Raw genomic sequence first — 281,747 nt, 5'->3', positions numbered from 1 at the left:
ATCTGTAAAACAAAGCAAAGAAACCTACTATGGAAACATAGTTTAATTGTTGTTAGCATCTGTGTGAGCAGTGCAGAACACAATACCACAAATCTGTTACTGTATTTCTAGGAATGAATAGGCATGTGAATGACCTGCTTTATTTTTGTCGGTACTTGCCCTCCCCCACCCTGAGTTGTTGTTAGGGGACACATGACAGTGGCAGACCCATGTCTCTAAATGCAGCTTTGCCCCAGTCATAGGCAGGCAGGCGGGGCGGGAGGGCTGGAATGTAAGACAGGTGGCTTAAAATACAAATGGGGACAAGGACGAGGGCTGCTGACCTTCTTATCACCCGTCACTCCCCTGCTATACACTGTCTGTCCACTAGGGTCACATTGTTCTCAGCCAGGCTCAAGACTTTGATTACTATGGCCATCTGAAGTGAGGCTATTACCTTTTCTCTGGGCTTTCTGCAGATCTGACTGGCTAAAAGGGTCAGTTCATGGGGAACTGACAACTAAAAAAGGCTTGGTTAAACAAGCAATAGTGGGTTTCTTTTAGCTTATAGCTACCAAGCACACCTTAGCTGCTTGAGTGGAAGCTGGAGAAATACAATTTGTAGTTTCTGAAAGCAAAGATGGAGGAAATGGGGTGTTTTACAACTATCTATCTATCAAGGAGAAGCCTGAGGAGATCCAAGGGTATGTTGTTTACTAGGGATGTGTAGAGGATTCAAATAAATCCTGCACTGAGGCAGAGGGATTTTGGGCTGGCCCAAGACAAAGCAGGATATTTATGCTTTTTCACTAGTTGAAGCAGGAAAAGTCCTGAAGCACTTTGTGGTGATTTAGGCAATCCGTTTTTTGTTTTTTGTTTTCAAAAAGCTACAGACAACTGTCTACTAAAAGGGAAACAATGTCTCTAAGTTTATAAGCTTATTGTGTGAGGAAAAGACCAGAGTGTGGATGGGGTGGAGGAGGAAGCAACTTTGCAAAATTAATACCTACATCTGGAGTTTAAGGGAAACACAAGGACTAGAAGGCAGGAGGGGGAACTCCTTTGCAACTAATAGCCCTGGCTTGTAGTCAAGGAGGGGTGACTTCACCCAGACTGTGAATTTCTTTGAGTTCCTCTTAACCCCAAATAAACTGAGTTCAAATGCTTGTGGACCTATCTACCTGCAATTTGGCAGATTTCTTTTCCAGGGGCACCTTACAGACCAATTGCTCACAAGACACATGGGGAAGTTAAGTTATTTCTTTTATTTCTCTCTTTTATTTTACACTGCATTGACTACCCTTAAAGGAAAATTAAGTATTTAGAAGGGGAGACACTGCCTGCAAATTTTATCAGCTTCTGCCAAAAGGAAAAACATTATAGCTATTTTTGTTTTCTCAACAACCAAAGGTGGCAGAGGTGGTATTGAGAAATGAAGTAGGCTCAGATAGGCCCTGGGCAGACTTCAAAACACCTCAGACCAAAGTGGAGTGCTCCATGAAGTGACAAAGTTGAGTCTAAACCCTACACTGTGGTTGGTGCACACTCTTATTGTTTGCTTTGGCAGAAACTGACACTGGTTTGAAGACTTAACACTACTCTGCTAATCCTTGTCTCCTCCCCTGAGCTCAGCTTGTATATTTCCAGATAAACAGATGTTACAAACAGCACTATTGTATTCCAGTACAGTGGTGCTTCAGGTTACAGACTCCACTAACCCAGAAATAGTACCTCGGGTTAAGAACGTTACTTCAGGATGAGAACAGAAATCACACGGCAGCCGTGTGGCAGCAGCGGGAGGCCCCATTAGCTAAAGTGGTACCTCAGGTTAAGAACAGTTTCAGGTTAAGAACGGACCTCCAGAACGAATTGAGTTCTTAACCCGAGGTACCACTGTATTCTCTTCTCATAATGAAATGGAAGTTGAAAAAATCTGCTTCTTGAGCCATCCTGCTCCTTGTAAAATGGGGAGCATAAAACATTAGCTGCGAAGGACCAACAGGTGTTTCTCTGTTTGGGGCTACTTTGTCTGTGCTTTTCCAATAGCCATCTGGGTGGGGACAGGCTGGTAGGAAGAGTCTGATATATGTCTTTTAGGGTATAGCCTGAGCAGATGCCCTGCCTGTCTGGATGCTTTCTACACACCTATAGCATACCCACAGTCATGTTGCCCATGAGAACTACACTACAATTCTGTACTAAATAGTGATGAAAGCTTTGAGAAATTGACATTTGCAAGCCTGCCTGTTCCGTTTCTTGTTGTTTTGAAGCACTAATTTCACACACTGCTTTTCTTGTGGTGTGCTGAGGCAAAGGAAAACAGTGTGTCTAATGTTCAGCGTGCCTTGTCAAAACACGCTGCTTGCATCTTAAGATGTGGAAATTGTAAAACTCACAGATCTGAGCTCCTAATTTACATATTTCATGGGGCTGAATGAAATCACCACACTATAAGGTTTAATGGCACATGCAAATAAACAAAAATATATAAGCAGGGTTGGTGTGAGACCACAGTGGGTGGAATAAAATGGTGAAGGCACTCAAGCGAGGGAAGGGCTCCTTCAGAAAGCTGTCTATCACTAATGTCGCTACACCAGGAATTGAGAAGCAGTGGCCCTCCAGATGTTGCTGGAGTGGAACTCCCATCATCCCTGAACGTAGACCAAGCTAGCTGGTGCTAATGTGAGTTGTCGTCTAGAAGCATATGGATGGCCACAGTTTTCCTATCCTTGCCCTACAGCCTCCAACGTATTCTGTGCCCCACACCAACAAAGTTTTCAGTGGAGACTAGGAGGACAGAAGCAAGTTTAAATAAACTTGTAGCCAGATTGTCAACCACTTCTTAATCCCTATATGCACAATTGTGCACTTGACTGGGAATTAGTTTTTTTAGTGTGTAGTGGTGCCAGAGGTTTCTATTTTTATTTTTGGAGGATTATTCCTCCCCCATAAGCACACTCCAGAGAGCAACTCACATTCAAGCTTGTTTTTCAGAAAAAAGGCAAGTTTTCCAGTTCACATTGCAATGCTTGTTTAGCTGTTTGTGCTTCTGTTTAGTTAGAAATTGCTTCTGCGCTATTAGAGTGTGGGTGTGTGCTCAGTATTCATATATAAATTGTTTGTGTACCAACACCTAGCACACAATTGACATTCAGTACAAGATAAAGCAGTTTTATAAAAGAATCACTCACCTTTCACCCAGCAAGACTGCAGCAGGGCTGTGAAACGAACTTGGCCGAGACATGGCAAATGCTGTAGACAAACAGCCACAGATTGAGAACACAAACCACCTGGCCTTGAACTGATGTCGCCATAGCCTGGATCACGTTGAGAAATGTGCAGAGGCAGGATGGGGAAGTCAGACCTACCTGGGGTGCCACCAGCCCTTGGAAAGGAAGAAGAACAATAAATAGCTGTCATTGTTGGCACAAAAGTGAAAGACTGGTGCCCAGTGAAGATCACATCCTATACCTGCATTTCAGGCAGATGTGGCAGTTAAGGAGCTCAAGGGTGAAGGCTTCCTGTCCAGCTCAGCTCAGAGGTGCCAGGAAAGCTTAGATGGGTTATCTGAAAGTTTGGGGGAAATGCATGAGGAAGGTTTGGGGCCTCCGTTCTGCTCTCCTCATTATTCTGCACATTCTTGAAGACCGGGGGGAGGAGAGCTTGTCGCAGTAGGAGAGGGACACACCCTGGATCAGGGGTCAGCAAACCTTTTTCAGCAGGGGGCCGATCCACTGTCCCTCAGACCTTGTGGGGGGCCGGACTATATTTTTTTTTGGGGGGGGAGAACGAATTCCTATGCCCCATAAATAACCCAGAGATACGGTACATTTTAAATAAAAGGACACATTCTACTCATGTAAAAACACACTGATTCCCAGACCGTCCATGGGCCAGATTTAGAAGGCGATTGGGCTGAATCCGGCCCCCGGGCCTGGATTCTTCAGCAGCCTCTTGACCACCTTCCTCTGCTTCAGCCTCCGAATCTGAACTGCTCCCTGTCACCACCTCTTCCTGCTCAGTAAACCCTGTTTCCCTTTCAGCATCCAGTTCCTCCTCCCCATCTTCCCCTTCTGAACTCTTCTCAGTGTCCCACCAATCCCCTGGCTCTGAGCCTTCCTCCTCTGGGGGTTCCCTTGGGGGTTCCCTGGCTGCTGCCTCCCACCACTCCTCTTTGTCCAGCCAGTCCCTGACTAAAGCCACCCACAACCCCAGATTAGGTACAACTGAGGGGCTTACATGACCAGACTTATATATTGCCACCTTTGATTTCTGCAACCAGTTGGACAGGGCTGGGCAGATAGGAGGAATCCATCCAATTGAAGCAAACATCTCTCTACAAGCATTTCATCTGCTGTTGCCTCTTCATCATGACAAGAAGCAAAAGGTTCCTAATTTCCCTTTGCTGAAACTGAAGAGGCAATTTCTTACAGCAAGGATGGGGAAGTTGCAGCCTTCCAAATGCTGGTGGAGTCCAGAGCCAGCAGGGCCAGAGATTATGGTTCTGTAGCTCAACAACATCTGGATGACCACATGTTCCCCATTCCTGCCTTGCATGGATACTCTACACTCTATGTTGTAGATGTCAGCCATGCAAACTAGACGGGGATCACGCAGCTGGTGCCTTTCTTCTTATGCTGCAAGATTCAAGCTACAGCGCCATCTGGCTCTCCTGGAGCAGTTGTGAAGTTGTTTAAATGTCTTCCAGGATAAATTGCTATCTAGAAGTGTTCCAGGGTCAGATTCAAACTCATCTAACCGTCTAATCTATTGATTCATTTAATACATTTCTATACCCCCTTGATTCAAAATTTCCAGAGTTGTTCACCATGATCACAATTGCCTCTTCACAAGTTATATATTTTCATTTGATTGCCTCCCCTCTGCACAAATACACACAACCTTCTTTTGAAAAAAAGAAAAGAAAAGTACACAATGATTGCCAGAACAGCTTCTGTGCATCTCTGCTTTCCCCTGATGTGTGAAGCAATTTAACCATGGCATGCACAATACGCTTTTTAACAGTTGTTATATTTAGCTTCTATTAACTATTCCTCAATAAGAGCAAGATCAGAAGACATTCAATTGAGGGTGACTTTCCGCTACTGCAACCGTACTCAGCAATGAAAAGCAGTTCTATCAGGTTTACAGGCTTTGCTGCTGTAGGAAGACAAAGGAAGCATTCATGTCTGGCATGCACATGATCTATGCAGCCTAATGGCATTAGACCAGCTCACTGAAGCATTCAGCAAGTGAGAAAGATAAGAGCACACCCCACCTTTCCTGCTAGGACCCCAAGGGAAGGGGTCTTGTTTTTGTTTTTGCAAGTAATCTTCCTTGAAACCATAGGCACAATGAATGGGATTTTAAAACAGAAGACGTTTGTGTTCTGCCAAAATATTACCAACTGGAATGCTACTTTGAGGTCACTATATATCTCAAAATACAGTATTTATTAGCTGAGTATAGTTCCGGCTCTTACTCCTTCACTTCATTATATACATGCTTATTCCAATGTCAAAATTATTTATTTTATTTCAGTTACAGAAGCAGATGAGATTTTAAACCCCTCCCTTCCCTTGTGGATTTTAAATTGGCCTTAAAGATTGGGAGTGATGGGCAGAACCTGAGGTACCACTGTACTTGAGGGAACAGCTCCTTTTTTGTGTAAGATGCACATGACCAACAAAGATTTTAGTTCTTCTTAACAGAGACTATTTCACTTCTGGGCAGCCCCTCTTTTACTCTTAGCATTATATACGTATTGCACGGTAGCCATAGATATGCTCTATTAGGTGTTGTTAGCAGTAGCATTTCTTTCATACAGCAAGTGACCACAGGTTTGACAATGCACACGGTCTCTGGGGATGTCTTGTCATCTCCACTTTTCATTGTTTATACCTGCCAGTAGGAGTTAGGCATGCAAAAGGGGGCTGCTCAGTATGAGAAAGTGCTTTTGTCATAAGAAGAGCTCCAAGCCAACACAGCCTGAGAAGCAGAAATATTAAGCGAAAATCCAGCAGGATTGATTGCTTATATTAACCTCATTTCCTCATTTAAATCATTTTAATATTAGTTAATAAATCAAAGCAATAGGCTTTGGTTGGAAGCTGCATATTTATCAACATCATAGGAACACTCTTAAAAAGACATTGCTCTTCATCACTAGATCAATCGTCATATTGCCACATTCATCATACTATGTGGACTCCACATTAGGTTAGCAATATGCAATAAAGCCTTCATTTACTTTCCCTGCTCCAGACCTTCTCATGGCCTATTTTTCACATATATTCTCCTCATGCAATGTGGCTTGATACAGACCTGTATCAACACTGGGATACATTGTAGAATGCAAAATTGAAAACTGAACACACACAATTTTTTTCCTTTGAATTAAACTTTTCAAAATGCATGGAGAAGGGGGGAAGTAATTCGGATTTGCTTTTCCTCACTAGTTCCTTCAAACAATTTGTATTAAAATACCAGAGCCTATTGCTGTGCTATATATATATGTCAGTTGGAATTCTATACACAGGTACCCTGATTCAGTAAAGTAGCTCTGTGGATGAAGACTGGTGGTCATGTTGTATGAAGGATGATTACCCTTTGGGATCCAACCCTGAGCATGTTGAGGAAGAGGTGGTCAGCATCCTGAGCTTCTCCTGGAGACTTTGCATCACATGCTCAGCTAAACTGATGTCTCTGGCAATGCTCCTTGCTACAAAATAATCTCCACTTTCAGCAAGGGTAGAAGAGATCCTTGACTTGCAGTATTACACCTATAGCAGTATAGTGGAAGGGGAACTTGGGCGAGAACAGCTCCCTCTGGGACTTTTTCCTCCAAAACAGAAATGATGATGTCATCTGCTGGAGTGCCAGGGTAATTAATGGACCTTCCTTGCTCTCGAAAGCCACTGATAATGGGGCTTTCATGTTTGCTTTTGACAGATAAGCGTAGGAGAAGTCAGAGCCCATGTGGCTCCTAGCATTACCCAATAATTGCTGTTCTGTTATAAGGACAACTGCACTTTCCACACTATCAGGAGTATTGCATTTTTCTATGAATACACCTCACTGTGTTCTGTCCACAAAAGTGGGTGTAACATGGCTGCTGTGGGGAGCCATTTGCAGTTTATCTAAATTTGTATACCACCCTTCATCCGAAGATCACTGGGCAGTATTCACTATAAGCCTTGTGCCATTTCATGACCTTGCTTGTGTTTCATTTTTAATCAAACTTTTAATTATTGCTAATTATTGCTAGGAATTAATTTTTTAAAGATCACCTGATACTGCTGCAGCAAGCCACATAATTAATGCATTGTGTAGTTAAGTAATTTTAAGATTGTGTGCCCCTGCTTCCTTCCTTCTTAATATGGTTTGCTTTCCCTAATGCCTCTAGATTAGGAGTAGCCAATGTGCTGCCCTTACAGTGGCCATCTGCCCCAGCCAACATGACAAATATTCAGGGATGATAGGCTGTAGATGATACTCCCTAGTTATAGATGATCTTTAGCAAAAATGTACTTGTTAAAAATGTGCAAATACTACACAACATCCCTTAATCTATAGCTATCCTCTCAAACTTTCCCAAGAGAGTGCAACCTGAGCTTTATCTTAACACTAAGAATTGCCAGAAGCCTTCCTCCCCCCCCCCCCGCCCCCCAAAAACCCCACACTATAACTGACTTTTTCATTCAAGATTCCTCAGGGGAAACACTTTCTTGTCTTCCATTATCTCATTTCCAGCTGGTTTTTACTGCAGTTTAGCTGTTTGTATCCACATGAATTCAGTGACAACGCTATTAAGAGTTTACTCTTGCAATGGCTTTATTTCTCCTTGCACAAAATGATGGTGCCAGCCAAAATCTTTGCAAAGTAAAGAAGTTCATTGCACATATATTCTAATTTGTGACTATTTCTTTCCTTGGCAAATGTTCCGCTGTGATTTTCAGCGCTATAATGCTAGCTACATATGAAAGTTCACATAGCAGTAAACACAATCATATGGATTCAGAGTCCTGTTTATGCTCAGAGAACAGGAATGGGGAACTAGATATTGTTGGATTCCAACATGCTTTATGTTGGCTGGATGGTGTCTGACATCTTCAGTAAATAAACCAAATAGTATGCTTGATAAATGAAAAATAACAACTCAAGTAATTTTTCCTAGGCACCAGCAGTTAAGCCTTCTATTATATGCATATAATTCAGCAATTAATCAATTAATATTTCCCAGGAACTTGCAAGAACGCTTTGCTAGAAAATACAGTAGATAAAAGACTGACATACTAAGATTCACTTACTAAAAATATAATTTCATTGAATTAATATGGCTATACTTCAGAGTTAGATACATACTTGAGGCAAGTTCTCCACCTAGTGGATTGATTTCTAATCCTAGAAATGAAACATAATGGTTCCTTAACTTGTATTGTATAACAATATAAGGAAAAAAGAGACCAATAATATAATAAGTGTCACGTTATCATCTTTTCAGATAAGCCCTTGACAGGCATTTGTTCTGAAAGATGCTGGGTATTGTTGCCCGCAGCAAACTTTGGACTCAGGTTTTTATCATGTGAAATCTAGAATGTTGTTAAGATCATGGCTGCATATTCTGAAAGCAACTAATTAGAACATCAAATGAGATTTTTGGAGACCTGAAATGACATGCGGAGTAAATGTGCTCACAGACAATTAGGTTAGGCTTCTCACATAAATAGCCATCATTCATGCACAGAAAAATATACAGAATTGACTCCACATTTCCAAGGAATGCAAACAGGATCACTCACAGACATGAATATCACCAAATAAGAGGTGAGAAGGGGATCAAAAAATTTCAAAGACACCTCCTGTCTGATGACTGACAATCTAGGTACTGACACAAAAAAGCCAGTGTCATCCATGAAATGGAATGGTAGAAGATTCAAGACAGACAAAAGGGATACCTTCAAACACTGTGCATAGTTAAACTATGAGATTCACTACCACAAGATGTGGCAATGGCCACCAATTCAGAAGGTTTCAAAAGGGGAGACAAACTCATGGCATATGGTGTATCAAAAGCTTCTAGCCATGATGACTATATGCTACCTCCAGAACATAGCTGTCAACTTACAGATTTGAAAATAAGGGACCAGCAGCCTCAAAAATAAGGGTCCAGCAGCCAAAATAAAGGATTTTAGTCAACCAGCTGAAATACAAAGTTAAAAGGGACCAGATAATTTGGGAGAGCAGCGCCGGTTTTTAGCCCTTCGTTTCCAGAGGTTGCTGCTCAAGACACCAGCTGATGAAACACTGCAATTACCGTATTTTTCGCTCCATTGGACGCACCGGACCATAGGACGCACCGGATCATAGGAGGGGGAGAACAGGGGAAAAGATTTTTTTTCTTGTTCTCCCCCTCCAAAACAAGGTGCGTTCAAGGTACATTCACCAGAGCTTGTGGGGCTGGCGGTGGGGGGAAGCGCTGCTTTCCCCCACCGCCAGCCTCAAAGATCCCTGAAGCCTTTGGAGCGCAGCGCCCCGCTGCCCTGCAGAGGTTTGCGCGCAGCCGTCCCCAAGCTAGAGCAGCGAGACGGAGCCCTCCGTCTCGCTGTTCAGACTTGGGAACAGCCTTGCTAGCTTCTGCAGGACAGTGGGGTGAAGGCACCCCGCTGCCCTGCAGAGGTTTGCGCGCAGCCGTCCCCAAGCTAGAGCAGCGAGACGGAGCCCTCCGTCTCGCTGTTCTGGCTTGGGAACAGCCTTGCTAGCTTCTGCAGGACAGCGGGGTGAAGGCACCCCGCTGCCCTGCAGAGGTTTGCGCACAGCCCTCCCCAAGCTAGAGCAGCGAGACGGAGCCCTCCGTCTCGCTGTTCTGACTTGGGAACAGCCTTGCTAGCTTCTGAAGGGCAGTGGGGTGAAGGCACCCCGCTGCCCTGCAGAGGGGTGAAGGCACCCCGCTGCCCTGCAGAGGTTTGCGCGCAGCCCTCCCCAAGCTAGAGCAGCGAGACGGAGCCCTCCATCTCGCTGTTCTGGCTTGGGAACAGCCTTGCTAGCTTCTGCAGGGCAGCGGGGTGAAGGCACCCCGCTGCCCTGCAGAGGTTTGCGCGCAGCCCTCCCCAAGCTAGAGCAGACGGCTGCGCGCAAACCTCTGCAGGGCAGCGGGGTGCCTTCACCCCGCTGTCCTGCAGAAGCTAGCATGGCTGTTCCCAAGCCAGAACAGCGAGATGGAGCGCTCCGCAGTGCTCCGTCTTCCTGTTCTGGCTTTGGGCTTAGCGGCACAGCCTGCATTCGCTCTATAGGACGCATACACATTTCCCCTTAGTTTTTGGAGGGGGAAATGTGCGTCCTATAGAACGAAAAATACGGTAAATAACTACAAGCAGCAACCACTTTTCACACAAAACGAAGTCCAAGCTACGAAGATGCTGCTGCAGTTCTGTATGTTTTCTCTCGTGCTCCATCCGCAGCTCTCAGTTCCATCAGGCGGGGCGGGAAGAAGGGGGGGGGAAATAGTGCCCAAAGGAAACCCGCAGATCAGACCATCTATGCTAGTCTACCACTACAAATCTATTGGAGAAGGGGGACTTCCGGCGAGGCAGCATGGAGGCTGCAACAGCAGAAAAGAGCTCCTGAAGCCAGCCAGAGTAAAAGGCTCTGTCTGGCCGACTCCCGGGCTCCCAGGACTGCTGCCGCCAGCACCGCCAGCGGAGAGGAATCGGGGGTGCCCGGGGAGCCTATCAAAGGAGCCAAAACACCCCCCCCACGACCTTGATTGAGCCGGAAAGGCACCCGACCACCCCCCCCAACAGCCGAGAGGAGCTCCAAAACCAGGAGGACAGTGGAGCTAACGCAAAGAGGGAGAAAGAAAGGGGGAGAGAGGAAGAAAAAGAAAGAAAGAAAAAGGAGCCCCAAATTTACCGCTGCTGCCCCCATCTCTGCTGACAGGAAAGCAGAGGAGAGGTAGGTGAGCACGGGAAGGCAAAAGAGGCTCCGGAAAAAACACGTGGCTGAGCCCCACCGGGAGCTCCAGCAGCAAGGAAAACACAGAGAAGCCGCATAACAAAGGGGATTTCCCCCCCCCCCTTTCTTTCTTTCTTTTTTTTTTTAACCCCCTTTTTTTAACCCCTTCCTCCCCTCCCTCCCCCCTTTAATATATATATATATATATCTTTTTTATCCCTCCCCCCCATATACCTACTTTTATCACTTTTCTTTTTAAAAGAGGGACCACTGCTGCTGCAGCCACCCTTTATTTGAATCTTTATTTTTATTTCTATCTTTTCTACACACTATTTAAAGACACACTTTTCCACACACACACACTGAATTTAAACCTCATTTTATTTCCACCTCAAACTCCCCTCTTAAGAATTAAAATGGCAGTACCCAGAAAACAGCCCTAAACCATCACAGGCCATTTCCTGGGACTGCCACTTCGCCCCAGACTTTCCACTCTCTTTTACCTATCCTCTTTTACCTATACTTTACTCATTTTTAAAAAAAATAAAATAAAAAGCTCTATCTATCTATCTATCTATCTAAAGACAACCCCCCCTTTTTTTAACCTTTAATTCTCATTTTTATCTTTTACCCGTACATTTTTAATTACTTTTTTACAAACAAAAAATAATAACAATAATTAGGGGGAAATATTATTATTATTATTATTATTTTAAAAAAACCAAAACCATACAATTATTATTTTTTCTCCCCTCTTTCTCTTTTTAAAGCCCTTTCTTTTCTATTTGTTGGCTTGTTCTTGAGGGGGGAATCTTTCGCCCCCAGCTACGACCACCACTCTCTTTTAAAACAAAAATTTCCTCCATATCACTGCTATTGCTATTGATACTCTCCCCCTCAACTCCCCCCCTTTTTATTTTTCTCTCCCTTTTTTCTCTCCCCTCTCTCTCTTCACCCCTCCTCATTTTTTCCTTTTATCCCACCTTTCATTTTCCATCCCCAATTTTGTTCTCTATCCCTTTAATTTTTTTAAATCAACCCCCCCTTTTTAGCCTGTTCATCAGTTTGTTTTTGAGAGGGGAGCCCTTTCCCCCCCACCCCCTCTTTTAAAATAAGACTTTCCCCCATACCATTGCAGCAGCTCACCCTCCCTCCCCTCTCCCCCTCTCTTTTCTTCTCCTTCCTTTTCCCATCCTTCCCCCTCCTCCTCTCCTTTTCTCTCTCTTCTCCCTCTCTCCATCCCCCCCTTCCCCTAAAGGAAACACATACACACATTCATATCACCCTATCATAATTTGCCCCCCTCATACTATAGCTAAAACTACTGCTGCATTCTAATACCGCTGATATTACTGTACTATCTCTCCTCGCTCTTTCAACTCTCTTTTTGTCCCTCTCTCTCTCTCTTCTCTTTTACTCCAATCTCCCCTCTCCCCCCCGCCTCCCCCCTTCTTCTTTCTTTCTTCTTCTTCTTCCCTTTTTTCTCCCTCCACCCTTTACATATAGCCTATTTGTCTGTCTCTGTTTCTGAGTGCACTCCCAACCCCAACTTCCACCTTAACTGGACCCCAATACCCCTTTTGGGCATATACAACCCCCTCCTAAACACATATTTCCCCTGGCTCCACCCCTCTAATCTCTTGCATCTCTACCTGCTAACCCCCTCCCTTTATATGAACTGTCTGTCCGTTAGTCTACCCATCTCTGCTTACCTGCCCCCCCCCCACCTCGGCGGCACCGCTGAGGCATCCACAAAAGCCCTAGAGAAGTTCTTAAAACACAGGCTAGAAGTGACACAAATGACCACCTAATCCAAACGCTCTGTAAAAGCCACCAGCCAACAAAGCCTGATCAGCTCAGCAACCCAACAATACCCAGGAATCACCACTGCCACAACTCCTAACCACCACACGCCCTACCCCAAGAGGACGCCAAGCCAACCTCAAACCAAAACCATCAGGGAGACCGAGATGACACCAACCAGGGAGATGGCAAACAATGCTAAGATGGTAACTCCCCTTCAAGATGATGACCACCCAATAACGAAACGAGATCTGAGGGAAATGGAAGCAAGATTAGAAGCACGATTAGAAGAAACACTGAAGGCCACAATGGCTCCCATGCAGGTACTAATCAACAATCTAACCTCCAAAGTGGAAGCTCTAGAGAACAAGAACCAAATGCAAGAAAGAATAATAGAGCAATACCGGGAGGAGAACACACGTGTGAACAAGAAACTGGACGAACTGGTAAACCAAATGGAAGCAGAACACAGAGAGATGAAAATTAAGCAAGCCGACCTTGAAGACCGCAATAGACGTTGTAACATCCGCTTCCGCAACTTTCCTGAAAAAACAGAGGAGAAAAGCCCAGCAGACCTAATTATACGCTGGCTGAAAAACACAATCCCAAGCCTGAAACTTGAGGCAGATGACTTGGAGAGGGCTCACAGAGCCCTAAAACCTATGCCAAAACCCAGCGCCCCCCCAAGAGACATCATTGTATGCTTCACACGCTACAAAAAGAAGGAAGAGGTATGGAACCATCTCAAAAACTCAACCAACCTTCGATATGGAGAAACCCCCATTCTGGCCTTACAGGACCTATCTCAGGATACCCTAAACCGGAGGAAAAGCCTGCGCCCATGCACCCAGCGTCTCCAACAAGCAGGGATCAAATACCGATGGGGCTTCCCCTTCCGCCTCATTGTAACAACCAATACAACACAACACATGGCTACCAACATACCTGAGGCCCTGCAGAACCTTGAACTCAACCTCCCACCGGAATGGCAACCGACAAACCCACCAAGTGACAGCCCCAACCACGAGGAAACAACAGCAAACAACTGGACAACGGTACAGAAGAAAAAGAAACTACAGAAGCGGCACAACAACGCAAACCAATACAGGCAAGCATCATGCTCAGAACCGTCCCGCCGGCCATACGACACAAGAAACCAGACCAAGATTAACCAAACCAATTCATCGCAGATGGACAACCCTACAACAACAACAACCCCAGCTGAATGAAGCAACAAGGAAAAAACCACAAACTGAAGGACTGGTGATTCCCCCCCCTTTCCCCTCTCCCCCCCCCAAAACATAGATTTAGTTAACACCATCAACATCCCCCCCAGCACCGCACCCCCACAGGAATCCCCAACCCAACACCAGTCCAGACGACCTCAACCACATTCCCCATCACCCACACCTTCAACACCCCCATACTCCATACTAGGGAAAAACAACTCCTCCAAGCTTAATAACACAACCCACAATCAGGCTAAAATCTGATACCCAACCAGCACTATGGTGGCACCAGAGCGTACCAGCACCCACATCCCCACCCCAACACACCAACAATGTTGCTCATAACATTGGCAACATTGCTTATGAACCTTATACCTGACAGCGACGTTACAAAGTCACTTCACACTGTCTCACTGATCACCCCCTATCGCAAACAACAGGGGGGATGGCCTGTCCTTGAACACGGCCTTCCACACCAGCTGAGACCTAGGACCAACTGGCTAAATGCCAGATGGCCTAAAATACCCCAAACAAACACCTATATGACTACATATAGGAAACTCTCTACAACTTACCCCCTACTCTTTAACCCAAACCTTACTCTAATCCCATTAGCCCCCCACCCACCACACCCTAGGTCAGCGCAACCCCACTGGTTTTTTAAACAACACGAAGAGAGAGACACAAGACAACCTGAATGGGTTGGCAGGGAATCGCCCCACATAATAGATAAGCAAGATGGCTAACCTAAAAGCAATTACATTAAACGTGAGGGGGCTGGGAAACCCCATCAAAAGAAAACGCATCACCTCATACATAAACACCATGAAACCACACATCACCTTCCTACAAGAAATACACAACCCACCCAAAGGCAGCAAACTCCTGAGCGACCCCCGCTTCAGTCAACAGTGGGTCGCACAAGGCTCAGGGAAAGCTCGTGGTGTAGCCATAATACTCAGTAGAGACCTGAGCTTCACTGCCACAACAGTCCTCAAGGACAAAAAAGGCAGATTCATTTTCGCTAAAGGGACACTAGATGGCAAAATCAAACTGACAATCGGCTCCATATATGCCCCAAACACGAAACAATTAGAATTCTTCCAGAAGACACTAAACAAATTCCTCTCCTTCTCTGAAGGGGAAGCAATCCTAGGAGGGGACCTCAATCTAAATATGAAAGGTATATCGCTGAAAGATATCCACCCCACAACCCCATGGGCAACCTTCCTCCGAAGGAAACCCCCAACAACCAGGAACTCTTACAAGTTACTAAAAATGCTAAAAAACAGGGGTCTCTACGACATTTGGGGTGAGCAAAACCCGGGAGACATCAGCCATACATTCCAATCGGGACGCCATGATACAGTGTCCAGACTGGACAGCGTTCTACTCACACAGGGTCTGATCCCCTCAGTAGAATCAACAAACATAGGTAACATTAAAATCACAGACCACGCCCCAGTAGAAGTCATTGTTAAAATAGGAGAAGGAACACAAACCACCCCATCATGGTCCTTCAGTCCCATCCTAACTACAAACAAACAAATTAGAGAGAGTCTCACAAAAACCCTCCAAAACTACTTCAAAGAAAACGATGTAAACAATATAACAACCCCCCTCCTATGGGACGCAATGAAAGCGGTCACCAGAGGAGCTTGCATAAAAGAGAAAACGTTCCTTAAAAAACAAACCTCCTCAAAAATTAGCAAAATAGAACAAGACATCACAGCCCTCTCATCACGCTACAAACAAACAGGATCTAAAAAACTCCTCAAACTTATAGAACAAAAAAGGAGAGAACTAGACTCCCTAGAAATTAACAAAACAATGATCAACATTCTATACTCTAAACAACGTTTCTACGAATATGGAGGGAAAAACTCCAGATTACTAGCAAATAGATGTAGGAAAAAAGCACTCAAAACAAGAATACACTGCATCACCAAAAAAGACGGCAACATAACATTCTCCCCCAAAGAAATAACCTCAGAATTTGCAGAATTCTACTCCAACCTATACACCTCCCATAACCCACCAGAGAAGGAAATCAGAACATTTCTAGCAGGACTGACCATGCCTACCCTAACTAATGAGGAACAGGAATTCATGGACAGCCCTATCACCCCAGAGGAAATAGATGCGGTCCTCAAAAACCTGAAACCACACAAAGCCCCAGGCCCAGATGGCTTCACAGCAGAATTCTATAAGAAATTCAAAGAACCCTTGATGCCCTACATGACCCGCCTATTCAACGACATCATAAAAGGGGGCCCCATCCCCAAAACCTGGACCCACTCCAAAATAGTCTCCATCCCAAAACCACTAAAAGACAGCCTCAAAGTAGAATCATACCGCCCAATCTCATTAATAAACCAAGACTACAAGATATTCACATCAATCTTGGCCAACCGCCTAAAAATCTTCCTACACAAGTTAATAGCCCCAGACCAGACTGGCTTTGTCCCTGGTCGCAATATAACAGACCCCATCAGGAAACTACTGAACCTGATCGAACACAGCAAGGCAACCAAACTCCCATTGACAATTATGTCCCTAGACATCCTCAAAGCCTTTGATTGCTTGGAGTGGAAATACATATTAGCAGTACTAACTAACATGAAATTTGGCCCCAACTTCCTACAAATCCTCAAACAAATATACTCCCAAGCCTCAGCAAAATGCAGAACTAACAATATGGATTCTAACACTATAGCTATCCAAAGAGGCACGAAACAAGGATGCCCACTGTCTCCCTTCTTATTTATCCTGGCTCTGGAACCCCTAGCAATCCGCATCCGAGCAGCCACAGACATCAAGGGAGTGGAAATAAAAGGCAGAACCTATAAATTAGGGCTCTTTGCAGATGACCTAATGGTCACAACACCAGACCCCATAAGCACAGCAACCTCCCTAATCAGAGAACTCAACACATTTGCAATGGTGTCGGGCCTACAGGTAAATTTTACAAAGTCAGAAGCTATGTGCTTCAACACCCCTCCTCACACCCAAAAAGAACTCACGAAGGTCACCAAAATAAAACTTTGCCACACCAAGTTCAGATACCTAGGGGTACAAATAACCAGAAACCTCAATAAATTGTACCTCCACAACTACAAGCCCCTGTGGCGACAAATTAACAAAGACCTAAAGAGATGGAATAACATGAACTTCACTCTCTCAGACAAAATAGCCATGATCAAAATGATCACACTCCCAAAACTAACCTACCTATTCCAAACCCTCCCAATCTGGATCCCCTCAACCCAACTTCGCAGTTGGCAGAGAAAACTACACTCTTTCATCTTCTCACATAAAAAACCAAGAATAAGCCCCAAATACCTGCACCTCCCCACCTCAGAAGGAGGATGGGGAATCCCCAACATAGAAGCATATTACAATGCCAACCAAATACGCCATATAATCCCATATATACTAGAAGATGAGACAAAACAATGGGTACACCTAGAGAGGGACACAATTGAAAACACCTGCACCACAACATACCCACTCCTCCCAAACAAACTAAAGAAAATTCCCACAACACTTAACAGGTACACACAGACCATGCTCAAAGCATGGAAAACACAAATAGGCAAACTATCCCCAACCCCATCCCCACTAATCCCCCTGGCGTACCACCCATTATTCCACCGTGCAGCACAAAACCTCAAGATAAAAACCTGGCGAACCAAAGGCTTATATCGCCTAATAGACTTTTATAAAAATAACAAACCCTTGTCAACACAAGAAATACAAGACAAACTAGAAGACACCCAAATGCCCTGGTTAACACAACACCAACTTCATGCCCTCTTAAACAACCCAACAGTAAAATCAGCAGCAACTAGGCCCCTGACAACCTTCGAAAACCTCCTCCTAACAACAAAGGGAAACGGTAAAGGGACGGTATCCGCAATATACAAAATACTACTCCAAAATCCTGTAAATCCCCTAGACGCAATCAAAAAACAATGGGAGAATGACATAGGCTATGAGATTAACCCCACTCAATGGACCAGAATGTGGTCTAAACCCCCCTTTAAATCCATATCAACGAAAAGAAAAGAACTCACACTGAAACTCACCTACAGGTGGTACCTAACACCAAGGAAACTAGCGCTAATACACCCAGGAACCTCACCAAAATGCTGGAGAGGGTGCACCTCCACAGGCACATACCTCCACATGTGGTGGGAGTGTCCCAAAATCCAACTATTCTGGACAACAGCCATACAAGAAATATGTAAAATAACTAAGCAAGTAATAGACATCACCCCAGAATTGGCCCTACTAAACATCTTCCAAGACAACAATGCCCATTTACACCACAAAGAACTCATAACCCACCTGCTCTCAGCAGCCAGAAACACCATAACCAGACACTGGAGAGACCTGTCAGGAGTAAGCATGGACCAATGGTACCAAATAGTATGGGAAACAGCCCTACTAGAAAAATTAACTAATAAACTGAAACTGACACGGGGACAAACAGAAGAAGACACCTTCACCCCGGTATGGCTCCCATTTATCACATACACAGCCCAACAGGACAATGACAATAATCCACCAACAGCATACAAATCAATATGGCTAACCTGACCCAAAACACCCACCCACCTCACTCACACACGAAAACAAAGATCACCACAGCCAATCACAAGCAAACAATCACACCCTAGGCCAACCCCAACCTCTCTCACCACCAAAAGAACACAAGTGAACAACACAAGCAACGCTGACACCAAACTCTACATACATTAAACATAATAGAAACACCGCCACCCGACCCCACCCCCATCCATCTTCCCTCTCTCCACCCCCCCTTTCTTTTTTCTTTCTTTTTTCTTCTCCCCCTAATGCCTCAACAAATGAAACGGATTTGTAAAAATGTTACATGGGAAAAAAAAAAAAACGAGGCACTACACTTCTGTAAAACAAGAAAATCCTTAATAAAATATTTTTAAAAAAAATCTATTGGAGAAGCGCTTGCGGTCCTTCCTCTGCTTTCCCCCCTCTATGGTTAGCCCTTGGAACACCTGCCCACGCTTCCTCCTCCTTTCTCTGAACTGCTTTCTCTATGGTTGCCCTCGCTCTCCTCTCAAGGCTCCTCAGTCCTGGCAGGGAGGGGCTCCCGGGGGCCGAGGCTGGTGAGAGGAGGCCGGGGGGGGTAGCCTAGCAACACAGTTGGAGCCTCCCTCCTCCCTGGGTGGCAGGGAGGGAGAGAGAGGAGCTGCTTCCTTTGAAACCCAGGAAATTTAAGGGGCATCATCAATAAGGGACAGCAGCGGGACACGGCACTGGGATAAGGGAGTTTGCCACCAAATAAGGGACGGTTGACAGCTATGCTCCAGAATCAGAGGCAGCATGTTTCCAAATAGTAGTTGTTGGGGATCACAAGTGGGACAGTGCCATTGTGTTCATGTTCTCCTTCTAAGCATCTCTAAAACATCTGGTTGGCCACTGTGAGAACATGGTTTCTGGATTAGAGGGGCCTTGGATCAGATCCAGCAAGTTATTCAGATAAAGGACAGGAGGAAAAGGTAAGAATATGTAAAAAGATAAAATACAGTGGTACCTCAGGTTACATATGCTTCAGGTTACAGATGCTTCAGGTTACAGACTCCGCTAACCCAGAAATAGTACCTCAGGTTAAGAACTTTGCTTCAGGATGAGAACAGAAATCGTGCTCTGGCGCCACAGCAGCAGCGGAAGGCCCCATTAGCTAAAGTGGTGCTTCAGGTTAAGAACAGTTTCAGGTTAAGAACGGACCTCCGGAACGAATTAAGTACTTAACCCGAGGTACCACTGTAAACAGAGCTCAAATTACTGTTTCTGTTTATGCTATATGGCAGGGATGCTCAACAGGTCGATCGTAATCTACCGGTCGATTGCAGGGCATCCCTGGTCGATCCTGGTCGATCACGTATTCCTGATCGTGATCAGTGCTCCCCCCCCAAAAAGCTCAACAACTTTGGTCAATACAATGGGTAGATCACTGCTAGGTTTTTTTTATTAGGAGTAGATCGCAGTCTCTTGGAAGTTGGACATCCCTGCTATATGGCATGGTTTTATTTCTTGTACAAATTGTAAGGTACACAGTCGCTCAGTGTCACCAGTATATGCAAATGTTTGGCTCAACTAAGATGTTTTAGAACCTTTATGTGTAATAATGCACATAAAGAACTAGCAGGTGGGGAACACTTTTGTCTTTACATATCTTTGTTATTTGTAAAGGGAATCTTTGTATGAGCTATCCCTTTGGAGCTGTGCTATATCTTTATACTTTTCTCCTTCCAGGATGTGACTCTTTATGCTTTACATTTTACGTATGCACTTTTTAAACAAAATCATTAAAATATTAAATGTTTAAAAGTTAAAAGGAGTGATTTGTAGAAAATGGCACTTCAATCATTGGCAACTCTTTTTCCAATTTACAAAAATAAAACCAACATATTTAGGAAGAAGAACAAAAAAAAGTTAGGTTTTTAACGTGCACTTTAAAGGAAAAGGCCTGTGATAGAGTGTCGCAAGAGGAAGAATTCCAGTTATAGGGGAAAGGAAACAAGGGCAGCCAAAAACAAACAAACCAGTCCAAAGAAAGAATTAAAGGAAAGGCAGGCACAGAAAACAGAAGAGTCGTAGATAACAGAAAAGGAAGGCAGTATCATCCTGTTTTTAAGTAAGGTGCTGACATGATGACATGCTGGATCAAATATCTAGGCCAGGCATGGCCAAACAGCTGTTTTGGGACTACAACTCCCATCATCCCTAGCTAACAGGGCCAGTGGTCAGGGATGATGGGAATTGTTGTCCCAAAACAGCTGGAGGGCCAAGTTTGGCCATGCCTGATCTAGGCAGTCTCAAGTCAAATGGCTGGCTGTTAAACCCGAAAGCAGAAGCTCAGCCATCCTGGCTTCTAGGAAGTGGGGTGGGTGGCTAGAACAGGGAACCAATTGCACTGCTAGATTGTCAGGCAGAAGCACTGGTTAAAATGGTAATGATGTGTGTGTGTGTGTGTGTGTGTGTGTGTGTGTTATGTACTGAGTTGAATAGGATCCAAAATGCAGCAGTCTGATTGGCCCTAGAACAATAGGATTCAGAATGCAGCAGACTGATTGGTCCTAGAACAATAGGATCCAGAATGCAGCAGTCTGATTGGTCCACAGGAGCCACCCAATGCAGCTCCAGGTGGAAGTGAATTCGCAACCTGATTAGCCTACAGGTGAATCCCGGAATTAGCCAATCACATGGGGCCCATTGTGTAAATAATGTATATAAAGCCAATATTCTGGGGGAACTTCAATTCCTCCTCACCATTATGAGTTGAATAAAGAGCATGAAATCCACTCTCGACTCTGAATATATTTCTGTGTGTGTGTGTGTGTGTGTGTGTGTGAGAGAGAGAGAGAGAGAGAGAGAGAGAGAGAGAGAGAGAGAGACAGAGTTTGGAACAGGGCAAAGTACGCCAACAGAAAGCTAAAAAGAACTTTTAAGTGTAACATAATTTATGAATTATCTGAAATACCCAGTCAGCAAGCAGCCGGTCATGCAGCAAGTATACCAGTTATATTATTGAGGCAGCTGTAAAAAAATGAATATTTTGAAGTATCATGAATCATTGTTCCGTTCATTTTTATTGCTTAAATGCTACTGTCACATACAGCTTGTCGCTACAGTGTTGAGTGCCCTGTGTTGTTCACAGAACGTGGATAACTTTTTATCCCAGTTGGTGTCAGCACTGGACTTGAAATTGTTTCAACAGTATATGTAATTGTTTTCATATGTTTGTTTTAACTGGCTTGTATCCAGTGCAGTGCTAAGTAAGCTCCCATCAGCGCAAGGCTTCCTGCTTTCCCCACCCTGCTCCTCCCACACCCTCTTCAAATCTGCTCCAGAGTATCAAGGGAACCCCTAGAACAGATTTAGGGGAGGCACAAGTGGAAAGTGAACAACCTTGTGCCGACAGGACACTTCTTTAGGGCTGCATTAGATACAAGCCACTGCTTTTATAAATGCATTTAAAAAAATTATGTTGTGAAATCACTTTGAGATGCTTCATAAGGAGCAATTCATAAATTAAATAAATAGAAAAAATAAATATCTAGCTTTACTGATTTTACAGTCATTATCTGCATGTATCCTAGGCTCATAACGTATCAAATCACACTTGCAATTGGTGACGTTTCTGAACGATGGTGAATTAACAGCCTTCTAGTCCAAGAGTGTAAATACAATGTTGACTAGTATTAATAAGTTATGGAACTTTTTCCTATCCAACATTTACACAAAAACAATAAGCAACTTTTCATACAGGAACCATGTGGAAACAACAACAACAACAACAACAACAACAACAACAACAACAAAGGCAGTCAGAGTATACCCAGAGTATAATTTAAAAAAATTCTTTTTTTGCTTGAAATCATCTGACCCTGAACTAACATTTGTTTCATGTGTCAGGTTGTTTTTGTCATTATTATTTTCTTATTATAAAAGAGCTCTTTGAACAGCTATAGTAAGAGCAAATACTGCTACTAGGTTTGTTCCCATATCATACAGCTGAAAGCAATTTTCTGCAGATTGCTCTTTGCAGCTACAGGAAGAGAGGAAGCAGTGCTTAATTATATAATTAAAGTTGTGGAAAGAAATAAACTTCCCTTGGGATGGAGTTGTACTTCAAAATTCAGTTTTTCTAAAGATGATAAATAATGGATGTGTATCATTTTGAATATCTTTTGCATGTTTTCCTACATGATAACATGGGGGGGGGGGAATCCATCCTTTTCATTACTCAGACATCCTGATAGAATAATACTATGCATACTTTCTCCATAGTTTGTTTAGGATTGCTGCCTAAAACGCTGAAGGCATGGTGACACTCCAAGAAATTTGATAGTAAGGATATTGTTATGAGTTTGTAAAATTCCTGGATCTAGTAGGAGTTAAGGCTAGGTGTTAAGTCTGGGTTCCAGACGCATAGCTGTCAACTTTTCCCTTTTCTTGCGAGGAATCCTATTTGGAATAAGGGAATTTCCCTTTAAAAAAGGGAAACGTTGACAGCTATGTCCAGACACATGTGTACTAAGCCAGACCTGGGTGTATTAAGCTGTGTGTTAGACACTTCTAAATCCTGTAATCAGCAAGCATTAAAAGCAAATTAAGATAGAAATTTGAAATTAGCATGTGTTAAGAGCTAATTAAGCCAGGCTAACATCCGCATGAGATGGAGTATGAGTCATTAAAGGAACACAATGGATCAAAGGAACCTAGTATGAGATAGCAAATGAGTGGTGACTTTCACTCCACGGAAACAACCCCTTCTGCTGCTTTTTGCTGATTGCAGGAAACAGTGCCTTTCAGGGCAAATAGCAGCCAGGGGGTGCTTATCATCAGAAAATGAACACAGGGCCCTGATCAGGTTGCTTTTTCTCCAACACAGAAGTGGCCAGGTTAAGCATCTTTTTAAAAGGTGTGAATAATATGAACTGCATCCAAGAGTATTAAAAGAACTGGCAGATGTGATCTCAGAACCACTGGCAGTCATCTTTGAGAATTCCTGGAGAACAGGCGAAGTCCCGGCAGACTGGAGGAGGGCAAATGTTGTCCCTATTTTCAAAAAGGGGGAAAGAGAGGACCCAAATAATTACCGCCCAGTCAGTCTGACATCAATACCAGGGAAGATTCTGGAGCAGATCATTAAGCAAACAGTCTGTGAGCACCTAGAAAGGAATGCTGTGATCACCAATAGTCAGCATGGATTTCTGAAAAATAAGTCATGTCAGACTAACCTGATCTCGTTTTTTGACAGAATTACAAGCCTGGTAGATGAAGGGAACGCAGTGGATGTAGCCTACCTTGATTTCAGCAAGGCATTTGACAAGGTGCCTCATGATATTCTTGTAAAGAAGCTGGTAAAATGTGGTCTTGACTATGCTACCACTCAGTGGATTTGTAACTGGCTGACTGACCGAACCCAAAGGGTGCTCATCAATGGTTCCTCTTCATCCTGGAGAAGAGTGACTAGTGGGGTGCCACAGGGTTCTGTCTTGGGCCCGGTCTTATTCAACATCTTTATCAACGACTTGGATGATGGACTCAAGGGCATCCTGATCAAATTTGCAGATGACACCAAATTGGGAGGGGTGGCTAACACCCCAGAGGACAGGATCGCACTTCAAAACGACCTTGACAGATTAGAGAACTGGGCCAAAACAAACAAGATGAATTTTAACAGGGAGAAATGTAAGGTATTGCACTTGGGCAAAAAAAATGAGAGGCACAAATACAAGATGGGGGACACCTGGCTTGAGAGCAGTACATGTGAAAAGGATCTAGGAGTCTTGGTTGACCACAAACTTGACATGAGCCAACAGTGTGACGCGGCAGCTAAAAAAGCCAATGCAATTCTGGGCTGCATCAATAGGAGTATAGCATCTAGATCAAGGGAAGTAATAGACTTCCGGAGGCGGCGCCATCGGCAATGGCGGATTCCCTCTAGTCTTGAGGGAGTAGCTCCGCGGAAATCGGGTCTTGCCGCTACGGCAAAGCGGGGACCCCTTCGAAAATCACACACGGGTGAAGCCTGTGACCGTGGGACTCGGCGGGCACCCTTAGCGCCCCCCCAATCTGCGAGGGAACCCTGGAAAGAGTTCCGGAGCGAAGCGGGGAGTCTGGCGCGGTGCTGAGAGTCAACTGCTTCTTCCGTGGAGTGAAGCCGCGCAGCTGTTGCCAGAGAGCGCCGACCTTTTTCCTGTGACAATTCGGTTAAGAAACAACTACCCGTGAGTAGGTTAAGTCTGAAGATCGGGGAACTTAAGGGGGAAAAGGACTAATTCGGCTCTGAAGCGGGAAGGTGTAAACAGGAAGTCCGCCTTCCTTTTATGTAAATAGATCAAAGCAAAGACTGTCAAAGCAAAGAGCCTGAAATTTGCGTTGAAAAAGACTCAAATCTTACATCAACAAAAAGAGAACTCCCTCCCTGTGGTGCAGGAGAGGGGAGGGAGAAGGGGAAGTATCTTTCACCCGCAAAAGAAGAGAGAAAGGGTACTAAGACCATCACTTAATGCCTGGGAACGGACTGTCAAGGGACATTGAAACTGCCGTATTGGGAAACGCGCTGTCAAAGGAGTGCAACTTTTTTACAGCTAGCTCTGTAAGAGGGATACTTTGACTTTGACAAGTTCCACTTGACTTGAAACTGTTGCTCTTTTTGGCTAAAGGGGTTTTTTTTTTTGAAAGTTGGAATAGCTATTTTATCACTACAAATTGGAACTGCTATTGTGTCCCCCTAGAGGAACTTTAAATTCCTACAATTGGCCAGGGAATTTTCCACTCTAAACTAGCCATACTAAAGGGGAATTTTCCACCATAAATAAGTAATCATGGGACTGACCTTGATCCTTAGATAAAGTGGTATGGCAGACTTGACTCAGGAAAAAACAACAAGATCTGGTAAAATTAGACTGCAGCAGCGTAGACCGTCAGCACCCGGCCTCCCTGCCCCACCAGGGGAAGATTCAGCCCAGGTGGCGTCTAAAGGAATGGCAGCTGAAGGGGGCTTAGCTTCAGCTTTAGATAAAATTTTTGAATCTTTGGAAAAGTTGAGCAAACAAGTGGCTGAAGCGACAACTAAAATTGATCAAAACACCACAAGCATCAATAACTTGGGGCAGAAGGTGAACTCAAATACAGAATCTATTGAGAAACTGCTGCAGGAATCTACCTCGAATCGAAAAACAGCTGAAGAAGCTAAGCAAAAAGCATTGGCTGTGGAGGAAAAGATAGAGGAAAAGATACCACCGATTTGTAGGCAGTTGGAGGATCATAAGTCATTACTGTCTATGATCGAATTAAAAGAAAAACAGATAAATCTAAGGATCAGGGCGGTACCTGAACTTGAGAAAGACAACTTGAGTGATTTTCTTACGCAGGAATTTACAGACTTTTGGGACTTAGACCCAGACAAGTTAGACTTCAAGATAGTAAGTGCTTTCAGACTTGGAAGAGGGGGGAGAAAGAACAGGGTGAGAGACTGTTTGATTACCCTCCGATCAAGAGAGGAGAGAGACAGAATATTGAGCCTGCACTTCCAGAAGACCTTGGAAATAAAGGAATCAAGAGTGGAGATATTTAAGGATATCCCTAAACATCTTTTGGATCTCAGGTCCAACTACGGAGACTTGGTGGCCCTGCTAAGAGCAAATAGAACCATTTTTAGGTGGGAATTCCCTCAAGGCCTATCTTTTACTTTTAAAGGGAAAAAGTTCAAAATAAGATCAGTGGAAGATAAAGAAACATTTCTGAAAGATCACGAAGAAGATTTGCAAAAAGAAACTGAAAAAGAGCCAAGAGCTTTAAAACCAGGAATACAGGACATAGTATCACTACCTTTGGGATTGGACAAGTTAGAGAAGGTGATACCACCAACAGAACAAGAACAATTACTTGGTGCAGTTGGAGGAAAAGTAAAATAAATACACCATGTCTCTGCAACTATTAAGTTGGAATATTCATGGATTTAATTCCCCGGAGAAAAGGAAAAAAGTCTTTCATTTATTGAAAAAGGAACAATTGGACTTGATTTGTTTGCAGGAAACACATGTGATAAGGCGCCATAGGAAAGTATTGATTAATAAAAGATTAGGCCAGGAGTTTATTTCATCAGACAAGGTTAAAAAGAGAGGAGTTGTAATTTACGCGAAAGAGAGCCTATCACCGAAATTTATTTTTAAAGATGATCAAGGAAGATATGTGGCAATTGAAATTCAAACACAAGGAGAAAAATTTCTGATAGTAGGAGTATATGCACCAAATGAGGGGAAATCTGAATTTTTTAAGAAGTTGCATGAGACATTGTTAGACTATATGGATTACAACATTATCATGACGGGAGATATGAATGGAGTGGTATCCACAAACATGGACAAGTCGCAGAGACAGGTAGTTACCAAAGATGGTAGACTACCAAAAACTTTTTTTGAGATGACTGACAATATGGATTTGATTGACATTTGGAGAATAAAGAATCCCTTGGCTAGGGAGGGAACCTTCTTCTCTGAAGCCAAAATGACATGGACAAGAATTGACCAAATCTGGATTACTAGAGGACTGCCCCCTAAGACTCGAAAAGTGGAAATTTGCCCTAAAACCTGCTCCGACCATAATGCTGTGAAAATGGAGATGAAATTGGTGAAAGGAGTTGACCAAGATGGCGCCGAGGCAAGTCACGCTCTCCGGCGCTCACTTTTATTTTTAAAAACCTTATCTTAATTGCCCTCCAGATGCCAATTTTTAACAAACGGAAAACATTTTAAAGACTCTGAACATTTTTATAACTCCTGTCGGCTCTGCGAGCTTCAGCTTGTCCCAGCCTGCTCCCTCCCTCCTTATCAGCTGCCCGGTCAAGGTTGCCAGAGAGGAGAGAACGCTGCTGCCTGAACTGAGAGCAGAGAGACAGAAGAGGTCTAAAGACAGAACTGTGAACTGCTTACCCGACCAACGGTGCCTGGAGAAGGAGGGTAAGGAGAGATACGACTGTGAGCTTTGCTTTGAGATTGGCCCATAGACACCCAGCTCTGCTGAACACAGAGAAAGATAAAGCTTGGAGATTCGGGGGTTAACTGAACTGACTGACCCCCGCCCAGCTGGGGGGGCTGTGTGAACTAGCTGGGGACAACATTCCTGCTTAGTTGAAGAGGAAGTGCTGTAGCTGGAAAGACTCTTCATTTTAATAAATTCTTTCGAGGAGACCAGCTTTTATATTCTCAGAGACTCCTGGTGAAGGCACCCTGAGTTTTTTACAGGAAGTTTTTAATCTACACAATAACTCCACAACAGTGTATCGGATAGGACCCTCTGGAGGTTTGGAAAACCGGCTTCAGCAAGATATCGTTCTGTGCCCTGCCTTATGTGGTAGGCCTTTGAAAGACTACCTAGAAGGAATCAGCGAACCAGCCCACAGAAAGTCTCCCTTCTGGGGCTCTTGGATATCCTTCGTTCAGTATAGGGCGGTGGAAGATGGCCTCTAAAGACTAAGCTAGGCCTCTAAAGACTAAGCTAGGACCCGAAATACAAGGTTATCATAGCTGTACATGCGCTATAGCCAAACTCCACTATTATCCTTTTCCTGTTGCACATAAATTGCCTAAATAAGGCAATTTTAATTTTAATGTAGTTTTTAGCCGTTTTATTACTGCTGTCTCTTTGGCAGCATTGTTTTATTATTATATTCTGACTAGGTTGCAGCATTTGTGAAACAGCGCTGGTCGCATGATTGAGGTGAAAACTACAGGCTTAGGACAATTGCCAAGATCTAAAAGCAGAGAACTCAAAATAGAGAAATATATTGAGGCTGTTGATGAGCACATCAGGAAGCTGTTGCAGAGAGCAGGTGGGAATATAGATTGATACCCCCACTTGCCCCCCAATCTAAGGCAGTCGCACCTGGGGTAAACTGCCCTCTCTCTATATCAAGACCACTTTTACCATGGTTTTTACTAGAAGAAAATACAAGGAGTTGGGTATACTGCCTGACTCGGCAATCAGCCCCTCGGGCCCTGGTAAAAGACAAAGCAAAATCACAAATTACTTTCCTAAGATGGAGGAGGGTAAGAGTCCACAAAAAGAGTTAATTCTTGATGAAGTAATACCCCCCTCTCTTACTGTTCTTGATTGGACGTCTAATTTTAAAGAGATATACCAAGATACTGGAAATATTAACTCCCCATGCAGCCTAGCGCAAGAACTAGCTTTAGCCGAGGAACTTCAGGAGGGAAATACCTCTATTACTAAGGAACAGCTGCCCACGGAAGAAATTACATCAACCCATCAAAACCAGATACCTACTCCAAAATACTCTCAAACAGAATTGAGTGACGGTCGCCCTTTGGATTATTCCCTAGCAATAAGTTCTGATTTAGCCAACATAAAAAATTATCTATCAATAACAAACGGGCTACTGCTGACGTTAGTAGAAAATTTCACATCTCAATTAAAAGAGTTAAAATTAAATGATATGCCACAAGAACATAAAACAGTTGAGCTAGCGTCGACGAACAAACCAGTAATAAATAAGAATCTGCAAAGACATAACTCAAGGGTAAAAGTGAAGAAAAGTAAAAATATTAAAACAACAAGGAAAGCCAAGTATACCCGCAGTAATCGAAACATACATTGGCAGAAATTGTTTAAACTTCTTCCCCCAGCCCCAAATAAATCGACCACACGGGGCAGCAAAAAGAAGGGTAAAAAGAGAGAAACAAAGGTAGTTACACAGCAACCGGCTAAGGAGGACTCGCCAAGGCTGACTCCAGTAGCAAGTGAGAAGGCAGAAGTAACAACTCAGTCCTTGGATAACCAACTTTTTAATAAACCTGATGCTGCGGAAGTAGAGGCCTCTTCCTGTGAAGGCAATAAAACACTTAGCAAATCGAACAGCGGGGAAGAGGAAGCATTTAGTAGAGATGATACCCCCCTTCAGACCTGGCAAGCCTCCAGTCAGGAAAGAGATTGGAATTTGATCCTAAATCCCCAAAAACTGGTATTCACGAACTTCCCGAAGCCTAAGGGCTTCCTTACAGGGAAACAGCGAATAATGAACTTTGTATCTAGTCTAAATGACATACTGCCAGGAATGGTTAATGCTAATGATATCACCTCGGTGGAATATTTACATTATGATGGTCACTCAGTGAGAGCACTGACCACTTTTAGGGATCAGAACCTGGCCAAGTATATTTTTAGGTCAAGACCTGCCTTTTTAAAAGCACGGACAACAATACTTAGGCTCTTTGAAAATAAGGCTCCTTTGAGCCCCCTTTTGAAAACTAAGCAGGCAAATCTTAGAAAGGGGAAACAACTCTCAAAATTTTGGCCTGACAAACAGAACCCGCAATGCCTTGCAAGCAAAGGTGAGGATTTCTTTACTATGGAAGAAAATATCCTAATTGACCAATTCTGGATGTTCCCACCATTAATACAAACTGACATCTTGGGAAGACTAGATAAGCTAAGAGATAAGCTGGCCGAGAGAGCTTCAGGCAACGAGGTTATCAAGGGGGACCAAAAAAAGACCACAACACGTAACCTTCAGATCAAAGCGGAGATTAACTTTCCACCAAGAGAGAATGTGCCACCCTTCAAGGAGAGTACTCCATCACCCCCCCGAAGGAGAAATATCCCCAAGGTGACCCCACAAGACGTATGGGACAAAATGAGATACCTAGATGAAACAGAATTGGGCCAAAATCAGGCCAAAACAGACTATCCACAGAAGGAATTTATGCATAATAAAGATCTGGTGTTCACAAACGTGAGCACTTTGCATCCACCTATTGAAATCATAGAGCGGCTGGATAGCCCGCCATTCAAAGACGATAGGCGTCCGATACATAAAGCGACAAACCCTAAAAGTACGTTAGCTAATAATTGACAAAGATTCGATTGTGATAAAGCCAATCTTAAATTTTTATCATGGAACATTGCTGGTTGGCTCAACAAGGCGACTGACCAATCATTTGTCAATTTTATTCAAGATCATGATATAGTCTTCTTGCAAGAGACATGGCTAACAGGGGATCTAGATGTAAATGGTTTTGCCTCATTTTCGCTCGCAGGTTCACCAAGCAACAAAGGGGGACGAGTTAAGGGTGGGCTAGGCATTCTAATATCCACAAGGCTGAGAGCATCTTTCGTCGAGCTGGAGCCTCTGAGCAGTGTGGCCATGGCATTATTAATGAAATGCAGATATTGCACACTTCTATTGATTAATATATATGCCCCTCCCCAAAGAGGCAAGCAGCTTATCAAAAATCTCTGGCATAGGATAGAATCTTATGTCGATGAGCTAATGAATCAAACTCCTGCTGCGGCAGTGCTGCTGGCTGGGGATTTAAATGCCAGAATTGGCCAATCAGACGAAGCGTTATATGCTCATTTTCACGACGTACCTCCCATTTCCGAAGAAGCCCATTCTATTCCCCCAAGGCTCTCAAAAGACAAGGGCTGCAATTACGCAGGCCTATGCCTTCTACGTTTTTCCAACAATCTGGATTTGACTGTATTAAATGGTCGTGTCGACAGAGAACCCAGTGGGGAATTTACATTTATATCCAACATGGGAGCCTCCACTATCGATTACGTCCTGGTGTCATCTAACCTTTTGAGCAGAGCACGGGAATGTAAAGTGGTGGAGAGGGTTGACAGCGACCATCTACCGCTCTGTTTAATACTGGATGTAAGAAAAGATTTATTTTGCTCTGATAAACTTGTAGCCCCATGCTTCGAAAACATGGAGCTAAGATACTCACGTATTAAATGGTCCAGCAAATTGAGTGATGAAATATCGGAAAGACTTCACTCAGATATTTTTCTTGCTAGAAAGGAGAACCTCGTTAATTCCCCAACTCCTGAGGCTAGATTAGACATGTTCCGGGAACTGATTTCGTCGCTACAACCTTATCTGACCAACAAAAAAACGCCACGGCAATCTCTACACTTTAATAAATCCAAACCTTGGTTTGACCAAGAATGCATGGCTATGAAACGCCTCCTGCTGGATAAGTACAGGAACTATAGAACAGCGAACTTACCTTCGCTTCCATTAGACTGGTTTGAGTCAAAACGCAGTTATAAAGCTTTGATTAGCAAGAAAAAGCTCCAGGCACAAAGGGAGGAATGGCAGTGCCTAGTGGAGGCCTCCCAAAGGAAAGATTCTGCCACGTTTTGGAAAATAATTGCAAAAAGCTGGAGAGACTCCCCGATTGAAATCGAATACTCTATACCCGCTGGAGCATGGGAGGCCTATTTCCTCTCATTATATTCATCAAATCAACTGGCCCCAGCTCTGCTTCCTGCTTCAAGTGAATTTGGTAAGGAATGGCCCCCTGTAACTACAGAAGAAATTACTGGCCTTATTCAAGCTCTTAAATCAGGGAAAGCCCCGGGTGCTGACAATATCCCACCAGAAATTCTTAAGGCAAATGTCGAATGGTGGGCCCCAGTGCTAGCCGCCTTGTTCACTAGTATAAATCAAGCGGCTATTATCCCCGAGGACTGGGGTTTAGCCATCATCATTCCAATATTTAAGAAAGGAAACAGAACTGAGCCAGCTAACTATAGACCAATCAGTCTATTAAGTATTATTAGCAAACTGTATGCTGCTCATTTATGGGATAAATTAGTGGAGTGGATGGAAAGAGAGCATATTCTATCAGAAGCTCAAGCTGGTTTTAGAGCAAAGCGTTCAACTATAGACCAGGCCCTTACCCTTCAACACCTGGCAGACAAATACTCTAGAAAAGGGGGGTCTTTATATGCAGCATTCGTGGATTTTAAATCGGCGTTTGATCTAATACCAAGGGATAGACTCTGGGAAAAGCTTGGCGCTACAAACATAGATAAACGCTTATTACGCCTTATCCGTGGTCTATACGAAAACACCAGGGTGAGGGTAAGATGCGATCGGTCAGGCCATCTAACTAAAGAAATTCAAACGCACTATGGGGTTAAACAAGGATGTGTCCTTGCGCCAACGCTATTTAATTTCTATATCAACTCTCTAGCAGTAAATATGGCGAAAGAAAATGCCCACCCTCCCAAACTGGCAGGTATTCCCATCCCGGTGCTTCTGTATGCGGACGACGCAGTCCTACTCTCCTTTTCCTGCGTTGGCCTGAGGAAGCTTTTGAGATCACTTGCTGACTATTGTCAAGCGGAACAACTATCAATAAATTACAGCAAATCTAAAATTATGGTGTTTTCAAAAAAAAGAAGGAAACACAAATGGAGAATTAATGGTCAACCTACTGACCAGGTAGCAACTTTCAAATACCTGGGAATAACTTTTCAGGAAAGGGTCTCGTGGCACCAACAGATGAAAAACGCCATTGCCAACGCAGGAAGGGCTAATAAAGCCCTTACAAGATTTTTTCACGGGAAAGGGGGTAAATACGTTCCGGCGGCCTCCCAGGTTTTTGCTGCAAAAATACTCCCACAACTCACTTATGGATCCCAGGTTTGCAGTTTTAAAAATTTTGCGCCTATGGAGGCATTTCAAACAAAATTCTATCGGTGTTTATTGGGGATCCCCCCCTGTGTATCTAATATAGCTGTCCGCTTAGAAGTTGGACAACCACCCGTTAATGCGCGGCTGTGGATTCTAAAGATACACTACTGGTTAAAACTTATTTTTTCCCCGGCCGGTTTGGCTCCTTTAACACTCTTAGACACCTTTCATTCCACCTGGAAAGCTTCCCTGTTTGAAAAGATAAGAAGCTTGGGATTCTCCCCGCAGATCTTGATAGCGGCAGGATATGAGAGAGCCAGAAGTCAAGTGCTCCAACGCATTAGGGACATAGAGCTGCAATGTCATATGGGCAAAATGGATAAACATGCCATAATTAGAGACTTTGGGAGAGGGTTCTCACCCGCAAATTATTTGGCTGATTTACAAATACCTAAGTACAGACACTCCTTTACCCTGGCCAGATTTAACGTTCTGCCCTCTGCCCTGCTGCTAGGCAGATATGAGGGCAAACCATATGAGTCACGTGTTTGCCCGTGTGGCTCATCGGAAGTGGAAACAAGTCTGCATGTATTGCTGCGCTGTAGTTACTACGAGGATCTACGTTTGACCTTTATTGCCCCAGTTCTACAAAAGCTTAAAAATGAACCAGAACTCCAACGTATGAGAGCCTTGGTAGAAGATAAGGTTCCTGAAATTACGATCAATGTGGCCAAATTTTGTGTAGCCGCTATTAGGCGCAGGAAACAAGAGCTTTCCAATGTCAATATGCAGGCGAAGGCAAATACTTAATTTTATTTATGCTGTCTAATTTTAAATTGCAGTTATGTATCGAAATTGTCCTTTGTTTTTTCCGGTGTTATGCTTCGCTGACTAGCTGTACGAGTTAATCTGGTCTGTGACCGTTTAATAAAATTTGATTTGATTTGATTTGAGATGAAATTAACACCTACCGGCTCCTTCAGATGGAGGATGAATGACACCTTGTTTAGAGATCAAGAAATTACCAAGAAGGCCCAAAAAACCTTGAGAGATTACTTTGAGATAAATATGAACACCACCATTGAAAAAAGAGTAATCTGGGACGCAAGTAAAGCAGTTATGAGAGGGTTTCTAATTCAACAGAATGCAATAAAGAAGAGAACTCAAAATGAGAAAAAAAGATAAAATTTTGGAAAAAATAAAAGAGGGGGAGAAGAAACTGAGAGCGAAACCAAAATCACAAGAGATTCTGAGAGAAATAAAGTTATATCAAGTTCAATATATGAAGATGATGAATCAGGAAATAGAATGGAAAATTAAACAGATGAAACAAAGGACATTTGAATCGGCTAATAAATGTGGAAAACTGTTAGCTTGGCAAATGAAAAAAAGACAAAAACTTAACACCATTACCAACTTGGAAGTGAAAGGAAAGAACATCCAGAGTCCAGTGGAAATTAGAAAATGCTTCCAGAGGTACTTTAAACAGCTATATACACAAGGGCCACAGAAAGAGTGTGATTTAGACAAATTTTTAAAAACAAATGGACTTCAAAAAATCTCCCAAGAAAATAAGTTAATGTTGAACTACAAAATAACAGAACAGGAGGTGGAAGGTGCCATTCAGAACATGCAGTTGGGCAAATCTCCAGGGCCAGATGGTTTAACCTCAAAATATTATAGGTCCTTGAAGGATTGGATAATACAACCATTAAAGGAGGTTTGCAATGAAATTTTGGAGGGGGAAAAAGCGCCAGAGTCGTGGAAGGAAGCTTATATTACTCTAATACCGAAAAATGAGTCTGAAAAGACACAACTTAAGAACTACCGCCCCATATCCCTGCTTAATGTGGATTATAAAATTTTTGCAGATATTTTGGCTAAAAGGTTAAAAAAAGTATTAGTGGAGGAGATACATAAAGACCAAGCTGGCTTTCTTCCGGGTAGACACTTGTCTGACAATACGAGGAATATAATCAACATTTTGGAGATGCTACAAGTGAATATTAATACTAAAGCTGTTTTAATTTTTGTAGATGCGGAGTAAGCCTTTGATAATATTTCTTGGAGTTTCATGAAGAAAAATCTTCAGGGGATGGGGGTCGGTCAAGGGTTTGAAAATGGTATAAGTGCAATTTACTCAGAACAAAAGGCCAAACTAATAGTTAGCAATGTGGTGACAGAGGAATTTAAGATAGAGAAAGGGACACGACAAGGCTGCCCAATTTCCCCATTGCTGTTTATTTCGGTCCTGGAGGTTTTGCTAAATATGATCAGAAGGGACCGTCTGATTAAAGGTATACAGGTCGGAGCTAAACAGTACAAATTGAAAGCTTTTGCAGATGATTTAGTATTGACGTTACAGGAGCCAGAATCTAGTACTAAAAGAGTATTAGAATTGATTCAGGAATTTGGTCATGTGGCAGGATTTAAGTTGAACAAGTTAAAAACTAAGGTGCTTGAGAAAAATTTAACACCAATTGAGAAAGAGAGGTTTCAGAAGGAGACAGGTTTAACACTGGTTAAGAAAGTAAAATACTTGGGGGTTAACATGACTGCTAAGAATTTGAACCTATTTAAAGACAATTATGAGAAATGTTGGTCAGAAGTGAAAAAGGATTTAGAGATATGGTCAAACCTGAAGCTTTCCTTGTTAGGACGAATTGCTGTTATAAAGATGAATGTATTGCCAAGAATGTTATTTCTGTTTCAATCATTGCAAATCTTGGACAAGATGGACTGTTTCAAGAAGTGGCAGAGAGACATTTCTAGATTTGTCTGGCAGGGCAAGAAGCCCAGAATAAAATTTAAAATATTAACCGATGCAAAGGATAGAGGTGGATTTGCCCTGCCAGACCTTAAAGTTTATTATGAATCAGCAGCATTCTGCTGGTTGAAAGAATGGCTGCTTCTTGAGAACACAGACATTTTGGACTTAGAAGGTTTTAATAATGTTTTTGGGTGGCATGCATATTTGTGGTATGACAAGGTTAAAGCACATAAAGCATTTAAAAACCATATTGTCAGGAAAGCATTGTTAAATGTCTGGATAAGATATAAGGACTTACTTGAAAACAAAACCCCAAGGTGGTTGTCACCAATGGAAGCAAAGGCTCAGAAAAGGCTCAATATGGAGGCCAAATGTCCGAAATATTGGGAAATTTTGGAACAGGAAGGAGACAAACTGAAATTGCAGAGTTTTGAGAAATTAAAAGACAAAGTGTGAGACTGGCTTCATTATTATCAGATAATGGAGGCATACAATTTGGATAAGAAAATTGGTTTCCAGGTGGAAAAATCAAAATTGGAAACAGAACTGTTAGAACCCAAAACTAAGATTTTGTCAAAAATGTATAACTTGCTGTTGAAATGGAATACTCAGGATGAAATGGTGGAATCTGCTATGATTAAATGGGCACAAGATCTTGGACATAATATTATGTTTGCTGACTGGGAACAGTTGTGGACCACAGGTATGAAATTTACGGCATGTAATGCCTTAAGAGAGAATATTATGAAAATGATATACAGGTGGTACATGACACCAGTCAAGCTTGCAAAAATCTACCATTTGCCCGATAATAAATGTTGGAAATGTAAAGAAAATGAAGGTACATTCTTTCACCTTTGGTGGACGTGCCCAAGGATCAAGGCTTTCTGGGAGATGATATATAACGAATTGAAAAAGGTATTTAAATATACCTTCTTGAAGAAACCAGAGGCCTTTCTCCTGGGCATAGTCGGCCAATTGGTGCCAAAGAAGGACAGAACTTTTTTTATGTATGCTACTACAGCAGCAAGAATTCTCATTGCAAAGTATTGGAAGACACAAGATCTACCCACCTTGGAAGAATGGCAGATGAAGGTGATGGACTATATGGAATTGGCGGAAATGACTGGCAGAATCCGAGACCAGGGAGAAGAGTCGATGGAAGAAGATTGGAAAAAGTTTAAAGACTATTTACAGAAATATTGCAAAATTAATGAATGTCAGAATGTCGGATAGAAACTAAGTGGTCTTTAGCCGAAATGTTATAAGGGAATATGAAAAAAAATGGTTTATTAATAGGTAAAAATTTAAAATTACAAATACTTTATGATTAACGATTAGGATACATAAAGAGGGGAGGGATTTGTTGAACTAATAACTGAATTGGAATACAATAAAGGGAGGTGTGAGGAGGTCCTGGAAATAAGCAAATGAAGGCTAAGTAACGGAAGGAAGGAATTGTTTTTAACTGTTTTTATTTTGTATTTTTCTTTTTTCTTTTTTTCTTTTTTTGTCTTGTAATATTCTGAAAACCTTAATAAATATCTTGTTAAAAAAAAAATAGATCAAGGGAAGTAATAGTGCCACTGTATTCTGCTCTGGTCAGACCTCACCTGGAGTACTGTGTCCAGTTGTGGGCACCACAGTTCAAGAAGGACACTGACAAACTGGAACGTGTCCAGAGGAGGGCAACCAAAATGGTCAAAGGCCTGGAAACGATGCCTTATGAGGAACGGCTAAGGGAGCTGGGCATGTTTAGCCTGGAGAAGAAGAGGTTAAGGGGTGATATGATAGCCATGTTCAAATATATAAAAGGATGTCACATAGAGGAGGGAGAAAGGTTGTTTTCTGCTGCTCCAGAGAAGCGGACACGGAGCAATGGATCCAAACTACAAGAAAGAAGATTCCACCTAAACATTAGGAAGAACTTCCTGACAGTAAGAGCTGTTTGACAGTGGAATTTGCTGCCAAGGAGTGTGGTGGAGTCTCCTTCTTTGGAGGTCTTTAAGCAGAGGCTTGACAACCATATGTCAGGAGTGCTCTGATGGTGTTTCCTGCTTGGCAGGGGGTTGGACTCGATGTACCCTGGGGTCTCTTCCAACTCTATGATTCTAATATGTGTAGCTTATATATGAGGTGGTCAGGAGAGTACCGTATTTTTCGCACCATAGGACGCACCGGCCCATAGGACGCATCAAGTTTTTTGGGGGGAAAATAAAGGGAAAAAAAATATTTCCCCCCCAGGCGCTTGTGGGGCCGGCAGCGGGGAGAAGCGCTCTTCTCCCCGCCGCCCGCCTTCAGATCAGGTCCGGGGACAGCAGGAAGACGCGCTGCGTCTCCCCGCTGTCCCCGGAGCTTGGGGGCAGGCAGCGGGGAGAAGCGCTCTTCTCCCTGCCGCCCGCCTTGAGATCAGGTCCAGGGACAGCGGGGAGACGTGCTGCGCCTCCCAGCTGTCCCCGGAGCTTGCGGGGCAGGCAGCGGGGAGAAGCGCTCTTCTCCCCGCCGCCCGCCTTCAGATCAGGTCCGGGGACAGCGGGGAGACGCGCTGCGCCTCCCAGCTGTCCCCGGAGCTTGCGGGGAAGGCAGCGGGGAGAAGCGCTCTTCTCCCTGCCGCCCGCCTTGAGATCAGGTCCGGGGACAGCGGGGAGACGCGCTGCGCCTCCCCGCTGTCCCCGGAGCTTGGGGGCAGGCAGCGGGGAGAAGCGCTCTTCTCCCTGCTGCCCGCCTTGAGATCAGGTCCGGGGACAGCGGGGAGACGCGCTGCGCCTCCCAGCTGTCCCCGGAGCTTGCAGGGCAGGCAGCGGGGAGAAGCGCTCTTCTCCCCGCCGCCCGCCTTCAGATCAGGTCCGGGGACAGCAGGAAGACGCGCTGCGTCTCCCAGCTGTCCCCGGAGCTTGCGGGGCCGGCGGCGGGGTCTCCCCGCCGTCAGCCTCCAAACCACTTCGGGAGACAGCGGAATGGCGGCGTTCCGCCTCCCTCTGTCCCCCGACCTTGTGGGGCTGGCGCTGGGGCTCTCCTGAAGCCTGGAGAGCGAGAGGGGTCGGTGCGCACCGACCCCTCTCGCTCTCCAGGCTTCAGTGAAAGCCTGCATTCGCACCATAGGACGCACACACATTTCCCCTTCATTTTTGGAGGGGAAAAAGTGCGTCCTATAGTGCGAAAAATACGGTACCTAGGGTTTGACCAAGTTGGCCCCAGCCAAGGGCATAGGCCAGTGGGAGGGGAGTGGCACAAAAACTGTGCCTCTTAACTCTGGCTTGGAGTGGTTAGGAACTGTTATAATAATTTTAAGGTCATTCAACAGTACAGGAAAAAGTCCTGAAACCATTTCGTCTCTCCCAAACTGACCTCAAATGTTTCTCTGAAAGGAGGGAGGAAATGAGAAAAATCTCCCCATTGTCTCTTTGTTCACAAATCCTGTCTTAAGGGTGTGTCTGTGTATGAATAGGGTGAGCCTGTGACCTGGATTCGGGAATTAAGTAGTTATCATCACAACAGAGGGGCCAAATGACCCAGGTAATGCAATCAATCATCCATTATTAGGTATCCTGGCAGACAGGAGAAAAACAACACACTCAGATTTCTGTTGTAGACACCCCTTCTGTGATGTATGTATAACAGGGGTAGGCAACCTAAGGCCCGGGGGCCGGATGTGGCCCAATCGCCTTCTCAATCCGGCCCGCGGACAGTCTGGGAATCAGCATGTTTTTACATGAGTAGAATGTATCCCTTTATTTAAAATGCATCTCTGGGTTATTTGTGGGGCATAGGATTTCGTTTATCCCCCCCCCCCCCAAAATAGTCTGGCCCACCCACAGGGACAGCGGACCAGCCCATGGCAGAAAAAGGTTGCTGAACCCTGATGTATAATGTATGGAGGGTTGGTGGTCTTGGGCTCCGGGGTGGGCAATTTCAAATGTGTTGTTGTAAACAAAAATTGCCCTTTTCCCTTATGGGGTATCCAAGAGCCCATATAGAGTCCTTACATAGGTTCCCTATTGGTAGGAGAGAATAACAGAGGCCAACCAGAGAATATTGAGAAGCAAAGCAGCTAGTAAGCTTGATCTTTATTGATCTGTTGCAACAGGGTGCTCCCCTCACCTGCAGGAGAGAGGAGGGACCCAGAAAAATGGCATGCAAGGCCTTATAAAGATTTTTGAAATTCCCATCCTATAGATCAAGACCACCCCCAGAAACATCATACATACATGACAGAAGGGGTGTAACCTAAGATCACCCCTCAGATACATCACACCTACATCACAGAAAAGGCGGTCTAAAACAGAAATTTTAATATTGTTTTTCTCCTGTTGTTGTTTATCTCCTGTCTGGCAGGCTACTTGATTAGATTGCCTGGGGAGCCTGGCCATTCTTTTGTAGTGATAAATACTTAGTTCCTGGGCCAGGTCACAGGCTCACACCCTATTCAAACACAGACATACCCTTAAGACAGGATTTGTGAAGGAAAAGACAATGGGGAGGCTTTTCCACTTTGACCATGCAGAGAAAACATTTTCTCAGTTTAGGAGTAAAAATGGTTCCAGGTTGGCCTTCCTGTGCTGATCTATGTACGTGCTTGGTTGGTACACTTATGAACATTACCATATATCTAAGACCATAAAATTCCTATCACAGTGTCTTTATAAGGGCTTGCGCTCCGGCCTCCAGCGTGTGGTTTGTGAGCACCCTGTGGCAACAGTTAATAATAATCAGGCTTACCAGCTGCTTTGCTTCTCAATATTCTCTGGTTGGCCCCTGTTATTTTCTCCTACTGATAGAGAACCTACAAAAGGAGTCTATATGGGCCCTTGGGTACCCCATAAGGGAAAAGGAGCAGTTTTTTTCTTATAACAGAACCCACCCACCAATCTGTGCACTCCCCAGACCACTCTTCCCCTGCTCTGGGTGGCCAGGCGAGGCACACAGGCTCCTCTGGGAGTCTTGATGGAGCTCCTTGCCAAGGGCGCAATGGACAGAGGGTGCTGATACAGCTCCTTGCCAAGGGCAAAAGGGAGACTAGGTATACCTGTGGAGGTGGTTGACAGGAAAACAAGCTCATGCTGCACCAAGCTGTGGGTTTCTTCTGAGTTGCCTGATGTCAGCCCAAAGCAGAGGTAGGTGATGGGCAAAAGAGGGGGGGAGGGGGGTAGGCAGAATATGCGTCCATCAAAATTGGCAGCCACCAGCTTCTAAAGCAGTAATAAAGAGGCTCCTTAACTCACACACAGAGTTGTTTTCCACGATAGACTAATCACACCCTGCTTGAAAAAACTTGTATTTTAAGACAATAATTTCCAAGTCAGAGGTAGTCACTTTCAAGCAAGGTGGAGCCCTGGTACCGCTCCCTTTTAGAATTAAGCAGTGAAATGAAGTGTAGGGAGCTCTGTGTGACATACAGGCAACTGTGCATATTTCTAGCAGAGTTTTATCGAAGCACTAGAAATTTGCTCCCCCCCCCACTGCAGTTCCAAAATGTCATTACAGTTGTTACGTTGTAAATGAAAGCATTGTTCTCTCGTTCTCTCTTTTTTTTTATAGCCCAAGGAATGACCAGATTATTTCAGTATTTCATTCAACTTATACAGTGACTTTCACAGTACTGAAGAGTAGTCCATGTGTTTATTTCTGCTATGATTTGATTATGAGTTAATAGCTACTGTGCAGAGCTACTGCAGAGGTTCACTCGGCAGATGACCAAACACTCTGGTTACCCAGTTGAATAATAAAGAGCCGTCTCTTTGACAAACAGATCTCCAATTGTAGCACAGCATTTGTCAAAAGGCCCTTTCTGTCCTTAGTTGCATTAGTCTCATAAACGATACACAAACACATTATGCTCTTTTCAACGACAGTGCAAGCACTTGCAGATGTCACTTGTAACTGTCACTTTTTCTATAATTTAGGCAATCTTAAGAATTTAACAAAATGTGTACAAAGCCCAATTCAGTTCCTACTATTTAAGGCAGCACACTTACCCTATACATGAAGTTATAACAAAGAGAAAATTGCAGATGGCATTTAGGAAAGCACTTTATTATCTCTTTTATGAAAATGCTTTGTACGTATATCTCAGCTACGGTTGCCCAAATGACTGCATCAGTGTGTCAAATTCATATGTGTCCTTCTGAAGTGACACAAGTCCTCACATAACGGGGACTTTGTAATCTCAGTTTCATAGTAGAAGCCATTTGGCTTGAATTGTGTCTACATGAAATCCATGGACCTTCGCACCTTAACTCTGCCAAGGTTATACAAATAATAGCAAATAACATATACATACCAACACTTACACCCAAAATAAAAATCTAACAGCAGCAAAAGTAAAAAAGGTTACACAGCAACAGAACTGAGTCTTGCTGATTAAACATGTGTCAAAATAAAAACATCTCCAACTTCTAGCAAGAGACACAAAAGGAAGCTGGACAAAGAGTACTTCAATTGGAAGGGTGTTGCTGAATTGCTACATTACAACAGAAAGGTCTTTTCTTTCATGTTCGCTTTCCAAATCTCCTGAGATGGCTCTAAGAGGAAGGCCTGGGTAGCTGCTGAACAAGGCAGCCATGTCCTGGTAGCTAGACCTTTGCCTGGAACTGGAACTGCCTTTCATTGTTTTTGTAGGAATGGATTTAGACACTAGGAGAGAATATATTTAGCTAGTACTTTTCCTTGTCTACGTTAGTGAGATCAGCAGAGCGTCATCTTTCGTAGCTTAAACTTGGAAGCAAAGATAAGGTTGATTTAACCTTTTAGAAGCAATAATGCAAGATGCTTTCAGGCACACTGGATATTACTCCATTTCTCTACCTTAAAACAACAATCACACACAGAGTTCTGTGAAGAAAGAAAAGTAGTATTTACCTGCATAATATGTCGGTATGAAGGCATAATGAAGACAGGTTTATACCGTATTTTTCATCCCATAGGACGCTCCGTCCCATAGGACGCACCTAGTTTTTTTGGGGGGGGAAATAAAGGAAATTTTTTTTCTTTTATTTCGCCCCCAAAACCAGGTCGGGGAACAGCTGGATGGCGGCGCTGCGCCTCCCTGCTGTCCCCCAAGCTTGTGGGGCTGGCCGATGTGTGCCCGAAGCACGGGGCGCTCTGCTTCAGCGCGCCCCGCGCTCTGTGCAGCAGGCTGCTATCCGCAGCCTAGGGAGTCCTGTGGGAACTCCCTCAGGGCTCCCCAGGCTGCGGATATCTGCCCGGCGCGAGGGGTGCTCTGCTTCAGGGCGCCCGTGCGCCGGGAGGCAGGCTGCTATCCGCAGCGTGGGGAGCCCTGCGGGAACTCCCGCGGGCTCCCCAGGCTTCCTGAAGCCTGGAGAGCGAGAGGGGTTGGTGTGCACCAAGCTTCAGCGAAAGCCTGTATTCGCCCCATAGGACGCACACAGATTTCCCCTTCATTTTTGGAGGGGAAAAAGTGCGTCCTATAGGGCGAAAAATACGGTAAGTACTATTTAAGTTACAAAAGTACAAAAATATGTTCAAAAATGGTGAGTGATCTGCAGAGCTCAGACATGTACACGTGGTCAGCTTGGAAGCATGATGGAGAGAAAAAACATGTGCAAGCATTGTGGTTTGACTGAAATAATGTCCCTGAGTTTTTAATTGTAATAGTTTTTAGAATGTTTTAATCTGCTTTAGAATGCTTTTGCTTTGTTCACGTTTTTAATTGTATATCTGTTTTGTGGTCCTGAGCTCTTTGGGAAGGGTGGGATATAAATTAAATCAATATGACTGTAACATAATAGCTCTACATACCCTCCAAAATTTCTCCAATGAAAACAGAGACGTACTATTTAATAACAACGATTTTATTATATAAACCCACTCATCTGACTGGGGTGCCCCAGCCACTCTGGGCAGCTTCCAACATACATAAAAACATAAAAAAACATTAAACATTAAAAGCTGCCTTCAGATGTCTTCTAATGGTTGTATCTCCTTGACTCGGGGGTCATATTCTCCAACATTTCTCTGATGAAAATAGGGACGTCCTAAGGAAAACCGGGGCATTCTGGGATCAAATCAGAAACCGTGACAGCTTCTGTGAACCCAGGAGTGTCCCTTGAAAACAGGGACACTTGGAGGGTCTGTTGGTTTATCTCTTCTTTTCCCAGAGTTCCATTTGGTTCCATTTCTCTTCAAGAAACAGGCACATTAATAATAAAGAGAAATATTAAGAAGGCTTTTTCAGTGGTGGTGCCCCGATTACAGAATGTCCTATAGAGAGGCTTGTCTGGCAACCATGCTATAGTCTTCTTGGCACAATGTAGAGACTTTAGTGCTCTCTCAGACACAACCTATCTGGTGTTTCAGTTTTTCATACCAAACTATCTCTTGCTGGGTTTTCAATCATTTTAGCAACTGGGTTTTGTGATGGGATGTTTTCATTTGGTGGTGGTAAGGAGAGGGCTTTATACTGCTTTGAGTTATTTTATATTGGTTTTGGCTTTTATTATGAATTATATTTTATATTGCTAAGATAACAAACAATATACAAATGTAATAAATAATAGAATTCTAAATACTTTCACAACTGCTCTGCTGAGTCCTTAGCTGGTGTCTGTGCTCAGTGAAAATGCTATTATGTCATGGACAGATTATTATGTATTGTACCAATGCCACTAACACTATTTCCCCTGCTTTTTGTTCTGAGAGTATTTTAAAAAAATGTTTGTTGTGGGGTGGGGGAGTGGGGAGGACTAGCTTGCTCTGTAAAAAACCCCAAAAAACTATGACCCCTTTACTGCATTTTTGAGATTAAAGGTATATGAAAAGTTGCTGACCCAAGTTTCTCATATGATGACATCTGTAGGCCCCAAAGATGTGGCATGACAACCACACTATGAAGTTAATGTATAAACTGGGCAAGTGTTGAAGTCTCCTTAAGAATGATTAACAGCTTAATCCTATTGATGCTGGAGTTTCCCACTCACAATCTTTCTGTTCTTTATCCATGGGGTGTGTGCATACATAGGAACGCCAAAGGAGATTGGTATGTATGACACAACCAGAGTTCAACAGTAAAAATTACAATAAAAATGCACAGGGCAAAAGAAAACACTCACTGGCAACAGTCAGCAAGTCATGTTTGGTGCTAGATATTATTTTTGTGTTATTATTTTTAATATATATATTAAATTTATACACCACTCTTCATCTGAGGATCACAGGGCAGTTTACTGTGTAAAACCACAAAAATATGTAATAAAAAAAAAACCACCCCCACTTGTTTAAACAAGTTTAAAAGGCCATAGATTTATTTAGCCAAAGGCCTGGAAGAAGAAAAATATTTTTGTCTGCAAACGTTTTAAGCCATTTTTAAAGCGACAGCACCATACGACTGTAATTCTAACAACTCATGGGCGTAACCAGGATTTATGTGGGGGTGGGGCAGAACCTCAGTTAGTTAAGTATTTTTATTGATTTACTTAATTTAGGGGGGAACTTGCCCCCTGTCTACGCCCATGTAACCAGTGGCAACTTCTGGAGACATTTTGGTTATTTGTGATATAGAGCACACTTGCGTAAAAAGGCGGCACTGGGACATTCCAGCCCATTGCTCTTGTACCATTTCCATCTCAGCTTCCCAATAATGTAGGCTGATAAATGCACAACATCTTTCTGCCCTGAGTAGAAGGCAAGAGAAGTCCAGCCGCTGCCATGGCTTTCGTTTTGTATACAGCGACACATTTGACATTCCGTTTGGACCCAGAAGGAAATCTGAAAAACTGCCAGAAGTGATGTGGCGATCCGCAAGCCCGTATGGTGCCTTTTGTTTTACTTCCTTCGCCTCTCCCCCTCCAAAAAAACCCAACTCGCCCTAGTTACAAGTGCAAATGTTGCTGTGCCAGGATGAAGCCGCTGAGATCCTCCAGCCAGAGCCGGGGCGACGAAGCGCTTCGCAGCGACCGTTCCCTCCAAGAGGCTGCGAGGGCTCTTCCTCGGCCTGCAGCGGACAGGGCGGCGGCCCGGGAGCCTCGGGCCCCACCCAAAGGCCGAAGGCGCCTGGCGCTCGGCCGCCCCGTCCCTCGCATCACTCCCAGGGATCCTCCCCTTCGCCCGCACGCCGAGGCACCGGCTGCTTCAGCACTTCCGGGTCGGCGGAGAGAGCGCTGCGTGACGTTGCCGGAGCGTTCGGGAGCCTCGCGCCTGTTATTGTTCCTGCTTCCCTCGCTCTCTCCCCCACCCCCGCCCGCCTTCCCACCGGCGCTCCGTCCGTTCCGCGAGCCGCCTGGAACCGCGCGCTCCTCGGGACGCTCTGAAGGCACCTCCAAAGGCCCGGCCGGGGAAAGAAGGGGAGGCGAGGCGCCCAGGCGCACGCGGAAGGCCGGCGTGGGAGGCTCGCTGAGGCAAGCTGTCAGAAGCCCGAGGGCGGTTGGAAGGAGCTGGAGGAGGGGGGCCCGCTGCCAACGGTTTCGAACCTTCCGTTGCGCGAGCCCTGACAGCGAGGGGCGGGGGGAGTGCGCGCCGCGTCACCAAGCAGCGAGCAGCCCTAGCAGGAGGCGCAGGAAGGCGGCGGCGGCGGCGGCGACTGGAAGGACATGGCCTACGCGTATCTCTTCAAGTACATCATAATCGGGGACACAGGTAAGGGCGGCCCACCGGGGAAGGTTTAAAAGGGGCCTGCGCCGCTGGCGGCCTCGGCGCTTCCTGCGCAACGCCTCTCGGCTGCCCCATTTCCGCAGTGTTGGCTGCGCCGACGTGGTGGTGACTGGGCTCGGCAGGGGGAGGTGCTCGGCCCAGGGCCCCGCCCGCGGCCTGGCGAGGCCTAGGGCTCGGCTGCCAGCGCCTCCAGAGCCCCCTCGCTGCCGTCTGGTTTCAAGGCCTCTCCACCCAGAGAGTTCCCGGGAAGGGAGCGGGGCGGAGGTGGAGGCCCTGAAATGGGTGCAGCCGGGGCCTCGGGACAGTGGGCGGGTGCTTGTCGTTGACCTCATTTCGGACGCGTCCGAAGAGCCCCGTTGGCCACGCCGGACGCTTCGGTGAGGCAATAGGGGAGTGGTGATAACACCCCCCCTCCGGGGGGGGGGACTTGACAAGGCCTCGAGACGCGCTGGGCCTTCGGCCAAGACTTCTCACTCCAGGCCTGTCAGACACGCCTGCGGAGCAAGGCCCTAAAGGATCACACCATTTAATCCCTCTCTGCCCAAAGATACACTGACCTGTAACTAAAGCACCCCCCCACCTCTGGATATGTTTTACGTTCCAAGAAAATCTACCAGATAAAAGTGGCTTCCACCGTTCATTGGTCGTGGTTCTGGACATGTGTTTATAAAGTATTTGCTGCCACTCCTTAGCCGAAAAAGCTTATAAAGTGACAGTAATAAACCTTCTCCACCCCTCCGGTATAGAATGTAAAAGACAAGACAGAAAAGGGGGGAAACCGGCAGAAAAGAAGGGATCAAACTGGGGACTTAAGTGACAGAATTCTTGTAATGGCCAGCTGGAAGGAAGAGTTCAAGGAGAGGAGGAGCCAAAAGTTGGTGGTGTTGCAGCTGAGCCTTATGGAGAGGCCCTTTAGTGCCATCTCTCTGACTTGAACATGATGGAATTTAGCATGATAGATGCAGTATAGTGACCTAAGAGACTGAGCTACCAATAAAAAAGGATCTTGTATGCATATCATCTCTGCATAAATTCAGTAGGTGGCCTTAGACAAGCTACTCTTTGCTCCATTCCCCCCATAAGCAGCACAGGATATAATGATACTGATTTCCTTTGCAATTGAAGGATCACAACTAGACAATGCATGTGATGTAGTTTGAATACTAGAAAGTGCTATGCAACAGCCATGTTAGAATAAATACTTGGGGTTCTTGTTTCCCCAAGTGAATTAAGCTTAAACGTCACACATGGTGTTGAATAATCTAATACACTTTCATGTATCAGCCACTATTTGAAAACAACCTTTTTAGATTGCAGTGTTTATTTTTTCATTTTAGCTATTTATTTATGAAAATAGTTGAGTTGGGAAAAGTGAATGTGTGTGAGAGAGATTTCTGTCAAACTTATCCAAAGGCTAGAAATCCTTTCTCTGAGGGACCAATTCAATACGTTATATAATACACATATGTGCAAAACATTCACAAAGAGGTATATCAACATTTTCTCCTTGCATGTATCAAACAGGTACATAAGGAACTAGAATTGGCTGAAGCTTCTGCCATGAGTATATGTAGCTGAAAGTACATGTTAGCCCCCATATAATGTGAGGAGTGATGCTGAAAGTTTCTTGACAAGTATATGATTGGACAAACATATTCCTTTACAGTGGTACCTCGGATTACAGACGCTTCAGGTTACAGATGCTTCAGGTTACAGACTCCTCTAACCCAGAAATAGTACCTTGGGTTAAGAACTTTGCTTCGGGCTGAGAACAGAAATCACGCAGCGGCGCAGTGGCAGCAGGAGGCCCCATTAGCTAAAGTCGTGCTTCAGGTTAAGAACAGTTTCAGGTTAAGAACGGACCTCCGGAATGAATTAAGTTCTTAACCCGAGGTACCACTGTATTATAAAGTTAGTAGCTTTCTCTTGAATGCTTATTCCCTTTCCTCTTCCTCTTATCTTTAGGGGGGAAACCCTAAAATACAAAGGTATCTGTATTTCATTTACTTCTTCTGTCTATCCTCATTGAGATTTTAGCTTATTTACTCAAGATTCCTCAACTCTAGAATACATAATAGGTTATATTTCAATCACTTTTTCCTCTTTTAAAATGCATTTTAAAAAATTTTTAAAAGACTGTGGCACAAACATATTTACAGTCTGATTCTATAAAAGTTCATTTGAGGTAGGTACCACCGATTCAATTTCTAATTGCTGTGTTATGCAGTCTGGAAGTACTCAGTCAGCAAAGTAATAAAATGTTGTACTCCTAGGCACACTTCTGTTCATACTGGAACTTACTCGATCAGACTGCATTTGCACTTCTATTGATTCTTTAGGTCTTGTGATATTTCATTTTAAAACAAACCAAGATTGGCCAACTTTCATTACTTAAAGCATAGAACTTGTATGTATGGTTACTAGGAAAGAGGTTCTATTAAGCCACATTTCTAAACAGTCTTTGTTTGGTTGCCTATGGTGAGATGAAATAGTCATTTGGTGACCAGGCAGTGAAACTTTTATAAATTTGAAATATGCCCTCTCATTTTCAGGCAGTTTATATTTCACAAATGAACAACATAGGGATGTGTTGATTGGCAGGCTAGTAAACATGTGGCTTGTTTACAAGGCTGCATTAAATTCAGTCAAGCTTGCTTCCAGGTAATCATGTGTAGGATTGAGCTATGTAATCAATCTCTTCATATATTCAGTATTTGATTTCAACATTGCAAGCAGAATCCAGGAGATTCTACAAGTAAATTAAAAATTATTTTAGCTAGGCATGTTGAGTGCTGTAGTCAATGTATTTTCAGAGCTCTTTCTATAATCTGAGAATTATTGGAGAACAGGTGAGGTCTCTGCAGACTGGAAACGAGCAAATGTTGTCCCCATATTCAAAAAGGGGAGAAAAGACCTAGGTGAGCTTACATTGATACCAGGAAAGGTCCTAGAAAAGATAATTAAACAGTCAATCTGTGAGCACTTAAAAAAGGATGCTGTGATTATTAAGTCCCAGTATGGCCTTCTCAAAAGTAAGTCATGCCAGGCAAATCTCATTTCTTTTTTTTGATAGAGTTACAAGCTTGTGGATAAGGGAAATGTTGTGGGTATGGTGTGTCTTGATTTCAGCAAGGTTTTTGACAAAGTCCCCCATGATATTCTTGCAGAAAACCTGGTAAAATGCGGGCTGGATGATTTATAGCTGGTTGACTGAACCCAAAGTGTGCTCACTAAGGGTGCTGCAGCACTCTGTCCTGTGCCCACTGTTGTTCAATGTCTTTATAAACAACTTGGATGAAAGAATTGAGGAGATGCTCATCAAATTTGCAGATGACACTAAACTTGGAGGGGTAGCTAATGCTTCAGAAGAAAGAACTGGGATTCAAAATGACCTTAACAGATTGGAGAACTGGGCCCAAACTAGCAAAATGAATTTAACTAGGGACAAATATAAGGTTCTGTGCTTAGGCAGGAAGAACCAGATGCACAGATATAAGATGAGGGACACCTGGCTTATTAGCAGTACATATGAAAAGGATTTGGGGGTCTTAGCGGACCACAAGCTTAACATGAGTCAACAGTGTGATGCAGCAGCAAAAAAAGCCGCAGAATTATAGTGTCCAGGTCAAGGAAAGTAATAGTACCACTCTATTATGCCTTCATCAAACCACACCTGGAATACTGTGTCAGATTCTGGGTGTCACAATTTAAGAAGGATATTGACAAGCTGGAATGTGTGCAGAGGAGGATGCCCAAGATGATCAAGGGTCTGGAAACCAAGCTTTATGCGAAACGGTTGCGGGAGTTGGGTATGTTTAGCCTGGGAAAGAGACTGAAAGGAGATATGATAGCCTCCTCAAATATTTTAAGGGCTGTCACATGGAAGATGAAGCAAGTTTGTTCTGCTCCGGAGGGTAGGACCTGTATCAATGGATTCAAGTTACAAGAAAGGAGATTCTAACTAAGCATCAGGAAGAACTGTCTGATAATAAAACTATTTGACAGTGTAACAAACTCCCAAGAGAGGTTGTGGATTCTCCTACATTGGAGCTTTCTAGTAACTAGCAACTAGAATCACCCCAGGTCCAGATAGTGGCCCACATCTCTTAATTTGCAGGCCAGTGTTGATTTGCATTGCTTTGCCATTTAAAGCAAAAAACTTAGCCATATTTGATTCAATGCTGATTAAATTTCCTCTTAACAAATTTCGTGCTTTTTTCAAGATTCACAGTGTTTTAACTTTTCATTACTTTATCTTTGCTCTATGATAATAGCGGACAACCTGTTGCCCTCCACATGTTGTTGGACTCCAAACTCCCATCAGTTCCAGCCAGCATGACCAATGGTCAGGACTTATGGAAATAATAGTCCATCAACAAAAGTTAGCTACCCCTGTTCTTTGTGTTGCTTTTTGGAAGGAGTTCTTATCTCCTTGCATTTATCTTTCTCTTGGTCAGTCTGAACCCTAAGGAAAGGAGTGAAGTAAACTTAGCTGTTTGTATTTGACAGAAGCTGTAGATTCTTTGAGTGAAAGTAGACTGAAAGCTGCCTTTGAATAGAGATTTTTGGACATTTATGCAAGATTGCAGAAGTGCTGTTTAATGCTCAGGCATAATTTGTTCACATTTACTTGTTCTTGAGCCTTTGCAGTAAAAACAAAATATGGCACCAGTTCAGATTGGTGAGCGTTGAGGAGATACAGATACTGTGCTGCAAAGTCCTGCAATTTTATTTTGTTTTGTTTTTAAGTAGGTGCTTAGTCATAATCAATGTATTGGTCAACAATGAAATGCTCTTAAGCAATTGTGATTGTGGCTTTTCTGTTTATTCCCTTGTATTCCTTTTTGAAATTACATCAAGGTAAAATAAAAAAAGTACTCGGAAGCAGTGGCAGAGGAAGAGGAGTGCAGGGGGAGCGCACCGCCTCCAGCAGCACGATCCCGGTGGGGTGCCATAGTCGCTTTCCCCCCACTCCCTCAGGGAGTGCCACTCCCCAGCGCGCCACTCCCCCTGGAAGTGCACCAGCCCCGCCCCTGCCTGCTCTCCATCCCCCATGCCAGAGCATAAAGCTTAGCCACTGGTCAAAAGAGGTTTTCCCACACCAAAAAATAGTTTTACATTTTATGTGTGTATTGGTAGACTGTTGTTGTTATAATAAGTTGTTTTGTTGTTGTTGTTGTTGTTGTTACTACAGTTTAATAATTTCTTCAATTTCACAATTCTAAATTGTATCCACAAGAATTACTAGTCTGCAGAAATTTTTTACAAGCTGACTGGTGGCTGGCAGGTAAAGGCTAGAGCAACAAGTACATTTCAGTGCTTGGTGTGGAGGGTTTCTTTGCTGAATGCACAGAAGTGATGTGTTCTGCCTCTCCCCTAGCAGCCTGCTTACTTACATGCGTGCATATGTATATTGCTGCCAGTAGTTGCCAGGCAAATGTTGAAATGCCAAGCCGATTTATTTGCCAAATTTCTTTCCACCTAAAGAAAAATGGACGTCAGTCCCTCCATCTTTTATCTACTCAAACCTCTACTGTTGTTTAAAACCATGGTTTTCCTCTCATTGTCTGTCCACCCTCACTTTACTCAGACTTCTGCCTCTCCTTGAGTACTGCAAGAAAGGAGAAATACTGAAAGGGGGGGGGGTGTTGTTTTAAACTTCTTCCATTCCTCAGCTGCCTCATGGAAGAGAGAGAAAGAATGTAGAGTCTTTAAATATTCCATAGTACCTTCCTATAGTATATTTTACTCCTAGTACCATGTGTTGTCTTCAGCATGAAATTCTAGATTCACTGTAGTAATTTAGATCAGATATTTTATTAACAAGCAAACATCCCAATATGTACAACAGCCATCGACTGAACTTAACATTCTCTAGCTGAATAAGCTAACTGACAACCTTGCTCTTAAGACTCTATTTATCTTAAAGATACAGCAACATATATTAGTATGGGGCAGGGGTCAGTAAACTTTTTCAGCAGGGGGCCACTCCACTGTCCCTCAGACCTTATGGTGGGCCGGACTATATTTTGGAAAAAATATATGAATGAATTCCTATGCCCCACAAAAATAACCCAGAGATGCATTTTAAATAAAAGGACACATTCTACTCATGTAAAAACACTCTGATTCCCGGACCAACCGTCCACGGGCCGGATTTAGAAGGCGATTGGGCTGGATCCGGCCCCTGGTCCTTAGTTTGCCTACCCATGCTATGGAGTATGTTTGCAGAGGGGACTCCAGAGTAGAGAGGACTAGGCATGGAAATGGGGGTGGTGATCTGTATGCAAGGGAGAGTTGAGAACAGTAAGAAGGGTGGAAGAAAAAGTAGTGAAGGTGAAAATGGGAGTGCAAGGGGAGTTACAACAAAGGAGGGAGTAGGAGGCATGGGAATAGGGTTGAAGATGAAAACAGGGGCATGAAAGAGTCTGAATAATAGGAGAGTGTGATAACTTTGTAACTGAACAAAAGGTGAAAAGGGTGGTTAGTATTGTGTGGGAAGCAGAACATGCAGGAAGTTACCATGGACATGGGGGGTGACTGTCAAAATGGGTGCAAAGTGGAGCTGCAGAATAGAATATAGAAATGACTTCAGAAATTGTGTGTAAATCGAATTGTTACTCAATCCTTAACCAGCCTACAATTTTACTCAGATTCAGAAGATCAACATAATCATCCTATCAATGGAGATATCCTACCAGTCTTCCAAGAGCAAAGAGCTGTGATAATTACCACATGCATCTCCCTTTGAGAAGTCACACCCTGCCTCAGTTCTGGGAATAGATTGACTGCTGCTCAAGTCAATTTTCTCACAGCAGTGCTCCTTAGAGGAATTTTAAGAGGGTCTGTCATGTCTCTGGTACCCTCCTCTTCCATCAAGCTGGAAAATTCCATATTTAACCATGCCTCAAGTACAATTCCAAACTGCACCAAAGTCAACTTTCCCCCCTCCTTTAATAACTTGGAGTGTTTACTAGCCTACATTGCAGGAGATCCATTGAAGCAGGTAACATGTTTCAGTGGCTTTTGGATGAATTGTGTAAAGAAGCTGGTTATATGCAGGTCATGGAATTCTTAATTAAGGCTTATGTATAAAACCATATTTATTATCTATTACTGTATAACATAGGATTGGGCTGTGCATGCATATTGGCTTCATACCACTTGATCTTAAAACTGAGAATGTCTGAATTCTTGATAGGAAAGTTCTACATCTGGGGTTTTTTTTTTTATCTTTGAGGTTTAACTCATGCAAGTTGCCATTTTATGTTATTGTTGACAGATGTTTCACATGCACATGCAAACCAACCCTTTCATGTACAAATATATGAAGTCCAAAAGTTTCCTTGTGAAAGTGGCATGTGGTAGGTCCTTGCAGCAATTAAATACATTTTAGCTGGAAATTTGATTGTTATGCACAAACTGCCTGTTCCTGACAAAAAGTTATAGCTGTTTGGTCCATTGCTAGCATAGTTTCTATGCTAGAGCTTGGGCATTCATGATTCCTACATATCATAGTTTCTTAGATTTGTCATTGCTTAGGTTTATCTGTCTTGGACTGAGAAAGCACTTCTTTCACTTCTACTGAGGGCTATTTGAATCACAGTCCTGGTTTGAAGTTCTCTCAGCAACACCTGAGCTATGTGCTATTTATCTTGTGAACCACCCTGAGATCTTTGGATGAAGGCCATTGTAATGGTTCTAGGGGTTGCTCGTGCGTAAGCCGGTGCAAACACCTGGCTGTGTTGCCTGAGTGAACCTTTTCTGTCCTGACAGCCACTCACCCGTGGTTGTCTCAATCGCTGGCAGAATCCGTCAGTGGGCGTTTCTTAAACTTCTTCCAGCAAAGAAGCTCTTTGATGCCTAGTCTCTTCCTACTCTCTCTGCGCGAAAGCCTTCTGCGCAAGGACGGTGTAGGCAGCGGAGGACCCCTACTCTCCCCGCTGGTCCCCGGCAAGGAGTCATGGGATCGCCTCGCCGCTTCCCCCATCTGCCCCCCTTCTCCACTGGTGCTATGCTGATTCTCTTCCCCAGAAGATGGGCTGCCTCTCCCAATCCCGGGACGCTCTCTGGAATTCCTCTGGATTTTGCTCTCTCCTTCCGGCACTGATGGCAGTTCCCTGACAGCCATATATAATAATAATAAAATGTTGCAAGAGGTAAAACCACAAAAGTCTTGTGAAAACAAGTGTCCTACCTTGCACCATATTCTGATGTAAAATACCTGTTTTACTTACATTTAAAACTATCAAGAGTGGCAAGAAATTATATCTTAAGTTTTTCTGGCTAGAAAGGAATTGAGAATAAATAAAATATAAGGAAGAAAAGCCTGTAAGAAGAGAGGATTTGTAATTTCTTATTTAGAATAGTAACATGAAGCAGGTATTTTGACACGGGTAGTGCAGTGAATGATGAAAGAGTGTACCTTGTACTTCACTAATATTACACATAATAGAAGATGAGTGGTCCACTTATGCTTCTCTCATGCCAAATTTTAAGGCCACCTATATAACTAAAAAAATTAGAGAAAATAAGAACTTGGGAACAGATGAGGGAACAAATGATAGCACCACCTTTAAATACATACAAAGAAAAAGTATTCTAAGTGGACTGAGACAAAAACAGGTAGCGAGAACCGTAAAACAATTTGAAAGGTTAACAAGGAATGGCACAGTTAAATGGTTTTCAGCTTTATGTCAAGTGTTAATGCACAAACATTCAGAGACAAAACTTAATCATATGATGAAATGAGAAAGAGAATTGCAAACGGAAATTTAGGAGAAAGTATGGAAATGCCTATTTGGAGTAGGAACCAAATTCATGTCAGCCATGAATTATAGAGAAAATTGCATGAAAAGCGTGGTGCAATGGCTTTGGATCCCTTGGAAAAGCAGAATGATTTCATACATATGATGGAAATGATATTGGTTATAAAATGACATAATTTGTCATTAGGCTTTGCAAATAGTCCACTATTATGTTCCTTGAATTACATCAATGATTCAAGAACACCAAAGAGTGAGTGTATCCAAATGTTGTGCATTTTAATAGTAACCAGGGTTATGTATACACAAGTGTAGAAGGATAGTCCAAAACCAGGAAAGAAAGAATGTGTCAGAAATATTTGGGGAACCAAAAACAAACCCCTGTGTTGCAATAAGAACCAATCATAACAATACAAACACAACATGTAGGCTAATAGTAAAAAATATATAATAGAATAATAATATCATTCAAATTGTAGGAATAAGCCAGTCAAAGTTCATATGTACAGTATAATTTATCTACTTGCACTTTGATGTGCTTTCGAACTGCTAGGTTGGCAGGAGCAGGGACCAAGCAATGGGAGCTCACCGTCATGAGGATTCGAACCGCCGACCTTCTGATCGGCAAATCCTAGGCTCTGTGGTTTAACCCACAGCGCCACCCGCGGCCCTGAGTTGATGTATAGTCGTGGAATAAAAAAAGAGGACTCGGGATAGAGGGAAGTGGAGCAAAAACAATAAAAAACAAATGTAACTTTTAAGCAATATTGAAGTACTTTTAAATAATGGTTATTTCCTTTTCAAGTATACAGTGCTTGATTTAACAGAATAGAAAAGTGTTTTATGAAAATAGAGTTGGTTTTCTAAGAGGTTTAAAATGTTTATACAGTGGTACCTCAGGTTAAGTGCTTAATTCGTTCCGGAGGTCCGTTCTTAACCTGAAACTGTTCTCAACCTGAAGCACCACTTTAGTTAATGGGGCCTCCTGCTGCCGCTGCGCCGCTGCTGCACAATTTCTGTTCTCATCATGAAGCAAAGTTCTTAACCTGAAGCACTATTTCTGGGTTAGCGGAGTCTGTAATCTGAAGCGTATGTAACCCGAGGTACCACTGTACACATTACATATATGTATATATTGTAATTGCATAGTCACATTAACAAAGTATGTATATTTTAAAAGAGCAGCAGACTAACTATAGAGGCTATCTGAAACTAGCTACTAAGTGAGAGTCTTAAGTTTCTGAATAGTAAATGTACATAATGAATATGATTTTGGAGGAGGAGTGGGATTTAGTAATTTGGTTGCTACGGAGGAGCATGACAAGTTCCAAGGGACCTCACTGTTATCCTTTGTGTTTCTTTTGGTGGCCTCTGAAATGTTATGCTAACACCAAGGAGTAGTTTTATCAGTAATTTGTAAATGTGTGTAAAGAAGTCTGAAATTTTGAAATATTCTCACTTTTTGTAGTACTTTATATTTGGAAATTCTTGAAATTGATTTTTTTTCCTTCCAGGTGTTGGAAAATCATGTTTATTGTTGCAGTTCACAGACAAAAGGTTTCAGCCAGTGCACGACCTTACTATAGGTAAGTTCTTTTATGCAGGTAAAGGTCCTTGGCAACATGCATGCATGCATCAAGTTCTGAAATGGAATGTCTAGAGCAGGGGTTGTCAACCTGGTCCCTTCCACCCTTTCAGGATTCCAGGTGGGCGGTAGGGGGGTTCTATGGCACAAGATGAATCCTCCTTCCATCGAGCACTGGTGGGCGGTAAGGAAATTTTACCATTAAGAAAGATGCATTAGTGGGTGGTAGGTTTAAAAATATTGACTACCCCTGGCCTAGACTTTCAACTAATAGTCATATATTTACAAGGTTATCGTGGCATGGGTCAGTGGTGCTTAGTCTGATAATAAATAAATCAGGTTCATATTGGACAAAATGACATCCAACTATCTGCTGATAAAAGTTACTGTGGCTGAATTTGTAAAGAGTGTTTTCCATACAAAATGGTTTCAGCTTAACAATGTCAGAATTGTCAATTTCTAAAATATTCTTATCTGAATATGAAATATCATGTTAAGATTTTGTTAAGTCTAAGTTGTAACTCTCTTCTAAGCCTAAATGATGGTTTCTTTGAAGGGATTTAAGTAGTTTAATTTGAGTCTGACTCAGTGAGATTTGAAACTTTCTCACATTCTGCAGCTGCTTGTGACTGCCTCTGAATATTTTCAAACTACATTGCAGTGTCATAATTTTAAAAAGCATTTTCTTCCTTTATTGTTATTGCAGTTTATATCCCACCTTTTCTCTGGAGAACTCAAGGTGGCATACATGGTTCTCTGCCCCTCCCCCTTATATCTTCACAGAATCCTTGTAAGTCAGGTTAGGCTGTGAGACTGTAACTGGCCTGAGGTCACCCAGTAATCTTCATGGCTGAGTGGGGATTTGAACCCTGGTCTTTCAGGTTCTAGCCCAAAATTCTAACTATTGCACCACACTGGCTATGCTAAATGCTTCCTTTGTAGGTTTTTAGATTGTTCTTATTTTTTCTACCTCTGTTGAAAGACTTTTTTTTTTTTTGCATCTGTTAATCTAGAAATGAGTGTATAAAACTGTGACACAATACAAAACTGTATAAAAGTCTGTTAACTCTTCAGTATGTGCTATAGGGGGAAAGCCAACTGAAAGCATGAAGAACAATGTTGCTTCCTGCTATGAAAAAGGTTGAAGTAAATCCTGATTTCGTTTAGGATACTGGATAGTATTTCATTGCTGTGTTGGAGCTCTGTTACAACATTTTATTTTATTATTCAGGTGTAGAATTTGGTGCTCGAATGATAACCATTGATGGGAAACAGATAAAACTTCAGATATGGGATACGGTAAGTGTAGGAAAATTTTCTGTGCAAATTTTCTTTAAAACTGTGGTTCAAAGAACAGGAGCGAGGAACTGAAACTCTGAAAAAGCACCAGTCAACTGTTGTAAAACGAAAACAAAAAGAAACACTCAAAAATGGTGTAAACTGAAAAAATGGTGTGAACTATCTCCCAAAAAGGCAAACTCTAGACCGTGTGTGAGTGTGAGTGTGTGTGTTCGTGTTCCATGATCCAAAATAATAGTAGCTGCTGCAAGCATTATTAATTCCTGTCTATCCTGGATCAACAATCTCTCTGTATATGGATATAGGGTTTGTTCTAACTCCCTTGAGCTATTTAGAAGATTTCTGCTAACCTGTCTGTGAAAAAGCAATCTTAACTATTGTTTACGTATTCTGGGATAAAGGACCAGTGAGGAGAGCTTCAATTTTTCTTCTCTTTCGATACACTTCAAGCTCTAAACCCAGTAAGCATATGTATGAATCAGCTTGATATAATTTGAGGGGTAAAGGCAAAGGTAAAGGACCCCTGACAGTTAAGTCCAGTCGTGAATGACGGGTTGCGGCGCTCATCTTGCTTTACTGGCCGAGGGAGCTGACGTTTGTCCTCAGACAGTTTTTCCAGGTCATGTGGCCAGCATGACTAAGCCGCTTCTGGCGAAACCAGAGCAGCACAGGGAAACGCTGTTTACCTTCCCGCCGGAGTGGTACCTATTTATCTACTTGCACTGCATCCTTTCGAACTGCTAGGTTAGCAGGAGCTGGGAGCAAACAATGGGAGCTCACCCCATTGCAGGGATTCAGACTGCTGACCTTCCGATCGGCAAGCCCTAGGCTCAGTGGTTTAGACCACAGCGCCACCCGCGTCCCTAATTTCAGGGGTAGTTATTCATTAGGTCACTGGCTTGTGTAGGGGAGAGGGTGCAAGTTAGTAGCTATGGTGTGGAATGCAGCCCTAAATGTCATTTAATTTTATTGCCTCATTTATTCAACTGTAAAACAGGCTTGTCGTTCACTCACCAGTTTTTTGAAGTACCAAATTTTGAATTCTTGCTACACTGTGGTATCTTAGTAATATTATGAGATGTTTCTTAAGCTGGAACGTGCTCATTTATTGAGAGTATTGTGTCTTTATAATAAATAAATATTAAGGCAAAAGTTTAGTGTGTATTGGTTTCATAGGAACTATACAAGTGGAACATGTACCAAAATGTTTAGGTGCATCGCCACCCTGCAGGAGTGTTCTTGTGCAGGGATCCAGTTAGCAGACATCCTAACCTGCTCTCAGCTGTAGTCTAAATTTATTTATAAAAACAGTTATACCACCCACGTACATAAAATATCACAGAAGTGTACAACAGTGTATACACATACTATAGAACATAAAATACAAAATGTCATAAAAATGACTGACTTCAAATAAATAAATAAATAAATACATAAGTAAGTAAGTAAGTAAGTTGGCATAAAAAGATCTTCAAGAGATTCCTAAAAATTAGTAGTGAGGTTGCCTGCAGAATCTGTGTTGGAAGGGTATTCCACAGCATGGAACTGGCAACACCAAATGCCCAACTTCTGTTAGAAGCCAGTAGTGAAGGTATGCAAGGCAACTAGCAGTGCTCCTCAGGATGGTTGAAGTGGGATATAAGGACTCAAGCGATCCTTGAGGTATTCTGGATCCAAGTCATTGAGGGCTTTCCTCCCAGCTTTTCTGGGTTACTCCTCCCCATTTTTGCCAAGCCTGCACATCTCTCAGCCCAGTAGTATATGGGCAGCCAGTGCTGATGTTATAGCAGAGGTGCCATGTGCTATCAGTCATCTGCCCCCATCAGCAATCTGGCAACACAATTCTGCAGAAGCTGGAACTTTTAGACCAGGGTAGTGGGCAGCCAACGTAAAGCACAGTGCCGTAGTCCAGTCCCGAGGTTACCCATTCTCATGGATTGCAGTGGCCAGGCTTTCCTGTTTCAAACACCTCTGTACCAGGCATACCAGATGAAACTGGTAAGAAGCACTGCTATCCGCAAAGGTCTCTTGGGGCTCTAATGGCAAAGATGTATCCAGAACTACCTCTAAGCTGCATACCTGCTGTTTCTGAAACGTGTGCATTCCTTCATTCCCCCATCCACCTCAGCAGGGAAGATGGGAAACTCAGTGCTTTGGACTTTACACCAAAAGCATAAGTAAAACAGTCTTCTTAAATATTTGGGATGGTCTGAAGCTACTCATAGCCCTCATGTGCCTTCAGTAATGTGTGTTCTTAACTGGTCCAGCCACTGGCTTCTGGGAATTACCTTTGCTGCTTAAAAGGGACTTCTGGATTCTGATCATGCAGTCTCTCTTACAATGCTATACTAGGGCATAGTTCTTGCAAGTAGGATAGGGCACAATGAACCTGATTCTTGACTTTATCACTACAACTGCAGAGGGAGCTTACATGACTGAAAGTTTTCTCCATATGAAACAAGAATCCTCTTAAAATAGATAAATAAATGTTTGAGAGAAACATAGCCATCTTCCTGTCATGTCATTTTATCTATGTCAAGAGAATGAAATAGTTTTGTAACTAAGCCCTTGGGCTTGCCTTCCCGCCCCCAACATGGAACTGATGGTCAGCAGAGGAGGCTTAAGAGAGAGAAATAGTGTGTATGTGTATACACCTGTGTATATTCCTGTCCCAGGTATCTAAGGCAAACATGATCTTAAAGAATCCCACACAGGTCATCCATTGATCTTGAATGAGATGATACTTCAAAAGTTATATAGGTTGGCAGTTTTACCTCTGTGTATATTCGGCATGCATATAGGCTTAATACAGGGGCTTCATAAATCTCAGATTTTTGCTGACTGCCTGGATGTGGTCAGCTGCTAGGTCACACTTGGTGAAGATCTGGTGAAACTCTTGGTGCTTTCAAAGTCTTGAATACTCTAGAAATAAACTCCCTAAACATTGTATGGAATTATGCTACATCTGCTACATAGTGCATAGTTTTTAATACTTTATCTTTACTTTTTTTTAACACAAATTCTTCATAGATGCTGTTAACAGTTTATAAATATTTTTCATTTATGCTGGCAAATTTAAAGACATAGTTATCTTTATGTGAGATAAGTTTCATTTCCTTTTTTGCCATCACAAAAGACTATGGGTGGAATGCAACACCATGTGAAGGCGATTGTTCTGTCTGGCAAGCAAAAATGCTTACACTGGTCGTAAAATCTTCCCCCCTTCTCTCCCATGTGCTGTTCTTGGAGTTCTCCTAGTTTGGGGAGGAGGTAGAAGAAGGAGGAGGTCCTTCTGACTTCCACTAGTGCAACAACTTGGTTGAATATATGTACTATATGTACTAATCACCTTAGTGTTAATGGGTAAACATTGTAGTTCTTGGAGAAAAAGTGGGAGGTGAAATCTTACAAGTATTGCAAGCGTTAGCTTTTGCCTAACATCTTTGGCAGGGTGAACTTTTCTTTTCTATGGCTGTTAATAACTACATAATTTAGTGATAGAATATAGCTATTCAGTGTTTGGGATTACTATGTCCAGTTCATAGTGACCAAGGCTTTTTTAAAAAAAGGTTAAATATGTGACCCATACATATGTTTTGAAGCAGAAAGGAGGGCTATAGGATGACATCAGTGTAGCTCTATGACCAATCCCCTTTGAAAATCTAACATAAAATTTTAAACTTAGGATGTTCTGTTAGAATTCTTTTTAAAAATCATTTTTATATGATATCTGATGTTTTTCATTTGTGGCAATCAAGGCACCTTCTTACATGCTTTTGACAAGCACTCTGTCAGAAGCACAGGAAATTGATTAAATGTACAATAGAATTATATAAAATCAAATTCAAAACCATTATCTGTTTTTTATAATAAAATGCTAGTGGAAAGAATTCCATCTGAAGACTGTTGAAAGCTGGCTGCAGTTTATGATATAACGGATAAAATCTGCATCCTTGGCCTTCCTACAACCTTTACACCAGCAGATGGTGGGCGTAAAGATGTCATTCATCATTTATTTACAATGGGCTTTATTTATTCTAGTGTCAACAGCTGCCCCAGGGAGGGAGTTATTGAATTCAAATGTGAAGCACTGGGTTATTTGCTTCCTTTCAAATTTGTCTTCAGAGCTTAGTTGCTAGGAGTCCATTCTGTACTCTAATAATGATTCATGTATTGTGAAGCCATTCAGTAAATTGGGTTGTCAGGGATTGCCAAAAAAGGTTTAGAGGTCTTGTTCTTGAGTCCCCTCCCCAATAGTTCTGTGCTGTAGACTTTTTAATTCGTGGCTCCTCTTTTCCAGAATTAGTGAGGTTTTGTCCTTTCCCCCAATCCCTTACACAATAAACTTCTTAGTGTAAGTATGCAAGACTCTTACTTTCTTCACAAGGAAACACAGGAGACAAAATGAACTATGAATCTTGTATTTCTACAGGCTGGGCAGGAGTCCTTCCGTTCTATCACAAGGTCATACTACAGAGGGGCAGCAGGGGCCTTACTAGTGTATGACATTACAAGGTGAGAATCTTTCAGAATCTTTTAGTCTTTTGTAACTAGCTTTTTTCTGTATGTTTTTTTTAATCATTAACAGATTTCAATGTCTAAAACTGGTTTTCAACTAGTGGTAGAAGCAGAAGGGAACTAAAGTGACTTCCACTGCACATCATTTGTCCAGTGTATAAGTCCTAGGTTAACAACTGGTAAAGTCATTAAATTTTCTGTTTATATATATTTTTAAACTTTTGCTTTGTTCATTATTTGTTTGTGCGTTGTTCCTCACTTGCGTTTTGGTCTCATTTTAGGAGGGACACTTTCAACCATTTGACAACATGGTTAGAAGATGCCCGTCAGCATTCCAATTCTAACATGGTCATTATGCTCATTGGAAATAAAAGGTATATATATATTTAAAAGCCTTTTGAAATGGTGTGGATTAACAGTTAATTAAAAACCTGCTCCATAACAAGTAGCATATTGAGTACATGACCTTTATTTTTTTTAAAAAATAATTTTAACATTTTATGATCCTGGTTTGAGTCAGCTGAGTTGCCAAAAAACAAAACAAAAAACAACCCCTGACATTTTCGAATTTTTTTTTTTAGTAATATATCCAATTCTAGATTTGAATGCCAATTAAAACAGGGGTACCCAACACAGTGTTTCTAGATGTTTTGGCATACATCAGCCTCAGCCAGCATGGCCTATGCTCAGGATGGTGGAAGTTGTAATCCACAACATCTATAGGGCTTCACATTAGCTGTTCTTAGATTAAAAGACTGAAATGTTTATATTCCCTTTAACATTTAGCTAGCTTCATGTCTGAGCTGTCCTACAATGTGCTAGTTCTTTTTCAAACTAGACTCCTTTGCAGTTGATCTCAAGGCTACCACGGTGGAACTCTTAACTCCAGTTGGAGGCTTGTTGAATATCTTTGGTCGGCTTACTGCAATTCTTAATATAACCCTCTGAATGTTTTTTAAATGTCCTACTTCATAGTATTATCATCATTGATGAACAGATAATCTTTGTTGTCTGGAAAAATGTGTTGTACTCACAGAAGTACAACATTCAGTTGTTCAATCAATGCTGTATTATTAACATGCTGAGCTTTTTCAGATTCTGTCTAGCACTAGTAGTTCACACATAGTTTGGACCGAATGATTTAAAGATTGTCATTATGCTACCAATAACTCTTATGTTGGCAACAATGTATTGGAGAAAGCAGATTTTTCAAGTTCAAGGAGAACAAAACTTTACCTAAAATGAAGATAAAATTTCATTGGTGGTGATCGTAGTTGTATTTCTTGCATTTTGCAAGCAGTGTAGTCCCCCCCCCAAAAAAAATAGATTACAAGGTGCTGCTAGGTGGCTTTCTATACCAAGACTGAGGAATATTTTTAAGTCCAAGGCCTGTACTCCCTTATGGGTGGCCTTGCATAAGCCAGATGCCAGTAGTGGGTGGGGCAAGTTTAGGCAGAGCAACCGGTTTGACTTTTATATTTGTACAGTAGGCTACACCATAGTCATGCAAAAGCCAGAGTTTCTGCACGCAGTTCAGTGACAAGGCACAAGCACCCAAGGCAAATAGCCAGAAAGAAGTGTGGCCTGGGGCAAGTACCAAGGCCTGATAGAGAGGCCTGAAGGGCCACTTTTTAAAAGGTACTGTTATTTATTAATTGATATGCAATGGCTCTAGGGATTACTTATTCTGTTCTACACAGTAGTGCAGGTGTAGCACCAGTGAGAGGTGTAGCTTGATAGAGGGGCCTGGAAGTCCACATCCGATGTGCAGACTCACTCCACTTCTACACAATAGACCAATCTGTGTGGTGAGGTTTTTACATGCATCACTGTAGTTACATAGGAACTTCCTGTTGTTCAGAACTGTTATTGGGCTGCCATTATTATTATTAGTAGTAGTAGTAGTAGTAGTAGTCGTCGTCTACCACCCTTTATCCAAAGATCACAGGGCAGTTCACAACATAAAAATACAAAATGAGAACCCAAAATACATAATAAAAACAAGAAAAAGAATAGAAACCAACAACTCCCCTCCCACAATCCTACTCACTGAATTCAAAGGAACTCCTAGCTAAGTGTGTGTCATAGCTTTAAAATACGAATAATCATTAAGGTGTCTGTTGTAACCATTCCTCATAGGGGAGGTTGCCCCCTGATTCTAAACCGAGAAAAAACATTTAGGCTAGTGGCCAGCACTACATCTTACATTGGCTAATTCCATAACTTAAATAAGTGTTGAGTGAAGAAACATTGCATCTTGTGTTAGGTTCCAACAGTGTCAAGGCCTGCAAGAGAGGGGCTGCTTGCTCTAAATACCACCTTACAAAGAGTGGTGCGCAAGACCAACTGTCTGGGGTGAGGTTTTGACAAACATCAATGTAGCCACATAGGAACTTGCAGTTATTCAGAACTGATCTTGGGCTGCTAATAATACATGTCCCATATAACTTATGAAAAGAGATTTTGGAAATTTTGGAGGAAGGACTGAGTAAGAGTGACCAGCAGACATTTGTATGTAAATGAAATGTTACTGTATTAATATCCATTCAAAATTTATATTTTCTGGTTATGAACTTAGATAGAAGCTGCTGTTAGAAAGCTATACCACAAAGTAGCATAAGGATGCATAAGCTGAGAAATGTTGACAGGAATGTCCTGTTTCCCACAATCTGGCTAATGAGGTTCATGAAAATGGCAGCTGGGATCCTGTCTGAAAAGCTGCCGGGAGTCATTTTTCCATATTATGCTGTCAGTGTATTTTTTAGGATATGCCTCTCTTGTTAGAAATCAACATTGATAGTTCTTTGTCGTGATGCTTTTGGAGTGACTGCACGTCTTCTCTGCCATCCTTCCCATTTTTCTCTCCTCAGCATTGGTTTTTAATCAGTAATAGTGAATAAATTTCTTTTTAGTCACTTAGAAGGTGATTAAGGTTCTATATTTGACTTCATCAAATGTAGTGTTGTCTGTGGTATACCTAGACAAATGGACTTACGGTAATTTTAAGTAAAGATATGTGCCTAGGTGAGTTAGCTTGTGCTTGTACAGGGAACAACTGATGTCTTGTTTTCTTAGTGATCTAGAGTCTAGAAGAGAAGTGAAAAAGGAAGAAGGTGAAGCATTTGCACGAGAGCATGGGCTTATCTTTATGGAGACGTCTGCCAAAACTGCTTCCAACGTAGAAGAGGTAATTTGGTGTAATTTATTTTATATTACATGATTACTTTCTGAGTATAATTTAGGTGGGAAGTTAGAGACACAGCTTTGAGATCAAAATGATGTCTCAGGATCCAATCAAATCTCCAGGATCCTGATCTGGTATGAGTCATTAACGAATGCCAAGGAGTAAGTTTTGTCTCTCTCCATCTTCTCTTCTGCTAGTTATTTTCATCATTCTAGGTAAATGTTTGAGATTTTGGAAAAAGAATGTGCATCACCAATTCATAATATTTTGTTAATTGAATATAAAATACAGGTGTCCTCCCACTTACGTGTGAATGACACACAGCTATAATGTAATATTATAATTATCAAAGGGTGTTTGGACAGGGGAGAAAAATAATTGACAAATTAATCAAGAAAAATAAAAGTGATTTGGAAAATTGGAAAGAATTATTTTCCATTCTCAGTACGCATGCTTTTAAAATATACTTGAGATGGTCCTTTAGATCACTTTCCCAGAGGTCATGGAAGAAATGCTGGTGCTTGAATAATAAATGAGGCTGGGGGGTGGGGAGCAGGGAATCTGCTGGAGATAATGATGGCAGTCATGTTTCACACCGGAAGTTACTTTCAGAAGAAAGATACTAAATCAGGAGTGTCAGTTACAAATGGATGTGCAGAACCAGACTCTAGCCAGTGAACAGCTAATGGTCACATTCACAATTTTCATAATTTTACCTTACTTAGATGCCCAAATATAATTGTATTTAAACATTAGATTTTTCTGAAGCTTATTTCCCACCCCCACCCCCCTTAAACTGAGTAATGTACCCATGTAATTGTTGCAAGTCCAGGGCAGACTGTAAGTTTCTTACAAAAACCTTGAGGCATGGAACCCCATGTTGGGCAAGAAGATGGCTTTCAGAGGGGTAGACTTGAACTTTTTGTCCCTCTAGTGGGACATATAAAGTTTAACTCAGTCACTTGAAAGCTGAGTTAATTGACCCCCATCTCTCCACCTTATTCCTCAGTTCTACATAGCTTTAATAACTGCAGTCCAGTGCACCTTCCTCTCTAGGAGTAAAAGGTAAAAGGACCCCTGACGGTTAGGTCCAGTTGCGGACGACTCTGGGGTTGCGGTGCTCATCTTGCTTTACTGGCCAAGGGAGCCGGCGTACAGCTTCCGGGTCATGTGGCCAGCATGACTAAGCTGCTTTCTGGCAAACCAAAGCAGCGCACGGACACGCCATTTACCTTCCCGCCAGAGCGGTACCTATTCATCTACTTGCACTTTGGCGTCCTTTTGAACTGCTAGATTGGCAGGAGCAGGGACCGAGCAACGGGAGCTCACCCCGTCACGGGGATTCGAACTGCCGACCTTCTGATCGGCAAGCCCTAGGCTCTGTGGTTTAACCCACAGAGTGGGTGGAGTTTACTTGGTGGAGTTTACTTCTGAGTAAAAGTTGGGGTCCGCTAGATAAAAAGAATATGTGGTTTTCTTATCTTCACCTTTTCTTACATTAAACAAGTTTTTTGTATATAAACTAATCTGATGAAGGCAGGAGGCAGATGCTTCTGCTTTTATCAGTGAACAGCAATAATGTACAAATAAATGAACTACTGTGTATCAACAAATCTCATGTGAAAATGCTCAGGTAAAGCTGGGAAAGAAATGACCTAGCTGTAGTTTTTGTGTACAGTGGACGCTTGGGTTGCGAACATGATCCGTGCGCTATGCATGTTTGCAACCGGCAGTGGCGCGTCTGCGCACATGCGGGTTGTGATTCAGTACTTCTGCACATGCGCAAAGCGCGATTTAGCGCTTCTGCGCATGCGTGACTAGCGAAACCCGGAAGTAGCCTGTTCCAGTACTTCCTGGTTTTGGCGGGTCCATAACCCGAAAAACGCAACCTGAAGCGTCTATAACCCGATGTATGCCTGTACTCAGCCATGGCCCCATTTTGCCTTCCCCAAATGCTTACTAAACATTCACACCAGATTCTGCATCCAACCCCATTTTCTAGTCTCGTTATACAGTTTAACACCTTCTGAATGAATAAAATTGACAATGTCATATGATTGCCCACCAGGGTGCCCATCCAGAATTCATGTTGCTAACAAGTGGTAGACTTCAATTTTATTCATTATCCTGTGATGTTAGGAGGATAACAGGTACAGTGGTACCTCGGAAGTTGAACGGAATCCGTTCCGAAGTTCGTTCGACTTCTAAAACATTCAGAAACCAAGGCGCAGCTTCTGATTGGCTGCAGGAAGCTCCTGCAGCCAATCGGAAGCTGCAGAAGCTGCACCAGTCGTTTGGGTTCCAAAAAACATTTGCAAACCGGAACACTCACTTCCGGGTTTGCAGCGTTCGGGAGCCAAAACGTTCAATTTGCAAGGTGTTCATGAACCAAGGTACAACTGTAATGGGAAATTCTCTGGGACACAAATAAAGTTGAATCTGACCTTAATGGTGGAAATGGTTTATGCTCCTGAGATTGGTTCTGCTTTGGTGCAAAACTTTTTTGGGAAGGCATAAACTTCTTGATGAATATTTCTTCTATAGTTCCACATTTTCTCCAGCTTCAATGTTTTAAGTCTTTCATGTTAGCCAAGGAACATGAGATTTATATCATACCTTAGTAATATGCTTGGATCATGTGATAGGTGAGGATTTTTTCCTGGTGCATTTTGTTCATTTTACTTAGGTGTTTGTTTGTTTTTTGCAATTTTATCTTGCTTGCCCCTCTACATATCACTGTGTTAGCACTCTTGCGCTCAAGTCCTACTCATGGGCTTCCTGTAAGTGCTTGGTTGGATGCTGAATTAGATGGGTCTTTGGCCTGATCCTGCTGCCACATGTGTGATTTCTTCCTTCCTACTCCAGTTTTCACTATTTTTTACTTTATATTCTGCAGTAATGACTCCCCCCCCCTCCATTTGCCTTCATCCCACATCTCTCCTTTCAGTTCTCACTCTATGGGCTGCAAGTTTTAGGGTCTCTTGCTCCTTTCCTTTCTGTTTTCTGAAAATATTGCATTGCAGTGGACCCTCGGGTTACATTACCTTCGGGTAACGTAACTCGGGTTGCAAACACTGCAAACCCAAAGTGTATTCTTCTGGGTTTCACCATGCGCAGAAGCGGCACCTCTGCTTGCGGACTTTTCGGGGTACGTACAGACCCCTGGAATGAATTACATTCGTATCCAGAGGGTCCACTGTACTTTCCACCACAGATCACGTCCTCTCACAATTTAAGTCATCATTTTTATTTCCTTCTGCCATCCTCTTTTCTGTTTTCACAGAATCTTCTCTAGTTTTTCCTTAGTCTTTTCCTTTTCCATAGAATTAGCTGTACTAGAAGTACTTAGCCCATCTGCAACTAAAATTATTGGTAGAGATTAGCCCAATAATAAAATTGTTGTTGTTGTTGTTGTCATTATTTACTAAAGTGCTTATCTACCTTGTTCATCTTGTCTAGATTACCTTAACATTCTCTATTGGTTTTTCCTACTACAGTGGAACCTCGGTTTTCCAAAAATTTCAAAAACTGAGGATCAAAGGGCTGTCAGCAAATTCAATGGGGAAAAAATGGAAAAACGTGCCTTGGAAGCTGCTTGACTTCAGAGACATGTTCGAAAATGGAAGCATTCACTTCTGGCTTTTTGGCAATTGGCTTTCGAAAAGTTTGGCAGCCGAAATGTTTGAAAACCGAGGTTCCACTGTACCACTTACCATCTGTCACTTGAGAGTACCTTGCTAAAATATGCTGCTGTTGTAATTTCTCCCTTGTTCGTAAATCTGGTTTCCTCTCAATTGCCATGAACTTCAGAGCCATAGTCCTCAGAAAGTTAATTCATTAGCTCTTCCTTAAGGGCACCGTTCATACTTCATGGTAAATTATAGTTAATAGTTCTTCCACTGGGGAGAAACAAACCAGACTCTCTGGCTTGGCATTATGTTTTGCTCAAGAAAACTGATTTATGAGAAGAACAAATTTGAACTATCATGGTTTGTTTCCTCCATGTATTAGTGAAGTAGTATGGTTTATTGTTTAGTGCAAATTGGTCCAAAGAAACCCTAGTACAATTGTCACAAATTCAGGGCACTTTTAAACTAGTAGGTAATATACAAAAATTAAGAAGTGTTTCTCAGTTTTTTAAAACTTGCAGACACAAGACATGCATCTACCAGCAACCAAAGTAAACATACAGAATCTTACATGTAGCGCACTGCTGTGTGTTCAGCGTCTGTACATCAAGTCACAGATTAAACGTTGGCATTGTTGAAAGGACTATAACAGATTGTTTTTGGGCTCCCTCCTAAAAAGCTGTGAACTAGAGAAAGAGGGAAAGGAGCTTCTGTATTTGCTGCCTCAATATTATGCCTAGTAATAGTAGCTTTGGCTGCAACAAAAAATGGCTGCTGCATGGATGCACGCACCAGAAAATCTGGCCCACAGTTTGAGAACCACTAAATTTTAGTGTCAGGGAAGATTTCTAAAATATTTTAATAACAGTGCTTGAACATGCCAAGGGTTTGTGGTTTTGATGGCATGTGGCAATGCATAGGGTTTAGTCAAACAGAATGTGTATAAACAGAATGGATTTCTGCTCACACAGCAGAACATATTCTTCCTCTCTTACCTGCAGCCCCTCTGTGCTTTCAAAATGTGCTCTGACAGGCCCCCAACCCACCAGAGCAGATTTGGGGAGCAATGAAGGGGAAACAGAAGAAAGGGAAGTCCCATTGCACAAACAAAAGTTTTTTTTTCATAACATTGGATTCCACCCACACCCTCAATTTCTGAGAAGCCTAAGCTCTGATGCATAATAATATTTAGTGAATTAGAAAAACAAACAAACTATACTATTAGAAATTTTCTAGTTTAATATTGAAAATCATTGACCATTGTAAATATAAATTAATATTGAAAACCACCAGGTGGCAGCATGTTACATGAAGAGAAAAGTCAGAATCTGATTATTTTAATGTTCTGTAAAGAGAAAGTATTTTTCTTTTTGTAGCAAAAGTCATGTTCATAAATTTTGAGTTTTATTAAATCAACCATTTATTTATAGGTGTTCTTGTTGTGCATACTAATATGCCAATAAATTTTGCAAGTTTGTTGACAAGCTGCAACCAACATATTGTCTATCTTTAAAAATGTGTCTTGTCTTGTCCCCATGTTAAACCTATAACATTTCCATAATTTGCATCTTCAGTCAGATTATGTGGTTATGGATTTATTTAAACTAAGACAGATTGGCATGCCGCTGAATCTTGACACCATAAAAGAGGATAGAAACATGTGAGACTTTGGCCTGAAATCACACAATGTCATTAGGCTTTCTCAGTCCTACCAACTGATATCTTTTCAACCAGAGATAGAATCATAGAATTGTAGATTTGGAAGGGATCCCGAGGATCACCTAGTCCAACCCCTGGCATTGCTGGAATCTCAATTAAAGCATCCATGACAGATGGCCATCCAACCTCTGCTGAAAAACCTCCGATGAGGAAGGAGAGCCCACAACCTTCCGAGGGAGTTCATTCCACTGTCAAAACAGCTTTTACTGGGTCCTACCTTCCAGAACAGGAGAAAACAAGCTGGTTCTCTCTTCCATATGGCAGCCCTTTAGATATTAAGATGGCTATCATATCTTCTCAGTCTCCTCTTTCCCAGGTTAAACATACCCAACTCACTCAACCGTTCCTCATAAGGCTTGGTTTCCAGACCCTTGATAATCTTGGCTGCCCTCCTCTGCACATGTTCCAGCTGGTCAATATCCTTCTTAAATTGTGGCACCCAGAACTGGACACACTAGCCAAAGAATCCTTTTTGTATTATTTTTAACCTCTTGCAAGCTGGAACTCATTCTGAGCTTTGGCCCACCTGACCTTCTCACTGCAACTGTTGGCTACTCGTTTATACTCTTCCTTTGGGATTTCCCTTCCATTTCTTATACATTCCCTTTTCCTCATCTCAGTTCCTCTGTAAGCTCCTTATACAGCCACACCGGTTTCTTTAGATGCCTCCCGTTTTTCTTTCTTGTTGTGCATTCAGATGTTGGAGTTAATAAATGCATGGCACATTCATAGTCCACCACTGACCTATTATCACCCTCGTAGGATACTGGCATTATTTCGCCATTATAATGGATAATTGTCAGAAGCCATGAGTTTAGTTGGAGTGAAAGAGTAAGCATATTTTAACAGTTATACATTTACATAACATGAAATGGAGAAATTGCAAGCATTTTATCTAGTTTATAAAACTAAGAACAAACCTTGGTTTTTATTTGTGACCTGTTTGGGAAGTGCAAACTACAAACCACTACCTCTTGTTGGCATTTGTTTCATATTGGCTTACCATGACATGTAGTTTAGCCACTATCTGTGTAGACAGTCATAAAAGAGCATGGGAGCCTCCCACATATATGGGACTTCAATCATGACATTTTAGTTGCTGTATTTATTTGCCATCGGTACACTTCTTAATAGATGTCTAAATAATGCCATACTCCTCTTTGCGTGTACACATGATTTGGATTTAATGCCTGAATTTTTAAAAAAGTATTTTAAGAGTGAGCCGTCAAGATGAACTAATATTTGCGAATTGAATTTTTAAAAAATTGTTTTATGAAAACAAAGCAGATTGCATAAGAGAGTACAGTTGTATGAAGTTCCAAAGTTATAAGTAGTTTTCAATTACTATGGCATATTATGCCCTTGCAGTAATTGGTGTTTTATCAGAAGCCAAAATACAATGTATTTTTTTTTATATTGAAAACTTCCATTTCTGAAGAATGCAAATCAATTCAGAGTTGGCTGAAAGCCAATTTCTGAGCTCCAGTGCACGTTTGAAAAACCTACTCACTTCCTAAGTGCCTTGTGAATCTGCAATGATTAATTCTTCTCATTATTTTGCTGCAAATTCTCATGACCCTCTGTGATGATTCGATCACCCACTTAGAGTTTATGCATATTCATATCTTTCCACTCATGGCTGCAGTTGTTCAAGTCTCCTTCACTGGCTGTGGTATGTACTTGGTGCAGTAATTGAGCTGCAGTAGATTGATTACTCTAGGGAGCTGTAAGGCCTTTAAAGGTGAAAACATATCAGTCCTGTTAATTAGGAAACAAAGCTCTGGTGGCAAGTTCAGCAGTCAAATGCTTCCAGTGTAGAAATGAGGAAAGGTATGATTTGTTCCCCTCCATGAACTCTGTTTACTTTTTAATATTTGAATTAGATTTGTGGCCAGGCGTGGCAAGCTTGAGTAGATGATAGCTGCATTGTAGGGTTGTAAGGAGTCAAAAGAACTTGATGTGCGATATTGGCTAACTTTGCTACTGCCATTAAAATCTTACATAGTATATTGTCTTTCAAATTCTTCTCATAGTATTAAATGGGGAAACAAAGCCATTTTGTGCATTAAATAATAATTGGCTGATATGCTAGGCATGGTAATAATTTAAAGTCAATGTTTCCTGTAGACTTTTGGGAGCGGGAAACGTTTTCTACTTTAAGATGATACCTTTCCATCATATGTAAGGTTGTCATTTTTGTGAAAAATTTTGAAAACAGTGGGAGGGAAGTTTGGCTTCCTTGAGCTAAAATGCATCTATAGTAACACTGCTTTCTGTGTAAACAATATTAAAGCTAATTCAGTTTCAGAAGCCTAATGATAAAATGCAAGGAAGGAGAGCAGGGGGATGAGATAAAAGTTCAGGGTGATAAGGATCAACAGGAACTTAGTTCTGTGGACATAGGCAGACATTGTGCTGTGAAGACACAGAAGTTACTCAATAGATGTTGTGATCAACACTCTTGCACTTATGTATCTTGTAGATATTGTTCATATACTTCCTTTTTTTTTTTTTTTACTATAGCTATATAAGCAACTTCACTAAAGACCCCTGAGTAAACTTAGCAGTCATGGAAAAATGTGAGATCGTTTTGTGACTCAGGACCTGGTTAAGTAACAGGAAGCTGAGAGTAGAAATACATGAACAATGCTGCAAAGGATCAGATAGCCAATGGTACAAAAAATTGTCCGTGTGAGACTCTGCATAGCCACTTAGAATATAACATTATGGGCTAGATTCACAAGTAGTTTGCTTAAAAAGTTGCTAAGTTGCTATATAGTAAGGAGTGGGCACTTTCTAGAGAATGGGAAGAGGGAAAAAGTTTTTCCCTCTTTATGAAACATCCCCATTTAGTGCAAAGAGGGGGCTCTGCTTAATCTTGTTGCATACATACACACAATCCTAATTCTTCCCCTTCCTGCAAGACTTTCCAGCAGGCACTGGAGAGCCCTTCATGTCATCTTCACTGGGAGATTCACGCACCCCCTACCTTTACTGGGACAAGAATTCTGTGCTTTTATTGTGCTATATTTATGAGGTGCACATATCCATAATTTGGGTTTAAAGCCTCAAATTTTATTATTTATTTTTCAGGCGTTTATTAATACAGCAAAGGAAATCTATGAGAAAATACAGGAAGGCGTTTTTGACATTAATAATGAGGTAAGTTCTTCAAATGTTAGAATGATGTAAGAAACAAAATAACAATTCTCACATCTTGCACCAAGCTCGTTACACACACTGAACGTATGCTGAGCTCCTTGTATACTCTGTTTTGGGGTAGATATAGTTAGAACTGTGGAGTATGAAGTATAAAATTCCTCTCTCCAACCAAGACTCAACTTTAAATCTTCCAAAGAAAAAGTATCCATCATTTGTATCCGTTTCTCCATATGATATCAGCAACTTTCAGAAACCATTTTCCCAGTAAGAATGAGTAGTCAAAAGGATAATTTGTCTGCCACATGTGAGTTGGGTACTGTCAGAGACAGAATAAATATGAGACGCATGAAATTTTTACTATATTCAAGATTTAGCATGCCATCTTATGTGTAATTACATCAGAGTAAGGCCTCTTGAACTTGGGATTTGTTTCTAAGTCAGTAGCCATAAGACTGAGGTGTTAAATGGCTAGGTTCTATATACGTGGAATTTGTCATCTCTAGTTTTGCTCATTTTGAGAGATTTGAAAACCATATTTCAAATAGGTGTACATACCATCCATGTCTGCAGATTCTTTAGTTCATGGGTGTCATATTGATGCATGCTGAGATCTCCGTGGTATGTTCTTCAAAGTCTCATAATATACTTCCTTAATTGAAAATGACAGATTGTCATAGACTGGATGGTCAGAGCTAGTCTTTCATCTCTAGGTCACTGATTCATTAATTGGGAAGCTAGTGGCTGGAATCCAAACAACCACACACATCATTTCATACATCCTAGGGAGCTTTGAGCATATGTTTCTTGAAAACCAGACTGTGTGCTGCATTGCAAACTACTTTTGAAACTGAGGGAGATTTCAAAAGTAGTTAGTGGTTTTTCATGGGATCTGTTGCTAAAAGAATAAAAGTAAAACCCCATTAGGCACATCCAATCTTTGGAAATATCTAAAAACTATATTGGGATACAGCCCTTATTAGGTGTAGTACATTTTATTATGTTATTTCCTGTTTGCCTTTTATTTGGCAAATGGCTGTGATGAAATAGAATTCTAATATTTCAGACCTAGAGGATATTAACTGTCAGATGAGACCTTCCTCCATTTTTACTTTCTGTTGAAACACATTGCTCAGTAAAATGCTTCATGTTACAAACTCACATCTCTGGCAAAGTTGTCATATGCACTTACTTTTAGAGAGGTCTCATCTGCTCAGCATCTTGGAGGTTCCAGTATGACCATGCAACGGTTCCTCCATTTACGAGACTGTAGAAAAGGGGCAACCGCTTTGCAGGGTTGTCTTCAGAGTTGTCATTCTTCTTTATTCTCAGTTCTTCTGGAGACTAAATACTGGGAAACTAATATGAGTTGGTTTTACTTTTCTTAAATTGTGCTTATTTTTCACAAAGTGACATCACCTTACTGGTTTTCTCTGATGAAGATTATCAGTCTCCGGTAGTGAATATTTAATTTGAATGTGGTCTTGTGTGTTGAGAAATTATTTTTATTATCTAATAGAAACTGTCTGAAAACCAGCATGTGCCCACAAGTCAAGGGAAAACTTATTTGAACAGGATAGTCAGCTCATAAAAGTGATGGAGTGAATTCACTTTGTTACAATGTCACCAAATCCATATTAGGGCAATTACCTCTTGAGACCAACCAAAATATCACAGAATAGTGTGCAAGTTTTCAGGTTCTCCAGAACTCTTCATCAGGCTAGATAGTAAACAGGGTGATGGGGTGGAGAGGAGCTTTTTTGGCTGGACAGCAGGTGCAGGCTCCATGTCTTCAATGACAACTATTTTCTTATGGGTCTAACGGCTATCTTTATATAAAGAAACCAAATAAATCTAACTGTTCAGTGTTACTTAAATTTAAAATTTGGCACATGCAATACTTTCTGAAAATGAAGCTTTCTTAGAGCAAACGTTGCATCTTCACAAGTTGTATTACTCATTTTGTATTAGTTCTGTCCAGCCTCCTCTGCATATGAGAGGGGTTTATCCATAACAGCACATATTATAACCTTCCCCTGTTCATGCTGGGCATGTTTCTGCTGTGCCTTGAAGAGCCTGAAGAGCTGCAGGCCCCTGGATGTGTGTAAATGAAGTGTGGCAGGGTCTAGGATTATCAGGAATAGTGGTACGACTAGCACAAGACCAGCATGAGAAGGCAGGGTTACACTATATACTATGTGTCTCTCCTTATTTTCCCTAGTACCATTTGAACTATCTCATTCTCATCTGATAACTAAAGAACATATGGTTTAAAGTTAGCAGTGGATAGCATATATATTGGACAGTAATCATTGGCTCTGAAAAAGAATGCTTGTTGTATCTGTCGAGTTTCATATAGAATCTGACTGCTTTACTGTGCCTTATGGAGATTTGATTGCCGTATGCTGTCAAGAGCCAACAGTGCATGCTATTTACTTGGCTCAGTGCCAAGTCTGGCTCCTTGATTCCTCAAGAAGTTGCTACCAGCCCAGAGGGGGCAAAACCAATGAGCCATAGGGCATGCTTTTTATTAAAGAGGAGTCAAAGAGCGAAAAGAAACCACATCAGCTGCTGTCAATACTGAGCTAGTGCCAGAAACCCCAAGGCTACTACTGTTGCAGAACAACTGCCAAGCACTATAAATCTGAGATTTACTGTGACGCAAAGTTTCCTTAAGAGCTTAATTTCTGAAGCTACTGTATTACTTTTCTTAAAGTGCTGTATTTTTAGGTAAAATCCACTTGAGGGAGTGTGGGTTAGGATATAAGTGTAAGTTTGATGAATGAAAGAACTACTCTGTGTGTGGTTCTTGGCAACTTGCCATGTCTTTGGGGATCATAGAAATTATTGATGACACAGAACACTTGTATGCCCTTAGTCTGTACAGCTGACTCAACATAGAAGGAAATGCAGTCAAAAGAAGAAAAGGGTTTGCTGTGTGAGACCAGAAGAAACCTGAACTTACTTCTTTTGGTGGGACCAAAGGTTTATTAGGCATATTAAGAATTTCTACTGTTATGAAACAGTTTGAAAACCTTTTGTGTATAGGTTTGGCCCATGCTATATACATTAGTACTGGCAAGGATAGACTATTGGATTCTGTTGTACAGAAATGGTGAAAAAATGAAATAATATATCCTATTCTTGATTTTTGTTTCCTTAATTGCTACCAGACATTGTTTTTAATAGGATTTCCCCCCTACAGCTTGATTATCATGAAAAGGAGACAATAAGTTTAGATGTTCATAAATCAGAAGTAGATTAACTACTTTAAAACGCTGTAGCCTGTGGCAGTGTTCCAAAAATATTAATGTGCATTCAACTTTTATTATTTCAGGCAAATGGCATTAAGATCGGCCCTCAGCATGCTGCTACTAATGCAACACTTGCAGGCAATCAGGGAGGACAACAGGCTGGTGGAGGCTGCTGTTGAACCTATTTTTACTTCCTAGCTGCCTGAAGGGGCCTACTAACTTGTTTCACCCTCCCCCGCTCAATTTCAACTACGACATGAAATTATTGTAAGATGGCATCATGTTGCAGAAGACTTTATTCTTCAAATTCTTGTACAACTTTGAATAAATGGTTAATGTTCACTTAAAAGACAGGTTTTGGAGATTGTATTCATATCTATATTTCCATTTGATTTCTAAGTCAATTGATGTGATTATTTTTTGTTAAATGTTGTCTTGTGCCCTTGACTACGAACTGTATTAAACACTACAAAGTCATCTGAGTATTTTAATCAGTTTGTGTAGTTAGGTTGCCCAACTACAGTGGTTTCCTAATGTTTAATATTGTAGAACTGTCTTCAACTCTTGTCCATTTTCAAGGCTCTAAAGAAAAACAGAAGGACTCTTTTCTGTATTTATCATTTACTTTCTGTATATATAGTTTAATAACTTGCTTGGGTGTATTTGCCAAGCTATAATTCTTTAATGCATTTGCATAAACTCTATACATTTAGAGCTTGGAACTACAGAAGCATTATTAGGAATTTGCTTAGATGCTGAATTTTAAACCTTATTGACATTGTTAGCATGTTTGTCCTTTTGTCATTATCCTAGAGTCCAAAAAATGCTTTATGTATAGTATTAGAAGCTACATATGCCTATTTTAATGCCAAATGTTTGCTATTTGCTCACAACTTCCACAGCACCTCTTCAGAAATGGATTAGCTGTTTGCCTTAATTATGTAGGTTAAACATATTATAATGAATGAAAAATACAGGAAGCATTGAAACTCATAAAATGGCACATTATGAAGACTTCATATTTCTTAAAACGTTATTTGCCTCTTCATTTCTAGGTATATTTCCATCAAGGATAGTTTTTCAACTTAGATGTACAGTGGCTGTGTAAAGTTGATTTGGTTCTTTTTCTTTTTTGGTGACAACTTGTAATCTTAATATGGTAAGCATCTTGTCTATTGTGAAGGGGGTGTGACAATAAAACTGCCAGATTGAAAATCCTGATTAAGGCCAAACTTGGAAATGCTTTAGTGCTGTACTCCACATGATTTTTTCCAATTTCCCCCATGCTTCTAATGAATTAGTATACATCACTGCAAAATAAACTCCTGTTTAATTATATATTTCAAGTAGAGAATATTAATGGCACTCTTTGACTATATGAGAGCATCTTTTCTTGACCCTAATCTGTATTGCTGGGTTTTCCAGGGTAAACTATTTATAGATATGTTCAAATGGAATACCACAATTCTCGCTCTTCCATATTTAGGTTGTCTTGGTGGGCATACTTTAGCTGAAGAACACATTTTGGAGTCCAGTTATTCGTTACAGCTGTATGTCATTCGTTCCTCTGAGTTCAGAGCAGCACTTGAGCTTCACAGCAATCATGAGGTGGATTAATCAGAGAGATGGTGACCAGTCCATACTTAGCAAGGAGCCAATAACTATTTGTTGACAGGTAAAACAAAGCTTATCCATTTGGTGCCTGTTGCTGAGAACTACTTTGTACATTTAAAAAATCACCCCCACCCCAAAAAACGTTATTTAACAAAGTGAAGGTTTGTAATTTTTTTTCAATTTTGAATCTACACATTTAAAGTGTATTTAAGGTCCATTTCTAAGCTAATCTTGTACAAGTGATATTTCCTTACATAATAATACAACTGCACAAGAACTCACAAATGCATTTCTAGATTAATTGCAAGCATGTGTATAGTCTCAAAGACAGTGCACACAATTTAGCATTTAGTTATTTTAAGCATTTTCTTCTCTTCAGCTGAAAAGGCACCCAGGGTGGCTTAAATGTGATCTGTTTATTCAAAATATTTGCATCATCATCCAACAGATTTGGGGCTGGTGAATGATTGTTTCTATCAATACTAAAATAAGCAATATTATCATTATTTATTAAATTTCTGTACTGCCCTTCATCAGAAGATCACAGGGTGTTTTACAATATAAAGATGCATACCATAGCGACAAACAATAACAGCCCCACACCGTTTTAAAAGCCATAGATCGTTTAATTAATCAAAGACCTGGGAGAAGAGGATAAATAAAATGACAGCATGGACAATAATATGAAGCAGAAGCATAACATGGCAGGTTGAGGTATGGCACAAATTAAAATGCCTGGAAAAATAGAAATGTTTTAACCTGGTGCCAAGAAAAATACAGTGGTACCTCAGGTTACATACACTTCAGGTTACATATGCTTCAGGTTACAGACTCCGCTAACCCATAAATAGTACCTCGGGTTAAGAACTTTGCTTCAGGATGAGAACAGAAATTGTGCTCCGGAGGTGCGGCGGCAGCGGGAGGCCCCATTAGCTAAAGTGGTGCTTCAAGTTAAGAACAGTTTCAGGTTAAGAACGGACCTCCAGAATGAATTAAGTACTTAACCTGAGGTACCACTGTAGTGTAGGTACTAGGTTACCTTTTAAGCTAGCATATTCTAGGCACCAATGTTGAAAAAACCCTCTTTGTTACATAACACACTTAAAGAAGGTACTTGGAAGACCTTCATTAGAAATTTTCAAAACATGGGTAGGCTTCTATGGAAGAGGCCTCATTCTGGTGTTTTTCAAGTTTAGTTCTACTACTTCAGATTGTGGCTAGAAGGGAAAAGCAGCTGGTGCAGTTCATTAAAGGCTAGTTTGATGTAAGCAAACTAACTTAAAAGCAAACCTAACTTAAAAGCCTGGACCTCTCCTGACAGGTTATTCATTGGGATGACCAGGTCTGTTTCAGTGCCAAAACCAGGCCTGTGTCCAGATAATTGGTTTCATTGAAAAGTGTCTGGTGTTGGATAGCCACAACCCTCTCTTACACTTACATCAACCACAAGAGACTGTTTAGACTCTGATTTGTTGCTTTAGAAAGCAGCTTCATTCACTCCAGAGCACTTCAGAGGCTACAAAAAAACCACCTTTCTGCATCCTCCATTTGCTCATGAGGAAATTTAAAAAATGGCTATAACTCCTCACCACCCTTTGACTGAATTGAATGAAGTGTGTGGGATAATGAACATGCCAAATTCAGAGAAAATGCTCCAGTGTATAAGATGACTCCAAATTTTGATGAAAAAACTTTGGAAGAAACATTTTCTTATACACAGAAAAATACGGTACATATTCTACCTTGCTTGAGCTGGTTCATAGCCTACCTATTGCAGATTTGGTACTAAGCAGCTAATAGACTTTTGTACTTCAAACTATTGTTTCTCAACAGGTATTGTTAATTCTCCTGTCAAATCTATACATCAGATATATTAGAGGTGTTGCTTTAGCATTATGAAACTTTGTAGGTACTGAAAATATGGTTGGATGAAAGAACTTTGTTATGACAGTACATATGAGATCTGTCATACACATAGTTGGCCATTGCCACAGTAGCATAGTGATTACAAGCACCAAGTCAATCTGCTCCATATTACTGAATGGAACTTTAAAAAGCAATGTTTATATTTGCATAGAAGTGGGTACATCAGATCAAATGGCCACTAGAAAACTCCATGGCTGAAGCTTTGTAGGAAGAGACCCCAGCAGTGAGATACATTTTTCTTAGGTGTAAGTGTATTCCAGAGTTTCCATTTACATACAGTTTGTATGCATTTTATGACAGGGTTGGAAAATCTGTGGCCTTCCACTGTTGTTTGACTACAACTCCCATCATCCTTGACCATTTGTCATGCTGGCTGGCTGATGGAATTAGAATCCAACAACATGGAGGGCCATAAGTTCCCAGTCCCTGCCTTTAGACTAACTTTAGAGTTCAATGTAATGTTAAAGGTAAAGGGACCCCTGACCATTAGGTCCAGTTGTGACTGAATCTGGGGCTGCGGCGCTCATCTCGCTTTATTGGCCGAGGGAGCCGGCGTACAGCTTCCGGGTCATGTGGCCAGCATGACTAAGCCGCTTCTGGCGAACCAGAGCAGCGCACGGAAACGCCGTTTGCCTTCCTGCCAGAGCGGTACCTATTTATCTACTTGCATTTGACGTGCTTTCGAACTGCTAGGTTGGCAGGAGCAGGGACTGAGGAACGGGAGCTCACCCCGTCGTGGGGATTCGAACCGCTGACCTTCTGATCGGCAAGTCCTAGGCTCTGTGGTTTAACCCACAGCGCCACCCACGTCCCTTCAATGTAATGTACTCTTTCTAAATAACAGCAGAATCTAGTGCATGTCTACTCAATAATTTCCACTAATTTCAGTCAGGCTTACTCCCACGTAAGCAGGTTTAGAGTTGCAGTATAAGCATTTGTAGTTACATATTTTGTCATCTGTACTTGTTAAAATACCTTTATCTCCTATCTGCCTCAATATGAGACAAGCTATGCAGTTTTAAAACTACAAAATATTAAAACCATACTACAAATATAGGGGAAGTATGTTTTTTGCAGCAAAAAGAATTATATAACTATTCTTACATACACAAAAATATAATTAACTCCACATATTGGTGATTTCTCCCAAGAGGAGGCTTATATACATATGTTCTTGTACTGCTCCTTTTTCACTGGTCGAGGTGCAGAGTTTCTTTTCTAACTACATCGTAACTTTGTTAATAGTATACCATACTAATTTTGTTTTATTGTGCCACTGAAGTCTCAGTCTGTAAATAATCCATGTCGGTACTATGTAAGTAGCTGATGAAATGTCTTTACTAGGTTTGCTGCGCATGAAAGAAACCACATCATTTGGTAATAAAACTACTAACAGACTCTAACAAAGCCAAGACCATGACAAAAAGCAGCATGTTATGGATCTATCACTTCTATTCTTGGGACTGATTTTATTATTTTTGGACCTATTACAAGCCCTGTGTTAAATATTGTGGATGATAAGAGGAAACAGACTCTTGGCAAATGTGGAAAACCAATTACAGTATATTACCCTACTCAGGCTACAGTAAAGGAGGATCTGAGCCAGTGGCTTATTCCCTGCTTGCTTTAGCAGCTGAAAAGTTTTTCCTACTGTAGAATTGGCTTGAGTTAAAAGCGTGTTGCTACGAAAACCTCACTGTAGACAGTGCTGACTAGAGAGGGTGAAAGTGACCCACTAAGTAGGGCTGTAGTTCTGTCAAAGGGTGTGTAATTAAATAAATCACCTTTTCTTATAGATAAGAATGCTCACTTTAGAAACTAAATGTGCCCTTGTATACAACATTCAAGGACCTCAGCCCTTCCTTGCATAGGTGAAAAGACTAATGAAGTTTTACATTAGATTTTTTTTTTTAAATAATCATAAATGCGTCTTGATTTTTTTTTTAAGCACTAAAACATTTCAAATGTTCTGTTTGGCATGACTGGCCTTGTAAATTTTGGTAGACAACTGCAATATTAGGAAGCTACTCACATACCTTTTTCTCAACTTATCCACAGCCACATAAAGCAAATGCTTTAACATTCCTTAAATATGTTTAGAACTATAGTCATACCTCGGGTTAAATATGCTTCAGGTTGAGCGCTTTCGGGTTGCGCACCGTGGCGACCCGGAAGTAATGGAATGCGTTACTTCCGGGTTTTGCTGCTCGCGCAAACGGTTAAAATGACGTGGGTTGCGTTCACTTCAGGATGCGAACGGGGATCTGGAATGGATCCCGTTCGTATCCAGAGGTACCACTGTAGTGATGAAGAATAACATGGGGTGAGGAGAGTACAGAATACATACACATCTATTCAAAGTTTCTTGCCACACTACAAGTTGAGTCCAGATCTCACCAAGTTTGGGTCTTGTAATGTTATCAACGGATGGGCAACTGCTGCTAGCAAACCAGGAAGTAAGGAAGGCCTTATGTTGAGGCAGCTGCCAGCCAGCTAAATGAGCAGAATCCAGGCATTTGCAGGTTATAATTTCTGAACTGGGTGCGGTGAATAAAAGGAAGTTCTTTCTTGATTTTTGTAATAGCTTGGTTTACCCAGTGCAGTTCTAAACTGAGTCAAAGGACGGTTGCCCATTACTACTTACATGTCTATGTCCCTTGTTTTTGAAATTCTGCTCCTTGCTCACACTTAGTGGGCTCTTCATTTGCATTGTGCATCTGAAATAAAGGATTCTTTATGCAGCCAGTGATAATTACTTGTGTGCCTGACACCATCACATGTGAGAACTGTGGAGGGACATCAATAGTAGGAGCTATTTGATACAATTTACCGGTAGTTTCAAAATAAGGTACCTCCCAACCAATACTTTTGTTTTAGGAGAACTGCAGAGAGAACCTTAAGCTCAGGCTTTGGTGACCTTCAATGCACATGGATTTTATAACTATTGAACTAACAGTGCAAATGCCTCTGTTTGGGCTTCAGTTGTGAGAAAAGATGTGTTAGGCCCAAGTCATTTAAAGGCCATAAATTAGAACAGGCCACAGAACACTAGTGTGAAGTGCTAGGTAACCCAGGGCACGGCACTCGTGAAAACGGTAAATTCCATAAATTAGAACAGGCCACAGAACACTAGTGTGAAGTGCTAGGTAACCCAGGGCACGGCACTCGTGAAAACGGTAAATTCCATGATAAGGATAATTAGGAAAGAAACTGAAAATAAAACTGCCAGTATAATAATGCTGTTGTACAAATTGATGCTGTGATAGTATTTAGTTTAGAATACTTGCATATTTTCCACAGACATCTGGTAGGATGCTGGACTAGATGGGCCATTGGCCTGATCCAGTGGGCTCTTTTGTTCATAGAATCAAAGAATGGTAGAGTTGGAAGGGACCCTGAGGATCATATATGCAGGAATATGCAGCTGTCCCATACAGGGATTGAACCTGAAACCTTGACATTATCATAACCAGCTAAGCTATCTGAATATTTCCTTCCTGCAGACAGTACCACTCACACACAACCTGCAGTTAACAGCAACAGCTGCCATGGGTGCTGCTGACATTACATTTTGCACCCTCCCACCTGTTCTTCCATTTTTAAGTACAAAAGACTCAGTCTAGATCTGAGTTAATTATTTTTTATTAAGTCATATTTAATGTGCAGCATAAACCAGACAACTGCCCATCAATAATATTCCACATGTACAGTATCCCTAATCTTTGCAGTCTCTTAATTTAATGCAGAATACTGTAATCTAATTTCACAGTGACTTCTCATTTCCCCCCTACTTTTATTCAATGCAAAGGGTCAAGAAACATTACCATACCCTCAAACATTTCTCTGATGAGAAAAGGGATGTCCCATTCCATAATGATAATTTTACTATTTATACTTCATACTGGGTTGCCCCAGCCACTCTGGGCAGCTTTGAACATACATAAAAACATAATAAAACTTTTTAAAAACCTTCCCTATACAGGATTGCCTTCAGACGGCTTGACAGTCGGATAATGCCATACCCTCCAACATTTCTCCAATGAAAATAGTGACATCCTAAGGAAAAGTAGGACATTTCTGAGATCATATCAGAAACCCGGACAGCTTCTCTAAATCAGGAACATCCCTGGAAAATAGAGACACTTGGAGGGTCTGGATTACCTTTCCTTTGTGGTACTCCAGACTGTGATGGACTCCAACTCCCATCATTCATGCCTCTCGGCCTTGTGACTCCGGGTGATGGGACTTGGAGTCCAGCAACATCTTCTGTTTAGTCCCGTCCCCGCCCCCCCGCCCGCCTGCTTTTGGGGCCTGGTGCTTCCAGAGCAACTTACTCGAGAGAAGGAGAAAAGATTGCGCGAGATTAAACTCTGCACAGATCTGACCAATGCCAGGTTTTTTTGTGTTTCCTAAATCACACTTCTGGCCACGTTGCCAGTTTAGACAAACGTTTCTGCCAGGGCACCCTCTTTCCTCCTTTGCAAAGCGGGAAGAGGGGGGAAAACACGAGCCATTTCTCAAAGCGGCAGAGAAAGCGAAGCCTTTGCAGAGTCACGACTCTGCCGCTGTCCTGAGCCCAACGGGGTTGCTTTCCGAATACAAACGTGCTTCAGGATCGCGGCCGAAAAGGGTCCGCAGGCGCGCGAGGTGCCGAAGCGGGCGCTCTTTTGTGAGCAGCTCGGCGGCGTTTCCTGCGGGAAGCGCGGAAGGGCTGCCAGCCAGCGCGGCGGCGGCGGCGGCGGCTTCTCCCATTTCCTGTGGGCGTCCTGCTGAGGGAACCGCCGGCGAGGCGCGAGGGACTCTCCGCCGTCCCGCTCCGGGGAGGAGGAGGCAGGCGGAGGGCGGACTTGCCGCTCGTGGGTGGGGTCTCCGTTTCCTCGTGAGGTTTCCTGCCCGGGTCGCCCGGAAGGGTTGTGGAGGACGGCGGCTTTTGTTGTGTGTGGAGGGCGGCGGGGGGGGGGAGCGACTCCCTGGCTGAGGCGGCGTTTTTTGCTTCCTGCGTGGGATACTGTTGCGCGGGGAAACTCTGCTGCTGTGAGGCATGGGGGGCGGGGCGCACGACGGTCTCGTTCGCGCGTGGAGAAGAGGAGGAGGGTTGCTCTGGGGGGTGGCTGGGAAGTGTGTGTGTGTGGCGGAGGGATGCTCTGAAATAAGGCGACTTCGCCCTTTCCCGCCTCAGGGAAATTCAGCAGCCGAGAGCTCGGGCTCACACTCGCCGCCTCTTCTCCCCTGCAAGCCGCTCTTGCGCCTGCCCTTTTAAATCGGCAGGAGGACCTCTTCGCGAATTTACGGGATTAGCCCGGAGCCACCTGGTGCTTGAGATTTCCCCTCCCCCCTCTCTCTGTCTCTGTCTCTCTTTTCCCCGCCCACTTCTCGAACTGACCCCCCCCCCGCCCTCCCTTAGGACCGGGGAACCTGCCCGCGCCTCGCCAACCCAGAGAATATATTTCTCGGGGGGGGGGGGAGTGCCTTTTCCCATTGGCTCCGGTTCACAGCCAATCGTCGCGGCGGGCGAAAGTGCCGTCAGGGAAAAGGAAAACCCTGAGATTGTGACGTAAGAAATGGAGTGGAACAAGGGGCGGAGGAAATGGAATCCCGGGAGGAGGAAGGAGGACTCGGCGATAGGTGTGTGCGAGGGAGGGAGGGAAGGAGGAGTGGAAACGGGGCGCGCAAGATACACCCCCCCAAAACAAGGCTGTGCAGTCTCGAGCCCTGGATATGATCGGTGGCTTCTAAAGAAGAGTTGGGAAGGAAGCCAAATTCCGGGAAGGGGGTGTGGGGATCTAGGAGCGCACCCCAAACTGGGGGGGGGGGGGGGTGAGTGCAGCTTAGTGGGAAGATAATTGTGGGTTGGGGAGAGGCACCTTGGAGAGCGGAAGTTAAGAGGTGTTTGCGAAGTAAGGAAAGGAAGAGGTTACAAACCAGAGGAAAATGGGCTTGGCGTCCTAATGTGGAAGTGGGGAGGATGGTGCTCTTACAGTCTGGACCAAAGGGTTTAGAATGACGAGGATGTGTTTCAGACACAATGGAGCAGGATCCAGCTTGTTCTTACACATTTTTCTTTTCTTCTCTCTTGCAGGTTATGAAACCCTTTTCCTCTTCTTACCAGTATGCCATTAAGCACATATTTTATTATCTGTCATCAACAGTCCTTACTAATGTTTCCCCGAAACTCTTCCCGATGAGAACCTGTTTTTCAAGAATAGGCAATTTTATTTAGCTAACTTATTATAACTTTGTCCTCTTCTTTCCCTGTGCTTTGACCTACTTCATATATTCTAAATGATAACTACTGTATTTTTTTAAGGAATTGTTTTTTGGCATAGTTTCATATTTGTATTGTATATATGCAAGCAGACTTTGCAAATCTCATGCACAAGATTATTATGTGCAATTGCAAAAGCATTTCTTGCAGCAGATTTTGCAATGTGTTTGAGTGATTCACTTTGGATCTTTTGAACTTGGTCACATCTTCTCATTTCAGGAAGTTTGCTTGTCACAACACTACCCTAGACCTCAATCCAGTTCCAGCTAACTTCTTCTTTTACTCAAGCTTACACTTCCTGAGACACACACACTATATATATATATCACACACGCACACAGCACAAGTTAAGTAATCCACCTGGAAACATCCTGCACTGGAGCATGATGCCTTTTCAGGTCCTCTCCCTTTCACTTGGTCCCATCCCTGCCACAGTGCCATATTCCCTTATCCCTTTAGGTTAGTACCTCATAGTCATTTTTGCTGGTATAATATATTTTTTTTTAATATGTTAAAAATCTGACAACAAATATGCAAGAGGGGAAGATAACAACTCAATTTAAAGCAATTATTCTGAAATTATTCTTAAAAAATCAAATTGTAGGTTCCCTGGGCTTTTTATGACATAACTTTCTATTCATTTAGTAGCTTTTTGAAGTGGTAGTGCAAGCGTATACCATTGGAAATCATGTGAGAATCATTTTTCTCCATAATGTTCTCTGGGACAATCCTGGGAACAGAATCTTAACTTCTTACTGGATTTTTTTCTTGCTGAATCACCTCAGGAATAGTTTCTAGTCAGTGTAACCATTCTGCATGTCACAGAATTAATTCTCTATAGAAGCAGAGATTGTTAGCTAAAATAAAGTATCCTAAGTAAATAAGAATTAGCCTCCTATTTTGTTTTGCATTCAGTTACTTCTTTGCTGCCATTATTAATGCATAATGATTGTTTCAAAGTAGTGTGGACAAGTCTTTTATAATTTTACATTAAAATAATAATTGTGATTTTTATGATGAATGATAGCAAAAGCTCCAGTTTTGAAGAAATCATGAAGTGTACTTGTTTCTTGCCATGACAAAGGCTCTCAGTTATGTATATACCGTATTTTTCCGTGTATAAGACACCCGCTATTTTGGGGGACTCCAAATTAAGAAAACACCGCTCAGCACTACCCGTGTATAAGACGAGCCCCAATTTTAAACCTAATTTTTTGGTTAAAAAACCTAGTCTTATACATGGAAAAATATGGTAAATATATTTGATATAAACACTTAGAAGAACTTCCAACAGAAGTCCAGTCTAAGGGCAATGGAATAGAACTGGGCTTAGCATTTCAATCTGTGTACCATGTATCTTCAGATATACACATATATAGATGTATGTATGTTAATAAAAGGGAGCCCCTGCTCTGTAAAATAGTAAATATATAAGAGTTTCCAGAGGAATAGCCGTGTCTGCTGCAGCAAAACCAACAAAGAGTCTTGTGATATCTTGAATACTAGCATGTTTTATCATGTAAACTTTTATGCATTAAATTTCAAACTGTTTAAAGCTGTGAACATTTTGAAGACTTGATTTTGCACATGGATTTCTTGGCTTGTTTCGCTGAAGGATTGATTTGACAACACTGTGGAATATATTTGCTTTGTATTTGACTGGGTTCAACCTGTTATTTGCTTGAACAACTCTTTGCATTCTGTTGTCTTCCTAGGAAGCTACAAATACATCATTGACATGTCATGTAATATGTGAAAACCATGACAGTACATAGATGCCATGTTGAATTACTTGTCACTTAGTGAATAGACAGATCAGCTTCTATGTATTAGAAGGAGGAATCTTTCTTCCAAGAGTAGGATCCTGTAGACATTATCTATGTTCTTGAATCTGCCATGAACCAATTAATTGCAGTATGATTGACAAACTTTGTTTCCTCGTTTAAATCCAAATTGTAGTTTGTTGATGTGTACAGACACAGAGGAGGCAGTGATCACATATACAATTTTTGAAAAGCTGACACTGTTTTCACACCTGGCATGAATCCAGCTTAGCAGCACACGTGTCTGCTCCTTCATAGTGAAGTTGTGTTCCATCAGCTGTCTGATGTCCACATCAGCAGGTCAAATACTGGAACAGCTTGCTGCATCTACTCCAAAGACGCTTCTGTATACTTGGAGAAGGTTTCACTAAGGATCTGGCTAATATGAAATCTTTGAATGTCACTGAAATAAGACATGTTCTTGCTTCACCATTCAGTTTTCAGGTGGGGAATGTCTTTTTTCTGGACTGGTATGTATGCTTTCCTGGTATGTTTTATCTTCCCATTATCACTTCTCCATTATTCCTTTTTTCCAGCATGAAAACAATCAACCTAAACACCAAGAAGGCCTTGCAAGCAAAACTTTGGCCACAATAAAGGATCCACTAAAAGAGAAGTGGTGATCAAAGTGTATTTATGATACTTATTCTAAGCAATATACAATTATACACTGAAATGTAAGCGCTGGTTTTTTCTGTGCATGACCTTGTATGAATGGTTGTGTGTGTGCACTTACATGCTTGCTTCATATGCAGTGACAGGGACCATAAATTGTTGCCATAGAATTATGAGTAGGCCTGGGTGATGAAAATGTAGTCTGGGGAGAAACATTTGAAAATGGTGCATCTGAAAGAAAGATGAATGGAATGCAGCAGAGGTAGAGCTGGGGCATGGGCCTTGGAAGCAGTACCTGTCTGGGCAGTGGGTGGCAGGCTTTGTAGCTTGAAAGTGTACTGTCAGTGGGTGGGGAACACCCATACTTGGTGAAACCACAGTCAACTCACTTTCAGAAGAAATAACTTGAGGAATCAGTTCATACTGCTACTGTGAAAAGGCCATCAGTAGCAATAAAGGTGAGTATGCATTCATGGCCCTCACTGCACGTAACATGTTACTTATATACGCATCCAGCATTAAGTTTCTAATGACCACTGAAATCAATAGGCTTAGGTGTGCTTAACTCTGTGTTGGTATATAGCTTATCCTGAAAAAAATACTTTTTGTGTATACCAGTAATTCAAATATTGTATTGACACTGCTTGCTGCAAATGCAGTCCTATACACTTTTACCTGGGAGTGAGTCACATTGTGGGGCTTCTGAGTAGGCATGTATAGGATTGCATTGTAAGACTATATTATGAACCACCGCAATCTGCAGTTGTGACTTTAAAATACTGAATTTTCTATAAATATAGATTAGTTCCCTTTCTCCATGTTTGTAATATTAGTAATAAAAAAATTGATTTAAAAACAGTAGTTACCTTTTTATTTAACAACAGTGTTAACTAATTTTTAAAAATAACATATTAATGTTTTTAATGGAAAATCGTAGCTAATCTATGTTAAGTGATCTTTTGGTATTCCCCTTGGGATCAAAAGGGTGATGGGAATAATATGGGACACAAATTTGTTCCACATTCCCATTATATAGGGTAGCATATATTGTGAGGCCTAGTGTGGAATCTTACATTGTGTTAGTGAATTATACCCACAGCAGTTTTCACAAAAATTTGAGATCTTGGTCATTATTATATTTTTAGTCTGCCTTTCCTCGAACCCAAAGCAACATAGGTTCTCCCATCCTCTCTATCCTTGTAACTCTGGAGTGAGCAGAGACTCATAGAATCATAGAATTGTAGAGTTGGAAGGAACCATGAGGGTCATTTAGTCCAACCTCATGCAGTGCAGGATTATTTTGCCCAACATAGGGCTCAAACCCACAACCTCAAGATGAAGAGTCTCGTGCTCTATGGACTGAGCTATTCAGTAGAACGAGAGACTAGTTGAATTTATTATGTACCTCTTACAAGTAGGCATAGTAGAATATTTTGGGAAGTCATGTTAAATTATATGAACACACTAATCAAGTGTACCTAGAATAGTTAAGAGAAAAAACCCAAAACCAATTTCTCTTCTAGATTCTATTATATGAACCTGAGAACAACTGCCAAAACGGTCTGTTTCTCTAGCTGTCCGTACAGCTAATCGTTTCAGCTACTAGCATCCACCCTGGACTCAATATTAACAGGAAATAGTTGCCTAACATAATCTGCAGATTACCCATAGAAAGTTACATGCATCTGCTTGGCCTCCCCTCCTACTGCTCTGTCATCCTTTGCTCACTTCCTCCTTTGCACACTGTGGGGCAAAACCAAAGTTCTGATTGCTAGTCAATACTAGAAGAGAGTAGGTGAAGTGATGAATGGAGGAATGGATGAGGGGTTGGGGACTGTAGCATCCTGTCTCTGCCTGGGATCTTTTGTAAACTCAGCAATGATTTATGGGTTATTATTCGGCAATCCTAGAACAGAATCTTCTGCCCACTACAGTTCCAAACTCTTCTCCATTTTGATGTGATGGATTTTAATACTAGAGGCTTCCAGAGTACCCAAGGCATGAATTGATGGGGGCTTGTTATACACCTCGCCTCTCTCCTTCAATGAGCATTGAGCACGTTCTTAACTGCTTAATCAAGTGTTTGTTTCTACATATATGCTGTTTTCCAGTTTAGAAAAAGTAATGCCTCTGTGTGAAGATAACATATAGCAGAATCTAAAACTAAGCAGCGTAAAAATGTTAAGTGCTACACTGTACTTTTTCCACCTCTTGGCTTCTTCAATTTCAGCTAACAATGTTTCAAGACACAAAATTTGTGGTCTGGATTTTGAAATTCAGAGAAAATTAACTGATTTAACAGATTATAAACTCATACTGAAAGTAGCAGCTAGTATAATGGTGAGCTTTCTTGATGCAGGCTAGAGATGTTTCAAGATGTATATTCAGAATTGCTTAACACATAAATGAGTTGTTTAAAACTCTTTACTCACAACAGGTGTTGAACTCACAAGATATGTAATTAATGGGTGGACTCACCCAACCCCCTTCCAGAGCTGGATTATGAAAGAATTCTAAATAGTGCACATATGGAACAAGGGAATAGTATTCTGGGCTAATTGACATGTAATGTACACTTATGATCTTATGCGTATATGAAGTCCATGTAACGCCTAAAATGGTGAACTTTAACCTCCAAAGACTTAGAATGAAATCTAGTCTAACCATGCATCAAATTATAGCAGTGCTTGAGCCACTAAACTAAGTTGGGTATCTACTTATCCAGTGAGTGCTCTGGTGCCTTTAATAATTGTGTGGCATGCAGATGTTTCAGACTTGCACCTGCTAGATATGTCTACCATATGTGTATATATAAAGTACAAGAACACAGTCTTGAGTCAGAAATTAAAACTTCATTGGAGAGCTGCTGGGAGATGCAATGGCATTCATGTGTGATGGGACTTTCAGAAGCATGAAACCTGAGGATAAGCAAATGGCCAGCATGCTTATGGCCTATTCACATGAACACTTAAACTACATTAGCAGATAGTTTTGTCAAATATTGACCTGGATGTGTTATCTCTACACTTAAAAGCCCTGTTTTGGACCTTTCAGAGGTACAGGCCTGATCTCCTAATTGGAGTCTTAAATAGCATTAATTCTTTCTCTGTTCCCCGGAACAGAGATTTGGATTCAGAGAAGCAAGCAGAGTTCGTCCCCATCTTCACAAGTTTATCGAAAAGAAGTATTTTCTGTGGAGAATGGCTCTAGTTTTAAATTTTGGTCGTTCATGGGCTCCTTGAATTTAGAAATTATTCCACGCTTTATCATTTTACAGTAAGGACGAAGTATCGCTGCCCACCCCCACTACACACGGAAGATCCTGTCTTTATATATCGCCATAAATTGCTAAATGGGGGGGGGGGGGGAGAGACACGGAACATCCCATGATGCGGGCAGGAGGCGGGCCGTGGTTCTCGGACAATTCCAGCACAGGACACATGGCGGTTGTTTCATCGCGTGCACAACTAACACTGTGCCCTTCAGGCGGACGCGGTTCTAGAAGATCACACGTTTAAGGCGAAATTGGCAACGGCAGGTTGGAAGCACGACTGAACACACCGGGGCGGGCAGGATTCTCCCCTAGAAACGAGGCGGCGGCGAAGTCCTTTGGAGAGTCTTTCGGTCGCAGGTGCTTCTCCCACCCTCCGCGCCCCCTTCTTCTCCCATAATAACTCTGTGGAAGGAGGGTCCCTTCTTTTCCTCCCGGGCGCCGCCGAACTTTTCCACAACACCGGCGGGAGTTGCTCCCCTCCGCCTGAAGCGGCGGCGTGTTCTGTGCGGCCAGGTTAAGCTGCGTGAGGCCCCGAGCGAGCGGCTCAGTCCTGGGAACGCCGCCCCTCTCTGGCCGGCCATTCGCCCGCGGGCGAGGCAGGGCGCCACCTCGCTATCTCCATGTCGATATCTGGGTCTTGGACGCCGTCCTCCTTTCTGCCCCGCCCCCTTCCCCTCCCGTCGCTTGAGGGCGGCGGGCGAAGAAGTGGGTGTCGACTTGTCTGAGCCCTTGTGTACCCGGCGCCCTGTCAGCGCTTGACGCCCCCCTCCCCCAACCGTCCATCTCCCTTTCCTTCCTTCTTTCCTGAGGGCGGGGGGCAGAGGAGGAGGAGGAGAGTGTCCTCGTGGAGAGCGGAGGCCGCGGGGGGGGGAGGAGAGGAGGAAGGAAGGAAAGAAAGCGGAGGAGGGAGTTAGTGACCTGACCCCCTCCCCCCGCTGCCCTTTTAGGAAGGCTGGATTCTTGCATAAATTATGCCGGTGGCTGATGACGTGTAGCCTTGTGGGGCGGGGTTTGCGGGCGCGCGCACTCTCCCTCCTTCCCCCCCGCCCCGCTCGCTCGTCCGCGGGAGGCAGGCAAGGAGGGAGGGAGCGAGGGCAAGTGGCGTCGGGGACGCGCCTCGTGGCGGGCGGAGGGAGCGAGCGAGCGACGGGGCGGGCGAGCGGACAGGCAGGGGGCGGTAGCAGCAACGGCAGCCGCTCGGCTGGCTGGTGTGTCGCTCGGCTTTTGCGGACGCGCTCGGGAACTATCGGATTAAACTTGAATCGAGTGAAATTACACAAAGGAGCGAAGCGGACCCGGGACCCGGTGGAGACCCGGAGACCCTCGCTGACCCCCCTGCCCGCCCGCCCGCCCTTCTCGCCGGCCCTGGTCAGGGATCTCCGCCCGCCTCGCTTTGACCGCCCGGCCGAAACCAACTCCCGGTGCGTGTGCGCGTGTGTGGGTCTCTCTCTCTCTCTCTCTCTCTCTCTCTGTGTTTGTTTGTTTGTGAGGGAGAGGCGCTCGCTCTCTCGCTCGCTCTCCGGCTCTCTCGCTCCCCCCCTCCGGTCCGCTCCCGAGGACGCCTCCGCCGCGCCAGCCCTGACCCCGGTGAGTGACCCGCGCCTCAGAGCCGCCTCGGAGGCAGCCTAGAGGGCAGCGCCGGCGCGCCGGGCGAGAGAGCGCGGCTGGCCGCGGCCCACAGCCGGTCCGGCGGAGGGCGGGGGGAGCGGAGGGGCGCGCGGTGTGTCGGCGAGCCTCGCCTGGTTCTCTGGTCCATGTGCATCCCTCGGCCGAGGAGCTTTCCAGGATGTAAAGCGGGGGGTGGGGGTGGGAGAGAGGAAGGAAGGAAAGAAAGAAAAGAAAGAGGAGGAAGAAGGAGAAGAAGCAGCAGCAGCAGCGACGAACCCACACGCCGGTGAGAGCGGGAGCCCGAGCGAGCCTGGCGGCTCTTCTCCGCCTGACCTCTCTCCTCTCCCTCCCCTCCCCCACCTCCCTTTCCTCGAGCGCAAGTTTTGGAGGGCGATTAAAAGGAGAGGAAAAGTTGGGCGAAAGTCTCCGCGGGAGGAGGAGGAGGAGGGGCGGCGGGGGCCGGATCGCGGCGAGCGGGATGAGGCGACGGGCTGAGCGCGGCGGCTCCCCGGGAAGGCTCCCCCCCCCCCACGCCCGCCCGCCCGCCCTGCTGGCCACGCTGAGCGCTCCCGGCCCTGGCAGCACAACAAGCGCTAACAAAGTGCGGGGGCCGCCCGCCTCGCCCCCCTCCACCCTCCCCGCCTCCTGCTAGCTTGACCCGGGGGCTCCTCGCGGACACATGGAGCCATGGGAGGAGGAGGAGGAGAGAGAAAGAGAAGAGAGCCCAAGGAAATGGAGGTGATGATAGAGGAGGAGTGGTAGTGGCGGGGGGGGGGGCTGGCGAGAGAAGAGAAGAGGCACGAGGTTGTGCCGGGGTTATTTGTCTTCGCTGGAGAGGAGCGGGGAGGCTGGCGGTGGGAGTGAAACGGGAATCACACGGGGGGGGGGGAGAGGAGATCACGACTGTTTTCCAACAACCCAAGAAGAAAGCGTGTGTGTGGTTTTTTTGTGGTGGGGGGGAGGGAGAGACGCTCCCCAGGCAGCTTGGATTGGGGCTGGTGGCGGAGGCGATAGCAGTAGCAGCAACAACAACATAATAGGAGACTTAACCCCGCGGACCAAGTCTGCTTCCCTTTCTGTGTGTGTCTCTCTCTCCCTCTCCCCCCCCCCCCCGGGCGATCTTTTCCTTTCGCCTGCGCGCTTCCCCCTCTCTGTCTTTTCCCCTGATCGAGAGCGGGTCGCTGAGAAGGTCTCCCTGGTGGCCGTAGTTTTCCCCCCTCCCTTCCCGAAACCAAGGCCATTTTGAGGGTGAGCGGAAAAGGTGGTTTGAGGCCAGGCGGTCAGGGAGTGTATGTGTTTAGGTTTGATTCATAAAGGGAAATGGGGTTGGCCGGGAATTTTGTTTCTCCTTCAGCTCTGGTGGGTGGGTGCTGAATGTGGGGCTGGTGGAAGTGGGAAGCGGACGCTGGGGATGTGCCGGGGGGACGGGGACGACACACTGGAGGTGGGTAGGGAAGGTTGTTAGTGGGTCACAGGGAGAAGGAGCAGCCATCATTATATTGCATTCATTTTTCCTGATAGCATTATATAAGGGGACACCCTTCTGTATTAGGAGGCACCCCCTTAATCTAGCGGTGGGGCAGGCGGGGGGGACATTAAGCTCGTGGGATTTACCACATAGGCAATAAATCGGATGAGTTTCTCCAGATCACTTTGGGATAGTGCTCACGCCTTCCTTTTAAAGTACTTTTAAAACGGACAATGGACAAAAGAAAAGTAGCAACGCGCTGGGAGTTTCCTTTGAATTACTAGAGATTTTTTAGATACAACAGCCAACTCATTCTACTTTGCCTTTGCTTTTGTTTGGTGTAGTACTGAATGTGCTTTCCAAGCAGATCTTGGTGAGGTTTTTTTTTTCCATTTGCAGTGAGCTTTTTGACCACTTGCTACTCATAGATTTTGGTTTGCAAACTTAAAATTTCAAACCGATATGGCCCTTCTCTCCCCCTCCCACTTAGGAGATGTGTTCCTTAGAATATATATATATTTAATAGAAGCTCATCAGCTTTTATCCTGGTGGAAATACACTTTTATATCTCATATTACAATAACTACAAATCTGAAGATAAAAGTTGAACAATTTTTTGTTTTCTTGCAGATCATCCATTCTAACGGAGGCAAAAAATCTTAGTGACTGTGATCCTAGCAGCATGGGTAGCCGATTTATCCCAATTACAAATTCAGTTAGTTTGCAGTAATGTGTGAGTATTATTTTGTTGTTGTTGTTAAAAGCACAGTTGCTAACTATTTTTTGTAGGAATTGATGTTGATATTTTTTCCAATTAGAGTGCTGTGTCTGTTGCTTAGAGTATTTTTGTACTGCTGTTGCACAACAGAGGCTCTTGTCTTTAACCTAAAATGGCAGCTTAATTTGACTAGGGCCCCATTCATTGACAGTGATAATAAAAAGGCTGAAAGCTAAATGTAGCTGGATGCTTGGAGTACAGTTGAGAATTCTACCTTGCATTATAGGATGGCACAGAAAGAGCAGTTTCCATCCAGAGTACAAGTGTTTACAACAAAACATCTTATTTTGAAGTATTTGTTAATAAACAGTGGACAGAAAGTTGAATAATCATGAAGGAGGTTTAGCGTTTCCCTCCCTCCAGACCCTGTCCAAAATAGAATTGAACTGCTCTACAATATTCACTATTGTTTGAAGTAGTGGGCTCCATTTCTGAAGTATGAAACAGGTGACTGTCATTTGTGTCCATATTTTTAAATGGGACGTTTACTTTTTCTCATCACAGTAGTTTAATACTAATTTGGGGTATAATTTATTTCCTGACAAATTGTTACTTGAGCATATGAAACATCTTGTACATTCCCAAGTTTTTATAGGACATGTCCTATTTCAAATCATGTATTGTAAATTGTGCTAGTTATCAAAAGATTCTACAAAATACCAACTATTTCTGGAAGATACCGATATCTACCTTATTTTTGAACCATTTAATTTGCAAAGGGTATTCTATTGCTTATTTTAATCCTTGAAATTTGAGATAACAACAGAAAAGAATTTGGGATTCTTGCTAGCTTCTTAAAAATCCTGCAAGATTTCTTTAAATAGTAAGTCTAGGAAGGGTTTTTATTACCTTTAAAAACTAATACATACTGAATTACTTCGGTGTGAGGATTTTTTTTCAACTTCACCGTGGTCTTGAAGAATATCAGATATGATAAAATGTAATGGTAATGCATTGTACTTGTATAACACAAGGCTAGAATACCTGTGGTTTTAAAATCAATTCCAATAGCTTATTTTAAGGTCCACTACTATAGCTTATTTTAGATATACGTTAGAAATGTTTTTCAGATTCAGTTGGATTCAAAGGTTCTGTTCTATAAGGGAGGGTGTATTTGAGCCAATCCACCAAATCTAGTCAGTTACAAAAATATTTTCAATTTCATAATACATATTATTTTGTAAGCATCCAAGGAGCTTATATTGGTTGCTGATTACTGTTTTATTGAAGCATGTTGACAGAATTTTTTTTGCAGCTTCTAAGTATGGTGCTGGGGCATGGAAAATTTAATATATTACACTTTTCTAAATACAGAAGCAAGGTAATAAAAGAAAGTCCCAATCTATTTTTACTATTTGAAGGGGATAATCTGCTGATTTATTTGTTTTATTTTACCTTAAAATGTTTGCTAAGTTACAAGATTTGAAACTTCTGAAATATCACCTTTTTCATACGTTTGTATAAGAAAGCGCATGAAAATCAAGTGTGGTGATTATGTTTTTTTAATGGCATGTATGATTACTGGGAAGCAACATCCAATCAAGATTTCCAACGATCAACAGTTAAAAAGTTGAATGTGGCATGGTGTGAACTCGGCTCTGGAAATACTTGGTCCTTCCTCTTATGATAAGCTGAGCCTTGAAAAAACTTGAAAACCACTGAGAGTTTGCTGCTTTTTGAATGCTCTGAAAGTCAGGACAATTATCACCCTTCTCTTTGGCTTGGCACTGGAGAGAAATGGGTGACTTGCCTCCATCCTTATGCTGAGCCTTAGATGTTCTGCAACCACCTGCCTCTTATTCTTCGGGGAAAGGTGGCAAGCATAGATTTTGGTCAGCTACTAAGGCTATCCATAATTTGTGGGCCTCTGGCAGTAGCTGTATATGGATATATTTTTGCAATAAGCCAGTGCAGAGTTTGAAGTTTTTGAAGGAAAAATAGAGGTTGTAGAAGTGTGGCTCCTAAGTAGTTTTTGTCTTTTATGAAGTTTGCACTTTCAGCTCCACTTGACGATATGCTGTAGTAGGATCAGGTCTTTTTGAATGTGGAAACCCAGGATCAGGTTTTCCGCTTGGTCGATCTATACTTTATGTGGAAACCACATTTGTTACTGACACACAAATGTTGTCCATAGCAAGCAAGTAAATTATGCACATGCATGTGCATGTGTCCTAGCTGTCTGATCGCACAAGCTGCTTTCTGCGACATGTTGTTTATTTGAGAGGTATTGTACTTCTGAATCCTTGGAAGATATTCTAATTTTCAGACAAAGATGCATGAGCCAGAGCAATATTTTATTGCACAGGCTGACCTCTTAGATAGTAATGCTGTGCTATAGAAGTAAGGGCTTCACATAGGCCCTGCCTTATAGTAATGGCTTCAGTTGCAGATCACCTGTGCTCAGGCACAGATGAGGTACCACTTTTTTATAGTTTGGTGATTGCCCCATCTCCTTTTTCTGGAGTCCGGAAAAGGCCAGGAGCTCTCTCTGATCTCATGCTCAGCCTCCAAGACTTGGAAAGCAGTGGGACATCTTGCACTCCTTAATCTGTCCAAGATACAGTATGACAGGGACACGCCCCTTCCCTTCTACCCAGCTTGGAGATGGGAGTTGGATTTGGGATCGCCTTTGAAATCTTATGAATCTCAGGTTAGGTCACAGTCAAGACTTCTCCCATCAACTCATTGTTGATGAGTGAAAATTTTTGTTAGCTATTTTGTTAGCTTGGTCCAGTTTGTGGGCTGCTGTTCCAAAGAGTGGCTAATGTGGCTAGAAAATGTATGAATTGCACTAGTCTTTATTTCAGAACTCAGGTTTATGCATGTTCCTATATGTAACAGTGCTGCTCAGAATTAGTAGGCTATTGTTGGATCTGTATGAATGAGCCCAGCTTTCTTTCCATATGTAGAGAAGGCCAAAGTCATAAGCAGATAAGACACCATTTACTATGTTGATTTCAAAATAGTTAGTTGTACCATACTGCTCTGATATTTCATAACAGTTTTTGTTTCAAAAATAAATACCGTCGTACCTTGGTTGATGAATACTTTAGCAGTTGAACGTTTTGGCTCCCGAAGGCCGCAAACCCGGAAGTGAGTGCTCCGGTTTGCGAACGTTCTTTTGGAAGTCAAATGTCCAGTGGGACTTCCGCGGCTTCTGATTGGCTGTAGGAGCTTCCAGCAGCCAATCGGAAGCCATACCTTGGAAGTCGAACGTTTTGGAAGTTGAACGGACTTCCAGAACAGATTCCATTTGGCTTCCAAGGTACGACTGTATCTACTAGTGAAATGCACTAGGGAAACTTCAGTAACTGCCTAGGTTACATAGGCCTGCATCCTGATACTATCCAAGTCTACTCACAGATCATTACCACTAGCACATCAGTGAAGATTTCTAACAGGTACATTAGGATTGCAGCCTTGTGGTATCCAATATTGTCCATCTGGTGACGAAGGGCATCCCAATGGAATGGGGACAGGTGGCAGATTTCAGGTATTCCTGTCCTGCATCCCTAATGTCACATTAAATTTGCTAGAGAGTTTCCCCCAGCCTGCAGAAAGATTACTTTCTTCTTCCCCTGAAAGATGGCTTTGGACACCACCCATACAGTAGCTTTTTATGTAGAGATCATATTTGGTCCAGTTTGTTGTGGCCATTTACCCTAATTCCATATTTTGCAGATTTTTTTTTTCTTGCATGCAGACCAAGACACATCTGTTTCATGATATACTGCAGCGCAGAACCAAAATACAACACATGTTTTTTCTGAGAATACATTCCAAAGCCTTAAATGTAATAAACCTCTTAAAGATGTTCCTTGACTACTGTAATTCGCTCTACGCGGGGCTGCCCTTGAAGCTGTCCCAGAAACTCCAGCGGGTACAGAATGCTGCAGCGAGACTCCTCACGGGGTCCCTGCCATGGGAGCATATTCACCCAGTGCTTTTCAAGCTACACTGGCTCCTGGTGGAGTACAGGGTCAGATTTAAGGTGCTGCTTTTGACCTTTAAAGCCCTTCACGGCCTAGGACCCTTGTACCTACGGGACCGCCTCTCCTGGTATGTCCCACGGAGAGCCTCAAGGTCCATAAATAACAACACCCTAGTGGTCCCAGGCCCTAAGGAAGTTAGATTGGCTTCAACCAGAGCCAGGGCCTTTTCAACTCTGGCTCCGGCCTGGTGGAACGCTCTGCCTCATGAGACCAGGGCCCGGCAGGATCTGATTTCTTTCCGCAGGGCCTGTAAGACAGAGTTGTTCCGCCTGGCCTTTGGCTTGGAGCCAATTTGATTCCCTCCCTCCCTCTCTTTCTTTTTTCTTTTCCTTCTCCTCCTGCGATGAGGCTACATTTTAATATTTTAATGTTCCATTATTTTAATGTTGTATTTTATTTTTGTTTTTAAGTTGTAATCATTCATCTTGTTTTTATTATTGCTTGTAAGCCGCTCTGAGCCCAGCCTTGGCTGGGGAGGGCGGGGTATAAATAAAAAATTATTATTATTATTATAAGTATACACAAGCTAATTAGCTCCTAGCTACTAGCACTTTTTGATTCAGTAAACATAAAACTTGGGAAATATGTAGTGGTTAAATGTTTTAAATCTTCTGACATTCTATAAAAGTCTAGATTACAATATAGACATCAGAACGTATTCTGCATACAACATAATTTTGTTGGAGCTCCTTGGTTCTAAGCTTACGTGGAATGGAGCATAAGGAGTACAACTGAAGGGTGGAAGTGGCTTGGCTATTTGTTGTGAGATGCAATTATCTATTATAAGAATCTTTGAGCAGTTCTTCAATAACTTCTTTGTAGTAAGGTGCTTTACACCAGGTCAGACTGTTTGTTCTTTTAGCTCAGCGTTTCCTCTGATTGGCAGTGGCTCTCCAGCTTCTCAGACCGACATCCTTCTCACTACCTGCTACCTGACTGTAGCTGGAGATGCTTGGGACCGAAACATGGGACCTTCTGCCTAAAAAGCATGTTCTTCCATCGAACTGTGGTTCCGTTGCAGTAGGAAGTGCACTGATTACAAACATCTTTTTTTAGCAGCATAATCCCCTGAATTCAGTTTCAGTGTCTAAAATTTTAATAACAGATTCTTTTTCATATACTTGGTGTGGGTGGGTTTCCTGTGGTTAGAAGCTACTTTCCTGGAATTTGGCTTGCTGCTGGTAGAGAATCCAGCAATGAATGCCCTCCAAATTTACAGGCTAAGTCTCTTTCTTGGCTGTTTATATAAATTCAGAATTTTGTGACAGTTCAGGTCTTGAGAAATTAAGTTTTTAATAGATACCCAAATTATTATAGATTATGTGATATTCAGCACTGTTTAAAATAGTTTCTGCATTGCAGTGAATGATGCTATTGAAGGTAGAATTCAGAGCTAATCATAGTGGGGGGGCTGTTTTTAAGAAGATACTTGGTACTTAAAACATTTCTGCTTTTTGGTCAGTATGCTTTATTAGATTTTTACTTTTAAACCTTTGCTTACAGTTTATGATGTTTGCATGACACAGTTTGCAGGTGCTGAATATTTTTCAACAAGCAGATTCGAAAGACTTTTCTGTTTTAAAAAAAGCAAATTCTTGTTGAAGTAAGAAATGAATGTTTTTACCCCAAAAACATTTATTTTTTGCAAAACCATTTTGTGTGCAAGTGTACAGAGATTATTATGTTGTTTTGATTTCTAAAAGTTTCAGCTGCAATCTGCATGCATCAGGTTGCTATGTGTAAGGAAAGATGGTAGCACTTCACATGGGATTGAGATGCAAATAATCATTTTTTAAAAAACTATCAAACAGGTGTTGAGCTTCAGAATCTAAAGACATAGTACATGTATACATACAGTCAGGAACCATTTTATGCATGTCTGATTGACGCACAATCACACACATCCTTGTTGCTGCTGACCTGGAAGTGGCCCCAAAATGGTCTGGTCTGGTCTTATGTGTGCTCTTCCAATGTGTGTGGGGAACAGGAATGGAACCCCTGCGCAAAATGGTCACCTACCTGTACAACTTGACAGTGACTACAGAATAAAAGCCTATTGTAGATGTTTGTCTGACATCAGCCCTTGTTTTATGGCATTAGATTGTGCAAAGAGGTTGCCCAAGTTTATCTTTCTTGACGTAGGCAGAAATGCTTTTGCACTAGTGGAAAAAAACATGCTGAATTTTTGTGCCAGGATTTTCTTTTACTTAAATTTTACGTGCTAGATATGATAATGAATTATATGGAAACTAGACTTGGTTAGTTGCTTCATAGAGCTAACTGTAAGAATATAAATAGTATTGCATTGGATCAACCAGATTTACCTGGATAGGTATTTGAGGTTATCAGTATTTGTCCCTAAATTGAAGAAGACAGCTGCTAGTATTTCAAGCTTGTCTGACTTGGCCATCATTTGTGTATGCCTAACTGTTGACAAAATTGGAAATTATGTCAGCTGCCCCTTCTACCACTGACCTGATTCTCATTTCAGTTCCCAGTACTTTGCTTCTTCCTCTTGCCTACTCTTCCCCCTTCTGCTTGATCACGTCTCTTAACTTTTCAGGCTCAGGCATGTGCCAGCCAATTATATCTCTGGATATATTTGCAAGCTACAGTCGTACCTCCGCTTACGTATTCCTCTGGTTACGTAAACTTTGGGATACGTAATCGGCAAACCCGGAAGTATATTTCTGGGTTTTTGCCGCGCGTGCGTGCACAGAAGTGGTCTCTCCAGTTGCAGAAACCTCGGGATCTGGCCAGACCTCCTGAACGGATCCCGTCCGCAACCGGACGTACCACTGTATACAGCCTTGCCCACACCTCTCCCCAAAATGAGGGAAACGGAGAATAAGAAAAGGCTGTATATTATTTGGTTCAATCAATAACAACAGGTGAAAGTACTTTTGACAAAGAGGCTGTGGTGGGCTGGGTGTGGTAGAACCTAAAGCGAGGTGTAGGGAACCTTTGGCCTGCCAGATGTTGCTGAACTACAACTCCCATCAGCCCAAGCAAGCATGACCAGTGGCCAGGGATGATGGGAGTTGTAGTTCAGCAACATTGGATGCCCACATCTGATCTAAAGTCTTCAACCTAAAGCTAAAATTAAAGGAAGAAGCAACAGCTGCAGCAGAAACTTCAATGGAATATAATTCTAGACAGAGAAGTAACTTGGGGAAAATATTTTGTGTCTTACCTGAGAACAAAAGCAAAAGAAACTTGCCTGAATGAATATTATTGAGTCATGTATATGTTCCACAAACTTCTGTCCTAAAAAGAGAAATGGATATTACACGAAGAGTAAACAGTAGATTTGTTGGTACTTTTTTGTTGTGCCTTTCCAGGGCAATTGGAGAATTCTCATGGCAGCAGGGAGCTTTTACTCCCTAATCTTGCTGTTAAAACTTTTATAAGGGCTGGAAAACGTTTAGGTGGGAAAATGACATAAAATGGACTGTCAGGCTATAGTTCCAGTTTTGGCGGATATCTTTTCCAGCTCTGCCACTGGAGTTGTTTAAACAAGTATATTTGGATGTTTTGTTAATGGAGCATGGAAAGATATCATTGCTATCATAATTTAAGCTGGTGGTTTATTTCCAGTTGTTTCCTGAAGGACTGTTTGTTTATGTTGTGTTTGCATGATCTTCTGGTCTTTCTGGTAGCAAAGAGATGACGGACCTCTGGGCCAGGGCTGAGTTGATGAGCAGTAGCTTCCTTATGTGCCTGTTTATCCTGCTGTATTGCTCCATTGTTGGGTTAACGGAAATGTGTGCCTTGGTACAGAAGAATGCCTCTTTTAAGATGATACCTACTATGACACCCACTGCTTTGTAATGTGTACTTTTCTTTAGAATAGCTTTTCTTCATATGTTTAATTCTTCTGGTTTCATTAATTGAACAAAACTTGTGTGATCAGCCAGTCAGCTGATATGTCTTTTATTGGGTAACAGCCTTCATTTGTGCATATCGTAAATAAACTCACAAAAGTTGCTAGCTGCAAGTTTTGTTTGGGCTTTTTTCTTCTTTTTTTCCCTTACTAATCTGCTCATACACTAATAGTCCAAATATCCATGCTAGAGTTGGAAAAAGAAAACCCCCTCGCCCACAACCAACATGGAAACATAGGACACTTGTAATGTTAGGAGGTTCATTTTAAAGGTTTTAAACTGAAAACGCTCATTGGAAATGAGATCTTGTTTTACAAGAAGAAGGTGGTTGGAATGGCAGAACTTGTTTCATCTGAATATAGAGGGGGGAAACGAGAGAGGACCGTTTTGACCCTCCCCCCAAATTTGAAGAACGTTCTTCCTAAGGAGGCTCATGTAGCACCTATTTTAATGTCGATTTGGCACTAGGAGAAGACTTTCCCTTCTCCCAGACATTTTAATCATTTTTTAAACAGTTCAGTATTTTATCAGAATTTACTTTTGCCTTGCTTAATCTGATGATAATTGTTTTCAACTTATAGGGAAGAGTTCCTACAAAACTCAGATTTTTAATAGAATTGTGCTGGGGTTGAAATTGCTGTTGCTGAGATTAAATGTTTCTCTATTCATTAATAGTTGTATGGATTGTGTTTTATTGTATGTCACCTAGAGGCTTTGGCTTGAGGTGATAAACAACTTAAATAAAGCAAGTTCACAACCCCCATCTTCTTTTCTTTTTTAAGAACAGTTATCTCAGGAGAAACTATACATGAAAAATGCGGGGAAATATGTTTTGCCCCCTGAGGACTGATATTTTGGGGAACACTGATTAAAAACTCACATGAAATATTTTACTGAATTCTACATTTATGTGGGTAATGTATGGTGTGTTGCCGTCTACAAGAAGTATTCATAATTTGCTTATTCAAAATTAACACGTTTATACTTTTGAGGCTTCAGTCCTATGCATGCTTAACTGGAATAAGCACTACTAAACAAAGTGGAACTTGCTCCACAGTGAAGTTAATATACAAAGGGTTGTGCTATAAAGTTAATAAATATACTAAATAGTACAATTTTATGTACTAAGTTGTAAAAAATGCATTTTATGTTGCTAAATGAGTAAAATTAGTTTAGGTTTGACAAGGAAGGAAGTATTGCATGTATTTCAATTTTCTCCAAAACATTCATCCCCCCACAGCACATCAAAAGGGAAACACTTTCCCCCATGGCTTCAAAATGTCCAAATACTTTGCATCTCTAGAGGACATTGGTACTTAAATGCCTTGCTGTAACGTATTTACCAAGTTGGAAGTAGGTTGTGTTAATTTTCTTATGATGTGAATTACCTTGGAGCTGGTTCACACATGACAATGGCATGTAGGATTGCCGTAGTATTTGGAAACCTTTAAGGGGAATCAGAGACTTCAAAAAGTCCTAGGTACGTTCAGATCAGACCTAGGTCACTGCCAGTCATTGTAGCCAATACTTTGCTATATGGACACTGTGGTCTGACGCTGTATGAAGCTGCGTCCTGTGATCCTAAGATTTTATCTACTGTTTTATCTGGAACACAGCCTTAATCCGGACAGGGAGATTTCTGGTAGAGTTGGGATTGGTGGGGTGGGGAATAAAGCTTACTAATGGAGAAAATGAGGAATGTAGCATATATTGTAGCCTCTTTTTTGCCAAACAGGTGTTTTACTGCTGAGCAATATTTATTAATATTTTTTTCTACTGGAGTAATATGTTACATTGTTGCCTAATTTAAATTCATTGGCATATACCAATGAATATACAGTGGTACCTCAGGATGCGAATGGGATCCATTCCGGAGCACCTTCCGCATCCTGAACGCAGCGTAAGACGCGATGGCGCGTGTCACGTTTTGCCGCTTCTGCGCATGTGGTGACGTCATTTTGAGCATCTGCGCATGCGCGAGCGGCGAAAACCAGAAGTAACGTGCTCTGTTACTTCCGGGTTGCAGCGGAGCGCAACTCGAATGCGCTCAACCCAAAGCACATTAAACCCGAGTTATGACTGTACAGTCGTACCTTGGTTGTTGAACACCTTGGTACTCGTCCGTTTTGGCTCCCAAACACCTCAAACCCGGAAGTGAGTGTTCCGGTTTGTGAACGTTCTTTGGAAGCTGAATATCCGATGGGGCTTCTGTGGCTTCCAATTGGCTGCAGGAGCTTCTTGCAGCCAATCGGAAGCCGCGTCTTGGTTTCCAAACGTTTTGGAAGTCGGACGGACTTCCGGAATGGATTCCGTTCGACCTCCGAGGTACCACTGTACTAAAATGCCATTTTGGCTTGCCATATATGCTAGATGTCACATAGTGCATGAAGAAGAGGTAAAATGTAATTGTATGAATTGGAAAATCTTCTGCTGAAAAATCCACGAGGCCACTCTTGGATTTTCCTGAACGTGGTTGAAATGGAAGGTTTCCAATCAGTGCAACTGTAACATATTTCAGTATAGACTGAGCACTTGCAGTGTTATGTAGTCATAGTTCTCTAGAGTAATAGAAATTGACAGTAGGTACTTAAATAACATTAATATATCAGTCAAGTTCGGGATGAACATCTTACATAAATTTATTCTAAGCATTTTAATGCTGTATTAAGACTTGACTGCTAAAGGCTTCACAGTCTTGAAAATAGGCATTCAATGTAGCAAGTAGTTGTATAAATGGCTAAACTGCTAGTGCTAAAAGGCGATACTTCTTAGTGGGGTAAAACTTGGGACGGATGTACAGATTCAACATTTAAGCAGGATGCAGTCAGCCTGATAAATTTTGAAAATTGAAATGGTCCTCTGACTAGTCTAGGAAATGGTTAGAAATGTGGATATCTTGCTTTGTGGCCTAGAAGTGATAAAGGTTGCCTTAGAGTGAGCACTGGTCATACTGGAATGACTATGTGACTACTGTGAGACTAAGCTGAAAGCTAAAAGGGGATTGTTTACACATGCATATTTTTACTTGATGACTGAAACATCATGATCCACTTCCCTTTGTGAATGGTCCATCAAAGATCAAGGACCTTAAATACAACTTAGAGTTAGTTCATCTTTTTAGTCTGAATTATATACACATGCATGAACCATCACTAGGCAAAAGAAGAGTGCAGTTCTGAATTGTGCCCCCAAGGAATCAAGGTGGCTTGATATGTGGAAAGTGCAGTATACTCTAAAATTCCTATTTTTGTATAAATGTAGTTGAATTAAGAAGTAACCTGAAATAGTTATTTGAATGTGTGGACTACTCTGTGACTATCACTCATTAGCTATAAAGTCTACCTTATTTGAACTGTTTCAGTAGGTTTCACAAAGCTGATAATATTGAAAGTGCTACATATGTGAACTAGTGGTTGGTAGGAATGAAACATATGTTGGTAACAATAAACATAACTCTTCATTTTATTGTGTAATGGATAATGATCCTGAATTACCTGCTTCTGATTAGCTGAGCAATAATGCAATTCTAAGTTCAAAGCCAAAAATAATAATAATAAATCAACTGGTAGACCTTTTTTGTATTGTATAAAGAAGTTGCTATAGAGGACTGCAATTTGTAGCTTTAAAGGTTGTAGGGAACTGTGACTAAGTTGCTTCCATCCAAGTATGGTGTGGAGTATCCCCTGCATGGAAGGCAAAGTACAGTACTGTATCAGTGCCCGGCAGCATTAGTATGTGTAGGAATTTGTCTGACTTATAGTTAGCAACTTCTGCATGTTTTATGAGCATGTCCTTGAATCACTAATACATACAAAAGTTACATTTCCATAATTAGTAAAGTGATGCAACATGTTGGGCACCACTGCTTTTGCTTTATAGAAAGTTTGTGCTGAGTTATGGAATCTTTGAGGGATAAGAGTTGATATTTCCATTCTGGGTTACCTTAAGAGGAAAAAAGAGATGAACAAATCTTTCTTCTGTGAGAATGGTACAGCTCTCACAGCCCTTCCTTCCTGACGAAACACCATGCACAGGCATATTGTTGCAGCTCTTTTTATCTGAGCTAGGAGGAGCGTCATATGAATTTCCTTGTTTTAATTACTAACAGATGGAGCTGGGATACAGTCTCAGTGCTACTTCTGTCTGCACCAAGAGGATAGTACCAATGGAGGCAGGAATGGGCAAGTGGGGGAGGGAGAGGTGAATGAGTGGATGAGCAATAGGGACTGCAGGGAATAGCCAAGGCTTGAAAGATAAGAGCCTTTTGTCAGCAATGCTCGTGGCCAAAATAGCCACACATGAGTTTGATCCACTGCATGTACAGAGCACACACACAGACACAAATGCAGGAACTTACCACATTCATTCCCATTGCATCATTGGGCTGAGATGGGACTTGTCTTCCCAGCCAGGAAACTGCCACTATTTTCCTGTAAATGGTGTGATGGAGAGAGGAGAGGAAGCTTCCATCCCACAGGTTACAAAAAGCTGCAGCAATATTCAGCTGGTGCTTCCTCCAAAAGCCTGCTAGGGAGGGAAACTTCTCTCAGTGGAGAAAAGAAGGGTGCTTCTTTTCTTATTATTATTTTGTTTCCTTTAGCACAACTTGCAGAAAGGAAGCCATATAGCCTTTCTTCCCTATTCTCCATTGAAGAAAGAAGATGGTATTTTTTCCTCTCACCATGAGTTGAGGTTTTGCAAAAGAGACAGCTGAAAGGGGGGGGGGGACTAATGGAAGGGAGAGAAACCACCACTTTTCCTCATGGGTGCATCAAATGAAGAAGGTGGCTTTTATTTCCTTTCCTCAGTCGTCCCCACCAGAGGTAACAGAGCAGTTGAGGTCCAGATTTTGTTTTTTTTGTGAAAGCCTCAACTCAGAGCAAAGCCACATTTTCTTTTCCTAAGAGTTGGGCTTTTCACCCTGCTGCACTAGCAGCAGTATCTCCTTGCTGTTTCCTGTAAAAATTGGAAGAAGGAACACTGTCCCTTGTTTTCTTCACAGAGAATAAAGGGAGTGTGGTCTCTCTCCATTCCTGTCAGACTTCGCAGAAAGCAACTGTGAGGTGCTGCTGTGCTTTAGGAAAAGCAAAGACATAGAAGTCCAAGTTTCAGGAGGAAAAGTACCTTTTACTTTCCTCCTGGGAGAACCAAGGAGAAAAGGAGAGGTATTCCCCTGCTCGCCCGCCAAGCAGGGCTTTGGGTGGAAGCACAGGTGTTTGCCAGATGAGGGAGAGGTATTTGCAAGTGGATTTATCGAACTTTGCCATCCTTGCAGCTGCACTCTCTCTCTCTCTCTCTCTCTCTCTCTCTCTCTCTCTCTCTCCCTCCCTCTCCCTCCACATCCTTCCAAGAGGTAGCTGTGTAAATCTAGTCTATTGCAGAAAATACCAGCAAAGACCAAGAGATGTATCAAGTAGTCTTGTGTATAATATATGTATAGCACTTTTTAAGTGTTCAGCATTGTTTACATGATTATCTGGTTGTAGTCCTTACAGCCTGCTACCCTTGTTTCACCTTCAAACTATTTTGTACTTTTTCTATAGCATTCCCTATATCATTTCACCCAATTTTCTGTCCCTGAATCCAGTCCCTGTTGGTTTCCCTGTTGTTTCACCCAACTCTGCAAAGGAAGTAGTTTGGATCCAGAGCACTTCCTCCAGCCCTCTTGGCTGCTCTAGGGAGTTCCTGATGACGAATTCTATAGTGCAGCCAATCCCAGTGGGGCTCTCTGTCAGCAAGTATTAGCTGATTAGGGCTGACAGGGAGCCTTGCTTGCAAAGGAATAATCTGGATCTCATTTTAAACTCCCGTTGTTTCTTTGTAGCCACGTCTGTACCTCTTCACATGTGATGTCACCTGTGAGGTCAGATGTGAGCCAAGTGGCCGAGTTTTGTGGGAAAGGCCTTGCTGGCCAACCTGCATCCCATGCCTGGCCTAATTAAGCCCACAGGCCAGAGGTTCCCCACTGCTGCTCTAGCTACTACGCTACGTCAGTCATTGCAAGATGTATGAGATGGGCACACTTCATCAGACACACAGTCCTCATCTCTAGCTGTCACACCAAGTCTTTTAGTTAAATATAACAACAGACATATCTGTTTTTCCTTTGATGATTTCAAATGTTGGCTGACCTGCAGTTCCAGAGACAATAGTTAAAGGAAGCTTCTTCAGTGAATTGTTTGTTTACCTTGCTTGCTTGTTAAGTTACAATTCATTACAATTTTTAAAATGTTTTAAAAATTGTTTTACAGTAATGAGCTAGCTTGTTGTTTTCGTAATTAACATAAATAGCCTTCTGAGCTTTGTTTTAGGGAAGTTAATGCTATAATTTTGTTGTTGTTGGCATCCATCTGCCTGGAGAGACAATGGAAGAGTGCAACATGGGGGGAGGGGGCGCGTTTAAAGTAAAATCATTTGAGAGTTAGTGTTTGCTGTGACTGTAGAGACCAATAAGGGAGAGATAAACATTGGCACCCGCCTATGCTAAGGTGGCAGCAGCCTCAGGTGGTGGTGCCGCCTTGGCATGGGTGGGTGATTTCTTTATACTTCTCTGCTGAGGGGCATATGGCTGCCTGCACCCTCCAGCAGAGCAGTTTAACAAAGCCCCCACCTGGCCTGGGGGGGGCGGCTTGATCAGCTGAAAAGGACTTGGCAGAAGGACTTGAGTGGCTGCTGTTTCACCTGAATGTGCAGCCAGATGAAACAGCCTCGCGGTCTGGCCCTGGGTGATGTTTTGATACATATTGAGACCCTTCATTTTGTTGACTGTCATGTGCATTTTTAAATTTGGTTCCTGGACACTTTGGGACTAAAGACATTGCGTTAGCTGTCAGGATGGCAACTCAGTTTGCCATTAGGCACACAACATCCCATTTAGCTTTTCTTCAGTCTAAGCTAAAGTTAACAGTGGCAAGAGCTGTGGCAAAGCCCAAAGAGCAACATACTCTTTGAGCTCAAATCAATATGCTAGCTGTGGTCAAGCGTCTCTCTTGACATACAGGTAGGAGGTTTTCTTGATTTAGCTAAGAGTCGATACAGATCTATATTCACCAGTATATGCTGTGGGGGCGGGGCATGTGTGCTTTGCAGGTCCCTTCTCACTGTTAAATATGTTGCTTAGGTGGCCATGCTTTTAATGCTCACCAAACTGCTGCAAACTCAGTCAGCTTGTCTGTACTATGTGAACTAGCTTCCTTTTTATGCTGCTGTTGTAAATCCTTACTCTACCTACCAGTCCAGCAATAATAACCACTCTTGTTTCATCTTCACCCCAATATAGATTCAGCCCATCATTGAACTAATCCTTTGCAGTGTCATAAAACAAGCTCAGTATAGGAACATCTGTGAATCACTTTACCACAAATAGGATAATTAAAAAGGAAAACTATCTGGATAGGTGTCAGTGGGATTTGGGAGCTAACTGCCAAATATATATACACACATACAAATATATATACAAATATACATGTCTTACCATGTAGTCATAATGGGCTGAATTTAGTGACCTTGATATAAAATTGTATTTTCAATGTCTTGTGACTTGAAAAGCTTGTGTGTACACCAGCATATAATGGTTTATGAAACAGAAATAAACCCTGATTAAAATACTATAAAAATAGTCCATAACTTGCTTTTCAAAGATGGTCAAACAGCATTATTTATATGACACCCTATAACAAGCATTCTGTGGGTTGCTTGCAATGTAAGTATAGCATGAATGCAAAAAGTAAAGAGAACTGTGTTGGCCTATAAGAAAACTTTTTAAAATCTACCTTAGAACAACACCTTCATTAGGCCAACAGAAAATGTACACAAGTGTGTTCTTGTGAGAGTTCTCTAGAACTCTTCATCAGGCTAGAATAGATGGTAAACCAAGTTGGGGTGGCGATAGAAGAAAAATCTGAAGCCACTCTGAAGATTGAACCTGGGAGGGGGCAGTGGACATTCCAGTGGCTAGCTGCACATTTCAGGTTCTACCAAGGTCCTCTAAGGCAGAGAAACATATAACTGTCAACAGATGTATCTCTATTCTTAGGGGAAACACACAAGTTTTTTGGTAGTTGGAAAATAGGAATAAAGAGAAAGTACATAGTTTTTATATTAGGTAGTAAGCAAGGTTAAAAATCAGTAAAAATCGTAACTTTACCAGCAGTTGGAGAGGGTATGGCAAGAGCGGTTTTTATACTCTGACCAGATGCAGGCTTGATGGCTTCACCCTAGCCAATATTTTTCTTCCCCCGGCCTCTGTTCTGTTCACGGTCTAGCCTGGTCAAGAGTTTTGGACAACTATAAAGCTCTATATTTTCCCTAGGACAGGACAAAGAGAGTCGTGAACCTGGAAGCATCTACATACATATAAAGCATGTGTTACACCCGCTATGGTTCTTTCCCACCAAGGTCTCCCCACCCTGGGGTGGCAGCGGCTAGAAACATCACAACTTGTGAATAGAGTATAAAGAAGAGATGATCTCTCGAACTTTATTCCAACTGTGGAATGAGAAAATGGTTGAGCTTTATTCCATCTGTAGAGGAAGAATATGGCTCTCTGCATTAAAGAAGAACAAGTTGATTTGCTTCCAACCTTATCTGCATGTGAACAAGGAATGGGAAGATTGAGAGGCTTGTTTGGAGGGGTAATATAATCAAGATAGGAATGTTTAAGGTTCAACTGAGATAGATTTGATTAGAGTTACAGGCATATAACCATTTCTGAAGAGTTCTGGGGGCAGACGTGAGGTGCGTGGACAAATATATATAGATTGTTAGAAGCATCAGTATTTCCTCCTTATGAGGTTGTGTATAAAACATTTGAAATTTCTATTAGCTGGTTAATAACATCACCATTTTATCTGTCACAACTTTGTAAATAGCCCCATAGAGACGCTTTTAACTAGCTGGGAGTGGAGGGATAACACCCTGGTGCTCTTCCAGGAGCCCACTACATTTTGATAAAGGGCATGAAGAAGAGGGGTTCCATTCAGTGGCAGCCAGCCTGCTTGGTTTGTTTGTTGGGCACAGAAAAGGGATGCCAGCAGCTCACACACCATGCAGTTTGTTGTTGCCTGTGATTACCAGGCAAGTGCTTAAATAGAAGACTGAACTATTTTGGTGAGAGATTCCTAATACAAAATATCACATCTTAATACCCTGTTAACCAAATGTACTATGACCCCTTGTAGTTATATTCCATTTCTGATTTTGTAGAATTCTGAAGATTTTCTTTGCAGAGTTGGGAGTTATACACACAGGGAGAAAGTTTGTCATAAATTATATCGTAACAACATTCACACCGCCTTGCCACACTTGGTTGAGCACACTTTTCCTTTAGGTTTGCTTTACTCTTTTAAGTCTTGGTGCAAATTTCATTATTCCTGTGGATTTTTGTGTATGGTCATAACTTGGACATTTGGGCTGCTTTTTGAAGGATTGGGTGACACCTGGCTTGAGAGCAGTACATGTGAAAAGGATCTAGGAGTCTTGGTTGACCACAAACTTGACATGAGCCAACAGTGTGATGCGGCAGCTAAAAACGCCAATGAAATTCTGGGCTGCATCAATAGGAGTATAGCATCTAGATCAAGGGAAGTAATAGTGCCACTGTATTCTGCTCTGGTCAGACCTCACCTGGAGTACTGTGTCCAGTTCTGGGCACCACAGTTCAAGAAGGACACTGACAAACTGGAACGTGTCCAGAGGAGGGCAACCAAAATGGTCAAAGGCCTGGAAACGATGCCTTATGAGGAACGGCTAAGGGAGCTGGGCATGTTTAGCCTGGAGAAGAGGAGGTTAAGGGGTGATATGATAGCCATGTTCAAATATATAAAAGGATGTCACACAGAGGAGGGAGAAAGGTTGTTTTCTGCTGCTCCAGAGAAGCGGACACGGAGCAATGGATCCAAACTACAAGAAAGAAGATTCCACCTAAACATTAGGAAGAACTTCCTGACAGTAAGAGCTGTTCGACGGTAAGAGCTGTTTGACAGTGGAATTTGCTGCCAAGGAGTGTGGTGGAGTCTCCTTCTTTGGAGGTCTTTAAGCAGAGGCTTGACAACCATATGTCAGGAGTGCTCTGATGGTGTTTCCTGCTTGGCAGGGGGTTGGACTCGATGGCCCTTATGGTCTCTTCCAATTCTATGATTCTATGGTTCAAGCACTGGCTAGCAAATGTGGTAAGTGATTTCACAGCATTTGATCTCAGATCTTTTCTCTGTTACCTTTCGCTGCATAGTAACTACTTTCAAGTCTTGGCTTGGGCTTTTCTATTTTCATTTTCCAGATTGTTGTTGCTTGCTTTTTGCATTTGAGTCTGTTGTAAATTTTATACATTACTGTGCATTCTTTTCAGTGATCGGCTGGCTTCAGCACTGGTTTCCAGCCATGATAATATGTATCAATCTTTTGAGTAAGCAGTTAGGGCAATTATGGAGTGAATGGGCATTATTTACCCAGGAATTGATTATATAGAATCATAATAATCTGACTCTTATCATGTTGAGGAAGGTGGTGCATATTAATGATACAAAATAAATGCTACCTTTCTGGATGAATGCTGAGTGTTGAGAGCATAATTGCTGTAGATGCCATGAACAGGGAACTGAATCTTATATTTCTTGTTAATGCTGTATAAAACAAACTTCTCCCTGCATTTGTTTGTTCCTGGATGTTGGGATACCTTTCATGTGAGGAAAGGCTAAAGAACTTGGATCTTTGATTTTTTGGAAATTGATAATTAAGAAAGGATGTGATTAGATAAGGGAGAAATTTTTTTTCTTTCCCTCTCAGCTTGGAATCTCACTATGAAGTTTATTGGCAGTTAGTTCAGGACAGTCAAAATGAAGACTTTCACACAAGTCTTGTGAAGAGAAGCTTATTGTAGTACTATGGTGTGGCGAACAAATGTAAAGATTTTCTAGTCCTAGATTCTAAAATTTCCATTGGACTGCCAATGGGAGTGTTCACCTGTAATAAGCTTGCTGATTTAGAGATATCTTTCAATTTAGGTTCTTGTTTGTTTGAGTTGAGTGGTAGCTGCATGGTGATATTTGATTGTGATTCAGTTCTATGGTTTTGTCCGCATTTCCCAGCCTTATAAGCTATAGACAACATAGTTATCGTTCATACCACAGCTGCCTGTTCACTAGCAGCTGTTTGGTCTCCAGCATAGCTCAGCTGGTTCCTTTTTGAAAGGTTTTGGACCTATCAAACTTCAGTATCTGAACTGGTTATTAATAAGAGCAAGTAAGGTGTTCCAGGTACAGTATTATTGTTTATTAAACTTACTAGTCACTTTGCACAGGCATCACAAAGTGACTTAAAATACACAATGCAACATATGAAAAACAAGAAAAGTAAAAGTGAAGCACCATATGTGGTAACCAAACCGTAGGAACAATTCCACCATCCCCTAGCCTAGATCTGACTACAATGGTTAGGCTCCAAAGGAAATTTATATACCACCAGCTGTTGCAAGGGGGGTGGGGATTACCACTCAGGTGTCTGGGAGAAAAGAAATGTATTTACCTGGTGCCAAAAAGATGCTGGTGTTGAGCCTGCAGCCAGAATCTAGGCAGAACCAGCAACTAACTGCTTTTGCATTTCAAGTCTCATATTGCAGCCTGTATCAAGTGTTGTAATATTAATGTATGGGTGAAAGTTGTGAACTTAGCTAGAATTGTAGTCAGTGGCACAAACAATCTTGTACATTGTCCAGATCCATTTGTTTCATCAGGCAGCAGTGTTGAGGCTGCACTACTACTTAAACTGGGTTTCAATGTATGTGCTTCATCATAGATGGCTCCACTTTTTTCTCTGTAAAGACAATCGCGCCCCCCCCCCCAACTTCTCTAATAACTTGGTGCTGTATTTAGCATAGTGATTCTTCTGTATGGAAACTGCTTTGGTTGCCCTGTATGATTACATCTTTCAGGAGAGAGACAGGGGAAATGTTTCTTGACCACCTATGGCTTTTCAAGTTGCAGCAGTTGCATCATTTGGAAAAGTTTTTTAAAAGCCTGAGCATAAGCATTTTGTTTAAAATCAGAAATGTAGCTGTTCCAAAATGAGACCAGGGAGTGATTAAAATGATCTATTTCATTGGGTCTACTCTTAAGCATTTGGATCCAATCCATAAGACTGTGCTTGCACATGGTAAATTTCCCAAGGCTTCGGCTTACGTCACAGTTTTCTTTACTTTTTAATGGCGGAGGTAAAGTATAAGTTCTTGTTTCTGAGCAGCAATTTAGTTGGCAGCAGATATTTCAGATGTGGTTAGCATGAATGTCAAAAGATAATTGATACTTTCTATAGCCATATTTCATACAGAAATATTATTTAGTACTTGGTATGTACAAAAGAATATTTGTTGTATAATCCATATTGGAAAACAGTGTTCCTGGGCAACTTAGCTGAGCTGTTAATGTTTTGATGTTTAGGGTTTCATCATATGTAGTGTTTCTTTCATAATGAGTAATATGAAATGCGAAATTATGCTTAATGCTTCTGTTTTGCATGTCAGAAAACAAATGAAGCAGCCATGCATTAACAACCACAGCCTAGTGCAAAGCCTCCAGCTTACTGTTGTGACCTCTGCCCCTTTGTATCCTGTGACACTCAGCTTGTCTTTGTGCTCAAGTTTATTCCTGATGGATATGTTTCCCTCCCAATCGCATATGTGGTACTCTTGTAGAGAGAACAAATAAATTATTTTCAGCTGCAGCCCTGCCAAGCTTGAAAAATGAATGTTCGTCGTGTGCACAAGAGGAGCTTGTTTGAGCAGGGCCCTCTATAGCATGGCAAGGACAGAGAGAAATCTCAGTAGTCTTATACAATGTGAAAAACATAGGCTTTCAGATCCTTTTTAAATGCAGGAGAGGTAGGAAATTGCCAGATGATTTAGTTAATGAGTGACAAATGCAGGAAATGTACAAAAACTTTGTCCAGTAATGAAAGTAATAAGTTGTGCTTGATGCTTTTTCAGGACCTTGGGATGTAGCTATTAGCCTTGCCTCTTGAATTGTCCCCTAGCTTAGTGTCAACTTTATACGACATTGTAATTGCTGTGAGATTTTGATGTTGGTTGGCAGCAATATAGCTTTTCCTGTCCCCACACTCCATTTTGTTCTGGTCATTTTGACATAACTGTTGCATATTCATTGGATCAGTAGCTTGAGATAGATAGAAATAAGGTTTATTTCACTGCTCACTTTCTTCTTGAGAAATGCTGCAAATGTAAAATACTTTGGAGTTTAAACATATGTATTCTGAATGTTTAACATTCCTGTGAAGGTTTTGAAAACAATCCCTGAAACAGTTTTAATGTCTCCCTTGACCTCCTGGTAGCTTGTGTTACCAAATCATTTTAATATTATAATCAATTTAGCATTGTTCTTTACTGATGAGCTTTCTGGCTCTATAGCCTAGTTTTAAAAGCTCACCACACTTTTCTACATTTCTCAGTGCACTGAAGTGTAAGGGCTTCTAACTTACTTAAAATGTTGATATTTCTAATTCGGCATTATTTTAAATTATTTTTTAAATTTAATTTAACTGTTTTGATTTGATTGTTAAACTTTGGGTGGTATTCAGCTACCACATCCCAGCAGCACAAGTATTACCACTTGCACAACACAAGTCTCCTTTGTTCCTGCTCCATGCTGTCCCTCAGATCTGCTCTGGAGGGTTGGGGAAAACCCTAGAAAAAAAATTAAGTGTGTACAAAGGGAGAAGAGGGAGCAAAGTTCCATAGTGCAAGCAGAAATACTTGTGTTGACATAATTGCTTACTTAGCACCGCATTTAATACGATCCCTAGTTTTTTCCTGCAGTCAAAAGATAATGATTAATAGTATTTCCTGTTTAGAGCTGTGGGTTAAGGTTAATTAGCATTGGGGTACCAGGTTTTTGGGGCCTGTGGATACATTTGTACACACAATCTTCCATTGGCTGCAGTGGAATGCTTCTTTCCAACATAATTTCAGTGAGTGGAGGGGCTGCTATGAGTACCAGGGGCGGCTTCTTTGGGCACATGAGCAGCTGTAGGTGCGACATTGGCAACCCCTTACAACAGGCATAGGCAAACTCCAGTCCAACAGATGTCTGAGACTACAATTCCCATCATCCCTGACCACAGGTCCTGTTAGCTAGGGATGATGGGAATTGTAGTCCGAAACATCTGGAGGGCTGGAGTTTGCCTATGCCTGCCTTACAAGAATATGGTGTATGTGTAATACAGTCTCATAAATAGCCACTTGTCTGGCAAGCTTTGTCTAGTAAGAGTTGCCTTCAGGTGACTTAACAAGTTGCCATTCTCCTGCATATCAGGCTTTCTGTCGTCCTGCAAAGGGACACATTCTGAGGTTTTCACACTGGGGTTTACTTGGCTTAGTAGCCCATCAAACATCCTATTGTGTTCTCAAGCAATCTGTGTGTTTGGCAATGCTCTATCCCATTGAAAGAAATAGAATATAGTGCCTACAAGCTGCCAGAATGCCATTCTAAGGGGGAAGCAGAAAGGGGAAGATACTTGGGAAATCTAGGGCACATGTATATACTTATTTTCTTATATTATTATTCTACCTTTATGCCATCGTGGAACCCAAGGTGGTGTAAATGTGGTTCCCAGACTGACTCCCACCTAGGTCACCTGACCAGACATAGACCTCTTTAGCTCCAGCAAAACAGTGCCTCATGGTACCTTAAATTGAGCCCAGAAACAAAGTGGGGACCAGTGCAAATAGAAAACAATGGGAGTAATATGGTGACTAATGCCTAACATTATGTGACCTGGAAGGGTGTGTTTGTGTTTGTGTGTGTTACTTCAAGAGGCAAGGCCTACTCAGTGGTGATAACCCATGCAGGGAATTCCCTCCCTGTTGAGATTTGACTGTCACTCCCATTATCTTTATTCAGGCAGCTGCTTAAGACCTATTTGTTCTGGCAGGCCTTTGGAGCATAATGGGAGTGGCATCATTTGTTTAAATTAATGCTGATTGTTACATGATTTTGTACATTTATTTTGTTTTGTACCCAGTGCTCTTGTGAGAAGTATTGTTGACACCTGTCTTGAGAGACAATAGTGCACCTCTGGGGGTGAAGTCACACCACTGCTTTAGCAGCACCGAAGTGACCTACTTCTAGTGCAAGCCTGAACAGTGTGCATGGAGTTCCTGGGCTGCCCAGACAACAACAAAACCCCTCTCAGCTTTTCCAAAGGAAAGCGGAGCAATAAATTTGACACCAGCTTGGCTGCAGAAGTTGCCAGAAGGAGGTGTACAAGGCACCATCCAAGCATCATAGGGACTCCACTCCAAATTTGTATAGGGTTTTCTTTCCCCTTAGCCTTTTATTCTCCCGAAGATATCCCGCAATGTAGTGGAGATTTTCTCCTCCTAGATGGGTTACCTTCCCAGGTTGATGAGCCCCATCTGCCCCTAATTGCCCTCTACAGCATGTGCACAAACTGCCTTTTTGACAGTTGGAACAGCTATTGGCCTTGTCCGCTCAATCTGCTGGAGACTGTCTTCTCATGCAGGGGAAGTCCCTAACTCACCAAGGGTTTAAGACCCGTCGACTACCCTCACTTGGTTTAGCTGGCCAGTCAAAGCTCTTTTCCTCCAGCAACCCCAGCCAACAACTGTGTGGCAGAATATCATATTTTAGGGTCAGACTCGCTATCTTTTGGGGATGAAGCCAGTGATTTAGAGGCCCAGAAGCATTTGCACGAGAGGAGCCTGCTGTTCCATTGCTTCTCCAACCTGAGAGAATTGTTTTGTCTTGTGACTTCAGCTCAGTAACCCTAGTGCAGTCTTCCCCAACCTAGTGCCTCCAGCTGCTTTGAGCTACAGCTTCCATCATGCTGCTTGGGGGCAGCGTTAGAAACTTAGATATATAAGCAAGGCACCAAATGGAACTTTAAAGCCAAGTTACAGTTGCCAAAACAGAATGACTAATTGCCATTTTTTGGCAAGACAGCTCTAAAGTTTTAGTTTTCAAATGATGATTGATTATCAGTTAAACACCTGACTACTTCAGATTACAATCTTAAACTAGGTTAAGAACTTTGAGAACTTAAAGAAGAAAAGTCATTTGACCCAGGGACAGCCCACATATGTATTGGCCTATTCCTACCTCTTTTTTCTTAATGGTGACACAGATCATTCATAGTGTGAGAATATTTTTCACAACTGTGAACAGGGCAGTGGCATGGGGTATGTGAAGACAAGCTACAACAGTTAACTATAACATTGTTCACTGCTCCTGCTCAGGTTGCACAGAAAACGCATTTTAGTTCCTGAAATTCATTCCGATTGTGCAGATAAAATATATCTGATAGAATTCTACAGGATGTGGTATTAGTGTGTGAAAAGAGTCAAGATCCAACGATCCCCAGGCATGGTTAAGATATCAGGTGCCATACAGGCATCTTCACTTGGTTGCAAGCAGCCGATAGCCAAGTGCAAAATGTGTTTGGTGCCTGGCTATTTTCAAACAGTTCCTGGAGACCTTGGCTCAACCTACTCTACCTTGTCTTTCCTCACTTCACTCTGCCCAGAGCTGAATTGTTACCTTGGGTCACAGCCCTCATACTGTTGAGGCCATCACTCAAAGCAGAACACAAAGATATCAAGACCAGGCTGATGTGAATTCTGTCTACAATTGTGAATTACGTATGGAGGACATGTGAAGGAGGCAGGGGAAGCTAAGGTGGAAAGTGGAATGGAGATCCCTTACAATCTTATTTACAAGGGAGATGCAATGCTTGCTCACAAAGGGATATTATCAAAAAGTTAGGTACCTTGTTTTCGATCTTGAAAACTGTAGGCATCTTGTGGAATGGGAATCAGTGCTGAGGGCATGAATATTTTTCACCACGTTCTCTTCTGTGTGGGGGGAAATAATCCATTTCCATGCATGCTTTTTCATAAATTAATAACATTATACATACGTTACAAGTTAAACTGTGCAGTTCCAAAGTTGTGCTCAACCTTTTCCCAGCGACAGTTCTTAAGTTAGGGAGGTGGGATGTGGGTGAGAGAGAAGAATTTCACACTGAAGAGTGGGTGGCAATTTCTAAAATAAATAAAATTGTTATTTCACTTGCTCACCTCTTTTGGCACACCAAGATTAAGGTTACAGTTTTCAGTGCCTTCATTTCTTGCCATTAAAATTTAAGCTATTTAAGGAAAGTGTGCTATTGAGTTGTCATTGTTTACAAGCATTGAAAAGGATTTCTAATACTGTAAATGCTTTGCATTTGTTGGAATAGAACATTCAAACTAAATTAAAAGTTGTTTTATTCCCCCCCCCGGCAATTGGAAAAAGTTTTGTGATACTTGTATATCACTTATACTGCAAGTGGGCTAGGCTCCTGTAATGTGCTGTATGTGGAGCTACCTTTTTGCCTGGTTTGTGCAAAATGTAGTTCAGGGTCGGCAAACTTTTCCGCCGGCGGGCCGGATTGCCCACGAGTAAGCACGGTCACGGGAGTGTGCACCCCCATGCGCATGCGCCCCCACCCACCACACTTTCCCCACTGGCTTTTGGAGCCATGGTGGTGGGGGGGGGTGTCTGCAGCTTCCTATTGGCTGCAGGAGCTAAACCAGTGCTCTGTGACTGATCAAGTGGGTGGCAAGGGCCGGGGGCCAGTTTAATGACCCCCTCAGGCTGTATCCAGCCCGCGGACCGTAGTTTGCCAACCCCTGATGTGGTTGCTACGGTGCTTATTACACTAGTGTTCAAAGATCTGCACCAGCTGCCTGTTAACCACTGAGCCAGGTTCAAGAAATCAATAATTAGTGAGATTTAACTCTGAAACTATAGTAAAGTTACAAAATAAATAGTTTCTGCATTTTTATGTATTCAGGTATTTGAGAGAAGCTATTTGCTAACATGCTAGGGATGCTAAGTGCAAGTTTTTACAGACATATATCATTTTAACTGATTTTCATAGTTATAAGGAAATGATGAATTTTGAAAATGTCAGTACGGAAATTTCACCAGCTGTTATATAGACAAGATAGACTAGTGGCTTTTTAAAAAACAACAACAACCTCTTTTCTGTCTTTTTCAGAAAAATAAATGGATAAGCCTCTGTTTTTGTTAGCTAAAGGATAAGTTGATTTGTAGCACATTTTTTCCCCGAAAGTTAAAAAGGGTTAGAAGTTTGCTGCTTAAGAGGCGTTGCTGTTAACAGCCTATACATTGTACAAGTAATAACAATATTTTTTAAATACAGTGGTACCTCGCAAGACAAATGCCTCGCAAAACAAAAAACTCGCTAGACGAAAGGGTTTTTTGTTTTTTGAGCTGCTTCGCAAGACGATTTTCCCTATGGGCTTGCTTCGCAAGACGGAAACGTCTTGCAAGTTTGTTTCCTTTTTCTTAACACCGTTAATACAGTTGCGACTTGACTTCGAGGAGCAACTCATAGAACGCGGTGTGGTAGCCTTTTTTGAGGTTTTTAAAGACTTTGGTGATTTTTGAAGCTTTCCCAAAACTTTCCCAACACCGTGCTTCGCAAGACGAAAAAAATCGCAAGACGACAAAACTCGCGGAACGAATTAATTTCGTCTTGTGAGGCACCACTATAGTATTATCTCTTCAGCACACTAAGGTTAACAAACAAACAAACAAACAAACAGGCTATTGCAGACAAAATTCCATGGAGCTCAAGCTGAATGCTGTTTAAGAATGTGTCAGGTTCTCTTGTATAAGGGCCACAATTCTGGATCTACTTAAATCAACTTTAGCTAAATGAAAACACTTGTGTTTTATTCCCCCCCCTTCAGCAAATAGTGTAGAAGATAGGCCTTTAAATATTATGTATCCGAGAGTCTTGGAGCAGTCAGTGCTCCCAGATGTTTAAGCATCTGTGTAAACCCATTATCTCATTCAATTTTGTGTTCACTGTTTAAAACCGGAGTAACACAAGACTGGGGGTTACTTTTGCCTTTAAAAATATGCAGTTGTCTTTAAATGGGAAGACAATGATATAAATCTTTTTCACTTTTATTTCAGGCAGCATGAACATACATACTTACACAGTATTACTTTTTTGCAGCCAGATTTTAAGGGGGGGAAATAGTTGTAAATAGAATACACACTTCCATCATGCTTAAATGGTAAGCATGAGCTCTCAGATACTTCAAAGTGCAAAAATTACATTTAGTTATCTAAACTTTATGCCTCCTTTGTGATGTTTGAATTTGGTATAGATAAACCATGCGATTTCATACTCACTATTTTTCCTCTGTGTGTAGTGTTTACTTCAGGTGGCCACTTAAATATTTTATTTGTTTAGAACATTTACACTTCACATACTAATTGAAGTTATTGCAGTGATCTGAATACAGTAAAACAAGTGAGTTATTAGGGATGGGCAAAGATGTACACACGTTTCTCCCAGTCCTCAAAGCCAAACTACATATGACATTGATCATGGTGGTTTCCCTCAAGTGCAGGGTTTTTCTTGCAGAAGTGGCCAGCTCAAAGACTCCTGTCTAGATTTGAACCCGGGTGTGAGAGTTGGGTGGCTTTAGTCATTGGTACCTTGTTGTGAACCCTATCTAGATCATCTCCCCCCACTCTTGACTCTTGGTATTTCTGCAGTAAAAATTCTATTTAGTAGTGCAAGCAACATGATTAACATTATGTGTAGGTTGGCTCTCAGATGTTCCAGCTGATACTCTGCTTCCCATGACTGTTTATTACAATTTTTTTATATCCGTCCTTTCAGGGTACAAATCCTTCCAATCCCCTTTACATGTAACATTAAATTGCATTGAAAAAATCCACAATAAACAATACCGTAATAGCACATAATCAGCTTCTTTCCCACAGGGCAGTTGGTGGTAGAAAGATGTGTGAATGTCTACTCAAGTGTCCCACTGGGTTCAGTAGGGCTTTCTCCCAGGAAGCTAAGTAGAGAATTGCAGCCACAATGTCAGGGGTAGGTCGGGGAGAAAATGATCTGGTGGATCAGCAAGATACTAGTCTGTAACAGAGTGGGACATCTTCACCCAGGCTACTACTTCTGCTCTGTCTTGCGGTTTCTGGCTCCAGATGGAAGAGACACTGAAAGCAAAGGTGTTGACAAGTTCCCCCCAGATGTTACAAACACTTATTACTACACATGCTTCAGCATTGTACATAGACCTGTATAGACAGCCCCCATTATGTTTTTTTCTTGCCTTAAAGGTATTGGGGGGGCAGTGGCATATATACATGTGAAAATGCAAATGTGCAAATATATACATGTGAAAATGCACACTGCTGGGTAGCTGGGGCCAGTAACAATTCCCAGAAGAATTTTACTGAAATTTTACTGAAGTTACTTCTTAAATTTATTAAATAATTAGATTATCACATACATAAATTCTGGTCTCTTCACATTTTCAAACTTCCACTTCTCCTGTTACTGATCGTTTTTCTTATTTTTGTATGTACTATGACCTGATTCTGTTTCTGAGCCCAATTTAAAGTGCAAGTTAAAGCCCTAAACAGCTTGGGACCCAGAGAATCTTTGGGATTACTCTCCCAAAGATTACCCAAACCTCTTTGGAGGCCTGCTGTGGGTGCTGCTGCTGAATAAAATGAGACAGGTAACTAACTACCAGGGAGAACCTTCCCAGAGAGGCTTGCCTCATACCAGCTTTGTGATCTTTCTGTTCACCCAGGCCTGTTAAATAGTTTAGGTCAGGGTAGCCAACATGGTGCCCTGCAGATGTTGTTCAACTACAACCCTAATTAGACCCAACCAGTGTGGACAATGGTCAGGGATGGTAGGAATTGCATCTGGAGGGCACCACATTGCTTACCCCAGTTTAGGTAATCTTGGACTCCATATTTTAAATTTGATTTTAATTTTGGGGGTTCGGCAAGATATGGGTTCTTGTATTTACGCAGTCTTCTACCACTTTTAATATTTTTAAAAACGTGTATTTTGTAAGCTGTCTAGAGAATGCTATGCTAGTAAATAAATTCTTTAGTTTCGTGTACTGATCCATGTTCTCATACTTATCAGTTGAGCTCTGCATTTGTTTAGACTCTGTTCAGTATGCAGTTCCAGAGGTTAGCTTTCAGAGAGAGATGAAAGTCAGGAGGCAATACTTGGCTCTGATTTGCAAGACTTTAAAGAAAATCTACAAGCCATGATGTAGAAACTTAGAGGACAAAGATAAAGGAAAAAATATTCACTATTGGATTCAAACACTGCATGTTGATTCTTTGTGATTCTATATATTGAACTGTCTGGCTGGACTGAGAACCGGGGATGAAGCATAAGGTTGGGACTTGCCAGTGTGGTGTAGTAGTTAAGAGCGGTAGTCTCGTAATCTGGTGAACTGGATTCGTGTCTCCGCTCCGCCACATGCAGCTGCTGGGTGACCTTGGGCTAGTCACACTTCTTTGAAGTCTCTCAGCCCCACTCACCTCACAGAGTGTTTGTTGTGGGGGAGGAAGGGAAAGGAGAATGTTAGCCGCTTTGAGACTCCTTAGGGTAGTGATAAAGCGGGATATCAAATCCAAACTCTTCTTCTCCTCCTCCTCCTCCTCTTCATGAATAGTTGCTGAATGGCTTTGCTCAGTATCACCACACAGCCTATAGAGAATGTTATTCATAGGTTTGAAGAGTATTGTACGTAAATATACAAACAATGCCCAGCTTGATAATGCTGATTGCACTGGAAATCCCACCCCAGGAGCACCACTAGATCCTGCATTTGCTTGTCTTATAGAAAACTATGTATGCTTACCTCGTTCCAAAATCATTTGTTGTCATCTGTTAGCTTTTAAACTGGTGATGGTTTTGTAATATTTTATTATAGATTGTGCTGGATTGTATTTGCTTGGTTTTCATAATTTATTACCTATTTTTGACCTGTGTTTTAAAGAGATGTAGGTAAAAAATATCAATTTTAGGTTAGTATTTCCAGCAGATACAAGTCAACAACCTCTGAAAGCTCTCAAGTGGGTTTTGAAGACAACAGTCATCTCCTGTTCTTAATCACTCTCCTCTAGAGGTTCCACTTTGCTCGCATGGCTTATAGGTCTATCACTTTCTGTTATCCACAAATCTGTCTTTTTAAAGCCATCTAAGCTGTGCTTCTGAATTCCATAAAACTCAGCATTTATATAGCACTTTGAATTTTATAAAGTGCTTCATAAACATTATTCAGTAATCCTTGCAGTATCTCTGTAAGAGAGGTCACTATAACTATACAAGTGAGACATGTAATAAAATGTTGCTTTGTATTCCCACCCTAGGAAAATTCTTGTTCTAGTCAGGCTGGAGCCCTTTGGTGCTGTTCAGGACTTTTGGGGTGCGGAGGTGGGGAAAGGGAAAAGGACCCACACTTCTAGGCCTTCCCCAGCTGTCCTTTGTAATGCTTGATAGCGCATGTTTGGGGCTAACTGCCAGCCCCAAACCTGAGCATTCACCCTCTCCCTCCCTCCTCCATTTCCCTAGAGGCTAGAGGTCCACTTCCCTCCTTTATCTGAAATCCCAGGAGAACCGCCAAGCAGTCTGCTCAGTCTTCCTCTTTCACGTCAGTGTCCAAACGAGCATCTGGAATGAAATTTATTTCCAGTTGGGCTGGGCAATGTTTGCTTTCCAACATCGTAATATATCGCCAGCTAAACCTCGCTGATATAGTATGATTTCAGAAAGAAGGTGGGGAGGAAGAAAGCAGTTGCTGGCCATACAGATAATCAGCGTCACCGTGCACAGCTTCTGCCACTTCCTGGTGAGGCCAGGTGGGCGGTGCTACCCTAGGCGGAGTGCATCAGCTGGGGCACCACATGGCATGGCATGGCACCTCATGCAAACGTGGCGCCCCGGAGCACTGCCAGCATCCCTGGAGCTGCCAGTCACAGCTCACCCTGTCAATAGCCTCTTGCTGCGCAAGCTGTGGCTACTGGGAGCCACCATTCCGCTCAGCAGTGGGGGCACTAACAAAACAAAAGCCTTCTGCTCAGGCTCTGTTCTGCTCAGCGATTAGTGCAAGAAGGAAGGGAGGAGGCAGCCCACCAGCTCTCATGCGGCCAAAGAAATAAGTGAAGGCACTGGCTGTAAGGCAGGCAATCACCATTCGTATCTCAGCCTACCAAGGTTGGCGGCTGGGCTGCGGAGGAAGGGAGTGGGCGAGCAACAGGCGACCTGATTGAAGTGTCAGGAGCGAGCGGGAATTCGTGATTGCCTTCTCCAGAATTCTGAAATCTCTCACAATTTCAACTTTAAACTGGTTTCAGGCAATATTTATATCCCCCGGCTTTAATTTCCAGTTCGTTGGTTCTTTTTAGTGGGTATTTCTTCAAATGGAGGGTTTTCCTTATCTGTGGGTTTATCTGTTTTATGCCATGTTGTTAATGGCTTCCTTAGGCCTAGGTGGTGTTGAGGTGAGAAAACCGGCAACTAAATTGTACCTTTTCAGGTTGTGGGCGGGAATTTATTTAGTTAGGAAAGTTAGTCTCTCGTTCTAGTTATTCTATCATTCAACTTTGGACTCCAAGTCAGGTTGCATGTGTATAAACATAATATATTATAACACACAAGAGGCGCACATAAAGCCAGTACTCAAATCAGTTAAAAATCATAAAACTAGCAAATGCCATGGATCAGCTTTCAACTGAAGCCCTAAGTATAACACTGTTTCCAGCAACCATGTTTGTGAGAGAAAAACAATCCCCTTTAGGGGCACCACCTCTGAGAGAGACTGTTCTTATATCACCACATAATACACTAGCTCTGATGTAAGAGGTTGCATTTAGTAAATAAAGTTAAAGTTTTGAAGCTGCAAAGCTTGCCCAATATTGCACTTGCAGTTGTTATCCATTCATTGTTACTAATGAGCTTATGATACAGAAAAGTTTCCTCAAGGTAAAGTCCACAGCACTGAATTTTTCACCTTAGTCAGTATTGTACCATTAATTTCATGTCAGGCTAAGTCAGAAGGTTTTTTTAAAAATATGCAATTTGCTTTTTATTTGCTTGGTTGGTTTTTTTAAAAAAAAACTTGTAAGATGTAGTACAAATCAAGTTGGAAATCTTGATGACATCTAGGCGTTCAGTGAAACTTGATTACTTGTTTTAAACATTTCTACATTGGTTACTCATAATTACCCCCATTTATGCCAGGGAGTTCAGAAATTACGTTCTTCATTTAAAAAATTGTTTGCAGAATAAACTAGTCTGATTCCTGGGTGCCGTCTTCCCTGTCCCCATAAGCATATTGGCTGTATATGTCTTCTATGACCTTAACAATTCTTTATTAAATAATCAAATAATTTGTTACTAATCAGGAAGTTTCCAGTTCGAATTTCACTACTGCCATGAACTTGCTAGGCAGCTTTGGGCAAGCCATATGTTCTCAGTCTTGGTTACCTTGTCTGCAATATGGCAGATAATACTGACTTAGCTTTACAGGGTTGTCGTAAGGATTATGTCTATGGTAATACAAGTAAACACCTGAAAGCAGTAGCTGGTATCCAGTGTTCTCTGTCTGCTAGCACAAGATCTATTGCGTTAGTGGGTGGTTGAGCTTTAACAGAGGAATCCAGTGCAGCACTTGCACTAGTGGAAACTCGTCGTGCAACAGATTGCACAGTCCATTGTGCCACAGAGTTACCAACAACTTCTTTATGCATTCTGGTGTGCATCAGTGTTCTGCTGGTGCAAACCTTTTCACCAGCAGAGCCAATGTATTCATAGAATCTTTGAGTTGGAAGGGACCCAAGGGTCATCTACTCCAAACCCCTGCAATGCAGGAATCTTGGCTAAAGCATCCATGACAGCTGGCCACCCAACCTCTGCTTAAAAACCACCGAGGAGGAAGGAGAGTCCACCGCCTCTTGTGGGAGTCTGTTCCACTGTCAAACAGCTCTTACTGTCAGAAAGTTTTTCCACACGTTTAGTCGCAATCTCCTTTCTTGTAACTTGAATATTGTTTAGTGACTTTAACTTAGTGCTGCATTGGATACAAATGTTAAGAATTAAGCCCGAACGTTGCATTAATACAGAACTCAATATCCTGTTTGCAACTTCATTGCGTATCGAGTGTGCCTTATAATTTATTTAAATGTGTAGTTAGTTAACTGAGCAACAGGATTTTGTGACTACTAGAAGAAATTAACCTTAAGAGCTAGGCATATAACTGACTTAGCTTATTGTAGTTCTTGCTGCTGCTTGCTCACTCATCTGATTACTCTGCTCGGGGGAATAAGGTTAAGGACATGCTGTTGGTAAGTAGAGCATTTTCAGGGTTTTAGTTCAGCAGATGGGCTGTTTGGCTATATTCATACATTTGACTGCCTGCTGTGGCAGCTGCCTCAGCTGCCTGTTGTGTTCTTTTGTTCTGTTCTATCCAGGAATGGAACACAAGGAAGTGTAGTGAATGGATTAATTTAAGGTTACTGTTTCCTGGCTTTCTAGTTTCTTATCATAATCAAGCCTCATATGAGTTTTTTTTAATGAAATATTAAAAGCTCAGGATTTGTAAAGGCTTCCTTTAGAATTGCAGAAAGCTGTAGCGTGTTTAAATACAACTTGTGTTTTTACTTTCAACCTGATTTTTTAAAATTCTTTCTCTTCTTTTTTTTAGGACTCGTAACACGAATTTGCCTGACACTCTGTGGTCCAAAAGAATTAAGGAAATATGGAATGACATGAAGGCGATTAGTTGAGGATTAAAGGCTTTGAAGACAAACACCTCAGTGAGGTGAAGCACGAACTAGTATTCTAGTTGTGGCTCTGAGACGCTGCGTGCTGGAACAAAGATGGCAGATCCAGGAATGATGAGCCTGTTTGGAGAAGATGGGAATATTTTCAGTGAAGGACTGGAGGGCTTGGGTGAATGTGGATACCCCGAAAATGCAGTAAACGCTATGGGGCAACAAATGCCTATTGATCAAGGATTTGCCTCATTGCAATCACCCCTTCACCATCCTCCTAACAGTCAAAATCAAGCAAAGTTGACCCACTTTGATCATTATAATCAGTATGAACAGCAGAAAATGCATCTGATGGATCAGCCCAACAGAATGATGAGTAATGCCCCAGGGAATGGTATAGCATCTCCTCACTCACAGTATCATAATCCTCCAGTTCCTCACGGTGGGAGTACCGGTAGCCAAATGGGTGTCTATCCTGGTATGCAGAATGAAAGGCATGCACAACCCTTTGTAGATGGTAGTTCTATGTGGGGGCCAAGGGCAGTTCAAGTGCCAGACCAGATAAGAGCACCATACCAGCAACAGCAACCACCACCCACTCAGCCGCCACCACCAGCACCATCAGGACCACCTGGACAGGGACATCCTCAGCACATGCAGCCAATGGGAAATTATATGGCTCGTGGTGACTTTTCAATGCAACAGCATGGTCAGCCACAACAGCAGAGGATAAACCAGTTTTCTCAAAGCCAGGAAGGTCTTAATCAGGGAAATCCTTTCATTGCCACCTCAGGACCTGGCCACATGTCTCATGTGCCCCAACAGAATCCAAGCATGGGCCCTTCTTTACGACATTCAGTGCAGCAATTTCATCACCACCCTCCCACTGCTCTCCATGGAGAATCAGTAGCCCATGGTCCCAGATTCTCCCCTAACCCTCCTCAGCAGGGTGCTGTTAGGCCACAAACACTTAATTTTAGTTCTCGGGGCCAGACAGTACCTTCACCTACTATAAACAACTCAGGGCAGTATTCTCGTTATCCTTACAGTAACCTTAATCAGGGATTAGTAAACAATACAGGGATGAATCAGAATTTAGGCCTTACAAATAACACTCCAATGAATCAGTCTGTACCTAGGTACCCAAATGCCGTAGGGTTTCCATCTAACAGTGGTCAAGGACTAATGCACCAGCAGCCCCTTCACCCTAGTGGCTCACTTAACCAAATGAACACACAAACTATGCACCCTTCACAGCCTCAGGGAACCTATGCTTCTCCACCTCCCATGTCACCCATGAAAGCAATGAGTAATCCAGCAGGTACACCTCCTCCACAGGTTAGGCCTGGTAGTGCAGGAATACCAATGGAAGTTGGCAGTTATCCAAATATGCCCCATCCTCAGCCATCTCACCAGCCGCCTGGTGCCATGGGAATTGGACAGAGGAGTATGGGCCCTCGGAATATACAACAGAATCGGCCGTTCATGGGCATGTCTTCAGCCCCACGGGAAATGGGGGGCCACATGAGACCAAATGGCTGTCCAGGTGTTGGCCTTGCTGATCCACAAGCAATACAAGAACGGTTAATATCTGGCCAGCAGCATCCCAGTCAGTCATCTTTTCAGCAGCAGATGCCAACCTGTCCTCCCATGCCACCTCACCCAGGCATTCACCACCAGTCTTCACCACCACCACATCCTCACCATCAGCCTTGGGCGCAGCTTCACCAGTCACCGCAGAACACACCACAAAAAGTGCCTGTCCTTCAGGTAGGTAACATGCTATTGAAAGTGTAATTATCTTCAGGTATTTTTATTTTAAGCAGTTTTATATTGATCCTTTTCTATATTTATGGATATATGGCTATCCTGTTTTGCTTGTGGTAACTAAATTAGATAGCTATCATCTCCAGATGACTTCACTCTCTCTGTTAGTTGATTTGTTTGTCAGTGTTTTTAAGAATCAGTTCTTTTTTTAAATTTTCCTTAAAGATTATTTTATGCTGCACTGTATCCTGGTATCAGTAATGATGGAGGATGGGATATATATAATTTTAAATAAATAAAATTAATGTATTCACTGAAATGCTTTGGTTCTATAGAATCTTTGGAACCATCTTTGGGGCTAATTGCTTAATATTTCAAAATGTATCTTAAATTGGGGTCCTGTAATTAAATATAATTATATTTTTCTGGAAACCAGGGAAAAGTCAAGGTGAAGGAATAATTAGATGTTCCCCTGGAAATAAGTTTACAATACAATTGGAGAACAATAGATCTGGTATTTCCTGTTGACTGCATGTTAATTTTAGTGTAAGAGAGATGGCAAGACCAGGTCTCAGGTTTGGGAAAAAGGTTTGTCTTGGATTAGAGAAATGGTTTATTTGTTTGCTCCCTCTTTCTTCCAGTAATAGCAAAGGTTTAACACTCTGACCATATTTTTCTCACTGTTAATAATGAAGTAGAAACAAAACTGAGCAAAATGTCATTTTACCCTTCTGTCTGGAATGGACATGAAAGGACATTAGTGCTTGCTTAAAATAAAATTGCTGTGGTCAGAATCTGGGCTGTCAGTGGAGTTTTTGTTTAATCTTATATATAGAAAACACACAAAAGAAGGGGCAATATGATAAACCAATTTTACCCCCTTCATATTCTAAAAGCTGCACTGTAGTCATTATTACTTGTCTGACTTTTGCTTTGTTTGTGATACAATAAGGAATAAAAAAGTTTCTCTTACAGACATGTATGCCATCTTTTGGGATTTTCAAGAGTAGCAAACCTTTCCTGCTTTTGAGACTAATAATTGAAAAAGTTCCGAACAGTTTGTGCTGTCACCACCCAGGCTGTAAAATGTCCTCCTAGGTGCTTTGAACTTTTTCTTGGTAGAATAGGGTTGTTGTTTTTTTTACTGTATTTCTGAGGACTGATTTGCTGAAAGTTCAGTTTATTGCAGTTTTAATCAACAAAGACAGCTATATTCAGAACCGATTTTCACAAAAATGGCCAAAGATGTATTAAATGCAAAGTCTCATGAGAATAACACTTTCTACTAGAGATGGAAACTTTTATGTAGCTGCAGAAACTTGTCTTTTGAAATCAAGATAGGTCATTGACCTTTGTATGAATTGAAATGAATGACCTGTGGACATGAAAGATACGGTGTGTGTTTTGTATAAATGAAATGAAAATATTTTTAGTAAGCTTCTACTGAAGGACCACCAAATTATTTTATTTCAATTATAGTTTTCAGACTTAGAGACCAAATTGTCGATTAATTCTATACTTTGGGTTTACAAACAAGTTAAATATAGCAATTTCATCCATCAGTTGACTGCCTAGTATACTTTGCTCAAATATGCCACCAGACATTGTGAAATGTGTAGTGGTTGGTGGATTTGAAACATGCCCCCCCCCATTTGATGGCCTTGGCAGATAAATTCTGTATCAGCGTGGGCTAGGGACTACATAAAACTGCTCACACCACACCCTTTAATTCACTGTGGTCTTTTGGTGGTGGTGGTCAGCATGCCAGACATCTTGCTATCATTTTATCCCGTTTCCAACTGAGGTCAGCAATGCATTCATCAGTGAAAGGCCTATAACGGTGATAAATCACATATCGTCATACAAAACTGCCAGGCACATTTCCATTGCTTTGAGTTCTTTTGCTGTGAAAGAGAAATAAAAGCCAGGTTTCATTCCACCATGTTGCAAAATTTCTAAGCAGGCACATAGGATTGTGTGGATTCATTGATAAAATAAATATAATGTTAACTGTTGTAAATTGAAATTATAGAATTTAATTTCTGTAATGAAGACATTCATAAAAATGTGAATTGAAAAATTTCCCTTTGCACAGATTATTCAAATTTTCATTGGAAAAAATTCAGTTTGCGCAGGATGGGGAACCTCTGGCTCTTTGGATGCTATGGGACATCATATGGATGCTATGCACACCATGTCTTGCAGGTTTACCTTGTGGGATTCAGTACACCATAATCGCATTGGCCACAACGGCTTCCTCAACATCCAGCAAGGTTCAAGTGTCCTCTACCTCAACTTTTGATGCCTGAAGGGGCTCTCCAACAGTAACCTCACCTTGCTATGGTAGTACAGTCGTGCCTTGGTTGTTAAACACCTTGGTACTCAGACTTTTTGGCTCCCGAACGCTGCAAACCCGGAAGTGCGTGTTTCGGTTTGCGAACTTTTTTCGGAAGCTGAACATCTGACGCGGCTTCCATGGCTTCCATGGCTTCCAATTGAGTGCAGGAAGCTCCTGCAGCCAATCGGAAGCCGGACCTTGGTTTTCGAACCATTTTGGGAGTCAAACAGACTCCTGGAACTGATTTAGTTTGACAACCAAGGTACGACTGTAGTTAATGTTATTAGTGATGCCTGTCCTTGGGACGTGTAGGCAGTAATCAGCCAGTTTACAGTGGGAATGTCTTTGCTGTAAGGATGAGGGCATACACTGGAAACATGTTTATCATCAGTACACAGGCAGTTTTGTGGAAGATCTTCTAAACTGTGGATTTACCCACTTTGAAGATGGTGTTGAGAGCCAGTTAACCTACTGTCAGGTTGGGGGGGTGGTTACTCGTGAGTAACCAGGCAGGACTACGACGTGTCTTTTACAGGTTTTATTGGTGCAAACTATTTACAGTACAGAACCCCACAATTCATGTCCGTCTTAGTCACTTGCAGATTCCGGGTGTGGCCCCTTCTGGTTTCTCCCCCAACATAAGAACTTAGACACCCCTAATCTCTGCCTCCCCTCCTTACGTTTCACCCCTCTGCGCAAGCTGGGCAATGGAAATGGCATGTCTGTTTCCTGGCCAGCCGGGCTAGGTGAGGCGCTTGGGCTCTCAGTAGCATCTTCAAGCCCTCCCCTTGCTTGGCTACCCCCTTCCCCCTCTGCTCCACTGGAGGTGTGGCTTTCCCCACCGCTCCTCAGCAGCTTCGGAGGCTCTCTGTATTCACCTGCCCCCTCCCCTGTTCCGATGGCAGTCCCCTGACACCTACCTCGAAGTCCTCCTTGTGCCGGATCAACATGAGTCTTCTTCCAAGACACCGCATTATCTTAGGTTGTGCTTGACATTCGGAAACTCCTTCTGAATGTGCATCGTTCTCAGGAGGATCCATTTCCGCATGGACTTGCCAACTTCAGCATTCAGCTGAGACGGTAGTGATCGCAACAATCACCCTTCCAACCTCCAGTGCACGTTGTAATCGGAAACCCCAAAGAAATGGGTTGTAGCTAGCAAGAAGTTCTCTTTCTGAGCAGAGGGTGATGTCAGCTTCTCTAAAACAACCTCTGAACATTGGACTGCATGAAGGTACATATGGACTGCGTGTGGATCTCCATCTTTTCTTCCCTTTCATTTGCTAGGGCTTGAGCATCTGCCATCCTTTTGTCACAGTTTGGTGTAGATTCTTTTTAGATGTGTAAGTCTATGTTATTTCTAAGATAGTGTTTCATTATGTGAGCAGGTTATGGGGATTGTGCCAAAAGCTTCATGGAAAAGGTAGATTTTTGAGGAGGGATCTGAAGCAAGCAAGGTCTTGTTAAATCATGGGCAACTAATCTTTTACCATCCATGTATTATTGGACTCCCAGCAGCATTGCTAATGGTCAGGAAAGTGAGTGTCTTAGTCTAACAATGCCTGGTGGGTCATAGGTTAGCCAGATGTCAAAATATATGCAAATTAAAATTAATCTCTTCATCCAAGAATTGGAAAATAGGCAATGAGCAGTATTTTTTAAAAAAGGGATGTGACTAATTTCTTTCCCAGATTAACTGGAAGAGCACACTATTAAAGTGATAATTGTTAAGTAAATAGAAGAACAAGCTTTTCTGATGTTGAAGGTAGGAATAAACAGACATCTTTTACTTTGAGGGAAGTCTTAGTAAAGAGCCCTTCCTCCAAATATCTGCATTGGATTCGTGATATTTAATATTCACAAATAACCTGAAATCAGGAGTGAGCTGTGAGTTAGCCAATTTGAGTGTGACATCAAGTTATTCAGGGTAGTGACAGGTTTGGAAGGACTTGAACTCTAATAGGCAGATTAAAAATATGTTAAATAAAATAAAGGAATTTTCCAAACCGAGTGAATTGCACCTACATAACAGTAAAGTTTAATGTAAATAAATAAAGTGTAAATAAGTGAGATGTTATTTAGGCAATACTGATATGGTCTCATATCCTGTGATAAGTTCCATCTTCAACATTTGGAGCTGGATGGCTGTTGGTGGTGGTTTGGCGAACTTAATTCCTAATTTATCCACTGGAATATACACATGGAATCTATAAACCTGTCATTTCACTTTATAAGCACCCAACTGGGTTGTGTTCAGACTGTATTTTGGGAAACATTGGGCTCTACATTCTTCAGTGAGAAGATAAGTAATGGAGGATACACTTCTTTGAAATTTAGCTTTCCATTCATTACCTAACTTTCTGTGCAATATGCAGGCAAAGGGAAGTATGAAGTATGTTTTAGGAAATGTTCTCAGTTCATGTGGGGTGATGGCAAGCTACAACAGGTTAGGTCAGAACTCTGCATGAAATGAGTGCAGCCACACCCCAAAATCATCTGCATCACTGTTGTGCAGGGTTCTTTGACAGGCAAGTTGATGTGAAAAGGCAGAAAGCTTGAACACTGCTGCCTTAAACTAGTGCATAATTGGCATCTTGTCTTTCCCGTGATTTCTCTTTGACACCTTTCAAAACTATACTGCAGCAGTATTTAGCTAATTTAGAAGTTTCAGTCTTTCTGCTCGCAATTGGTACTTTTAATTTTAAGATGTATTTTAAGATGTGTCACCTATTCACAAATGTTTGAGAAAAGATGAGAGTAAAATAAGCTTGTTTGCTTTGATATTGATGTACTCCAGATTTTCTGTGCAACCATTAAAGTCTAAGTGCTGCTTTAAAAAGGTCAAAGGACTACCATAGGTTAGAACTGAGTTGCAATAAAGTATAGAGAGCTGTTAGCTCACCCCTTCAACATATCTTCTTTCCAGATAAATCATCCCATTCAACAATCTCAGTACAGTGGTACCTTGGGTTAAGAACTTAATTCGTTTTGGAGGTCCGTTCTTAACGTGAAACTGTTCTTAACCTGAGGTACCACTGAGGTAATGGGGCCTCCCGCAGCTGCCACCACTTCGCTGCTGCGCGATTTCTGTTCTCATCCTGAAGCAAAGTTCTTAACCCGAGGTACTATTTCTGGGTTAGCAGAGTCTGTAACCTGAAGTACCACTGTAGTTTCACAGCATTTTATAGTGTTAAAGATGCTTGATCTGAATATCTAACTGATAATCTAGTGTCTTCCTGGCATTTCACCAGTGGGATATCATAATTATTTTTTAGGTTTTTGTTGTAAACTCTTTTTATAATAGCCATCATTATATGATTTCTATGTTTCAAATTATTCAAATGTAAAATATGTACCGGTAGTTTGTTAGTTATATTAAAAACTAGGCAGACATTGCCCCCCCCCCACTTGCATTATCCTGTGTTTTATGTTTGCATTCCTCTCCCCTTTCCCTATTTTAGAGAGGAATCACCAGTGTCACTCATGCACTGTCTGGTTATGATCTGATGGTTTATAGTTGCAGCAATACAGAAGGAAGTGGCTCAGAACTCCTGCATGGTTGAATGTTAGGGCTGTGAAAGCTCTCACCTGCTTCACAGCAATTCATTTAGAGGTCCACATGGTAGCAAGAAAAAAATGGTAATTAGACCTTTTCAGTTAATAGAGGCTGTACTATAGACTGGCTTTCTGTGGAATGTGACTTCTAAAATCTGCTTCTGCTGAACAGCTGGTATTGGAAGGGACCAGAGATGTGGAAGGCTGTCAATCCATCCACCAACTGGAGGTTTCCAACCCATGTTGGAACATGGACAGTATGTGAATGCCCCTCCCATCCCATCCCCGTTTGCTATTTTACTGGTTCAGCAGCTTATACTTCATAGTTTCTAATATGCACACAGTACCAATGTTTGTTTGCTAACATCAGGCCATCTTGTATGTTTTGAAGTGCAAGTTTCAGTGTGTTCATTCTATGTTTCTTGTTACCTTATCAACAGAAAGGGAAATCTGTCCCTTCTCACCACCTAGATTCAAATTCTGTCATTCACATGTTTTTGGCACTTACCCTTGCTGAAAGAGAGGCTTACAAACCAATTTTAACAATAGATTTGGCATGATGGTAGCCTTCCTTCTTTACTTTTGCCTGTCTTGTACCCTGCCCAGAGGGAAATGCTTCTGTATTTCCCCTGGGCAGCTTCAGTGGTTGCATCTATCTTTACAAAGAAGATATAAGGGCAGCTGCTGCTGGAGTGAATGACAAACTGGTTCCTTGGGAAAAATAGTCACCATCATAGAGAACTGGGCAGATTTATTGTGGGAGGGAGCACAGAAGTGGCTGGATAAGCTGGGAGAAGGTTACAGTTAACTCAGTGCACGATTTGACTTCGTGACCCTTCCATTGCAATCCTAAGTGGGAGTTGGAGGTGTGTGAAGTGGCAAACCTACTGACACTTCCAAAATCCTGGTGACTTGGGTCTGGCCAGAAGGCTTTGGGAGTGGCAAACTTGTTTTCCTCACCTGCATGTTTTTTGTTGGTTTGTTTTTTGTTTTTGTGGGGAAAGCTCCATTCTGTTGTGGTGGAGGCTCTGATCCTTGGGACTCTTTAGAGAATATTGGGGCTTTTGATCAGCTGATCCAGGGCTGCATCTGTCTCACCTCCTTCATGCTCCTGGAATGCCCTGTTTGTGGGCCTAATTTCCATTGAAAACCCTTCTGGCAGCAGAGTCAAGCCCCCAGTGTTCTGTGGGTGCAGCGGGTTCACAGTGGTGGAGGTGGCCCCTCAGTAATGCATTTTTCCACTGGTGGGGTGCACTTCTGAACAAGAATAACCCCCTTTTGAGCCAGCTGATTCCTCTGTTCTTTTGAGTTCAAATGGTGTATTAAATATGTAACCAAGCTTATTTCTACCTGTCTCTTGCTTCCTTGTTCAGGAACAATAGATTATTTGAGGTTGCACCATTGCAACTGCAATCAAATATAAGATGTATAAGTAGTGAATATATATTCCAGACTACTGTTAATAAAAAACAGAATGGAAACAGTTGTGGACTTGCTCAATATTCTTTTTAACTCCTCCCTTCTACAAATATAATACTTTGTTTTTATTTTACAAAAATTTATATAAAATGCAACCTGATTTTTTTATATTAATGTGCTTAAAACTTTAATCTGGAGATATTTTAGCTAGATTAACATGAATATAAACAGTTCCTTTTCCTTGCCCTCAATTTATTTTACAAATAACTAAATAAATTGCTCTTTATAAGGGGCTGGAGTTTCCAAATTGGGTATCAAAATTGTTAAAAAGAAGATGGTTGTGTTGAGTAAGTAACTTTTGTTAAACTAGTTAGAAGCATTCTATCACATCTTGTGTCTCAGCTTGAAAAAAAGTATCCTGTGCTTTTGAATTATCTATTCACAAGGCTGGCTGAAACTAGTTTGCCCAATTAGCATAAAAATAAGTCTGCAACAGCAAGCTGATCTGGTAGGCGGCAGCAGCATCACCTAGGAGGTTTCTGGGTTTGAATGTGCTTGAAAACTTGACCTGGATTTCTTGCGCTGGAATAGTTACAGTTCTCAGTTAGATTCCAAAATCCTGGCTCCAGATAAATGTGCCTCCTTGTAATTATGAATATTACAAATTTATGTAGGTATTTAAAAGTTATAGGGTGTTTATGGCCATAATGAATTGCATGGCAGCTTCGGTTCCTTACTTTTAACATGTGCTTACTTGGCACAGGATGTGCATCTCCTGTACTGTTGATCCACAAAGATATATCACATATGAGCTTCCGTCCTTAACAAATGACCTGTAGGCCCCCAATACCCCTTTTCACAAAGCAAGAGACTTTATAGAGTGATGTGGGCTGAAGGGGAGGTTGTGTTCTGGTGAGGCATATTCTGGTGGTTAGAGAATGAGCTATTAAATCATCAGTGAACTTACCATTTTGCCCTTAGAGAAGTCATTCTTTCAGCCTCCCCCCTCCCCCTTCTGCAATACAGAGACAGTACTGACCTTGGGGGGAACTGTTAATAAAATTGCATTTTAAACACTTTACCAGCACTTGGGAAACATTGGTAGTATTATATCATTTCTTCTCTCTCCTCCCACCTGAGAGGGAGGTGCGTATTCATAGAGATCTGCTGACTTCTGCATAATGAGAACATCACAGTGGATGTAATGTCTATGGGACCTTGGATGACTGTAGGATTGCTTATACTTGCAGATTAAATGCAACATTACTTTTTCTGGGCCAAGATTTTGGTTCTCATTAGCCCAAGCTCCCAAAATATTGGTGGCAACATGCAGATCTGTATAAAGTGGAAATGCTACCTCTTCATTGTTTTGTAGGTTGTAATAGCATAGGAAAATAAATATAAGCACATACAACTGCATCATGTACTATGGTAACTACTGTAGATCTTTGATAAATGGGGAGTTTGAATTGCTGCTAACCTGTCAGAAGAGCACTTAAATTGTAGGTTTTGGAAGGCCTGTAGTTTCTTGTCTGAACAATGCTGGTACCAATCCTAACTTGTAGGTTAGTTTTATCCATTGTCAGGCACCATGTGATTGCTTCCTGTATATCAGGGATGGGAAATGTGTGGCTCTCCAGGTGTTGCTGGACTCCAACTCCCATCAGCCCCAGCTAGCATGGCATGTGGTCAGGAATGATGGGAGTTGGAATCCAGCACCATTTGGAGGGCCATAGATTGCCCATCCCTGCTTTAAATGGTTTTAATTTCTATTTTTATCAATTATGCATTCCTAGAGAATAAACGTACAGGAAATGGAATCCTACATTCAAACTTCTGCAGTTGCATACAGAAAAAGAGTTTTTGAAACAATAGTAAAGTATACCAGCAAATCTCTGCCTTAATTTATATTTCAGTAGCAAACTTTTATGTAATGTTTACAGATTTTTTATCTTTCTTCACATTTGGTCTCTGCACATTTGATACAAGCAGTTGATACATTTAGTTTAATGACCACACTTCTTCAAAAGGATCCCAGAGTCGCATACGGCAACTAAAACAATACATACAATAAAACCATATCAGTATTAATAAAAACATTAATTAATTACATTAATTAAAAACAACAAACTATAGGAATGTATCTAACTTTGAACCATATATAAGACTCCCAAAACTTGAGTGAATATATTCAGAATTCATTTTCATCGTTTGTTCTCATGGACAGCAGATAAATTAGTTGTTTTACATTCCTTCTGAATATGCATTTGTATTGATAACTCTCATATAGATTAATATGTCAGGTAAAAAGGTGTGGTTTAAATATTTGGTATAAAATATGGTGTTGCTGTTGTGCAGCAGTTAAAACTGCTCATTGAAGTATTTGTGCAAGGTCGTCTTTCTGGCACAGTCATGTAGAAGTTTTTGGCCTATAAATGTTGTTGACCTACAATTCCTGTCAGTCCTGACCATTGGTCATACTGGTTGGGGTAATGGAAGATGTAGTTCAGCAACATCCAGAGAGCCAAAAGTCCCCCACTCCTGCTATAGCACATCTGGCACATCTAAAATCATGGTGCGGTATCTATGACATTAAGTTGCTTTTTCAAACATGCATGTGAACTCTCAAGATGAAATAATAGTGTCCTCTCTATTCAGTTTTATAAATTGGATTGTATGCCAGGGATATCATGAAACAATTTTTTCTAAAATACAGTTGTAAGGAGCACCCCTAGATTGTGATAAAGACTTTGAAAGAACTTAGTTCCTTTCTACAGACGTGGTAGAGACTTCCCTGCATTAGCTGTTCTTAACATATTCAGAGAAAAACAGGTGGTGTGTACATACACATTATTTGCCTGAACTTCCTGTGACAAAAATTTGCTGATGGCATATTTATTTATCTGAATGTTCTTTTTGTTCCCTTTTGCCATCCACACAACACAATTGACTTAACTTCATAATTTTGGAGAAACGTGCAGATAAACAAGAATTTAATAGACATACTTTCCGGTGTAGTGAACAGCCCTCAGACACAAATAAAGGAGCGTTTATGGATCAGATCCTTTGACCATTCTGACCATGCTCATTCAAAAAGATTACTTCCGACCCTATTTGGAGAAGCTTCACTCCAGGGAGAGGTTTAAGGGGACGGCACACATGTGAACTCCTTGATTGTCCCCAATACCTTAAGTATATTGTTGAGAAGGAATTTGTTCCAACTTGATATACAGCATATACAGTCACTCGGGTAATAATCCTTCCCAAATCACTTCTCATTGAGAAATGAATTATGACTTTAATGATAGTAAGTGTTCTGGGAAAAATTGCATAATGTAAAAGAGACACCAGAGCTGATATGCTAAAGTAAGGCTTAGAGGGAAAGGATGGTATTGTTACTCGGGAGCAAATCTAGAAAGTGACATAGTAAATAATTTTCTTTGTGTTTGTGTGTTGCTGATGGGTACATAAAATAAAATTAAAAAGAACATTGAGATAAAACGCAAAAAATGTTTTTCAGTGCATTTAGTGCTTCCTTTTGGCTTGTATTTTAGATCTGTGTATCACTTGAACTTTAGCTGTTTAAATTACCCATGAACAGTTTCCAACATTCTGTTTATCCCTCCTAGTCCCATTTTCTCTCTCTTCCAGATGGCCTTGCATCCGCTTGCAGTTCTGGTACCCCATATTTTTTGGCCCTGTTAGATAGTGATAATGCTGTAGTTCTCCTTGCATGGGAGATCAGATCTGATCTGAAGTGGTTTGTTTAATTTTGAAAGAAATATTCGTGTGTACCAGCCAATTGTTGCTAAACACTCTGGGCTGTTTATAAATAGACCTTATGCTTCTGGATATAAAAATATTTACCATTAAAGCTGGCATCGTTTTCATTTGTGCAAACTGTCATCTGTGTATTCCCAGTAGCTATTGTTCATAACTTAGGGTCATGAGATAATGCAAAATCTAGTTGCTAGAAATAGAAAAAAATAAAGGTTCATCATTCTTTCAAGTTATTTCTCTTTGCAGGAAATGAAATGCCTCTTACTTTGAGCTCTCAGTTGAGTAGGAGTGTAAAATACTTTCTTTGATGAAAATTTTCAAACAAAATTCTTTAAACTTTTTTTTATACATTATTTGGCAAATAATAGATGCATTTTACAGAGGACTCATAGAGTGCATAAGCTGAGGTGTGATCTTGGAGCTGGGATTGTAATACATAGAATTCGTAAAGCATTTGGGATATCTAGAGTGCCTTCATATAGGATTTCTTAAAACAACTTCATATGGCTGGTCAGGAGTATTATATCTGCATTGCAGATAGGGATCTGAGAGAAGACCAACTTTTCTAAGACCATCTATGCAAGGGTAGCCATCAGGGCACCCTCTAGAAATTGCAGAATCACAGGTCCCATCATCCCTTACCATTGACCATGTTGGCTGGGACTGATGGGAGTTGTAGTCTAGCAAACATTTGGAGGGCACCATGCTTCTGCTATGTTTGTAGAATGTATGTGGAGTGATTGAGCTAGACACTTCCTGTTCACTGCTTGTACTATTGACACATTCTACACTAGCCAATGTCTTGCTGTGAGACATCATCTTAACTTCTTTGTGCCAGCAAAAGGAAAGAACATCATGGGGGATGTTTATGGTTTTACAAAAATGAAACAGGCAGGTCTGGTTAATTTGTGGTTGATTTAAATTTATTTTGAAACCTCTGTACAGCTGTAATTCTAGCTCAAATGGGAGAGTCTGTGGTAAAGCAGTTGAAAGTCTGTGGTTTTAAATTAATTTTCAGATGTTTAGAAATCCAGATTTCAGTGGCATGGGCATCTGCCTTCCTTTAAGTTTAAAGCTAAATGAGGGTTCTAAGCATGTGGGGAGCAGGAAAATTGGAATGCTGGCTGGGGAGGGGACAGAGGAACCGACTCAGTCTCATCTATGCATGGACAGATCAGCCTATTGCTGCATATCCCTGCATCTGAAATCATTTTTTTTAAATCATAAAAACTATACCCCCCCCCCCCGCATTCTCAAGCACAGTATCAAGGAAAATATTTGTTTAACGTTAGCTGAGTCTATCTGAAAAATGGTTTGGATACTGAGAAAATCATAGAATCGTGGAGTTGGAAGGGATTCAAGGGTTATCTAGCTCAACTCTCTGCAATGAACTCATCCCACCGCCTTTATTTCATTTTTTTTTTACTTGTAATTTTGAAGGGAGTTCTTATTTCCACTCTTTCAACTCCACGTGCCCCCAAAACCACACCAGTTTGCATACATTTTTTCTTAATAAATAAAAGCTTACAGAGGAAAACTTGACCTTGCATTCTACAAACATAGCAGAAGCAAAAGACCCAAAGAGGTTTTCCCATTAATTTTATGGTTCTTAATTCAGTCATGCTTTGGCAGTATTTTGATAGCCACCTTTTTCTTTGCTTTGTGTGTAACAGTGCTTATTGTTACAAGTTATATTTTCAAAGTTTGTTCTGAGTCCTACGGGGTAACTAATCCTATTGTCTTGATTACTTTTTAAAATTTTGTTCTGTCAACACTTCAGATTTCTCGTCAGCTGATGCTTGTAGTCATTATCTTCACAGAACTCTAGCCCAATGGTTGCCATCAATTTGATTTGAACTGATTTTATAATGAATTGATTTTAGAATGCTGTATTATTTTACTGTTAGCCGCTCTGAGCCTGGCTTTGGCTGGGGAGGGCGGGATATAAATAAAATTTTATTATTATTTATTATTATATTTCAGTGATCATTTATATTTATGCTTATAACACGAGCACTATCTATCTATCTATCTATCTATCTATATAACTCAGTCAATATATTTAGCCTTCCCAAACAAGACAGGTTTTTTATTATTGCAATACGGTGATTTCTTCAACTTTATAATTCTATTCTTTGATGCAAATCCACTAATTGCTCTCATTTGTTGTAGTGGTATTTGACTCTGGCTTTGATCTTCATTCTTATCATCTACTCCAGATTTTCAAAGATGCCTTCCATATTAGATTTCAGAATAAGTCTGTATTACATGGTCCTAGCAGTTTACATGTATAAGTATAATTAATTTTAGAAGTACTACTAGGCTCCTTGTGCTAGAGGAAGTTTGTTTCCTGGCTTTTAAAATACGAGGTTCCAGTTGAAGCTGTTGAAAGCCATTAGGAATCTTTTTGGGTGTTTAAAATGCTGTTGCTTTAAAACTGTTCTCTAATAATAATCCTAGCGCTCATCTATAGAACTAGTCTATTTAGAATCTCTCAAGTTGCCTTGAAACCATACCTATATAGTGTAATAAAAAGCAGAAATATGGACTTGAGAGAGCCAGCAGTTTTTGCTAAAATTCCATATCCTATTATGAATTTTTAATCTATTAAATAATGTATTGCTTTATGATAAATTGACTAAAATATTTTCAAGATGTTATAATTATTAATTAGATTTCTTACCCTGCACCATGAGGTTCCAGGGCGGGTTACAACAATTTAGAAATACAGTATTAAAATCAGTCAAAACAAATCAGTAAAGAGAAGAGGGCAGGTCCTATAAAAGCCTCTCATGTGCCAAAGGCCATGATAGAGAAGTGTGTCTTCGGCATACCATGAAAACGACAGTCCAAAAGTGTCAGAGGGAGGGAATTCCATGTCTTAGGGGTTGCTGCACAGAATGCCACCTCCAGGACCACCTTTCTTTGAATTGAGAGCATTGAAACTACCTCAGACCCCTTTGCCCAATCTTAACACTCAAGAGGGTCTGTAGCAGTGTTAGAAACTGGGATAGAAAAGCTAGGAGCCAAATGGCTCCTGGGAGGTACCGTATTTTTCGCTCCATAGGGCGCACCAGACCATAGGGCGCACCTAGTTTTTAAGGGGGGGGAATAAAAAAAAAATCTCCCCCCCCAGCCCCAAAGAACAGTGTACAGGCTGCGCAACCCCTCCCTTCCGGAGGGGTTGCGCAGGGCTATGGCACAAGCCAAGGCAGTGAGCGGGATGGATCCCGCTCGCTGTTTTGGCTTCCTTTTTAGCCCCACGCAAACTCTCCCTGCCGGGAGAGGCTGCACGGGGCTAAGGAAGCCATAGCCACGTGCAGCCTCTCCCTGCCAGAGGGGCTGTGCGCAGCTATCCCTGAAGCCTGGAGAGCAAGAGGGGTCGGTGCGCACCAACGCCTCTCGCTCTCCAGGCTTCAGCGAAAGCAACGCGAAGCCTCCAGAGCGCGGAGGGAACACTCCCTCTGCGCTTTGGAGGCTTAGCGTTGCTATCGCTGAAGCCAAGGAGCCTGCATTCGCTCCATAGGACGCACACACATTTCCCCTCAATTTTTGGAGGGGAAAAGGTGCGTCCTATAGAGCGAAAAATGCGGTAGGTTGTAGGCACCAAAACAGAATGTCCAGTCTCCATTTGGGGGGATCAGCAGCACTTTTTATTTATTATTTTGATAAGCATGAACTAATACACAATTCACATAAGTGACACATTGTTAACAGTATTTTTAGCAGAAATTGGTAATACATATTTAATTTGGTGTTTACAATAAAAATCGGTATTATACTTCAGTTTTCAAAACACTTTTAGATTGGTACCTTGGGTTAAAAACTTAATTCGTTCTGGAGGTCCGTTCTTAACCTGAAACTGTTCTTAAGCCCATACATTTCAGCAATCCATGAGTGTCCGCCAACCAAAAAAATGGCACCCAGATTTTTTGAGGTGCTCGTAAATGGAAAATCTTCAGGCGCAAAATGTGCCTGGCGCCTTGCTAATTTTGAACCCTAGGGAAAGAGGTAGCCTCTCACATCTTTGAAACTACTTTAACTTGATAAAGCAGGGATATTTCTAGTAGCTGAACAAATAAACTGGGCAAATAAATAAAGCATTTAAAATCACTAAAATTAACAGTAATAGAGATTAAAACATGCCAACACCTGTGTCTTGATATATAGATTATAGTAATGATTTAGCCTGAAACTTCTTTGCATGCATCTTAAAAACAAAAACTTATCTAGAAGTTGTTTCCAGTTTTTACTGTGTTCTAAATAGATAAACCTTGCCTTTCAAGTAAAGTGCTTGGGCTGCAGTCTTGCTTGTAATTACATATGCAACTGATTTAAGCCGAGGTAACAGGGAATGCTGTGAAAGTACACGATGCAGTTCTAATGCTGAAGGTAAGCAAGTATGGTTCTGAAGCTGCCCAGACTAGCAACTACAGCCAGATTTACATGGTTGAAGGCCAGCCAGTTGAAATCGAACAAATTAAATGCACAGAAGGTGGAGAAGTAAAATGCTCTTATTGTGCAGGGTTTCCCCAGCGCAGAATAAGCTCTTAAGCTCTCCATCTTGTTTACTGGGCTCTCAGAGACTCTTGCACGGACCCTTGGAGGTTCTTGCAGGAACTTGGATGTGGCCTCATGATATCGCGCAAGAGCCTCCCAGGGCCTTGTAAGCAAGACAGAGAGCTTAAACCACTCTGCCTAGCGGGGAGGAGGGGAGAGAGCAAGACCTGTTTGGTGTGCTAGCTCTGGAAGGTAATATTGCTCGCCCAGGGGTGGTTCAAGGAAATGGTTGGACTATACATGTTCCTGCATATACACATAGTCCCCAGAAAATAACGCCCACTCAAGATGCCGCTGAGCAGCAAGGTATAAGCGTTAATAATACACGTGTGACTTAGCACAGGACTTCAGCTTATATTAGTCCGGGTGAACACTCAAATTTGAGCATGGTGATATCGGTTATATATGAACAATGCTTAACCTAAGAAGTACCTAAGCTTTATCAAAACGTTCAATCAATTTATGCTTATCTGCCTTACTCCTTCCTTTGAAAATAATGGTTCCACTTGCAAAGCATCCTTTAAAAAATAAATATAAAATAGCACCCATCTTTTAATAAGCTTCAGAATAGATACTTCTTTAGTTGCACTTGTTACATCACTTAATGACATTACCTTGGTCATATAAAGAGAGAGACTATTTTCCAGCCGTGTTTGAAATACTACTAATTTCCCCCCGTCTACCTTAACCTCCATTTGAGTTTAGGGCTATAATGGAACCCATTATAGGTAAAAGGTCTATGACTTAGTCATTGAGCCTCTCAAATCTTGCTGCTTTAAAAATTGCTGCTATTAAAACTTTACTAGTATTGATGTTAAATTCATTCATGTTAACATACTGTATTACCTTTGCTATAACCCGTTCAATTTCTGTGTTTTTCTTCTGGAAATTGGTATCCTTGATTTAATATCAAATCTACTTATACGCAACAAAATCTTAACACTGAAACCGCTTCTTGAATTAGATTTTCATTCTTAACCTGGTGGAAGAATTATATTGAACATAGTATTTGGCCGCACTCTTAAGAGATCTTACTTGGATTTCAGAGTCTGACCATCTCAATATATAACTATCAATGTTATTGAAGTGCTAGGAACCTCAGCTTATTTCTCCTATTGTAATACGTACCTTTTAAAAAACCCCACTAATCTTATTCTGTATTTATTGTTGAGATACCAGAAATGGACATTGCAAGCATAGCTTGAAGCGGAAAAAATGGAAGTGAGGAAATTCAAAGTGAAGGTTAAATTTCAAATGTTGAAATCTGCTTTGTTCTTCTGCCTCTTTCCAGTAGACTACAGCTTCACATTAATTAATCATGTTGCAGTGAATAAACAAGGTATAGTGTCTGCAGAATAGTCGTGGAATTGAGAACATCTAAAGAACTCCTAGCTGCCCTTCACATATGTTGTGCATTTTATTTCTAAAGAATAGAACTATAATCCTGTTTGCACTTACCTGGGAGTAAGGCAAATTAATACTTCTTACACCAATGCCTAAACACAGCAAGACTTATTTCTAAGTAAATATGCAAAGACCTCACCTTTCAAAATTAAGGATTTACAATTTTAGAATTCTGTTGCAACTTATATAATTTTCTTAATAGATAAAACAGCTGTTCTTTACATGTTTTCAGTTATTTAACAATTTCTCCCTCCTCTTCCTCCCTCCTACTTAATGATACACATAGCCAGTATCTTCAGTCTTCCCTCCATTGACTTATATTTAGCAAGGACATTATTGCTAGCCCAACAGTGTACAGCATAAATGTGGCGAGATACCAGCCTACTATTTCCCACTGACTGTAGAGTAAGCTTTGGTAGTAAAAATGACCCTTAGGAATTTTTAAAGTTGTAAATTCTTCCATATGAGTAGCATGGATTTAATATCGTCCAACTTTCTGCAGGTGAAAATATGGACATTCATCACCCCCCCCAAAAAACTGACCCTCCTCAACCCCCCATTTTTGTGGGGGGGGGCAGCAGAACATTCCTATCAGATGAAGGGCAAGAGCCACCCCCACTACACCAGTGGGACACAGTGTAACCCTCTCTGCTATCTGGAGAAAACTCCTTAATCCCCATTTTTCTTTTCTTTTCTTCTTTCGTAGATTTACAGAAAGAAATAAACACATTGATAAATAAATTTTAGAAAGGAGCAAGATTAGACGAGGATGCACAAAGCTGCATAATAATAATAATGATGATAATAATAATAATAAGAAGAAGAAGAAGAAGAAGAAGAAGACTTACTGTTCACTGCTCCACTCCCTCTTTCTTCCCACGCAGGGCGATCCTGTACCTGCCCCTAGAGGCAGCCTCTCTTCCTCCTCGCCCACTCTGAGTATGCAGGATTACAACTTCAACTGAAGTTCCTCATACTTTTATTATTGGAACTCTGTCCATATATTACACTGGAAGTCTTCCTTATTCCTGTAATTCCACATCAATTTCCCTTCCACAAGCTTCTTTCCTGAATGTTTTTAGTGAATGATACTGTTTTCCCAAAGATTCTCAACTCCTTTATCCTAAGCTTCAGTTTTATAGGCCAATCATAATCCTATGTCAAAAGAAAGAATAGATTATTTTTTTCTTGATGCTTATCTTTTTAAAACCAGGGCTCCACAACTCAAATCACTAGGGTCATATTACAGTTTTTATGGCGAAAATGCATTTTTGTTGCTATTTAATTGGTTTTTAACCCATTCTCTTAACCCCCATTTTCCCTTTCTGAACTCCATAGGATGTCAACCTCCTTTTCCTTGTACCATAATGGGTCTCCTTTCTGATCCATTTGTTGCCTGAATTTTTTGTTTCCCTGTCCCAAACATTTCTACAACACCATCTCTGTCTCCACTTTTTCTTGTTCTCTTTGCAGCCTATAACTCATGATTTAAAAAGCAAGAAAAGGGGTGATTTACATGGTAGTTTTAAATCAAGTTTCCCATTAACACTGCTTACAGTGGTACCTCGCAAGACGAATGCCTCGCAAGACAAAAAACCCGCTAGACGAAAGGGTTTTTTGTTTTTTGAGCTGCTTCGCAAGACGATTTTCCCTATGGGCTTGCTTCGCAAGACGGAAACGTCTTGCAAGTTTGTTTCCTTTTTCTTAACACTGTTAATACAGTTGCGACTTGACTTCGAGGAGCAACTCATAGAACGCGGTGTGGTAGCCTTTTTTGAGGTTTTTAAAGACTTTGGTGATTTTTGAAGCTTTTCCAAAACTTTCCCGACACCGTGCTTCGCAAGACGAAAAAAATCGCAAGACGACAAAACTCACGGAACGAATTAATTTCGTCTTGCGAGGCACCACTGTATATGTTTCCTAACTAAGGGTGCAAACCAGACTACTAAACAGTGTTAACAACTAAATACAATATTATTTGCACTGTTGTTTCATTCTTGCAGTTAAAGCTTGTGTTTCTTTGTTGCATTTGAATCCTTTATACATTTTGAATCATTTCCGCCTATAGAGCAAGGGTCGGGAACCTCCAGCCTGTGGGCCAGATGTGGTCCACCGAGGGTCTCAGTTTGGTCTCTGAGGCTGCTTTGACCACCCACTCCAAACCTGACAACATATGTAATGTCAGGTCTGTAGGATAGGTATTGAGAGGACTTCAGAGGAACAATCGGAAGTGAAAAATGAGCTCTTGATTGTTCTTTTGCTGCTGGAGCAAGGTGAACTGCCAGTGCCCATCAACTTGATGGGCTGTGAGGGTACATCTGGGTTCACAAAGCGATTTCCATTAAAATTACTGTTGGAGGTTTCAAGAGTAGCATGGGCTGTTTGCAAAACTGGGATATCTTTGAAATATTGCCATATTAAGGCTTCCATAAAAATTTCTGAGGTTAGCAGTACAATCTTAAATGGCAACTTAGAAGAAAGTCAGTTGAGCTCATTGGGTTTTATTCCTAGACAAGTGGGTATAGGATTGCAGCTATGGGAATGTAGGAACTCACACAATGAATTTTTTTTTGCCTTTTCTTTCACTTTCTGGTATTGTTCCCTTTCAGCCTCATTCTGCCTTGACCTAGTGTAATCTTCTCAAGCCAGTAGCAAATGAAAACAAACTGCCCATGACTAATAAGTTGAAGCAAGATTTGATAGTTAATGAGTAGACTAGAGCAGTTTATTTTTGCCAGGTGAAGATGAAATGCCTATGTTTGGTAAGATCCATGGTAAATATCCATGTTTGAAAAATGATTGGATTTGTACTTAAATTGAGTTAAAGACATCATTTCTATGTATCTGGTAGAGATGTTGATTATGTTTAGAGCTCAACTCCGAAATAAAGCTCCAAAAGTAACCAACCTTCCCCCACAAAGAAACAGCTTATTGGGGGCTGGCTGGAAAGAAGTCTGCATTTCTGTGTTGGGTGCAGAGGCAGTACAAAACCATCCAGCCTCTTCCACTAGCCCATTCACTTTCAATGAGTTGGCCAATATGCCTGTATCCTCATTATGAAACTTAAGAAAATATCAGTTTTGTTTGTGAATGCCCTTCCCCTGGAAGCATGCTTAGCACTGACACTTACTTTCATTCTGGGGCCAAGCAGAAGTGCTGCAGTTTCCCCATGCAAGCCAGGAAGACAGGCATAGCTTTGTAGTCTCAATGAGTGGATAAGAGAATGGTTTCAGGATGAGGGGTTGTATTTGTTAGGCACTGGGGAACTGAGGGGGTAAAGCTGAGAGGAGCGCAAGAGGCAAATCTCCCCCTTGGTGTGCTGAACCCCTGGCCTACCTAGTGGCAAGTCAGTATGTCAGCTCCAAAGTTTAAAGTCGGCGTCAATCCAAGCAATCAGAGTCCAAAGGTCAGGAGACACAGTCCAGAGTCAAACCTAAAGCACAGCCCCATAGAGGTCTAGGTGCACCCAAGCCAAGGTCCATCAACATGGGCAGCACCTTGGTTCCGCTTCCCTTTTGTCCTTTGCATGCTGATTGCAGCACCTGGGCTTGATGAGGCATGTGACCCGCACCTGCTCCAAGCTGAGGAATCACATACCTCCCAGAGCTAGCAAGCCACAGACAGACAGCTAGGAAGCTGGGCTGTGGGCCCTTGCCTGACTCAGCCTCCTAGAGTGCCACTCCTGCTGCTATCTATGCCTCAGAGCCCACTGTGTTCGTGGGGACAGGGGCGCCTCTGTCTCTGGTGATGGGTCCTGCTGCTCTGGTTTGTGCACATTGAGCCCCATCCCCTCACCATCCTCCTGTGACTACTTCCTTCCTCACCCCCTGCTTGCCCCTGTGTGTCCTCACCAGGATCCTTTTCCTCCTCCCTGTTGTCCTGCCAGTTCATGACACTTGGGATGAAGACTATAAAACTAATGAAAATTTAAATGGAGGTGGTGAAGAACTAGGCATTGTATGTTTCTGGCTACTCTGGGGGATTTTCCAGTGGATAGAGCAGGTGACCCTGCTGAGGATCTGACTTCACTATGGAGTGGTGAGACTCATACGGCTCATGCAATCTCTCCTTGGTGCATGTTCTAGTGCTGTGGCATCTGTTTTGCTCCTTGCTATACTGAGGAGCTGCAGTTGATGAATTGAAGGGTTGGAGTGTCAGTGGCATAAATCTCACTCAGAAGCCAACCAATGTGTTCTGGTTCATAATCAGGCCTGCCACTTTGCAGTGAGGGCAGCAAAGAGATCCTACTTGACTGCCTCCATTGCATTCACAGGGAACCTTCTGATGTAGTTCTTCTATGTGGTCCGATGGCTGGTTACTCCTATCATAGAGGCAGACCGCTGCAGTTTGTTGTTAACATCTGTCTGTCTTGAGAGAGTGCGCCTCAGGGGGGTGAAGGCAAACTGCTGGAGAATCACAGTGTCTGTTGTGGATGCAGAGACTAGTAACTGCTGCCTCCTATGTTGTTTTTGTGGCCTCTCTGGGACTCAAGGATGTGTGTGTGAGAAGTCTTGGGCTGCCTCGCTGGTGTGGTCCAAAGGAAAACAGAGCAAGATATTTGGCACCTGCTTGGCTGCAGGAGTTGCAGGAAGGAGGCAAGCAAGATGCCATTCAGCCATCTTAGGACCTCCTCTCTGGATTTGTGTAGGGTTTACTCCTTATTTAGCCTTTTCTTCTCCGCAAGGCAGTGAGTACTGATTTTTTCTTGGGGTTTACTCCCAAAGCCTTTCTCATGAATGAGGATAGTCGCAAGGCAGCAGAGATTTAGACCAGAGTTTTCATCCTCTGAGATGGGCTACCTTCCCACATTGATGAGGCCCATTTGCCCTTCATTTCCAATAACACCTCTCAATAACTTCTGAAACAGGAGATGCTATAAAAGCCTCTGGATTAGTGTCTGAATGCAGTGATGGACTGGAAAAGGGTCAATAACTGTGCTTGTGTGCTGGACCCAGTGCTAACCTGAGTAACACGGTGCAGGTCCGGTCCTGAATCCCAGGGTTCCACAATGAGTCAGTCCAACAGGGCCGAGGCAGGAAACCAGGCAAGGTCAGGCACAGGATCACAGGCAGGTTCTGACAAACAGCAATGTTGCTCCCGCAACCTGGGGCGGGGTCCAGCAGCCTTTTATCTCTGTCGGGGTAACGGCTGGTCCTGATCCCCCGGTGACTCGCGTCCCTGTCTCGCCCGAAGGCGAGCACTCCTCCTGCGAGTACTCAGGTCTCTCCTTCTCTCAGTCCTCAGTCTCTGCAGCTCGGGATATGTTGGTGGGTTACTAGACCCAGAGGCCGCCTCAGCCTCTCCTGACGCAACTGGTAGTAGAGCAGCTGTAAGTGATTGCACAGCTGAAGGCAATGAGGTAATCCCCACATCTGGAGCCAGGGCAGGCTCAGGCCCCTGACTTGGCCCAGCTGGTGCTAATTGCAGGGGAACCTGTGCAGACTGGGGCTCTTCAGAATCAGGCCCCAGACTAGGTTCAGCTGCCGCCTGAGGCAAAGGATCTGGTGCGGACTGAGACTCTGGCTCCGAGTCTGACCCCAAGTCCCAGGCCATCACACCTTGAATCTTGGGAAGACAGAGGTTCTTTGGGTGGCTGGTTCCCATGTTCGGGAAGTTGGCAATCTACCTATTCTGGATGGAGTTGCACTCTCTCTCTGAAGGAACAACTCCCTAGCTTTGGGGCTACTCCTGGATGCATCTTTGTCACTATAGGCCCAAGGGTGCTGTGTGGGTAGGAGTGCCTTTTATCAGCTTTGTCTTGTTCACCAGGAATAGCCATTTGTGGACAGGAATAACCTGACCACGGTACTTGGTACCCTTGAGACAGGATGACTGTGATGTGCTCTATGTGGGACTGCTCTTGGGTCTGGTGAGAAACTCCAGCTGGTACAGAATGCAGTAGCCAGATGCTAAACTGGGCGTCTGACTGAAAATGTGGGATGCTTCACTGGCTGCCCATCTAGTCCTGGGCCAGGTCAAGGTTCTTGTATTTTCTCTGGATCCTTACACCTAGAGCAGGTATCTTCAATCTTTCCAGACTCAGACCCCCTTTTAACCCAAACATGTATTGGGGACCCATTTCTTAATATTTTACCATGTATTTTCATGGTGGTAATGTTCCTGCTGAAACTCAGCTTGGATCGGGCTGTGACTAACTAGTGAAGACCAGTGACCTAGAACAAATGATATATTGTTTTGAAGTAGCTTAGAATACATTGACTAAGGAGAGAAGGAGGAACACTCGCACACTCATGTGAAAATGACCTTTGCAACTTGACTTGGAACATGATTTCAGTGGGACCTGTATTTTAGATTGTCCCACAGTAAGGTGTAAGCAAACAACCATTGAATGGGTGGAAGCTTAGTTTGTTTGCCTTGCTTGAAATACCACGTGGTCCTTCTACAAGAGACAAATAAAATGCTGCTTTTGCTCCCCTTACCCAGTGTGTCTTGAGATAGAGTCGGCTCCCTACCTAAATTTATTTCCTTCTGCTGCTTTGCTATTGGAATCCTAAGGTAGGGAAGGTGTTCATTCACTTTGTCAATAGATGCAAATTCCATCAGAGGAAGTGCTTCAAGCCTGGGGAACAACCCCTGACCAATCAGAGTCAATGGGCTGGGGCTTGAGCTGTAGACAAGGAGCAGGTAGTGGTTGGAGGGAGTTAGGAGCTGCTGTTGGCTGGCTGCTCTGGAGCATCCCTTGGAGAGGCTAGGCACAGTAATACCACAGATCCTCTCAAAAAGGAGCCAAGTTTCAATTTGCATTGCCCTTCCTCTTCTGTTTATTTTTCCTACTGACCAACACCACCTCCTCTAGCTGAGCTCAAGAGTTGGCTTTAAAAGATTATACAAATTCATGACGGAGAGGGCTATCAATAGCTACTAGGCATGATGGCTATGATCTGTTGGAGGCAGCGATGCTTCTGAATACCAGTTGCTGAAAACCACTAGAGGGGAGAGGACTCTTGTGTTCAAAATCTGCTTATGGCTTCCCCACTGGCATCTGGACTAAATGGGCTATTGGCCTGATCCAGCAGTCTATTATGGTTTTCTTACTTTCCAGTTTTGGCTGGGGACCAAAGGACATTGCAGTCTGGACACTGATAACTTGACCTCAGTAGTTTGTGTTCTGGTAACTTCACAGTTAGATTACGTCAGTGCCTTGTGCAACAAAAGATAGGAAAATTATAAGCATGTTTGTGAGAAGAATATTATGGAAGATTTTGCATCATAACCCAAGGATCATAAAATGAGAATTAAGCGAGGTCATGTTCTGCTCAAAATTCTAACCTGATGGCAAAGAAAAGACATTTTGTATACATTTTTAATGTTTTCTACCAATTTTGCAAGTAATGCTGAAACTTGATAGTTTTTCCTAACCTTTCAGTATCAGTTAACCATTGTTTCCTTCTGAGCCATGTTGCTGGGATGGCACTTGGAGGCATGGTGTTAGCGGAAGTTCCTGTCCATTAGGGAGGGAGTGACCTAGAAGGTGGTGCTGGGGAATTTCTGTTCCACCACGTGGTGGGTTTCCTCGGGGTTCTGTGCTGTCAACATCTACATGAAACAGCTTGGAGAAGTCATCCAAAGGTTTTGACTGATATGTTTTTTTTCAGTATGCGAATAATTCACAACTCTATCTACTCTTTTGCATCTAAAAGTCCCAGGGAGCTTGTGAAAAGGCTAAACAATTGCTTGGTTGTTTTGAGGTGGATAAAGGCAAACAATATGATGCTTAATCCAGGTATGACAGAGGTACTGGAATTAGAAAGTCTACTGACCTGTTTTATATTGGTTTGTACTTCTCCAAAGACCCAGTTTGCAGCTTTGGGGGTTCTTCTGGACTGGACAGTAAAGTTGTGCCTTGGATCCCGAACATCTTGCAAGTCGAATGTTTTGAGTCCCAAATGCTGCAAACCCGGAAGTGAGTGTTCCAGTTTGTGAACGGAACCCGAACATCCAATGGGGGTTACACAGCTTCCAATTGGCTGCAGGAGGTTCCTGCAGCCAATCAGAAGCTGCGCTTTGGTTTCCAAACGTTTTGGAAGTCGAATGGACTTCCAGAATGGATTCCCTTCGACTCTCAAGGTACAACTGTACTTGTGAATACATTATGTAGCACTGTTGGCTTGGAGTGCCTTTTACCAACTTAGGCTGGTTCACTAGATAGAAACTTTTTCCAGAGAAAGTGGACCTTGCCTCAATCACACACTTCTTCGGTTACACATTCAGATTGCATTGCAATTTATGAAACTTAAATTAGCACAAAATGTAGCTGCTTGGATGCTTATTGGGCCAATTGTTCAGAGCATATATCACATATACCATGCCATTTGCATTGATTGCTTATGGGTTTCTAGACCTTATTTAAATAGTCAATGTTGACCTTTAAAAGCCAAGATATTTTGGTACCACATTATTTCAAACCCTGCTGCCCCCATATGAGGCTGTTTGGCCTTGTACAATATAGAAAGTTGCCCTAACTTAACACACACAACCTACATTCTGGGATTTCTTACACTATGCAAACAAATCTGGAAATTACCATACATTTGAAAAGTAACTTTACAGTCATACCTCGTGTTTTTCGTTAGGTTCATGTTGTGTCTTTTTGGCTTGCGAACGCGGCAAACCTTTAACTGTATACTTCCTGGTTTTGCCGTGTGTGCATGCGCAGAAGCGTTCTGCACGCTTTGCACATGCGCAGAAGCGGCGCTCTTGTTACAGACTTTTTGGGATGCGGAACGCCCCCCCCCCCCCCGGAACGGATCGAGTCTGTAACTGGAGGTACCGCTGTATTTCACTACCTGCATTGCATTGCAACCTTACTTCAAATGGGTGGAGAATTACGAGGCAGCATTAATATGATTATAAAATAAAAATAAACAAAAGTTTTATAATAAGCTTCATTTGACAGAATAAAACTTGTAAGGAGTTACAAGTTAATACCGGAAGTAGATATTTGTGTGCTAAAATGGCCTTCATGATATGGGAATTTCCACCCTTCTTTTAAATGAGATTTTGGGAGAGCCCTTAATTGTATTGAATAAGTGTCATCCTGGAAATGGATGACAAAACAACAACTGTAAAATTAATAGCATTACTGAGGAAGGTATCATGCGGCTGGTTAGGGAGGTGATGCAGTCCAGTAGTCTGTTATATGAGTATTAATGTGAGCCCCAGGTTTTTTCCACATGATTAAAAGAGGCCATCTGTTCTTTGTTAAATGTTTACAAAAACAGCTTTTCTCTAAAAGACTTAGGGTTATGGAAGTCTAATAAATACTGAAATATTTTTGAACACCTTTCCCATTTCAAGTAGTACAAAAAATTTTTTTTACTGCTAATCAGACAGGATTATTGACTACTTGTGTTTAATCTTTACTGATTTCTTTCCTGTAAAAGATTAAATTTTGAGCCAAGGTGTTGAACTGATTGCTTAGAGTACAAATCGCAAAGTGAGTTGAAATAAGAAGATACCATGATAATTTGTAGAATATCGCTACGGTAAAGTGGCTTTAAGAGTTTTTAAAAAATAAGTAGGAAAGGTAGGTGAAGTGGCTGGTTGCTCACAAGTTACTGGAAAGATAATATGCAGAAAAATCTGTGTCCCTCCCCTTTAACCACCACCACCATCACCTGCCTGGAAAAATGACAGATGTGGAGAGCAGCACATGGTTTAACTTTAGCAGGAGAGAGCTGGGTACAGGTATGTGCCCTCCATTATCTGGGAAGAGAAATTGGGATGAAGCAGTCCTTTAAGCTGTCTCACAGAGGAGACTTCCAGCACCCTGAAACTATATACAGTGGTACCTCGGGTTACATACACTTCAGGTTACAGACTCCGCTAACCCAGAAATATTACCTTGGGTTAAGAACTTTGCTTCAGGATGAGAACAGAAATTGTGCTCCAGCGGCGCGGTGGCAGCGGGAGGCCCCATTAGCTAAAGTGGTGCTTCAGGTTAAGAACAGTTTCAGGTTAAGAACAGACCTCCGGAACGAATTAAGTACTTAACCCGAGGTACCACTGTATCTGTTTTACCTTTTGCAACTTTTTGGGGGGGAGTGGGGTTATTATTATTTTAAATTATAAGGTGCCCTGAATGCCTTTGCAGAAAGTTGGTGCATGAGTGCAATCAATAAACAATCTACACATTTGTCCAAACTGGGCGGTTGGAGTTCACCAACAGTTCTATGATGAACATATTTTCAAGAACAAGAGAATACCTCATGAATAATTTCTGATTTATTAGCCCTGGTGTACCAAACCTAGGTATGAGAATCAGACAAAAAAATTAGAAGTAAAAATTGAAATGAGATTGGAATTAGACAGCGGTGACTAGGAATAAGAGGTGTCTTGTATGATAACAACAAACAAATGAGAAAATGGGAGTGTTGTATGATAACAACAAACAAATGAGAAAATGGCTGTCTAATCCTAGTACAAGTAGAGGAAGCAGAAAATGATAGCGGTTGCTTCATTAATTGTATTTATAAGGATAGATGGGACCCAGAAAGCTGCTGAATGCTTTTGGTACTCCTGTGAGCAGTCACTTTGAGAAGCACCTTATTTGGAGAACTTTAGTGAACTTTACAGCTATACATGTATTTTTATTCAGAATCACATACATTTAAAAAATAAATGGACTTTTTGGTGGATGAAATACTTATTTTTTCACAGCTTACCGGTAATTTTTTTAAATCATTTCTGTCCATGCCTTAGTTCATAGCATCTTGTCTGTGTATTGTTCCATCAGTCACTAAATATAATTGGAACAAATGGGTCAAGGCAATTCTTATCAGCTATTCATTTACTTTGAATAAAGCAGTAAATAGGTAATTTTACACCAATGTTGGCAGAAAAGTACATGTATCCTCTTGCTATCATACAGATCACCTGCCATCTCTGATCACTTTCTGTTTTGTTCCAATCATACCAGGTATTAGTGGCCCCATGTGCTCTGCTGTACTCTGTTGTAATAGAAGTAAAGCCGTTTCTAATGTGACTTTTATCATTAAGTAATTATGATATAATAATTCTCTTTATAGGTGTAGACCTTACATATTAATAATTTAACATGACTGTTCTAAATGTTGGATTAATTTTGTTTTCAGAATGACTGCCTGGTCTCCTGGAAAAAAAAATGCAACATTTTCTTTAATCAGTAAGATTTCCAAGGCTGAATTTTAAAGTTGTATTAATTTAATGCCTCATTTGTTTCTCCTAGCATTCTCCGTCAGAACCCTTCCTTGAGAAACCAGTGCCAGACATGACTCAGGTTAGTGGACCGAATGCCCAGCTACTGAAAAGTGATGATTACCTTCCATCAATTGAGCAGCAACCACAGCAGAAGAAAAAGAAAAAGAAAAACAATCACATTGTTGCAGAAGGTCCCAGCAAAGGATTTGGCAAGGATGGCTTTCCTAGTGGGCTTGATAGCCAGGATCCTACCAGGAAATCTCTAGACTGTTCCCAGGAAGAGAAAAAGAAAAAGAAAAAACCCAAGGTGAAAAAAGAGCCGAAGGATCCGAAAGAACCTAAGGAGAAGAAGGAGCCTAAGGAACCCAAGACTCCCAAAACCCCTAAGATCCCTAAAGAGCCAAAGGAGAAAAAAGCAAAAAACACCACACCAAAACCCAAGGCCAACAAAAAGGCAAGGTATGTACTAGTATTCCAATTTATTTTTTTAAAAATCTTTTATATGTTCTATTTTTAAAATAGATTTATGTGCTTTGAAAACATATAGTACGTATAACAAATGGAAGATCTTTTTTCTTTCTTTTTAGATTTCCAGAATACTTATTAGGATTAATTGACATGAACTAAAGTGACATTTACCCCTTTGTTGCTAGTAGTGGCACTCATTTTTGGTTTCCTTGTTTTATGTATGAAATGGCAGATACTTTAGGGATATGTATTAGAGGCACAGTTCTAGGCAAAGAATCATAGGCTTTGATTTTAATCAATAATGCAAATTTTTGAATGAATTAAAAAGGAGGAATGCTGTTGTCACAAAGCCCCTCCCCATCCCTAATTAGAACAAGAATTGCTGTCACACATAGCACTATAACACTTTAAAGGACGGTTTCAGATTCTGCTCAGTTATGTGAACAAAGATGTACTTCCTCTATTCTGTGGTGTGCATAGTTAATACAAAAGACAACTAAAGAAACTAGCCAACTCCTTACCTTAGAAACATGATTATAAGTCTTAGGTGATGTCAACTCTTGGAGAATTGGAATGCAGTAGATGAAATTGTATCTTCCATGTCACAAAACATTAATATCAATCATTTTTTATTGTATATAGCCAAAGGCCTTTACAATGGACGACAGAGAATAAAATGAAATTTTCATCTAAAATATTACACGTAATCACAGTTTACAATATAAAAATAAATATACAACATTAAGACTTAAGATTGGAGTGCATTCACGTAGCTGGAATGGAGCTTCTTGACTGCCACTGCAAATTTGGCTATCTGGTGTGTAATATATAGATGTTTATCTGCTAGGAGTTCAACTGTCACTTCCTTTGCAGATTGACCTGGAAGCCGATTAAGAATTGGCAATATAAATGGCCATTGTATACAAGGGGCAAGTCAGCAGGTGGTGTGTGATGTCCTCTGCCTGATTATATCCATGAATACATTTGTGATCTCCTCTAAATATGCCAAGGGCATCTGTTGAAATCTTCATTTTACTAAGGCTCTGTGTGATTGTGGGAAAGTCAGAGTCTCAAGGTAACAGGGCCTTGAATGATTGGTCTTGAATGTGGGGGTACCAAGTAGAGTAGTGGGCAGCAATGATGGATGCTCTGTCTTGGTTGGCATCCTGATCAAAAATCCAATTTCTAAGGTCACGTGGGCTAAGGGCTAAGTAGTTCTCTGTTTGGAGATTATAAGCCCTAATCTTATCTTGGAACTTTTGTGCCCAGCCCCCTGTCCTTAGTTGCTCTAACCAACAGAGCTTAGTACGAGTATGATCCTCGAAGGCATTTAGCCTGTGCCAGTATCTCAGATGGGCTAGATCAATTCTGGCTGCTAGCGAGGGAAGGCCCAAGTCGGCTCTGAGGTGGGCTTCCGGTGTACTGCAGGGAAACCCCCAAATCTAAAGTTATTTTGCAGAACCTCTATTTCAGATTTGACAGCAATTCCCTGGGGGATGATTTTAGAGACAAAGATCTTAATAGCTGGGTTGATTAACTGTCCGCCTTTTGAATGGAAGAACCTATATAGCTGCCCAGTAGAACGGGAAAACATCAATAAGACTTTATAGTTCCCTTGGAAAAGAAACAAGTTTAATGAAAATTAAGTGGATCACAGTTTTCTCATATATGTAATACACTTGGAGGAAGTAATTTGGGCTTTGAAAACATGACTGACTTTGCATGAGCACAAATTGAAGAGAGCCTACATTATTTGGGGACAAGAACTATTACAGGTTTTGTTCTACGGAAATGTTAGTTCTTTTGTACCTGCATTGACACCATGAGAAAAACTGTCAGTGTAGGGGCCTAATCTTCTATTGTGGGGAAGGGGTATGATATTTCATCCCAGTGAATGATGCCCTTGAATTTATTTATTTATTCATTCTTTTATTTAAAATATTTATATACTTTATATTTTAAAAATACAAACAGAAATAATAACATGCAAACTTGACTGTTTATTTGTCTTTATGAATACAAAAGATATCCTAAAATGAGGTTGATTTGTGTCACCCTGTCAAAGTTTGTGTTGAATTTCAGAACTTTCTATTGGCTGCATCTATGGAAGAAGCTTTATATCTGTTACTTCCAGGGCCTACCTCTTAGCTGCATGAGTGTGTTGCTGTACTTACTCTGTAATTAAGTGTTCTATTGTTAACACTGTGTATTGTCTGATAGAGAAGGGAAATGGCTAATGAAAGCTTAGGCCTATTGGAAAACACCCTGAACCATTATACAGGTAGCATGAACAAATTAAAAGTGTAGTGTTAATCATGGGTTTTAAACCTATTTATAAGTGCACATTTTAAAGCCTGTACTAATGCTAGCTTACTGAATTAATGGAAACTGTGTTGAAAGCGGTGCAACATCTGTGAGGAAAACTTGTTTTTATATGCCAGGTAGTGCCAAAGGCTAAGAAACTCATAATTGAATCAAGGTTTTAGGTTAATCAATAGGCTAAATCATTAATCTGCCAAGAACCAGTTACGTACTGAACTGATCAGACCAATCATTTATTTTCTTGATAAGCTGCAATGCTACAGAGAAAGAAAATAATAAGAATACTAAAATCTATTCAACTAAGGATAAATTCTGAGCACCGTAGCATAACTAAGGGTGTGAGGCAGTTCTTTGCATGGGTAGCGAAGTGCAGGTGTACAGCTGTATCTGAAGCCTGTCACCAGCTTGTAAGGATGTGTCCTTGAAGGTGGCAGTTGACTTACTTTGCTTCTGCTCAGCCCCTAGGACACATCCTGTTGAATTATTGATCCTCCCACCCAAGTAAGGGTTGTATCGTACACCTTGACAGTGACTACCCTGAATTGAAAATGGCCCTTCTCCCCCTATGGGAGCAACCTGTATGTAAGAGTTGGTCAGGGGGTCTGCCTAGCATGGCTGTGGAAGGGGGCAGGAAGAAGTTTGATATATATGGCAGCAGGATCTTTTGGACAGTTCTGAATGCTACTTTGTGCATATGAAGCCACCTCATTGTGTCTTCTGTGTGACAGGAGGGAATCGTTTATAATATATTGATATTTGAATGAGAAATACTTCGGTTATAATTATTATTGGTATATAAAAACATGTAAGCCCTGCTTTATGCTTATTATCTTATTCCAATATTCTGTGGAAGAGTTAAGTGAGCATACATGCTATTAATGTCCATTCGTAATGAATTACAGCAGTTTCCAACCGAAAGAGGCTTTAGGGGAAAATAACATAACTCAGTGGTAGAGCATATGTTCTAGATTCAGGCTCTGGCATCTCCAAGGAGGTCTGGAAAAGACCAGTTCATGGAGAGTATGCACTGAAAGTCCATGCAGACTAGGGGCAGGGAACATAACCGTCCTGAACACAGAGAGGCACACTTTGCCATTTTGACAGGTGGGTGAGGTCCCCATCTGTTAGTCACAATGTCATCAGATGACTTAAAAGTGAAAAGCTACTTTGTGGCTGCAGCTTGAGCTCCTCCTACAGAGGAAGAGCCTTTGCATCATCAGCTGCAATTTAAGCCAGCAATGCAAAAGGATACTTGTGCTTACAGCAAGCCTCAGTAAGTGCAAATCCGTCTATGGTACTCAATCCCATGGGAAGAAATAATGCCCACCAACTTGGATGGCTTTAAATGAGGATTAGACAAATACATGGAGGTTACGACTGTATGTGACTACTAGACATGATGATTATACTCTACCTCCACAGTTCAGGGCAATATCATTCTGAATACCAGTGCTTGAAACCACAGGAGGGGAGAATGCTCTTTGGCTCAGGTCCTGATTGCACCTGTTTGGCCATTGTGAGAACAGGATGTTGGACTAGATGTGCCGTTGGTCTGATCCAGCAGTCTTTTCATAATGTTCTTGCTGCAAGTGCCAATCAGCTGCTCATGGCTCCCAAGAAGCCTACTGGAATCACCCTTGCTATGGAGTTCCCAATGATATTACAGTTGATCAATGCTAGTTTTCTTTCACTGCCGACCAGTACTTTAAGGCTTCTGATCATTCCTTGGCAACCCTATTTCACATATGAAGTCAGTTGGACATGGTTTGAGGAAAACAGCCACACAGACCAAATTGGGACCCATCCTGGAACCCAACAAAAAATCATGTTAAGAACAAATTTCTGTTTTCTAAAGTCTACGGGCTAAAGAACTACTTCTAAGAAGGATGGGTCAGCACTGCTGGAACAGTTTCTTCTTCTTCTTCTTCTTCTTCTTCTTCTTCTTCTTCTTCTTCTTCTTCTTCTCAAAACTGGTATAGATTTTTCAGTATTTTCCAGTGTTTCGACAATCTTATTTGGCTGTTTTTAAAATGTTTTCTGCATTTAAATTTGTAAGCTATGAAAACCTGTAGTGTTCTGAGAGAGTACAGATGACTATGAATTGACTCTTGTTGATAGCACTGAATTTGAATAGACTTAACCTTGAGAAATTGTGATGAAACCTATCAAGTAAAGGCAGAGCATGCTGGGAAAGTAAACTCTTGTGGTTTTCCTTGGTGTTTGTCACGCCACATTTTTCTTATAGTATTTAATTGCAGAGGTAATATAGGAAATAATTACTGTGAAACTCAAAACTAAGAGAAAGTTTGTTCACAATTTTAGGACAATTCGTGATCAGACTGAAGCATCCTTTCTCAATGGTGTTTTGCAACTCAATGAGACATGTGAAACTAAATATCCAACATTTATTTATGTAAACAGGGATTGCAAATTGTATAATTCTGCTGCCTGTTGTGTATCCCAAATGTTCAGTTCAGTAAGTCTTCCAACTGTGCATTCCATTGCAGCCAAGAACTGAGTTGGTTAAGTGGTCTTCTGGGTTGAGAAATGTGTGGTTTTGTATGTGTCAATAAGCTTATAGTTACTGCCCCAGAAGGGCTGCAGAAGTTTCAATAGAAAGCTTATATAGCTGGTCCAGTGGTCCATGAAGGTTAAGGACATACAACCCTAGACAACTTTAGAGGAAGGGAGAAAGAAGAGCATTTTCCTTTTTGCTTGGGGATAGCTAGTAGGCTTGTTTCTGTTTTTGCACTTGAAGGGTCTCTTTCCCTTCTGACCTGTAGGATGGAAGGATGGAAAGTGAAGTAATGTGTATCTATAGATTTGTGTAGTGAAAGGTGGACCAGGTAATTTTGTTGAATTTATTTTCTGGGATAACTCAGTGTGGGAGAGCTCAGTTGGTAGAGCATGAGACTCTTAATGCCAGGGTCATGGGTTCAAGCTCCACATTGGGTGAAAGAGTCCTGCACTGCAGGGGGTTGGACTAGATCATCCTCAGGGTCCCTTCCAACTCTACAATTCTATGATTCTGTTCCAGTGTCTCCTTTTCTTCTATCTTTCTCCCTAGATTATTCATTGATTATTCATGGGAAAGAATGCATCTGAACAGCATAGTGATCTAGCCTCTGAATAGTCTGAGATTTGCACACCCAAACTCTGTAGCCTTTTACCTGTGGAAAGTTGGGGAGTATAAGAGACCTAGGATAGATTTTGCAAGATGAGAGAGGAAAGAAATAAGATAGAGTGGGAGGAGGAAGCAGAGCACTTGGGAATTCTGAGGAGAGAGAGTGATTGTCACTTTTCCACACTCTTCAAACACTTTCCTACTCATAGTCTATTCCTATAAAAAGTTAGTATTCCAATACAATGCACCCTTATAGGTAGAAATATAATTTAATGTATGCATGCGACTGTGAATATAAAACTGCTGTGAAAATTAAGCTAACTTACATAATTCTGAGCTCTGAATGGGTGCTATAAAACTTTTTAAAACACAGAATTCTCTTTGCATTGGTGCAAACAGGGCCCTTCACACATTCATGGAAGATGCTTGGTCAGTAGTGACCCCTTAAAATGGGATTTGACAGATTCATTGAAAATGAGGCTGCCAAGGGTCACTAATCACAATAGCTGTCTTCGCATGCTAGGGAAGTCCCTAACTCATCAAGGGTTTGAAACTCATTGGCTACCCTCACCTGGTTTAGCCAGCCAGTCAAAGCCATTTCCTGAGGTGTGGCCACAGCCACATGCCGACAGCTTCTAGGAGCCACAGGTGAGGCCTGAGTGCAGGGTGGAGACCTAAGACCAACAAACTACCCCACAAGGAGCACAACATGTCCCCCAACAGATATTCTATCCCTGCTCTAACACCCCACGGTAGGTTATACATACTAAAAAAAGTCCTGCTTGTGGTCTTCTCATAGGTATATAATTAAACACTCTGGGTAACAGGACACTGGAAAAGATAGGCCTTTGGTCCAATCCAGCAGGATCCTGCTTACAGTCTTATGCTTCTCTACAAGTTTAACATAGCTGGGGTGTGGGTGTGGCTGTGAATAAGTGAGTGTGTGAAAATATCTCAAGTACATCTCTCTACCTGCTATGCAATCTACTGAAAAGATGTCTGAAAGATCTATGCACTTAGTATACCTATATCATTGCAGTGTCCTTTAATATATGTTATTCTGTGGGATAGAATACCTCTTGGTGAAGTGCGAAGGGAACCAAAGAGTGCCAGTACTCTGGTTGTTGTCTTTTGTAAAATCTATCCTGTATATAAAATCCTTATTTTTATTATCATCATGTTTAAGTGTGAAATGTGTCAGCATCGCCCTAGAGCCAGTGCACCAACTGGACTCTTGCACCTCAACCCCGACTGGGCTAGGCGAGCTGGGTAGCACCGCCAGAGACCTCCTTCTCACAGGAAACGGTCACAGTGCTGTGGACTCACAGCTCAGAGCTCAGAGCACCGGATTCACTGTCTCAATAATACAGTCGTTGCGCAGCAGAGTTTTGCAGAGTCTTGCAGAGTATAAACCACTCGGAGAGCAGCTCTGTAGAATATCTTCCTTTTATTCTATAACTACAACTATGATACAAAGCTATATACAGAGCTGAATATTCTAAGCATAAATCAATGCTACACTGAGAGTCTGCAGCTGCTCTAACAGCAATCTTATCTCTAGGATCTCCAACACTCTCACTCTCTCCGATACACTGACTGACTGACTCTCTCTCACACACACACACACAGATATGTTGCTGGGCAGAATAAGTAGATAGGCAGGACACGCCTCCTCTTCTCTGGAGAGTCAGCAGAGACCATCAGGAGATGATCAGGAGATTCTTGGGTATGGGAGGGGTGAAATCTCCTCATCCTCCCCCATTTCATCCGACCATTTCAAGAATCTTTAACATAACTGCAATTTGCACATACACTCCAAAAGTTGTTCTCTGCTTACAACCTTGGTTAACATATCTGCAGGTATCTCTCTCCCGGCATATAAAACACTTTTACAATACCATTGAATAAGCAGCTTCTGGAAAAATCTTCACACACATTTCTTCCTCTCAAATGCAAATTGACATCTCTAATTAGGCAGATTTGAACAAACCATTTTTCAGAACTCAAATACACGCTTTCCTTCAAATATCAGGTAAGGAAATAAATAAAGCATTTTGTGCTACTACCCTCAGCACACTTCATGCTAGGTTTGAAAACCCCACCAGAGTTGCTCGTGACCGCAGTCTTTGCAAACTCTTCAGAAAACCTTTTCGGTGGTACACCCTTGGTTGTTCTCTCGGATCTGCGCAAAACTCTCTGATTGTCTTGTTCTGGTGCTTCCTTCTCTTTGGGAGAATGGGGAGCTAAAGTATATGAAGCTGCTAAGTCTGAGTCAGCGTCAGACTCACCTGAGGCTTTTGGGCTCTGATAATCTGTGCCATCATCTGGAACTACATTGGCATCAGGATTATCACCACCAACAACACTTGCCTTCCTCTTAACTTTCTTTGCCCCTTTTGCACCATCATCACAAATGGGATGGCACTGAAAAACGCCAACTCTGTCCCATTGTGGATTGTCATCAATACTCCTGGTCAGCCTTATGGTTTTCGTGTCTGTGATCAGAACACGATAAGACCCTTTCTCATATCCTAGGAAAACACCATGTTCTCCACGCTTGCTCAGTTTGTCACCCTGCGAGGTGTGCACCCAAACCTCCGAACCAAAAATTTTAAAATGCTTTACACATGGCTTTCTTCCGTGAAGCATCTCATATGGGGTGCAATTTACACTAGACTGGTATCTCCTGTTATACACATGACAGAAAAACGAAAGAGCTTCAGCCCAAAAAGGATTGGGCAGCCCTGAATCATGTAACAGCGTTCTGATTCCTTGCTGCAGAGTCTGGTTTACTCTCTCACATAAAGCATTCTGCCAGGGTGATCTGGGCGTGGCCGTCCTATGCTCAATGCCCTGTTCAGAAAGAAAACTCTCAAACTCTTCTGAACAAAACTCTCCACCCCTGTCTGTGAAAAGACAACGTACATTCTCATTATATACATTTCTGAGCCATTTACAAAACTGGCGAAACTTGGTAAAGGCTTCAGACTTTTTCTGCAGCATATAGACCCAAACATATTTCGAATAGGAGTCTATCAGAACCATGAAAAACCTTGAATTGCCTCTAGAGAGCGCTAGGGGCCCCACTAAGTCTGCATGAATGACTTCATATGGTTTCTTGGCCTCTCTCCCAGACTCTGTACCTTTGGGAGCTTGCCGTGCCTTACTCTCAGCACAAGAAACACATTTCATGTGGTAGGGACATTCTTTCAACTTCATACCCTGAACCATATCAGGCATTTTTGCCACAGCCTGGAAATTCAAATGACCATAAATACGGTGGTAATAATGAATACATTGGTCATGCAACTTCTCATTCTTATCCACAGACAAGTTGCAACACTCTTTCTCAGTAGCTTCTGCAGTGCCTGTACCTGAAACAAAAGGCAATTGGTACAATCCATTTACACATTTTGCATACAGAATGAGCTTGCCATCTCTAAGAATTTCACAGCGAGATTTAGCAAACACCACCTTAAACCCTTGACGATCAAGCTGGGAAACACTCAACAAATTGTCCTGAATATCAGGCGCATACAGGACATTCTTAATAGTTGCATTCAGGCTCTTTAAGAACACAGTTCCCTGAGCCACACTCGTGAGAACTGTCCCATCTGCTTGATGAATTTCTTTCTCTTGCTTCTCAAGCTGAACAAAGAGATTCTTATCTTTGGCCACGTGGTTTGAACAGCCAGAGTCGACCACGAAGAAACTCCGCCCACGTTGACTGGAACAGCGAGAGATCAAGGCCTTTGAAGTAGCAGGTGCTTGGGGATTTCGTCCTCCTCCCCCTCTGCCTCTGAAGTTTCCCTTCTTCTTTGAAGACTTCTTACACTGGAAACTCAAATGGCCTTGTGCTCCACACGAAAAGCACCGCTTCAATTTCAAAGCTTTAACAGCAGCAGTTTCACTTTCACTTTCCCCTGCTGAAGACTCAGGCACATTTTCAAGCACATTTTTAACAGCACAGTCCCGGCTTTCTTTAACAGCCTGTCTGCGATCCCACTCACTCAGAAGCACGCTAGACACATAATCTTCTGTTAGCCGGTCAGAACGCATTGTGGAAATCTGGGCAGCCACTCCATCATAAGACTCATCTAGGCTATTGATCATCAGCATTGCAAACACAGCCTCTGAAATAGCCAGGTCTCGCTGAACAGGGTCCTGTCTGAGACGCTTTAATTGAGATAGATGGCTAGGCAAATCACCACCTTTCTCCAACTGCAGCCTGCACAGCTTCTTAAAGAAAATCACACTGGAACCAGCATTCTGCCTCAGATGCATATCTCTCAACTTATGCCAAACAGCTTGTGCAGTCCCTTGACCCTCTAAGTTCACCAGCAAGTGGTCTGAAACACTCAAAACAATTGTCCCTCGGGCTTTCATATCTGCAGCATGCCACTCAGCCCAATCATCATCATCCTTATCTGGAGGGTCATCTTCTATCGTGTGAAATAGCTTTTCCCTCTGTAAAAGCGCTTTCATCTTTACTTGCCAAACTGCATAGGTTTCAGGCGTGAGGAGAGGAAAGGACAGAGCCATCTGGCTAGAATGTGCACAGGCCATGTCTGCTATTACTTAGAGCAAGACACTTCCCTCGTGCAACACAGATAAAGCCTTGACTCCCTCAGCCACTCTCTCTCCCACTCAGAGCGCAATTAACAGGCAAATAGGGATGCTATCTTCTTCCTTTGGCAGTCAGCAACATACCTCCATAAATCAAGCAGCAGCAAGAGCAACAGCGGCAGCTTGAACACTCTGCTCCAAAACAGCTCTGCTTCTGGGCACCGCAAATCAGTCCAGCATGCAGCGTCCGTTCCACCGTCCGGCAATCAGCAACAGAAACCTCTGGCGACTGGGACGCCTGGGATGACTGGAACAACGCCAGGTCAGACGACTGGAACAACGACTGGGCCCATAACCGATGTCAGCATCGCCCTAGAGCCAGTGCACCAACTGGACTCTTGCACCTCAACCCCGACTGGGCTAGGCGAGCTGGGTAGCACCGCCAGAGACCTCCTTCTCACAGGAAACGGTCACAGTGCTGTGGACTCACAGCTCAGAGCTCAGAGCACCGGATTCACTGTCTCAATAATACAGTCGTTGCGCAGCAGAGTTTTGCAGAGTCTTGCAGAGTATAAACCACTCGGAGAGCAGCTCTGTAGAATATCTTCCTTTTATTCTATAACTACAACTATGATACAAAGCTATATACAGAGCTGAATATTCTAAGCATAAATCAATGCTACACTGAGAGTCTGCAGCTGCTCTAACAGCAATCTTATCTCTAGGATCTCCAACACTCTCACTCTCTCCGATACACTGACTGACTGACTCTCTCTCTCACACACACACAGATATGTTGCTGGGCAGAATAAGTAGATAGGCAGGACACGCCTCCTCTTCTCTGGAGAGTCAGCAGAGACCATCAGGAGATGATCAGGAGATTCTTGGGTATGGGAGGGGTGAAATCTCCTCAAAATGATGCTTAAGAGACATGAAGTTCAGTACCATCATAGTGTTCGAAATTCCTGTTTTTCTAGGCACATTTTGCGACAGGGAATGTTATTAGTGTGAGCTATTTCTGAGCTTGAGTATTAGTGGGGGTGGGCTGGGGAAGGACTAGACCATGTGAAAAATCAACATAATATTTTAGCTGCTGTTCATTCATTTTCTGTTTTGTATTCCTATTATTCAAAAAGCACCTAGACATTCCATTGTGCTCATAACCTAAGTTTAAGGGGCCATTTAGCTCCTAGCTTTCATATCTCAGTTTCTAAGACTGGTTGTTAGAAGCCATAGTTCCATTTTTCATTTGATCCAGCTTCTGATTCATCGGTGCTTATTCAGTGTATCTGACTGGGGTCTGGATGCAAATAAACTGATTTCTGATTCTAGATAATCTCATTCCAAAGTAATCATAGTTGTCAGGCTTTTTAATATGTTGGGAAGGGGAAATTGGGAATACCTGACACTGATGAAATTTATTTTCTCTGTAACTTGACCTTATATCTTGTGGGTTCGTTCTGGATCTGCTCTTGACATTGCCACTTTGTGAATAGGAAAACTTCTCATCAATTCTATTTTATGAGAATTCTTTAACCCTCTGTCATAGATAGCCCCTGTGAATTTGGTCCTTGTAATATGCTTTACGTGTTTCTTTCCTTGATTTTGCAGAGGTTCATAGAGTTGGAATGGGACCCAAGGGTCATCTAGTCCAACCCATTGCAATGCAGGAATTTCAGCTAAAGCATCCATGACAGATGGCCATCCAACCTTTGTTTAAAAACCTCCAAGAAAGGAGAGTCCACCACCTCTTGTGGGAGACTTTTCCACTACTGAACAGCTCTAACTGATGCAGATCATTCTGTCGTCATTCATACACTATACAGAACCAAACCATGGCTTAGCTGCTTAGCACAAACAAGAAAATGTACAGACTTCCAGAGAGATTGTCACTGCTTTGTTCCTTTCTAGTCATTCTGCTGTTGTGCTGAGTTATACCATTGCATTGCTTAGTGTGTCATCCTAATCCAGTCTCATGGTTTAGATCTCGCAGACAAACCATGAGCTTCAAACCATAGGACAAACCTTGGTTACAACTCGTTATTTCTCTGGAAAGAACTAAACTATGAGCCTGGGTCTGGGTGACACGCTAAGTCAAACCATGGTACAGCAGCAGAAAAACTGGGGAGAACTGGCTGTAGTCTCCTCACCAGGAGCCCACATACTTTCTCACTCCTGCTAAGTCAGGGGTTGGCAACCTAAGGCCCATGGGCCGAAAGTGGCCCACGGAGGCTGTTTAACCGGCCCCCGAGCCGCCCCCGAACCAAGCTGCCCACTCGACGAGTCCCCGCACACTGCCCTATACTGGCACAGCATAGCCCGGGGACTCTCTTCTGTGGCTCCGAAAATCTCTTCTGTGCATGCCCAGACGCTGGTAATCGCTTCTGCGCAGGCGCGATTTCATGGACATGTGCAGACACAACTTTCTGCATCGTGCTGCGCCAGCCCAGCCCATGGAGGATCTCTGTGGGAGTGATCCACCCCATGCCTGGTAAGCCTTGCCGACCCCTGTGCTAAGTCATGGTTTGGCTTAGGTGAAAGCCTGATCACACACAATCTCCTAGCACAGAATGTTTGCTGATATTTTTGTACATTTTTTTTGTCTCCTCTGACTACTAACAGTGTTCTCAGCAAAATTTAATGTGCTGGTCTTAATGTACAGTCATACCTTGGCTCCCAAATGCCTTGCAAGTCGAACGTTCCGGCTCCCCAACGCCGCAAACCCAGAAGTGAGTGTTCCAAACATCCGACAAGGCTTCTGTGGCTTCCGATTGGCTGCAGGAGCTTCCTGCAGCCAATCAGAAGCCGCGCTTTGGAAGTTGAATGTTTCAGAAGTCAAACGGACTTCCGGGACGGATTCTGTTCGACTTCCAAGGTACGACTGTATATATTGAGCCCATTGTACCTGAGATTATGCCTAGTTTCCCAAAGTATTTTTTAAAAAATGGTTTATGGAAGTATAGTTATCATTACTGACAATCTCACCATCACTGACCGTTACAGTAGCAGGGTATTACAGCATGTCGCATGCAGCATACAATATACCCCCCAAGCGGTAACACACCTATATAAATCAAGGCATCCATATTTCCCAAGCATAGGAGCTAACTCCTAGGGGTAGATGTCCCCTCACTCCCCCATAGACTAGTTGAGGGGACCAGGCCCCCACTAAGTTGGTTTGCATTGCCATTCAAATGGTGTGAGAACACCACATCTTCTGATGAATTAAGTGGGGTGGGGCTTATCTCTCCCCCCCCCCAATATTTTATTCAAGTTGGCACCCCTCAAGCTGGCATGGATGGTGAATGTTGACCATATAAGCATAAGAAATAAAACCCCACTAGATGATGCAGAAGACCCACAATTGATTAGTCCCCGTTCCCGTCCCCCGCCGCAGCAATGGCCAGAGCACAAGGTTTATTGACCTATTAGTGTTTCCTGTATATAGGTATAAAGACATTTTGTATTAAGCAACTAATAAGCTGAAATGATGATGATGATGATGTTCATGTTCTCAAGGTTTCTTGGTAAGTGCCTGAAGATTGTAGAATTCACACACACACACACACACACACACAGGAGAGAGAGAGAGAGAGAGAGAGAGAGAGAGACTCTCAAACTAGACTCTCATACTTGTTTGGCTAGCCTTTTGAAGGCAGGGCTTGAGTAGTAAAGAGTGTTGTGTTTTAGCACCTGTTTATTTAATTTAGTAATTACAAACTTGTTTAATATGTGAATTCTTTGTTTTTATGTATAAATGATGATGGCAGCATAGCCTGTCCTCGAGCTTCGCGAAATTTGTAGGATAAGCATGTAAACAAATGTATTTCCAATTACATCAAATGCTAAATTTACTGCTTCAGGATTGGTTGATTTGGCCCTGTTGGTTGCTTCTGTCTCAGCTGCATGTTTGGCAGTAGTTGCTGTTGTAGTTCCTGCCATTGAAGCCTCTTCTGCTGTTGTGTTGCTAACTATTCTTTTTAGTGTTCCCTGTATTTCTTTATCTCTAACCTTATTTTACTAGTGTGCTATTTTGTCCATTCCGCATCATTATACCATACTTGACATAGCTTATCCATGTTGTATAGGATGTCTTAACTTAGGCTTGATTCTGTGCATGTGTGAAACGTCAAAATATCTTGCTACAGCAGCTCTCAAAATACTTGTAATTTCCCCTCTATAATTTTTTTACAATAAATAATACTTGTAAGAGCAGTGCAGTCTCCAGTTGTCCCAAATGTACTAATTATGAATACAGTGATTAGGTGTATGAATGTTATTGTGTGCATGCAGATAATGGCTATGTTTTTTTGGGGGGGGGGGGTGTATGTGCAGTACCTGCAGGTAAATGTGGCTATGAATACCTTTAGGATGCCTTTGAAATTGGACTATAAGTAATTGTTGCCCATTGTAGACAGTTAATGTTCCAAATCAGCAGGTGAAATATATATTGTTTATCACCAAGCTGAAGACCAGGGATGTAAATGCTCTGAAGCTGAGACAGAGCATATCTTCAACTTTTCTTTCTAAACTGCCTGCTACAGAATGCAGACAATCCTTATCAAATTGTTTCCTTTAATTTGTCAAATATTTTATTAAACAGATAGGTTTCCTGGGCTTGGCTATTTGTCTGAAATTTGGAGTTGAAATAAATTGGATTCTAGGTGTGTTGTCATCCCTCTTGTATGAATAGTGTGCGTCTGTGCTTCTGTTTAGAAGGAATATAACAACTATTGGAAGTTCCATGTCAGAATACTGCATAGGGAGGGAAGTTGAATTATATAGGTCATGGACGAGCAGAAGGTAAATCAGCATCTACTGGATGACTTGCAGTAGATTTATAAAGATTCCCAACTTTCCATCAGTCAACAATAGCAACAATAAAGCAGAAACAAAAAAATAGGCTGCTGAAATAAATAAAGCTTGGGCAGAAATTAGGATTGCATTTTTGTGTGAAAGGATAGAGCTCAGTCCTGTGAACGAAAACAAATTCCTGGGCTGAGCATGTGTTTGAAGGCACCCTGCTTTTTAATTGTATGCCTGTCTCCCTGAGCCAATATTGTGCACTTTGCTATGGATGGTGGACATTGAGGTTCTAGTAAAAAAACAAAAGTAGATTCTGCAGAACTGAAGTCTATCTACACTTGAGGTAGGTCGCCAGTGATGAAAATGTTTTAGTTCATACTCTTACCTATTACTAGCTAGCTAGAAGGGAGGAAGCTTTCTGAATATACAGATTTTCTGCTTAAATTTCACTATGTGGCTTGCATGAAACCTCCTATGTTGCAAGCACTTGGAGATTCTTTATGTCCTGAACAATAGAAAAGACGGAATCATTAGCACTTTCTAGCCTTTCAGCAAATTGACATTTTATCAAACCTGCCCTGTGCTGTTCTTCAATATGTTACGCCAGTTACTCAAATGCAGTAGTGCACCCAGGGTACACTAACTGTTATTAAATTAAATGGTATGCTTAGCTCTGATTTATAGAGGTCACCAGCAAAAAGCACTAGCCTGTCAACTTGCTTTACCTGGCAGCAGCTCAACTACGACAGGCTTACCTTTGATTTAAACAAATTTGAGAAATATGTAAAGTTTGGGAAGCAGTTTTGCACTGATTTGATAAAAGAAACCACAAAATGCTGCAGCGCAGGTGTTGAGAATGTTTGAAAGCTGATTGAGGGAAGCAGATGGCTTTAGTCAGTGGCATCCAGCCAAAAGAGCAGGTGCTGGTCATGTGACCACTGGTTACCAGGGTAATCTGATTGCTCTTGGCGTGCAGATGAAAGGAAAGGGGCCCAGTGTTCAGCTGTAGTATTGTATAATTTGTGGCAGTTAGAGCGGAAATAAATGCTGGAAATGGAGCCTCATAGTAGGGGAGACTTCTGTCCATGTGTAGTATACACACTAGGGCAGTTGCAAAAGGAACTGTTGTACAGATTGATTAAAAAAATTGTCTTGTATCCCTTCTAAAGATATCAAACATTCTTAGTAATGTCAGGTTCTCATAGACATTGTGTGTGTGCGTATATTGTTCTTCATAATCTGAGTTTAAATAACAAATATTTAAAATTTGTATTCTTCAACTGCTATATTAAAAAAGAAATGGAGCACTTAATTAAGGTACCTCATGTTATAGACTATTATATGAAACACGGTGTTTTCAGTTTATAAATGTTCAGATATCTCCTGTCTTTTTTTTCTTCTGACGTTAATTTTGAGTATTTAGGTTAAAAGCCACAAATATGTTTGGCAGAAGCAATGAATATAGGTGTTTTAGGAACTTAAAATTGGGAAGGGGGACAGAAGTGAATATTGGATATATATGTTATTTCATCTTCCTGATACAGTTGCACTTTTACACACAAGAATCTGTATGTGTGTGAGAGGGAGGGATGGAAAGAGAGAGAAAGAATGAGAATTGCAAAATGTATCAGAGGAATGACACCTGAGTATTCATAAGAATTTTGATAGGAAAGCTGCTTCCGTAGAAAATGCTCCTAACATTCACATTGAGCTGACTCAGAATTTTATTTCTTTATTGCTTTCTACATTGTGCATATGGTATTCAAAAACCTCAAGTTGAAGATAATAGTAGCTTTGAATTCTAGCATGGCTTTGATATGTTGAAGGGGAAGCACCTAACCCTGTTCTGGCAAGTAAAAACTTCTACCTGCTTGCTGTCGGCATTCTGGGGTCAGAGTGAGTGTATAGCTTTCAAACCTTACTGGTTTTAGGAGAATCAGGACTTTCTTTACTAGGGCAGGATTTTCTTGCATGTCATCCAACACTGTCCTTTCCCCCATTTTAATGGCAAGGCACATCCTGTGGTATGATTTCCACTTTTAGAAATATGAAGACTTATAAAAGAGAAAAAAACAAGAACACAAGCCCTTAACATACACTGTTTTTTTTAAATACAGTGGTACCTCGGGTTAAGAACTTTGCTTCAGGATGAGAACAGAAATCACGCGGCAGAGGTGCGGTGGCAGCAGGAGGCCCCATTAGCTAAAGTAGTACCTCATGTTAAGAACAGTTTCAGGTTAAGAACAGACTTCCAGAACAAATTAAGTTCTTAACCCGAGGTACCACTGTACTGTTATAAATCATCCCACTCTAAGCTCCTGTGTGTCTAATAGGCACTGGCTGTTGAGCTAGCATGCTTTTTTTCTTTTAAGTTTTGTGCTCTACTGGATGAATTTAGTAGAAAAGTGTATTGCAGAGATTTAACAGGTAGTAGTAATAGGATGCATTTAAGACATTTTTAAAATTTTGAATTAGGTTGGAGTTATTGAAGTAGCTATGATGAAATGGTTTCAAGTATGTTCCATTCCATGTGGTGTAAAAAGCTTTGTTTATTCAACCACTCACGTTTTAGTAACAAGAAACCAGAATTGGAATCCAGTGCTGTGAAGAAAAAGGTCAACAAGGGAAAAGAAGGTTCTGAAAACTCAGATTTAGAAAAAACACCACCAGGATCACCACATCCTGAAGAAGAAGATGATGCAGGAGTTCAGGTAATACCACTGGTTATATTTTCATGCATAATTATAGAATACAACAGCCTCATTTAGAAATAACACTGAACTATGGTTTAGTGTTAGGAGAAAAAGCAACAGTGAGCCTTGAGCTTGTCTGCTCCCCTTCCTTCTCTAGCACTGCTAGGATTCTGGAAGGGAGCCGCTGTGCTTCCTCCTCTCCTATTATTCCTACCGTCTGCATCACATTTTTAAAGAATTTCTAATCAATAAGAGGACTTGTTCTCTTTTTATTTAACTAAATTATCTTACTGGCCTTTGATGAGTGGCTCTGCCAAAAGCTTTTTCAAAATCCAAGTATATAATGCCTACTGAGTCACTTCATATATATTTTGATTGACACTCTCAAATATTCCTAAAAAGTTAGTGAGTCAGAAACCAATTCTCTCTTTCCAAGTCTTGTTTAAGAACGGTCCTCAACTTCAGAGTCTTTTCAGTTGCTCTGCATCATCTATAAAGATGCAAGTTAGACATGAGACCTCAAGCTTTTTAATAGATCCAAATATTGTACACTGGTACCTTGGTTTTTGAGCGTCTCGGAAGCCAAATGCTGAAAACCCAGAAGTAATTGCTTCCGTTTTCAAACACGCCTCGGAAGTCAAACAGCGTTCCCCCCCCTTTTTTCTCCATTGACTTTGCTGGCTGCCCTTTGCGCCTCAGTTGTCAAAACGTTTCAGAAGTCAAGCGGTCTTCTAGAACAGATTATGTTCAACAACTGAGGTACCACTGTATATCTCTTGTTTTCTCTTCTCTGCCCTAAGTACAAGCAGCAGCAGTTTTGAAGTGAAACACTTACAACAGAAGGGCTCTCCATCTCCAGTCACCAGGTTTCAGGGGACAATAGGCTTCTAAGTTAGATGGCTTCAAAATTGGCTATTGGGGCTGTTCAGAAAGTTGTGTTGAATGCAGAATCCAACATTCTCCATTTTTATTCTAAAAATGCAGCAGTATATACAAATTTATATTTGAAACAGGGCAACGCTTGGAAAAATGGGAACACAGTAGTGATCAGTGACCAGGCGGTTTATAAAAAGATTTCTAAACTAACTTTCAGGATATAAATGCTCTCACAAGACAGTTTACAGTCCTAAAATCAAAGTGATAATATATAAAAATAGCAATTTTAAAATGCATGCGTCCTGTAAAATGACCAGTAAATCTGAAGCACAGCAGTTAATGAAGTGCAGAATGGTCCTGTCTCCTCCTGCCACTGGTGCCTCCATGGAAGGTGGCTAATCCAGGAGCGGCCCCAAGTTGCACACCTGCCTCTTCATAGGGAGTTGCTGTATTACAACAATATCTGCAGGGCTACAGGTTTCCCAACTCTGCTATAGATGTTGACAAACCATGGGGAACAAGGTAGAACCTTGAGGCACCCTGAAAGCCTCTGGTATAGGAACAGAACATAAATCTCCCAGCACCACCATCTAGATCCATTCCCCGGGAGGGACCATAACACCATGTGTCATCCCAGACAGGATGCCATGGTCAGTGGTATACAAAACTGCTGTGAGGTGCGGCAAAACCAACAGGGTCACTTTTCACATTGATTCCCTGGTGTAAATCATCCACTACGGTGGTTTCTGTCCCAAAACCAAAAATAAGATAAGTCTGTAGCTGGGAACCTTCCTCTTGTTCTTGGAACGTCATTAAAAATGGTAAATTTGAGATTGGGTGATTAATTTTCCAGAGCCAATGGATCTAAATTTGTCTTCTTTATAATGATTTTACCACTTCCACCTTCAAGGTAGCTGGAATTAGACCTGGTTGCATTTCTCCTGAAGGAATAAGTATGTAATCTGTTCCTTGATTCAACCTTTCAGGCATATCATAGGACCACCGGCCCTAAAGAAGCTGCATTGGCTGCCAATATGCTTCCAGTTTGCATTCAAGGCAATAATGAAAATGCTGAGACTAAATAGCTTGGGACCTCAGTACCTGGGGGAACACCTCTCCACATATATTCCTGCCCAAGAATTATGGCCTGCTGGTGGGTGGCGGCCCTACTCACATCCCACCTCTGGGAGCTGTACAGAGAGTTCTTTTTGCTATAGTGACCCTGTTATGGAATGTTCTTGCCTTGGAGGCCCAGCTGTGCCTGTTGTTGGCTGTATTTCACCACTAAGTTAAAACCTGGCTTTTTACTCAGGCATTTGGGTCATGTGGGGGGTGGTTCAGTGTTTGACCTGCTAATGTCATTCATTGGTGTTGAATATTTTTATGCTGAATATGGCTATTATGAATTAGGCTATTACAAATTATTATATTTGTTTTTTTGGTGTGCAAGAATTGTTGCTGTGTGCCATCCTGAGATGAACTAATGGGCTAGATTAGAAATATTTAATAAATATCTAAACATTTAAATAAATAAGTAAACAAACTACATAAGTTACTTAACAGGGTCTGTATAGATACTCAGTCGTGGCAGATTTTATTAGCAAAGATGAGCAAGAATCCAATGTGCCAGGTCATTGATTCCAATGCTCCAAGTAGCTTGTCAACATCCTCAGGCTGCACAAGCTGAAAATAATGATAATGATAATAGCAGTACCACCTAGTGGTCTGGCTGCATCCTTATGGGGTTCTGACCATACTAATAGTTTTCTTCTGCAAAATGCAGCAAGTAGGCACATTGATTATTTAAGGGTCTTAGATATTAATTTTGTTGCTCTTGTGTTAAGCAGGCATCTGGTCTCTTAAAACAGCTACAACACTGGGAGGATGCAGTGGTGGCAGAAAAGCAGGCTTTCATTGCCATCATCAGTGCCACATGGTAGTATGTATGATCGAATCCAGTCTGTGTTTGGCCACATTCATCATGATTTTTTTCTGCCACCTGTGCTCCATTTGTTGACTTTGTCACTTAACAACCCTCAGCTCCTAATACAAAGGAGCTGAATTAACACTTGCTGAAGACATTCAGGAGCGACCGTACTGATAGCTCTACTCATATCCTGATTCAAGAGCCAGCTAGGATTTCAATAAGATCCCTGGCCTAAACTTCTGGGAAATTCCCCAGCGTAGGAGCCAACTTCTAGGGGCTGTGGGGGCTTTGGCCCCCACAATAAAATAATTTAAGGAGGTGGGCATGAACTGCATCATGTGATCGATTATGCAGGGCGGGACTTACCTGGCCTCCCATAATACTGTATTCAAGTTGGCACCCCTGTTCCCCAGGGATACCAGTAAACATTCTGGGTCCCTAAATCTTCTTGTGCAGACCATCAAAATCATTTCTCTCCAGAGACTGGATGCAGCATTCCACTCTAATGTCCTACCATTGAGCAAATAATACTTTAACTTATTTGGTATATTTCTTGATAAATGGTAGCATGGAAATCTTCTAAAGCGAAATTTCTCCAGGAGGCACACTCTGGCCTCTTTCCTGTTGTGCTCTTTCACCTGTGGTATCTAGTATATATTTCTTCTATTTTTATTTGATTTACTGCAAAATTTTACAAGGAAAAGCAGAATCATTTCCCATTCTGTAGAATGGGTAGGGCACCTGCTTTTGTGATAAGGCCCTTGAATTCCTTCTTTCCCTCTGCTTTCAAAGGGGAATAGATTTCTCTCTCGAGGACTATAGTCCTGCTAATCAATAGGATGAAATTTTACAATGCAGGGTGGTTTTTTTCTTTTTCAGAAGAGGCGCTCTAGCAGGCAGGTTAAGAGAAAGCGTTACACAGAAGACCTTGAGTTCAAGATTTCTGATGAAGAAGTTGATGATGCAGATGGTGCTGGAAGAAACTCCCCTTCAAATACTTCTCAGTCTGAGCAACAGGTCTGTTCATATTTATGCTCTTCAAATGGGTTAGACTGAAAATTCTTTATAACCATTTAGGCTGTAAAACATTTAAGTGTTGACTTTGCTTCCAAGGGACTTCCATCTCAGCTTGGCTCAACATGCCAAAGGAAATTAGTTGTTTAGGTTCTTAAAGGCTGTGCTCATTCAAGTTTTCTTTACAAGCCTACAATATGTAATTCAACACAATTTAGTGAAATTAATGGTCTCTGTTGTAAAGCCTAAAACTAGGCTCCAAGGAGACTGAATTTACCTCTGTGAATTCAGTGGTCTGGCTTCTATGACTTAATAAACCACTTAAGCTTGTCTCCTGCTGTCAGGCACTATAAGAACCCCTTTATGAAATTACTGTCTTGTAGTAACCAGCAGGATATGCTTTATTTTCTATGCAATGTAAATGATGGATAAAATAGGCTGAATAAAATGAAGGGCGATAATGTGAAATGACTCCTTTAACAATTTTTTTTTTGTAGTAGTAGTTTTTTAATGTCGCTACTTCACTTAACTAACTTGGGAAACCATTGCTGAAAGTGTGCACACACTTAAATATTAAATTGATAATTAATGTTAAGTTTTCTTAAATTTTATTTTTGATGTCTTGAGCTGAATATCTCCAAGAGGAGGTGTGTGGATAAGGGGCATCAATATTGCTTTGAAATTTGATGTTTTTGATCAGCTATAGAAGAATTTATTCCTATTCTCTGCAAAACTGAGGGTGTCATTATTACTGCAAAGCTATGTAACAACAAAATGACGGCGACAACAAAATTCCTTAAGATGCTTTCTGGATCAGATCTTTGGTCCAGCTACTTCAGAACTTGCTTTCCAACAGCAGTCAGCAAGATGCTTCCAAGCATGAAAGCTGGATATGAAACTGGAAGCAAAATGCTTCTGAACATGAAGATACCATACAGCCATGTGACTAATAGCCATTCATATCCTCATGGATCTATCTGATCTCCATTTAAAAGATACCTGAGTGACTGTTACAACATCTTGTTTTAGTGACTTCTATAAATTGTGTGAAGAAGTACTTCCTTGTGTCTATCCCAAATCAATTACTAATCAAATTTGTAGAAAGCAGTGTGGGTTAATTGTGTTGTGCTTATTTTCTTGCCTATTAATGCTCCTCTTTGTAAAGTGGTGACTGTGAATTCTAGTATTTGGAGTGAAGAAGAAAAACTTCTCACTCATCCTTAAACGGTCTCCACACCATAAATAATTTTATGAACCTGCATTATGTGCCTTTAGACATTTTTCTCCTGGTAGAGAAAAGCCAAACCTATTGGCTGTAAATTGGTGGCTAACTTGGAGCCACCAGTGGGCCTCATGGCCAAGTGGGGATTTGAACCTGATCTTAGTCATATCCTGGCTCTAACTGCTATACCACACTGGCTCTTACAGCTCACGATGGCTGTATATTACCGTATTTTTCGCTCTATAACACGCACCTGACCATAACACGCATGTAGTTTTTAGAGGAGGAAAACAAGAAAAAAAATATTCTAAATGAAACAGTGGATGTATGATTTTTGTGGTTCATGCTGTGGCCACAGACATGTGATCTGACAGTGAGTTTGGAGTAGCCCAATGCAAAAATCCTGAGGATCCATGTGGATCCGTGCTTTGTAACCACATTTTAAGTGGGGAGGGGAGGAAAAGCACTCAAGGGACAAGAAGCACGCGGGGGGGTGTGGAGAAGGATGCTGCTAATATAAAGGGAGAAGGCTCCTCTCCTCTCCCGCTTTGCTCCTTTAAAGCAAGAAGGCTCTGCTTTTCTCCCTCCTCCCCGCTCATCCCCGGCTTAGCGAGCTGAAAAACTTTGCTGCTATGTAGCGAGCTGAGTGGGGAGGAGAGAGGGACAGAGAGCCTGCTTGCTTTAGAGGAGCCAACCGGACAGGAGCCGCTTACACTCGTGTAAGCAGCTCCTCTCCTCTCCCGCTTTGCTCCTTTAAAGAAGCAGGCTCTCTGTCCCTCTTTCCTCCCCACTCAGCGGCTCTTCTCCCGCTTTGCTGTTTCAAAGCGAGCCACGGAGTAGGGAAGGAAGGGGAACCATGGATCCTCTGCTCACGACTGCAGCAGATCCCCCCGTCATCCGTAGGCATTCCCTCCATAACACGCACAGACATTTCCCCTTACTTTCTAGGAGGAAAAAAGTGAGTGTTATGGTGCAAAAAATATGGTACCTCCTGTATCAGGCATTTTACATATGAATGCTGGTTGCTGGGGATCCTGAATAGGAGAGTGCTATTACCGTATTTTTCGCCCTATAGGACGCACCTAGATTTTTTGGGGGGGGGGGGAAATAAAGGGGAAAAAAATATTCCTCCCCCAGCCCCCAGAACGGGTCCCAGAGCGATGCCAAAGCTGCGCGCAGCTTCAGCATTGCTCTGGGAGCTTGCACAACCTTTGGGAGCCCGGCGCGACTTCGCGCCGGACTCTGGGGGATTGCGCGGAGCCCGGGAGCTCAGGCAGCTCTGCGCAACCTTCGGGAGCCCGGCACGGCTTCTCGCCGGGCTCCCTAGGGTTGCGCAGAGCTACCTGAAGCCTGGAGAGCGAGAGGGGTCGGTGCGCACCGACCCCTCTCGCTCTCCAGGCTTCAGCGAAAGCCTGTATTTGCCCCATAGGACGCACACACATTTCCCCTTCATTTTTGGAGGGGGAAAATTGCGTCCTATAGGGCGAAAAATACGGTACACTCATGTACGTCTTGTAAGCTTCTCATAGACATTTGGTTGCCCACTATGAGAACATAGTAATGGACTCAGTAGGCCTTTGGGCTTCTCCAGTATAGCTCTTCTTAATGTTCGTAGCTCCAGAAGCATAAGCTCTTCCTCCTTTTTTTCTATTCTTCCAGTTCTTTATCCTTCTCTTTAGTTTCTCTTGCTCCTTTTTAGCATGTGAAACACTGCTAAATATATATACACAGGGAATCCTTGGAAATGGGAAAACAAGAGAGAGTCTAGGATTTATTTATTTATTATTTTGCTTCTTGGTGGTTTTTCAGACATAGGGGAGGAGTCGGAGAAAATGGGAGGGGGGGTTAATACCATGAATTTCAATTCTGCCCCAGCTACCATTAATTCAGCAACACCAGAAAAGGAGTGATAGGCTATTTTCTTAAAATTTGTACAAAAGAAAGCATTATGAGTTCATCAGGATCTCTATAATCATATTGGTTGCTCCTTTGCACTTTTTTCACCTGTGTAATTACTGTGAAATGTTTAATTGTAGGAATCTGCTGATGCTGAAGGTCCTGTCGTAGAGAAAATCATGAGTAGCCGTACGGTCAAGAAGCAGGTAATTTAAACAAAACAAAACTTCATATCTCAGTGCTTGTTTATTTCATAATTGCTAAACAAAAAAATGGATTTCACAAGTGGTTTTCAAAAGCTGTATATGCAACTGAAAATGCATGTTTAATCTGCCTATCCCACTAGATTAAATTAAGGTGATTTTTAAATCAGTGATTTAAATCACTACTTAATAATGAGCAAGATACTGTGCAAGGAAATTGGAAAATGGGAAGCTCACAGTGAAAGATCATGAAACACCACAAAACAGTTTCCTTAGACAAATAGTAACAAAATACTGGGGAAAAATACTGATTGGGACACTCCATTATTGTAATAGTGGGATCTTTATAGGGAGGTATTATTAGATTTGTATTTTTGCAAGTGTTATCATCGTGTCATGTGACTATTTGAGACTCAACAAGTTCTGCATGCTGCTTGTTCACTGCCTTTTGTTCCTGTGATATAACTCACTATTCCAAGAACATTTAACCTGGATTAATATTTAACTCACAACATCAAATACTTTTTCTGCATTGGTGCAAGGAGGCACAAGATAGAGGCATTCAGAAACTTTCATTTTTGCTTTGAAGCATTAAACTGTGGTTAACACTAAGTAGTGTAAGTTTTGCTCCAGTTTTTAGAATATTTTTAGTATAATTACTAGTTTCTGATTGCAAACATTGTTTCTTAATTATGAGTTCTTTTCATTTTTTGAAAAATATTATACATATTACTGTCATTATTTTGGTGAATAATCTCCTTCGTCCAATAAGCTCCTCTGTTGACAGTCTGGAATTGTTTAACCTCTGAAGTATCTTATATTGTGGCCTTTTTCTATTGCTTCTGCTAGATTTTGACTATCTGATGCTCAACTTTTTCTAATATTATTAAAAATTGTAGTCCCTTGATTCCTCTAGGACCATACACTCTACTTTAAAAAATGGGAGTCTGAAGGCTTGTCATACTTTATTGTAAAGTTGTTGTTAATTCTTCTCCCAGCTATGACTACTGAATTTGTCATTTGCCATAAATCAGAATGGGCCTTTTCAGTGGTGACCACCTGTATATGGAATGCTCTCCCCAGGGAATGCCTAAGGATGCCTAGTGCCATCATTGTCATTGGGCCTATTGTCTCAGTAACTCCACGTGGTACATGTCTGGGATTACCTCAGGTATTAATGCAAAGAACACACACAAGACTTCTCATGCACATGCCCCTGGGGAGAGCATTCCATAGCATGGAAACATTATGTCAAGCACCACCCACTGCTGTGTGTTGGAAACAACCAAATGCCTTTGAAAATGTGTGCACTCACATGCCAATTACGCACATAGACCCATATCTAAATAACCCATTTCTGGTAATAAGCTGAGATCTGGAAGCATCCTGGTTGCAACCCAGTTTTAGGCCTGGCTTTGACACCAAAATTGCCTTGGTCACCCTGGTTGGTTACCAGTGCAGGGAGAGAGAAAAGGGGAGTGCAACCTTCTTGGTTCTTCAGACTCTTGGCAGCTTTTGATACCATTGGCTCTGGTGTCCTCCTTGCATGGCACTATGAAGTGGGAGTTGAGGGCATGGTGTTATGGTGGTTGCCCACCTCCCTCAGGACAGCTTCCAAAAAAGCAGCATTGGAGGGCTTCTGCTTGGCCCCATTGTAATGCTGCAAGGTATGAAAGGGTTTCCTTTCTCTCCACTAGGCTCTTTAATATTAATATGAAGCCACTTGGTTGAGGTCATCTGGGGATTTAGGGGCATGGTGTCGTCAGAATGCTGATGATATCCAGCTCTGTGTCAACCATATTGGACGAGGCAGTGCAGGTGCTAGACTGCTGCCTGGAGGCAGTATCTAAGTGGACGAAGGCCAATAAACAGCCTGAATTCTGACAGGTTGGGGGCACTGTTGGGTATGTCACTGAACACCAGTTGTGATGGTTAACAATGGGGGAGAACGCTGTGTTCTGATAGATACACCGGGTTGTTCTTAAGGTTGCATGATTTGCAGAAAAATAGATGTTAAGATTCTTGAAGCTGAGAAAATGCCCAAGTGAACAGAATAATATATACCTTTATAATCCCTCTGATTTTGTAAGTTAACACTTTTTTTACAATATATGGCCTGAATTACCACAAACCAGTGTTTCCCAAACTGATCTATGGAACTCTGGAGTTCTGCGAAGCAGTCCCAAGGGATTCCATGAAGAAAAATGTGTGATTTCCATTGAGCCTCCGCAATGGGGATTAAATGCAGTACTTGGGGAACTGTATTGGGAATCCCTTCCCCTTCTTTCCTTCCCTCTCTGTGCTGTTGGGCAACCAGGATGGCAATGCTGGTTTCCCTCCACAGCCTTGCTACTGGGTTAAATGTACTGTTCAAGGAATTGTCCTTGGAATCCCTCATTTAGTTGCAGCCTGACGCAAGGGTAAATTTTACTATGGGGATTAATTCTGCTCTTTAGTAAAGTGTTGGCTTTAGCACTCTCATAGAACCAACTTTCAATATTGTATTCATATTTTTAATACACTTTGGGGTGGAAATCCTGTTAAGACTATTGAGGGATAATAGGTCCCTTCAGTTATTTACTATGAATCCAGTATTTTTTAGTGCATTTTAGGTTTCTGTTTTGCTTTCTCTTCTATTTTCTCTTCCAGAGCTTCCTGATAGCCCAATAAGGAGTTTTAAGTTGTCACTGAGGAATACAGTGTTCCCCAGTTGTTTGTAATTTGTGTTACACTATTTTTATGAATATTGAATATGACACCAATAAAATATAATTAGTTTGTCAAACTAGAGTCATATTGAAATCAATTATTAACTTTATTTCCAGCTAAGAGTTGGGTGTGAGACCAATAGTGTCCCAAATTCTTTAAAAGCCTTAGAAGGAGGAAACTGGCTAGGGAGAAGGTTGGATCTTTGGACATCAAGGGAATTAAGTGTATACTAAAGGTAGAAATAGAGATTGCCACCTATTGTGGGTATCTTGAGTCGTGTCTAAGTCAATGATGGATCTGGCAATGATCTTGGGCTGCTGTACATGTTGATGCATACATGCAGTCACTCCAGCCTATTTCTGATGACTTTACACTGTTGTAGATTGGCCAGGATATTTAGTGTACTCAAAAGTGAGGATGCTGGCATTCCACCACCAATCTGAGTGTGTGTAAAATGTTCCTGAAGATGTTGTGGCACCTTGAGAGGGGGAATCATTGGAGAGGGCAGTGGGTGCAGCACTAGAAAGGCATGTGCTTGAAAGTAGTAGCAGTGCTGGCCCCAACCCTGTCCTGAAGTTGAAGGAATCATGGACCCCAAGGGTCATCTAATCCAACCCTCTGCAATGCAGGAATCTCAGTTGAAAGTATTCATGACAGATGGCCATCCAACTTCTGCTTCAAAACCTCTAAGGAAGGAGAGTCCACAATCTCCCATTCTGTTGTAGAAAGGAGTCTTTCTGGACTGACCAGGTGGCTTGTAGTTGTGGTTTCTTGGGAACAAACAAGTCTTGGTTAAGCTAGTCGACTTTGGTCAAACTATGGTTAAACTATTCAAACTATGCCTTAGTGTTTCGTGCACACCAGGTCAGAAACTTAAAACTAATGTTGTGCCTGGTGCAAGTGACTTGGTTTCCTGGATGATGTTGATAATCATAATGATAATGATAATTTATTTATATCCTACCCATCTGGCTGGGACATTTGGCTGGTCTGGGTCTTTCCCCTGAAGAGGGTGGCATTGCAGTGGCACATTTCCTCGAAGAGCCGGGGGAAATGGCATCATTCAGAAACTGATCTGCAAGGCCTTCCTGTACATGTGGTAAAAAAGAATGATGAACATTGTGACCTCCTCATCCCATGCCCTCTGGGAGTCAAGGGATGCTATAAATTGGCTATCCTATCTGTCCTCTTCAGCCAGCAAAGGCAATAGTTTTTAAAGGTTTGGGGAGGCCATTCTGGAGGGTTGCTACAGCTGACCAACACATCATTTTGTTAGTTCATTGCACTAGAAAATGGAGCAGATGGAGGCAGATTTCAGAATTCCTACTGTGGATCTGGAAAGCCCACCTCTTAAAGAAGGTGCAGAATACACACAGAAACACAAAAACACCAAGGTCAGGGATTATTGTTTCTAGGTTTGTGAAAACAGAATGGAGACTTCAGGGCACCATGTGGGTTGTTAATCAGATGTTTGCACAGAAAGTGCTAATTACCCTGAAGCCATGAGTTGCAAGTTGCAAGCAATAGTCCTTTCTTATGGGCAGTATTGGGTGTTGATTGCAAGCTCATGTGAAAGTTTTTTTTGGTCCAATAATAGTATTTTTCCCAACAATTGCTGGGTATCCCTGTTTTTAAACAAATCATATATAAATGGTGCTACAATTTAAGAAAGTAAATTGGTGTGCGGTGTATGGTTGGTTTAACTTTGTTGCTTCCTTATTCATCCTATTTTAGATGTTAGTAGGGTGAACTGGCCTGTGGTCACTTTAAATTTCCTCCTCCTTGGCAGCAGCTGCAAAGCTACCTGCCTTGTGAGGGAGGACATAGAGAGAGGCAGGGAAAGAAGTCTATTGGTAGGCAGAGTTAGGAGTGAGTTTATGAGACAAAGCACCAATGAGAGCCACTGAGCCATGGGAACGGATTTGTTTTTCTACTTCTCTTGCCACATGGCTTCAGTGAGCATCTGGGGTGGGGCAATAAACTATATCAGGTTTGCACATAATAAGCCAAGCTTCATAAGTCATCCACAAACCATGGCTTATGATTGTGGTTTGTTGGGAAGAAACAAGCTATGGATAAACTACAGTCATACCTCAGAAGTTGAATAGAATCTGTTCTGGAAGTCTGTTCGACTTCCAAAACATTTGGAAACCAAAGTGTGGCTTCTGATTGGCTGCAGGAAGCTCCTGCAACCAATCGGAAGCCGCGGAAGCCCCATCGGATGTTTGGCTGCCAAAAGAACGTTTGTAAACTGGAACACTCCTTCTGGGTTTTGATCGTTTGGGAGCTGATTTGCTCAGGAACCAAGGTGTTTCAGATCCAAGGTACGACTGTACTGGGTTGGGTTTACACAATGGAACAAATAATGGTTGATCTAAACAAACCATACCTTAGCATTATGTGGAAAGCAGGCCAGACTTCAGGATGAAATTATACCTTAAGCTGTATCAAAATCTGAGGTTTTCTTTCTGGGTTTTTTTTAAAAAAATGTTGAAGCTGCAGAACGTGCCACACAGCCTGCATAAATTTATTTTATTGACACTTAGTATTGGTTTAAGATTTTTTGTAACAGTTTTAGCCTTATTAAATGTTATATTTTGGGCATTAATTTAATTTGCCTGCTCTGCATGCAAGGTCACTTGTCAGGATGAATTTAATTGCACCGTTGAGTAAAACTAACATCATGAACAATAACATGTTAAAACTACTATTAGAAGTGAAAGGTTCAGTTTCATACAGTTTCTTATTATCAGTGCTAACAATATGGAAGTATAAACGCTGTTAAAACACTACTTGAACATGTTACAAAAACCACAATATAAAGTTGCCAGGCACCAGCCAAAAATAATACATATGGCATTCACGAGTGCAGTTGCTAATTGGCTGCTGCCTGAGAAAATGGTACACTTGGCTTCTCCTTAACACTGTTGGTTTGGCTGGAAGCCAGAGTTGGGGTCAGCTTGTTGTGAATGAAGCTGCATGTGGTTAGGGAGGAGTTAAAATGATTCATGTCTTGGGTGTTGTAATAAGTAGTGCAGAATGTTCATGGGCAGACAGATGTAGAAAACCCTTTACCTATATCATTCTTCCCCTTTTCTTTAAAAAAATGCCATACAATAAACCTTCCTATTGTTAAATTCCAATCTGTGTTACATTATATATAAGTTGGAGGTGATACCTTATAGCAGAGTTCATAATTAACATCGTGAGTATCTTTTTACAGATGGAGAATGGAGAGGAAGTAGAAACTGAAGAATTCTATGTAAAATACAAAAACTTGTAAGTAAGCAATAACTTCAAAATTACTTGAAGTACAGTCAACTCCCAACTTACACACATTTAACTTGTGCAAATTCAGCTTTATGTGCTTGGCCAGAAAAAACCCAAAAATAAATAAAAAGGGACAGGCATCCAGGAACAGAATGTCAGCAAGCTCATTGCAATTGCACTCACCTTGAATAGCATTCATAGGTTCAGGGAGAATGTTCAGTAGCCTTGGAAGAGTACATACAGCCTTGGGAGAGTATTAAGAGTCACAAGTAGAGTGTGTTTTTTCTGTATGTGAGTTTGGCTTTAGACGCTATTCCTGGAACGCAACCCCGACGTAAGTTGAGATTCGACCTTGTATTTAAATTTAATCCATCATTGCCATCTAACATAACTGTTGCTATTGTGCAAACCTTAATCACGAAAGAGTAAACACATTTTTTCACCCACTCAGTTTAGAATTACTGATCTTTATTTTTTTGCCATCATTTTTCTCTGTAGCATTTTTAGGTAAGAAATTAATTTTTTATTTCCATTTTTTTTAAAGTGTTTTTGTTCAAGGCTAGTGCTTCTGTTATGACTTGCAGAGACAAAATTGGGGTAGGGCTCATCACCACCTTACAAAGGTTCACAAGGAAGTGGGTGCAAGCATCAAGAGATGCACATTCTAATGGCAGAGGAGACCAGACCAATAGTACATTTGCTAAGCTAGTTGTGTAGTTAACTAGTTGTGGCAGAATAAGATGGGGATACACCTCCATCCACATTCTGTTTCAGCTAGTCATGTAACTGAATGCAGCTGGAGCAGGATTGACTTAGAGATCTTGCTCTGCATCACTAGTGCAATGGACAATGATCTCACCAGTTTAATGATGCAATACAAGGATCACTGTCTGGTTGCCTGGGATGTAGTCCACCTCTAGTTCCCCCTCCTATTAAGGGTGTGGGTCATCAGAAGGCTTTGTTTACATTTAGTGGTTATGACTCATAGCCAAATGTGATTGACTGTTCAGTGCCATGATGTTGCAATGTTCATTACATGATCCTCATTAGCTAGGTTGACTACTAAAGTTGCACTTTTCGAAAGCCTACTTTTCACCTAAAGAAAAAAATCACAAAAAAGGGAACATTGGCATTGGTTTTCTTTATTTTTGAGAGTTATACCACACTGTTAAGGCAGGATAGTTTACAAACAGATGTAATTAAAATACAATAAAAATAAAATATCAATACAAGTCATTAAAGTAAGAATGAAAGGTGGCAGCTCATAATAAGATTAAAAGGCTGTTAAATGGCATTAAAACATGGGTTGTTATGACTCCATACTCATCTTTTATTATTTGAATTTATTTAAAGCAACTTGCAAATTAAAATCATAATAGAGCAGCGTGTTCCAAAATTGGGCTTACAGTCAGTCACAACTCAGGCAGTTCACACAACACATACTAGATATACTACAGCAAAAGTTGTAAAATCAGATTAAAATCAATTTGTTTACAAATATTTAAAAGAACTTTAATTCTGTTGAAATACTTAGTCTCTTTGATTTCAGTGGGACAAGGCAAATTAACTTTTGTTGGATTATGCTTTTTGTCACAACAGTCACAGGAATTGTCTGTTGTTGTGCAGGTTTTGCAGTACTTTTTCTCTGCACAGACTTATGCCTGTGGAAGATCAGTGCTGTTTCATGAACAAAAATGTATATTGTGAGCTAATTCCATGATGATGATGATGATGATGATGATTTATTTGCACCCCGCCAGAGCTGGGCTCAGGTCGGCTAACATCAGAAAAACTAACACAGTATACAAAGAACATAAGAACATTGTCAGGACTGGTCGTTGTCCTCTTCAGATCACCACACAAACGCTTCTTGTTCTTTTATAAAACTTTTTATTGCGTATTAACAAAACATTCTTATAAACGGTTCTTAACTATTATTCCTCAGAGTCACTTATTTCAGATACCTTCTGAGCTCTGCTTCTCCGTGACCAGCCACTCTCAAAATGGCGAAGGCGCCTTTCCCTTCGCTTTCCCACTCTTTTTTCTAACCTCCTGGCTAGAGCTGGCCTGTGTCTCCCCTCCTCCGAATCTGAGCTAGAACTTAACCCTTGCCTTTCCTGTGAACAGCCGGTCCCTCCCTGTTGTTCCTCTTGCTCCCTTCTATTAGATTCACTGCTCTCCTTCCCCCCTTGGGGAATGCTTTCTCCCTCTGATAAACTGAAAACTTCTAACTCTTCCCTGACAAACATAAAAACAGGCAATCAATTAATTAAAATACATCTTAAAATTAGTTCAGAGCAAATTAAAATCTGGACAGATGGCAGTCCACGGGTAAAATTGAGAGTGGTTAATATTCTCCAGGGCCAACTGTTACCACTGGTCTTTAAAGGACCTGTGAGCAGGCTAGGAGGCCTCTTTAATGCTTGTTCTTATACAGAAAAAAAAGAATCAGACTGAACCCTGACCAAAGGCCTGGCGGAACAGCTCCGTCTTGCAGGCCCTGCAGAAAGATGTCAAATCCTGCAGGGCCCTGGTCTCTTGTGAGAGAGTATTCCACCAGGCCGGGGCCACGGCCGAAAAGGCCCTGGCTCTGGTCGAGGCCAGTCTAATCTCCCTGGGGCCTGGGATCTTCAGGGTGTTATTATTTGCAGACCTTAAGGTCCTCCGTGGGGCATAACAGGAGAGGCGGTCCCGTATGTATGAGGGTCCTAGGCTATATAGCACCTTAAACCTGATCCTGTACTCCACCGGGAGCCAGTGCAGCTGGTATAGCAGCAGATTAATGTGCTCCCGTGGCGAGGACCCCGTGAGGAGTCTCGCCACGGCATTCTGCACCCGCTGGAGTTTCTGGGTCAGTTTCAAGGGCTGCCCCACGTAGAGTGAGTTACAATAATCAAGCCTGGAGGTAACTGTCGCATAGATCACAGTGGCGAGGTCAGGGCGAGAGAGATAAGGGACCAACTGCTTAGCTCGGCGGAGATGAAAAAATGCTGCCTTTGTTGTACCTGTAACCTGCGCCTCCATAGAAAGGGAGGCGTCTCTTGACGGAAGGCGCTGGCACTAATTGTGCCCCCGCAAGGGATGGGAGTTGGCCCCCCAACCCCATATAGTCCTGACCCAGCCAAAGGACCTTGTCTTTGAAGGATTTAACTTCATCCGGCTCCCACGTAGCCATCCAGCCACAGCTTTCAAACATCAGATCAGTGTGTCTGGGGCCGATGATCATCATCATCATTCAGAATGAGTAAAAGAGGAAGACTCCTTGACCCAGTTCATCTATATTCAAATGTGTGTGTTGTGTTTTTCCTCAAAAATTAAATAAGGATGCCTTAAAATGGAGAGATTGTGTCCTAATTTGTACACAATTATTTTTCATAAATATCAAGCTGTGACTAAGTGATTAATACCTGGAAAACTAGGATGTTGCATGTTTGAATTTGTGTTTTCTTCCATTTATTTTTAGCTCTTACCTTCACTGTCAATGGGCATCTGTGGAAGTATTGGACAAAGACAGGAGAATTCAGCAAAAGATTAAGAGATTTAAGGCAAAGCAGGGGCAGAATAAGTTCCTTTCAGAGGTATGTTGATTTATTGTTTTAAATTCAGTCTTGCAACTAAGCCCCAAAGGTTACTGACTAGCATTTTTAAAAAAGAAAAACCCAGCCTGGTAGGATCTGGCAGTGTAAGGACAGGGAGCTGCAACATGCAAAGGAGAGAGCTTCCCTCCTTGGGTGCCGGGTGAAGAGGAGGGATGGAGTATTTTGTTCCTTCATGTACCTGCATTCAGTTCCTTGGCATCGATGGCTACTAGCTGAGTGTTTAAATACAAGGCTGTTTTAGTGATGTACTTTACATTTGCATAATTCTTCAAACCTGGTGACAGTTATTTGTGTCTCTGTCGTCTCAGTGCTATGTATTGAATGCTCAGTTGCTCTCGAAGACTCTATGCCACATATACACTGATTTTAGAGCACTGACATTCTTGATGGGTGACTTTCAGTAATGGAACTGTCCCCATTACATGTTCACTAACCCATGCCTGTATGCTTTTTGGAAACTTTGGGGAAATGGCCTAGTCAGGCTGGCAATCAAGGTTTGCAGTTAAGTCTGTATGCAAAGTGGGGAATTTCTCTGATACTTCGCTACCAGTGAAATTTTACTGGTTTGCAAGTGGGGTTGGAGTTGCTTTGGATATTGGTCTAGACTTTCAGAATTGGGCAAGCTGTAACCTTGAATTTATTCTATGCAATCCATATATTCCTTTCTCCCTTTATGAAATATTCTGATTGCAGATACTTAGGCACTTATGTTTGCCTTTTTGTTTTGTTTCCCCCTCTAATAAATTACACACGGCATACTTCAGTAAACAGGATGCTGCTTGTTCATTTCCAGAAATGTTTGTGCTGTTGTGGTTTTAATGTTTTAATGGTTACAGCAGTGTTTTGACCTAGGGTTTATATTTGCTTTTAGTTATTAATCTCTGTACAAATTAAGAGAACAGCATCAACTTAGAGATGGAAATGTTGGAATGTTAAGGTTCTCATACAGATAATTACAAACTTGCGGTATTATAGCTACGGCTTTTGCCAGATTCACATTTTGCGTTGTGTAAATTAGCTTCATCTGGGTTATCTTCTGGACTTTCTCTTTTGTGTATTAATTTTGCCTACCCTTCTGATGGCTTAAAGTTACATCTGCACTAACTAAGCATGAGGGTTTGCAACCCTCGCTTCAGACCCTCATTAAATGAGACACTGGTTGCTATTAGCCATAGTTAGAGGAAGAGGGGCTAAGGGTATATATAACCCCAGTCTGCTCTGAATTTCTTAACCATTGTTACATCTGCACCATGGAATCATTTACCCCAGGCATTGCCAACTTTCTGGACCCATGCAAATTTGTTGTAGGCATCACTCATCCCACACTGCAACCAAACACACACTTATCTGCTCCACCCTGCCCCACATTAGGTTTGAAGAAAGTGCTTTGGCCTGTAATGAGAGTAGAGTGGTATGAAAGCAAATGATAAGGAGTTAATGCTTTCTTCCCAGCTGCACTCTCCATGAAGATCTCCACTGCCACCCATTAGGCTTGAAAACAGTTCTCCCCTTATTGCAATTAGGCTTGAAAGAAGATATAAAGCCTTCTACTGAAACCAATAGGACACTTCTTAGAGGCTTAATCCAGTGCAGGGAATTTTTGGTTGGGAGACGGTACAGTCACAGCTGGGGAGGGTTAAAGTTTCCCTTTCCTTCTGACGTACCTTGAAATTAACCCTCCCTGTTGAAATTAAACCTAATATGGTAGCCAATACAAGGCTTCTTTCAAGCCTAATTGCAATGCAGTGGATCAAGGCTGAGGAGCAGAGTGAGCCCTTCTCCAGCTGTGGCCACTCCTGAAATTGGTCTCTGCACCACAGTTAGTTTTGAAAAAAAGGCTTTTCTCAGATAATATTTTTCAAGCCAAATTGCACTCAAAAGGGGGGCAAGGTGTAACAGGTCGTCTCAGTGATACCAGGTAGGGCTTTGGTAGGCCCCAAATTGGCAATCCCCTTAATTTTACCCATTTAAACAAAGAGGTTTTATTTTTTATTCTTTTCTTTCTCACATTATGAATTGTAAATTGTGGGTAATTATTCAGATATGACATGCGAGTGTGGTGTTTGGAAATCTGTCATCTACATTTCATGCTTTTAAACTGTGTGAGAAACGTTAATAAACAAGCAGAGTGGATACATTTTAGAATCAAAACAGTTAAAAACCATTATATAAACAAATTATTATAACTAATAATAATGCATAGTATTTTTTATATAGAGTTGGATCCAAAGTTCCATGTCAGATGCTCCTACTGGTGAATATTTCCCCCCGTATCATTTCTGCACTCAGGGCTTTAAAGGTCACCACCTTTCATTCGTTTTCTAAAAGGGGGGAGCGTCATTGTCACTTTAAATTGGGACTTGATATGCAGTGGCAACCAGTGCAACCAGTACAATACAAGTTTAATATGACATCTTTCCCTGCCTGAAAGAGGTGCATATTCTCCTAACTAGCTTTGACACATCAAAACAGACTTACGTCCTACTTATTGATAGCCCAGAAAAGTGCACCCTTTTCACGACTGGGCAAGAAAGATGAAATTGATTGAAATAAACAGGTTCAGATAGTGCCTGATTTTGTATTTAGTTGTGACCCTTGAGCCATGCTGAAATCATGCAATTTTCTCCACAAGTAGCTAGCAAATTCACCACAGTGGACTGATTAAATTTTTGGTGGAGACAGTCCAGATTTAAAAGGCCATTCACCATCCAAAATAGCTCAGCTGGATAGAACTTTGCAGAGGCACTGGTAGCTGAGAAAAAAGGGATTTCTTCTCAACTGTAGTGATATAATCCTTTAAATGGGATCTAGGCCATAATTTTTCAGATTTGGCATGAATCAAGAGCATCTGTACTCTAGGCCTCTCTGTTTCTTGCACCTTGGGTCCCCTGTAAAGCAGCATAGTGACGAAGTGGAGGGAGGAGAGGATGTGTTGAGAGACAAAATCACAGATGAGCCAGGCTAGCTGACAGGGTAGCTGCCCAAAGCTAGTGGGCAAAGACCTCAAAGACACCTGGTTCTTTTCATCTGGAGACAGAGCCTCCCAACTAGTTCTGATGGGCAAGGAATGGGTAGAATCTCTTTTGGGGGGAAACAGGAATTCTCACAGTGATACTAGTGTCATATAAATACTACCAACAACTACAACTACTGGTTCCAGGCCAGTTATTTGTTCAACACCAGTGTTACTGTGGAGCCATGACATGCTTATCCCGAAGAACTGTGCATGTATTTCAGTAATCCTTAGCCACGTAGCTTAGGTCAATATTATATTCCCATGTTGCAGATGAGAATATCTTAGGTTAAATAGTGTATTTTGAGGTGAAGTGAGAATTGGACCAGGGGCTTCGTGGCCCACACTCTGAGACACCACAGTATACCAGCTCTCAGGGATTACTTGAGCACACATCATAAATAGGAAACTTACTGATAAGATAGAGAAGGAGAAAAGAGTGAGAATTTTGCAGTGGTCTTTTTATTTACTTGTTCAGGAATAATAATCTATTTTATACAGCAATTATGCAACTTCTGTACTTGCGTTTTTATGTCACTTAGCATACATGGCTCTAGTTTTTTTTTACTGCAAGCTGCAATCTTCAAGAATTCTAAATGCATTGCATGCTATAAGCCTTTTCGATTGCTCATTAGTGAATTGTAATTTCACACTTCATTTAAAATATTCTTAAACATTCTCTCACAGTAAAAGGTTTCACACAGTAATTAAGAGGCCCAGTTAACAAAGTCTGAGAAGTCTGATTCCCTCACGGGGAGCAATCTTACTGAATTGTTGCATTTCAATTAACATGTTGACATTTGTCAAATATACATTACGTATTACTGTGGCCCCCAATATTTTTTTTCCTGAGAATATTTGCTAATAGAAATTTCTGATATTCTATTTATGCTTTTCCCTCTTAAACAGATAGACGATGAACTTTTTAATCCCGATTATGTTGAAGTTGATCGAATAATGGATATTTCACATAGCAAAGATGATAATGGAGAGGTAAGAGAACCTGACAGAAGTGTATATTTATGAAGTAGCTCTGTCGAACTAATATTAGCAAGATGACATGCTTTAGTTTAGCTTGTTGTTGATAGATGTTGCCATGTTGGTCACAGAGATTGATATACTTAATGGGTTTTGTTAGTGTATGGGTATAGAAGTCTAAATTATAGAGAAGCATTCAGCTTGAAAACATCCGTTTCTTTGCTAGTCAAAACATTGCCTTACCTACTTATTTATATTACATTTAATAGTGGTGATATGCCAAGAGAGAAAGCAGAATATATGTTTTTATGGGGACAAGAAACAGAGGAAGACTGTTTCAATCTGAGCACTGTTTTTTCTGTCTCATGGCACTGATCTTTCTAGTTATAGGATTTCATAATTACATTTTTTTTTGCAATAATAGTATTGCATGTCTTACTTGAATATTTTTGCTCTTTAGCTTATAAAAATTAAGTTTGACAAGGTGAATCTCATTTTGCTAATGAACTACATGTGGCAATATATTAAAGTACCAAATATTCTCAAATTTAGAAATAGCCCTAATTTTCCTTTTTAGTGTTGTTCTCGTTTGTTAATCAATGCAAGCATTTCTTCAAGTCCTGCATTATATGGTAGCCAAGTAATTGTTAAAATAAATGTCAATTTCATCATCATGGTATGTAGATGCCAGTTAAGGAGTCTTTGGGCAATGAACTAAATATTTTGTTATTCCTTTATAACCACTTTCCTTGAGCTGCATCTCTTCAAAGAAACTCTAGTGGGTTATTTTAAATAGAAGAGCAAGTGGTTTTATAAAGGAACTGTTAACCTTTCTTTATCACTGTTTATTTAAAACTGTCATAAATCAACAGCTGTCATCTTAATTATTTTAAGTTGCCTGCTGGGAAATTTTTGCTTATAAATTTGTGGGGAAACCTTGTAACTATTTGTATGGATTTTCTTCAAAAATATTTTTGTTTTGCAGTGAAAAAATTACAATATAATAAAAATGTTGCAGTTTCATGATGAACTACTAATAATGTGTCAACATATCAGCCACTTTGTTGTTGAACTGTTTTTGCCACTGGTAAAATATTAATAAAATGCATTGAAATAAGTCTTATTGTAAATCTTATTCGGTCTGCAAAGTTCCAGTATAGTTATGTTTTGTTTCTCACTTAATCTCATTTTTGTTTCCTAATTAAAAACAAAGCCTGTGACTCATTATTTGGTGAAATGGTGTTCACTTCCATATGAAGACAGCACATGGGAATTAAAGCAAGACATAGACCAAGCTAAAATAGAAGAATTTGAGAAGCTTATGTCCAGGCAGCCAGAAACAGAACGTGTGGTAAGATTTGGCTCTGAATAGATGATGTTACTTAAAAATAACATAATAATGTGGTTTTTGTAAATCACTAATGTGTTTTGCTGTATTTGAAACAGGAGCGACCTCCTGCTGATGACTGGAAGAAGTCAGAAAGTTCCAGGGAATATAAAAACAACAACAAACTCAGGGAATACCAGTTGGAAGGAGTAAACTGGCTTCTTTTCAATTGGTACAACACGTACGTGTTACGACTTCATTGTAAAGGAAGAGAATGAATAGCTTAATTGTTGAAGTTTAACATATACCGCTATTTTAATATGTGATTATTTTAAACGTCCCAGCTATATAAAATAGCAAATTTTATGATGGAATATGTGTGTGTGTCTTTTGCGTGCTCATATAAAATCTTGAGATTATTTTAAAAACATACTTATAGTAACAACTTCCTTATTTTGAAAGAATAGTATTCTTTCCACATTCAAATAAGCAAAGCACTTGCATTGTGGGAGTTCCATTTTTTTGAGAACTTAACATTATTTTTTTATTTTATGATGGAATATATGTGTGTGTTTTTAACACTTGATTAGAAGCCGCCCAGAGTGGCTGGGGAAACTCAGCCAGATGGGCGGGGTATAAATAATAAATTATTATTATTATTATTTATTCCAGGCGAAACTGCATTTTAGCAGATGAAATGGGATTGGGAAAGACGATCCAATCTATTACATTTCTCTATGAGATATATTTAAAAGGAATCCATGGTCCTTTTTTGGTTATTGCCCCATTGTCCACAATCCCCAACTGGGAAAGGGAATTCCGTACCTGGACAGAGTTGAATGTTGTTGTATATCATGGGAGTCAAGCCAGTCGAAAGACCATTCAGTTGTATGAAATGTATTTCAAAGACCCACAGGTAAATGTATCTACTCTAATAATAACATATGACTTCTTTCTTGTATACTTTATTCTGGATCATTATCCTCTATTATTTAAGGTAGACATGGGCAGCCCTCTACCTTATTGTATGAGGCCTTGGTTGTGCCCCCTATTTCATCCTTTCTATTATTCATTCTCTCTGCCCCACTTTGTGATGGGAGGGGGGGCGGACATGTATGAGCTCAGCCATGGAGCATGGCAGCAAGAGCAGCGTAGCATTCTTCAGAAAGGTGCTCTAACCATACATCCCATATTCAGGCCTCCAGGCTCATGTGTGTGCCTACCTCTCCGCTTTCCATAGCCTCTCTGAACCACACCTGTGGGTGCGGCACATAACAGCACAAATTGCCACTTGGCAAAGAAGGCAGGCATGGCACAGTGAGCCAGGAGGACAGAGAGCCCAGAAGAAGGCAGGCATGAGCAGGGGAGTGGTTAGAACAAGCTCATACCTCTTCTGCTTCTGCAGATTTTAGCTCATGTCTCTTGTCTCTTCTCTAGTTCCAAACCTATTCTATCTATGCCATGTTCTTACGGATTCTTTGAAAGTGTCCACCCTTCTCAGCTCATTTGCCTGAGTGCTCCAGCATTGCATAGTTCCGTTGCAGTACAGTGTCCTGTTTCTCAGTGAGGTCCAGCATTCAGCATATTCTGTTCATTCTAAATAACATACTCTTGCGTCTACACTTGAGCTTAGTCAAAAGACCGAAAAGCATCAGTCAGTAACACATGAATATATTTTGGTAGATGATAATAGGTAATTTTGGTAGATGATAATAGGTAATAGGTTGATTCATTTTCAGTGTTGTGTAACCTGATAAAATACTTTCTGTACTTTTAGGGTCGTGCAGTTAAGGGGTCATACAAATTTCATGCCATCATCACTACATTTGAAATGATTTTGACTGATTGTCCTGAGCTCCGTAACATTCCATGGCGCTGTGTAGTAATCGATGAAGCTCACAGGCTGAAAAACAGAAACTGCAAACTGTTGGAAGGGCTCAAGATGATGGACCTGGTGAGTACTAATACTCTCAAAGCTCCAAGAGATGTCTGTACAGACCATCCCATTAATCTGATGGGAAAGCGGGTTTATGTTTCAGATGGCTTTACTTCTCTTCTCTTTTTCAATATAAAATTATGAAAATGCAGAGATCAATTAACAAAAATCCTTTTTCATTTAACATGTTGTGTTAAGAGCTTTCCGTGCTCACTCAAGCTCCAAAATGCTGTGAAATTGCAGCTTGTAAGGGTCAAAAATGCATTATTTAGGCAATATGGATATGCTATGGTATCCTATATTGTGATTAGTTCAAGCTTCACCACTACCTTAGAGGTGGATGACTGTCAGTGACAGATGAGTAGACCTGTCACAGATTTGTGTGTTCACTGGAATAGAAATATGGAGTCTACGCAACTGAAGCTACCATGCCATGTTACAAGCACCCAGCTGACAACCTAAACCATTCACACAGAATGATAAAATCTAGAAGAGACCTTGAAGGTCATCTGGTCCAACAGCCTACCACAAATAAAGCATTTTATTAAAGCTTCTGGAATTGTAAAATATGAAATATATGCATAGATTATAAATACAGCCTAATAATTTTAGGATAGAAACTAGAAAACTTATCTTGGAAGAATATGCAGCTTCAGAGTTCAGGATTGTAGACTATTCCAGAGTCTTTGTTTCTTGCAGGAACACAAAGTGCTTCTTACAGGTACTCCATTACAAAACACTGTTGAGGAGCTCTTCAGCTTGCTTCATTTCTTGGAACCAACTCGTTTTCCTTCAGAAACCACTTTCATGCAAGAGTTTGGTGATCTGAAAACTGAAGAACAGGTAAATCACCCAGTATTAATTTACTTTACTATATGGAACAATTGCTGATTACTGCAAAACATGTGTGGCTTTAAGCTTCTTCGGCACCATTTTCTCTGCTCCCACATGATCACTTACACAGTGGGGGGACAAAGCCTTCCTGGCAACCCCTGAAATAGTCACTGGTCCAAAGTGGTGGTGGGCTGAGTGAAGCATGCCAGAGGGTAAATATCCTCTGAAGGCTGACTAAATTTCTGATGTTCAGTTTGTAGGCTGAGGATGCCTCAGCATGCTTAGCTAATCTCAAGTACTTGAGCCTGAGACTCATTCCAGAGGAAAGGAAGTAGTATTTGAACATGACTTATCTATGCAGAGTATGATACTGAGACGAAAAACAAATCAATTAACTTGTGAAAAAAGAAATACAACTTTTAAAAATGTCAAGGAAATTCTCGATAAAAGTGAACAATCTGCATAACATTTCTCTTTGGCTTTTATTTTGGAATACTAAGATCCGCCTGTGGTTGTTGTTCTTGTTGTAAAAACTGAAATCTAAATAGAAATAAAGCAAATTAAAAACCAAGAACCAGTTTTTATTAAGAACTAAGAACAGGAGACCAAGTAGTCAAGTTGCAGCTTCAACTGGAGGGTATACTCTGTGGGTCATGTATCAAATAAGATTGAATTCAGGTGACCTTTGCCATTGATTAGTGCTTTTCCTGTTGCTTTCTGGAGGTGCCAGCAGTTATAGCAGGTGGCCAGTAGAAGCTTTGCTGTGCTCTATATTTGCCCTTGACCTCTGCAAGACGAGGGGGAAGCACGCTTCACTGCTGACCTTGCTAACAAATTAAACCATAATGAAAAGAGAAAAAAAGAACTTCCACCTGCAATGAGCCATTCTTAGCTGTGTGAAATATTTGACAGTCCATTGACTGGAATGCCAAACCTAATTCCCCAACCCTTTGTTTTAATGTATCTATATGGTTTGTTTGTTTGTTTGTTTGTTTGTTTGTTTGTTTGTTAGTAAGTCACTTTGGGTTGCCTTGGGCAAGATAAATTGACTAATAAATTGTAATAAATACTAACAACTTCAGTATCTTACATTCCAATATAGTAAACAATTATGCAGACCTATGCAGAATAATATTACATATTTACTTGTTTATTTGCACATAATAACTAACATTGTGACCTATTTGTAATCCATAGAACTTGCTTCCACATAACATGCTTACATAAGAGAGAGAACAAAATTAAGCTCTAGAAGTTAGAAAATCTTTCCTGTGCAATCATGTTTAATAGCACAGCATTATATCTGCACAATGGTTACCTTTAAAAGCAAGGCTAGAAACTGTTATGCAAACCCTCCTTTAAGCTAGTCAGAGTTAGCACCCATGTAAATGTGACACTGCGCCATAATTAGTGCGTACCAGGGGCTAAAATTCCTGCCAGGAATCTTTCTTGTGGCTGTATACAGGGGACTAAACAATACATAAAGTGTACCTTCCATAGATTCACAATCATTTATACAGGAATGTCATTTGACTAGAATGTTTTTATGTGTTCCTTTCAGAATTTCAACTGTTCCTGCTGCAATTACTTGTAGAGCCATAAATTCCTTTCTTAATTACCTAAATGTTAAATCATACAAATAGGTTTCTGATTGATTATAGAATGTAAAGAAAGGGTACCACAGAAAAAGTGTTATTAATTATATGTAACAAGTGTGACTGAATTTGCATAGACAAGGAAAGAAAGGAAGGAAGATGATAATTTGAGGCAACTGTACACTCCCAGTCTTCTAATCTTGGTTAGGAGATGAATCATTAATCAAACTAATAACAAGTAGTGCAAAGTTTAAGTATCATATGAAAAGTTGAGGAAGGCATTAACAAGTGAAGTTTACCAAAATTATGAATAGTGCAAGGTATTGGAGTTGCTAATAACGTTTTAATTTATTGGTGTATTATCCAAGGTCACATCAGTACAGTTCCTAGAGTTCCATCATGGAAGACAGGCAGGAAATCTATAAACAAGTGGTGGGCCATGAGCATACTTGAAAGTTGTTGCTTATATTCTGACCCTGCCCTCTGCCTATAGTGAAGCCATTGGTGTCAGCACAGGACACTGTCTTTAGCAGTACATCTCCCTTTCCATATGACAAAAAGTTACAAATGTTGTGGTCCATCTGGCTCCCACTGTCTCAACTTTCTGATATCACAAAAAATATTTACACTGTGGGGATAGAACCAAAATATAAAAGAGTACGCAAGATTAAACTTCATTCATTTATTTAACTAGGTGCAAAAACTCCAAGCTATCTTGAAACCAATGATGTTGAGACGACTCAAAGAAGATGTTGAAAAGAACCTTGCACCCAAGGAGGAAACCATAATTGAAGTTGAACTGACAAATATTCAGAAGAAATACTACAGAGCCATTCTTGAAAAGAATTTCACTTTTTTGTCAAAAGGTGGTGGTCAAGCGAATGTACCTAATCTCTTAAACACTATGATGGAATTAAGAAAATGCTGCAATCATCCATACCTTATCAATGGTAGGACTGACTTTTTTTAAAAAAAAGAAAACAATGAGGGGAGTTTGGCATGTGTGAATAAAAGCTAGAAAGCGTTTTTCAGTTGAGCTGAATATATTTTGCTAAATTTTCCTTTTGCATTTTAGACCAGAGTATCAGGACCTAGGCTCCTCTAACTCTCAAAACACTAAAAGGGTAATAGGACAGGAATGAATTCTCAGAGCTCTAGGCAGCAGCAATAATTTCTAGCTATGTGAGATTGATTAGATCTACTGCAATTTACATGCGTGTCCTCATGCATTGGAAACTATGACCGCACTGAGGCAGGACTCTGTGGTGTCCTAGGAAATGCTATGTGGTGTCTTTGTGACATGATGTTCAGTGATGGAGAAAAGGACAACCCCGTCTGTTCAGTCATGACAGAAACAGCGTAGCAGTTGAGAGACTCACCTTTCCCCTTCCGGTACTGGGAAAAATTCAGCCTTCACCACCATAGCTGACAATCTACCACAGCTAGCCATCGGTGGCTACCATCCTGATCCTATTGGTATTGTGGTTGCAGGTGTCAGGATCCCATTTCACTTTGATGTCCAGCTAGCTTCCCACAGCAAGTGCAACACTTAACTCAATATTTGCTTTGCTGCGCTCCCTCTTAGAGGCTGCAGTCATTGAGGATGCTAAGTGGAATTTCTCTGTTTCTACTGCAGAAGTGAGCTGCATTCTACACTGGGAACTGAGTCGGGAACTGAGTCAGGGTGACAGCAGACTGGGATTGTGCCCAGGATAGATAGGAAAAAAAAGACATACTTTAGCAGAGAGCGTGGAAAATACTGACATTACTATTGAGGCGGGGAGGCTGCAGAGACCAAGCCTAGTCAGTACACATTCTGTGTATGGACGGGAAATGCAGTTCCTCTTTACTGCAGTTTTGCAGTGTAAAATACATTGTGGGGTTGCAAAGAATTGTAGGGTTATGGTGATGGAATAAACAGTGGGGAAATCCCCATAGACCATTCAGGTTTAGGATGTGGCAGCCATCCTTAAATCTTCCCATGAATAGAGGATTTGAAGGTGTTTAACTTACGAACCATTCATCAGGCACACAACCCCCAAATGGGACTACTCTCTTAGCAGCTTAAATAGCCCTTGCTGGGGGTGGAAAGTGCTTTTATTGTCTAGTCCCAATTAACTACCTACCATGATTTGGGGGGGGGGGGTCGCATCCCTGATTCCAATTTCCTTTTCTCCATTCAGACCTAGAATGAAGGGAGGCAAATGGTAGGCTAGCCAGCATACTGAAGTTTTGTGCTTATGCTCAGCCTTCATGCTGTTCGTACTCTTGGATTTGCTTTTACCCCTTATTTAATTTTTTTAGCCAATATTTTAGTATTTGCCTGCCTAGTGCTACCCAGTAAATTATATGTTTGAGCAAAGATTTAAATCCTTGTTCCTGCCTTGCTCACTGGCCATTTAAAGAGTTTGATATGGTACAATAATAGAAACAATATTTCAAAAACCTGTATACCATTTAATCACATTCCTCCCTAAGTGAGCTGTATATGCAAGCTACCCTTGCTGCTCAGCTGTTACTAATTCCATCAGAGTTGTAGGGGAGGGAAGGAAACACTTTCTCTGAGCTATGAAATGTTTTTTATCCCTCTGTAGGCTGAGGGTTCCTGAGGTATGAGTTTTATAGCCTGTTGCAAGTGGCATAAGTCTCGCTCTGAAGCTTGACTGAACCCAGTTAGAGCACATAATCGTACCTACTATGTGGCAGTGCAGGCTACGAAGAAGTCTCATTTTTCAGCATGCATTGCAGCCTCTAGTAGGTAGCCAGTGGAGTTTTTTGGGACAGTCTGGAGCTTACTGACTCCCACTGGGGGAAAGAAACCTCTGGAGCATTCGAGGACCCACTGTGACCAACCGGCAACACACTTTGAGGTAGCTCAACTTCAGAGTGATCTTGACTCTGCACTTCCTGCAGCCCCAGTTGAAGTACTCCGTGCCAGAATTGATAATGTGTTGTGGGATTGGTTTCAGTTTATACAGTCAGCTGATGTGGACAAGGTGCTGGCAGCAATATGTTTTCAACCATGTGCCCTCTTGACCCCTGTCCCTCCTGTCTTATTAAATCTGGTCTGACTGGTTGGGTACAGAGAGTGGCTAATATTTCACTGCGTGAGTGAATAATCCCTTCTGCCTTGAAAGAGGTGGTGGCATGGCCGCTTCTAAAGAAACCAGCTCTGGACCCCTTGGACCCTGAATAGGGTTTCACCTTCACAGTCTGGAGGTACTTCTGGAGGGAACTTGTCACTGGAGCCCAGGTAGCCTCAGTGGCTAGAAGCACCTTTACCAGCTGTCACTGGTATGACAGCTAGGGCCGTTTATGGGGTGCAGGATCTTGGCTACAGTACTTCCGACATTGCTTACTTCAAGTTTGGATTACTGCAGTGTGCTCTGTGTGGGGCTTCCCTTGTGCTTGTTCAGAAAGCTATAGTTAGTGCAGAACGATGCAACATGATTGCTGACAAGAGTGAGACCCTGTCAGCATATAACAGCTCTGCTCAGAGACCTGCACTAGTTGCTGATCTTCAACCAGGCCAAGTTCAAGATGTTACTATAAATATATAAAGCCCTTAACAACTTGGGAGCAGGTCCCTTGTGAGATCATTTTACCCTACAAATGCCCACCCGACCGCTCCTATCTGCAGAACTGGCACTGTTGCAGGTGCCACATAATACTTGTTCTGCACTTACAAGAAATTGATCTTTAGTGTGGCAGCACCTGTGCTTTGAAACTCCCTGTCTATTGGTGTCAGGCAGACACCTTTACTGTACTCTTTTTGGTGCCTGCTAAAAAGCTTTTTTTTTTAATGCAGCCCTATCCAGACATGTAGAAGCTGTCGTGTGTTTTAATCTGTTTTTAGTTTATTGTTCATTTCAGTTATTTTTGAAAGTTGTAAATACTTGCTTTTACTGTTTTTAACTGGTCATTTTATTGTTTTTATTCTTTTCATAAGCTGCTTTGAAGTTTTATTGCCATTAAACAGTATATGAATGTCCTGCAATTAAATAAATAAATAAAATTGCCTTGCTGCTCAGCTGGCTAGTAACACCTTGTCTGAGTTATAAAATATTTTTATCCCTCCATAGGCTGCGGATACCTGAGGTATAATAGTTTTATAGTTATTGTACATTTAAAATGCTCTAAAACTCAATATTAAGGAGTTTGGTTTGTTGCTTATTTAAATGGATTATCCCTGCTTTAAAAACCTTGTTGTTGAGGGACAATTTTTTGGATGTGTTTTCTGTATCTAAACCTTCCCCCCAGTTACATTAAAACCTCAAAAATTGGTTGTAATAGCGCAAGTGGTACTAGGACTGTATGTGAGAGATCCAAATAGAAAATAGGAACAACATGTTGGCATCTGATCTTCTAAAACTTATTTTGACAAAGTTAATTTAACTAAGCTGATAAAAGTCCTGCTGTCAGTGTTCCATGTCAGAAGATGCGCACATACACTTAAATGTGGCAAAATAAAAGATCATAGCATAAATGTTCTTTATATTTATGTTTCCACCACATAACTTGCTATGTTTGCAAATGAAATGCATGTTTGTACATGCTTTGTGCTAATGTTTTAGTCTTAATTACTACTTATCAGATGTAAATAAGATGCGAGTCCTCCAGTTCCACTAGAGAAGAGGGAGTTTCATACTTGTAACACATTCTTGCTTTCCATAAGTTTGTGTATTCATGTTTATCTTGTTGATTGATAATTAACATATTTATATGCAGTTGCTTTGTTTCTTAAAGAAGCATGTTACTATCATAGCAAAGCTTTTCTGATCAACTGTGTTAGCCACCCCTGCTATAAAAGTTAATGGCTGGAAAATTGACAGAATTAAATATTGAGTCAGTAGTGTGAGATGCTCAATGTGAAGCTGACTTTTTACAAGGCAGTACTTTCTAGACATATGAGGACACCTGAACAATCAGAGGAAGATTTTGCTGTGTCTTTTTTACATGATATAGACAATTATAGCTGAAGATACTTGGTTGGTTCACCTTATTTCATCTTAGACTCTTAGCAAGTTACTATAATTTGTGTATGATTTGAACCAGTCAGACAGGCTAGAGCACAGGATAGTCATAGCAACCCTCCGGTGTGTATATGCTTCTGCAGAGCCAGAGTGGTGAGTGGCTAGTATGTTGGAAACCCAGATTCAAATCGTTGCTCAACGCAAGACATTATCTCTCACTCAGTTGTCATTCTAAATGCCTCTGATGAAAGGAAACATGTAAATACTAAAACCGGCAGTACAGTTTGGGACATAAATAATTTCCTGCATTTTTACTGCAAGAGTCTCTGGCATGTCTTAAGTAGAAGTACCTGAAAGTAATCACTTCTTTCACTTATCTCCTCTCTATTGAAGTTGGCAAGACTGGTTGGCAAAGCATCCTCCATAACAATATTTTAGGAATTATGGAGACTAGTTCTTTCCCCTTAGAGGCACAATATGGCCTAGCTGCCACCGTGCGTCATAAACTTCAGTGTACTTTGTTGGTAGAATGTGGTGGTATTACTCTGGCTTTAAAAAGGTGTTGCTTTGTAACTACTTAAGGAAAGGTAGCTTAGTGATAGAGCACCTGTCATTCATGCAAAGCACCAGATTCAGTCTTTGGCATCTCCAGGTAAGGCTGGGAAAGATTCTTCTTTAAAAACCTGAAGAGTCACTGCCAGTCAGTGTTGAGCCAGATAGTCTGACTTCATATAGGACTGATTTATATGTTTTATGTACTGATCAGAAACTTCATTAACACCACATGTGTGTTTTCATTGAAATAGGATACAAACTGAGTGTGTGTTTTAATAGGAAGAAGCAACATCAGCACAACTGTCTACAGTGCTAATGAACATGAAACATGGGCAGGAAATAGTCAGAAAATGGGTTGTTACTTTGTTACTTCATGCTTGATCCAACTGTCAGGCACTCCCTGCTGGAAAGGTGATAGTGCCTGTTTGGACCAAAAGTGGACCCATGGCTATTGGACAATGCTGCCACTAAAGACTTGGCATTAACATTAGAATGCATAGTATTTCTGGGGGTCTCCCCTGAAATTTTTTAATAAATGTCCCTTTGGAAGGGGTCATAAGTGTTTCTGTTGGGACCCCCTAATACCCAAGCACACCAAATTTATGTACACGGCTTGTTCCTCACTTTGTAAGCTAACAAGTGTCCATTTTGCCTCACACCAATCTTTGCCTTGTAAAAATTTGGGACATTTAAATTAGAATGTGTTTATCATCAGAATACTGCTACCGTAATGAACTATTACTATAGCACTTTGACTGTTAATACTGATAGGTTTCTAAGACCCTTTTTGAAAAAGGATTGGCTTTGCCATTACGTCTTTCAACCTGGCTGTTAGATATTGTCTTTATATCCTTAATTTACTAATTAATTATTCAATCACTCCTTGCCCCCTAATTTGTTATGACTTCTGGCTTGGCACCTCTTTGTTGTTGTGAAACTTGTTTGCTGGAAGCTTTTGGGTTCATTGTTCATTTGTGCTTCCATATTTTCCATGTTATTTTTAGCTAAGCAAATGCAGCTATGTAAATATTTCTTCACTTATAAAATCCATAGACATTGTATAGGGAGCTGGAAACAGGCTCGTAGTTTTATTAATAAAACCTTTAGAGTATTCACATATTGCTGTCCAATCTCTGCAGGTGCTGAAGAGAAAATTTTGGAAGAGTTTAAAGAAACACACAATCCTGACTCTCCAGATTTTCAGCTCCAGGCAATGATCCAGGCTGCTGGCAAGCTAGTACTGATTGACAAGTTGCTGCCAAAACTGAAGGCTGGTGGCCACAGGGTGCTTATCTTTTCCCAGATGGTGCGCTGCTTGGACATACTGGAAGACTACCTCATTCAAAGACGGTGAGAAAAATATAATCCAATTCTAGGAAATAGCAGTTATTCAACGTGCTATCAAGTATTTAACCTGTATTGCAAAATGTGGAAACAATGAAACAGGCGCTTAACATCATGAAATGGGAAAGTGGATAAGTATAGCAATAATTGTTCTGTTGGTTGTAACCTTTCACTCACAATCCTAACAGACCACCATTATATTCATGGTTAGGCTTGACAACACTTTTAGAATAACTGGTTCACATTATGAATAGGATAAAAATGTGTTTTCTACTAAATATATATTCTGTAGTAAATATTACTCACAAGCTAACCAAGCTAATACAAAAATATTCTGTCCTTTATTCTTCTGCTGCCTCTTAATGCAGGCTGAAATATTAAAACAGAGCAAGAAATCAATAGCTTGATTATTTTCATAACCAAGTTATTTTGTTAACTTGCACTCCCCATGCTTTCAGGAAAATGCAAGATTATTGTCAATGTGATTTTGAAATCAAGTTTGAAAACAAGGGAAACATTTGCTAAAGGCAGAAAATGGGAGTGAATTCTATCTCCTCTTTATATTTGCTTCCCTTTACACTCTACCATTTGAGCCTGGGCTGGTTGGCACTCATCTGTCTCAGAAGACAGGAAAAGAGGGTGCCTTCAGGGGTGAAGTCAAACTATTGGGAGAGTTACAGAGCCTGCTGTGACTGTAGAGACTGATACGAGAGAGACATGTTTTGTTGCAACTGGGGCAGCAAGATTTAAAAGTTATGGGGTGAGGAGCACAACTATAAATATTGTACTTGTTTAAGTACATAATGTTGATTTCCCCCCCTAAATTCTTTGCATAGATACTCACCTTGTTTTTAGGTTCTGCTTGTAATACAGTACTGCTCTTTTTCCCAGGTATCCATATGAGCGAATTGATGGAAGAGTAAGAGGCAACCTACGTCAAGCAGCTATTGACAGGTTTTCCAGACCTGATTCTGACAGATTTGTTTTTCTATTGTGTACAAGAGCTGGGGGGTTGGGCATTAATCTTACTGCCGCTGATACCTGCATCATCTTTGATTCAGACTGGAACCCTCAAAATGATCTTCAGGTATTATTGAATGTGTCAACTGACAACCTTTTATCTTACTGCTGTCTAGAAAGGAGTAGTCTCTTGAGAAATATTATAAATTTGCAATATACACAAATAGTTTCTTTTAAGATTTTATTTGAATTAAGAATTGTTCTAAGGCTTATACATGCTGCTTTTCAACAAACTGAAACATGGTAACCATTCCATATTTTTCCAGGCTCAAGCTCGATGTCACAGGATAGGACAGAGCAAGTCAGTGAAAATCTACAGGTTGATAACAAGAAATTCTTATGAAAGAGAAATGTTTGACAAAGCAAGTTTGAAACTTGGTCTTGATAAGGCTGTGCTTCAGTCCATGAGTGGAAGAGAGAACGCTACAAATGGGGTAAGAACAGTATTCATATATTCATTCAAAAGCCACTTAAATTTGCAGTGTACTTTCCATATATTCTAGTTTCATCGAAGAGCTTGAGTTGTGCACATACTTTTATTATTTTTGTAAACCGCTTTGAGGTTTTTTCTTACAATCAAGCAGAATATAAATTTTATGAAATAAAAAAACTAGACATGATGTATTTTTACATTTAATGTACTTTTTTAAAAAAATGTGAAAAGCATCCGTTGGGAGGGCTGATTATTACTGGGATCGTGGCAGGCAGAGCTTCAATATTCCTCCTAAACTGTGTTCTAGTTTTGTCTCCCCATCCCAAAAGAAGACAGTTAGAAGTCTTTTCTTTGAATTTAGTAAACATTTCTTTTTCTTCTTTTTTTTGGTGGAGAAAGCTGGTTGTAAACTGTTTAACATAATTTTAACAAGAGCTATTTCTTTTGCACACATATTACAGGTACAGCAACTATCTAAAAAAGAGATAGAAGATCTTTTGAGGAAAGGCGCGTATGGTGCTCTAATGGATGAAGAGGATGAAGGTTCCAAATTCTGCGAGGAGGATATAGATCAGATTCTTTTGAGGCGAACACACACAATCACTATTGAGTCTGAGGGCAAAGGCTCTACATTTGCAAAGGTGAGCATTAACATTTATGGGGTTGTTTTTTGTACAAATGGAAACGTACATTGAGTGATCTTTTGTCTCTTGGTGTGCCTCTTTATAGCTTAAGACCCTTATATCCCACAAGGCAAGCAGGACCTAAGGAGTCACTATGCCAAAATATATTCCAAAATTTTCCTTAGTCCTGCACAAGTGTGTGTTGACACAAATGCAGCCTCAAAATCATGCTCTTTGTATGTCTGTGAGCCCCACAGAAGACAGTTTGAAAATTTCAAAAGAACATAAAAAGGTCTTGACAGACTAATTCTTCTCTTACTTTCTTTTAAAAAAAATTATATACCACTTAAATGTAAAAATAGATAAATTTCAAAGCAGTTTACAGATTTCAAAGCAGTTTAGATTTCAGATCTAAAGCTGACACAAATGGCCGTAGAGAATATGTGTTTTGGTTATTGGAGCACTTAACCCCATTCTTCATGGCATATCAGCAGTGAGCATTGATGGCAGTTGCAGACAGGAGTGTAGTCTGTTGCATCTTAAAACTAGATGGAAAGTGGAGATGGGCCTAGAGCTTGCAGACCCTTATTGCAAAGTTCTTTGTACAGATAAACAGTAGCAATTCATAGAGGCTTAAAATGTGTCTCCATCAATGGTTTATAGAGAAGGCTACAACCCTTTGGGAATATATGGAGTAAAATGCACATGTGTGCGCACAGATAAGCATGCACATGCACATATCAAAGCAGTCATCCAACCCCCTCTTCAGTTTTTGCTGCTCTGCAAAAGATATTTGCCCTGTCACTGAGAATAGAACAGGTCTTTTTTTCCAAAGGGAATTTTACATTTTAAGAGAAAGCATATCTACCCAACATTCAGACACTTAGTTATTTACAGTCTCAAGCACCTGCAGGTGCTGCAGGTAGCCCATCAGCGTACCTGACTTTGTTGTCAAAAAAAGGGGCCCAACCATTGCTTAATTTATAACTTGATACCTGCAGCACCTAGCAGACTTTTATTCAAAATGCAGGCCTCATGGCTGCAACATCCAAACAGTTGATTTTATTCCCACCCCCCACACATATCGAGCTTCACAGAGCTGTAGAGAAGTCAAAAGGTTGCTCATTGTTTTGTGACGTTTTGGTTGGTTCTAACACAGGTATTGCTCAAGTATGGATTTTAGGGGGAGTTTTTCCTTATAAACACAACTTGACTGCCTTTATTTTTATAGGTCTTTTACAGTGGACCCTCTGGATACGAATTAAATTAAAATAACCTGAAAAGTCCGTAACTGGAGGTGCCGCTTCTGCGCATGCGTGTGGCACGCAGAGCGCTTCTGCACGTGCGCGGGCGGCAAAACCCAGAAATATACACTTCTGGGTTTGCCGCGTTTGCAACCGCAAGTTACATATCCAGAGCGGCACGTAACTCGAGGGTCCACTGTACTTAGATTGTTATACCATAAAAAAAACACCAAGGTGAATAAATGCTTATTTATTTATTTATTTATTTTTGTTAATATATATCTTTGAATATTGATTGGAGATAATTGTTGTATTTTAGGCTAGTTTTGTTGCATCTGGTAACAGAACAGACATTTCACTGGATGATCCTAACTTCTGGCAGAAGTGGGCAAAAAAAGCTGAGCTTGACATTGATGCCTTAAATGGAAGGGTGAGAGAATGAAACCATTAAATACTTTTAGATCACTATAATGTGATTTTTAAAAAAACAAACAAACAAACAAACAAAAATCTCTTTTTTAATTATAGAACAACCTAGTTATTGATACACCAAGGGTAAGAAAGCAAACTAGACTATACAGTGCAGTCAAAGAAGATGAACTGATGGAATTTTCTGATCTGGAAAGTGATTCTGAAGAAAAACCCAGTATGAAACCCCGTAGACCACAGGACAAATCTCAGGGTTATGCACGAAGTGAATGCTTTAGGGTGGAAAAGAATCTGTTGGTTTATGGGTAAGTAAAACGAGCCTCAAATGACTTACTGCCGTAAATTTAGCCAGCCTGCCTTAATGAACTACCATTAAGGTGAGATTAAGAGCCTCTGTCTAAACTTTGCTCCTATAAAGTTGTATACAGTTATTACAAATAAAGGATTACAGGATCAAGCTCAAATTGATTCCCAAATCTCAAGACTGCAGAAACAGCTCTAGAATAGAATTTCCTGAATAGATTTTCCTGCTCTGAGCCTATAAGGGCTATTGGCATTAAACATGTGTATTTTATTATTTCCAGTATAGTTAAATTGTGGCTTTTATGAGCAGTGAACTTGCTGCCTGCACAGTAAAATAAATATTCTTAAGTCCTTGGTGCTAGAAACTGGATTCCCTGATGTGACCTGCAAATTCAAAATGTATTTAATGCTAACACCAGAAGCTCCATTCTAGCTGTCATTTGGGAGCTAATGTCAAAATGTGAAATCCAGTTCTAGGTATGTACGCTTTCTATTTTTCTTGTAGTTGGGGACGATGGACTGATATCCTCTCACATGGGCGCTATAAACGCCAACTAACAGAACAAGATGTGGAAACCATCTGCCGAACAATCCTTGTGTATTGTCTCAATCATTACAAAGGGGATGAAAACATCAAAAGTTTTGTCTGGGATCTAATCACTCCCACTGCAGATGGACAAACACGAGCCTTGGTTAACCATTCTGGTATGCTTAAGCACATTTTTCTTTTGTATCAAACTCTGTAGCATGCCTAGCACAGCGTTCTAAGGCTGGGATGGGGAACTTGTGGCTCCCTAGATGTTGGATTCTAGCTCCCATCAGCCTCAGCCAGCATGGCCAGTGGTCAGGCATGCTGGAATTTGTGGTGCCATAACAACTTAATCACAGTATTTGGTGGGGTGGCTTGGTGTTGACTTTGAGATGGGAAAACCAGAATAAACTCCCTGTTGTAACATTTGTTCCAGGTAACCAACAGATCCATGCAGTCCTATCTTATAATGCTTTGGGGTGGGTGCATGAATGTACAAAAGTTGTTTCCCCCCCCCCCAAAAAAATTCACAGTGCTCTTGAATTGGTACAAATTAAAACCAAATTTATGATGGTGGCATTTTTTAACCCCCCCCCCCCATTTTGAGAAGAAGTTGTGGAAGAACTGGACCCTAATTAGCTGACTTAGGTGTTTAGCAGTTTCATTTCTGACTCATTTCAATAAGGAAAGTTAAGCATATTTTTTTGAAGACAGCGAACCCTGAAAGGGCAGGAGTGATGGCTAACATCACAAGGCAACTAAATTGATTCCAGTCCCCCCCCCCCCTTTTTTTTCTTTTAAAAGGGGTTTAACAAATATTTAAAAGAGCTACTGGGGTCGCCTTTATAGCACAACAGGATTGAAAATAAAAGCTGAGACTATTAGGATGTTGAATTGTGCCACAAGTACTACATTCTGTACTTTTCTTTGTTTCTGCCATATCTTCCTGCACCTGCAACCCTGATTGTAGTCTCACGGACAGTAATGCAATAGTGAATGAGAATTAGCTTTCCACATGTCACTCTGTGCGCACTTTGCAGTTTGTCAGGAGTGAACGCTGAAAGAAGAGCTATATGAAAGTGATTTCACAGATGGGTGTCCCCCTTTGACATAGAATCAGTGCTAATGCTTTCTGGTTGAAAAATCATGCATGTGTGTGTTTCTTAGGCTTGTCTGCTCCAGTGCCCAGGGGAAGAAAAGGTAAAAAAGTGAAAGCCCAGAGTGCACAACCTGTGCTGCAGAACGCTGACTGGCTTGCAAGTTGTAACCCAGATGCCTTATTTCAGGAGGACAGCTATAAGAAACACCTCAAACATCACTGTAATAAGTAAGTTTTTTAATTTCCTTGCTTTTACCCAATGACCTAGACTTTGATGTTTTCTCAGTATCCATATCTTAGTACCATGCAAAGACCCTATATAGATTGCTGTGGCTATTGCATTTAATCTGTGGTATATCACTAATCAGCTCCAAAGTTGACTTGGCTGTTAACAAGCTTTCTCTGAGTGATTAGTTTTAATCAAGCCTTCTAAGGATGCAGTTTTTATTTTATCACAAAGAAGTGTTGGTAACTGTCATGGCAAAAATGTTCCTTGCATCTGTTATCACCATCATGATAATCATTTATTGCTTGCACTTCACCCTATTGTGAATATGATTGGTCCTAGAAAAAAAAACACCCCAGGTGTCAAAAACCAGGGTAAAGAGCCAAAATGATTTCTCTACAAATTTATCTGTATAAATTGATACCTTTCCTCTTGCTTTCTCTGTTTATTTAAATACTTGGTAAGACGCTTTCACAAGTATACCAGATTGATTTATGGTATTCTTATGAATGATACTGATATGTAAAAACGGGGGGTTGTAAATTCATTGGAGCTTACTGCTACTCGTGTACCATGTGTATGACATTAATCCTATCATGCTACTCAAAGAAAGTATCAAGCGATGCAAAGTGTCCTGTGGGTGTTTTGGGGAGAGAACAGATATAGGTTGTAATCTTACTTGGAAATGAGCGTTATTGAAATTAATAGAACTTTAAAGTAAATATGAGTGGGATCAAGCTGAAACTTTTATAAGGATTTGTTGTCTTGAGCAAAGAAAACATTTCACTTAACAACCTGATGATGAGTTCATAACAAACCCACTGTATACAATTTAAGCAACTTCCATAAAATCCACTTGTAGCATTCAGTGCCTGTTCAAATGTGTGTCTTGCAGTATAGACTTGGTGTCCTGTCCTCTTGTTGCATTACAGTATATGAAGATCTAAACTACAGATTAAAATCATTCCAATCTCACCTTTTGTAAATATTATTTCTGTAAGTGTAAAATAATGTAGTTTAGAGTTATGCGGAAAACTCTGTCAGAGCGTCTTCTTTGCCTACTTACTATTTGCTTCTTACACCAAGAAGGGTTAATTGCCGTACAGAAGCAAATTAAATCCTGGAAGAGTGAAATGGGGGTGGGGGGGAGAGAAGGGGAAATAGCCATCTCTTTTCTAGAGTTGCTTAAATTGGTGAATAAAGCGTTTACAAACCTTAATGGAAAAAGTTTGTGCTTTTATCTGCATGCTATATTTCCACAGTATTAACCTGTAGTATCGTACATTCAGCTGCTTAAAAATGCTGCTGCTGCTCCTTAAAGTGCCTAGGTGCTGTATATAGATTATTTAGGGCACTTTCCCAAGAGGTACAGCTGATAGATGCATGCCTTGGACTTGCTTGTGTTCCTTGAACATCTCCTTCCTCCCTTCTTCCCTTCTCTCCATCACTCCCCCCCCCCAAAAAAAAATCTATATGGCAAAAGATTTCTGAAATTGAGCAGAGTTATAAAAGCAGTTTGTGATATGGCATGAAGGTTTGGCATTAAAGAAAAACAAGTCAAAAAATCCACTGGGTGAGCAGAAGCCCTCGGGCATGTCTAATGTTGCTCTTTGTATCCCAGGCATTGTGCTTGTATGCGTATTATTTATTGGGTGCCCTACTGAATAACAGATGTGGTGCTTTTTCTATGTCACATCCATAGACATTGCAAACTTGTCTTTGGATAGATGTACATTCAACCTGGTGACATGACCCTAGGTGAACTGCATGTTTTGAGCACAGAAGTAACTAATTAAGAAGTTTCTGTAGAAGTAAAGAAACTATAAGAAGTTGTGCCAATGCTTTGCATCCAGATAGTATAATGTATGAAGCAGAACTTACGCAGCTTGCTGTATTCAGATCCAGAAGCCCCTCAGGGTCATGGATATTTCTGCAATTTTTACAAACCCAAGAAGATAAAAGTGTGATGGTACTCATTTTTCTGTATCATGAGCACCATATTGTTATAAATTATTATATATTTTTAGAGCTTCTCAAGATTCCACTGTATCTTGAGCAGGCCCATTCTGTGAGTAGTTGTATTTTTATCTGTGCTAAATCAGGAATAGCCATCTCCTTCAGCCTGGGGTACAGGCTTTCCCTAGCCAATCTGCTGAGGGACCATCACCCACTCCTGTAATCCATCCACATTGGTACATTGGCTTGGATAATCCAAGCATCTGGTTTTGGGACTGAATTGGACTTGGTCACCCTTAATCAGGAAAAGGACAGGGGAAACGTGGTCCTGTTGCTTCTGCTAGATCTCTCAGTGGCCTTTTGATCCTATTGACCTTGGTGTCATACTGGACTGGCTTGGTAGGTTGCAAGTTTAAGGCACTGTATAGACCGGTTTCTATCTATAGGGAGAGTTCCAGAGAGTGAACTTTAGGTGACTGCACCCCTGACCCCTGGCAGCAGTGCTGTGGGGTGCTACAGGTAATGTATTGTCCCCAGTGCTGTTTAACATCTATATGAAGCTGCTGAAGTTTCAGAATGCTGAAAACACCCAGCTCTATTTCTGTGTTATGTCTAAATAAGGTGTGGGTGGACATGCATGTCCTCGGCTAGTGTCTGGATATATTGGTGGGCTGAGTGAGGTCCAGTGAGCTGAAGTTGAATTGTGATAAGGTGGAGGTCCTTTGGGTGAGTGATCTCCAGCTCTGGGAATTAGGTGTATTGCCTGTTCTGAACAGGGTTCCTCTCCCCTTGAAGGAATAGGTATGTAGTCTGATGGGTGCTTCTTGAGCCATCATTGTCACTGAAGGCCCAAAAGAAGCCTTTTACCACCTGCAGCTGAAACATAGGTTACAGCTGTTCCTGGCTAGGGTAACTCGGACACAGTGATCCATTCAGGGCTTTTTCTCAGCTGGAATTCACAGGAACTCAGTTCCGGAACCTCTCAGGTGGGCGCCGTTGCCATTATAAAAGAACAAGGTTCACGGTGGGCTCTGGCACCTCTTTTTCTTGAAAAATAGCACTGGATCCATGCACTGGTAACCCTAGGACAGTCTAAACAAAGTTGCCTACAGTTATTAGGTGAAGTTACCTACAATGAACATGTGATACACCATTAAAAGGAATTGCTTTAACTACCAATCTGTTGCTGACCCAGGTTTAAACCTAAAGAACCTGGGAGCCATATTACCTGAGATTACACCTTCTTCCATATAGACCTGCTCATTCATAAAGCTATTTAGCTGATACCCTCCTGCTACCTGCTGAAATCCATCCTGTGGCAACCCAGATGAGTGCTTTTTCTGTGGTAGCACTCAGTTTGTGGAATAGTCTCTCTTCTTAAAGAAGGCAGGCACCAACTGTGAAATGTTTTCAGCTCTTGGTAGAAACATAGTTATTTGCCCAATCATCTTCCGGCCATTGATTTTTCAAATTGTTCTGGTTGTTGATGTATTCATGTAGTTTCAATGTTTATTTTATTGATTTGTTTTATATTATTGTTGTACACCGCCTTGCAATGTTTAATAAATGCAGCACAGAAGTATTTTAGATTAATATGTAATAGTTTTTCCCATTTTCAGATAGTTTTCTAGCATCATTGGGAGTGAATATAATTGTGTGTTTGGTTATATCAATTTAATCTTTGACTGGGAGCATACGATTATAGCTCCAAAACAGTTTTACAGCATGTCAGAGGTGTTACATTGTAAATTTGAACTAGGTTACGTTCCGTTGTCATCCAATCTAGGCAGGTGAAATAGTAGTAAATTTGGCAGAACTTTTTTTTTTTTTTTTTTTTTTTTGAAATCCTGTCTTTAGGAAACACTGACTTTTCCGTTCTCAGAAGCAAAAAATTGTACAATCGTAACAAGCCTGACATTCCATATTGGGGGTTTATTGTAAGGTAGTAAAACCAGATTTTATATCTCGTTTATTCCTGCAACTTCTGATGTGCTTCCAAAAATGGTATTAAGGCAGCAGCTGAGGAAATTTTATGAGATAATGAAGCAGAACAGTTACTGAAAGCCATCTGCTCAGTTGTTTACAAACTTGCTTCAATACTTCAGAGGCAGTGGTAGAGTACGTGTCTAAACTTCACAAGCTGCACTAGGTAGAACTAAATGAAATGCGCCTGGGTTGGGCTGAGCTCGATCCCTCTCTGTGCAGTCTAAGCGGTTGCCAGGCAGGCCTGTTGGAAGCCAGCAGAAAGCACCACACAGAGGTGATTATGTGCCACCATCTGTCACGCTTCAAGCCTACCATACAGCATGGCTAATCAGCCTTGGCAGGATGATGGATGAACAGCAGCAGCTGCCAAAAGCCACTGTTGGCAAACAGTCCTGAAGTTAAGAACTTTTTCCCCTCTCTGTTTTCCTCTCCAGGGTCCTGCTGCGTGTCCGCATGCTGTACTATCTGAGGCAAGAAGTTATAGGGGACCAAGCTGACAAGATCTTGGAGGGTGCTGACTCAAGGTTAGTGCAAATTTAGGTTGATATGTTGCTTTATGCGAGCTGTAACCTGTGCATATTTATTTTAGATCAGAGGAATTTAAAAATTTAGCAGTTGCATATCTGTTCAAAGCATTTTATCATTTCATGCTTTGAATGTGGCTGGTGAGGGTGAATATAAGGTGGGTAATGGGGATTTTTCATTTCATAGTGAGGAAAAATTCACTAATACCTGCTTTGATAGGGTGGGTCAGATTCTGATATTTAATATAAATATTTTAGAGAGGGGAAAGTATTACTAAATAAATAATATTAACACTTCTATTGTTTATAACCACTTTGGGTTTTTTCAAGTATCTCGATGCCTTGTGTAATCAAGTTTGCTCTTCCCAACACTTAGTGTGAACACATTTAAATGTGATACCTAACCTTCAGAGGTATTTCCAAATGTGTAATTCTTTTTCTAGTGAGGCTGATATTTGGATTCCTGAGCCATTTCATGCTGAAGTTCCTACAGACTGGTGGGATAAGGAGGCAGATAAATCCCTTTTAATTGGAGTGTTCAAGCATGGTAAGTGATGTCTCACTTTGAACAGAACTCCTTGGTAAAAGCTTCCTGTGTATACCAATATTCAGTCACAATATTAACAAGTGTAGTTCCAAAGAATTGTTGGCTTCTCGCTCCTTTTTTCCTTCTGCATTGAAAAAAAAATCTATTTGAGTTGTAAATATCAGATGCTGTTTTTAAATGTTTGCAGAACATTTCTGGAGAAAACATTACTTCCTTGGCTGTAAATAACACAAAACCATATTTGTTTAAATAATAGCCAAGTAGTATTATAGATCTCCATAAACTCTGCTTCCAGCACTGTTTCACTTGCTAACTCTGCCAGCCAGTGTCAAAGTGGACGGTGGGCTTAACCTCTGCTATTAATCTGTACAAGTGCCTCCTGGGCTTTGTTCCAAGCAATATTTCACAAATGTCAGTGCTGAGAACTCCCGGCTCCCTTGAGTGGGATGCAGCCTTGTTAACTTTGAAAGGCTGGGGATGCAGAGCTGGCATGATATATACAGTGAGCAATTCCTGATTATAATCCCAATTCTCTGGAGGTTGCAGAGGTATTCTCAGCAGCCCAGCCTGACTAAAGGGGAGAATGATGGCTTATAAAACCTTTCATGATTACAGTTTGGCTTGAGGCTCTACAGCAGTTAAGGACAGTGTGTTGTAGTACAAATCCTAATTGAATTGTGCTGTTCTGCCTATGTACAGCAGCTCTGTTTTGTGGGCTCAGCTGAGGCAAGTCTAGTCTAAAACTCATTTTCTTGCTGTGCACTGTTGGGATCTGCCATTTTCCATCTAGTCAACTTGGATGGTACAGAAAAGTAAACAGCAGTTTGAAAACCATGGAGGGAACGGTGTCATCTTACTGACATGCATCATCCTAAACCAAATAAGACAGGTTTGCTGGCCTTACGTATTTTCCCATGTATGCATTTCCAACTGTAAGTGCCAGTTTAAATAGGGCTAGTACCATTGAAAGGAAGGTGAGTTGGGGGGTGTTAAATCTAGAGGTGAAGGGGTAACTAATAAAAAGCTTTGTGCATGGCTACTGCTCCCATTTTCCTGCCTTTCTTGCCCACTCACCCAGCCAAACACTGCCTGGAAATCTTTAACGTCTCCATACTTTCCACAGGTGTATGGCACATTCTTGTTTGTAATGAAAGGAAGTAGAAATGTGGAAGCAGAACTTGTCTTCACACATTCTTGTATGTAATGGGAACGGAAAAGTAGAAATGCAGTTTTCTCGTTCTTCATCAGTATAAAAGTGTCATTCTCATGGAGCTATTTTGTTTATACTTGTGGGTGCTTGGTGTGTTTTTCTGACTGGGTGCAGGCTATGAGAAGTACAATTCAATGAGAGCCGACTCCACTCTCTGTTTCCTGGAACGTGTTGGTATGCCTGATGCCAAGGCCATAGCTGCTGAGCAGAGAGGAACAGATATCTTAACAGATGGTGGTGATGGGTAAGGACATTATAAAAATTTAATAAACTTTACAACACTATCATAAATACTGGCCTGGCTTCACCTATTGCATCACATTTGAGGATTCTCTTTTTTATAACAGTGTTTCCATATATATGAAGTGGTTAAAAAGCAAGTTTGGGATTCATTTTAATGGATATATAATTAGACATTAAGAAGCTTTTTTGGTCATTTAACATTGTCCCTCATGATACTGCATAATAAGATTTGGAAAGGATTTGTTCTTTAGCTCTGATAGTTGTGTTTCTCCCCCCCCCCCCATCATATTTCCTGTAGGGGTGATTTTGATAGAGAAGATGAAGATCCAGAATATAAACCAACCAGGACTCCATTCAAAGATGAAATTGATGTAAGGATCTTGACATGCTAATACATGTTTTTTTATTAATGTGTAATTTTTATTAATGTGTAATATTTGAAGAAAGGTTATTTGAAATATTAATGTATTGTCTCATGTAATGTTCTTGTGTGTAACAAAAATTTATTTTCAGCTTTTTGAAAGGTCATTTCCTCTGCTTCCTCAAAGCTAAATTTTTGAAAAACAAATGCTGAAGTAACACTCTTTTTTCCTAAAGGAATTTGCAAACTCTCCTTCTGACAAGGAAGAATCCATAGAGCTCCACACAAGTAAGCCTGGGAATGGGGTGAGGGAGAAGTGTTAATAATGCACATATTATCTAATGTTGATTGTGGTACACAAGGGACCAACTTTTTGTGCTTTAATTTAATTTGTATATGCTTTATTCAGTTTGGTTACATAATGGGATATGTGTAGTGGCAGAGCCAAAGCTATAACACTGAGGTCCAGCGCCGAGGGCCTTCTGGCGGTTCCCTCATTGCGAGAAGTAAGGTTACAGGGAACCAGGCAGAGGGCCTTCTCGGTAGTGGCGCCTGCCCTGTGGAACGCTCTCCCAGCAGATGTCAAAGCAATAAACAACTATTTTACTTTTAAAAGACAACTGAAGGCAGCCCTCTTTAGGGAAGTTTTTAATGTCTGATGTCTGATGCTGTACTGTTTTTAATATTCAGTTGGAAGCCGCCCAGAGTGGCTGTAGAAACCCAGCCAGATGGGCGGGGTATAAATAATAAATTATTATTATTATTATAACCATTTTGGAGAGGGATAACCATTTTAGCTGTGTGTTGTCACCAGAACTTCACTGAGTGTGTTGTTCACAATAGTGAAGTTCAAGACATAAATGTTTCAGAATTCATCTTAAGAGGACTTCAGTGTTAGATATTTGATTTGTGGGGTTTTAAACTCAATGTGCTTTTCATATATAACAAATTAGCATTTGACTATAATTACAAATGTCTAATATTAGCGTTGCTAATATTCTGTAGGCAAGCACAGTGAAAGCAATGCTGATTTTGGCCAACTCTACTGGCCTAACACTTCAACCCTGACTACCCGTTTGCGCCGCCTCATTACTGCCTATCAGCGTAGCTATAAAAGGCAACAAATGAGGCAGGAGGCGCTAATGAAGACTGACCGACGCCGTCGACGACCTCGTGAAGAAGTGAGAGCATTAGAAGCTGAAAGAGAAGCTATAATAACAGAAAAACGTCAAAAGTAAGTTTCTTTAGGCTTCGTTCTCATAGAAATGAGCATCTGCTTGCAACATCGCTCATTTTCTTTGAAATAGATCCTGGTATCTGGTATCAAATTGGGGTGTGAAAAGCTCTTAGATGTGTCCTGACATGCTAATCTCTTCCTTTTTCCAGATGGACAAGAAGAGAGGAAGCAGATTTTTATCGTGTTGTTTCTACTTTTGGGGTTATTTTTGACCCTATAAAGCAGCAGTTTGATTGGAACCAGTTCAGAGCCTTTGCCAGACTTGATAAGAAGTCTGATGAAAGTTTAGAGAAGTACTTCAATTGCTTTGTAGCTATGTGCAGGCGAGTGTGCCGAATGCCATCCAAGCCAGATGAAGGTAGGTTTGCTGATAGCTATAACTCTAATAAATGGAAAGTTATAAACTGAGACAAGTTCCAAGCAAAGATGCAAGCGGATATTTTAAATACATCTTCTGTTTGTTTCCCCTTCACGTATACTCACTCTTTTCAATTCATGCACACACGCAGGTATTCATTCAAATGTAGAAAGTATATAAAAATCCTAATGTGTGGAAGATGAAGTATTTGGATTGGTCTGTTTCTCTTGCATGAGACTCAGGCAGGAGCAAAGAACTGTGGGAAGTAGAGAGCTCCTCATTTTTTCCCTCCTGCCTGGATGGAGCAGCTTGACCCTCCCAACTCTCCCTGTTTTGTTCTCTGTTAGTCAGCTGAATCCTCTTTAACTCCTGTCTTTGTTGTTCTAAGTTACTTAGTAATCTTTCTCTTGCTTACTTGTTTGTTGGATAAATTTTCCTGTCTTTGTTGCCGTTTGTGTCCTTTTTTTGTCCGCCACTGAGGTAACAAAAAAAGTGAAAGAAGTATCTTACTCACTCATAGATGACTAATGCTACAGTCCACTCTTCTCTGCTTCACCTCCCCCACCAGGCCATTTGGACCTAGTGTTGACACTTCTTAAAAACTATTGAGCACTTGGAATGTTCACAATTATTCCATAATTTCTTAGCAGCTGACCCAGTGATCTGGGGTATTTGAGTTCAAGTACCTTAAATTAGAGATCTTAGCAAGATATTTAAGAAAACGCAGGTCAGTTATTTTTAGGGTTCTCCCCCCCCCCTTTTGTTGAGTAAAATGTAGTAATTTTAAAATCTTCCTAATATCTACTTATTTATCTCTTTTCCTATAGAACCCCCTGATCTTTCTACTGTGATTGAACCAATCACTGAGGAACGTGCTTCTCGAACTTTGTATCGCATAGAGCTCTTGCGGAAAGTCCGAGAGCAGGTTCTCCATCATCCACAATTGGTGGAAAAGTTAAAACTGTGTCAGCCAAGCTTGGATCTGCCAGAGTGGTGGGAATGTGGCAAACATGACAAAGATTTACTGATTGGTGCTGCTAAACATGGAGTCAGCAGGACAGATTATCATATCCTGAATGACCCTGAACTTTCTTTTCTTGATTCTCATAAAAACTTTGCTCAAAACAGGGGTGGAGGTAATCTGAGTACTTTGTTAAACCCATTGGGTGTCTGCTGTAGCCAGACAGCCTCTGTTATCCCATCCACACCAGCACAAGATGAAAAGTCTGCAGAACAAGCTGAAGTTAAACTGGAAGGACCTGAGAAAACATCAGCCAAAGAGGAGTCTGATAGTAAAGAGGAGGAAGATGCAACAGATACTGCAGGAAAAAGTGATAAGGAGGAATATGAGGCTGAGGCTGAGGCTGGTCCTGTTAAATGTGAAATAAAGGACATGGAATTGAGCACAGAGGTAGAGCCAAAATCTATTTCTGAGAAAGGTTCAGAAGATGATGAAGAAGAAAAACTGGATGATGATGACAAATCAGAAGAGTCATCCCAACCTGAAGGTAATCGTGAAGAAAATAAGGGTTGATTCAGAATAATATTGTCCATATTTGGTACACCATATATGCAGTCTCCCATCAGACATTTTTGAACTGAAAGGAGATCTACCTTTAATTTTATGATCTACTCATATCTTTGAGTATGCAGTTTTAGGATTGCATGAATTCAGTAGGGTTTTTTTAAGCATTCTGACTTCAGAGAGCCTGTTCATATTGACTTATCTGCCAAGGCAATCTCTACATCTGACTAGAAAACCTTGTACAATCCAGAAGATTTTGGAGTATGTTATAAGAACCCTGCCTGGATCTGTTTTGGCCTCGTTATTCCTCTGTAAAACTGTTGCATCCTTGAACAACTAGTGCTGGCCTACAATTGGATACTGCATAGGGGAGATCTGTAGTTGTAGTGGGGAAGAGTTGCATAGGATGCAGTTTGAAAACCAGTGTTTTATTTGGTTCTAACAAAGCAGGTTCCTCTACAGTGCAGTATAAATGTTTTTGTTTTTTAAAAAACAACACAGAATTGCCTCAGTTGATAGATAATCCCGAGCTGACTGCAAAACTGGAATATTATCATTGTAATAAATATGGAGCACAAAAGAGCAGATATATATCATACTCTGTTCCAAACACCAAAGTCATGGAGCATAAGAAGAGTAATGTACAGTGACATGGCAAAATAGCATACTAAAGTTGGCTTGCTTAAATTGCCATCCAATTGCTGCTTTTGGGATCTTCATCTCTTTAACATATCAAAGAGTACATTATCAACATGAGTGAATGTTCAACATCTTTAATGTATAGAAAACTGCCCGTAAAGACTTTGTCAGATCAACACTACAATGATACTGTAAATAATAGTGGCTTACTTCTGTGACTAATTCTTAGTGATTAATATTTCTCAGCAGGAACAATTTCTCAGGGTAAGAATTTTGATGAAGAAAGCAATGCATCCCTGAGCACCGCAAGGGATGAAACACGTGATGGATTTTATATGGAAGATGGAGACCCATCAGTAGCTCAGCTCCTTCACGAAAGAACATTTGCTTTTTCATTCTGGCCGAAGGTTGGTTCAATAGAGAACTGATCACTTCTGAGGAGTGATGTGCTTGATGCATTACTTATTACATAATGTAGTTTTTCTCAAACTATGAAGCAGGGGTGTCTTTGGATCCTTGGGACTCTGAAGTCTAATGGTAGATAGCATGGTGGGGATATTTGGGCAGGTGGTAGCTACAGGTGGAAGGATTAACTCAATATGTGCTGCCACCCCTTAAGAATCCCTCCCTGGCATAGCAAGAGGGCTTTTGGGAAAGAGATGATGGGACGTTTAAATGACTGTATGTGAACAGGGGTTGTATAGATGGCTGTGCAAGGAATCTCCTGCCCACTTTTGGTCTCACTTACCATCACTATTCAGTGCCAAACCCATTTCCCTTGTGGTGACTCATTCAGAGGCAACCCATTCAGAATTGGGAACTTTCCTAAATTTCCAGAACAGGTTTTGGAGAAGGATGTTGAAGGAAGGGATATCCTTTTAAGTTTCTGTGTAGAGTTCTGCATGCTGCTCCTTGGATCTTGTGTATTTTTGGAGAGGGGGCGGGGGTTGGCAAGGGGGGGAAAGAGTACATTCAGAAGAGTGGAGCCAAGTTCAAAAGTACTGGAAAACACTGACAATACAGCCTAGGGATTACATCCAATGTAGTGCTAAGTTAAAGTCATTTGCAGTGTACTTGTTTTGCCGGCAAATCTTTTTTTCTGGCAGTGGAATGTTGCTGCACAAGAGAATGCATAAGTGGGTTGCTCATAACTTTCTTTGCACAACAGATTGCACACTCTGTCGCTTGAGTTTCCACTAGCACAACTGTTGCATTGGATATTGTGCATCATCATCATCACCATTCGATTTATATTTCACTTACATGCCACATTATTAAATCTTGCCTGTTTGCGCAAATGCCCTTGCACTAGTAGACAGAGAATGTTGGATAGAGCCCTGTAGGTTTAGATAGTTGCCCCCTAAAAGCAATTCAAATTAGCATGCAGAAAGAGATAGGATTGGAATTACGATATTATGTAAATATGCATGATCATACTTAATAGAACATATAAGAATATAAACAAAAATTTGGCGAGCTCTTCCTTTATGAATTGAAGGAAGTAAAATAAGGAAATACTGTAATCCTAAATAGCTTGTAATATAAAATAGGAGAACATTTGTCTAGTAGAGCTATCACTTTTATTTTTGGAGCAATTAAAAAAAACAACACTTTACTGGACAAAATGCAGCGGTGATAATTGTACTAGTTCTATATACCACTCAGGTTCTGGTTTCAGAGGGTGCTGGAGAGAAATAAAGTAGTAATAGTCTTAAGCTTCCTAATCACCATAACAGGGCCATCTGGTTTGGGGGGGTTGAAATAACCCCTGCTGTAATAGGCTTATTCCTGGGCAAAGCAAGCAGCTGGTTGCAGCTGCTGAGATCTGCTAGTGGCTTTTACACTGTTCAGGTAACTGAAGGTTGATTCTATTTAGTAATCAATAGCCAATTTTCAAAAGTTGATTGTGTATGCATGTATGTATGTGGGTACATGTGTGTGTGTGTGTGTGTGTATCTAATATGTTTATATTGTGTTTCCACCAAATTTGTTCAAGGTGATTTACAATTATGTAGAACAATTTAAATAAATCAATATAATGCAGCAATATAAAACAATTAGTAAAACAACAGGCAGTCAAAGCAGCAGCAAAGATAACATGTTTATGATGCCATTAACCAACAACTCAGGAGAATAAAATAGTCTTCACATGGCACCGAATGACAAAAGAATGGATGGAAAGCAAATGTTTCCAGGGATGGTGTTTTGACTCCCCAGAAAGGGAAGTGATGCATCATTATTAACTAGTGAACTAAAAGACCATTAAACACATTTTGAAAATTATCCAACTAGGTTTCAAAGCCCTTTTCTCTATGCAGTAGCATTCATATTGTATTTGCCTATATTCTAAGAGGGCTTAGCTGTAATTAGAATTTTTTAATGTACACGCTTCAGTGGAACCTGAAGTGATAATGGGCGTGGAATGAAAATTGACATTTATTAGATGTCCCTAGGTTGGTGCCCGTTTCATAACATTGAACTTTATTAATAGTGACACTAATGAGGAACCACTTCCTGGGACAAAATTGCAGATGCAGCCTGTTGGCTCTGACATACCCAAGGCAAAGATGTTGAGTTACAAGAATTATACTACTAGTGGTTTAACTGATGTTTTGTTTTAGTATATGATAGCAGTACTGAGAACGGAGAAAATGTGTGTCAGATGGCTTGTAAAAGGCTCATGCTCCTCAACATTCCCAATAATTTAAATGACAAGTGCCTGTAATATTTCTTCTGATCTGGAGTTTCAGTTGCAGTTTTGTCAAGCAATGCAGCCTGTTAAGCTTTGTGTGCATGGCCCGACTGAGCTCAAATGGCTACTTTCACATGACATTCATTATGTATTTCCCTTTCTGCAGGATCGAGTAATGATCAACCGATTAGACAACATCTGTGAAGCAGTGTTGAAAGGGAAGTGGCCAGTAAATAGACGCCAGATGTTTGATTTCCAGGGCCTTATACCTGGGTATACGCCAACAGCTGTGGACAGCCCTCTACAGAAACGGAGTTTTGCAGAGCTCTCCATGGTTGGTCAAGCCAACATCAGTGGCAATGAAGATATCACAGTCTCTCCTCAGTTGTCCAAGGCATGTTTTGTATGAGAGTCATAAAGTTGCTTTTAAAGATATAAAACCAGAAGGGGTCAAAAACAGTAGCAGAAAAACACCCATAGCTATAAACCTACTCTGAGAAAGATAGTAATAAATATATTAAGGTACAAAATAGGTCTGATGTTACATTTTTCATTAAGATGAAATCTGTAATGATCTCTTCTTAGAACTAGTTGATCTGACAAGATGTAACTAGTTGGGCTTGTGCAATCCTATCTAACTTTTTCCATCATTTTTAAATATTTAGAAAATTGAAATCACACCAAAAAGCAAGGGGTATTTCATTGCTCATAATGATAATGTGTTATTTTTTCTTTAGGAAGATGCACTCAATTTGTCAGTTCCACGCCAGCGGAGGAGGAGGAGAAGAAAGATTGAAATTGAGGCTGAAAGGGCAGCCAAAAGGAGAAATCTCATGGAAATGGTTGCCCAGTTGCGAGAGTCACAGGTTGTCTCAGAAAATGGACAAGAAAAAATTGTAGACTTATCAAAGGCCTCACGAGAGGCAACAAGTTCTACCTCAACTTTTTCAGCTGTTCCTTCAAAGTTTCTATTACCTAATGTTTCCACACCAGTGTCTGATGCCTTTAAAACTCAGATGGAGTTGCTACAAGCAGGTCTTTCACGCACACCCACAAGGCATCTACTAAATGGTTCTCTAATTGATGTAGAACCACCCATGAAAAGGAGGAGAGGAAGAAGGAAAAATGTAGAAGGGCTTGATCTGTTATTTATGAGCAACAAGCGAGCATCGTTGACAGCAGTAAGAGAGAAGACTTTTTCTTTGACGTTAATTCTGCATTATGTGAGGCAGAACACCAAAATTGGCATTTTATTCCCAGATATAAATATTCTATTTTGTATTTTCAGTTCCATATTAACATTTGGGCATGCTCCTGTTCTAATATACAAAACACTGGTCAGTAATAATAAATTCACAAAATACCTCTTAAGAACTAAACTCACTGCAAAAGAAGAATTTCATTTTAATTCACCAGATTTGCTTTGAGCTGATGTAGAATAATAGCAGCAGCCAAAGGAGGAGCTGAGTGGATGGCAGCCGAGTCGGGGGGGTGTGAGGAGAGGCACAGAGTTTACCACCAGCTCCCTAGGTCTGCCAAGATGCTGTTTCTGGGAGATGCTTTAACATCAAAACGATGCCCCACTGAGGCTGTGTTTAAGACACTCCCCAGATCAGCTCATCTTGCATTGGTGGTGCTGGGGAAAGGGAATGATATAAGCCAAGTCTTCTAGGCATGGTAGGTTGAGCCATTGGCAAGGGCAACCCCAAAGAGTTTTTTGTTTAGTTCTCTGCTTTGGAGTGCAACACAGGCTTGAGCTCACACACCTTCTAATTCATCTTATTTGGCATGGTTGTGTGATTGGGGTTTTATTTCCCTCTGGGGAAACAAAGCTCTCTCTGGACCATTACACAGACAAGAGGCTGGAGGTGGCCTGTAGAAGTGAGAGACAAAAGTTGTTCCATGCCCCTGGAGAGCAAGTCAGTTATAGCATGAACCTTGCCCATCCTGGCCTGGGTGGGAGACAGTGTGGAGTGGTTTTAGTCCCAGGTGAGAGCTGGGGGTGGGCTGCCCTGATTTTGGGGTGCTCCTGGATCCAGTTCTATCCAGCATATATATCCTCAGTGGCTAGGAGTGCCTGTTGCCCACTTTAGTTGGTAAGACAGCTATGATCACGAAGGCATCACCACAGTTGTCCAAGCACTGGTAAATTGAAGATTGGATTACTATCATGTGCTCTTTGTGGAGCTACCCTTGAGGTTGGTCTGGAGGCTGTAGTGGATGCACAACATAGTAGCTGGCTGGCTTGTGGGGGTGAACTTCAGCTAGCCCCTTGCAAGCAGGATTTGTACTGGTTGCTAATTTGCTACCAGACCAAGTTCATTGTGTTGATTCTGACATATAAGGCCCTAATCAGTGCAGGACCTGGTTACTTGAGAGACCACCTTAATGCTTTAATACCCAGAAGGTCTCTGGAGTATAAGGGAGAGCTTCTCCTTCAAGATCCAAAGATATTAGAAGCCTGCTCTACAGTCACTCAGAGTAGGGCTTTTAGTGTGGCTGCCCATGTTCTGTGAAGCAACATTCCTATCACTTATACAACATGTGCCCACTCTTTGCGCTTTCCAGAACCAATTGAAGGTATTTCTGTTCCAACCAGCTTTCCCAGTTGGACAAATTGGGCCTCTGCTGTGAGGGTCTACTTTGTGTTGTTTTAATGTTTGTCTGATGTTATCTTCTGCGTTCTAACTGTGTTTTAGCTGTTTGTATTGCATTTTGTACATCGCTTTGAGACATTTGGAAGGCGATTTAATAACAGCAACTGAAGGCTGCATGTCACAAAGGGTGGGGCCAGGGCCAAAAAGTGGGCAAGGCTATGGACACACAAAATGAGCCTTCTTCAATCTTACCTTTTTAAATATAATTTAATGCATTTGTTAGTATCTTTACATGGAAAAGTCTTCAAGCAACTTAATATAAAATACAAACAGATAAAACATTTGAAGAGCTAGAACATTTTAAAACAATGTACAATACAAAAAAACCCCAAAATGCTAATGTGAATAATCAATGGCGCTATTTGCACAGAGTGCTTCTCAGGTGGCTCTGAAGATGGTTCTGAAGGAAACAGAGATTTGAAATGCCCAAATGCAGCCAAACGCTTGTGGAAATCTCTTCTTCAGTGTTTCCAAAGATACATTTTTTCTGAGGGCTTGAGAACACTGAAGGAGTAGCAGGGCACAGGAGGACATGCACAGTGGGGCTGATTGCCCGAGACAATGTATGACCATCCTAGTCATGGCTGAATGACACTAGCAGATTGGTGGAGCAAAACCAAGGAGAGGGCAGGGTTTCAGAAAAGAATCTGGAGACCTGGACAGAGAAGCTGTCTGTGCTGGAGCAAGCTTGTGGGCTGGTATTGCCTCACTCCTGTTATAAGGATTATAAGATGATGCACATGAATTGTTTTGAATAGTCTGTACAGTTTCCTGAAATTTGTCCCTTTAAAAAAAGCATCTATCATCTCTGCAAACTGTATTCAAAGTAGAAAATATTGTGGGTAAACTACCGATTAGCTTGAGTAATCAGTATTCTATGTATAACTGTTGAATGCTTATGAACCTGTAGGGATTCATATTCACATATGTCTTGGCAAGTACCTCCGTAGTAGGCATTCACCTTTCATACCTACTCATCATGACCTTTCCAGCACATGCACCCATGGGGAAAAACCCTGCCCATTCGGGTTTCCATTTGCCATACTCTTGTCTGTGTACAAAGTGTATGGCCCCACTAAGTTTAATTGTTTGATGGAAGTACAGTTGTACCTTGGAAGTCGAACAGAATCCCTTACGGAAGTCTGTTCGTCTGCCAAAATGTTCAAAAACCAAATTGTGGCTTCTGATTCAAAGCTGCAGAAGCCCTGTCAGACGTTTGGCTTCCAAAAGAATGTTCGTAAACCGGAACAATCACTTCCAGGTTTGCAGCATTTGGGAGCCAAAACATCCGAGTTCCAGGGCATTCGGAATCCAAGGTACAACTGTATTCCCATTTTAAGTTGTATGCTTTTTGAAGCAACTCTTGTAATGTTCTCCTGAAAGTTGATATAATTGTCACCTTTCTCCAGGAGGATGCAGACGTGACCAAAGCATTTGATGAAGAAATGGAAACCCCCCCATTGAGAAACATTCCATCTCCTGGGCAACTGGATCCTGATACTCGCATCCCTGTCATTAATATGGAGGATGGGACCAGGCTGGTGGGAGAGGATGCTCCTAAAAACAAGGATTTAGTTGAATGGCTTAAATTGCATCCATCATACACTGTGGATATGCCAAGTTATGTACCAGTAAGTGGATGTTAATCAAGGGTGGGGGGGATTAGTCCAAAGCTTTAACTGTCTTTCAATCACTTGGGAAGATTTCCAAAAGCAATAATTCTTAATCCTTTTTCATAATTCGATTTGGATTTATTACATTTCTAGTTGCTTTTCATTCAAATGAATCCCAAAGTGGCTTATAAACAATAAATAACAATTAACATGATAGAACATAATTAATTGTTCATTCATTACTTTTTTTGTTTTGTAATGACTAAAAATGAAAGATGTACAAATTCTAATAATGTTTTGTTCCAGGGCTGAACCTGGAAAACACTATATACATACATGCCTAGTGGGTTGAAAAGTTACTATAGATGAGATAATAAAACTCCCCAAGTAATGCACTGTACTTTTCCTCCTCTCTTAGAAGAGTGCAGATGTGCTGTTTTCCCCATTTCAGAAACCGAAGCAGAAACGGCACAGATGTCGAAACCCTAATAAACTGGATATAAACACCTTAACTGGAGAAGAAAGGGTCCCTGTTGTAAATAAGAGAAATGGCAAGAAGGTAGTGCTTTTCCTAGTTTGCTCTAACTCCAAATTCTGTTTTAGACTAGCACTTGCATTTTTAGTAGGATGCTTAGATTAAAGATTATAACCTTTAATTATATGATAAAAATTAAATAAAAATAATAACAACAATAATAATAATACCTTTAATTAGTTGACTTAATAGGTTGATGCAAGTTCTATAGATTTCATCACTTTGTTCAAAGTAGCATTCTGAATTTTGAGTTGCAGAAATCTTAGGATATTTGGCAAAGACTTTTTCCACACTTAATGCATGGTTGAGTTGAACTTTTGTCATGTTTTGATTACCAGCTCTGTAATTGTTCTCTAACAAAAAATATACTTTTGATAAGTGGCATATAAAGTATGTACTAGTAAGTTTTTGTTAATAAAACATAAAAATGTTTCAATAGATGGGTGGAGCTATGGCCCCTCCAATGAAGGACCTACCAAGATGGCTAGAAGAAAACCCTGAATTTGCTGTTGCTCCAGATTGGACTGACATCGTTAAACAATCTGTAAGGAAAAACTATATTTCTGGATAGATTTTGCTTTTCATTTTTAACTGTTTTTAGAGTCTTATGATCTATATACTTTAAGAACATGTTATGTGGCTTGATCCTGTCTTCCTCTCTCGAGCAGGGTGGAGAAATGTTTCCAGCCAGCGGGCCAGATGCTTAGGTTCCCCAACAGTCATTTTGACTGTCACCTACCTGTCAATCACCTAACATCACAGTGATGGCACGTAAAGTGTTTTCTTTGCCTGTACAAATTGTCTGCACTTGCAGAGCTCTTTGCCTTTGCCAGCATTAGTGAACCTGGTGGCACTTGGAAAGGCACAGGGCTTTTTAAGCACGAACAACCAGCTGATCGGCAGTGCCTGCAAACACAGCTTTTGACAGGGAGCCACTTCTTTACCTGCCAACATCTTACATCAGATACAGCATCATATGTAGGGCGGGTGGGCGGGTGTGGCTTGTCTGAAACAGCCTTGCAGGTCAAATGGGGAGGCCTGCTGGGTCCATTTAGGCTGACAGGCCAGAAGTTCCCAACCACTACTGTGAAACGGTAGCTACCCGCTTTGGTGGACATTTGTAACAGCTTCATTATTAGTGCACGACTGTCTTAGGAATACCTATTAAATACAAGATTAATACACGATTGATTATGGAATAAAACCTTCCATGCTTGTAATAAAACTCGTTCTTTGATTAAGTATGTAGACTGCCTTGTTTGAGTTCTGTGAGGAATTTCCCTGTTCTCAACCTCAGGCATTGGACATGGTGTGTACAGAGGCATTCTGTTTCTTAAAACCTAGAAGCCTAGTACTTGTCAGACAAAGGACCACATCATGTTTAATTTGCTTCGGATTTTGCAAGGCTGGATAAATCTGGTGTGTTTATTGTATCAGATTTCTTTGGAAGTCTCATCTTCTGAGCATTACCTACTGTTTCTGGTTGCTTTGTTTTTACCATTGTTTTGTTTGCTATATCATATTGATGATGTTGAAGGGAGAGCTTATTTACTGGACAATGCTCAAATGTATGATCTGGCCTTTAATGGGAGGAGGTAAAGGGCTGCTTTGTGAACAAGATCTAATTGGCAGCATACCTGTTCTTTTCCTTGCCCGTGGGATTGTACGCTCTGCTTTGTCATGTGAGCCGCCCTACATGAAATTCTAAATCGGTAGGCATCCCTGTAGGTAGAAGTGTTACAGCATGGAATGTTCTTTGTTCCCCATATGCAGGGTTTTGTTCCAGAGTCCATGTTTGACCGTCTTCTCACAGGACCTGTTGTGCGAGAAGAGGGAGCAAGCAGAAGAGGGAGAAGGCCAAAAAGCGAAATTGCCAAAGCAGCTGCAGCAGCTGCTGCTGTAGCTTCAACTTCGGGAATTAACCCACTGCTGATGAACAGTCTGTTCGCTGGAATGGATCTCACGAGCCTTCAGAATTTGCAGAACCTACAGTCTCTCCAGCTTGCAGGTCTCATGGGCTTCCCTCCAGGACTAGCGACAGCTGCTGCCGCCGCTGCTGCTGCTGGGGGTGATTCTAAAAATCCAGCTACCATGCTGCCTCTGATGTTGCCAGGTATGGCAGGGTTGCCCAACATGTTTGGACTCAGTGGATTGTTGAATAACCCAATTACAGCTGCTTCTGGAAACACCACTATGGCTTCCAGTCAAGGAGAAACTTCTGAAGATGGCACTTCAAAAGTAGAAGAAAAGAAGACTGAGAATGAAGAGGAGAACAAAGACTCTGAGAAAAGCACAGACACTGTTTCTGCTACTGACTCCGCAAATGGATCTGTCAGTGTAACTGCTGCCGCTGCTGCAGCAGCAGCAGCAACCACCACCACCACCACCACCACTGGATTGCCTGCCAACCCTCTGACCTTCAATCCTTTCCTTCTGTCCACCATGGCTCCTGGCCTGTTCTATCCTTCTATGTTTCTACCTCCAGGACTGGGAGGATTGACACTACCTGGTTTCCCAGCATTAGCAGGACTTCAGAATGCAGTGGGCTCCAGTGAAGTGAAGGTTACTGATAAAACTGAAGGAGCTGCCTTTAGAGATGAAGAAAATCTAGAGGGCAGTGATGCAGAGGAGAGCCTTGATAAAACTGCAGATTCCTCTGCTTTAGAAGATGAAATAGCACAGGGTGAAGAATTAGACTCGCTTGATGGGGGGGATGAATTAGAAAACAATGAAAATGATGAGTAAGCAGTACCAGTTACTGTTAAAGTGTTTTAAACTTTTGACAAGTGGTAGTCCTACTGTTTACACTCACAGTTAATGTCCATAATTAGTTTTTATAAGCTGTTCTGTAACATAGTGTAGCAAACAAAAAAGTTCAAGTCATGTTATACAGATGTGTCAAAAGGTATCTTGGTCATTAAGTATTGTGCAGTGCATTATTTATTATCCCTAGGAGAGATGAAATTGAGAGGTGATCATGTCTTTTTAAGGAAATTGACATAATGCTCTGCTTTTTTTTTCCCCTTTTGGTACCATTGGTATTATAAAAGCAGCAATTTGTAATAGAGTGGCACTAAATAGAAGGAAGTGCTGCTTAAAAGGAAGTATGAAGTTATATATTTAATTTTTTATTTTTATTCTTTGCTGTGAAAGTCAAGATGAAATTTACCACACATATCATACTCGGGCATCATTTTGACTGTATGGGGGGTCGCTTGTGCATGTACACATACACACATTCTCTGACAATCTCCATAATAGTGTGAATGTCTCTCTGTCTTGAGACACAGCAATAATAAGGCAGCTGTTGAATGTGAAGAGTACCTTTTGGAAATTACCCACTGAAAAGGTTCTTGCAGGATAAAACTACAGTTAAATCGTCTCGTGATCTTGTAATGCACTGGTAAAACAAAAAAAAAAAATTAAAATCAGGTACCTTTTTGAATTAAAGGACTTTGTTACTTTAGCCACAAAGCTAAACAGATTACCTCAACTCTAAACTAGCCTTGAAGTTTACAGACATGACTTTGTAAATGTATTTGTTTTTCTTCGTTGTGATGTCTTTTTTTTCCCTTGGAAACTGCTATCATGTAAGATAAGATGTAAATTGCTGCCAACTGTAGTAATGATGCTTTTAATAAAAGTGACTCATGATATGCAGAGATGTAATTTATAGAATGTAGTGATTAGGGAAATCACAACTGGTGTTTACTATTTTTTGTATTCTCAATAGAAGCAAATATATAATTGTGTTTCTTTTTTGGTACCTTTTTAAAAAACTCTATCTTCCTTTGCCAGCTTTTTCTGTCCCTAAATATACTGAATTGGTAGGTTGTGAGAAATAGACAAGAAGAAAAATCCTGAATTATGTTCATATTATTCCACTCTAGCTAAAGCTTCAGAAAGACACACAAAACCCTGCATTACTCTCTCAAAAGGGCTTGTGAGACTAGGAATACTTTCAAATGTGTTCAGCGTGTGATAATGTGGTACATTAAAGAACAAAAGGGTAAAAGAGAAATGAGGCTTTGATAGGCACAATATCTAGGTCATTTATCCTTGGTTAATGGGTAGAAAAACACAATGCTGTAGTTTGAGCAGAGGACATAAAGGCTCTGTGGTTTCCTGTAGACCAGAGCCTGTGATGCCAGAAACCACTGTCAAACAACCTACAGGAAACTACAACTGACCCACTTTAAAGAAAACTTAAGCTGCTTCTGGCAAGCTTCTGATTTGTAACTTCATATGACCTTTGATAATGTATCAATTGAGTGTTATTGTTTTCATTGTACTGTGTCGCCAGGATGAGCACGCAGCAACCCTGACATAAAGTTAAAGGGTGAGGCACTTCACTGTGGAGGGTGAAAAGCTGGATCTGCTGGGTGCAGAGCTCTCTTTAGAGAAATACTTCAAGCACAATGCTGATGGTGTACTCCAGAATCCACTAACAGTTGATAGAGGAGAAATCTCAAATAATTTATGAAGCTCGTTTGCACATTTGTCTAGCTGCTGTGCAGCGCCCAATAATGCAAACTTAAAGTGACCTTTATTCTAAGGACCAGTTCAGTTAAAAGCACATGTGTATGATGACAGGAGAGGGCAGAATGTGGGAAAGAGGAGTCTCTGCGAACAATGAAAACAAAGTTAGTAATGAACAGCTGCAAAGTGAATATTGTGTGAATGAAAGATGTGCACCGTTTGAATTAGTGAAGATCAAAATGTCTTGTTACCTCCACTTTAATAGATCATAGAGAGCTAATAGAGGTCAGGAAAGATTTTTTTTTCCCTGTACACATTATTGCACAGTTGACTGAATGCATTATTCTTTCCTGTCAAGCCTCACATATGGAGCCGATCATAAAAATCTAGAAACCAACTTGGAGGGGCCATCAATCTGATCAAGAGTGGCATATCCTGTGTGTGCATTCATATTATCAGCTTGTTAAATTTTTCACTTTTTTTAATGACTCATTTTCAACAAACTCTGGAATTTATTGTAAAAGTACCACCGTGAAAGATTCTTTGTCTCTATTCCTAGTAATGCATTAATTTTTATACTCCCAGCAAGGAACTTAATGAAGGTTAATGATATCCCAGGGGAAGGAGTTTTAATTGTCAAGAGCAAAGGCAATTAAGAAACAAATAATACACACAAACCACCAACCTATAGCATCCTTTATTTCTGGCGGCTGTGTGTCCATTTTACGATGGTGTGAGCCCTCACATATTTAATGTCCTTGGAGAAGATGTCTGGTGTGAAACAACTCATTCCCTTGCGCAGCCAATAGAAACAGTGCAGAATCTATGAGAAGGTTCAGCACAAGCCCCGCTTCTCTATCTGAAAAGGAGGAGGTCCTGATAAATTGTGACCATAAAGTCTATATGAATTAAAGAAAGCAATACTGAAGCCTTATCCTCCTTGATGCAGACACATTTAATATGATTGTGCTTTTTTCTTTTGGTAATGGCATGAGTGGAGGGATGCGGGTGGCGCTGTGGGTAAAACCTCAGAGCCTAGGACTTGCCGATTGCATGGTCGGCAGTTCAAATCCCCGCGGCGGGGTGAGCTCCCGTCGTTCGGTCCCAGCTCCTGCCCACTTAGCAGTTCGAAAGTACCCTTAAGTGCAAGTAGATAAATGGGTACCACTTTATAGCAGGAAGGTAAACGGCGTTTCCGTGTGCTGCTCTGGTGCCGGTTCGCTAGAGCAGCTTCGTCACGCTGGCCACGTGACCCGGAAGTGTCTGCGGACAGCGCTGGCTCCCGGCCTCTAGAGTGAGATGAGCGCACAACCCTAGAGTCTGTCAAGACTGGCCCGTACGGGCAGGGGTACCTTTACCTTTAATGGCATGAGTGACTGAATGTTCCATGGAGAAGGGTGCAGTATCTACAGGTAAAACTCTTCATTCCCCACTAAGCTGTCATATGTGTGCACAAGCTACATACCAGGGCAGTATAGGGAGAGAATGTATATTCCTCTTATTCATACTATATAGCAGGGATCAGCAAGGTTTACCTTGCCTGGGCTGGTTCACTCCAGCGGAGATCCCTCTGTGGGCCTGATTGCACCCGCAATTTCCGGCATCTGCGTCTGCACAGATGCGATTTCTGGCCCCACGGAAGTGAGTCCCTGGGCCAGTTTAGCGCAGCGCGCAGGGACTCGCTAAGCAGGTGGCTCAGTTCGGGGGCCAGTTAAATGACCCCCGTGGGCCGCTTGTGGCCCATGGGCCTTAGATTGCCTACCCCTGCTGTATAGTCTTTGTGTGCTGGATCTTGAGTGGCTTGCATAGCACAGGGCTGGATGTAACTAAAGAAGGCACACAACCAGCTCTCACTACCCCCATGCTATGCCCGGTGTGTTGCCATCTATGGGGGGGTGAAATGGGGAAATGTACCCCTCTTCTCATGTAAACACAGCCACACTAAGAAATTGAAGCAGCAGAAATAAACAGGCCTGTTTAGGGAAGTTTTTAATGTTTGAAGTTTTATTCTGTTTTTAGTGTTCTGTTGGAAGCCACAGTGTTCTGTTCAGTGTTCTGTATTTTAGTGTTCTGTTGTTTTTAGTTTTCTGTTGGAAAAACCCAGCCAGATGGGCAGGGTACAAATAATAAAATTATCATATTAAAATTGGGGGAGGTAAACAGAAAGAGAGAGTGGAATTGAGGCAGAGTTGTGGGACATGTTACGGTGAAGTGGGGGGGGGGACACAGCTTTCCTTGTGGACATACTGCCATCACCCATGGAATGATAGGTTAAGGATTCTAACCTGGAGGTATTTGGTGATTCCTTTTCTCCTACCAGCTGGTTTCTACTTAAAACCAGGCACATGTGCTTTCATTTTAAAAGAATGGGATTCCTAATGGGAGCATAGCTACTTTGGAGGGTGGGGTTGGCTTAGGATGAAGTTTAAACCAACCCAGGGGACTGAGGGACTGAATCTTGATATGAAAGTGTTGGTGACTGGGATTGAACCTAGTGATCGGGGCTGAATCTTGGCATTAAAGTAAAGTATTTCCAGTGTGAAAATGCTACTTGTTCCTCTTTAGAAAAGCAAATCTAGTGAATGGGTGTCTTGAAAAATGGCTGATTCTGGAAATATTTGGTATATTGACATGGGTTGTTAGAACAGGAAATAATGATCTGCACTGACAGTAGGTTTTCATTAGTTACTTCAAGAAATTGCAGTATTTATATAATACTTCAATGTACTCAATTATTTGCAAATTTGTGGACTCCAAAAACCCATTTAGCAATTTCCACTCTAATTTCTGCCATAAAGAAAAATCCAAAATCTATATGAAGGCCCTATTTGTAAAAGAGATGGATTAGAGAAAGTACAGTGGTGCAAATGTGCATAATTTGCACAACTCCTGCTTTATTTCATTTTTTTAATGTTTTAAAAATAAATACAGTTACACTGATTTCTAATATATAACAACAACTACAAAAAAGGAAAAGATACAAAAACAAAATCTCAACTTACTCCCCACTCCAGGACAGATTGATCTAGTTAAGTTTGCCAAAGTCCAATATGTGATTTTGGTGGTTGTGTAAGGTAATTCATTCTTGTAGAATTTTGGGGACAGATTTGGTTTCAAGGGTAATCGCATACCACTTGAATGCCACGAGCTTGCCCCAGTGAGGCATATAAGAATCTGGATAAGTGTACAAAATTGAGAACGTGGTTACATAAAGATGTTAACATTCCCAATATCTATTATAATTCATTTACTATACTATACAAACTTTTTCTGTAAGTGTTTTGGGCCCAAAACTGGAACTTTTGTGTCTTTCAAATTCATAATTCTATTTTCTCTCTTTTATGCAAACAGACGTGATGCAAGAGACCTCTATGACAAGTATCCAGATGTTCTCTCCACCAGCACCATTTTAAATAGCCATGGAGATGAAGGGTTGAAATTTTGATAGGGGTAGTAGTTCCGCAGGATTTTTAACCCTTTCCCCCTTGGAACATTTTCCTAATGAAATCACACCACCTAAAACTGCTATTGTTGTTGTTGTTGTTTAGTCGTGTCCGACTCTTTGTGACCCCATGGACCAGAGCACACCAGGCACTTCTGTCTTCCACTGCCTCCCACAGTTTAGTCAAACTCATGCTGGTAGCTTCGAGAACACTATCCAACCACCTCGTCCTCTGTCGTCCCCTTCTCCTTGTGCCCTCCATCTTTCCCAACATCAGGGTCTTTTCCAGGGAGTCTTCTCTTCTCATGAGGTGGCCAAAGTATTGGAGCCTCAGCTTCACGATCTGTCCTTCCAGTGAGCACTCAGGGCTGATTTCCTTAAGAATGGATAGGTTTGATCTTCTTGCAGTCCATGGGACTCTCAAGAGTCTCCTCCAGCACTGTAATTCAAAAGCATCAATTCTTCGGCGATCAGCCTTCTTTATGGTCCAGCTCTCACTTCCATACATCACTACTGGGAAAACCATAGCTTTTACTATACGGACCTTTGTTGGCAAGGTAATGTCTCTGCTTTTTAAGATGCTGTCTAGGTTTGTCATTGCTTTTCTCCCAAATTGCTATTAGCACTGTTTAAAAATCAAAACACAAGAGATGCATTGTACAGGTCCCTATCTTCTATGCTGTCAGCAAAACAAGTCTAAAAGCAACTTCAGTGTTACGTGGTTGTAACTGGGAAAATAACAAGAAGGGCAAGACTAAGTTCCCACTCTCCATAACAACACTGTTGCTGCCCATGGCAGATTTTAAAATACAAATGGCACATCCCTCCCACCCATTTGTAAGGGATGGGAAACTTGCGTTCCCTAGATGTTAACAGACTGCAAGCCTCTAATCCCTGATCACTGACCATGTTGATAAAGCTAGAGTGATACTGCATTTGGGAAGCAGGTCCTTCATGCTGTACTTTCTCCCCTTTCAGTTTGGTGGTAGTTCTTCTGAATGTTTGAGACATGGCCCATTAGAAAGTATAAAAGCACTTCCGCAGGCTGTCTAACTTCTTTGTGTCATTTGCCTTACATCTTCTGTATTTTGACTGAACGAGGAAGCAGATTGCTGTCCCAGTGCACCCAGTTTGTTTTCAGTCATAAGTTACAACCCTACCATATTTAGAAGGAAGTTCTACTGAGTACTGTGAAACTGTTCCCTCCTACTTCTGGTTTATTTTGCTGAGATGTTTGTTTGCATCCTGGTTTTGCTGTAGAGCATGGGTAGGCAAACTAAGGCCCAGGGGCCGGATCCGGCCCAATTGCCTTCTAAATCTGGCCCGTGGACGCTCCGGGAATCCGTGTTTATTACATGAGTAGAATGTGTCCTTTTATTTAAAATGCATCTCTGGGCTATTTGTGGGGCACAGGAATTAGTTCATCCCCCCCCCCCAAAAGAAAATATAGTCCAGCCCTCCACAGGGTCTGAGGGACAGTGGACCCGCCCCTGCTGAAAAAGTTTGCTGACCCCTGCTGTAAAGTTTTTCTTCCATCCTTTCCCTGATTCCTCCATTTTTATTTTATTTTGATTTGGCCTAGGAAGAGAAGTTCCAGGGATCTGGCTAAAGAGTGGCCATCACCAGCTGACTGAATACTTAATCTCCAGAGAGAACAGCACTGAGTAAAATAATAATAATAATTAAGGATCCCTGCTCTCGATTGAATCTTGTCTGGTTTTAAGCACAAACAGCACACTCAGCTTTGTTGACTCAGTGATGCATTTGTGTTAGTGGCTGCTTGAGCTGTACACCAATTTACAGTGTGACCTTCAACAAAATGGCATTATTCTTAAATGCTGCCTGGAGAGCCATGACAGATTACATCAGCCTAATTCATTTCCAGTTACATTCACCCCCCTCTCCGACAAGGAGGAAACCATGCTGCCACCTTCAAAGTGTTCAATGGCAGAATCCCACAACTGGAGCCTTGGTTGTGAAAATCATTATTGATTTCTTGATCACCCCTGCAACAACTCCCACATTCTCTTTTTTTAAACCGGGGGGTTATGTGCCAGTTACCATGTATACAATATTAGCGTCACTGGGGAATTAAAACTTCATTACAACAGAATGGAGACTTGAAATGCCATTAAATATAAGTACTGCACCAGATTTTGCATGCTGCTGAGACCATATATTTGTTTTTTCCTCTTTTTAGGCAGCACTGATTACCAGGACGATCTATTGAACACTAGTCAATACACCTTATTGTTATTTTTGTGGGGGCTGAGGGTGGAATACTATTCATCTCTATTTGAAGAGTACATTTCACAGATTGCATTTTTTACCCTTCTCCTATTGAGCTTTTTTTCAATTCCATTAGTTGACACCTATCTCTTCTCCTGCAACTGTGTGGATTACAGGGTTTATTTTCCTCAAGCAATTGTCAATCAAATGGTTCCTTAGTTTCTTTTTGATCTGCCTTCATTGCTTCATCTTGATGCCAATGTTGTTACAGCTTTTCATGTCGTTTTGACAACCCTGGGCACCATTTTTCTTTCGCTGTGACTACTGGGATCAGAATGGAGGCCAGCTGCATCTCTTGGTAGGGATGGTTGCGAATTGGTGTTTGGCTAGAATAGGATTTTGCAAATTGTGTTGGCATGAACCTCCACAAGTATGTGCGGCTGGGGGTTTTTTAAGCGTAAGCCAGCTCAGCTTCTTCTGCAGAGCCTAGAGACAACAGATCAAAGAAAGAGAAGGAGATCGGTACCATTTGGTCCATAGTGTGTTTTGAGATTCTGGCAGAGACTTGAGGGAAACATAACAGCCATAAAAGGGGCATTGCGCTATGGACCACTTTACTGCATCAGGCCCAAGATCCATCAAATCCATGAGTCTATTTCCATCACATCCCAGTAGATGCCTGCAACACACACATGATGTCTGTTTCCAGCATCAGGTATTCAAAGAACTGCTGTCTCTGAACATACATGTTCCATTAATGGCTAACAGAGTCACCCTCCATGAAACTTAAAAACAAAAAACTTATAAATGAATGAGACCTCCAACTCTTGTGGCTGAAAACCCTGCAAATCAATGTGTTGTGTGAATAACAGCTTCTCTTTATCAGTGCTGAACCTACTGCTAATCTTCAATGGAGCTCCATTTGCGTGTTCAGTACTTGATGTGTGCAGAAGATATGAATATGCTCTCTAGACCATACCAGCTAAGCACACACTCGGTGTTCAAAACTCCCATTGTCTTAAGCGCATTTTGCGACAAGGAATTTCATTAGGGCGAGTAGTTTCTGAGCTCTGGGCACAGTACTGCACCTGAAATTTCAGATCAAAAGAGCAGAGTGGAAGGAAAGGAGGACCTTTTCTGCCTCCCCACTTCCAGCTACTCTCTGAAGACTGGAGAAGAGACCATCTTAAGAATATTAGGGGGGTGGGCAAGGGAAGGACTAGACTATGTGAAAAGTGAACATAATATTTTAGCTGCAGTTCATTCATTTTCTCATTTTCAGCTTTGTATTCTTGTTATACATAAAGCATGCCTAGACATTCCGTTGTTGCTCCCATAACCTAGGTTTAAGGTGCCATTTAGCTCCTAGCTTTCATACCTCAGCTTCTAAGACTGCACACACCACAGCAGATACACTCTCTGCATCATTCTGAAGGTGGTTTCATGCTTGCAGCTCTTTCCGTGGGGATGAGAACACTGGTTGAACCAAGTTTGTGTCCCCATAGTGCAGCTGATCCCAACCATGTATACCTGCCCCACATATGACAGGGGTGGGCATGGTTCGGGGGAAACCACCTCAGATACCTAATTGGATTACCTGACCGGACTAATTAAGCCTGTGGGCTGAAGGTTCCTACAGCACTTCCCCCAACTGAGTGCCCTCCATATGCTGTTAGACTATGGGTCCTGTCATCCATGCTGACTGAGGCAGATGGAAGTTATGTTACCGAAATATCTATTTGGAAGGGTGCTGTTAAAGAAGCTTTGTACACATGCATCCAGGGTGTGGAGCTCATTTCAGACTGGTGCTGATGGTGGACTGGCCACAGCGAACATGACATGTCAGTCTCTAGTCTCTAGGGTACAAATGGGGAGTCTTAAGTTTCTAGCGAGTCTTTCAGGTGTTCATTCTGAATGCCTGAAGGGGGCTTTTGTGACTCCCTATGTCCAGAAAGATGGAGGGCACAAGAAGAAGGGGATGACAGAGGACGAGATGGCTGGACAGTGTTCTCGAAGCTACAAACATGAGTCTGACCAAACTGCGGGAGGCAGTGGAAGACAGGAGTGCCTGGCGTGCTCTGGTCCATGGGGTCACGAAGAGTCGGACACGACTAAACGACTAAACAACAACATGTCCAGTAGGAGAAAAGGCATAATTTCTCTTTGTTGTGTACGATTTCATAAACCCTTGCATTAGGAGAGGAGTTGATTTAGCAATTAAAGGTAAAGGACCCCGACAGTTAAGTCCAGTCGTGAATGACTCTGGGGTTGCGGCGCTCATCTCGCTTTACAGGCCGAGGGAGCCGGCATTTGTCCACAGACAGCTTCCGAGTCATATGGCCAGCATGACTAAGCCACTTCTGGCGAAACCAGAGCAGCGCAGGGAAACGCTGTTTACCTTCCCGCCGGAGTGGTACCTATTTATCTACTTGCACTGCGTGCTTTCGAACTGCTAGGTTAGCAGGAGCTGGGACCGAACAATGGGAGCTCACCCCGTCACGGGGATTCGAACCACAGACCTTTAAATCGGCAAGCCAAAGGCTCAGTGGTTTACACCACAGCGCCACCCGCGTCCCTGATTTAGCAATTAAAAATCCCCAAATGCTTTTCCTCAGAGGGAAGGTGTCTCAATTTATTTTAGTTGCCTTTTATGTTTCTTTCAACTCTTAAATTTTGCTATGAAGTGACCAGAATTGCATTTGTACTAGATTACATATGGTTCCCTGCACACCAGGAGTGGTGGTGGTGGGTTTACAGGGGGTTGCAGAGAGAGAGGGTCTGGAAATGCCTTTGTGCATATGTCCATTTTTTGCCACAACTTCTGTTTCTATAGAATGCCAACACATATGACATTAGCCATTGTTGAAATGGTATGGGCAAATTCAGTAGTTTAGAGCAGGGAGGCGGAATGTGTGACCATCATGAATATCCTCCAAAGGGAATGTTCAAGGATCCCATTCCCTTTGCTTTTAGAACTTTTCAACTTTATATTACTCAACTTCACGGCACTAAGATCTGTAAAATGACTAAATTCAAATTCCCATCCTTGAAGTACATGCAAACTGACCAGTGTAAATCTATTCAGGAATCATCGTATTTGACTTTTAACACAACAGCTGAACCATGGACTCGGCAATTCAGGGAGATATAAATGGCTGCATTATAATAAGCAGACACCTATTTCCAGCATGATCTATGTTTTTGTGAAAATTCATTATAATAAGTCTTACAATACCAAGCTCTTCAATGAATTTTTCATGTCTGCATACCTAGATATATATATATATAAAACGATGGTAATCATACACCTTTAGGGCAATGCTGAGCACCAGCTGTTTCATAGATGATTTATAGGTTGCCATGCTCAAGGTTAATAATCAGGAGAAACAGGTTAGAGTATGCAATGTATTTATGTCAGGTTAGAAGTTCAGGAGTGGGAGGGGATAATATTAAAAGATGTGTGCTGATTTAGTTAATCAGACCTGTACTTTGTGGCCAATAAAATCTGTTAACATATTTCACAAAGGTAACACGAAGGTAGAAGTAAAACACCCAACTTGCTTTTAAAGTGCAACAGAGAAACACTAGTTGAACACTCTATACTTACACTTCCATGACATTATATAAGCTGGCCAGATTTTCATGTTCTGAAGTAGTCATTTAAGGAAAGAACTTCCCTTTAGGGGAACCAAAAAAAGAGAGTACAAAATCAACACCTTCCCACCTTTTAGTGTAGTCATCTCCTTGGTTACAGGAAGGAAATTACCATAAATTGTTGATGAAAATAATTATAATATGGTACACCTTTATATTAATTTTGCACAGCATGAAGAGTGGTCAGTATAAGCAGCAATCTTATTCCTTACTAATTACTGAAGAGCGATACCTCCAGGGTTGGGGTAGGTGTGTGTGTAAGATAAGTGGAGATTCAGAGAATTGGGGTGGGTGGGTGTAGAATGACCTACACTGACTTAGTTTTAAATCAAGTGTGGGGAAGAGGACTGGGCCAATGGGATGGGCCATAGCCAAACTAACTTGCAATCCAGTTCAGGAAGTGATCCACTGGAAACGGCAGGAAGGGCTGCTTCCTAGCCTTGGTTGTCTGAACTATGACTGGCCAAGGACTGAGAAACACACATACGTTGTATGACTACAAACCAGGAAGATGCGCTGAACAACAATTCATAAGGTAAGACCTAAAGAGTGGCACATAGCAGCATAAATTTAGATTTCTAAGCTGAAAGCAGTCATTAGCCAGTGTGCTTTGATGATGATGGCATTGCTGTATTTCTTGAAAGTTTGATATATACTGTACTATGTATTGGCATTTAAAGCAGCAAAAAGTTCAATTTAATTTTGGGATTGTCCATAGCAGGGGTGGGGAGCCTGTGTCCCTCCAGAGGCTGTGGACCACAACTCCTCCCATATAATGCCTGTCTATTGTTCACCCTGGTCTGGGGCTGATGGGAGCTATAATCTGACAGCATCAGGTTTCCTACCCCAGGCCTATAAGGACACCACCTCTAGCTCGCTAGCAGTTCCTGTTAGGTGAATTAGAGAAGTTCCTGCAAGTTTCCATTTTGCTTACCACAGTTTGAGTGTATTTTTTACCCTCCACTGGTAAAAAAATACATATAAAGAATATAAACACATATAAAAAAGTGTAGTTCTTTTAAAAAAATCTAGTTCTGCTATTGAAGAGCAAGGAAATATTCCTTTCACTAATATGCCTCATTAATAGCTCCAAAAGAGATGGCAACAGTGGCTGAAAGAGCCAGGATAGCTGCTCCTCAATCTTTAATGCCTGCTGTGTGGCTCTGTTCCATCTTGGGAGTGGTTTAGGTGGGTGGGGATGGTAATGACTGTTTTAATAAAACAGGGAGGGTAACTAGTGCAAACCATGTGCTCCAGTAACCAGGGCTAAGGTAATTTTTTTAAATAATGTGTACATAGGAGGGGGATTATCCTTTATATCCCTGAGTTGCAGGGTGTTGAACTAGGTTTCCCTTTGGTTCCCTTCCAACTCTACAGTGCAGTGGCGTAGCGTGGGGGGTGCAGGGGGGGCCGGCCGCACCGGGCGCAACATCTGGGGGGGCGCGCTCGAACTCGCAGCTCTCTGCCCCTACCTGGCTCACTCACTCTCTCTCACTGCAGTGCTGGCTGTGCGAATCCGATCCGAGCCGCTGAGTCGCTGCCCACTGTGGAGGGGGTGGGTGCCAGGTGTGCGGTGCGGAGAGAGAGCGAGGGACTATCTGGGGGAGGGACAGTGCAGCGGCCGCCCAGCGCAGCGCTGAGCGCGGGAGAGAACCACACCAGACCAGACCAGGCAGCAGCAAGAAGAAGCTGGCAGCGGCGGCAGGTTAGGGGTTAGGGGGCGCAAATTACTTGCCTTGCCCCGGGTTAGGGGGCGCAAATTACTTGCCTTGCCCCAGGTTAGGGGGCGCAAATTACTTGCCTTGCCCTGGGTGCTGACAACCCACGCTACGCCGCTGCTAGTGTTATGATTCCATGATTCAGTTCTTCATCTGTTTGTACAATTCCATTCCTAGAATTGCCCTGTTGGTTATTTGGCTTTCTGTCTTTGCAGGGATCTCACATCTTTGCTGATTTGAACTGAATATAGAAAAATGAAAACTTTACTATTATAGAAGGGAAGAGAAATACTCTGTTATAATACAAGCATCCTGATTTCTAGCATCTATTGGTGGAAATGGGATCTCCTAGTTTTACGGAACTAAGTATTTTGAAGTAGATTTTTTTTTAAAAAAAATGCTTGCAGATTTCATGAAAACCACACATTCACTTGGCTTGCCTCCTGTGAGCCCCTTGTTCATATTACATAGTAAAGTGTACCTATTTTCTGTTGTCAAACCATGCTACAGAGTAGAAATACAGTATTTCTCTTTTAAAAGGAGAGTTCTTTATTTCTGCATTAAAAGATGCAAGCGATACAATGTGCAAGTACCTTAAGAGGTAAAAAGTTATGCAAAGTGATGGTGCAAAATGAATACTCCACATGCTTTCATAAGATGCTGGCACAGCTTTGTGAAAATCCTTCTGTATGAAAAAAATATAACATGGAGTGACTTCAACCAGAGACACTGGGATTTGCCTATCTCAGTAGAAAGCTGTAACCATTTTGGAATTATTATTTCATGACACATTTGATTACAAATAATATACATCCTTGTGCAAATTAATTGAAACAAAGCATGTTTTCTATCTTACTCATAATCCTGTACTCAAAACAAACACGAAAAGACAGTTGATCATTATGGTATCGGAAGCCTGCAGCCAGCGGAAGGAATGATGCGCTCGCCATAATATATTGAAGTTCTATGAAAGAGAGTTATCCCAGAGCTGGAAAAGAGGTATCCTGATGGTACTGGGATATTGCAAGAGGACCTAGCCCCCTTCCACACATAGAAAGTGGTGAAGAAATTCCTGACAGAGCAGCAAATGCAGGTACTTGTTTGGCCAGGGAATTCCCCGGATGTAAATCCCATTGAGAATTTGTGGGCTATATGCAAAAGTCACCTCCGTACTGTAGACTATACAACTACGGAAAAGCTCATTCAGGCGCTGATTCAAGTGTGGTACAGGGATCTGAAAATCAACAGTGGCTGTTCAAAACTAGTAGACTCCATGCCAAACCGTGCTCAAATGCTGCTTAAAAATAGTGGAGGTCATATCCGTTACTAATGTATGTATATGTGAGTTTTGTACATGTACATGTGAGTTTTGTACAATAAATTACATTGTTTGTTTCAATTAATTTGCACAAGGGTGTACAATGTCCAGAACTCCATCCACCTCTTAGTGTTATGGGCTTAATGGGGAAGTGCCTGTGTATTTAGCGATGCACATACAGTATGACGCATGGTTGCTTATTCTGCCCTGATAGAATAACTGCAGTGTGGAGTGGACATCCATTTGCAGAACCAACATTGGATCACGCAATGGAACTTTCTCCCCTGCCCTCCTCTTCAGCACCTTCAAAATCTGCTCCAGGGGATTGAGGGAATAATAGATTCCGTTTGCTTTAGTCAGGCAAACCTGAGTACAATTCCCACCTGTCCCCTCCTCCAGCAGAGCACTCCTTTCAACAGCTCTGTAGAAAGCTATGCAAAATTTAAAAATCTGACCCTTGGATCTTCATACTGTTTTTATTTACATCTGTATTAATTTAATTCTATAGGTATTATAATTTGAAACCGTAGGGTGGCATCTCTAGCTAAGTCATACTCAGAGCGGACACACTGAAATTCATTGCATAGTTGGAAACTATTCTAACCATGTCTACTCAGAAGTAAGTCCTATTGAATTAACTAGGGCCTACTGCTATGTAAATTGGGTTAGAATTTCAGCCTTAGTAATTATTGGGAGGGGGGGAGGGAGAATCCTCATCACAGACAAAACTTTATATCCAAGCCCTCTCATAGCCCCACATGCGTTTCCAAGTCTATATAAATGCCTGCTGAGCAACCTGTTGAGCTTTCTCCAAGTAATGAATGGTATCTGTCCTCTAAACAAATGGGAAGAGGAGACCCGACATAATAAAGCCAGAGCCTAGGACACCGAAGAGATTTCATTCCCATAAATTGCCTCTCTATTACACTTTGAGTATATTCACATTGAGAATGTCCAAATAAGATGAGGAGAGGGCCTAATTCATTTTATAAGCAGGGCTTTAAATCTCAACATGAACCTGTGCTGCAAAATTAATTATGGTTGAGATGGATGGAAGGGGAAATCCACACCAATAATGAAAAGTCCCATATCCTGCTTTGGCAATCCCTGTAATAGTTTTGACAAGACAGGGGAAAGCATTCATAAACATTAAAACATTAAAAGGAAAAAAGAAAAAGCTTACATTCAAAGGGAGGAGTGGTCACTTACCAAGGTTAAGCCAGGTTCAAGGTGAGGCCAAAGAAACCCCATCTCCAACCCCACCCAAATAATAAAGGACTAACAGAACCCGGGGAGAAGACACAACTGGCTCCCTCCTCGTCTCCTCAAAGGACAATTCTAAGTAGCATATTCATGATGCCAGTCAAGGTAGCTAGCTTCATTATAAGCTTAGACATGCATGTAAGCATTTTAAGTGCATACAAAGAACACGTAAAGTATAAATGCAATAGGTAAATACTGAAACTTCGGTATGAAGAATACTCATGGGAGACTGTGGATTGGTTGCACCTCCCTGTCAAGTATGCTGTTGGACCACAGCAACTCTCACTCCACCCGCCCCCATCCTGTCGTCTGTGTGAATGCTGCATTCCATAACTCAGTGGACAAAGCTGAGCCAGGCCAATCCTGCCCAGTTGGTGCACCCAGGTCTCAGTGACACAGGAGAAATTAAGTATCTTGTCCATTATTATAGATAAATGCTTTGTTCTAGACTGACCTGGCATTAACTAGTACCACCAGCTACTGGGTGACAGGACAACATATATTTTGGTGGAAGGAGGGCGTACTGGTCAAGGAGACCGCTTCCAAGCCAGAGGTTTTCAACCTTTTTAAGTCCACAGCTCCCTAGACCAACTACATTCTTTCTGCGGCACCCCTGTGGGACTCAGGAGCCCTGTTATGCCACCCCTTGCCTCCAGAGCTGGCAGCCTCTCACCCTTTTCCAAACATCCTCTCTTGTGGAGTGTTCCCGCAGCCTCCTCTCCTCTCTTCTTTCTTTGGGAGTCCTCTGGGCAACTACTGCTGCCACCCCTGCTCACTGACCTGCCCCCCGCCCCAAAGAGAGGTGCCTCCACATGCCACACCCTAGGGGTCTGGGAAGAGGATGCCCCAGCCTTAGTGGCCCAATGGAGACTGGCCCAAGGTGAATGTGAGGTTAGCACCTTATTCACCTTGGGAGGCAGCAGTGGTGGCAGCAGGTGCTGCTGGGCCTGCATGGCGGAAAAGCTCCCCTTCAGTACCAGGCCCTCAGCTCCTAGGAAGGCCTTGCACACAGCAAGTACAAGAAAGGCCAGCACAGAACCCGCCTGCCTGCTTGGTCTCCCACTTGTCTGTCCATTCCCAACAGCAAGGGCTGGTGGACTGGCTTACAGGGATACCCCACCCATTTGCTTGCTTACTCCAAGGCCACCTCAGCTCCTGGCAACCAGCACCCCCAGAGGCACCATTCGCCTGGGGAGCTTGTAGCCAGAGCTTCTGCAACAAACAGCTGTGCAAGCCTTTGGGAGGCAGAGATGCAAGAGGGCATCAGAGGACAGAGAGAAGGAAAGAGGGACAGAGGCCAGTGTTGCCCCTGACCATCGCATCCCAGGGTGCCACGGCACACTGGTTGAAAACCACTGTTGTAGGCAATTCCTGCCCATTCTCCTTACCCGACCAATCCCACCACCAGGACCATATCTCCCCTTGCCTGTAGCTGTTGGAATTATGCTGTCCAGACATGTGTGCATGAATCCACAAAATTAACACCCCACAATACACTAGTGCTAATTTACTACTTCTGAAATTGCTACTTTTATGCCCCATAATTTTAGGAAAAGAGCAACAGCATGTTCTGTTTATCACTAGGATAGCCTAGCAAGAAAGGGCAGGCTATCGTCTTCTAAAGCACAGCATCTTCAAAAATTTACCAGGGCCACTATGAGATTCAGTGGGAAGGACAAAAAGCAATGAGTCCATATTGTATTAAGACAGATTTAAGGTGGGATGTCAGGGGAAATTTACACTTTAAACTGTAAAGATTGTTAGGGAATAAGCCAAATTATGCAGGGGTATCGGACGATCCTTTTCAATGAAATGTGCCATTGCAGAATATCACACCAAAATATCTTCTGAACCTGTATAGAAAAGAGGTTCTAAAGAGCTACTTACAGCTTAATCCTAAACAGATTTACTCAGAAGTAAGGTTCTCCAAACTCAAAGGGACACATTCCCTAGTACATGTGCAAAGGACTTCAGCCTTAGGCTCATACATGGAGCTTGTAGTAGCTTAGAACAATTGCTAACTATTTTCTTTAAACCGCTGACCTTGCTGCCATAACACTAACACATTTTGAGCTATTTAGCACTGCACTTCTGAAATTTTCCAGGGTTGGAATTAAAACAGAGATTCCACACAGAGGTTAGTAAAGTGCTGTATTATCCAGCAATGCCCTTCTGCATGGTCAAGATCCTTCTGTAATGTTTACTCACAAGTAACTCCCAGCCAGCAAAGGCCTTGTCTTCCAGTTTCTTGAAGGGTTTCTTGCCTCTGTGAAAAAAGGATTCAAATTTTCTGTCTCATTCTTGGGACACTTGAGAGGTGCTTGAGAATTTCTGTGGGTGTGGGGTTTTGATCTTACCTTATTGCTGTGAGATAGTGTGCGTGTTCAGTAAACATTTCTCCAAAATTTTGCAGTCTCTCTGGCTGCCCATGCTTCTTAATCTAAAGAAGTCTAATGGGGGAAGTTAGCTCACAATGTCTTCCCCTGGGCTTTACTTGGAGTGAGGGCATCTTAGAAGGATGTAGTGTGAAGACCACTGGTGAGATGATTTGTAGAATAAAAGAAAAAACTCTCACAAACAGCCTTTAGCTACTTCAAAACCATAACACAAGTGCACACCATCCTAGCAAAATAAAAACATCCCCTTTGATAATTTTCTGATGCCATTTATTTTTTCTTTAATTGATAGTGAATGGTAGAAAAATGCAGGAGAATTTTTCAGCACATTACTAGTCCTCTAAAATATTAATTAAGAGTTTCCTGCTTGCAAGCCCTGCTATTTGCTTTGTTTTCTGTTGTTTACTTCTGAGAGATTAGTGATAAATAGTCTCTTAATTGCCCAAATGTCAGTTTCTGTTTCCATGTGTGTTACTGGGGTGGGTGGAGTTAATTGCTGGCTTCCTTGCACATTATTTTTAATACCAAAAAGTACTATTTTGATACAAATTTTAAGAAATCAGAAATTAAAGCTTTCAGCTGTCTTGTGTAACAGGAATTGAAATTGTGGCAATAAAGGGAGGTTATTTAAGGGACAATTGAGGCCGTTCCTTACTAAATCCCAAGCCAGGAAAACAGGAAGCAGTAAAATGGGGGAAACTTGCAAACAGGAAACAAAATTGTAACATGGCACCCTTCCCCAACCTGCTGCCCTCCAGATGTTTTGAGACTCCCATACCTCCCATTCCATCAGCCTCAGTCAGCATGGCCAATGGTCAGGGATGGTGGAAGCTTAATGCAGCAGCATATGAAGGACACTATGTTGGTGAAGGCTGTAATATGGGAAAGATGCCTACTTGTGTCAGTCATGAACCTAAGAAGTTTGGTATATTGCAATGTTTGTCAGGTGAGAACTCTCACAACTGCAATTGTTAACATTTGAAGTGCTCCTTATGAAGGAGAAACACCACTCAGTAGTAATCTCTTTTTGGCTGAAAGCGTTGTTGAAGATGACAATATTAATGTCTTCAGCATATCTAAGTAATCGTCAGTCACCTCAAATGTCAAAAGCAAATCTTACCTTTATAAGAGACCTTTGGTTTCTGATTTTATTTCTTCTTTCAAGGGACCTACCACAGGATAGGTTATTAGCTCTACCCTTGAAATAAAACACCCAGCCTTGAAATAAACCAGAATTGGCCCAATGTTGTGCTTAGGAGGCAAGAACAGAGGAGAAGTGTTTGCCTTCTTAAGGGGAAGGAGCTGCCTAAGTCCTCAGACGGTGAGGCATGAGGCATGACTCGTAAATACAGCAGACCTAAAGGAATCTGCACTAATGGAAATATCATTATTTTCAGGGGGCGTTTAAGACGGGGGTATATTTATATTCTTTTTTTAAGCAAAAGAATAAAAAAGTCACATGGTAGTTTGAGGTTCAGTGTGGAGGGTAGACCTAAACAGCTGGAGAAAGAGTTGATCAGAAATTAACTATTGAATTAGTTTTGGCTTATTTATTTATTTATATAAATATTTATATATTGCTGTATCATAAAGATATATCGCAGTGGTTAACAACAATATAAAACATAAAATCGAACAAAATCGTAAGTTGAAAACAACTTCGTTGGTACTGTCTCAATATCCTCCAATTGTTTAGCCATCCAGTGGCAGCTAGTTGCCATGTGCTCCAGAGGTCCACCCCCTTGGTCAGGAGCAACCAAACTCTGGACCACATGGAGCAGCTCTGCCAGAGGGCTCTCCAAGGATGCAATGGAGGCAGCGAAGGAGGATCTCTTCGCTGCCCTCACCACCAGGTGGTAGGCCTGACTATGAGCCTGAACATGACTTTTTAGGAATGTTGCCATGAATAAAGCAGAACATCAAGAGTAGCTAAGAAATGCATTGAAACAGAGGAAGAGGTTTGCTGGGGGCACTGGGCTGCCACGGATTTTTGCCGCAATGTGCAGAGTGTTAAGAGTTCACACAGGTCTGCCTAACTTACATTCTTATCTCATTTTATCCTTTGAGCAGATGTAGGACTGAGAATGCCCTGTAGTGCCTGAAGCTTCTCTGGCTAGATTTCTCTGTCAGTGTGCTGACAGAATGCAAGAGCTTAGAAGGCATTCCTTAGTGCTTTGCAGGAGAGGGACGGAGATAAATTACAGCTCTTCAGAAACCCTCAATTTGACTTACAGTCAATGTTTTTTTACAATAAAAAGAAATATCAGGAATCATAGAATTGTAGAGTTGGAAGGCACGCCGAGGGTCATCTAGTCCAAACCCCTGCAATGCAGGAATCTCAGCTAAATCATACATGACAGATGGCCATCCAGCCTCTGCTTAAAAACCTGTAAGGAAGGAAAATTCACCACCTCTTATGGGAATCTGTTCCACACTGAAGCAAAATAGATAATAAACAGCAAGATACAACCACTCATACAAATAGGATAGACTTCACCCAGTTCTGGGGAAACCCAGCCAGATGGGCGGGGTAGAAATAATAAATTATCATCATCCTTGGGAAGGGAATTCCAAAGATACAGTGCAATCATACACAAGACCCCCTTTCCAGTACACCCTCGTGCAAATTAATTGAAACAAAGCATGTTTTCTATCTTACTCGTAATCCTGTAATGAAACACGAAAAGTCAGTTGATCGTTATGGTGTTGGAAGCCTGCAGCCAATAGAAGGAATGATGCGCTCGACACAATATGTTGAGGTTCTACAAAAGAAAGTTATCCCAGAGCTGGAAAAGAGGTATCCTAGCAGTACTGGGATATTGCAGCAGGACCTAGCCCCCTGTCACACATTGAAAGTGGTGAAGAAATTCATAACAGAGCAGCAAATACAGGCGCTTGATTAGCCAGGGAATTCCCAGACGTAAATCCCATTGAGAATTTGTGGGCTATATGCAAAAGTCACCTCCGTACTGTAGACTGTACGACTATGGAAAAGCTCATTCAGGCGCTGATTCAAGTGTGGTACAGGGATCTGAAAATCAACAGTGACTGTTCAAAACTAGTAGACTCCATGCCAAACTGTGTTCAAATGCTGCTTAAAAATAGTGGAGGTCATATCCGTTACTAATGTAATAATAATAATAATAATAATATCTTTACTGTCATTGCCCCCTTCGGGGACAACGAAATTACTTGACTGCTCCATAAAAACACTAATTAATCAATACAGTATAATACAGCAAGGGAGATTAGATGACTTTCAAAGTCCGGGCTTCCCATATGAGTTTTGTACATGTATATGTGAGTTTTGTACAATAAATTACATTGTTTGTTTCAATTAATTTGCACAAGGGTGTAGGTACCTGCCTCACTTCTGAAGTCAAGAGAATCTGGATAAGAGACTTGGAAGCTTTGCTTAATTGACAGGCAGGTTTGTATGGGACAAGATAGCACTACAAAAAATGCTGAAACCACCCTCCCCCTATAAGAAGAACTGACATGGGTGGTTTTCCAGAGGATCAACCACTAGAGCAGTCCTTACCAACCTGATGCTCTCCAGATGTTTGGGCAACAGTTGTAGTCCAAACATGTGGAGACCAGGTTGGCAAGAGATCCACTGGAGTTGGGAATTTTCACCCTTCCCACGTAGGTCTTCTCAGTTAACTTGTAATCTCCATAGCTGCATTTTGTAATAATCATTTATTTTAAAAGCCTTGGGGGAAATCTGCATGAGATGTGGCTGGCAGCTGTGTGTAATGTCACTTCACCTCTGGCCTTCAGTTTCATGACTGTTTGCCCCTCAGTAGATCTCTAAGTCCCACCATACCTTCCTTGTGAGCCTCCCATTATCCTGAACTGACCACATTCCACTTGCATATAGACAAGTCATCTCTTAACTCCTAGAAATTATTCTATCATTGTGGGGATACGACAAAGCCAGAAAAACAGTGCATTATTTTTGCTTTAGAAGTTGCTGTTTGTGTTTGGAGAATGGTGTTTTATTAGTGTGATTCCAGATAATTTTTATCTTATGCTTAGAATGCTTTGAAGTGCTTCAGTTTAACAATAACATTTTGAAGGCTTTGAGAGTTCAGTAGCTGCAGGCAAACACTTTAGAAAGCCCTAACGACAGCAGGATCTCTGGGGAAGAGCAAGAGGCAGGGGCTTCTGAGAATATAAACTGGGAAAGGAGCACAAAGCTTGCAGCACCAGGCTCCTGAACTCTTATTCCCAACAATGCTGTTATTTGGTTTTATGGTAACCAGCGACAATGACACTGTCACGGCTAGTGACAGAGGAGTGCTCACATCTTCCCTGGAGGAAACTGAAGTGCCAAAGCTGGGGAGTCCCAAAGCTTGAGTGGTGCTGTATTGCACTCTAAATGAGATCCTTGCTTCCCAGGGGATGAATCAAAGAATAAAAGCTGTGGCTTTCTGTATGGATTTGCACGAATTGAGGAGACCTGCACAGCCAGAATGTCTCCAGGACACCCACGCAGCGGAGCATGTTGTGAGGGTGGGACCTGACTTTCTGATGTGCTCGTGGAACACGCAAATCTGCAAACATATAAAAAGCAACATAGGCCACTGTTTCCCCACCCCCCACCCATTTCTTTCTTGTCCGAATGGTTTTCTCTAACACTAGTTCTTCCAGCTCTGATGTTCCTAAAAAGAACAGCTCAAATTTCAAGTTGGTGTGGCTTGCTCTTCAACAAGATCATAATGGATAGTTACTCTGGTTTTCATTTGTGCCTCTGTGCGAGGTTATTAAGTATCACTTAAAGGGCTGGTCGATGACATGAAGGCACATGAAAGCAGCCCTCCGCAGATAATGCACGCTGTGACTGCGTAGCTCCAGAAACCATCTTGTGAGAGGGTGGACAACTGGGCCACACAATATTCTTCTCCACAGGAATCTTGTACTGTATCTGAAGCCATCACAGGGAGTTGAACAGAGGCTGTTTGCAGCTCTAAGGCAGGTTCTGCCCTGCATTACCCCATCTTTGCCTGCAAAGAATACCTCCCTTTATAGATGAATCCATATTATCTGGACTTGGGTGTTTGGTTTCTTAAATTCTCAGTGGGGTGGTGGTGATTTGAGTTCCGAGGAGGACAATATGTAGTTCCTTTGTCATGAACTGGAGCAGTTTTTCAATAACTCCTAATTTTTGCAGGGATGGGGAACCTATTTATTTATTTACTAGATAGTTAAATGTTCTCTAGAAGGCTCAAAACATACAACTTTATTTGCTTGTTTTCTTTTAGGAATTGCTTCCTATGAAACATCAAGAGCAACCCACATGGGAATCAGGGCTGGTCGGTTCACACATGCAGACTTAAAAGTCTCCTCCTATATGGATCCACTCAGGCAGGGGTGGGGAACTTCTTACTCTCCTGTTTACCTTACAAGCATTTTTGCATCTCTACTGAGATAATGTATGTAGAACTCTTTAAAAATTTAAGGCAAAATGCTATAGAAATGCCAAGTGTTTGTTACTACTCTCACAATCCTAATAATCACAATCTAAATAAAAATAAAAATATGATATTACTGTGGGAGGATTTATCATGAGGGAGAAGTCTGGGGAACTTTTAAAAGCAGATTTTGTGGTACACCATTCTTGGCTGCTGGGCGTGCTGGTTGGGGCTGCTGGGAGTTGGGACTAAAAAAACCCAAAAAACAAAAACTTGAATGACCACAGGCTCCTTGTCTCTTCTTTAAAGAGTGGCCTGATCACACCCTGAGATGTGACAAAAGAATGCTAATACTTCTTAATGGTCCAGGATGGCCAGTAGATGCCCCTTTGTGGGAGCTAATTGTTAGAAGATGGTTTCTTGGGACAGAGACCTCTCTGGAATGTTTGGAATGGGAAAGCTTCAGACTTTGAAGAGGGGTGTCTGGGTAGTGTGAGGAAAGGGCAATTTGGGAGGATAGTCAGCAGGGAGCTGAAGGCACCTAGTGGATTATGTGTATCCCCTGGGGATCAGTTGCAACAGATCACATCTGCACCTGGTAGGACTGCACATACTGTTTGCTTCCATTTATACCGTATATTACAGAAGCCTAGTAAGTCTCCCCTTTGGGGAAGGACCATGGTTCAGTCACAGAGCATCTGATTTGCACACAGAAAGTTGCAGATTCAATCCCTGGCAGGTCTAGGTAGGAATGGGAGAGAATTGTGTCTGAAACCCTGGAGAACTGCTGCCAGTCAGTGGTGCCAATACTGAGCTAGAGGAGCCCAATGGTCTGACTGAGTCACTTTCCTATGTTCCTGGCTTCTGGTGCTCTCTCCTTCAAAGGAAGCTAATTCCAGGTAGCACTTGTCCCTGGAATACCTCACTGGTCAAGGATGTAAAGTGGAAGCACTTTAACAGTGTGCAGCTATGAGAAACTTTTACTTATAGGGTGGTATCCAACTAAGTTTTACTCAGAGTAGATCCATTGAAATTAATTGATCTAACTTGGTCATGTTCATTAATTTCAGTGGGTCTACTCAGAGTAAGACATAGCTGAACACCAGCCATAGCATACTTCTCCACACAATCTTTATAACCAGAAGCAGTTGAGAAGAGTTGCGTGGAAGCCATTTATCTCCTTCTGCATCCAGATATGGTGTGTGTGAACTTGACTGTGGCTCAAGGTGCACATAATGCATAGATTTCCAGAGAGAAGTTTGTGGCTGTTGCACACCTCCCTGGGTCTTGCTGCACTACCTGGGGCTAAAGCATGATTTGGCTTAGCTTACATCTGAGCCCAAGCTCAGACAAACCATGTGTTGTAACCAAGGTTTGTTCTTGCATTTTGTATTGGCAAGACAAACAAGGAGACGGAGTTCAGATGTAGCACTAATGTTTGGAGCACTGAGTTCGGATATAGCTTAACTCTGGCAGCAGCAGAAGCAGGACATGATATTCACTTGTGGGATCTCTACACACTTGCTGATTTTTGCGAAGCCATTGTTTGACTTAGCACTACATGTGAACTCTGCCATTTACTCACATATATTTTGGGCCTGTAAATCCTGCCAGCAGTACTGGCTCCCACTATCCCTGGGATTAATGTCCCTGATTATTATGGTGCTTTGTCCTTCCAGAAACTATTCCTCTCTTCGTGCCTAAGCACAGGGAAGCTGTTATACTTGAGAAAACACAAGTCCTAGGGAAGAACAAACCCATGTCACTTTTCTCTGTTTTAGAGAAGGGTTTGGGCCAAGCAATGCACTGTTCAGAACGCTGCATGTTCTGCTCTAACAAGTCTCACAACATCCAGAAAACTGGCACATAGATAACAGTGGCCATCAATAAGAAGAAGCAGGAGTTGCAATATGTCCTCATGCCCCCCCAACCCCAACAAACCCTGGGCCCTGATAAAATGTACCTGTCTCCCTCCTTCCATTCTTGGGCCTGAGGTAGTGATGGTGCACTGCAGCTGACAGCAATTTTACCTTTGGTCTCCCTGGCGAGAGGCCGGTATACAGAAAGCACGGCTGTGAGATGGCGATGACGACTAAGGAGTGCTAAGTAAACATCCAGAACAGCAGGCCCCGGGTCCATTGGGAGACAATAGATTATTCTCACCAAACAAACAGAAGAGGAGGCAGGCTTATAATGGAGAGTCAAATGGGTCCACCTGCCCCACAGGAGACTCTCTAGGGTCGGTGGTGCATTGGCTCTGCTCCTGAAAGAGGCCACCATTTAAAATGTCCCCATTTACTAATGTCGCTGCGACTTTGTGAAAAGGAGGGAAGCAGCCGCAGCAGCAGCAGCAGCAGCAGCAGCAAACAAAAAGCCCAAAGTCCAGTCCCTTGCTGCGCTCTCCCCTCTGTGTCCTCCTTGCGCCTGGCAGATTCGGAAGGCTCTGGAGAAGAGAAGGGGACCTTGTTGAGGAAGCAGCTGCCCTTCCCTCTTGCGGGGCGAGAAGGGGGGACGAGGGAGAGAGGAGGAGGGGAAGGAATCAATATGCAGGGAGAGCCCTCTCTGGGAATGAAGGGAGCCTCTATTCTCATCCTCTTCATGCTGCTGGCACGCAACAACAAAACGACCGTGGGTGTGGGGAGGCGATGCATTGGGAGGGGGGGAGAAGGGGGAGGCGAGCCCAGTCTCTGCAACAGGGTCGTGGCTGGGCAAGGCCCAGGGCCCCCACCCTCTCCCTGAAGCAGGAGGTGTATTGGGGGGGGGCACATATCTCCCTCCCCGTCCCGCGGCTGCCTCACCAAGGCGCTTGATGGCGTAACTTAGCAAAGTTTGTTATACCCCCAACGCTGCACTTAGCATGACGCAGCTCAGGCAGGCTGTATTATTTTGGTCTACAGGTACCAGCTGTTAAGCGTTGAACAGCTGACAGGACTCTCTCTCTCCCTCCCCCCTCTTTTTCTCTCTTCCTCTACCTCCCTCCTCTTCTCTCTCCCCCCCTTCCCCCTTCTCTAAGCACACACACAAAACAAAGAAATCTCCCAGACCTCTCTGAGGGTTCCCTCTCTCCTCCCACCCCCCACAATTGGGATTTCAGGACTGGTTTTCCGGGGGTGGGGAGGCGGGAAGCAAAACAAAATAGCACTATCTCTTACTTTTAAACTCTCCATTTTGCCTGGAAAGCTCTGGTCATTCTCTGATTTAAAACAATCCGGGCCTCTGTTTCTCTGTTCGCAGGTCAACATTCTGCCTCTTTCATTCCTTATAATGGCCTTCTTAAAAAAAAAAATTAAAAATCAAGATAAGGTTTCTGTTATTCTCTCTCTGTGGGGTTTTTCTTTTTCTTGGGGAGGTTTTTTTAAATAGCAAGCTGATAATTAACCCTTCACACAACAAGGTTTTATTGCACAAATCACCACCCAGCAAATGTGGGGGCTGCTGAGGGGCAGCAACATGGCACAACAAACATGAGACAAAGCAGCTTGTTCCAGACACAACATCTGCAGAATGAGTCCATTTTTCTGTAACTCTAATCTCATAATTCATTGTTTGTGTGGTGTTGGTTACAGTAGCTGAAAGGGAGAGAACAGCAGGTCAATTTGGCAGCGATTCACATTTGAATCTGAAATGAGGGCCTTGCTCACCTTATGACAAGCAGTTGAAATGTTGCCAAACAGGGAAGGGAAATGTGTGCCTTTAGAAAGTAGCATAGCCAAGATGGGACCGTATTCTGAATAGGAAATGCATGGTTTATTCATGTCAATAACAGACCTTAGCTTACTTAAAAGGGACATGTGTCCTTCTGGGGGAGGAAAAAGAAAAAGCACAATCTGTTTTAAAATGCCTGACTTCGGAGCCTCGCAATTCACTTACAGTCTTTGAAATATGTGAGCTGTGATTTTATAGATGATCACAATATTACTTTCCTTTAACTGGAAACCTCTCCCCCCCCCCCCAATTCACACATTTGCCTAGTTTTTAATGCTGCATTTTGGCAAAGGGATTGCTGTCCTCTCCGCTGTTGGAGGCTGTGCTTTGGAAGAAGAAGCAGGATGCATGAAGTCCTTCCCTCCTTGCTTCTATGGGTGTGTTTGCTCATATCCTGAAGGAAAGGCCCCCAGGAGAGTATTGTGCCTATGAGTGAAACAGAGTGTGTCATTCCTTGGCTTCTTCCTCCACCCCCCACAAACACTTCAGTGCACCACTTCTGCACCAGTGTTTGACCTTGAGTTTGTTTTTGTTCCCTCTTTGAAGACTCCCACCCCCCACTCCTGCATCTGGAATCAAAAAAGGACAGTGCAGCTGGGCAGCCCCCCCCCAATCTTTTCCTTACAAACATTCTCAGTTTCTCACTTTGATGTCTTTAACTCTTTTAAAGAGCTGCTGGGTGCAGGAACAATGCAATGCTTTAGTCTCCAAACACACCCCTGGGCCTGCCTGAAGGTCATGCCCTTTCCCCTTCGCCCTCTGGAGCTGCGTAGGAGGAGTGTGATAACGGAGAAATCACTCTGCACATGCTCAAGTGTCCCCTCTTTTTTATTCTTGACTTTCAGGTTTAATCCACGGCTGAGCCCTGGCTCTGAAAAGAAGTTCCATGAGCAAAACTCTTGAGGAAGCCTTGCTCAAATTCAGCATTTGAAAGTAGTCTTCCCTCTTTGCCCCTGCTGAGCAGGAGGAAAGGAACAGCACATCTCTCCACGTTCCTTGCTTCCCTCAGCTCCAGGCGTGGCAGAATCATGGCTGTGCCTGTGCCGGGAGCGCCTCTTTCGCATAGCGCACAGAGCCGCCAGTGCCACTAAAACAACCCAAATCTATTCGCCTTTGAAACTAGTCCAGAACAATAGCCAGCCTTGTGCTTTCTTGGAGACTCTGTGTCCCTGTCCTTGCAGCTGGTGCTTCTACCAGTACTAAGCTCCAGCGAACAAGGTCAGCTGAAAGCCTCTCTCCCCTTCATCCTCCCCCCTTCAAGGGCTTCCCTATCCACTGGGGCCACTATCAGTTACATGAAACATTTGGTTTCCAATGGACTGTTTGTGCTGGAAGGCACAGGTCCATTTGAACAGCAGGCAGTGATCCTAGGCAGCAAAGGCTTGCCCTGTGCTAGCTGACAACAATTTTGCCTGCACAGAAAAGTACAATGGAGACAGATCATGCACAATGACAGGCTGCCGGCGGCTCCAGGGGATCCATAATTCATGATGTTTTTCTTACCAATCCGGTTTTGGATTTCACAAGCTGGCCAGTTTCCTTCCCATTTGTTGCTTCCTTTCGCCCCTCTTTCAAGAGATTTAACTCTGTAACCCAAACTCAGCCCTTGGAATAGGCAGGGACAAAAAATGATGGCGAAGGGTGCAGCTTTGTAAGACACGGGAGAGATTCCAAAAAGCCGATCTTCTCAGTGTGCTTATTACATGGAATAATCCGAGCCCTGCTCATTAGTTTGTTAGCTTCTTTATAAATGGGTAGCAGCAGCAGCAGCAGCAGTAGCAGTAGCGGCAACAGTAACTGGCTATGTACCGTTGCCTTGAACTGCAGCTGAGTTCATCAGGTCATCTGGTAAAAGCAGGGATACTGGGCCTTTCAGCAATTGGCTGATTAAAGAGGTTAATCGGAGCTTTTATGGATTGTTCCTTCACAGATAAGAACCAAAACCTAATCTTCCCCATCATTTGCAATTGAAGGGTCACATCCTTGCCAGACAGAAAGTTGCCACAGATCAGATGCAACAATCTTATTGTTTTTACTGTCATAAATTGTCCCTTTACATAGCAAGTGCCTTCCAATTTGTGAAATATCTGTTTGCTCCTGCAAGGGCATCCCTAGCTAGTTATATGACTATTGAGGGCAGATTTGTATTTAAGGATTTGCTGGCTAGCTCTAGACTGCATTGCAAGCAGGTGAATCCACAGGCTGGCAGAGAGGGACTGAGGACTCCATTTCAAGTCCATGCTTAGCACAGAAGCCAAAATAGCCGTGGAAGGAGGGAAGAAGACCCCCTTCTCTGCACCCAGCCCAGAAATGCAGTGTGTTGCTGCTAGGGGGCGGGGCAGGGTGGGGGCGAGGATTAACCTCTTCAGCTCCCAGCAGGCTAGCACATTTTGTTGTTGCAAAGTCTGCTGATGATTTAATTTCATGTATGAATTCTTTCCTATGAAACATCTCAAAGTGATTTTGCAGTACAATAAAAACATAAAATTGCATATAGAAATACACACACACACACACACACACACACACACACACAATTTCATCCAAAACAGATACCATTTAGGATATAAATTTTCCACTTAGAAGGCTTATTGAAATAGGAAAGTCCAAAAAGACAGTATAGATTGGTGCCTTCTTGATATGTATCAGGAGGGTGGTGTTGCCACAGGGGCTGTATTCAACTAATCCATTGCACTAGCAGGGTTTCCCAAACTTTGCTCTCCAGCTGTGTTTGGCTTACAATTCCCATCATCCCTGACCAGTGGTCCTGCTAGATAGGGATTATGGGAGTTGTAGTCCAAAAACAGTTTGGCTGTTTGGGAAACCCTGTAAAGGAAGCCAGTGCAAGGATTCCCACGGGTGCAATGGAAATTCCCCCTCCTTGCACACCTTTCCCTTCTCCAAATCTGCTCTGGAAGACTTGTTAAAGTGCTATAATGTGCTTTAAATGTATATGATAAATCTTTGACACCCCCCATTCTGCTTTTGGCTGTTTTGTGTGATTTTATATGGTGATTTAAATCTACATTGTACCTAATTTAACTGTGATATTTGTGTAACCTGCCCTGGGACCACTTGGTGGAGGGTGGACCAGAACTACAAATAATAATCAAACAGTGATGCTCACTTCTCAAAGCTTGGTAGTCCTTTCAGCTGCCAAACCTCTCTCCTCAAAGTATCTGCAAGTCAGCAGGCAAAAGATCTGCATGGAGAAGGTTTGCAAAGTGCCATCAGTTCCTATCATATCACTGTCCCCTGCTGGCGGCTGCTCTGTGAATGAGACACTTTCAGTTCCATTTCATGGTTAACGGAAAGAACAGAACACGAAAGCTGGGCTCCCTTGGACACAGTGGGGATGGGCCTGTGTTGCTGCAGATGGCTGGGTCATCTCTGTGGTTTAGAAATGCCCAAGTAAGGTTAAAACCACAGTCACTGTGGTTACAGATGACTGTGATTATTCACACAGTAAGTGATCCAATTATAGAAGTTCCCTCCCCCTCCTCCATTTCATCTGTTTAAGAAGTGCATCACAGGCCTCTCTTAATTTGATTTTCAAGAAGACAGAAATGTGAAAGGAGGAAGGGCAGGGAGAAAGGTGGGGAGGCAGAGGGGACAACAAAGTCTCCATGAGGTTTTCTTTCTGAGACCTGCGTGTCTTTAAGGTTTTATTTCCTGACTTCAGAAACGGAGCATGTCTCTGAGGGTTCACACTTGGTAACTGTCAGGCCACTCAACCGGTGTGAATGCAAAGGCACTGTGCTTGCTGCCACGATCCCTGAGAATCGAAGGGCTGTGTGCTGTGCTTTTCTTCACCAGGAACAAATCCACAGAAGTGGAAGGAGTCTGGTAGGAGCCGGGAAAGGCCTGTCTCCACACACAGAAAGGCCTTTTGGGATGGAAAATGCTTGTGAACCCTTATCATGCAATAAAGTCCAGATAATGTACAGGTGCCTAAACGAAACAGCAGACTTTCTGTTGACACAAAACAACACTTGCTTTCAGGATAAGCAGGTGTGTGTGTGAATCTCTATTTGGCCATAACAAAATAGTTGCTTTCTCCTTTCCAAGAAGTCGGTTATCTTTTTGGCTTCAGTTTACCTCCTCATAAGGCAGCCCTGTTTAGGGAAGCTTTTAATGTTTGATGGACTACTGTATTTTAATATTTTGTTGGAAGCCGCCCAGAGTGGCTGGGGAAACCGAGCCAGATGGGTGGGGTATAAATAAATTATTATTATTATTATTTTAAACCTATCCTGCAATTTTAAAATATCCAGAGATGGCACTTTCAGTTGGGAAAAGAAGGCTGGTTATTAGAGTTTTAAAAAGCCACTGTTCTTTTATCTTCAACCCTGATGAACGAGGCACCTTCAGATGCCCCCCGCTCACCATTACTTCTTGATGTAAAGAAGTAGAAGGGGGGGGGATGTTATTCCCTGGCCTCTTCCACAATTGCCATTCCCACAACCCTACAAGTATTAGGGACTGAACTTCTGCAGTAGGGAGCCTCTTTGACATGTGTAGACTCCCCACCACAATCAGAACCTTTGGGAGACATTTCTCAATCAAGCTCCCTGCTACAGATGTCCAGCCCCGCTCCCAAATACCTGGAGGATTGTGGGAATGGCAATAGTGATGTCATGGAGTGGGAGGGCCTGGGAGGGCTTCTTGCTCTTTCCATTGGGCAACACAACACAAGGTGGGGGGGGGGAGAGAGAATGCTTGAAAAGGGTTTCAGTCTCTTGTTTTGATCCCTTTAACTTGGTCCAATCTCATATTATCTTTTACATTACCATGTGGAAAATCCATGGCTGGAGGAAATCAGAAGCAAGAGTAAAGATGCCCAGGATAATCAGGGTGGTTTCCTTGCATTTTAAACTTCATAATAATTGACTTTGTAAATTTTATTACAGTCATTATTCTGGGTAGGATGAGTTTGATGGAGTTCATAATTCACAGCAAGTATACAAGAGGATCTAAGAACTATGTCATAAAGAGTGAATATGTGTGGCTAAAACATCCTGAAATTCTTCCCCAACTTCCAGAGGTTATGATATAAAACTGAGAGCTTACCAAACTTAGATGGAAAGGTCTGATAACTAAAAAGAGAATTTGAGGAGAACTGGGTTGATATTTGGGGGACAAGGGTTCTTGTGTATTTTATAGCTTTTGTATTTTGTCAGATCACAGTTCACCCATGATGTTATGTAGCATAATAATAGAAATTTATATTTGCTTTATGTGTGAATGGTAGGGGGAGGGAATTGCCCTCACAGCAACAGATGTGAATGCAAGGTCTCACTTTTAATGAAACCATGACAACCCTAGATTACTTGCTGCTGTTGTGCTCTGCAGTGTGGCAAGGGCCAACCAGGGTAAAGGATAGGTTCCCTTGCTGGGTTCAGTGCAAGGCTCAATCTGCTTTCTGGAGAACAGAAAGCTCTGAAGTTGCTCCAGGAAGCAATAAGCTGAAACTGAGCCCTTATATAATAAAAGCTGAAACTGAGCCCTTATATAATAATAGCAGCAGAAGCAGCAGCAGCAGCAGCAGGTGGTGCGGTGTAATTGTTAGCACCACTTGTGCTGAAAGTTGCTGCTCTATGTCAAGGGCCCAGCCTTCTCCAGTAGCCTTCTCCTGCGACAGAGTGTCTTCTTGTGTCTTCTTCAGCAGAACCCTCCAAGTCAGAGGACTGCAGTGGCACATAGGGTCACTGGCCCAGGAGGTGCATCTGGGAGCACTTCCAGGACTGGCCTTCAGAGTGCTCATCCTCAGCCTCTGAAAATGAGGAATTGGACTCCAGGGTGTAACTCCCATGGTTGAACATGTTATTCCACTATTTCAAAACTATTTGAGTTCTTACAAAAAAGTAATCTTTGTAAAGTTTTCATGTTTATTACCCTTTCATGATCATTTCATTGATATTTCTTTTTCTATAAAACCTTCAATACTCTTTATAACAGTTATCAGTATGTATAATATTAAAGTTTGGTGATATATTTTATGTGGTTTCATAACCACTTAATTTTGCAATACCTGTTGATAGCAGTTATGGTTTTTATTTTGCCATTAAGGTATCAGCTCTGTTTGGTGGTTGAGCGGTGACCCTATCTGTGACTGACTTCTTCAAGTGTAAATTTACCGTAGCTTCCTTATATATAATCATGAAGTGCAACTCTCTCCAGTTTTCAGAGGCAGCAGCTTCAGTGGATTCAGTCTATGTGCACGTTTTTCAGCTTAATTTCTAGCAATGTTGCCCAGCAGTCCATTTTTCCTTGCTTTGATATATTGTCGAGTCATTTCTTCCTTCATTGCATTAGTCGTAGGTGCTAATGGTGCTTTGTCTGACTGCTCCTTGCTGATGGTACAGGCTGTGACCACCATTTTTATTTACCCTTCATGGTGTTCAGGCCATGAGCTTGCTCGCTTCTCGAAGGGTTTAAAATAGCTTGTGAGGTCATAGTCTTTAGTTCTGCTTCTTCCTGGTATCATGCCCCATTGTGGGCTTTGCTATTTGTGACTATTGTGTTTGCTTGTTTTAGTTCCTGGAACAATTTTAATGAAAGGGGGCTGGGATGTTCCCACTTTATACCACTATTTTTCAGGCATCTGGCATCTGCTTCCCTTGTGACTGAGTTCAGTGACATTTTAGTATATTTTAATATTTATATTTCCCCCCATGTTGTGTTTTATTGTTGCTTTGGAACTTTGTGACAAGTGACATATACATGAATAATAATACTAATAAAATAAGACTTCCGGGGTGGCGCCATCAGCAATGGCAGACTCCCTCTGAACTGGAGGGACCAGCTCCACGGGAAAAGGGTCTTTTCCGCTACGGCGAAGCGGGGACCCATTTAAAAATCACAGGCGGATGAAGCCTGTGACCATGGGACTCGGCAGGCACCTCTCGCGCCCCCCCAACCCGCAAAGGAACCCACTAACGGGCTCCGGAGTGAAGAGGGAGAAGTGGCGCGGTGCTGAGAGTCAACTGCTTCTTCCGTGGAGCGAAGCCGCACAGCCGTTGCCGGAGAGCGCTGCCTTTTTCCTGGGACAATTTGGCTTTTAAAACAACCACCCGTGAGTACTTAAGTTTTGGACAATTGGACTCTAAATAAGGATTTGCGAGCAGAAAGGAAAACTGGACTTAAAAGTTTAATTTAATTTGGCACCGAAACGGGAAGGTCTAAACAGGAAGTCAGCTTTCCGTTTCTTTGTAGATAGATTAAAGCAAAGACACGGCAAACTAGAGTTCTGAAAATCGTTTCTAAAGGATTAACTTTCACCATTTAAAATTGTTGAACCCCCTTCGGAAGCAGGAGAAGAGGGGGGATTTTTTCCGGACTGTTTAAACCTGCAGAAGTGAGAGTAAAGTAAAGTAACTTTCCACTGTCTTGATCCTGGAGCGGGGGTCAGGACTGACGTTTTTTGAAGCTCATTGACCAGAGATAAACGTTTTTGACAGATAGCTAAAGGAAGAGATACATAGTGATTCCATTGTTCCCCTTCGCTTTTTAAAGGAACAAATACTGACAAAATATCTGAAAAAGGAAACTTTGTTGTTAGATATGTTTTTAAAAGAAAAGAACAAACAGAAGTTCTTCCCCTAGAGGGAGCCTGTGAAACTGTAACCAATTTTGAATCGGGGAGCCAGCAGCTGTTACAGATTACGATCGTGGGAATAGACTTCTGACCTTGCAGGACAATGTACTCAGAAGCTCTGTTGAGTGCTTTCTGTAAAACAAGTGCCCTATTGGAACAGTTACATGAGAAGACGGATTTTATGACTGATGCGATTAGACTGATGCGATTAGAAATTTTGGACAGGCAGTGGGAAACTATATAGAGCCCACCCAGGAATCAGATCAGGAGTGTGCTCTGACAGAACAGATGAGGGAAGAGGATGTTGCTGAATCTTGGGCGCCAGAGATGGAGGGAGTTGCGGCCCAGCAGGAACATGAATTCTTGGACTTGACAAATGAACTTGGAAAAAGCCAGATTTGGAAAGATAAAGTTTGGTTTGGCTTGGAAATGGGGGGTTGGATAGACCCCCCTATGCAGGGAGGTTTGGACTTTTCGAGTCTGGCAATGGGCCATGAGATGTTTGGGGTTGTGGGGGCTCTCAATTTTGGAGGGATTTTGAAACATGTTCTTAAATATCACATGGAGCTTAGTGTGGACTATGGAAAAGGGGCTGATTTGTCGAGAAGGGTCAAAAGCATTCTCAAGCTGGAGTTCCCAAGAGTGAAAGAACTAGGAGACAAAGGAAAATACAGCTATAAATATGAAGAAGAGCCGCGGAAGGGACATGGAAGGGACTTAAGGGCCTCGGACATAAGGTTACCAGGTTAATGCGCCAGACTGATGGGATAGAAAGGACTGACAAAACCCGGGTCCAGGAGGAAGAGACGCTGGATGAAGATTGGATTGTTATTCTTTCTTTTTTATTATGATTGTTTTATAAAATTGATGAATGTTAGAAAGATGTTGAAACGAAATTATTTGGCTCTAGTAAAAATGTTTAAAGAATTATGTAAGAATATTATGGTTATGAAAAACTGGTAAAAATAAGATTTAAGTTTTAAGTTTTAAGGTTTTCATAGTAAGATGAGATTAAAATAGATTAAGGTAAAGTAATGACAGAATATCATGAAATATGGAAAGGATTTGCTGCGACAATTAACAACTAGGATACAAAAAAGGGAGGAGGAGGAAGTCAAAGAAAGAAGGTAATGACAGTTAAAGAGTTGAGAAAATGGGATTTGTTTTTAAATGTTTGTGACATATTTTTGTTTTTTAATTGTGTTGTGTTATTTTTTGATCTTGATTTTTATTAATCTGTATTGTTGGATTGTGGTTTGTCTTTTCTCTGTTTTTTCTTTCTTTTTTTTCTTTCTTTGTTTTCTTTTGTAATTCTAAAATTTTCAATAAATATCATTAAAAAAAATAAAAAAATATAATAAAAATAATACTTATGATAATGATTGACACTTGAGGCATTCTGGGAAATATAATGGCTGCTGATTCCATCCAATGAAAACAGCAGCTTTTCTGTCTAACATGAGGCACAGAGGAACAGGAAGCCAACACTTGTTCTTTAGGAGAACCTTTCAGACATAACTATATACCCTGTCCACCGGCTGTCATTAGCTAGGGTTGCCCAACCATAAAAATTGTTGGGCTTTTAAAAAAAATAAACCCACCTTGCTGAGGTTTTTTCGGGGAAAAACTCAAATTGTTGAGCCTTCCCCATCGCGTTGCCATATATCTGGGTTGTCCCTGACATTTTGCCAATTCATCAAAATTCCCCCCTGACACTATTTTTACACCCGAAAACCAGGACCTGTCAGTAATTTTCCTGACAAATGGTAAGCCTACATTCACTCTTAATATTTTTAATGTCACGTGTATGTAAAGTTTGTCACAGGAGTTTGATTTTAAAGCCCCAGTAAATGTATGTGCTTGAGGGCAAGGTGCAATAGTATCAGAGCAATTTGGGCCTTTCTTCTGTTTCCTTTGAGGAGTCTTCCATTCACTAGCAAGCTTAATTATTTCGGCACATAATGCCATAGGCAAAGACACTCTTCCTGACGGTCCGAAGGGTTAAAATAGCTAAATTAAATTTGAGGCCAAACAATAAAGTCACAACTTTGTCCCCATGCCGCGATAGGTCGAGTTCCACACCAGTGATCAGGTTTATGGTTGAGCTGTAAATCCTTGGGAAACTTTCCACTGGAAACCCTGACAAATGCATCCCTATGCATTGTACAGTGAGCAGTTCTATCTCCACAGTCTTTTGTTTCCTAGCAGACACATACGCTTTGGCTCCAACCCTCCCCTCCCCCACCTTCTTTTTCATGTGCAGTTGGATTTTTATTCACTCAGGCTTGATAAAACTCCTATAAAAGCAGTTGGTTCTGCCTTGCAGGGAATCAGCTGAGGACAGCAAGAGAGCAGCTCTGAACGGGAGCCTGCGCTGGGAGCTCAGAGAGGAACAGAACCATGTGTTAAAGTTCCATTGCCAGGCTGAGGACAGAGCCAGGGTGATTTCCTTGGTAGCAAGGGGTTGTCTGCTCTGCAGATATTGCTAAATCATCCCTGCTGGAGAGGATAATGCCCTGGAGCCCTGGAAAATAATTATGGAGTGCAATTTTGGTGCTATCAAGAAAAGATCAGGTGTTGATATTTTCAGTGATCATCCTGGGGGGAAAGCACCCCTGTACACATCAGTAAAGTTGATCTTGCTGTGTATCAGCCGCTATTATTTTCACAGGAACAAGGGTGTATATGGGGGGGCGGGGGCGGGAAGCATCCTATCCCAAGCTCTCACAGCTTTTTTAAGTTTTCGTTGCTCCCCTCTCCATGACTCAATGACACATTTCTTGCTGCTGATTCGAAAGGAGGGAGGAGATGGGCCAAGAAGAATGGATAGGATTGCACCAGTCGTTTTGACACCCTCTGCGGATGTTCATACCTGTAGCACTACCACGGATTTCTAGTTTAGCTCCCTGGCCTATATGGGCGTTTTTCATATTACTGCTGGTGACAGGGAATGCAGTGCATTGTTCCCAATCTAATCAGGTGACGTGAGAACAGGGGAGGGTGAGATGCAGGAGGGACAAGCTGACCAGAACACCGTACTTTGCTTGTGTCATGTGTCACTGAGCAGCTGGCTGAGACAGATACTGTTTCTTGGGGATCTTTGGAAGCATTTCTGTGTTTGGCCTAGCCACTGAAAAAGCCTCTCCTGCTCTCACTTTCCCCTCCAATGATGTTTTCCACACTTCCTGGCAAAACAGGGCATATGGCAGGAAAGAGGAACTGGGGACAGTGACATTGTTTTCTACTTGTATCATTAGTAGCATATCTGCTAATGCATGAGTCCCTGGCCTCCCGCCCGCCCTCCTCTAGCCTTGAGCCTCTATTCCATTGCAGTTTGGTTGTTAATTTATTGTCATACTCTCTACGCTTTGAATCATACGATGATAGCATTGGAAGGGACCAGTTCAAGCCCTGCAAGCGAGGCGGGTTCCCTTTGGAAAGGGGTCCTTGGGCACTTGGAGGAGAATGCTTTTTCATATTTGCACTTACGTATTTACAAATATACAGGCAACACCCAAAGATGCCTGCAAGCCTCAATAGTAAGTGCTCAGTGTATTTCTTTGGCAAATACTTATTACATTATGCTAGTCTGGCAGCTCGGGACTTAGCAGGGGGAGAATCCCATCGGCATCAATTGATCTCCCCACCTAAAGCAACGAACTATACTGGACAGTAGGCGCGATTTCCATTCTGATCTGGGCTGGAAAGGAAAGAGATACAGTATTCCTTCCTGCACTGCTTGCTACGTTTACAGTAGGAATTGCACCCGGAGCTGACCCAACCATGAGGTGATGTGAAGCAGCTGACTCAGAAAGCGCAGAAGGTGGCTCCCCACCCACCACACTGCTGCTGCTGCCGCCAGAACAACTCCCTCTTGCCAATTTTTGGCAAGAGGGAGGTGTTCCAGAGTGTGGGGGAAGGGAGTTGGTTGCAGCAGAAGGGGAGATGCCCTGGCTTCTTCAACAGCCTGTCTGATCTCTGCCTCTTGGCTCCTCCCCTCCTCCGCTTCTGCCTCTGATTCTGGACTGCTCTCTGTCACTGCCTTTCCTGCTCACTAAATCCTGTTACCTCTTCAGCTTCCGACAGCTCCTGCTCTCAGTCTTCTCCCTCTTCTCCCTCAGCATTGTCCCACCACCACTCCCCAGGCTCTGAGCCTTCTTCCCCCGGGAGTTCCTTTGGAGGTTCCCCAGCTGGTGCCTCACACCACTTCCTTGCATCCATCCATCCATCCAAACATGGTGTGACATTTTAGCTACACAGCCAAAAGGACCTTACCGAGTTCTCATCATTCTAACCTGGGACAGCTTCAACCTTCAACCTATTAGCTTTTCCCAACCCTTGGGCCTTCAAATGTTGTTGGACTACAACCCACAGCATCCTGACCATTGACCATGCTGGTTGGGTTTAATGGGGGTTGTACTCAACAACATCTGGGGACAGAAAGTCGAGGAAGGCTACTCTTAATGCACATGGAATGTTGTGCTGGGGAATGATTGATACATGAATCCTCCTACCCATACAAATTGGCCTGCTTCCCAGGTTGAGTTCCCATAGCTCTGCATTTTACAAAAAGATCATGAAATCATCTTTTGTAAATGGGGAATCTTTTAGATTGAATATGATTTATGTTTATATTTTAACAAACCACTTTAAAATCATAATGGTGCCTTGGGATTTCCTGCCCTGTCTATTCATCCATCCATTCTTTAGCAAATTTAAAGGGGATACAGACAGCCATATTCTGCAGATCAGGAATAATTCTTTTAATATTCGCAATTCTCTGTATTTAGCACCACACAGTGGAAGTTTTAATATATCAAATCCCTTTGACTCTCAAGAACAAACATGAATCACAGATAATCAGATGGGTTTATATGGAACTTATCTGCACAAATGAATGTATACAAACCGCCCATGATACTGATGGCCCTTTTTACACTCTTTCCTGGTATCTTTAGCAATCTTTAATATTGTGTTTCAAGTGTACAGGCAAAAGGGGCGGGGGGAGCCTGTCTGTATTTTTAAGGGAGGTCAATATTTTAGGATGTGTCACCTCAAATATCTCTGCCCTTTGGAGCAAACTTCCTGAGCTGGCGAAGAATTTCAACATGAAGCTTTAAATATTTTCTATGTCAGCTCTGTTCCTGCTACCTTTTGTTTTCACTCCTCTTGTCTGATTTCTGCCGAACAGCTGGACTCATCACTGTTCCATTTTTCTATTGGTTGTGACTGAAGTAGCTTGAGGTCAATTATTTCCCCAGCAATTGACAAAGAGTCTTGACTAAGAGGAAAGTGACATTGTCCCTTAAATGCACACGGTGTCCTCCCCCCACTCTCTGTCCCAGGGCCAAAGAAGGCCAATCCATTCTTTTCCCTTTGCCTGCGGCCTAGCGTATCTGTGTCAGTGGATTTGTGTAGCCCAGTATATGCTGGGTGAGGAAAGCATTCATATTGCTGGCGAGAGAGAGAGAGAGAGAGAGAGAGAGAGAGAGAGTGCAAAATGAACTTGACCTAAGCAGCTCCCAGCGACAAGGAGGCTGGTCTCATGCGCAGAGAGAGAATGTTGCGCCTTAGAACACCACCAGTGGGGAAACAGCCCTCAAAATTCCCTGCCCTGCTGCTTTCTCACACCTTTCTTTATTTTAGCAGGATGGAGCCCCATTTCTTTGAGGAGCAGCACAGCAGAATTTTGTACAGAAGAGGAGGCAGGGGCCCCTCCCCCTCCAGCATCCTTTTCTTTGAGCAACCACATCAAAAAGGAGTGCGCAGACTACAGCGCTCCGGGCTTCCCCTGAGACCAATGCAAACTCTGATGGCTCAAAATTGTTTCTCCGCTCCTCCCTTCCCTTTCCCTTCAGGCCCACAAGTCAAAGCTGTAGTAGGAGGTGATCCCTTGCTCCTTGACAAGGAGGAATGACAATGCAGGGAGCGCAGGCACTCAGCGCATTTTGGGGCTACTTGTTAAGGCTCCAGGAAAAAAAAACGATCCTCGCTCCGATTATTCGCATGGTTTGTCCCAAAATTTGCTTCCCTGAGAGTTTTCGAATGAATTTAACAAAAGACTTTTGTTGTCCTATTAGGGTGAGAGAGCAGCAACAATCTAGCACAGAGAATCTTGCTGAATATAGTTGACTGAGAAACTCAGCGTTAACTCGATGTGACTTTGGGAGATCCATGACCAGATCTTCCCCCTTTCCACCGCCAAAGATAAATGCCACTGTGGGGGATGGGGTGGGGAATTGTTTTGTCTATAAAAAAAAAAGGTTGGATTATAATTAGTGGGTGGCGCTGTGGTCTAAACTACAGAGCCTAGGGCTTGCCGATCAGAAGGTCGGCGGTTTGAATCCCCGCAACGGGTGAGCTCCAGTTGTTCAGTCCCTGCTCCTGCCAACCTAGCAGTTTGAAAGCACGAAGTGCAAGTAGATAAATAGGTACTCCAGTGGGAAGGTAAACGGCGTTTTCGTGCACTGCTCTGGTTTCGCCAGAAGCGGCTTAGTCATACTGGACACATGACCCGGAAAAACTGTCTGCGGACAAACGTCAGCTCCCTCGGCCAGTAAAGCAAGATGAGCACCGCAACCCCAGAGTCTTTCGTGACTGGACTTAACTGTCAGGGGTCCTTTACCTTTTTTTATGTATATCACTACATCTAATAGTATAGGCAACTCCCCATTTACGTGTGTTCGAGGCACGTGCGGCCGCACCTAAGCTCTAAGAGAGTGCAAAAATGACAAAAATTGTGCGACAATAGTGTCTAGCAATCCTACGAGCCTTTGCAAGTGCAGTCCCAGGAGCCTTTGCACCAAACTTTGAGGCGAGTTGGAGTTTGAGCAAGGAGGTTTGGAGAGAGCGATCATGGTGGAGTTTGGTGTTCTTCCCAAGAAACACAATTTTACTTAAATGTGTGGTGCCTCAGAACGTCAATGGGGAGTTGCTTGTATGCTCAAGTGCTGCTGAGTGCCAGCCACTATGCAGCCAAAACAGGACCACTGAGAAAGGAAAAGAAGGTGTGAACAAGCTTGGAGGAAACCCAAGGTTTACAGAAATACAAAAATATTTCGGCGGTGGCGATGGGGAAACAATGCTGAGAAACCACCAGCCTTATGAGTATGCTTAGTGGCTGAGGAATGCTGTTGGTGGAAAAAGAAGAAAGCTGATGGGCAAGGAGCGGGGGGGGGGGGGGGCAGAGTGTGTGTTGGAAAAGGGCATGGCTGATTGGCAGGAACCCTGACCAGGAACCCTCCACGTGGCAAACTGTTTGTTGCAGGTTCCACTTGTTCTAGACAATTTGCATGATGAGCAACTTTATATATTAATATTTAAATTGTGGTTTCAGTTATTGAGTAGCCTCCTCTTCCTCTCTCTTGTACAGTGGTACCTTGGTTTAAGAACATCTTAGTTTATGAACAACTTGGATTAAGAACGCTGCAAACCCGGAAGTAGGTGTTTTGTGAACTTTGCCTTGGAAGCAGAACATATTCTGCTTCCTGTTGAGTGTGTTTCATTTGTAAATCGAGACCCCCGCTGCTATGGGAAAGCACGGCTTGGTTTAAGAACGCTTTGGTTTAAGAACGGACTTCCGGAACGGATTAAGCTCGTAAACCAAGGTACCCCTGTATCTGTTGCTTTCCCTTCCCAATATATTTCCAGTAGAAGTGTTAGGCAGTGTTGTGATACGTCTCCGTTTCTCATGACGCCCTTCCATCTGACTGTTCTACCATCCTTGGGCAGTCATTCACTCTTTGGAAACCCCTCGTTTTTGGCACAAGCTGGCCCTGCTGCAACCCAGAGGGTCTTAATAAGAAGAGTGTTGCACGCCACTCCAACCTCTGATCAGTGTGAGAGTCCAGGGGTTCCAGAAGCTTAGCCAGGGTCCATGTTTCCTTTTGTAAATGAGGCACAATGGAGACTGTGGAGTCTTTATGATAGTTAAATCAGCATGCCCCAGTTCAGGTCAAGAATCAGCTAAATTGCCTTTGACTCTCCAGAGGAAATATAGATGTTGTAGTAGTGTAGTAATGTTTTGAAACTGAAAACACTGCATAAAAACCACTTGGAAGAGTCCTCCACTTTTAAATTCATGCTTCTAGATCAGTGGCCCCTAACCTTTTTCGGCCCAGAGGCACATTTGGAAATTTGAGAAATGGTTCCAGGCACCATGCAATACCCATTTCACAGAAGAAAATCTGCTCAGGGCAAACAAAACACCTCTACCTTGCTACAAATACAAATAAAACATAGACCAAAAAGCAGATACCCCACCCCAAACAAACAATCCCACCAAAAGCAAAACCAGTTTTATAAGAAGAAAATAATAATAATTGGAATTGACAGGAAGCCCTGGTAGGCGCACCGAGGGTGCTATGGATGAAGTGGAGACTCTAATCAATTTGGAGAGCCTTGATGGGTGTGATCTTTTGTAGGTAGCAGAAACTTCTCCATTCCAAAACACACACACACACCATACACAGCTCATGCAGGGCAAGCAGTCAACATGGATTTGGTTCCTATTTACTCTGCATCGAGTGCAATCCCACAACTGGTTTGGGAGGGGGTGTGCACATGCCATTAGCCACAATCCCTGCCTATCCAGTGCCGGATTTACATCTAAGCAAAACAAGCCTAGGGCCCCACTCTCTTGGGGCCCCCCAAAAAAATTAAAGGAAAAAAAACCTGGATGTACATTTCCAAAATATAAGATAAATAAAATAAAACCTACATACAGTAACAGTGTTTTGTGTTGTGTTGTGTAGGCTCCTATGATGTAAGTAGTGGGCCCCGCCTGCTAGCCTGCTCCCTAAAATATCACTGGTTTGCTCATTTCTGTATATAGGGTGCCTACATTCTGCATGTACAAATGGCTTTAGATACCTATTAGGTCCATAAATTACCATATAGCATATATT

General features: G+C 41.8%; 3 protein-coding genes and 2 long non-coding RNA genes across 13 annotated transcripts; 4 read left to right on the top strand and 1 right to left on the bottom strand.

Annotated features, from left to right (window-relative positions):
- Positions 1 to 10,569: 10,569 nt before the first annotated feature.
- Positions 10,570 to 20,271, top strand: LOC308481824 (uncharacterized protein; the record flags this gene model as incomplete). The annotated part of the gene is made up of 3 exons (XM_081014530.1): positions 10,570 to 10,932; positions 12,626 to 13,723; positions 20,265 to 20,271. Exons 2-3 carry the CDS (start codon positions 12,903 to 12,905, stop codon positions 20,269 to 20,271), a joined length of 828 nt encoding a protein of 275 aa, XP_080870656.1. The 5' UTR covers positions 10,570 to 10,932; positions 12,626 to 12,902.
- A 25,554-nt stretch (positions 20,272 to 45,825) lies between these two features.
- On the top strand, positions 45,826 to 78,678 carry RAB2A (RAB2A, member RAS oncogene family). The gene is made up of 8 exons (XM_081013650.1): positions 45,826 to 46,330; positions 56,625 to 56,696; positions 57,927 to 57,994; positions 62,427 to 62,509; positions 62,794 to 62,886; positions 65,588 to 65,699; positions 74,138 to 74,206; positions 77,541 to 78,678. The coding sequence occupies exons 1-8, from the start codon at positions 46,285 to 46,287 to the stop codon at positions 77,634 to 77,636; spliced, it is 639 nt and encodes a 212-aa protein (XP_080869776.1). The 5' UTR covers positions 45,826 to 46,284; the 3' UTR covers positions 77,637 to 78,678.
- A 7,727-nt stretch (positions 78,679 to 86,405) lies between these two features.
- LOC308481367 lies at positions 86,406 to 89,766 on the top strand. 2 transcript variants are annotated; one of them, XR_013988584.1, is made up of 3 exons: positions 86,406 to 86,622; positions 87,077 to 89,529; positions 89,622 to 89,766. It is a non-coding gene; the product is annotated as an uncharacterized lncRNA (long non-coding RNA). The 2 variants fall into 2 exon arrangements; XR_013988585.1 differs by lacking the exon at positions 86,406 to 86,622 and having other exon boundaries at positions 86,633 to 89,529.
- A 4,330-nt stretch (positions 89,767 to 94,096) lies between these two features.
- Positions 94,097 to 239,282, top strand: CHD7 (chromodomain helicase DNA binding protein 7). Of its 8 annotated transcripts, none has more exons than XM_081013251.1 (39): positions 94,097 to 94,395; positions 96,681 to 96,783; positions 130,296 to 132,135; positions 160,416 to 160,846; positions 178,246 to 178,384; positions 182,049 to 182,186; positions 185,442 to 185,507; positions 191,437 to 191,492; positions 194,947 to 195,061; positions 199,005 to 199,088; positions 200,287 to 200,424; positions 200,520 to 200,641; positions 201,073 to 201,316; positions 202,178 to 202,354; positions 203,036 to 203,179; positions 205,460 to 205,715; positions 211,433 to 211,643; positions 212,529 to 212,724; positions 212,924 to 213,091; positions 213,552 to 213,731; positions 215,277 to 215,387; positions 215,486 to 215,691; positions 216,195 to 216,394; positions 217,386 to 217,545; positions 221,920 to 222,009; positions 222,453 to 222,556; positions 223,881 to 224,010; positions 224,308 to 224,380; positions 224,607 to 224,658; positions 225,376 to 225,604; positions 225,757 to 225,965; positions 226,793 to 227,473; positions 228,379 to 228,536; positions 230,988 to 231,215; positions 231,559 to 232,002; positions 234,888 to 235,109; positions 235,510 to 235,650; positions 236,066 to 236,170; positions 237,400 to 239,282. In XM_081013251.1, the coding sequence occupies exons 3-39, from the start codon at positions 130,471 to 130,473 to the stop codon at positions 238,369 to 238,371; spliced, it is 9,045 nt and encodes a 3,014-aa protein (XP_080869377.1). In that variant the 5' UTR covers positions 94,097 to 94,395; positions 96,681 to 96,783; positions 130,296 to 130,470; the 3' UTR covers positions 238,372 to 239,282. The 8 variants fall into 8 exon arrangements, with proteins under 8 accessions (XP_080869377.1, XP_080869376.1, XP_080869370.1 ...); XM_081013250.1 differs by having other exon boundaries at positions 228,376 to 228,536; positions 230,988 to 231,219; positions 231,563 to 232,002; XM_081013244.1 differs by having other exon boundaries at positions 94,098 to 94,395; positions 228,376 to 228,536.
- LOC308481414 lies at positions 238,944 to 255,959 on the bottom strand. Its single transcript, XR_013988653.1, has 3 exons — positions 255,938 to 255,959; positions 249,384 to 249,453; positions 238,944 to 240,964 (listed from the first exon to the last, which is right to left on the bottom strand). It is a non-coding gene; the product is annotated as an uncharacterized lncRNA (long non-coding RNA).
- Positions 255,960 to 281,747: the final 25,788 nt, after the last annotated feature.

The sequence above is a fragment of the Podarcis pityusensis genome, assembly GCF_964106645.2.
Source record: "Podarcis pityusensis genome assembly, chromosome: 7".
NCBI classification, from domain to species: domain Eukaryota; kingdom Metazoa; phylum Chordata; class Lepidosauria; order Squamata; family Lacertidae; genus Podarcis; species Podarcis pityusensis.
Note: the sequence above shows the minus strand (reverse complement) of the source record. Positions and strands in the feature narration are given on the sequence as shown.

Excerpts from the sequence above, each read along its gene's own strand:
- RAB2A (XM_081013650.1), top strand. The coding sequence starts at position 46,285 with ATGGCCTACGCGTATCTCTTCAAGTACATCATAATCGGGGACACAG. Across the intron at positions 46,331-56,624 it reads CATCATAATCGGGGACACAG|GTGTTGGAAAATCATGTTTA; the intron begins GTAAGGGCGGCC and ends TTTTCCTTCCAG. Across the intron at positions 74,207-77,540 it reads TTTTTGACATTAATAATGAG|GCAAATGGCATTAAGATCGG; the intron begins GTAAGTTCTTCA and ends TTATTATTTCAG.
- CHD7 (XM_081013250.1), top strand. The coding sequence starts at position 130,471 with ATGGCAGATCCAGGAATGATGAGCCTGTTTGGAGAAGATGGGAATATT. Across the intron at positions 182,187-185,441 it reads CTTCTCAGTCTGAGCAACAG|GAATCTGCTGATGCTGAAGG; the intron begins GTCTGTTCATAT and ends GTTTAATTGTAG. Across the intron at positions 224,011-224,307 it reads TTAACAGATGGTGGTGATGG|GGGTGATTTTGATAGAGAAG; the intron begins GTAAGGACATTA and ends TATTTCCTGTAG.